This window comes from Doryrhamphus excisus, chromosome 3 (assembly GCF_030265055.1).
Source record: "Doryrhamphus excisus isolate RoL2022-K1 chromosome 3, RoL_Dexc_1.0, whole genome shotgun sequence".
Classification (NCBI taxonomy): Eukaryota; Metazoa; Chordata; class Actinopteri; order Syngnathiformes; family Syngnathidae; genus Doryrhamphus; species Doryrhamphus excisus.
Window position 1 is genome coordinate 26,126,719 of NC_080468.1, and position 250,388 is coordinate 26,377,106.

A 250,388-nucleotide genomic window follows, 5' to 3' on the forward strand; every position below is an offset into this window, starting at 1 on the left:
ACGGAAATACCGTGTAGCGTTATTGCCAAACACAAAAGGAACTTCTATTACCATCACTGTTGCTGCTGCCTAAGGCAACACAGACACTGTCTGTAAACACTATTTAATTGGAAATAACTGTCTGTTCTACCACTACTGTGGCACCATTTCTGAGCTAAGCCCATCAAGGAATCTATCAAGTCCAATGATTTCCACCCTATAATATTCCTCAGCCATGAATGTGCACAAAATACTGGTGGTGTAATGATACGTACAAAATCTGATTTATTTGGCACAGAACATTCCTCTATTTCAATTTGAAGTCAGTATTTATTGAAGAATTAGCTGCTAGTTTGTCATTTTTATGTTTAATTTAAACAATTATTATTATTATTCACACAAAAGCTAAGCTGTTTTGCATTGCGCAAGCTTTTATGTAGGCTTGTGTTACATCAGTCACTTTTGCATCAGGGCCGCATTCAATTTCATTGAAATGTATTGTTGTCTTAGTCCATGAAGTCATCATAAAACAGGCGTGCTACTTATGATATAAGAATTTTCCAGTTTATGCCCCGTCCACTGCGAATACAGCTATGGATACAGATCATTTAGATAGTGGCGTACTCGCTCATCCTTAACAATGACTATTAATGTATATTTTTGATAAAGTGTATGTTTTCGTGCACTAACAAATTAGTGCATTTAGGCAGCCAACTAGTTGTGCTTGAATTTCATCTGCTGGCTGCTACCACAACAAGACAAGCTAATATTCCACATGATTTAATTCCATTAATCCATTAATTCCACATGATTGACGATCTTGATGTAGTTCGCTTCATATCCTCCCATCTCATAATTGATGCCTTTCTCAGCATCATTCCAAGTTTCTGAGATTGTGTTTACTTTGAAGGGTTCATTGAATCAACTCCGATGTTGTTGTAGTCTGCATGCATACTTCTTCTGTAGATATATATATAATTGATATTGCGGGGTTTAATGTCATTGCTTTAACTTTTTCCAGGTAATAAAAGCAATTGCTTCTAATATAGGAAAAAAATGTAATTAACCTCTCCTGTCCAGTCATCAGGTTTCCATTTCAACTGTCCTGCAGCCTTTCGTGTTTTATTGTGAATGTCATTGAAAGTAAAAAATAAATTGGGTTCCTAATCCAATACATCTTGTTGAGCAGGCCCTTGAAACATAGTAGTGATGTCAAATGTTATTGAATGCTATCCCTCCAGCTGCATCGTTCTGTGTTTGTTAGTTGCATCCTCCATTTTCCTTGTTGTCATGGTGATGTGATCTTTAATATTTATCCAGATCCTTTATATATTTGACAACAAGCACTCTGGCCTCTTTTGGTCCTCCATTTAGCTGGATGTAGATTTTGCATTTCAGGTACCTTGAATCAGTCCCTGCTTTCTCAAGTGGCATGTTTTCTTAGATGCACATTAATGTATACATTTGTACCTTGTACTTTTTTAGTGCAGTTTTGAATTTTCTGTTGGTGAAATGAACAATGATAATGGGTGCGGCATGGTTTTTGCTCCTTATTTATTTCATATTGTTCTTCTCTGTTTGCGACTGCAAACATTCAGAAGCGATGAAGCAATTTTTTTAAGAGACACATTTTTAAAAACAATTTTGTCAACCACATGGAATTTTATGTAAATGCATGTAATGGAAATATAATATTCTTATTTAATATTATTTTATTGTAAAATTTACTTTTAAAAAGCCATTTTTGCATGTAAATGTAGTTTTGTGTCATAAAGTCACTTGGAAAACTATTTTTTTTTTACAAAAATACAGTGAAAAATGCTGACAGATGATTTCCCTATTTGCCATAATCGTATGCTTGCATGAATCACCAACTTCACACAGATCATTAAAAAAATAATTAAAGCTTGACAGATCACTTACACACATACACAGTACACATATAGCGAGTAATTATAAATAGTATAGCAACTCCTGTCAATCCATGTCAATTTCAAACTTAACATTTGGGATGAGTAAGTACACCGCTATCTGTACCTGTACTAGGAGCAAGCAGGGCATAACCTGGAAGTGGGCGTGGTTTAACCAAAATGGGTTTGGCTAAATTTTTACATTATTTTAAGGTATTTTAAGGGAAAGGATCCTCAAATTGAAGAACTCACTAAAATCGCCAATGACCTGGATGTAACAGTGGAACCAAAGAAGAAAGGCCTTCTTTGCAGAGTCAGGTCTCTTCAGGACTGACGAAGCAAGGCTCCCTCAGCGTGCCAAAACCAGGAAGAGTCTCTATCAATGAGCAAATTGATCCCTTTTACAAGCCGCTGTCCCTTCAGACAATTTGTTCCAGGCAAGCCATACCCTACAGGCTTAAAGATATTTGGCCTTGCTTCTCCAGATGGTCTGATGCTGGACTTTGAAGTTTACCAAGGGAAGGATATATTTGCTGATCAAAGGTTGGGAATTGGGGCAGCAGCATGGTTGAAACTGTTCCCACAGGAACTCGCCTGTACTTCGACCACAGCTTCACATCAATTAACCCCCTGGGTGAATTGCAAGCCAAGGGCCTCCATTAACTGGAACCATAACCAAAGACCCTGTCCAAAAGCCTTGGCGGTTGCCTGATGACAATCGACTGAAAAGAAAAGGAAAGGGAGCATCAGTGATGTTGGTTATCAGAGGAACTGAGTTGGGGATTACAAAATGGTATGACGACAAGCCGGATATGATGGCTTCTACCGCACATGGGAAAGGTCACGAAGATGTCTTCACTAGACTGCTGGAGAAAGTGAAAATACCTGCAGTTCTAAGAAAGTATAATGCCAACCAAGGTGGTGTGGACCTCCGTGACCACATGCTGAGCTTCTAGCACACAAGCAGAACCAAGACCTTGTGTGCAATGGCTCTTTTTTTATTGTTACTTCACAAATTCCTGTATCCAGTAAGTATCCGATCATCAAAGACTACTGACCAGTTCCTAGGTCAAACTGCATCTGGCAAATGACCTGACTAAGACCTGACTACACTGGCAAGAGAGTAGATGACAGTAAGGAGAGCGAAGAAGATTATGAGCCACCCAGCACAAATAGAATTCCATAACCAAATATGGAACTAGGCACGAAGGTGTCCAAGACAAGGCTACAAGGGCAAAACCCACATAGGATGCATCATTCCTCTGCATTACAAAAAAGAAACTGCTTCCTGAACTACCATAGCTAGCTTTTTTTTTTTAGCTGACACATTTCTATCTTTATAATAGGATGAGGGAGAATCCCCGTTAGTCATACATCTAAAAGATTGCACTAATTAAACCCAAGCTCTCATGTCAACAAGATATAATAAGAAAATACTTCAAAAATAATGGACGTAATTTGAATTGAGGCTTACGGTATTGCTGTTTATCGCCTCTTGCCCATATATTCAGCACATTACATGTTTTTAATCTCTGTTCATTTGCCTGCCTTTGGTTTGTTTTTTAAGTGCTGTTTTACTGCTACTCTCAAGCACTTTGAATTGCCTCGTGACTGAATGGTACTATAAAAATAAACCTGTCTTTTCTTGCCTTTAACTACCACCTCTGGTCTGCCATAGAAAATATGGCAACAAGTCGGCTAGTTTGAATTAATTGTACAACTTGTAGCTCGGTGTCGACTGTGTTGTCCACGTAGAACGACCATGTGACTGGACTACTGCGGCTAAGAGGTGTCTTTATGATCATTTATAGGGCAAAGTCAGCTTTTAAAACATGGTATATGCCTGTCACAATGGTGCACATGCATTCCTATTTTTCCCTTAACTGCCTGCATTAAGCTCGTCAAGTGGTGTGGTATGTGATAAGCAGCCCCATGGGACTGGTAGGGGCCTGAAGAAGCCTGTTGTAATGAATGGTTGCAGCTCTACTGATGCACGGCAATCATTAACAGCCTGATAATTACTCTGGATACCTCAGTGGATTGCGTGTGTGTGTGATGCAGATAGAGCCCTTAAAGCAGGGGTGCTCACACTTTTTCAGCATGCGAGCTACTTTTAAAATGACCGAGTCAAAATGATCTACCCACTACAAAAATGCAAAACATCTATTTATTTTCAAATGTATTGAGGATTATTTGTACGTACAATGTATGTTGATGTACCTTACATAACCAAATGAGCCAATATTGCAAAACACACATAATTAACTATTAAAATTTTTTGTAATTACCTGAGTTTACTTTGATGACTTGCACTGAATTGAACCAGCCAGGGATGCATAGTCCGGACAGTAGCTGCTGATAGCCAGCCTGAAGCACACTTCCAAATGTTTATCAGTCATGGATAATATCCGTATCATAATATCCGTATAATATTCCATATCCGTATGGAAGTGATGTGTTTTTTGCCTTTTTACTTGGTCCAGTTTTTGCCTTTTTACTTGGTCCAGCTCCTTCACTCATTTTAGTGACCATAAACTTTAGCGAGGGCTTAAAATCTTGCAATTCACCGACTAGCTTAGCACTTTGCATCGTTGTTTACGCATGAGCGGTGACCTAAAGGTCAAAATTCAGTTGTCATCTGACTGGTTGTCCTGTATGTCAATCAAGTAATGGGGATGGATGATAGGCTGACATCGTAAGTTCTTCTGCACTTAGAGACGTTGTTTGATTTGATTGGTCGCCCGAAGGGCAACATTCAGTTGTCATCTGAATGTATGTCTTTCTTTTATTTCTGTGCGTTCCAAACATATAAAAACAGCTAAACAGAGACAGCTCCGTCTTTTCACTGATATCAGCCAATACATATCTGTGGCCGAATGATCGAAGCAACCCTAATTCTTAGATATAGTAATGTTATTAAAAATAAGAATACCAATGTCTCTGGAGCTTGTTTAATATGCATGTCACAGTATATGTAAATTGAGCACTGTTGGTGCGTTTTTGAATTTTTTTCAGAAGGCTTTATAGGCTAAATAGGTTATTTACATTACATACATTCTTAGCTGCAGCTTCTTAGCTGTTTGTATATTTTTAGACTGAACAGAAAAGAGAAAGACATATGTGTTCATTGTGGATGATGGGCAAAATTCCCCCAAAAGTGCCAACAACAAGCCCTGGAAAGGGCTAAGAGTCCAGCTAAGGTCAGCAAAGAAGCAGTACAGAAGGATAATAGAAGAAAACAAAACAACAACAACAACAAAAACAAGAAGTCACCAGCACAGAAGGGGACACCTCTCCTTATTAAATATTGAAAGTCATATGTAGTATTCTGGTCAATAACGTTACATTGATAAGACACTACCTTACATTACCTTGCTATGCTTAAAGCGGCGGCCTTCTCTCTTCCAGCACAGATCCCATAGCCTGCATGTAATAGTGGAGCAAGGTGTGACGTAAACAAAGCTAAATCCAGCATAAAACAGCTATCAGCATCAGTATTGGCTATAAGGTGGAAACCAAAATGGCCAGGATGAAACAGCTTTGTGCGTGTAGTGTACACTTCGGCGAACATGATTACATTTCTACACATCCAACACAGAGGAAGAAACATTTGTTCTGATGTTCCAGTAACACTGGCCAACTAGCTAATGATTTCAGCCTTGTTTTGGTATTACACTCCCAACAGTTTGTCAGTCACCCTGTCTCTCACAGCTACAGCTGTGGGTCCAGCTTCAGTTTGGCCATTGTTTAATGGTGCTTAAGCTATGTAGACAGCAACTACAGGCAAACCAAACACAAAGACAATGAAGCCACAAACGAAAGAGCACACACCTGAACTAAATAGGGAGTGTGGAAATTAGAGACAGGTGTGTGAAATGAGTCAGAGAGAAAATGGAAGGGAACAAGAAAGGAAGTAGTTACCAAAATAAGGGCATGAAAACCGGAACAGAGGCAAGGAAGGAAACTAAAGGAGCTGTCACGATAGGGTGACGCCCACATTGTGACAGGTTTTTTGCTTTCTGGAATGGATTAATAACCACAGTAGTCTTTTCTTTTCTTTTCTTTTCTTTTCTTTTCTTTTCTTTTCTTTTTCTTTTTCTTTTCTTTTCTGCTATGCAGCCTGGTTCCATGCTGATTTTCAAATGGTCCTGCAGGCAAGGAGTGGAGAGTCACCATTGTGAAAAGGACTCGTCAGAGAAGACTTGAACCATTTGGTGTTGCAACACTCTGTTTGGGTTAATACTATAAAGGAACTCACCAGTCATTCTGCAGGCATTTCATTCAGTGAACATAATGGATATTCAGGTAGAAACATGTTGTAGATGGATGTGTCAACAGCCCAGCAAGTCATATTCTTGTCAGTTGTTGGGCGACACACTGTTTTATTTCAGTCAGTCATATTTCTCACTCAGCCAAGTTGAAATCAACAGAGCTGCCATGTTTTGTTTTATCATCCCAGGCACTGATGTTTGGCCACTTTCCAGAGAGTGGTGTTTGCATGATGGAGTGCCAATACAGTCCTGCTGGGCCCAGCCCTGCCATGCCTGGTCCGTTCTACCACAGGGAGGGTGCTGATTAAATAGCTCTATGGCTTTGCCACCGTTGGACTGCAGGAATGCTGAGCTGTGGGAGGGAAAAGACGAAGACGGCTTCAGCCAGTTGCAATTAAACAGAGAAATGATGCATGAAATGGCACAGAGGAAGGGAACGGTTCGTATTAGTGAAGTGAACATAAAAACAACAAAACCTGTGACTTTAAAGGCTAGTAAGACAGGTATCCAATGTAGAGGACTAAAACATGGAAGTATCAAGAGATCTCAAAAGATTCTCATTTAGAGAAAAGTTGTCTTGTGAGACTAGGACAACCTGTGACTATCACTAATGATAATATACAGCATATCCAACCTACCTCTGTGTTCCCAGCATCTATCATGCATGACATGTGGCTCTTTTTTTCCCATTCGAGTTGAACAGGAGCCACCATGTTAATGTCAAAGCAGAAGCTAGTAATTCTACATTTGATCAAAGTTACTTAAGATTTGTCAGACTTGGCCAAACTCTTCATCACTGACCTGCAATATTTGCTCACTACATTTAACTGAGTACCAACTTTACAGGCACCAGCAATAACCAGTGGAAATTAGTAACTAATACAACAAGTTAGTAGCAGAAATGAATTTCAGGCATATCGATGACAACATGTTGGAAGATAAAGGGTTAAGTGGATGTCTTGCTTCATTAGTAATGGTACTGTGGCGACCAACTATGCTTCGTAACACATGATGCGTAGAAGAGATCTGTGTTGACAATATATATCACTATATTTAATGAGTAGGGGTGCACAATAAAAGTAAACAACAAGATTTTTTTTCATTCTGTAATTAAATACAAGCAGTAAACATAGGTGAAGTATCCTCCACGCAGGTGAGCAGTTGAAGAGCTCCACCTTTGATGAAGGTGAAAGCCTGTTAGCAATGGAACCCAACCCCAACAAAAGCCAACAAGGCAAAGCTTGGACACACTCGCCTGTTGCCTCAGGGAAACACCTCGGGGAAACACACATGGGTGCTCATTACAGAAATAAAATAAACAAACCAGTGCCGAATGTGGATTGTGCAACCTGCCTGCATAGAAATATTAATTTTAACATTTTCAAGTCAAACTTGCTGGGTTTGCACTTAGAGGTGTCTTGAAATTGGCGACTATTCGATGATTTGATTTTTTCGGATATGTTTATTTGTGTACTTGAGCCATTTTTTTTTTACTTAGAACATGTTGCAAATGAGACCTGTTTATTTGTAAGGACCACCCAAAAAAATCAGTTTGTCGACTATGGACAAAATGTAATGAATCCGATTCAACTATGAAAATCCTTTGTCAAAACAGCCCTAATTTGCACATTTTCTGATCAAATACAGAACAGAAACCTAAGATGAGGCTCCAATGAGCATGTTCTCTTGACTTAGTGTGCAAGACCAGCCCAATGTCTGAGTGCAGGCAGTGAGAGCACACTGAGTTGGGTCATGGCGCCTACCACTTTCTGTTAGACAGCATGTCATCAATAATATAATGTTGCAGAAACATTGATTATACACCATGAGTTTCTGCAGCCTGTTTAATGCCTTTAATGTAAGTGTGACATCATTATTCTAGATCATGAGACAATATAATACAGAGAAATGACACACTAAGCTGACAGGTGTGTCACTGCCGTCCTTCAATAGAAAGTATTTGAAAACAAATATGGAGGCAATGATAATATTCTTTTTGTTGTTGTCCTCTGGATCAGCAACCTGTATTAACATGAAAAAACTCAGTGTGTCAGTGCCTCACCAGCCATAGATGTCACCACATGCCTTTGGCCCTGACTATTCAAGTATCTATCTGAAGTATGCTGAGAAAAGCTTCAGGCCTCACATGTACAACAACAGTATTGTCACTAAGCCCATGTGACAACATTTAAAGTTGTAAAGTTGTTAAAAGTTGTAATCCCCAAGATTACTTGAGAAACAGAAGAAGGCAAGGCTACTTTTCAATATTCATGAGGCAGTTTAAAGAAAACAGTGCATAGCTCGATATTAGATGCATCATCATGGCGCCATTCAGAGTCCAAATTAACTGGCTTTTACTTACCCCCAATGTAAACAGATCTGAGACAATACGGGAGACACGGCCAAGTGAGTATCGACAGTCTGTAGGAATTGCACTTTATTCCAGGGACTGCACCGTCAACCAGTGCCAGAAGCGTTGGAGAGATTACGGACCCCTTTTTGGAGGAAAAAGGAATGCATCTTTTGCAAGCTTGTTAAAAGTTCATCCAAGCTCCTATCAGCAGCCACAGCTGGATATCTACTGAGGGCTTTCCACACACTCACAGTGCTGGGATTCTGGGATTTAGGGCTTGATAGAGGGAAGGCTTTTTAGAAGGCAGAGTGTGGAAACTCTTGAGGTGCAGTCAAATGTCAGTGACTGATGCAATGTTCAGGTCCCAGATGACTTCTGCATGGACTTAGGCCAGCTGAGCTTCCACTGTGCATGTGGACTAATGAGCGAAGGTTGCAATGTGCACAATCCTCCTGAAATTGCTCTTCAACTTTTCAAAATGTTCTTCACCAGCGGTGCAACTTTCTCCATAAGAGCCAAAGCTAATGGTTTCGTCGCAAGGCATAAAAAGGAAAGTTCTCTGTCCCTGCAAGATTTTACAAAAGAATCCAATATGTGCACATTGTCTGCCCCCCGATTGCAACATTCCACCTTTATGTCACGTCACCCTTTTGGACAATTGTCTCATAAAAAGTAAAGTGTGCAGTAAAAGCTCAAATGCAGAGGTGTAGAATTACAGCATAGCCATGACCTCTGCAAACAGGAGCTCTCCACTTGTCCCACATTCTCATTCGCCTGCCCGGCTTCCATCTAATCCTGCCAGAGGAGTTTAATTTACTGCCAAGAGTTCCTCACACAATTTCTTTAAAAGTACATTTTATGAGACTGCAATTCCATTTCATTGAAGCCCTGTACAGTAAATCCTATTTGCAAAGCGTCACATGCGGTCACATTAACATGACAAAAAGTGGCGCTCTTGCACTCCGGCTCTCCCGTATTATCGCTGGCTGCACAATTTTATGGGATACGACGCTGCCAACTCCATGCCCATCAGGAAAGTTGGAGTGGCGACGGCAATCGGAGTGAGAGATGAAAGCAGCTCGGCTACACAAACAGCCGCGGTGAGCCTAATATGAATCAATAAAATCTCATCTCGCCACCCTGAAAACGATCAGCAGCTTCAATTGTGTTTTGGCAAAGTTCAGCGGGATCAAGATATCAAGGAGAGTGGAGATTAAAATGATGCTTTTCCAGAAAGTGAGCGGAAAATCTGGATCAAGACGGTGTTCACATATAGATTAGTGTTAATAATTAAAAAAATAAAAAACATAAAGAAACGCTGAGTGGCGTGTCCACCGTGCGGCCATAGATCAGTAATAATACAGCATAAGCATGTAGGTTGTTATGGAAAAGTCAGTGTTTGGAAAAGTGTATGATTTTACTCACCGGTTTTACAGGTCAAAATTTTACGACCAGTGAAAAATTTGAATTTGAATTTACATTTGACACTGTTGGATCTTAACGGGTGAGGGAAAAAAAAATGTTAGCAATTTATTGCCAACAACTATACCACTTTTCTATTTGAACACAATCAGATTGTTATTGTATAGCACTGGTCATCTCTCATGACTGAAGGACCTTGTCTGTGTGGTAATGACCAGGTTTTTCAACAGGACAACAATGCCATTCATGATACCCGACTGACAAAGGACTTCTCCCAGAAGAATAACATCACTCTTGTGGACCATCCTGCGTGCTCCCCTGGTCTAAATCCCATTGGGAACATAGAAAACAAGGGAAGTTTACTGTACTGTATGTGAACGAATGCGGCAAAGGCCTGTTGGTTTGCTTATGTAAACTACCTCCATAGCCTGAAAGTAAGACTTATCATTTCCAAACTTTTTACATTTCCGGTTAAAAATGCGAAGGGCCGAGCAATCTGCTGACCCCTACTGGTATGACTTTTGCAGCAACAACCAGATTGCCTCCCTTTGAAATACACACGCTCCCTTAAGATATCTAAGACGGCTTAGGAACTCCATTATATATTCACTGCACCCTTGTGTGACATTCCCTGGCACTTATTTGGCAGCTTATTAAAAAACAAAAAGAAGACAGGCGCACAAACATGGCGCCCCCCCTAAGCCGGCAATCAAAAGTTCAAAAACTCCTGTCGAAGCAAGTTTACGATGGTAACCTTCCGACGTGTGACAGTATTTACATAAAGGATTCAGGCTTGGTTGGAATATTCATTATTGATGTGAAGTGTAATGAATGATTTATAACCAAAGCCAATCAGAGGCTGCCTTCTTCCAGCGCCACCTGAGGGATATTATACATTTATAACTCAAGGACATGCTGTCATTGTTTTTGGACGACCAACTTTGGAGTGAAGCTTTTGTCTCCCTCTCCATTGTACTTTGCTTTCAAAGACTATTGGCTGTTCAGCACAAAATGCACTCAGGGGAGAACTTGTAGCTTTCTTTCTAAATGTGCTCTTATGGGGAACTATAATGTCAATGGTCCTCACACACACTTTAACTGAACCCTTTTGTTCAGTGAAGGAATAAGATTTGATTTCACCTTTACTGCCATACTCCCAATGAACTTACAAGCTTTGATGGGACATGATTGCACTGTAAGGAGAGTCAAGTACGCATTTGCTTGAGTTATGCTTCCTGCGGTAGCGCCAAGTTACACAGTGACAAATATTCAAAGTTTAGAACAGGGGTCTCAAACCCGTGGCCCACTCGCCATTTTTGTCACAATAACATATTTTGCTGGTTGATAACTGCTATTAATTATGGACTGACATTCGATAATTTTGACTTTTAAAATAAATTAATTCTCATTCAGATTATTATTCGAAGGTCATTGTGCCATGTCATGTCATGATTGTATACTGTCACATTTGAGCCACTGGATGGTGGCATCTAGAGGAGGCATACCATATTAGCTATAGTGAAGCGTCACCATTCCGAGTTGTGGTGTCAAAACAACTACACACAGCAACACAATAGGTGGGTAAAACAGACAAAGCACTAGCAAGTATAATGCAGAATATTAACCAACTACAATGTGTATGTGAGATCTAATGATGTGCTTTCCAGTCATTTACAAAAACAGCAAAGCATGCTGGGAAACGAATAGCACGCCCCAGCAACACTACACTATATAGATCGTCTCTGTAAAATAAAACACTTCAATAAAACCTACACTCACACAGTTATGTACGTAGTCTATTGTTAAACTATTGTATGGGTCATATTTGAGCTGTGTAAAATAATGGGTATGCTTGCATGAGTTTACGTCATAACATGTACTTGAATACAACACAATACTTGAGCTCTTGAATACAATACAATGGCACATCATCACTTCCTGTGCATACGAGCTGATTGTGTGCCATTTTGCACTGTTTCGTTTAATATTTACCCCGTGGATCAAAAGCATTCAGTAAGTATCTACTGTCGGAAGCAAGACTGCTGCACATTCACACTGTGGCATTTGGCTAAACTATCGTTTTTGTGCCTTCATTCATATTCTCGTCTGCTTGCTAACTGCTAGCACTCAGTGTAGACCCGCTTCCACGAATAGTTGAGACGATGCTCACGCTCTTTTGTGTTCATTTCATATAGAGCCAATGCACAAAGACACATGCAGAGTGAACCCTCACATCCAGCCTGTGTACCACAGAAAGATCAGAGCATACACTTATGTCAATTTATTGAGGGCTCATTATTACAACCTGTTTATTTTTATCGTTTATCCATTATCGTGACAGGCCTAGCTTCGGCATCATATTATACAGCCGACCGTCACGTTTGGGCTTGTCTGTGTTGCGATCCACGATCTGCGTCCCCAGGATGCAGACAGCAGGACCCAATTGCAGGTAAAAATTTATATCTTTTAATCATAATTAAAGCAAGAAATCAGGCAACAGATCAAACCGAATGACAAGGGGAGAGGTGCACAACTGAAAATTAGCAGAAGGTGCGTGTAACCAGAAAGTAAAGAAACAGAAAGGAACAGCAAAGGAAGCGGCTACAAAATAAGGGCATGGAAACAGGAACTATGGAATAGAAAGGAAACTGTCTCACTGGCTAACTCCCACATTGTGACACCTGCAGCAGAACCCCAGTCAATTGATTTTGGGACCCTCGGTTTAGAAGCAAAATGTGGTCTCAAACATGCACAAGGTAATAAGTGCAGAAACACATTCACGACTCCCACGGGTAATCACCCGTGGGAGAGCAGCAAAAATGATTGGGCCCAATTGATCCTCACTTGGAATTAACCCCACTTTGATTGGTGCAGTTGTAATTAAAGGTCAGCCGGTTTACTGTAATACATAACGAACAATTGATAATTAGGAGGCCTTCAATATGCAAAGCAAATTAATTCCTGTCAACATGTTTTCCCCCACAATGTGCAGGTTCACAGGCTGTTCATCATTAGAGTAGCCTCTTCTTGTGTGGGGCTGAAGTGCACTTTTGCACATGTGATTAACTCACAATGAGCAGTATCCAGCAGCATATTATGAACACAGGTGTAGGCAAAAGATCGCTTAACAAGCTATGCAAAAGGCATTGTTCTGATATCAGAACTCACAAAAAGTAGGTAATATTACTTCACATAATCCCTACATGCAGAGAAATAGCGATAAAATACTAAAATACAGAATTTTGTTACATTTTCCAGAGCCTTGTACTGGAACTACAAGTGCACACACACACACACACCACTTCATTTAACATTCAACGCTAAACATATGTAGAAAATATACCCACTTCACTTGCGCTATTGCATAAAGGTCCACTCAAGCACCGGCTGCTTGTATACTTTCCACCTCCCACACACACTTCGCATATACAAATGCTGCATGCTACACCCCCACCCCTTTTTTAAAGCATCCATATGTCAAGAAAGTTCCTGCAACAAAAACAGATCCACAAGGACTTTTATCACTCTAGTTCAACACATTTCTGCAGTTCTGGTAGGAACACATCAGCTCATCAGTCTTCTCTTCCATTTACAAATTAATAATATGATCCTAAAGTCAAGTAGATTCGATTTTGGTGGGAATTATGCAAGCTTGTCGCACTCATAGTTAAGCCCCTGCCTCATAATGGTGCTCCAACCTATTCTAAAGGACCCTGCCTGAAGAGTGGCGCCATTTGAAGTGGTTTTGGCAGCCAGCGCAGCAGCTTTGCACCCATCACGAGAGATAGACAGAGCCATTGTTGCAGATCTGGCCACCAGTTCGTGCTGCATTTTGTTTGGACACGATTTTTGGCCACCGGATCTGCTTCTCATTTCGGAAGGGCTAACAGCTTCTGCGCCTATGGCAACATGACAAGCCATGAAAGTGTGTATGACAAGAGAGATCTATGAAGTATGCTTGAAACAAGTTTGGGGCAAAAGTCATTGTGGTATATGGAAGTTAATCATTCTAGTTTGTTAGCTTTAACTTCATTTGTTTGTATTGTGTTTCAGATACATGATCATGATATTGCAACAAAGTACTAACAGAATTTTATGAAAAGTGAGCACAAATTAAATTGTCTTAAAAGTGAATTAAGTAAACACTAAGATAGTGAAAAAGTGGGCAGGAACACTTTTTAATCTGTATACAGAAATTCATAGTTGCATGCCTGATGAGTGCCTAGTATATTCTATGTTTATGAATGCATAGTGTACATGGAAAACCTTCAATATGTTCCCAAATATAAAATATAGCCATACAGTGGAACCTCGGTTTGCAAAAGCCCCAGTTTGTCTTGGTTTTCATACACTGTCTTGGTTATCATACAGTATTGCATGTAACAAGCTGACAACTCCCATCATTGTCAGTAGCCACTAAATCTCGCTATACTTAATTTACACAAAACTAGGGTATCTTGTTAGGTACTTTCATTTGGCAAATTCAAATGAGAATGATACACATGCTGCATTTGCATTCTGTGGCATCTAGTTCCCAAACAAAATAACTCAGTGTGGTTTTGTTAGTAATGCACTACATGAGTCTGTCTGAATGTTGGTTACAATGATTAGCGTCTCATGGCTGGGCCTACACCTATGGGGCCCGGTCGGGCACAGCTGACAACATGAGACCCCCTTCTAATGAGCTGACCACTCGTGGGAGGGGCCAAAGGGGTTAGTTGCGGAGTAAGCTGTGTGGCAGCCGAAAGCGGGGATCTTGTCGGTCCGATCCTCAGCTGCAGAACCTAGCTCCTGATACATGGAATGTCACCTGTCTGGTGGAGAAGGAGCCTGAGCTGGTGCGTGACTTCAGGCTCGATATAGTCAGACTCACCTCAATGCACAGCAAAGGCTCAAGAACCAGTCCTCCAGAACCAGAGGTACTGGATTTTATTCCACTATGGTGTTGCAGACTTTGAGAGGCAACGGGCAGGGGTGGCACTTCTTGTTGTTGTACATGGACTGTACTTTGGAGTTGAAACCAGTGAATAAGAGGGTAGTTTCCCTCCGCCTTCAAGTGAGGGGATGGTTCCTGTCTGTTGTTTGTGAAGTTCAGGGAGTACTAGAGAGTACTAGAGAATGCTCTCTTGGGGATTCCTTTGTTCTGTTGGAGGACTTCAATGCTCACGTTGGCACCAACAGTCAGACCTGGAGAGGCGCGATTGAGACGAACAGCCCATCTGAACTGAAACTGAGGTGTGCTTTGTTCTATGCCTGTCACGAACAACAGACACCATGTTCAAGCATAAGGTTGTCTACATGAGCACTTGGCACCAGGACACCCTGGGACACCATGGGTCATGGGCAGAGCTGGGGCAGAGCTGTCAATAGATCAACACTTGATGGTGAGTTGGCTTCGATGATGGGGGAGGATGGAGGTCAGATTTGGAAGACCCAAACACATTGTGACAGTCTGCTCCGGACATCCGGAATAGTCCCCCGTCAGAGGGAGAACTCTCACCTCTGGGAGAGCTTTGATCATGCTCCAAGCGAGGCAGTGGACATTGAGTCTGAGGAGGCCATGTTCCGTCCCCCCATTGTTGGAGCTCTGCCTGTAAGGTGGTCGGCACCTGTTGTGGTCCCAGAGACCGTTGATGCACATCAGCGGTGAGGCATGCCATCAAGAAGGAGTTCTTGCCCATGGGACTCTGGAAGCAGCTGAAGTAAGTGAGGCTCTGGCGGTCACAGAGGCAAAAATTCAAGACATGGGTGGAGTACATTGTTATGTAGAATGACTAAGCTGTGATCTTCAACTCTCATTGGACCGATTCAGCCTAGTGTGACACGGCTGGGATGAATCAATGCACCCATGTCCGAGTCCATGATTCACGCCAAGAAAAGGGTGGACTCCCTTCTCCAGGTCAGGGATGAGAAAGGTGTCATCTGTATGACTCCCAGTACCCTTTGCTGCTGTCTCATTGACGCCTTCGATTAAGATAAAGGTGATGTTAAAAGTTAACTTTCCTCTTTCATTCATCATTTATAAGCATTTACTTTTAATTTTGTATTGTTTTCTGCATGCAAACCTATACACCACTTCGTAGTTCGAATTTCACGTTTTTTCTGAATAAATTAATTAATAAGTTATTGCCATTTCATGGTTGACTACAGCCTATTATTGTAATGGTAATGGTTTAATTTCATTTGAACATGCATCAGGTTACAATTGAGTGCATCACATAATCAGTTCACAGTTCCACATGTCCAAAAGGAGTAGGATGAAGCAAAGCTTATTAAATCCTACCCTTCCATCTGGTACTTTTACAATCAGTAACTGTTACATTTGTTCACTTCCTGCCTTTCTGATATAATTTTTTTTGTCACACCTCGTAGTACGAGGTGATATGACTATACAATGACATGATGGGTACCATAGTAACCATCAATATAGTGATATATATACATATAGCACATAATGACTGGTGCAAGACTCTTCATCCTTGTATTTAGCAAACATCAACTGCTTGTATTGTTTCTTGAATTCACTCATTGTTGGGCATTGTTTGAGTTCCTTACTCAATCCATTCATTCATCAGTTAGTATGTTCTCTATAGGCGGCATTGTGAATTATCCTAACTGACCTTTTTTGCAGTAGCAAGTGAAAATTGCTTTTATAGTTATGACCCCATATTTCTACACAATAAGTTAGATATGGTAGAACCAGAGAGCAATAAAGAGTGTGGAGTGATTTATGATTGAGAACAAATTTTGCTTTGTTCAATATTGAAATGTTTCTTGCCACCTTATGTTGTATATTTGTAATATGAGGTTTCCAGCTCATGTTTTCATCTATTGCAATCCCCAGAAATGTATTTTCCTTCACCCTTTCAATGACTACACCATCTATTTGTATTTGCTGGTACATGTCCTTTCTACTGCTACCAAACAGCATGATTTTAGTTTTACTTCGGTTCAAGGACAATCTATTATTATCAAACCATCTTTTTAGTGTGACCATTTCCTCTCTGACCTTTTTAATGATTTCTTCTGTGCTTCCTCCGGAACAAAAGGCACTGGTATCATCCACAAATAATACCAACTTTAAGTTTTTCGTGACTTTGGAGATGTCATTCATGTACAAGTTGAACAATTTTGGTCCTAGTATTGACCTCTGGGGTACTCCGCACTTAATATATGAACTTGCAGATGTGTATTCTCCTAGCTTTATGTATTGCTTCCTGTCAGTTCAGTAGCTTGTAACCCAAAACTAATCTTATTCCGTACCTTTCTGATTTAGTTATTAGGATGTCATGATTGATTGTATCAAAGGCTTTTGTCAGAGCCATAAATACTGCACATTTCCTATGATCTATAGCATTAGTGATTTCCTCCGTAATTTTTGTTCTTCTAGAGCCTCCTGAAAGCGTTGACTCTGTCCTCAGAACATAGTCTTTGGACAGTCTTTGTAGCTTCCGTTGGACTGTTGTTGTAATGACGGTTGTAATTTGTGAACGCTGGAAGATGATCACTGATGTCTTTGATTAGCTGGCAACTAGTGGTTTTGGTATCAAAGTCATTGGTGAATATAGTACATATTGTTGATTAAAGTGGCACAGTGGTCTGTTATTCTACTTGGTCTGGTGATTTTGGGAAACAAACTTAAGCTGTAGTACATTATAGCAGCAGATTAATATTGTCTCTATTTTTGAACCTGACACTATTATTAGTCAAAACACTGCAGTACAATTGTATGTAATCTTGGTCTAAATTAAATTATGATATATAGAGTCAAATTTGTGTCCTGTGTGCGCTAAAAACTATTTAGACAGTTTTCTATGCTCTATGAAAATATTGCATTTGTAAAGAAAGTTTCCTTCTACATGGAAATTTATTTTTTGCGGTCTCTTCTGGAACCAATTCACCGTGATGAACTAGAGATTACTGCAATTGATGTCTGGAACAGATTAATTGTATAAAAACTGTTTCCTATGGGTTTTTTTCTGTTTTTGTAGATTTTGTAGATTTCCGTTTTCCGTTTTTTGCCTCTTTGGAACGGATGAATTACAAAAAGCTAGGTTTCACTGTATTTCCATACAAAGAAGGGCAACCAAAATAATATGCCTTAAACCATGTCCTTTTACAGTACATTTTAAGTACTGTACATTTGCATTGTAACGTGTCCAATCCCTCTGACAACTGAAGCACCATTAGGCTTAGCAAGGCCTGTCCTTTATTGAGCATTGCTGGGATTATGGTGCTTTATTCCAGAGCACACCCCTCCCAACCCCCCTTTTCCCTGGAATGTGTTATCGGTGTCCGCAGCTGCATGGCACCGACTATGGTGACTATTCCCCATCTGCTGATCTGTCACGCAGTCCTTTATTTGCCATTCGCTCATTCTTCAAAGCCCATCTGAGGGATCCAGCAGACAGGCTAACCTGCGACCAACATGGCCACTTACGAAGCGCTGGCAAGAACGAAATTCATTCCCTTTTTCTGGATGGAGACGGGTAATCTGGCGTGATGGTGGCACTACGTGTTGCAGCCAACATTAGCAGACCCCATACTGAAGCTGCTCTGATTAGTATGCACTTTTTAAAATTGATTGTGCTATTGTGCGATTTTCCACGTTGAATATTTAACAGTATTTTGTCATTCTTTAGCAATATCCTGGACTCAAGGTTTATTGTGGAAATACAGTGGCTGCAAATCTAAACATGTCCAAGCAATCAGATTATTTATTTGCCTCCACAAACTTTTAAAAATAGAGCACAATTTGGCCCATTTCCACAGCGACTTGTTAAAAAAAATGAAGAAAGTGGCAAAATGCTACAACTTAAGATAAAAGAGCTCCTATTCTTGTTTGATTTACTAACTTTGTTTCTCAGAAATAAATGCTCAGCACACAAACTAAGGGACCACGAGGGACCTATATGAAGACAAGGAAGTTATTGTGCTCCTGCTTGATTAATCAGGCCTGTATTCCTGCCCAGGCAAGACTGTGAGAGCGTTCAAAAGAGGAACTAAAGCAATTGGGAAAGAAGGGGTCAGTGGAGGGTGAACGAGAGCAGGCTGAAATCACACAATTTTCTCAGTTGTACAGCATAAAACAGCAGTTGTTACAGCCCAATTCTGTGGTAAAAGTGCGGGGAATCAATGACGCTACAATAGGCCTGATTTTTAAGGGTGTAATCAGATTTGTAAAATTCAGTACTGAATGGAGGCACCAATTTCCCACACAGAACACATTCACTGATAATGCTTGTGATATTTTATTTTGAGAATCAATAAAACAGTTTTATGTTTTGCATTAAGTACCCAAAATGAACCAAACCCTGGCCTGAACGCTGAAGTAAATACTGAACTGTGATTATGGCGTACAATTACACCACTACTGATTAGCCTTGTACAGGCAAGGCTTATTGCACATTGCAATATAAAGCAATTAACAGACGATTAAAAGACAATAGTGTCACAAAAAAATGCGTAGAAGACGAGCAGAGGTGCTTGTACCTGACTGGCAAAATGTAATGATATTCTTTCTTCTCCTTCCTTTAATAACCTTGCAAGCAGAGACTTCCCAAGCTGCACTTATATTAAATCTCCAACCTCAAATTCAATCCTTATAATAAACGCAAGTGTAATTAAGCCACCAGCACCGCCGCCACCGGCTCGTAAAGTCAAATGAAAGGAGGTGTGATGAGACGGGAGCTCATATCTACTGTAGAATGTTCTTGAAGCGCCTTTATACTTTTTTTTAAAGAAACTCTGCTTCAGAAGCAGGAAGTGGTCGCTATTTAATACTTAATACTATACTATACTATACTCATACTATTTTTAATACTTGAATAGAATTTTGAAGTTGTTTTGGATTTTGTGTGAGTATCCAGTCTGTAGAAGGCATCCATCTGACTTGATGAGGAAATCAGTGCTGAACACTAGTAAATGGGATTTTATATATTTTCCCCTTAGAGGCCAATTGCCCATATGGGGCATAGCTAAAACTACCACTGCATTTGGCCGAGCACCAACTTTACAAGCACTGGTGCCACAGATCACTTTCATCCAATCTATTTACTATATAACACCAAATCACAACAGCATTTAATCTAATGCATCTAATGGCACTTTATACATAAAGGTCACATTCAACCAATTGAAACCCCACCCGGGAAGCATTCGGCAACAAAGGCAAGGAAAAAGTCCCTCAGGGAAAGAAACCTTGAACTGAACCTAGGCTCTGTGGGGCGGCCGTCTGTCTCGACCGGTTGGATTAAAAATGAAGGGATCAATAGTAGATAAAGCCGGACGACCAAGGACCATAGAGGCGTGTTCCGGTTAAGATACGTGCGGCAGAATTTTGGACTAACTGAAGGGTCTTTATGAAGATTTCTGAGTGCAACCTAAGTGATGGCCCTTTCCGGACCCATGACCAATCAAAGTAAACGAGAAATATAATCACATATAATCATGCTCGCGGCAGTTTGCAGGTGTAATTACTTCAGCTATTATGGTTAACGTGACAGCAAACATGGTGACGTCACTCATAAGTAGCCAATGAAATTGTTTGCTTAGTGCCGGGAACCATCCAACCATTCATTTTTTATGACGCTAATCTTCAAATAGAACCATGGCTTGCTCAAAAGTAAAAGTTTGATGCAGAAATGCTAACATGGGGAACGTGAAAGTGTTGACCATTATGTGTTTATTGTTAGGAGAATCCAGTGCCAAATCGCTGTGTCTCATATGCTCTCAAACGGAAGCATCCAGTAATAACACATTTATTTGCAACACAGCAACAAGGAAATGAGTCTTCACTAAGAATTGTATGGATATTGGAGAAGAACAGAATCTTTTACTGGTTGAGTTTCCCTCAAAGGTAAACAATGCACTGTAAAAGAGACACTTAAAATAAGTCTCTTGTGTTCATTCATTCATTGTTTGTACAGTCAAACCTTTTATTAATTATGTGAAATTCGGTCCTGTTTTCTTTTAAGTGCAATTTAGGTGCCAAAAAAAAGTGTGTTGTAGGTTAGTGGTTCTCAGTTACTTTCTGTCATGCCCGCACTGGGGCCAAATACCCCCCCACCCACACCCCCCACACACACACAATTTGAAATACGATTGAGAACCATTCACACTCACATTCATACCTATGGACGATTTGGAGTCACCAATTAACCTAGCATGTTTTTGGAATGTGGGAGGAAACCGGAGTCCCCGGAGAAAACCCACGAACGACATATTCAGACAAGCTGGCAGGTCTTCACTAATATAAAAATTCCTCCCTGCATCATGCCCACCTGACAACCAGGGGCCCCGCCCACTATTTTAGAAGCACTGGTTTGAGGGTGATTTGGAGGGTCTCATTACATTTAATATTCATATGAGCTAGTCTGACACACTTTAAGGCAAAATCAGGATTAGACATTCGCTGTGAGAAAAATTGCATAAATGGACCTGAATCAATTTTAATTGCTGCTGTAAATACTGACTCACTGCATACACTTTAATTTTGTTATTAGGACAATTCTTCACTCAGAAATTAAGAAAAAATGATACGTAGCAATAACAAGTGAGCATTATATTTGTAAGGTTTTGCATACATATCTTGTGCTGTAGCATGTAGGCCACACAGTCAAGAGATAGGGAAGACCTGGGTTCGATTCTCCATTGGGCATCTTTGTGTGGATTTGCTCAGGTTACTCCGGTTTCCTCCCACATTTCAAAAACATGCTAGGTTAATTGGTGACTCCAAATTGTCCATAGGTATGAATGTGAGTGTGAATGGTTGTTTGTCTATATGTGCCCTGTGATTGGCTGGCGACCAGTCCAGGGTGTACCCAGACAGCTATAGGCTCCAGCGTACCTGCGGCCTTGTAGTGAGAATAAGCGGCATAGAAAACGGATGGATGGATGGTTCTTGTACTGCGCCTCAAGTGTAACGAAAGAATATAATGTTCCCCCCAATAACACGTCCATCATCTTGTCCTGTTACTACTCCACTCCCACCCTTCATCACTCAGACTACAAAGGTATCCACAAGCTTCAAATCTCCTGCACTTATCTCCTGCAGCAGAAAGGGGTGACCCACGTGGGAGCCGCCTGGCTAATCACTGCCTGAGACCACTCCTGGCTCACAAGCTGCCAGATAAAGACGGGCCTTGAGCTTTACTCAGCTTTAGGAGGCCTCGTCGACCGTCTGACGAGCTCCAGAGGTGAAAAATTGCCGCAGGCCAGCTGACTGCCATTGTGCCGTTCTTCCCCAAAAAAAGTCTCAGCACAATGCCTAATAACAGCCGTTTCATTGTTTTTTAATGTTTATTATCCTTATTACCTTCACACCTTTTCCCTGCCCTGAAACTCTGGACAGGTTTTGGCATGGTAAAAGATGAACAGTCAGGCCAAGGGAGAGAGAAAGGGAGCAACGCATGGTTGAGCCGCATCCACAATTAGACATTTCATTAGCATCCATTAACATTTCATTTTATTGTGTATATGGGAGCAACAAGAGGAGAGGTGAGGGCAGATGGTGCTTTTACTATTGAATAGTGAGTACACACAGACTCTCTGCCTGGTAGCATTGGACATCATGGATGAGGTGTGAAGGAAACTAATAAACTTCCAGAAAGTCATAGATTTTATAGTCGTTATTGCTGTTTTACTCTATTCATCTTAATTTGGACCACATTTGAGATACAGCCTGTGCAAAATTACATTTGATGCCAAGAGACCTGCTCTGGTGGGGAGTTATCATTAAAACAGATAATAATAAACAGATGGGGTTGTGGCTACTGATTTTAGAAAATGGCAAAGTTGTAAGCATTATGAGTGGTTATAGTTCAGTATGATGATTTTTTTTTATATAAAAAAATGAACATTAGTTACTCACCTATGCATCTGGACCACGGTTACATTTTGTCACTGTTTACGGGTAACAATACAATGTAATACAATCACCAGGTCTGATACTTTTGCAAACTTTGGTGATTTTTCATGCATGTTAAGGCCCCCAAAATGTGAGGACAGTTCAAGAATAATAATACTGATAGTAAAATAGCAAATAAAATTGCTACAAGCAGCGTTGAAAAGGCCCTTGCATCCCCATACAAATCAGTGTTTACTCAAGACAATGGCCGAACCGAAGTGTCACTGCAATTAAATAAGGAAGATGTGGAGCTCCTCAAGGTCTCATCTTTATCAAAAACACACCGTAAACCTGTAGAAGTTTGACCTTGTTAAGCAGAATTATTTTTAATTTTGTTTTACTTGGCTCCTCCCACATCTTATAAAACAGCCTAAAATTCTTTCCAATTGATTATCACCCATTCGTCAAGTATCCGAGATTTTGATTTGGTCTCATTCAGTCTGTGGGAGGAGTTTGTCAAAGTAAATCCCTTGGTTTTCAGCCAAAATTGCCAGGTTCCCTCAAAAATGATGGATAATTTCAGGAAGATCAATGAAGCTGGTGCCAGGGGAAAAATGCTTTCTAATTTTTCACCTGGCCTGACATGCTTCCATGCTTTGATTAGTTTTCATGTATGTTAAGAGCCTCAAAAATGCAAGCAAACGTGAAAAATAATAACAAACTTTGTGGGTTCATTGTGGCCTTAGCACCGCTATGGCTCGGTGCTCGAGTCCAGATAAATCATGTTCTGTCGTAGTAAATTACAGTCGTATACCCGCTGTGCACTTCAGCAAGAGTTTTCTTTAAAGTGACATAAAATCTTGTTAAAGTTCCATCACTTCCTCTGGAACTAACGTTAAATTTGAACAAATCAGTTATTTTTATCAAATCCCTCTAACAAAGGGGGTATCCTGGTGTCGAGAATCTCATTGTAGCTCTATAAATGAAAAGAACCGCGTTGAGGGATCCTGCTCCATATATCAACTGATAACGAGCATTTAATGGGCCGGTAACATCGCCACATGGCGTAGCTTCCCATGAACAGTTTGGCTAAAAGGTTATGCATAAACATGACTGCGGGGTTCCTCAAATTAAAATCAATCAATGTTGTTGTGCTTCACGGCCATTTTAGTCTCCATTTGTATACTTTGTGATACCCACTGGTGGTGTATCTGTGACACTTTCAGCATCTCAACTCCAGAATCGATAAAAATCAGTGATCATTACAAAAAAAAGGTAAACACTGATATTTCAGGCGGCGTTTTATTTTGACTGACTGCCTATTAGAGGGTGTAATGCGCCGCGCAAATGTATACGTCAAGCCTCAGCGCCCCAGCAATGGACAGCGGGGTAGATCAATCCACTGGTCTTTATTTAGCAAGGTCACCTGGGACGTTTGTGGGTTCGGACATCCACCAAAGCACTGTTGACTGCAGAACTCTATTAGGAGCCCCTTTACACCATATCCGTCTTGTTTATAGAACCGACGCCTTGTAAATCCATTCTTATTGCTTCATCCGGATAAAACTCCATTGTTACAATTTACGATCCGGCCTTGCTACCTGAAAGAAACCAAGTTAAAATTGTCACATGCAAGTACAAAAGTATTATCGTCAAATAATTAGCTGCTCAAATTCAGGAGATGGATGTATGTCGGCCCCTTAAGGTTGAAGTTCATGTCACCACCCTGGTCAATAACTTCTAATCTTACCCGTCTCACTTTTATGGCCGCATTGTTATAGCGACTCTTCTTGGGTCACGCTGTGTTGGACAGCTGCTCATAAAGGCCACCATTCAGGAAGAACGCTGGACTTTTTTTATGGTTCTAATTGGAAGTTGCTAGCATTTTGCTAGGGATTAGACCAGTGGCCCAGTTGGCTGACTCCTGATGGAACACTATATACTTCCCTTGTTACCCAGGACACTGTGTAAGGGGGAATATACAGTATATGCTGGTGCAGTGGGCTACTTCAGCCCTGCTCCAAAGCGATTTGTCTCAGCCAAAAGGTTCCATTGTCCTTCACAGACGGCTGGACGTCCACATTAGCGGAGAGAGAGATAGTGTGTGTGTGTGGGTGTGTGTGTGTTGAAAGAGGAGCAGGGTTATGGCATTGCGGGATCTCCACAGACTCTTATGCCAAGCCAGCAGGGGGAGCATTGGGGGCGATCTAATGAGAGTGCCTGGGGAGGCTGCAGGCTGACCTCTCCATCACCCACCTGCATTTATATCAAAAGATACCACTTGAAGCCCCCACAGACCCATTTATCTCTCTATAGGTGTAAAAATGCGGTGAAGCCAGCAGAGCGGCGCTGAGAGGCGAAAAGGAACCCGATGAACAAGCAAAAATCCACTTCAGATGTTATGAAAAAAAAATGCATCACTAATATACAGTTAAGACTCCAAAGTTTGACTTAATCATTTGGAGTTCAGGGTAGTTTTTTTGTACTGTGTTTACCTATTGGATTGCTCCGCAAGCCTGTTTTTCTGACCCTTGCAATTGGTCAGGGGTTGAGGATAAGCCCCACCCCTACCACCGCTCAACCAACTACGTGCTAATAGTTATCAGCCAACAGTAAAGAATTGGATATCATTGTAGGAACATTGGAGAATCCATCATTGAACAGTGCTGTGTTCATGAAGCATCCGTCTGTGAAGTGGTGAGAGCAGAGGAGCAGTGACTATGAGGTAGGTCTTAAGACCCCCCGCCCCCCATCCCAAAATATGTATACAGTATATTCCCATTGATGGCATACTCCGGTTTAGAGACACAATGACACATATTTATAGTTTTTATCTGTATATGAATTACACTTTTCTGCTCCAGGGGAAATTCTGAATTTGGGTATATATATAATCCTCCATCTTGAACGTCAAACAGAAGCAGAAAGCAGAGCCTAAACACACAATTACATTAAAGACATTAAGCAGGCTGTTAAAAGTCATAGTAACATTACTAACATTATTGGCAACCTAAAAAAAACAGAAACTGACAGACGCCATGATCCAACTGTACCGAGTGTACTTAGGGCTTGCACACAAAGCCGAAAAGAGACGCTCGCTGCAGCCTCATCGTGGGTTTGTGCACTGTATTTCAACAGCAAAGGAGCAAGATCAGCAATTTTTCACTTACTATGATGTAAAAAAACGCACATTTGGAATGCAGTTCAATGGACAAATATGAATATTTATTTTAGATCAAGGGTACATCAACCCCTGACTGCATGTGACTGGTTGTTGTCCCAAAACTGGGGTTAATTTTTGTCTTCAACTGTGAAAAGAAGCTTGAAATAACGCTTTTGACAACTTGTTCCAATCCAACTTAACTGAAACACCATTTCAAACTTACACCTGCCACCATTATTCCAGTTCTTTCCACCAACAAGAGAAGAGAAACTTTCTCCATCATCTCCAATGAACCTCAAGGCTAGAAGTGTGCACTTTGATGCAACAACCCCCCCCCATCCTTTGATTCCTATTCACGGGATGGGAACGTCTCCTGCAATTTTAAAGACAAATCATCTTTTTTTTGTAACGGTGCCGTGATTTAGAGTTCTATCCAAGCTGCGCGGTGATTGGTTGGCAATTCTCTGGCTCCTGGGAGTAGCATAATAGGCATGGAACAAAAAAACAAAAAAAAGAAGGTGAGAGGATGGCATAATCATCTTCACATTGACTAGGGTAATTTGAACTGTCTGTGCTTTAGGAGACAGACACCCCTTGTGTGAGTCTAACTTGGGAAGTGGAGGACGATTATAGTGATTGCTTTATGTCAAGAGGGCAGGGTCAAACATGGAAGTGTTTTTGCTCTAGATAAGAAATGGAGGAATTGAAGGAAAAATGGAGGAAAGAAAAAAATAGGTACAAGATGGTGCCACCGATCTCTCAGAGTAGGAATGTCCTTCTATATGTGACAGTGAGTGAAAATAAGTGATCATAATGGGTGGCATACGTCCATGTCATACTTGACCTTCAATCTAAAGACGTGTGGCATGTGAAGTCAGTGACAGGAGCAACAGGCAGTAATGGTCTTGAAGTATATGATAATCACACACTCCTAGAGGGTTTTCTAAAGACCATCAGCAGCAGAGGCCTAAGCGGTACAATAGAAAATCATAGTGGACACCTCTTAACGGCATAGGTCAAGAGCAGCTAATGGCCTTCCCCGGCGAGTGCAGCTACTACAAACAACCTGTGTTTGTTCACTGTCTATCTTTGGAAGTACTTCAGCAATGCCACGGCGGGGTGACTTTTTAGAATGTACTTGTTATTTACTTGTCAAGTCACACCAGATTAATTGCATTCGCCAAGCTGAGTGGATACGGACACAAATGTTGATTTGTGTAAGGTGTTATTTTCAATAAATATGGCCAAGGGCAAACTCAGTTTGGGAGAAATCCTAGATGCATCAGGTGATACAGATTCAGCAAATGAATCAATTTATGAATGTCTAATTAATAATTAAACGACTTATTGCTGTCGGAACATATAGTTGAAACACGGCTGTGCAGCACCTTCTGCACAAGCACTGTCACAATAAAATAAAAATAAATCAATCTACGGCTGTGCAGTGTTGCCATCTTAGCAAATTTGATGATGTATTTAAAGAGCATTCCGACCCAACTGGAAACTCTTTTTCAAAAGAGTGACTAGAAACAAATCTAGTGACTTTTTCTGGTGTTATTGGAAAGTTTTGGAGACTGCCGTGAAAGCATGTATTGTTGTAAAACCTGGATTATACTTCTGTGTAATCACTACACTCTCTGACACTGGCTGAATCGCCTGCCTCCGGGCACGCCCACTCCGCTGAGATTGGTCATATGCCCAAAGTTTTTGCGAATTACAAATGAACCCCATTTTCTAATATAGTGGGTATAAGAATTGATAATAAATGAATAAAGTCTTTGGAGATCTAATTGAAAAGTGGTTAGGAGCTACTGGCAGCTCATGATCTACTGGCTGGAGACCCCTGATTTACCGTGTATAAACTCTAAAGAGTGGAAGTCGAACATGTGGCAACCTCGCCTGCCTGAGGGTTAGCTCATTGTCGGACACACTTTGTCAGAGCCGCCATTAGTGCGATGGACCTCAGAAGCCGGATGTGAGGGCACCGTGTGGATGCACAGCCTATCCAAAATCATATAAGTAATTCAGAAAATTCTCATGTCACAAGAATCTTGCAAGATTTAAACGTGACAAAATAACCCTGTTATCCCAGCTGTCAAATAAATTCATTCATTATATCAAGGAAATAATACACTTGATAATTTTGCCATACGCATGCTTGTCTGTTTTCCCTGAAGAGAGTTCACTCTGTGCATTGGTTCAGCACCTAGTTGCTTCATAGACCAACAGTGGCAATTGGTGGCAACACAAAAGGAAAACATAACCACCAAACCCAGTTTAACCATGAGGAAAGATTAAGATATGCCTTTATTCGCCCCTCAGTGGGGAAATTTGGGAAAAAACTCCACATTTAGATGCCGAGCCTTCATCTCAACCGTCAACATTCAGTGACACGATTTATCTAATTTATTTAAAGTAAAAACAAACAGAACAGTGCAACAGGTAAATAATATTTATTGCGTGCAATAATTGCAGCAGCAGGAAAAAAGCAACTCAGATAGCTGACGGACAAACAACAATGATCCCACAAAGGCAGAAGCGCACACCTGAACTAAATAGACCAATACAAATTAGGGACAGGTGTGGATGAGTGGGGCAACCAAGGAAGACAGGGCAAAACAGGAAGTTAAATACAAAATAAGAGTCCAGAACAGAAACCAAACAAACTGTCACGAGGGAACCCACACAGGGCGTGACATAGTTTGCTACATTGCAAAAGAAATGCTGCTCTATAATACAGTTTAAAAGTCAGCATTTCCGGAAATGCTGCAAATGTTTGCCAGACAGTAGGAATTGCCTGTGGTCTCACAAAATGTTGACAAAGTTTGCGTCAATTTGTGGGACAATAAATATTTCAAAACATGCCTGCATTGTAATTGTTTGTCCAGTCATTTTTCTCATTGTACTTTTGTTAAAATTAATGCTTAAAGTGTCTTGTTCTAATGAACCCAATCTTGTGCATTGCCTTGTCTCATGAGATGGGTGTCATAAGATTTTAATGACTAATGGCAGACTGTTACTGATGAGCAGCCAGGAATATCCCGAGGTCCTTTACCTTTAAGGATTATGCTGTTGCTATAGTCACATGTGTTTGTACAGTCATAATTTTAATTCTGGTGTTATGGAACTGCAATGATAAATTAATTGAATGGTGAGGTGGCTAGAGTTCCCTGCTTTCAACCTTTGTGGTACAGTAATTACAACGGTGCTCATTAACATCCTCAATCAAAACTACAAAACTTTTCTCTGCATCCAAACAATGTAAACCTGTCATTACTTTACGTATTAGGATTAAAAATCCATATTTCCGTCCATGCACACATGCCTTCTGCTATGCTTGGATCAAGCACAGCATGAGCAAAGCATGAGACGATTACGACTAATTACAGATAATTCATTTCTGTTTCCCTACTTACATGTATATTAGCTTGATCTACAATGCAACGCTCTCAGTTATATTTGGTTGTGCACCTCATTAATTTTATGTTACAGACGAACGCAATCAGAATTGCCTGCATTGAATGTTACCGGCATATTTAATCAGAAATTAATAAAGAGGCTCAATGAGGTGGCTCCAGTTCAATTAGGTGAGAATTATTTGACATGTTTATTTGTGACGGGGACATTGCCTTGCTTGTCTCGTGGCCCTCAGATAATAAAATGCTCCAGGAAGGAGTTTACAAGAAAATGATCGAGTAGCTTTTCAAAGTGCTATTTAGATGAAAACCCCCAAATCTAAGATAAATTGGTTTGTTCCCAGTATTCTTAATACTATTTCTTATTAAGAAATATGTGTAATTAACAGGTAATATTTCATCCTACTTAATTGGACTATTCCGCAATTTTAATCATTTCCAATGATTTTTGTGAGATTAAATAGGATATTTATATGCAGGGCATAAATCCAAGCTGGCATCCTTGGCACACAGTGAAACTCTGCACTTTTTTCCCCCAATTTATTGCAAATTGGCAGCTTGGTTTTGTGTTAAGTCAGCTCGGGAACACTGTCACACCTGGCTGTTTTTTTTTTTACTCCAAGCAGGCAACAGCCTTTCGGCATTGGGAAATCCCAAAGATACACATTATCTCTTCGCCAAACACAGCCAATAAGCCTATTTACACCAGAAAATAAGCACACAAAACCTTTTGCTATCCAAGAGTCCGACTGTATTTGAGTCAATGCGTCATCTTTAGTGCACTTGTCCTTACTTTACCGCAGGAATATGGATTATTCTGCCTGACTGGCCTTCAAAAGCACGGCAAGAGTGGCTTGGCGGCGTGTGTTCAAAAGCTGAACACGACCACAAGGATGTCAAATAATCCCGGGTTAACATGTGTGGTCACATGGAAATCCTGCTCAGATTGCAAAGCAGCATGGGTGTCCATCCTCTTCCTACGCCGCCTGTCCACAACATGAGACAAGCTGCCAAACACTGTATGAGCGCCTGCGGATCAAAACGCTGATTGGAGATGACAGGTGGGCACAGGTAAGCACATCCTGTGCTGCACAGATGCAGTTATTAACCCTCGTTTCGCCTCGGCAAAGTAAAAGAGTGCTTATCACGGATCCAGAGTGGCCACACAGCAGGTAATGTAGAGCACGTCCTTTCATACTTTCTAAAAATTCTGAGGAGGAAAAAGACAGTTAAATACCAAACAATCCACACCAATTTCATGCTGTTTTCAGCTAAGGGTTCACAGGGAAAAAAAAATCAGTAGAAAAAGGCACGGACAAAGAGGTGGAATAACAACACATCTTATGGAAAGTATTTAGTTCTCAGTGCCTTATCTTTTTAGAGCACGGGGTGTCAAACTCAATCTCACAGGGGCCAAAGCTCAAAGCCTACTTTAGGTTGTGTGCGGAATTGGACATTACCCCACACCCACACAGACATTTTTTTAAATCATAGGTGGGGGAAATGTGCTTTTGTTGTTGTTGTCCATTCATTCTACATTTGGTTTTGGTTAGCTGGAGACCAGTCCAGGGCGTACCCCTCCTCTCGCCTGAAGTTGTACGGACATACAAACTATGCATCTACTTTAATTTTGTGAGGGTTTGTAACTTTTGCAATACTTTGGTGCAAAAGTTAAGAAAAGTACTCTGTGTTGTAAAAACATTTTGACGTGGTTTTCATTGTACAGTAAAAATGTCATGTGAAATGTATCTCCATTTGTTCATTCATTCATTCATTTTCTACCGCTTTTTCCTCATGAGGAATCCCAGCTGTCTTCAGGCAAGATACCAAGGCAAGGTACACCCTGGACTGGTGGCCAGCCAATCACAGGGCACATATAGACAAACAACCATTCACACTCACATTCATACCTATGGACAATTTGGAGTGGCCAATTAACCTAGCATGTTTTTGGAATGTGGGAGGAAACCGGAGTACCCGGAGAAAACCCACACATGCACGGGGAGAACATGCAAACTCCACACAGAGCTGGCCGAGGGTGGAATTGAACCCTGGTCTCCTAGCTCTGAGGATCTTCCCGCTAACCACTCGACCGCCGTGCCGCCCATCTCCATTTGTTTCTGTTTGAACAAGTATAAAACATCCAATCAGATTTCTCCAATGTCATTCCTCAAAGTCCTTGGATACTCTGATGGGTTTATTTGTATCTGGGTACTGATATGATATACTTTAATGTATCAACAGTTCTTACTTAGCAGCATCATTTGTCAGCATTTGCACACAATTTCAGAGGGGGTTTCAGGCTCCTAATAATATCTAACTCCACAAGGGGGTAAATCCAGCCAAAGCTGGGGAAATAGTGGCAACTTGCCGAAGGCCTACAAGTTCACCGGCTGCAGCAAAGTCACAGGCAACACCGGCGAGTGCCCACTGTTCCGAATGAGTGAAGAGAACAAGTACAACATAGAGTCGACTATGCCAATACATCCATCATACTCCCTGAGATCGCTGACCCCCATAAGTCCCCATGGACCAGGTTCACAGTCTCTAGCCTCCCACTGTACTTGGGCTGTGCACCAATGTGTATTTGAGGCACTCGTCTGCAGCCAGTCCAGCACGCACATTCACTTAAACGCTCTTTTCTGCTTACACCGCCTCTTTTCTCTTGATGCAAATGTAGGTTTGATTAATTAACAAGCATATTTTTGTCTTTCAGCTTTCCTCCCGTTGCATATGTCCTCGCAGAGACTTAACCAGCCAATGGAAATCTATTTTAGTCACTTGCATTGTCCCCATTACGGTGGTATTATTTCAAACTGTTCCACTTGCCTGGATGGGGCATAAAAGGGAATATCAGTTTTCACAGGAACATGTCTCTTAATTACCTCGTATCCCAAGGCAACACCCCCACCTCCCCATCATCCAGGAGGAAGGAAAACAACGCCCCAACATGATCAAGACGGACTAATGCTAATTAGCACAGCGCTATTCTCATCTCCAGTGTGCATCTGGCTGGTAGACCAACAACATACGCCAAAAGCCATATTTATTTATACAGTACACTCACTGGACACTTCATAAGGGACGCCTGCACCACCCAACCATGCAAACATAGTATCCTATTAAATATCTCAATATCAACATTTTTATATATCCACATACATTTGTCAATAATTAGTGCTAAATATTGTAATGAGAACAATTTTATGCAGTTTCAGTAATTGTCCCATCTTACAAATAGAACACTTTAAATAAATCATAAAATGAGTATGACTCGGGTCCATGATGGGTGACCATAACCATACCTTTACTATGCATAAACAGAAATTGTGATTTCCTCCCATTTGTTCTGAGTAAGAGTAAAGATTCTACGAAAAGGATCCGAGGTAAGTGGCTCTCTCTCTGATTTGGAAGGACGCACTAATACAAGTGGCATTTTTGCTTATGATTTCATGTGGTAATGTTGCGCTGAAAGCTTTCTATTTTTAAGCTTTACTAGAGCCTGCACTGTACAAAAGCAAAAATACTGATGTGAACTCATTTGCTGACCAACATGGAAAGAGTTCAAACAGTGGATGCTGGTAACCATGGCAACACCCCTTGAAACCATGCAAAAAAAATAAGCAGCTTCTTTGTTTAAAGTAGAACGTCATAATTCCTTGGCAAATTTGGATTGTGCAAATCTTAATTCTGCATCTTTTTTTTTTTTTTTGGAAATGCCGAATGAATTCCTTCCTGTTTTGAGAGACTCAATCAGCTTCATTTGGAGCAGCTGCGTGTGTTACACTTAAGAGCTCTCCATTTGATTTGCTTGTGGACACAGCGTGAGTTTCAGCAGCAAATAATCCCCCCCCCCCCCCAACCTCTGCATGAGACATGTTCTCTGCCGGATTATCCTGCCTCAACCTCACCTCTGACAAGCTTCAAGTAGGCAAACAGGCCTCCTCCGCTTTATGATTAATAAAAAACCCAGTGGGGCCCTAGCATAGCAAGCAAACAAAAAGTTAAGTGTAAAATAAAGCAGAAGATATGTAAGTGTTGCAGCACCTTCAATATATCATCAGCTCCATCTGCTGGTGGAAAAGAACAGTACCATGCTGTAAGACTGCAGTGTAAAAATAGCAGGAGTTTGCAATTGCATGTGTACGCCCCTCACCCCCCCCACCCCCCCACCCCCCACCCCATAGACTATACATTAAGAGCTACTATTAATGGATGTTATCATGCTCCTAATAACACTCTCTGCCATCTTCCCTTCGTCACACATGGCCTCCCCCGCATTGCCGGGTCCAAAGCGAGTGCGGTTGATTTCAATCCATTCGGCAGGAACTCCAATCCACCTCCGCCCCCTCCTCGTTCTCGCTGCCATTCCATCAAACTGACATGTCCTGCGTTTATCTCCATCTCCTGTCAGCTTGCCACCTGCACTACTACCACCAATGGAGGTAAAGTCACCAGCTGTCGTTTACACCGGATAATGACATCGAAACCGGATTTGGGAAAATGGGAAATGCAAGTCAGACTGCATGTAGCATACACATATGTCCTATGGATATGGTTTTACTGGACTTTATTCATTCCAGCACCAGACCAAGCATGGTTGTTATGAGAACCCTGAACTAAACCCGCAACCTGAAGGTTAGCAGACGAGCACTCTAACACATGAGTCATGCCGTGACATAATTAGTGTCGCTGATTTAATTTGTAGAAAATAGTGGAATATGGGGCTTTGTCCAACCCACCAGTTGAGAATCCCTCAGGACCATTAAAATGTACCATCACTGGAACTGTAGAAACTATTGAGTCCTTCGATTGCCAGACGCTCGTCTCATGATGAGCATCCATCACTTTCTCACGCTTTTGTCACCACGCTCGCTTTCAATTGCAACCATTTCCCAAAGGCTTAAACTTTACTGCCCTTCCTCCTCCTCCACTGCTGCTCCTAAGTCTCAGGAATCATACATAGGTTTGCCACTGCTGAGGAAGCAAGCACAGTAATCCTTGGGCTCAACTTCAAAAAGAAAGCTCAAAAGACAACCACTTCAGTTCTGGCAAGTCAGCTGAGAACGACAACCTCAGCTGGGAGACCTTCACTCTCATCCACAGCTTCTCCTACCCCTGCTCCGTTCTGTGCTATGAAACAAAAAGTGAACAGTGAGAAAATGAGGAATATGTGTAGGAGGTAAAGGCAGTGGAGGGACAATGTAGAGCAGGAAGCTGCCGGTATTGTGGGAAATGGAGGAGAGTAAAGATTTAGAGCTCCCACTTCTACCATGTGTCTCTAAGGAGAAGTTGGCACATTGTCAGCACATCTTTATTTGGCTCCGCGATGCAGGAGCTGAGGTGATGACTGAGCTCCAGTGGAGGGGAAGCAACTAAACTAATTCCATCTCCCTTCTCACATGAAGGAAACTGGGAAATGTATGAAGACATTTGTAGAGTATATCCTTCTAGTTTTGTTAGTTTGTGCGAAACGGGGATTGTTACTGGGCAGAATCTGAAAGGCATTTCTACCCCAAAAGCCCAAGAAAAAGTCATCTACCATTGGGAGCATCACACAATACAACAAGGAAAGGACAAGGAAAGTCGGCAGGAACAGGGAGAATGACTACTCTGTATTAATGTAAACAATTGCTCCAATTAAGATGTCTGTTGTATGGGCTACAGAAGCAAATAACCATTGCGTTCAAAAAACATTAGCATTAACGCTGCAAGCCCTCCCCATGTAGTGTTGTCCACAAGGCAATGACACCATCAATACTAATGCTGACTTGGTTGTTTGCTACTTACCGTAAAGCTGCTACTTTTTGATGATGCGGCCAAGGGGCTCTCGAGTAGAAAAGGTAAGATTAAGACCGGTGGAATATATGCGTCAAGGAAGACTGCAACTTCTTGTCTTGTGCATAAATTAAATTAGCGTGAACATACCCTCATCATGGAAAATGCAAAAAGAAAGGCATATGACGCTGCTTTCAAGCTAAAAGCAATCGAGCTGTCCGATAAAGAAGGAAACAGAGCTGCTGCATGTAAACTTGGCATAAACGAATCGATGGTGAGACGCTGGAAACGGCAGCGGGAAGAACTGGAGCAATGATAAAAGACGAAAAAAGCTTTCAGAGGTAATAAAAGCAGGTGGCCCGAACTGGAAAACATTCTAGAAGACTGGGTGAACACACAGAGAGCAGATGTTGCTACCGTTTTACTGCCGCGTCACAGGCACCATTTGTGAAGAAAGTTATATTATTATTATTGTTAAGTTATATTATTAAAACTTTGAAAACTCTCTCTGTGTACTGTCTTTCTTTGTAAATATGTTTACATATTTTAATGTGGGCACATGCGGCTTATAGTATACAGGTGCGGCTTGTGTATGTACAAAATCGGTTTCCCTTTAAAAATGTAGTGGGTGAGGCTTCTAATCAGGTGCGCTCTATAGTCCGGAAATTACGGTAATGCTATTACAACTTTGGTTCTGACTTTTTCAAAAAAAATAAAAATTTAATTTAGACTCAATGCTACTAAAATGACGTAATTTTTTGTGCTAATATTAGCACAATTATTAGGTTATTATTATTATTATTAGGTGCCATCTCCAGGTTGAGGATGAGAACCTGCCCCAAGTGGAGGAGTTTAAGTGCCCTGGGGTCTTGCTCACAAGTGAGGGAAGGATGAAACGCAAGATCAACAGGCACGCTCAACAGATCGACTCTACATCAGTCCGTTGTGGTGAAGAACAAAAAGGCAACGCTCTCAATTTACCGGTCGATCTAGGTTCCTTTGGGTAGTGACCAAAAGGACAAAATTGTGGGTTTTCTCCGCAGGGTGTCTGGGCTCTGCCTTAGAGACAAGGTGAGAAGCACTGTCATCCAGGAGAGACTTGGTGTGGAACTGAGAGGAGCCAGATGAGGTGGCTCGGGTATCTGGTTCGAATGCCTCCCGCACGCCTCCCTGGGGACATATTCAGGGCACGTCCAACTGGAAGAAGGCCTCGAGGAAGACCCGAAGTCCCAACTGGATCGGGATTAAGTTGAGTAATGCTGCAACTCTATGAAGCTGACAAACATTTTAAACAAGAAGTGGTTGGCGTGTAATTATATTTTAAGGCAGGTGTGCAGACGTGAAAGCTGCATCTCCGTGCCAGGAAGCCAAGAAGACTCCGACCGTTCACTTAAATATTTCACACATAGAAGACCTACTTCAAAAGAGGCAGTGTAGTCTTCCTATTCAATCAGGCGGCGTGCTCACCTCACTTGTGAAATATTGATAGGTTGATGCTTGTGCGTCATTCCCAAGGGAGGCTTTATGTATTTAAGTTTTTTTTTTCTTGGCAACATGTGAATCTGTACTGTTGCTGTATTAGAAGTAAAACAAATCGAGTTCGTCTTTTACATTTATGTTACACACATCCATCTATATTATTGCCTGACTGCAGATTGACCAAGATTGGATGTGCTGAAGGATTCTAAACTTAGTCATATGATGATACCGGCACTAATGGGCCAGAGGAGCGATGTGCTGATATCCTTAATTGATGGATTAGAAGCATGTAACTCCCTGTAGACGGGGAGCCGATCAAGGGAGGGAGAAAGTAAGTGGTGCAAGCCTGAGCTTGAACATGACCTGAAGAGTTAATTGAATGGCGGGGAATTCCCAAGACGTTCTATTTAAATGAGGCTGGAGGAAGAAGGGAGTGGGAGAGCAACACAACAGCTGAAAAATGTCTTACATGGAAGAAGCACTTTTTTTTTTTACTGCTTCGACGTGATTTTTTGTGATAATCTTGTCATTAAGGTATAATACACAGTATGGTCAGTATGCCAAGATCACTACACTATGTAGTACAACGATTCCTGGTTTCTGTAAGCAAGACAACAGGATCGTACCATTTTGGATACTGGAACACTGGTGTAATAAATAAAAAGGAGACAATTGGAAAGGGACTGCTATTTAAAAAAATGTAAAAAATATATATGTATATAACAAGTAAATATGACTAACTGAGGGTGGCACGGTGGTCGAATGGTTAGCGCGCAGACCTCACAGCTAGGAGACCAGGGTTCAATTCCACCCATGCGTGGGTTTTCTCCGGGTACTCCGGTTTCCTCCCACATTCCAAAAACATGCTAGGTTAATTGGCGACTCCAAATTGTCCATAGGTATGAATGTGAGTGTGAATGGTTGTTTGTCTATATGTGCCTTGTGATTGGCTGGTGACCAGTCCAGAGTGTACCCCGCCTCTCGCCCGGAGACAGCTGGGATAGGCTCCAGCTCCCCCGCGACCCTCGTGAGGAAAAGCGGTAGAAAATGAATGAATGAATAACTGATTCAATCACAGACATTTTGTAAGATTTTTGACGATTTTGATTCATCTTTCAAGGCACACAGAATATTCTGTTGTAAACAAGAACCTACAAAAAGAAAGATTAGATTCCCGTCTTTCATCAGAAAAAAAGTTTGTTTCTACCTTTTTTCCATTCTTTAGTAATTAGCAGTATAACAAGGGTACGTTTCAGGAAAATATCAGTTGCCAACTAAAAAAAAAATGATAATAACATAATAACATAAAACTGAAAAATGTGATCTGGAACCAAACTATGTGTGTGCATATGTGTGCACGTGCGTGCATGTGTGTGTGCATGCATTAAAATTTGTGTCTTTTTTTCCCTGTGGTACGCTGCCTTTATGCAAGGGCTTCCTCTTCCCTGTCAAGTCAAGTCTAAATGTCTCTGGCAATACTCCGGTTATCGCTGCCTTGCTGTTATGTTTTTTTATTATTTATCAATAAACGATCACTGTTTCGTGGTTGGCTATGGCGTATTAGTAGTCAAAAAATATTGAAAGACTAAGGTGTATGTAGTATTCAGGTTTTCTATATGCTCTAACTACAAATAAGTATCATTTATTAATATTGAATCCTTCTAATTCACTTATCGGGTTCTAATCTGGAACCAATTAACCACAATGAACGAGGGATGACGGTATAGAGCTAAGATCCCTTGAGGAAGTACACAAGATCTAGCTACGTCCCCCCCAACCCCACACTCTCTTTTCATCCAGCCCACATAGTTCCAGATCAATCTGAACGCCCGCCCATCATTAGGCATCAAAGGCTTTTCTCCTGCACAAACAAAGCAGCCATTAGACCCACAATGCATCAATGCATACGTGGATGATGCAGACAAAGAGGCAGAGAGGAGGCAATCCCCCTGCTAGCATCTCAGGGAAAGTCGAAAAAATTCCTACTGGCATTCAAGTGTCGTACAGCAGATAAATGACCCCCTGCTTTAAAGTGTGAGATGAAGGTCAGATGGCGTATGATCGCTTTCAACAGATGATGAATCAACTTCTCATGTCATCACCTTCATTCCTTTCTCTTCCACTTGGACAGAATAAATATTTCAAAGCATATTTTTCATTTTGGGCCTCTGTGGAGGAGCAAATACTTCTTTCTCCCTGCAGGATCATCTCTTGAGCCTCAAAATGTTGTGTCAGCAACACTTGAGTAGCTTTTTGTTTCCTCTTAGTCCTCTATATCCCCGTTGACTCGCCCCCAGGATTGCCTCATCCCACTGCTTCGTGCGCTGAATGGAAGACAGTGACAAACTCCGACAAGGAAACCGGCAATCTTGATACCTCTCTGGGCGTCGGTATCGATACAACTTTGTACAAGCAAGGCTGTTATCGTGGCCACCGCCTTGGTGTTGTTTCTCATCTGTCAATAGGGGATCAGGAAAGTGGAGCGGGGAGGAGGAGGAGGGGGGGGGGGGGGGTCGTACATCAATGGGATTAATGGCAGTGTGGGCTTTAAATGAGGCCCTGATCAGTTAGCATCACTCTTCTAACCCAAAGCAACTGAATAGACGCTCATCATTGGATGCAGAATTCCCTGTTAAATCTACTTTGTTTTACAGTTTACGGTTTCCTGCATCTTTTTTTCACATCCTTCTTATTCATTCCAAAGAATCCCGCAGTCCTTCCTGCAAAGCCTCATCCTGACGGCTTCCTGTTGAGGAAAAGGATAGAGCATGGTATGAAAATAAAGGCTAAAATGCAGACGAGCGACGGCATCTACAAGCTCCGCGGTGGTCCATCTTTTGTGGACTTCCTTTCCCTGACGTCTCGCATCCTCTCCTTCCCAAAAGTCCCCCGTGGGTCTCTTATGCCCCCGCTTCCAGAACGCACACGGGGGTTATTGCACTGCCTTTGAAAGGTTCATTTGGCTTGTTCTTGTGTCGAATAATAGTAGCGGGGTGATCCATTCAGTCATCTGTGCGGGGGTGACTAACATCTGGTGTTGCTGGTTGCTGGAGCTAAACTTCCAGGATAATTCCACCAAGCCAACCGCAAACCTCTGCCAGGCATAGTTTTATTTTGGGGTGACATACGACAATTTTGACAAAACTACTGCCGCCTATAGGACCAGAGTAAAACATCGTAAATGGGAAATGGTTTGGACTTGTGTAGTAAACAACAGACATGAGTTTCACACCAGCAAAGGTAGTTAAAATTACTAGAAGCTGACCACTCATGGTACTTTAAAGGCAACTGCTGTCATCTCGTGGAGTTAGAGGGGACCTAGTATTCTGCTTTCTGACCTAAAAATGTAGTTAAACGATGCCAAAGTTTCAGATAATAAGGTTTACTCATTTGGATGTGAGCCCTGAAAAAATTTTGGGATGGCTGAAAACACTCGGTTTCAGAGGGTGTTGCAAAACTGTTCCTTTGTGATGTCACAGAGGGGGATTCCTTATGGGCGTGGCTGCTAGCCAGATATACTCTCTGCCCTCCCCCAAGCTAGCAATGACTTGTAAAAAGTGTTTTTTGGGTAGAAGGGAAAGAAATATTTGTTTACAAAATTGTTCACAATTACTAGCAAAATAAATGTCAATGCTAATATTTTAATCAGTCAACGGCATTTCACACTGTTTGGTGAACATGGGCCACTATGCAGCTGGACTAGCCAACAAATGTTGACTGACGGCTTTCCAACATCACTTGGTCATGTCGAAGAGTCAAAAGAGCAAGCAGTACGTAAAAATGTATCAGTTTCCTGTTTATTTTGTGTAAGTCATGGAAGAAATGCAATTGTCTGTATAGAATTATATGCAGCGGGTTGCTCCATGTATGCCGTTTCCCAAAAGACATTTCCCACTCGTTTTTTTTACACGCTGGTAGTTCCACGAAAAAAATTACACGTTACCAATGCTGTAAAAAACGTAACATTAAAATGCTAAAACTACTTACCATTGAGAGATGTCTTAAAGAAACTTCTTTTCTTAAGAAACTTCAGACTGTAGAGTCCCTACTTCCATAAGCGGACATTTAAAAAAAAATGATCAACTCCTATAACGTTGGGTTGGCAGCTAATGGCAGGCTAGTAGTGGGTCCTTCTAAGCACTCATGGGTGTGGCCAACCACGTGAAAATAAATTAAAACAGAGCGGGAAGCACGGAATTCAAAGAAATACAACTGGAATAGGTGAAGATTCTCTAATATCTAGAAAGCTTTCCGTGTGGGTCATTGTGTGTAGCTGCTCTATAGGAGTCCACAACTCAATACAAAGGGCCGAAAAATGAGCATAATGGGCCCCCTTTAATGAAAATGACATTGCCTACAGCCACAATGCTTACTGTTGTTTACATAACAATGTTTTTTGATTTGGCACTAATTGGAGACGCCGGTGGTTATTTGCTGTTGTAAGAGACTTTGTGTTTTATTGAAGATAAGATGTATATAATATCACACAAGGTTCATTTTTAGGATCCACTTCAGTAACCAAATACGGCTCCTTAAAGTACTGTCGGAAATGGATTTTTAAAACAAGCTAGCCTCTGCACAAGTGCATCTTTAAAGTAAGCCCATTAGTATTGAACTGTGAGTTAGGCAAATTATGTGAACGTTTGGCGGGAGAAAACAGCATGTAAGTGTACTTGATAGTCTCTCTGATAGCCCTCCATCTCCCTTTTTGTGCTAATTTGTTGCAATCTTCAAGGGAAAAACATGAAAATGACACTGACAGGGATTTAGCGCTCCCTCACTCAGCATGCAGAATGAGATGGCCCATTAAACACCCCACCAACCCCCGATGTTTATTTAGAGAGGGGCTGATATTGTGTAATGCACCGCAAGACGACGCAGCTCTACACAGAAAAAAACTTTTATAGCCACCCTTACCCAGAATATCAATTAGCTGCAGCAGACTTATTTTTTTATTTTTTTTAAAGGAAACTGCAGAGTGGAAATGCTTCCGCCACGTTAATGGACTTTTAAATTGCTTACCAAATTCCCTCATTAATGCCATCCCTGGTCACCGCCGCCGTTTGATTTCAAAGGTCAACTCCCAAATGTCAACATAGGAGCGGTAAATAGAGGACACGCTTATGATGCGAGCGCTGTACTGACGCCAAAGTGTGCAAATTAAAGGGAGCGGCCAATTGGAGAGGAAACCTACTGACATTTTTTTAGTTCCTCTTTTTTACCTGAGTTTATCTCGCACAAGCACTCTGCACACACCCATTGGAGATTTGGTGCACACACTTCATATGTGCAGATTATACTGTAAAAATATATGAAGAAACATTTTGCTAACTAAAACTACTCTTCATCATACATCCAAGGTTCCCAAAGGGGGGTATGCCAATTGTCATGGGGGTATGTGAATAAAAATGAAAAACAATTAGCGCCTCAAACTCACAATTCGGAGTGCGCTTGAACGAGTCACAATGCAGAGCTCACAGGAGACAGAGCATGAAGTTGTTTATTTCTCTGTGTGAGTTATATTAACAAATAAGTAATTTTGATGATTATTGATATATTGATGTTCCTTGCACTTTGAAAACCTGTCAAGGAATGTCCTTATCAGGATGAGAGAGTGAGGATTCCGACGAATATTTGCCTTTATTTATTTTAATGGAATGGAACTCCATTAGGATGAAATGGATTCGTCTTATCTGTGTTTTAATTTTTTCCTTGCCTGGATGGGGGTTCAGCTCAAGGGATGTCGTCTATCATCTATCGTGTATTGTTGTCTCTCTTTGACCACACAGTTGTATATTAAAAAAGTATGCACAATGTAGCAGTAATAGAACCAATGTTGTAATTGTAGTTCTAATAAAAAATGTAATTCCACTCGATTCCAGACCACAAATGTCCTTAATTTTTTTCCTTAATCCTAACAGACATCCAACAACATTGTGACAGGATTTCATCTTTTGTCATGCTTCCCCTTTTGAGCTCTCAATTTCATATTTAGCCAAAGCTGCACCAAAATCGAGCATGTTTGTGTGCCTATATGGAAATTGTTGTGTTGTTTTTGCGTCATCCTGTGTTTGGGATCATGGCATAGGCAAAATTGGATGAAAATCAAAGAAAAAGGGGGATAATTTAAAGAGCAGAGTGGATCTCTCCATCACCAAGAGCCTGGGGTCTAAATATACGATACAGCTCTGCTCTCAAATTCAGTTTGATTTTTTTTTTTTGGTGGTGACAACCTTCTGGCAGCATTTCAATAAAAGATGGTATCAGCACATGTTTTTTTTTTTTTTTTTTTTACAAGGCCCTCCTCAGACTTTCCGGGCTGCCCTTTCATTTGCCGGCTTTGTTGTAAAGAAGCAAAGCAAGTTTTGTCTCATTAATTATTGCATGCGCCAATGTGTCTCAAATGCCATGTTCAGTGGCCGTGATAGCGTATTTGCAGTGTGCGCTACTACCGACGCTGGAGGGATGTTTAACATGCAGACGGAGAGGAGGGAATAAGTAGAGATGTGGAGAAACAATGAGTTATATTAAGATTGCGGCCTGCTGTTATCAAAGGAAATGTGGGTCAGTACATCGCTGACACCTCTTTGTGCTGTTCATTAATAAAACAACCATAAATTCACATAAAAGGTGTTGCACAATCAAAAAAATGTCCCTTTCTTTTAGCGCTAACAGCAGGCTAGAATAAAATTTAACGCTACAGTGAACTTTTTCTCTCTGGAGCCACAGGCGACTGTTGACTTTTAAACCGTTGCACGTGGGCTTTAAAATTGCATTCATGACCCCACCCCCCCAACCACACCCCCACGCACCCACAGCCTTAGCATTCTTAGCATTATTATGCTTATTATGCTCGCCCAAAGACAGCTGGGATAGGCTCCAGCACGCCTGCGACCTTCATGGCTATAAGCGGTAGAAAATGAATGAATGAATGAATGTCCAAATATGGATAATGTATTAGTAAATTAATTCTTTTTTATTTTGTTATATAAATTCCTGTCAAATTTACACTTTTTGTTTTCATTCTTATTCATTTATTTGGTTATACAATGCATTATTATTGCTAATCGTTGATGAAAATATTTTATTCTACTTTAATTGCATTTAATTGCATTATTATTATTATTATTATTGGCAGCACGGTGGTCGAGTGGTTAGCGTGCAGACCTCACAGCTAGGAGACCAGGGTTCAATTCCACCCTGCGTGGTTTTTCTCCGGGTACTGCGGTTTCCTCCCACATTCCAAAAACATGCTAGGTTAATTGGTGACTCCAAATTGTCCATAGGTATGAATGTGAGTGTGAATGGTTGTTTGTCTATACTATGTGCCCTGTGATTGGCTGGCCACCAGTCCAGGGTGTACCCCGGACTGGTCGCCCGAAGACAGCTGAGATAGGCTCCAGCACCCCTCGCGACCCTTGTGAGGAAAAAGCAGTAGAAAATGAATGAATTATTATTATTATTATGCATAGATTCATAATAACTTCTGCAAATGACTGCCGATCAGTCCAGGGTGTACCCCGCCTCTCGCCTGAAAACAGCTGGGATAGGCTCCAGCATACCCGTGACCCTAGTAAGGCTAAGCAGCATATAAAATGGATGGATGGGATCATAATAACTTGGTCTAGTATATGACCCTAAAATTTCAATTCTGTTGTCGCACAAATATGTCCTTTATTCTTCTGTAACGGGCTTCAACATTGTGATAGATTTGGCAGCGAAGACTACCAACCACATTAATCAGTGTTTTACAGCAGCGTTTGTTGCTCTGAAGAGACCTAAATGATCATTTGTGTGTCCTCCTCCTCTAAATGTTTTGGCTTATTGATTTCCTCTTCCTCTGCTTTGATTGATAAGCAGGGCACATCCATTTGTTTGGTTTTGCTTCCTTTTTGCTTGTGTGTGTGCGCTTACCATTGTCTAGACAGAAACATTTGTCTGCATACTGAGACCCAAGAAGGTGACATGCCTGTGTTGATAATTGTGTGTGACAGAGGCCTTAAAAGTTGCAGGCAAACTTCTGTGAAATAAAAAAAAAGGATTGAAATTAAAACAGCAGTAAGAGGATTATGAGGCTCAAAGGTTTTTCCAGTACAATACTATCAAGTGGGCGCATACGCCACTTTTCACGCATGCCAGGGAAAAAAAAAAAAAACATGTGCTACGCAGCAGAATTGTTTGTGTATTAAAAGTATTTTTTCTTGCCTCAGCATCTTGCCCCCATCTATGAAGAAGCACACTATAAGTATGGCAGCATCCTATTAATCCTCATAATGCACACAGTAAAACACCTGCACAATCGAATAAGACCCAATGCAAGTCATGCATCATCATCCTGCCTTTTAAAACATAAATGCATGGTGGTAGATGGCCACAATGTATCCTACCAGGCTAGTAGAAGTAAGCAAAAATAGCCGAGACTTGATTCAGTGTCGATATAACATTAAATACGTCATAAAAGTGAGTACACAGTTCACACTTTATTATATCTTTTAATGGGACGACACTAACAAAATAATCACCCCATGAGAAGATATATTGCAATAAACACGTCTTTTTGGACCTTCCATACGTGCAGAAATCAAATACTTAGATGAACTGCCAAAGATTTTGGCAATGATGCTGTTGTTGGACGCTAATTCTGTCTCTTTCAGAAAACACTTTGGAATGTGGGAGAAACACTGTGATGTTCTGGAAGGTGCAAATTCTTCTCACAGAATTGGTGGGAAACGTATTCACTGCACATTTTTATCAGCGCATCCAGCATGTAAATGTTTGCATTCTATATATCTATGTCATTTAAAATGGCTGACATTTCCCCACCCAGGCACAACATGCGCTTATTATCAGCTGGTGGAAGAAGAAGTCTAGCAGATTCAATTTAAGGAGATGTAGTGGATCATGAAGGCGTTTCGGCATTCTGGAACAAATTTGATATCTGTCTGGAAGTCAGAGCCCGCAACGGTGTTGGGGGGGACGGGGGGGACGGGGGGGGGAGTCGGTATGAAATACTTTTTCTTTGCGATTCCAATTTCATATCATTTTTTTCTTATCATTCCTCGCAAAGCAGCATGCAGGCTGCACTAAACGAGATGGCTGGAGTAAAAGAAAAGCCAATCCTATCCTGAATAATATTGACAGCATTTAGTTTGCTTGCATATTGTTAATAATCGCCAACCGAGTCAAAGTTTTTTCTCAATTCAGTGAGCTTGGGTCTCCTCCGCAAGTTCCCTGTTGTGTTTCCTCCTACTGGCCTTCTACTTACGTTAGCATTGGTGTCTAAAATTGAGGCCCTGGGTTTTTTTTTTTTATCAGCCCACAACATGTTGCAAAAATTAACTTAAACTAAACGACAACTCACATCACAAGCAGGTGGCACAGGGGATAGTGATGTGAATCCAGGGTAAGTGGGAAGGCATGGCAACATTAATTATTAGCAATATTATTATTTTTAACAATAAGTGGCTGTCGCAATATCTGCCAAGAAAATATGGTATAGTATGGTATAGTCTCATTTCATCATCTGAGTGTATCGTAAAAACCCTAATGTTCAACAAACACAAATACCTTTCATTCCACCAAATTTCTTCTTTTTTCTGTTGCATGTGTTCTATGATTTTTGCGTGTCTTTGGTCCCTGTCATCAACCATTGTAACCTCCCCTGACATTGAAATGCTGAACTCCATAAAAGTCCTACAGTCCTCTGCTTGTCATTTTACAATTTATCTATATCAATAAAGCAAACTTTTTATAATTATTATTATTATATATTTTTTTAATTGTGCTGTTTGCCAGGCTCTGCTTCTGGCTTTTGTCTTTAGCCGCAATATTAATGAAATATCTATCAGGAGCGCAGCCCTGTAAACACCATCTCTCATTAGAATGATGCTGCACGGGCAGTAAAATGGAAGTTCTGTGGAATAAACTGTTTACTACCACTGGAATCCCACCTCCTTCCCATTGTTGTTGAGAAAACAATTACATTTAATCATCCCATTCTCCTTTTTTTTGCACACAATTAGATTAAGGCTTTGTTTTCTTTCAGTTCCATGAGGGAATCTGACGCCATGCATTCCATAAAACTCCACTCCATAATAGGAACTGACGGGCGTGTGTGGCCCCACCCAAGACATAAACACAGCCATCCACACAGTGCCATGCATGCTCATTCATAAGGAACATGCGTCCATTACGACCAATCAGCTGTAAAAATCACAGTTTTTCCACCATTAGTATTCCTTTCTTCATTAGCAAACACACACAATAATGCGGCAGGATGAATATAAAGGAACTCTACGGTTCCCACAAACCACTTCCAGTCCCTCGTTTATTCATGACCCAAATAGCACGCGTGCACAAACAAGGCAGGACTAATGGTAATTAAACAAGAAAAAAAGGCTTGTTAGAGGCGATGAGAGAGAGAGAGAGAGAGAGAGAGCGAGAATGGATTAATCCAAGGACGGCTGCAAGGAAAAGGTTTGATTCCAGTCAAACACCAGGAGGGGGAAAACAAAAGGTGACTTTTTCATGTTTTTAGAGCAGAACAAAGGCATGAATTAGCTATGGAGAACAAAGCATGAATCCTCTCTTTAATCACTGCCAACTACTGCAGTGGAAGTGACTTGAAAAACATTTATTGTGACTCAAATCTCTCAAAAAGCAAATGTATGATGCTTAATTATTAGCTCATCCAGCGCGACCATCCAAACCTTGAATTAGGTTCATTACTGATATGTTGCACCCAGTTTTAGACACAAAATAATCAGTTTGCAGGTTAATTGGCGACTCCAAATTGTCCATAGGTATGAATGTGAGTGTGAATGGTTGTTTGTCTATATGTGCCCTGTGATTGGCTGGCAACCAGTCCAGGGTGTACCCCGCCTCTCTCCTGAAGTCAGCTGGGATAGGCTCTTAATGGGGATAAGTGGTATAGAAAATGTATGTACGGATGTTTTAAGTGTGAGAAACATGCACAAAATAAAAAATCAGGAACTAGGAAGTGAGGACTGTTTTGAGAGTCATTTTTGAGAGTCAACTGCTGATGACACACTGAAGACACACTACAGATACAGTATACTATACAATTTTATACAATTATCACTTCATTTACATTTAAAATTCAAATTTTGTAATAAAGTGTTTAATACTGCTGTAGTAATAACGTGGTACATACTGTACATACTATGGCACTATACGGTGATACAATATTCAGGCTTGTATGCCACTTAAAAAGGTGCATGAATATTAGGGCCGAAGCAATTAATGTTGCAGATGGAGATTTATTATTGTTGACACGTCACAAATTTTAATTGTCGTAGAGTCATTTATTTATAAGAAGACACACGAGAGGGCAAGACGTAGAAAGAAAAAATGGCAGGAGTGAGAAACTGAGTTAATGGAGATAAAAAGTAGACCCAAACTGAAAGTAGAGCAACATTTTATGTTTCACAGCAACACGACGGCTATGTATGAGTCTCCACTTGGCATCTCTGTGTGGAGTTTGCATGTTTTCCCGTTCGTGCGTGGGTTTTCTCCGGTTTCCTCCCACATTCCAAAAACATGCTAGGTTAATTAGCGACTCCAAATTGTCCATAGGTATGAATGTGAGTGTGAATGGTTGTTTGTCTATATGTGCCCTGTGACAAAAACGCAATAGTGTTAGGGCGCCATGTTTGAACCTCAATGTAGCGATGGATAGCTATATATACGTACTTTGTGTAATAAAGTAAAACAATTTGTACCTACGTCATTTGTGTTTATTTTGTTACAATTTACAATAATAAGTCCTGACAAGGGCGGCATGGCGGTCGAGTGGTTAGCGCGCAGACCTCACAGCTAGGAGACCAGTTCAATTCCACCCTCGGCCATCTCTGTGTGGAGTTTGCATGTTCTCTCCGTGCATGTGTGGGTTTTCTCCGGGTACTCCGGTTTCCTCCCACATTCCAAAAACATGCTCGGTTAATTGGTGACTCCAAATTGTCCATAGGTATGAATGTGAGTTTTTCTGACGTTGTTGGGAGGTTTTCTAATATGGTGCAAGATGCAGCGATATAAGCAATAATCATTTGACAAATCAACTGAGCAAAAAAATTTGCGCTAATTATTTGACGAAAATCATTGCAGCCCAAATGAACATTCAGCATAGATTAAAAAGTACAGTTCTGCAAGTAAAAGCTAATATCGGGCCTCTGACCTCAAAAACTTTTACCTGGAGGAGTCAAAGCTGTTCGCTCGTTGTATAGGTGTACTTCTTCCCATATAGTTACTTTTAATTAAGATCTAAAATTTGCCCGAGGCTCCATTAAGTGAGTGCAAAAAACACTAAAAGGAGGAGTTGATTGTGTTGGAGGAAAAACGCTGTCAAGCTGTATTTTCAATCTGGCCTTGTTGTGGTTCATTATGCATGCCATATTGAACCAAAGCAAAAGGTAATCAACGGGAATCAAATATTCATTGAGATGTGTTTCCCTAGAGGCCAGCAGGGATGCAGAAGTGGGGGGGGGCACCTTGACAGGGTGCATTGTAAAACATTTGTCTCATTGCAACTCCTAGCAGCAGCAAGGTGTCATCAGGGAGATTTAGGTTAATGTTAACTAGGGCTATAATGGTACACCTAATGGGATTTTTTGGTACGGTACAGAGACGTACCAAGGTACCCACATGGTACTGTACATATTACGCCAAGAACAGGAAGTACCCATTTGTTTCATTAAAAAAAAAGCTGTTTGCACAAAAGCTGAACCAAACCCCGACTTTAAAATAAAGGTGTGTACCAAACTGTGCTGTTCCTCCCCGAATGTTCACTAAAAGTGTGAGCGTTCTCGTCAATCCTGGTGGGGAATCATCACAAAGCGACACACACAGGTGCAGTGTTTTGCAGCGCCACAGGGCTTTGTCTTTCAGCTGGTAATTAGCAGTCATTGTTGGTGTGCTAATCAGAAATCTCACTCACCAACGTGGGTCATTATCTCATCATCAGGGAGGAGGAGGGAAAAAAAAAAAGAGCAGGCCGGCTGGGGAAAAGATGTGTGATTTGATAGGTATTATGATGGAGCTCAAAGCCTTATCAAACAGAATGGGCAGATTGGATCTTTTTCAAACCATTTGCATATAGACGGGTCTTAATATCAATTATGAGATGGGATTGTGTGATTGTTTCATCCTGGCTAATTGCACCTTGCAGACTTAGAGGCACATTAGTCCCAAATAGCTTGGAGGCGAGGCCTGGTGCGAGCAAAACAAGTCGCAGTTCAAAAGGGTGCAAATGGAAAACAATGAGACTAAATGAACATGCTTGTATGTCATGAAATATCATTTCATGCGTGGCAACATTTCAAGCCCATTGAGTGAGACAAAGCAGGGGTCGAGACATGTTTCTCGTACGGGAGGCAAAAAGACGTGTGGTAATTGCTATTCTTATCAAAAAGTGGAAATGGGTCATGTTATAAAAGCGAGATATCAACAAGCGACTCTGGGGAATGCTACAGCATTTTCTTTTTTTTTTTAGCTTTAATGTTGACTATTTTGGCTCAGTGAACTCAACAACCTTATTTGGTTCTTAAGTTACATATTTGGGAGTTAAGAAGGGGAAAACATACACACTTTCTTTATGAGGTCATTGTCGCCTACAGTAGATCAGGTTAACGCAATGCATTTTTATGACAGTATATCTCCATGGACACTACTTTACAAAGTCAAATTGGATATGCTGTAGAGTAGTCAGTGTACCTGTGCCCTCTGATTGGCTGGCGACCAGTCCAGGGTGTACCCCGCCTCTCGCCCAAAGACAGCTGGGATAGGCTCCATCATCCCCCACGACCGTCGTGAGGAAAAAGCAGTAGAAAATGAATGAATGAATGAATGAATGGATTCAATACCATTACCATTACTAGAGCCCTGTAGTCACGAAATAACATCCCTATAGTCAGTTACACTCGTGTTATTCTATGTTTACAACGCATTGCTGAACTCTAATACACAGGCATGGGGTCACTGCAGAGACATAAGATATAGCCGCTGCTTATAGCATATAACTAGATACTTAGCTAACTAGTTAGCCTCCAATTTATTTGTCCTAAACTTAACTCTTGGGGGAATTTCCGCTGATCCACAATCCTTACGTGAGACAGGAACACACGTCTTTCTCTTTTCTGTGTTCTAGACCTATAAAAACAGACAAAAAGAGGCAGCTTATTAATTCTCATAACGGGATACACCTATTCCGCCTCCAAAGGTAATGTTTTAAATAATCAAAATGCAAGTAGTAGTGCATGTACCTGTTAATGCATGATCACAGCATGGATATCAAACCATAAAACCCTGTTACAGGAGCTTCGTAGTTGAAATAGATAGGTCCCAATAATGTGTATTGTTCGCTAGCTCATATTAACTTGTTTTCTTTTGTTTGAATGCACAGAAAAGGGAAAGAAATGTTTGTGTGTGTTCATATTTCACATAAGGATTTTGGAGAATGGGCAAAATCCCCCACAAAGTCCAGTTTTCCTTTAAGTATGCTTGGATATCCCAGAAAATACGTCTACACTTAAAACACGTGAAATTATCTTAAATGATGTAGTGCCGTTGAACACAATTGATGGCTTGTAATAACATAATCTTAAGCAGATTGATTTTCAGAGTTCAATTTTCAGTTCATTTCTTAATAAACACAAATTTATGCTGTCGATCATCCCTGAGTTTGGCAGACACAGATCACATGGAATGGAAATAAATGTATTTACGATCAGTGCAATTGACCAGGGGCCGCCATTAGACAATTTCAAGGGCCCCTAGCAATTAGGTATGTTAATTAAACAATCGTACATAGATCGTTTGATAAGGGAGTGATCAAACACACTGGCATTGATTTCTGCAGCTTGTGTCAAGCTCTCAATCTAAATCTATTGTTTTTAGTTTTTACAGACTAATGTTTATTCTCTCAATACGATACAAAGTGTGTTCCTTGTCGGTGTGTCGTCCTGTTTGACTTTCGATGATATGGAGCCACAAGCCGGAACAAATATTGATCAGAAATGGACAAAGTAAAGCGTATTTGGAATGGTAAGTGTAGCTTCACAGCCATGGCAGATGGCTCACTTGACAAGACTAGAGTTATTTGTATCTACTGTCGCTGTGAGTTGAGTTGTCACCAGAGTATGTCATCTCTCTAACGCCAGGGAGGAGAGAGAAGGTACTGTTGCATTGCAGGTTTGTTTGGTTTATTATAGTCAGTGTTACTTTGGCATTTGATTGTCCAAAGTGTTTTTTTTTAGATACAAGCTGTCTCTTGGCTGATTCTTTGCTTTTACTGTGAGCTGAAGTTTGGATTACGAGCTGCTAGTTACTGGCAGGCATAGACGAGGACAGCTATTTGGGGGCTTGTGTTAATGTGATTAAGTGAAAGGGAGAGAGCAGACACACACACAGCTCTCAATGAGATGCCAGTAAACCACCAAAACCTGTCTGCTATTACTTACAGTTAACTTTGAACAAAATGTGATTAATCACAATTGAATATTTGAATCCATTGCCATGCCATAGTTCTTACCTTTTATCTGAATATGAAGTATGTGCATTCTATCCTGGTCCAGGAAAAGTTTGGGTTAGCTTTGTTGTAAAGGTCTGGTCACCTCCTGGTAAACAATCCATCCATGCATTTTCTATGCCGCTTATCCTCATTAGGGTTGTGGGGTTGTGTCCCAGCTAGTACACCATGGACTGGTCGCCAACCAATCGCAATTTAGAGTTGCCAATTAACCAAACATGCATGTTGTTAGGAATGTGGGACGAAACCGGAGTACCTGGAGGAAACACACACACAGAACATGCAAATTCCACGTTTAGATGCCCAAAACCGGATCCTCTCGATCTACAGACTGTGTGGTCAAACATGCAAACCACTCGACCACCGTGTGTCAATAAACAAACAAACCAAAAACGCTGGCTTTTGCTATCTATGGAAGAACAGCAGTGACAAGTACCTCATAGATCACGCACACCCCCACTGCTTCAAAGTCATGGTGTAAAATAAATGTTTCTGCAACATTTTCATTGTTGGTCACAACGTTTGCATGCAGTCAATGTGGATTAGCATTTCTCAGCTAGAATATTTAAGATTCATATTTCTCTTTTCACTTTCCTTTTCTTTGACGTTCAGTAATCAGCAGAATCTTCCTTGGGAGACACAATGGGGAACAAGTTAACATAAAAGAACAAAAGTGATGTTGCAGGTAACAAGTTATCTCTTGTTTTTTTTTACAGCATTAATGATTTATGGGAACACGAAATGTCGTAGCACAAGGATTGCCTGTAACCATTTCCACAACCTTTTTGAGAAGATACAGTACTAAAATGCATTCTATAACATGAACCAAGAAAAAAAAACAATGCTTTTAGTTAAACATTTCCATCAGGGAGGAGTCTGTGGTTCATGTCGATTCACACCGTCTTGGAAATGACTTTTATGAAATAATAACAAACCTCTTTGATCGGCGGCTGGCGACTTTGCCAAGTCGACAAGGACGACTAAACTTAAGAGCGCAGCTCTATGAATGTTTAACAAGCAAATGTTTATTTTGCTTCCAGTGTGGCAATTCTCTGCCCAACACTGCTGATAACCTCATTTAGACCAAACAATGCGAAGATGAAGGTTAGTGTGGAGGTAGTGAAGTTGGGAGATTAAAGTGGGATAAATAAATAATGGACTCCAAATAAGGCAACAAATGATCCTAGCACGCTGATCTATATCTGCGTCCTTGGGTGCACTCCTGAATGTCTTATGTGCAGCTCCGTGGAGTCCAATATATGGAATATGAAGCTATGCATTGACGCCCGGCTGCTGTTTGGACGTCGGTAAGGGTCGACCCGACCTCACTTCTCATTCCAGCCCCTGAGTGGATTACCGAATGGAAATGGCCGCGGGGCTCGCTGGTCCTTCCCTGATCAGTTCACAGCTGCTGCTAACTCTCTGGTGATCTTGGATCGTCTTGTTTCCTCAGGGTGCTTGACCCTGAATGCGACCTGGAGAAGCTCATAAGCATTTTTTTCCAGCAAGCTAGCTTGTCTCCTGTACACTTCACTGTACAAATACTGCAGCTGCTAACCGTGGAGGTGGAGGCTACGGCTGATCTTGCAAGAATTTCTGGAATAAAGCAAAGATAATCCTGTTTTCATTGTGAAAAGATGCACATTTCAGTGATGGTGATCTGTCTAGTTTCATAGTTTCAAATGTTAAATTTGCCAATACCCAAATAACGACAAAGCCCCACAACTCTTATAGTGTTCTGCAACAAAATGAAAAGCATTTCCACCGCAACAATAGAGGTCATCAATCTGCAAAAAAATTGCAGTTAATACAATGTTTCCAAAATGAAAGAGTGAGGTATTGGAAGAAAATATAACCCAAACACAGAAGTGAACTGATCTACGGACGTCTTCTCCCACATGCTTAATTGGAATGTCTGCGATTCCCTTCTTTATTAGCTCTTCAGTGGCTTGCTCCCTCTTCCAAATGGGGATGGGGGGTGAGGTTGTGGCGGTGGGGGTTGGGGGGGCGTCTTTGGGCTGATTGAGATTTTAAAGACTCAATCCCAGCTGAATTGCAGTGGCAGAGGCTTTTAATTAGATAAAGCTTGGCCGGTTTGAACATATATTTTACAGCCGTGTCGGGGCTAAAAGGCACCATGTGTCGTAAATATCAGGCGGGACATTAATAGAATCTAGATTAGAGGGTGGAATGTGTGGATCAGCGGAAAAAAAAAACAGGAAGCCAGTAAGCAGAGGGACGACTTCATGCGGTGAGCTATTTATAGAGGCTAAAATGGACGGCTCCATTAATATAAGGCGTACCCTTTCTGGAAATGTAAATCACAAGGGCCACGGCTCGATGTGCATGTTATACAGCGGCAGTATGTCAGAGTTAACAGTGCCGTGTCTCTGATTTACAGCGATTCCGTTTTAAAGCTCAGAAGATTGCTTCTTCTTTTTGTCACTGAATTAAAAAATAATAATAATAATTCCAAGTGTGGGAATACATTATGGTTTGATATTTTGTGAACTTTTTCCCCATATAACCTTTTATTTTTAGTTTAAAATTTGGAGAATATGCCGTGGGCCATTAAAAATACAGCTGCGGGCAGCAAATAGCCCCAGGCTTCACTTTGGACATGCTTGTTTTAGGTCAAATCTGATGTTCAAATTTCAATCTAACAATGTATACAACAAGAAAGCCCTGAGAAAGGTTGTATTTCTGAAGATATGCAGCTTTCAGGTAGGGGGAAAAAACACAATCTTACATCGACAAGATACTACAAATGTGGAGAACCACAACACAGTCTGTCTGTATGCACAGTATTTGTTTGTTTAAGCTAATTCATCCACTCCTAAACCGCTGCACACAAAAGGATGGAAAAAAAAAAAATCCACCCCTACTGTCACTTGGTATTATTATTCACAGAGACATGTTTTATTTTTAAAAGCTTTTAATTAAAAAAAGCGGCTCACGTTTGAGCTTGAGTCTTTGCTTTTCAAAGATTTTGTCACTGATGCTCACCTCTGACTCCCAAACAACAATATCTGTAAAAACAAGCACATAATAAATAATCATACTGTCACAGAGATCTTCTAATTGCATTAAAGAGGCTGTCAAGATGAAGGGAAAACCTATGCAAATGCACCAAAGGTGGCAATTCTTTGGTTAGCAGAGCAAGCATCATGAAAACAAAATGATCAAATACATATTTCATGAAGGCGCCTCTATATGTGACAATCGCCAACATGTGCATTTTAAGCCTGCAGTGTACATTATTGAACAGAGGCTTCATCCATTCTTACTGAGGGATTTTATTCTACTGTTTAATTCCATACAGCAATGACATACTTTGTCACATGCAAGAGATGGACAAATAAATAGTAACGCATGAGATGTATCGCCGCTGCGTAAAAATTGCATCAGCGAGTCTTGTCAGGCTCCACTTTTCTGTTCGCTGACCGCCGCATGCACTTTTCTTCCTCTCTTGTCAGTCAGCAATGTTGGCACTGCGGCCCGTCTTGTTCAGCACTGAATTAAGCTCACTCAGCAGATTCTGAGGCATCTTACCCTCGCCGCCGGGGCCGGGCCTCTTGCCAGCGCCGCTCATGCTACTTTGTCGGGAAGCGAGCAAGGCCTGCGGCTGTGACCACGGCTGGCAAAGGTCCATGATGGACCTCCTGTGTTGGCCCGGAGGGGTCACGCCCCCACCATCAGTGTTGGTCTTGAGGGCAAGAGAAATCCTCCTGTCGGTCATCTGAGGGCAAATACATCAACATTTAAACCTGCCAATTAGACTGTATTCTTTAGCTAATATTTTTTTAATCCCTCAAAGTGACTAAAATTCACCAAAAACTTTGCAGAGATGAACAAAGTGAGTGACAGTGCAAATACCGTATTACACTGAAAGAAATATAACAACACAATTTACACAAAGTACGGTCATCCCTCTTCACTTTGCACTTAGAATTTTGTGATTTTATCTATCTAAATTTTAAATATGGCCTATTATTTATTGGTCAAAACACTTGCACATTTAAGATAATGTATTCTTGGTCTAAATAACGCATTTTCAAGCATTAAAATGGCTATATACGCATTAAAAGGATGCTGACGTCGTATTCTACATCAGCCAGTAATGTGTCATGTAATCTTAATGTAATGTTAAAAATTGATCACCGCAACAACAGCCTTTTATTGTAGGGTTTGATTCCCAATAAAAATCTGGACTTCCTGTTCTCGATGCAGTCCCCTAGGGAACACATTTACAGTCACAAGTGTGACGTAAATATAGGGGTCTTATTTCATGTCTAGAGGGCTCTAATAATGTTAAAAAAGTGAAGGTCATTTTGAAGGTCAAAAACAGGTTTTCTATGCTCTGACAATGAAAATATTACATTTAGTAATAAAACAAAATAATAAGGAATCCAACTTTGCAAAATTCATTTATCACAGACGGGTCTGGAACTAATGAACTGCTTTTACTTTACCACTGTGATAAGTGAATTTCCAGTGGCGGAGTAGGAATCAATGTTAATAAATTGAATATTTTCGTAGTTTGATCATAGAAAACCTTCTTGTGCAAGCTATGTGATCATTGCAGGGGCTGCGTCCGCTTTAAACTCATTAATCTCCCATTTGGTTATTCTAAACTTAAGAAACTGTTTCAAAGAGACGGCCACCACTCAAAGCATAGAGCATGCTACGGAGCTAACTAGTTAGCTGTCCAATTTATCTGTTCTAAACTTAAGAAAGTGTTTCAAAAAGAGTGGGGGAAGAAGGACAAAGTAAGGAGCCAAACATTTACCACTTCCACATGGAATGAGAGAAGAACAACCTTTTTTCACTCTATCATGTCGGACATGACACGGCTCATTTTCAAATTTCACAAATTTCCACCCAGTAATGTTATTTTCAGTGAGAAATGTCCACAAATACAATATCTTGCAATGTTTATGAAATAAAAACATATATGTATAGCTTCATAGTTTCATCTTGCAAGCACAGTACAAAGAAAAGATCCAGAGAACAAGATGGCTGTACCTGTTGGCTTGAATTTTGCTGCAGGCGTGCTCTGCCTTCAGTCACAGCTCCCCCTCTGGAGGCCGTGTGAACTGCGGCGCCCCCTGGGCTGGTGCAGAGGTCTGATCCGAACTGCCGGCACCCCGGAAATAGCGAGAAAGTCAGTGGTGAGGTGATGAAAAGGACTATTTGTCATCATGGCAGCATCCATCTATATGTTACAAATATTCTTTTCTCCATTACCGAGACCCCTTTGACCGTAAAAGCGGTTTTCTTGTCCCGGACCTGTCCTTGGATGTATCCATCCTACGCACCGCCATCAATTGCACCTTCAAAATAATGGTCCTCATTGGCGGTTGCTATGGAAACTGTCTTAGTGCAATGCTCACTGCCAGGTAAGAGGGAGGAGAAGTGCTCTACAGTCTGCAGCAGCCCGCCGCCCTTCCCACAGCTCATACGCCCTTCCCCTGAGCTGCTGCGTCGGACACCGACAATCTAGTTATTTAGCGGATTTGAGGAGGAAAATCCAAACTTTTGGGGGGGTGGTGGGAGCTCCAGATTGACTTGTTACCAAGGTGAGAGCTCCTCCAAACACTTTGAAACAGAAAAATTGGATTTCCCTTTAGATCAATCTCAACCTGCCAACGCTGGCCTTTATGCTGGCGAAGGCGCTAAAAGGCTTTTACCCAAGTAAGCACCTGTGATAAATAATACTGAGTTCCTCTAAAGGAAGTCAGGCAGGGGGCTTATACTAATGAAATGTCCGCACTGAGTCGTGAAAACTAATTTTTTGGGATGAGGATGTTCGCCTGTTCCGATGCTCTCGGATGCTGTGAGTGTATCAACGTGACAATAAGCTCGTGCATTATTGACATGGCACGTGCTGTGTCAGCACTAAGCATAAACATTCGCCTTGACCTTATTCTCACACGCTGATTTATGTTATTGCAGAGTGACCTCGAAAACTTTACAACTCCCTGTTTATGCATTTCATCCCGCTAACAGCACAATGGAAATTAGGGGGAGATATGATTTATACGCTCATAACTCCAGGCCATTTTAAACAATGATTTATTCACAGCCGGTGTATTGCCCGGAATGAGACAATGTGTCTGTTAGCTTTGTGAAAGGGTGAGCGAGGGCATCCATCTTAGAGCATCTAGTTATGGTAATGTTTTTTTATGTTTGGCGCATGCTTAGCATGTTCCATGAAAGAACATCACATTTACTCAATTCAACATGTGTGGAAATGGAGCAGGAAGAAGCATATCTTATTTAATTCTACCTTTTCTCCATGTCTCAGTAATTACTGTGAAACATATTCACATCTTCAAATGTTTATTCAAGCTCAATTTGGAATTATTTCACATTTGAGGTTGGTCATATTAAACTACACCAGTTCTGTGCCACCACAGGAAATTTGTGCATTGCAAGCTTTACACTCAGCTGCAATGTCTTTTTCAAACTTTAATGAAAATTACTGTCACTCCTACTCCTTACAAAACATGCCAACACACACTGTTTATGTGACCAAGGAATTCTGCATGATGAATAGAAGAGCTGCAGCTGAACAGAGGTGCTGGCATGGATTACGGAATGGACTGCTTGGATTGGAGATTTTAGATGCATGCTGATATAATGTAATATTTTTGTCTGATATTGCATATCAGATCAGGACACTCCTAAATGATACTTAGTTTCTTCAGTGATTAAAGAAAAGAAGGGTAAAAAGATGAAAAGAAGTGTAAAGTGTTAAAAAAAAACATACAATATACCTTCATCCTGATGATGTCGGCCACCCAGCCCACCTGCATCTCCTTCTCCTCGCAGCAAAAATGCCTACAAGAGGGGAAACTTTTCAATATGGCAGCCTTTTAAATGATTTCACACATTTATGGAGGCTTACTACTCACCACTGCTGTTTCTCTGTGTAGATGGTGAAGCCCCAGCTGTTTAACAACAAAAAAGTGTATTTTTATTTATGTATCTTGTGAAGAGTAGAATTAATAAGCAGTGCAGCTCCTCCAGGCCGTGTGTTTATGCATGGCGGAGCACAATATGGGTGTTGTCATGCATAAAGAACACTGGGCACCAGCCACTCGCTTGGAAATGCAACACAACATTTTGGTAGCCCTTGCCGTCTATGCTCATTCAATAAAGTGGCACCAAAATACAGCAGCCTTGGGAGGCCTATAGCGCAAAAAAATGGACAAAGAAAGTTGCACCGGGACAAATTCAATATAGTAGCTACCATATTGGATTAAAAATGATCCTGAATATAAGAACTCCTGTGTTGGACTAACTTTCTAACAGCCTTTGAAACATTTGTAGCATTTGCATCTCTCTAGGTCAGTGTGTGTGTGAAGGAGACAAGAAGAAAAGCTCAAAATCGCTTGTGAAGAAGTTGTTTGGCACTCAACCCTGTACAAAAGACAACCCCTCGCTTTGTTTCGAGGGAAAAAAAGTCTTTGGTCAATACGAATGCCATAAAATAGCTAGTTTGCCATACTGACATGAATACAAAACGACCCTTCATTATCAAGACCTTTTCATTCATTCATTCATTTTCTACCTCTAATCCTCACAAGGGTCGTGGGGGTGCTGGAGCCTATCCCCGCTGTCTTCGGGCGAGAGGCGGGGTATACCCTGGACTGGTGGCCAGCCAATCACATGGCACATATAGACAAACAACCATTCACACTCACATTCATACCTATGGACAATTTGGAGTCACCAATTAACCTAGCATGTTTTTGGAATGTGGGAGGAAACCGGAGTCCAGGGAGAAAACCCACGCATACACGGGGAGAACATGCAAACTCCACAGAACTGGCCGAGAATGGAATCAAACTCCTAGGTGTGTGGCCTGCGCGGTAACCATTCGCAGCCTGTTTTCAAGACCTATTTTTGAAAAATATTTCAAGACAAAAAAAAGTTAAAATGATCATTTTTATTTAACAAATATATATGTATACTGTATATATTACCAGCCAATTCATTTTTCTTCATCATATTTTATTAATAATTTTTATCACCTTTTCGTCAGAGCACCGATATACAGTATAAACCTCTAGACACGAATGTATTTCATACTGTTGTCTTGGGATTTAAAGGGATTTTTTTTTTACATGAAGTTGTATACGCAGCGACTCACCTCCCCACTTTGTGTCCTGAACTGAGTTCTGGTCAGATTTCGCTGCTGCTTGGGGACAGTTAGGTAAAGACTAGCAGTTTCACCCTCGCCACTCTGATTCTATGGATGTTTGCTGCTGACCTCTTGGCCAGGTCACCCTTGAAAATGAAGTCTTACAATCAATGGTTATTTGTCAGGTAAAATAAAGATTAGATGTATTGATAAAAAAAATATGAATATTATTTAAATTATATTACATAGTAATACATTAATTATTTAGCTAAATCTAAATCAATCATGATTCAAATGCAATATATGAAGTGTCAGGCTCTAGTGATATTCATGTATGTACAGTAAATATATATTTATACTACGTGTGTGTGTGTGTGTGTTAGAGATAAACTAACTAATGAGGTGGAGGAAAAGACTTTCCATGGCTGAAGAGGGAGCGGAGGAGGAGCAAAGCCTGGAGCAGCGCTGCAGCAGTGATCCAGCCGTGCAGTGGCGGCCCGCTCTCTCGCTCTCTCTCTCTCTCTGTCTCTCTCACACACACACACACACACACACACACACACACACACAGAGGAAAGAGACCTCGGCCTAATGAGGTACTGGAGCACTTCTCCATCCTAACCCCCTCAACTCTCTCTTTCCTCCTCGGCTTTCCAGTCTTGCTTTCACCGCATCCCACTCAACAGTCTATCGATGACACCGCAGCTGTATCACTCTTTCCCTCCGCCATCTCCATCACTCTTCCCCCTCCTCCCACAAGCATGATTCACACACAACCACTCTGGCTTTCCCAACCGTGGGAACAACATTTTGCCGATGATGTGAGTGAAAGATACCTGCTTGGAGGCTTCATCTTCTTCTTCAGGCCCAGGTAACACTTCGCAGCCTTAAGGTGGACCTCCTTCTCTGCTTTTGTGCTCTAAAAAAAACAAAAAACACACAAACCTATGCATGGTTGTAGATTATGCAGAATGACTTTGTAATGTTCTAACTGTAATATTTTCCCTCGAGACTGCTCATGGCCACTTTTTGCTCCACTCAGCGGCACTCAGTCGGCTGCTTTTGATGTTCTGGGTAGGCTTCACTACACGTCTTAAAATACTTGTGGACCACATTTGATATCATTGAGAATGGAGAGCTAAGTACTAATCACCGTTTCCCACCACAATTAGTTGCCACATTCGGTTGCAGATGCTGTAGAAAATGCTACTTACCATTGAGAGACGTCTGGAAGTTTGAAGTAACCTCTTTTTTTGAGAAACATCAGACTGTCCAGTGTCTACTTTCTGATTGAATTCGGGATGTATTTTAAAAGCCAACATTTTAAAAAGACTCGCTAATGTGGGTGAATTAAAACAGACCGTTTTTGCGGGAACCACAAAATCCAAATACAGCTGAATAGGTGCAGATTCTGGAGGAATTATAAAGCTTTGTGTGCTGGTTATCATGTGTAGCTGCTGTGTAGGAGTTCACAACTCAATACAAATGGACGAAAAAGGAGCATAATAGGCCCCCTTTAACTAAGGTAACATTGTAGAGACAAACAAACATTCACATTCACGTTCACACCTATAGACAATTTATAATAGTAATAACAGATTTGATTTTATAGCACTTTCCAAGGCACCCAAAGTGCTATACAATGAATTATGTGTATTATTCATTCACTTCTCTATCACACAGTTGTGGTGGTAAGCTACATCTGTAGTCATCTGCATGTGGGAGTAAAATGAAGTACCAAGAGAAAACCCACGCATGCATGGGGAGAACAGGCAAACTCCACACAGAGATGCCCAAACGGAGATACGAATCCAGATCTGCCAGATCTCCTGATTGCGTGGCCAACATGCTAACCACTTCAAACAGCAGGAGGTTAGTGAAATGAAATCATTTTTTGGTCCACGTTGACAATTATGGATGCCCGACTAAATTCCAATAAACTTTCCTCTGAAGTACAAAAACTGACATCTCACCATCATCCCCGTTTCCCACTCCCGCTTTCAATCAGCATCATTTGCACCAAACACAAAGCATCACATCACATCAATTAAGCATTTGCATTTATGGCGTGATTTGCTTAGCATTCGGAATTCAAGAGAAACCTTTACACTCTACCCCTCCTTCCCATTCCTCAGCTCCTCCATACCAGAATGACTGCACCATCATTAATTATTAACACTTCCTCACACGCCTTTACAAATCCCATGTTTCAACTGCAGAGAAGAGAAAGCCTCCAGGGAACACCAGCCCCGTCGGTGCTCTCTTCCCGAGCACTGTTCCTTTATGGAAGTCAGCAGGAATTGTCTTCCCTACTTAATCTGAAAAACCACAGACAGGCTATGTCACCGGGGACATGAAGCTGTAAGAATTTAGGTGGCAAGAGTCTAAAAGTTGACTCCAAAATAAAATATCCCGGCACACTCCACCACTGTTTTTGAACTGGAAAAAGCCAATAATGTTTACTGGTGATGTGGCGTGAAGATTAGGCAGAAATTGAAAGAGTGCTCACTTTGATATCTCTGTAAAGCAGCAGCTTTTCGGCGCGGAGTGCCACATATTTGTCCTGGAATTTGTGCCCTGACAGCAATTTGGTGCAGCCATCGTTGAACTTCAGATAGTCGCTTCTTACCGGCTGCTTCTGGTCCACTTTGAGGAGAAAAAAAGATGACCACAACAAAGACATATGAAAACACAATAGGTGACGGATATATTTAGAGTGAGTGCTGTGTTCTACCTTTTTCTTCAGTGCCTCTTGTGGCCTCTGGGAACTTCTTTAAAACAAGAAAAGCAGAACTGGGGCAATCCAATGTGCTCCACTCCAACACCTGCTCCAGAATCTTCTCGCTGTGGTGCAATGGACGCTCTGTCCAAGAGGATAAGAAGGTAAGATATAGTCATGGGAAAGAATGAGGACGTGTTTGTCTCCTCCTGAACAGCTGCACAAAACAGGTTACAGTTTTGTCAAAACTTGCACAACTAATGTTTTGCCTGTGCTATTATTTTTCAGACAAATGCACCACATGGTGGTAGTTATTACAGGAAAACAGCATTTTGCCCATCATCCGTAATCCGTATGTGAAACATAAACACATATTTATTTCCCTTTTCTGTGATTTGTAACGAGAAACTAGCTAGCTAACATTGCACGTCATTGTGAGGTACATGTTGTGATAATGCATTACCAAGTAAATTGATAATAACATGTAATACTTATAGTATCTTGCCGTATTTTGATGATTTAAAACAGGGGTCTCAAACTCAATTTACCTGGGGGCCACCGGAGCTAGCTTCTGGGTGAAGCCGGACCGCAGCAGGTTTTCAAAAAAAACCCAAAACGCATTTATTAAAAACTGGAAAAAAAATCTATTAAAAAAACTATCGTCAATGCTTTTACTTCTGCTATACCCTACACTTTTTCAGTACTTTGGTTCCGTTTTTCCACACCAAAATATCTGATGAAACATTCCACTGTTCTCAAATATCTTAATTTTTATTTTTCTATACACAAAATAAGATAATAAATAAATAAATAAACAAATTAAGAATAAAGACAATAAATCAATCAATCAGTAATAAATAAGTAAAATAATAATAAAACAGCAAATAAGAAAAACGCTGACAGCAAACGAGCATTTTGTTGAGTCATTGTAGTGAAATTGAGAGCTAGGTATCCACTCTTCCATCTGTTCAGTCTGTGACTGTGATTGACACCAAGACTAGCGGCTAGCGAGATGTCATGTTACTCCGCCAGATAAATATACTGTTAGCTGCTAAAATAACAATGTCGCTGTGGCCTGGTTAATATACAAGTCAGTTATGTAAATGGAACACTGTTGGTGTTATTTCGTCAAATTTTACTCAGATCGGTTGAAAAACATGGCCCCCGTCTTTGCAACACCCTCCATTCATGCATTTTCTTCCATTTATCTGAGTCCCGACTACCTCTTCCAGTCCCACCAGGGGGACACAAAGGCGTTCCCAGGTCAGTTGTGAGACACAATTCCTTCAGTGTGTCCCAGGTCTGCTCCAGCGTCTCCTCACAACCAGGCATGCCTGGAACACCTCACTAGGAAGACATCCAGGAGGCATGCAGACTAAATGCCACAGCCGTCTCAACTGGCTCCTCTCAATGTGAAAGAGCAGTAGCTCTATTCTGAGCTTTTCCCAGATGACCGAGCTCCTCACCCTATCGTTTTGGGTGAGTCCAGCCACTCTACGGAGGAAACTGATTTTGTCGGTCACTACCCAAAGCTCATGACCATAGGTGAGGGTAAAAGTGTAGATCAACCGGCAAATCAAGAGCTTTGCAGCTCAGTCGCTCACATTACTACTACGCTCCACCGATGCGCTTGTCGATTTCAAGCTGCAGAACTCCCCTCACTCGCAAAAAAAAAAGGATCCAATGTTACTTGAACTTCTCGACCTTGGGTAAAACCTCACTCTCAACCCAGAGAGTGAAATCCAACTTTTTCTAGCTGACAACCATGGCCTCAGATTTGGAGGTGCTGAGTCTCATCCTAGAAGCTTCACATTCGGCCACAGTAAACGCTGAAGGTCAGCCTGATGAAGCCATCAGCACCACATCATCTGCAAATAGCAGAAATGACATCCCAAACTGTACACCCTCAACGACCTGGCTGTGTTAGAAACTCCATAAAAATAATAAAGAGAATCAGTGACAAAGGGCAACGTTGGTGAAGGCCAACCTTCACAGTGAACAAGCTTAACTTACTGCTGATCATTGTCCAATGATTATAAAACTTTGAAGATACGTGCATTATATGTATGCTAAGATGTTTTCCAAAGCATTACGACCACAACCCAAAGGGGGCGCCACATGTCATTTACAGTGCATTACCTACAAAGAGCCTCACTCATTCTATTGAACTGCACAACAAAATGATGCTTATTTTCATGAACAGGGAAGCTATCTTGAGTGGATCAAGATACGATTATAAAAACACACTCATGTGCAAAATAGACCTATTATCCTTCCCTAATTGGTGAACAGGGTGCATGTTATCAGCTGCAAGAACGCGCCTAATTTGTGCAGCACAGATTCTGCTCTGATGCCTCCATGGCTACAGTTATTCATAACCCGAGGAGGTAAAAAGAGCCACAATGGCATCACTTATTCATAAACCCGGCTTTATCGTCTTCTGAATCTCTGCAGACTGTGGAATTCGTTTCCCAACAAATATTAGCCGCCCCCCCCACACCCTCATTTCCGCCCATTGTCTATAACAGTTTATTTGCAGTCTTCCTCCAAAACGCCTAATTAGTGTTGCCATTTAGTTTTTAGAAACTGTCAGAATCTTATTCACAACCAGCCTCCTTCCATGTTTTATGTGAGTAGGGCAACTAACATATGGGACTGTCACTAAACTTGATGGCCAAGCTCAACTTTGCCTCTAGTGGCGGCATGGAGAGAGGCGCCACTACATGCATCACAATGCAACTAGAGGAAGTAGGTCAACTCCCGTGCAGAAGGCAAATGATGACATATGACGTGGGAATTCATTGGTGTGCATATCATTAAAGCTCAGCTCGTTATGGCATTGACATTGTGAGATTAATCTTCTCATCATGCTAAGGTGGTACTGATTGACTTACTGCTTCATGCAAGAAGTGAGAAGGCTAGAAAAGCCTTTTTGAAAGGCAACATTTTTGTCCATTTATTAACACGTCCACTGTTCCCTCAATGTCCAAATTGTCCAAAATGTCTTGAGAATATGGGGAATTAATATTCAAGAGGGGAGTACAATGTCTAGTCTTAGCCTGTCCTCATTAATTAATTGATTAATGGTCATATTTTCATATATTCATATTTATTGTCATCAGACTGAAGTCTGAGTCAAATCATGAGTCACTGACATCAAAACTCCAAGTCCAGTTGCAGGTCTTTGTTTATATTGTCAAGTCGGACCCAAAGTCATCAGAATTTTGACTCCACGGAGTGTGGGGTTTGGGCCGTACCAACATACGTATATACATTGTAACTCTGCACTTGCCCAACATAACAGGTGGAGGACACAAACATTAGCATAATCATCAGAAATCACATTTCAACAGCAACATCATGCTTGCAGAGTTTAAGATGTTTTGCGAAGTGGTGCGCATCTACAAAAGACAACAGACAAATGTGGGTGATCAGTACCTAATTCTCCATTTTCGATGACTTCAAATGTTGTCCACAAGTCACTGGCATTCAAGGTGAGGTTCCTCATACTCAGCGCAGCCTCTGCCAGCTCTGCAGATCGCATGCTGGGCGACACCTGCCACCAATGACAAAAAATAACGTAAACCTGATTAGAGAAGTGTCACTTTGAATGTTTCATAGTGATACTTGCTTTGAAGAGCCATTGAATATTTGACTATGACATTTGTGGCCAGCCATGAAGGCAGTCTTCTTGCCTCATCGTGATAAGCACAACCTGTGCTACTGCCGCTAAGCATCACTTTGTCGGCTTCTGCCAAGAGTCCACAAGCAGAAACAGTGCTACAAAATACAATTACTCGCCCAATTAAATCAGTCGTTCCTTTGATTAACTCGATTCTGATTCATGTTCAGTGGCAGTAATCCCATCAGGTTAAACCACACCTTAAACAGCGCCTTGGCCTGATTCTATCAACTTCCACCACCTCTCACTCAGTCACACACTCACTGCACATACATGTACACACCTTGATTAAACAACAGTTCTCTGGCTCTCGCTTCTCAAGGTACACCTCAAAGATCAAGTCCCCTGCTGGCGAGAACTGCAGACAGAGGGGAACGGCGATATCAGCTCATTTCCAAAAACAAAGCAGTCGCTTTAATTAGCTTTTTGGTCTAAACTTCTTCCTCGGTGTGGGGTGAATCTAAACTGAGAGAGGGAAAACAAGAAAGGGAATAGGCTGGAGGATTTGCAGGCAAGCAAAGGTCAGCTTTGAGGCTCCGGGAGAACAAAGCCCGGTATTGTTAATAGAGTGCTTGCTAAATAAAGAGCATGAAAAATAGATATAACTTTGCAGAGAAAAACGCTTTATAAACAATAGAGTAGGAACTTGAGGACTGTTAGGATTTAGTTAGTACTACAATACTCACAGCCCTCCTTTCAAAAGAAACACAGGAGGGAGTTACGGAACTTCCCCAACATTCTTGTTCTTTCTTCTAACCAGGGTACAATGGGGTTGTGTCACAGTCAATCCCTTGTTATTTTCCTGCTTTATTCCAGTTCATATTCCAGACCGAAGTTATAACCTTCATTTTGAATGATCGAGCCTTTGGAAAAGTCTTTTTCTTGTGCTGTTTGGTCATATGTTTTTAAATATTTAAGTCGGATAACTAAAACTGGACTGAAGTTTGAGTGAGACGAGATTAAACTTCAAGTGTTGGTTAGGGTAAGGTTTGGGATTTTGCAAGAATTTTAACTTTTAAGTCACACAAAAGTTGCAAATTCCCAACGGCTTTCACGCAAAAGGTCGTGATGATTCACAAAAACTCAGTTCATTGCTTTTTCTTTGGCTTTCTATGGCCTTTATGGTGACAGCAGCCATAACAAGGGCTGTTTAGAGTGTTTTTTTTGTCACTGTCAAAAGCATTGTAAGCTTATTTTGACACAGGCATGTCTAAGAATGTCAAAATATTCCCAAAAAACCACCTGTACAGGAACTGATTCTTTTTATTTCTTTTGAAAAATAAACTGTTTCCGAATGCTAATATCCATCCAGTTGTAAGATTTTGCAGTCTGCAATTTCATAATTTTTCTCTCTGCAGTTATCTACACCAAATGTTTCTCCCCAGTGGAGGCATCCAGGCATGAAGTCACTGTCAAAAAGGTTAAGAGGAAAAAAAAACCTTAATCCATGCGCTCCTGCTTCGCAAACCCCGCCCCCCTCAACCCCACCAGTGCCGACCCCGCTGCCTCATTTCCAGGAAACGTGTTCCAATGAAGCCCCTGATTCCAGAGATGCCTGTATGCAGGGAAATCAATAGACGACAGACAAACAAAACAAGAACACCCGTGGGTGATTTCCATTTGCTCGGATTGACTTACTGTGGTGTCCTTTTTGTCGTTCCAGCGGGTGATAAAGCTATTCTCCCGCTCCATCTGCTGCACCTGGTCTTCATTGACCTGTTGGAGGCACACAAGTCGGGAATCAATTGCTACAAACTTTGAGGGGACTGATGAAAAGAGCTCTGAAAAAGGAGTTATAGTAATTGTTACTTAAGTTGGTAAAGACAATCCTTTAGCCACACTCTTATCATTGTTCACTTGGGGTGTAGCAGTACCACATGATCACGGTTTGGTACGTAAGTTGGGTTCAAGGTCAAGGTTATTTTGGCCATGGTGAGGGAATAAAATGCAAACCACAAAACTGCTTTGTCTTTGTGGAAACGGCATCAATGATTTTTTTAAATGAAACATAAAAAGTGCAACCCTGTGGTACACCTCATCTGTAATTAGAGCACATGATATTGTACTAATAAGTAACAGCTAATGCATATCTGTTTAAGGACACACACATATCTTTTTAAAGACGCCATCATCTTACTACTACATGTGTCGTTATCCTTGTCAGAAAATATATTTTATGCATGATGCTTGCATGTACATTGAGTAATATGGTAAAATGGAACTTCAAAGACAAGTAATATGCTGCCCCCTCATGAGATGGAGTCTACAAATGGTACCTTCAAGGTAACCCATGAGTTTTTCACAACTTTTTTCATTCATTCATTCATTCATTCATTTTCTACTGCTTATCCTCAGGAGGGTCGCAGGGGTGCTGGAGCCTATCCCAGCTGGTTTTGGAATGTAGGAGAAAACCCACGCATGCACGAGGAGAACATGCAAACTCCACAAAGAGATGGCCGAGGGTGGAATCGAACTCGGGTCTCCTAGCGCTAACCACTTGGTTTACACACACCACTTTTAGACTCACACTAAAGAGTGTAATGTAGTTGTCGATGAGGTCGTGGACCACGTGGATTTCCTGTGGCATTTGTCCCCGAGTCTGGAAGAAGCAGGAAGAGAAGACAGTGGCCAGTTTTTCGCTGGGCATGTGGTTGAGGTTTGAACATTGGTGAATCCTGAAAAACAGACAGATAAACCGCCAAATGAGTCTAAAGCAGTAGTATTTTCAACATACAGCAAACCAAACAATACAAATTACCTGTAGAGGTGTTGGAGTAGAGCATCCAACGTGGCCCTGTTGGTTTTGGGCAAACTCTCAATAAAAGTGGAGTACTTTGTCACTCTCAGGGTTTCATCCTTTTCGTCTACCATAAACACAAGCAAAATGACTTCCTAAGTTCCTTTTTAGGTGCATCAGCGTGCACATACCCAAAGCAGACACCCAGTAAGGATAGAGCTCCTTGGTCAGCAGGGCATCCTCCGCCTGTAACAGGAACCTCTTCAGAGCACCCGTCACGTCCTCCAGGTGGTGCTCCTTCTCTCTCAATTTGACATTACGAGCGTCACGGGTGAAGTCGTTCAAGAGTTGAGCCTCTCTGTCAGAGTTGCCCGGCCGCTGGTAGACACCTTCTTGGCATAATCCTTCAAAAGTATCAAAGGGAGGGCTATCAAAAATTTAGCTTTTGGATCATGAGGCACAAACTCAGCAGGGCTTTATTAACAATGCTAAGGACCGCTGCGTGATGGACTATACTCCAAAACGATCCTTTATAATACGTGTGTCCAACCTTTTTCCACCAAGGGCTGCATATTGGAAAATCAAAGGATTTCAGGGGGCATTTTGATATTTTTATTATTTATATTGCTGAGAAGTTAAATATATTGAAAGAAAAAGATGTCTGGCATGTCAACTTTGTGTCAGTAGCACCGTTACACTATCCCTTTGTGCTTTTTTCCTGCTGGCCACAAACCCTGCTTGAGAGAAACACTGTTTTTTGGAATCTTCTACAAAAACGAAAAAGAAAGAAATGACAGAGCACTCTGCTCTGGAGTCAAACAATCTTTTTATCAGTGGTCCCCGACGTACATTATAGTGATGTAATTTATTTTATCTATTATGTATTGTGTAAAACTAAGACAGGAATAAATTCAAGTTAAAAGCACAAAATCAATAAAGACCCACCATCTACCAGTAGTTGTAGTAGATTGATTGATACATTGTTTTCCTATTGTCATGGTGCATTTTTGTTGATTTTCTGTTTCTGGGCTACATTATTTTTTTGTTGTTTGGCAGGCTGTTGCTCGAACACTTGAGCAGAAGGAGGAAGCCAAAAGACGCCATTCGGCACATCAGATTCGTCTGTATTATGTTGGGCACAGTCCCAGCACAGTTGTTTCAATAATGTGCCTCAGATAAAAAGTTTGTGTGTATTACCGTAGGGTGCATCTACCATCAGCTGTCCCGGCTGTCTTTCCCTGACCAAGATTGGGATTTTTTTCTACTAGATATATTCTACAAGGCTGCACGGTAGTCGAGTGGTTAGCGCGCAGTTCAATTCCACTCTCGGCCATCTCCATGTGGAGTTTGCATGTTCTTCCCGTGCGTGCGTTAATTGGCGACTCCAAATTGTCTATAGGTATGAATGTGAGTGTGAATGGTTGTTTGTCTATATGTGCCCTGTGATTGGCTGGCGACCGGTCCAGGGTGTACCCTGCCTCTTGCCCGAAGACAGCTGGGATAGGCTCCAGTACCCCCGCGACCCTCGTAAGGATAAGCAGTAGAAAATGAATGAATTAATGAATATTCTACAAATCTTAGAATAATATGGGTGTTTATGCCAAATTTCAAGGCTAGCCAAACAGGGATCGTTGCTCATTCGTCTGGTATCTTGCAGTCTCTGCATAGATCTGTCAGTGTCAATCATTGCCAGTCGCAACATCCCCGTTGTGGCCGAGATGCTCAGTGAACTGCATTGTCAACAAACGGAGGCAGCTCTAGCTTGCGAAACAAGATATAACTCCAGCCAACAGTGCTTATTCTGTAAATGTTGAAAAACTAATGTATACATGTGTGTAGTAAAAATACACAATGTATTAATAAACACATTATCAGTGAATGTTATTATTGTTGTGAATATTTGTCTTTCTTCCATGGCTGTGTTTTGATGAGTCTGGTTGCCAGAAAGTGGTCTCAGTGTGACATCACAGCCAAGATGGCGACGGTTCAGAAAACTCACTGGGGGGCGTTTGATAATCACAACTTCATTTCACTCGTATTTTATTGTTGTTTACTGGCGGATCACAGCAGTATGACACATTTTCTTTGTGCATTTTTTCAAACATTTTTGGTGTTATGAGCACTTTGAACTAATAAGCTAATAATCCAAGCTAGACACATACTGTAAATATTCCCCTCAGAGTACATGGCTCATCTCTGCTGATAGAAGGTCTAACGTTCCTTCATGAAATGTACTCACCATACTGAGTGACAAACGCAATGCAGCTCTCCACTATTATGGGAACGCCATGCTTCGTCAGCTGTTGGTCTCCGAGCGCCTTGCCGTCGGTGCCGGCAGCCTGTGTGATGGCCGAGTGCCACAGTGTGAAGTCCATGCTGTTGAAGCCGTGGACGTAAATGGTTCTGTTTTGGGGGTGGGGGGAATTGAAAATTGCCACTAAAGTTAAGAGTGTTTGTAGAAGCATTGCCGAGTCATCAGATAAACGAGCGAAAAAGATTAAAAGAAAGCAGCAGAACACACAAACATCTATAAACAACTAACAGATCCCCACAAGGCTTGCATCAAAAACACACAAACAAACTGCAATTAGCGCAGCCGGTCCTCCTCGAAAAACACAGTCACAACTGGTGGAGTCTACAGAGAAACCTTAATTACACCGGACTGTTCCGGTGGTGCATTCGGACGGCATCGGGACAAACGAGACATCAGGCAGGATCAAAGCAAACATCTCTGCATAATGCATGGTCGTTGCTCTCGTGCCAATATGTCGGCCAATTAGCTCACCTTTGTTGTGACACTGACATACCTTCCGCTCTCCACCATCAGCAGGACCTGGATCTTCTCCTCGCCCTCCTTGTGGGTGGTGACAGCTGGAGGGGAGGGAGAGAACAAGTTGCTCCACAACTTCCACACACCAACACAGAAGTGTGTGTCCTTAAAAAGACATGTATTAGCTGTTACTTATTAGTACAATATTATGTGCTCTAATTACAGATTTTTAACCAAATGAACCCCTGGGAATCAAACATTTTCTATCTTTTTGACCACTGATCCAATTTTCACAAATCAAATTCAAGTCAGAGATTTTTGCAAGGCTAACATCCTATATATAAATGAAGATGAAGTTAAAAGATGAACTGTGTGTGTGTGTGTGTGTGTGTGTGTATATATACGTATATATATATATATATATATATATATATATATATATATATATATATATATATATATATTAGATGATTTTCAGATTTTATCATTTTATCGTTTTCACCAATTATAAATAAGTGCCAACATTTGTAGGCGGGGTTTTATACAAAGTGTAGGAGTTAATAGACTTTCAACCACTGTGTGTCCACAAGCAGCATACTTTCACCAATTTGCTATTCCATGTTTGGGGTGACAGGAGGGGATGTGGTAGGTTGTCAAAACACCGCTAATTGTGAGGGGGGCTAGTGGGAATGTAATAAAAACCTATAATAATAGATGCTGTAGATAGATACATACGTTATACCGCATCTATCTAGGTTGAGGCAGCAGTGGTGTTCAAGATACTGCTGTAAGTGATGATGATGATGGCTAGGTTTGCTTGAGAGATGAGGAAGATTATCACACGTGGATCAGACATTTTGATTCGCTGGTATCATGGACACTAGGATAACAAGTTCTGAGCCTGGTGATGTCATAATATGCACATTAGATTAGTCAATATACTCCCATCACAAACTTTGGGTAATAGAACCGCCGTGGTGTAGTGGTTAGTGTTCTGGACTTTGGAGCAAACGCCCCAGATTCGAATCTCCACTATTAAGCATCATTGGTATTCGTCAGGAAGGGCATCCGGAATATAAAGTGCTCGAGCCAAAAATCAGTATGCGGAACCAAAGATCCGCTGTAGCGACTTTGTATCAGGAAAAAGCTGAAACAAACAAACTTTGGGTCATAGTGATGATTTTTCAAATTTACAGTTAGCCTTAATCGCTAACCATTTTCAAGCTACAAACTTTTGAAATAGTAACGTCAAAACAGAAACAGGTTTAAAAAGCAGAATAGGATGATAGATGATTGTATGGACACACCTCACATGCTCCACATCATACCCCACTGTGGATCCTCTGTATTGGTTACTTCTACTGTTTGTAGATAACGCCATGTGTAAAAATGTCAAAGTCATCAGAGAGTTTGCAGAGTTAATCACAGACTCTCTTAAAGCGGATTAGCCCATTCTGTGCTGCAGGGGTTGTACAGATCTAATTTGTGGCCTATTAAAAGCTCCACTTAAGCTGTTTACCAGGGGACTGCTTGCTTGCGGCAATTTGGGGACAACAGCCTGTTGATGTCACTGGCTTGAAGACAATGTAGTGTGTGCACTGTACTATACACCCAAAGATGGGTGTTTAAAAGATGAAGGCTTAAGAGATTGCAAAACAATGCTTACTGAGCTCCTGCAGCTGTTTAAGATGAAGCACTTCCTCTTCTCCTCCGTCGTCCCCAGAGCCGAAGTGCAGGATGGAGCCGGCCAGAACAAACCAGCCCGTCCTCCAGTGGTAGAGGTCGTGGCCCTCCTTGTAGAAGAGTCGGCCTATCAGCTCGCTGTCCTTCAGCACCAAACCCTCTGCAGTGGACGGGACCAAACACTGCAGATCAAAGACAAACAAGGAATGTTACCTCATTACTTCTTGCCATACGTAGGCTGGCCACGAGTCTTGTGATTCCCAACCACTGTGTCACAAATGGGTACCTTTTACATTTGAATCGATAGGGTAACGATACCTAAGTATTAGAAATAACACTGAACTCATCACACAGCAACTTAACACTCAAAAGGTACACGTGGGAAAATATACAAACATGTACCAATCCAAGTCTAAAAGTTTACCCATAATGCATAGCGTCTGGAGAACAAGCAATGTATGGCTGGTGCTGCAATGCTGTCTCTGCCCACCGAAGGGAGCCACATGAGCTGGTGCCCACAGGGAGGCTGACGTCATTGCAACGCCCCAATGAATACATTGCTCAAATGCAATGTACAATGAGAAACCTTTAAGAGAGTTTTTCCCATTTTAAACTCATATTGGTACATGTTTGCATATTAATACTGGAACCAAAACTATTCAACATAATCACAATTAGTAAAATTTGATGAGCTAGTTGATTTTCAAACAGCTAAAATTATGCATAAAGAAAACTGTATTCTGCTGCCTAAAAATGTCATATAATTCTTCTCGACTGTACTGTATTATGTGGAACTGTGAATTATAAAATGTGATGTATTGTGTATATATATCTATGCAGGTTCAAATAATTTCAACCATTAGCATAACATTAGGGCCCTGTGTGATGAGTTTAATGTTAGTTTTCAGATTACATGGTGATTCTATTATATTGCTGTAAGCTTTCAAAGTTTTCAAAAATCTTCAAAAAAAAAATAGAGAAAAAATACAGAAAAATTTGCTTTTTGAGGTACCCGTATTCGTGTAGACAGGTCATAAGGATTTTTTTTTTAAGTTTGCCAAAAACATCACCTTGGTCAGCACCTGGATCCAGTCACGCCGCGTTTCCTGCGTCTCTGCACCGATGACGAGCACCCGTACCGACTGCAGGTACAGCTCTGCAGTAAACACGGCCCTGCCAAAAATACACAACTCTAGAATGCACTACACAAACTAGGAAAACCTATTTGACCACAACCAATATACAGTAATTTACTGGACATTTGGTTACTTGCACGAATATTGAGCATGGGACACTACAAATGCTACATTTGACCATTACTCACAGTAAGTGAAAAAAATCAGCAGCTCCTAAACAAAAATGGGCCTTCTCCAATGTTGGAAGCATAAAAATGATGATAAATAATTAAGATCCATCCAGAACTAAGTGCCAAGCCCTGACTGATTAATTATTCATTACAAGGCCCGTCCCATGATTTTGTCCACATGATTCAGGCAAAAGCAGTATTACCCCACACAAAAAAAGGCAACTCTTATTCCCCGTTTAGCGGTGCAAAGGTCACACTCTAGTAAACGTAAAGTGGCAAGTTGCAGGGGTGTGTGTAGTCACTTTCTCTCCCACATGGAGAACATGCAAGACACGGGTGTTTGCCTGCTCCGCCGTGACCCCTGTGCCGCCTCCTCAGCAGGTGTGCTTGTTAAAGGTGGGGGGGGGGGGGGGTGTTGATGTCAATACTAATGGTCATATGCTGCCATGCGGAATGGAGACAACGTGGAGGACAAAAGCTGCACTCAGCATGTTTGAATGGCATTTTAAGAATGCTCCATATATGCCATGTTGATTAAACCTTCCTAAACACACCGAATGCACATTGGTGTGAAAAAGTGTTTGTTTGTTTTTCACACTTAAATGTTTTCATTTCATCAAAACAAAAACATTGCTGTCCTCGGGTCCTTTTGGATATTTTGCAGCAGTGCAGGCAGGGCAAGGCGACTACATGTAGTGGGATTGGGCCCTTTTTATGTCAACATTTCCGTAGTTGTCGCATAGTCTTAGCAGCATTCCGACTCATGAGCAGCTGCTCTTTTATGCACGGCTTCACTCCAATAAGTGCCTGTCCAATGCGATGTTCTCCCAGTTATCCAGTCTGACATGGATCTTATTGAGATTAGTTTTGATGTTGTCTTTGAAGCCTAGTCATCCTTATAAGACATTTTGGAGAATTGTAACCTTTAAATATAGTGGTAAAAGTTTGGGAAAGGTCATTTTCTGTACCCCAGTGAATAAAGCAAGATATACACACAGCCAGGCTTTGATGTGTTTGATTAGACAGCTCTACGCCAGAGGTCTTCAATTAAAATTGAGTAGGGTCCGTTTATGCAATTTTATTCACAGCGAATGTCCAAACAGCGATGGGTCTGCAAGCATGAATATATGTTTTTATTTAATATGGTTTGCAGTGGTCATGGAAAGATTACATCTGAAATCAATAATCATAATAATCACTGTTGGACCTTACGGTATTCATCTATCGTAAGTAATATGTACTAAAATCTGAGTTGTATGACTTAAAATAAGCAAAATAATTTGCTAGTAAAATTGTATTCTATTAAAGTGGATTTATTATGCTTTTTCCACTTTTCTGACCTATAAATGTTGTTTCAACGTTGCATGCTCATATTAAACGATGCCAAAGTGTCAGATAATGAGGTTTGTGCATTTGGAAATGATCCCAGAAAGAAGTTTCAGAAGGCACTGCCCACGTTTCAGAGTTTTTTGTAACACAGAGTTATACTGACGTTAATGTGATCCGGACTTCCTTATATGGGCTTCAGATTCTTCTGGAGTGCTTGGGAGTGGGCATACCTGGAGGAGGGCCAGGGCTGGAGTAAATTAAACATACCGTTTGGGTCGAAAGCAAGACGTTCATGGAAATGCTGCAGAAAGAGGTGCAAAATCTGAAACATCTAAAAAGCTTTCTGTGTGGGTTATCATGTGTTTGCTGCTCTATAGGAGTCCACAACTCAATACAAAGTACAATAAATCAGCATAAAAGCTTCCCTTGAAGTTATTTTCCAAATTATTTTACTTTGAAATATTTTTTGTAAATAATTAAAGTAAAAATAAATCTGCAGTCAAAGTATATTTTACATTGATGTAATCTTGGAGACTTTGGAGTGTTAAATTTCAGGCACTTGTGAGGTCAACGGTCGCTGATGTCTGACCTGAGTGTGGGCCTAGCAGTAGTTCTTCTGTACCAGGCTCATTCATGCCAGTAAGCCCGTTTTTAATATCGCTTCAATTTCGGTTTGTGCAGTGTGTGTGTATTCTAATACTTATTCCTATTGCCTACATGCCTATTCTGTCAAAACCTTTCTGGAATACAAAAACCATGCAGTTAGCCACACAGCTCCCAGGATGTGAGAAATCGAGTGAAGCAGCAAAAAGTGCAACAGAGAGGTTTGATTTCCAAGGTTTTTAAGAGTTTGAAGGTCACAAAGGCTCTGGGGCAAAAAAAAAGAAAATGTCTGCAAAGTTATCAGTGGACGACATGCTTCCTATGCCTCGGTGGCAGTGAAGTGGATTTGTAATATTCATAGAAGGTTTGCTTTAATTCACAGTGTCCTCTGCCGTGCTAAAATGACCTAAACGCTGTGTTTAATGGACGCCTTTCTGCAACACGCCGATAGGCCGCCGCTGGGAGCGTGTCATCTGCATACGTTAATATTCATGAACGGCAGACCCACTCTCACGGTGCGAGGACCATAGTACGAAAAGTAAGAGGGAGTGAAGCTCGTAAAGAGACATAATAGCCTTAGCAGGGTGACGCTGTGACCTGTGACGGCCATGTTGGCTCTAAATGGCACGTGTCACTTTTAATGTGTTTGAGCCGTGTTAGTGTTGTAACCTGTGATGACTTTACATCATTAGTGGAGTTCTACTTTGAGCTGGGCCAGATGAACATTCACAAATAAAACCAGCTGTCACTGTCATTAAGGTGGCTGGCTCACGCTTTCATCAAACACTATTATCACACACACACACACACACACACACACACACACACTGATAGAGCCAGGATGGCCGAGGGTGAACAGGAAAGGCTGGAGACATCTCTTTGTTCTTCTTTTGTGAGTCTGCAACACTTCCAGGAGAAATAATTAAAAGTTTGCAGTGGGACCAACTTTTTAACTGAATGGTAATGCGACTGGGTGTTTGGCGAGGCAGCACACTTTTAGTTTCGATGCCGTTTGCCAAAGTAAACAGGAAATACGGCGCTCGTAAAAACGCTGATAGGTCAACGTTAAAGTGAATCATGCGCAAGTGAGAACTATGCAAATGCGACACGCGTTTGCGGGGAGAAAAATGACACAGAAGACTGTGTTTACTTGAGTTTGATGCTCGGTAATGCATCATTTACATAGGCAGTCAATTCTGCTGCAGTCCAATAAATGAAAATAAATGTTTAAAAGCTGCATAAGCTGCTCGGGGAAATAAGCATTTAAATGTGTGAGCAGGTCTAAGTGTAGGGGAGAAATGCAAATGGGGGATGATGATGCCGATTATTATTATCATTGTGATATTATCATTATTGTTATAGTTGAATTATCATTATTATTTAATTTTATCATTATTATATTATTATTGTTATTATCCATCCTTCAATTTTCTATAGTGCTTGTCCTCACTCGGGTCACACTGGAGCCTATCCCAGCTGTCTTCGGGCAAGAGGCATCATATAATAATAACAATAATAATCATCATCATCGGCATCAATAATAATAATATAATATATTAATAATAGTGATAATTTCATGGCCAAGACCAAAAATAAAATTGTAGACCTGCACAAGGCTACAGGAAAATAAGCAAGCAGCTTGGTGCGAAGGTAACAGCTGTTGGAGCGATTATTGGAAAATGGAAGAAGTCGACATGACAGTCAATCTCCCTTGTTCTGGGGCTATATGCAAGATCCCATCTCGTGGGGCAACAATGATCATGAGGAAGGTGAGGGATCAGCCCAGAACTACACGGCAAGACCTGGTCAATGACCTGAAGAGAGCTGGAACCACAGTCTCAAAGAAAACCATCAGTACGACATTACGCAATCATGGATTAAAATCCTACAGCGCACGAAAGGTCCCGCTGCTCAAGCCAGTGCATGTCCAAGCCCATCTGAAGTATGCCAATAACCATCTGGATGATCCAGAGGAGGAATGGGAGAAGGTCATGTGATAGGATGACAAAAAAAATTAACTTCTTGGTCTAAACTCGACTCGCCGTGTCTGGAGGAAGAAGAAGGATGAGTACAACCCCCAGAACACCATCCCAACCGTGAAACACGGAGGTGGAAACATCATTCTTTAGGGATGCTTTTCTGACTGCACCATATTGAGGGGAGCATGGATGGGGGCATGTATTGCCAGATCTTGGCTGACAACATCCTTCCTGACAACCACCCTGAAGATGGGTGGTGGCTGGGTCTTCCAGAACGACAACGACCCAAAACACACAGCCAAGGCAATTAAGGAGTGGCTCTGTTAGAAGCATCTCAATGTCCTGGAGTGGCCTAGCCAGTCTCCAGATCTGAACCTAATAGAAAATCTATGGAGGGAGCTGAAAGTCCATGTTGCCCCCAAACCTGAAGGCTCTGGAGAAGATCTGTATGGAGGAGTGGGCGAAAATTAATAATAGTATAAATGATAGTCAATGACTTGTATTTCCTGTGACTGTGCACCGTGGCGCATTGTGTTTGGGCATGGCTGAGGGCAAAGCTGAACGAGGAGGAAAAGCGAATACGGGAAGGTACTGTAATATGGACGTGGTTTGGTTTCAATAGAGCAGAGGTGGAGCAAGAGATCATTAATACAAAGTTTGCAAATCAACAGTGACGGCAAAGGTGACAAATTGGTTCAACCATCTCAAGCACAAACACGTGAAGTCACAACAGGTGAGACAAAGTCAGCTAGCACATCTACACCTACCGAGTCAAAACCTATTTAGCCAAAGACATGATGTCTTTATACTTATTCAAAAAGGACAATATTTAGCTGCATTACTGTTCTGTAATTTTCAGTTGCTAATAAACTGTATACTTGAATTCTAAATACTTGGCACTGATCTACAGTATTATGGTAGACACTAAATACACTTGTACTAAATTGCACAGTAAATAAATCAATAAATGTTCTTTACAATTTCAGACAAGTGTATTTAATTATATGGGTTAAGGTTTGGTTTTTATTCAAAATTGTATATCATCATTTTATGACACATGCCAAAAATATTGCGATACATGCTTAGGTCCATATCGACGAACTCTAATGATTATTATTATCATCATCATTGAGACAGTGTGAGTGCACCTACCCCGCCCCAGTCATTGTCTCCGTGTTGCTGATGGCCAGGCTGACCACGTCGGTGACGGCCACCCTGCCGACCGCCGACGTGCTGTTCACGCTCTCGTAATAACTCAAAAAGCCACCCTCCAGCGTACACCAGCGACGCGCCATGTCTGTAAAACAGCATCACAAAAACATCACATTGCGTCATCTGGACCCTGTAACATCTTTAGTAACAAAAATAGCAATAATAATGAAACTATAAAACACATGTCAACAAAACAAATCAATGAAATCCGTAAGATTCTGGTGCATTCATTTACTTATATTGTTTTTTTTTTACGTTATTTTAATGAATGTACAGTATTTCCACTTTTTATAGTCCACTTGCATTAAGTCCAGTTTTAAAAAAAATGCTAGCATCCACTTTGTAATCAGCATTACTGCCACCTACAGGACTGGAGTGAATTAGGATGAATGTAGTTAGTTAGTTAGTTAGTTAGTTAGTTAGTTAGTTAGTTAGTTAGTTAGTTAGTTAGTTAGTTAGTTAGTTAATTAGTTTACGGTAAAACTACTAAAACAAAAGTAATCTATTAGTCCATTAAATTTGAGTGCATTTTTTTACTCTGTAAAGCTACTACACTACTGCCACCTACGGGCCTGGAGTGAAATAGCCTAGCACGGGTCGGCCTGTGCACTACTTTTGTACGAAATTAGATGTGTACTTTTGAAAATAAAAAAGCCTTTTGACTGGATTCCACTTTAGCACTCTACCCTTGCTCCAAACCCAAACATTGTCTTTCATGAGCGTCTGACTGTGCGAATTACATATCCAATGAGCATGAAGTTCATGCAAACATACCTAATTTTGGATTTTCAAAGTCATCGTGCCATCTGTTTCTGTTCTTTCTCTCTCGCTCGCTCTTTGTTGCTCTGCAACAAACATGCTCACACAGAGAAAAACAAATCCAGCACACCACTCGTCGCCCCAAAGTTTCCACTGTATTCCGCTCATGAATATGCTAATTTTTCCGCCAACTGTGCGTGATGCCTGTGAAGGAGCGGATGTAGCGCCAATAAAAAAAAAAAAGGGAAAGGATGCGAGGAGCACAAAGACGCTATTCACTCTTGCACTGCCTCTCGGTGTACCTCTTTTTGCTGCTTCTGTGTCAAAATAAACAATTTGGACACACTTTAAAACATGACTTTTCGCCGCGGCCTTTTAAAAGAAAACCCTCCTCCCTGAGAGAATAAAGCACTAATAGCAGCGGCTGAATAGTCATCATCTCTGGCGGGCGGAAACCGGTCGTGCAGCACAGAGAGGCAAAGAAAGAGAGTGCATTTGTTATTTAAACTCCAATCCACTCTTTTCGGTGAAATGTTTTCTTTGTGATGGGGGGTGGGAAATAAATCACAAAGCGCTTCTGTGCCACGTCCCTGGATTGTTGCGCTTTTATGGAAAATGTCATGTCCGTCATTTTGTTGGCCTCTGAGTGCTTGTTCATTTCCACCTTGTTCCCTGTGTCCCCACTCTAATAAGCACATTTGTAGTAATCACAGTCATCTTCTTAAGAGGCCCACTTGATTTCCCAACCGCTCCACCTCATATCACTAAGGAGTTTGAATTATGGATGAATTAATGTGACTCTATAAGCATTAGCGGTGTCACGGTATGCCATAATTACGGTTCGGTACATGCTACATTTTGGGGGTTTTGATGGTCACGGTTTGGTGCATTTGGCTACAGTAAGGGGTATCTAATCGCCGAGTGGTTCTATTGACGCTTGTATTCAGCTGAGCGGCAAATTTTAAGTGTGTCATGCTGAGTCATGCATTGATTCGGAAATCAAATACAATCCATCTACAAAGATGAGGGTGAAACAGGCATGGGTGTCACCTTTGTGGCACCCGGGCCATTGCAGAAATAACATTTAAAAACATAAAGGCATAATGTGATGTATTTATTATAACTATCAAAAGGCAGCTGGACAGCCCTGACATAAATAGACAAAGAAAGTAGATAATGGAAAAACTGAGCTGTATTATTATCATATATTATCATAAGAGTGCAACCAGTCCAGGGTGTACCCCTGGAATAGGCTCCAGCATACCCCCGTGACCCTAATGAAGATAAGTGGCATGGAAAATGGATGGATGATAACAATTTGCTTTCAAATAATGTTGACAATATCTTTTTCAATATCTTTGAGTGTCAATTTGTGGGACAATAAACATTTAAAAATGCACCTGCTTTGTTTTATGACTCAAAAGTCATTAAACTCATTACATTGTAATGAAAATTAATGTTAAAATCTCGTCTCATGGACCCAATTTCATGCATCATCTCGTGAGTCTGATTTCTCATAACCCTTATTTAGAAAATATATACAATAGTAGCTTACAAGGTTTCTTTTAAGGTTTGTGGAACAATGAAAGTAAAACTGTGGTGTTTACACTTGCACACATTTTGCAAGTGTAAATGTGTGTTATTTAAATTGCCTGAAAAGGTTGTAACTAGTTTACACACAGTTTGTGCACTGTTTATGCACGTGGCATGCAATTCATGAGCGAAAATGGTCTACTTCCCGCATCCGTGAAGCGGTTGTGGTATTATTTGGTCTTGCTTTGTCCCTGGTAACGCCACACAACAGCAGGGCTCATCAATTTGCAAGATGATGAACTCCAAGTACAGTAAGTCCATGTTTAAGAGAATGCAAAAAAAGTAGGAAGAAGGCATAAACAGGAAAAACAAAGGCACCGGCAGTGTGGGAGAGGGAAGTTGCTTTCGGCATTATTAACGGAAATTCACAAGGAACATCAGACAGGCTACAGAAATCACTTGAGAGCTCCCCCAACTCCTCGCCTATGTCAACCCATTCATGTGAACGAGTCACACCTTGATATGCAACACCCACGTGCAATGCACTTCACACCGGTTTACGATCAATTTGGCATGCAAAATGGTATGGTTTATTTTGGATGTATGCCTGTATCAATGTTGTTGGCATCCACACCCACCCCCTTTGATTGCAAAAAGTTGGCCACCCGTTGCTGTGTTGAAGCAACATCCTCTTGTTCTCCTCGTCTGTTATCAGCTGCCCTGGCAGGAGGCTTGCATGTAATGTGGAGCCCAGTCACATTGACATTGTCGCCCTATTCCCCAACATCTTTGTAATTCCCAACCAGGGTACCTCAGTGACAGAAAAAGGCCTTTCAAGCTGTGGTTTCTCCTCAGCACTATTGCTAAGCCATGACTTTTGGCTGAGCTGTACTGTGTTTGATGGGCAGTTTTTCTTCTTGTCCATCAATCAATATGGAGCTTGATATGACTCTGTACTGCACCAAATTATCTGTGTAGAAAAATCGTATTTGGAATACATGCACTGTCACACCCCTGTTATTAAAATATATCTCAAAAAGCTAAAAAAAAAACATTTGATCTCTAGGATCTTTCATAGAATGCCGCTGGCATGTACAGCAGCGCAATACAGGCAACAATAGCGGTTGATTTGCAATCAAGCAGCTGTTCCCCCCCACACACAGCAAAGACCCCCATGGCCGATGCGCTCTCCACAGGGGTCCCCGACTAAATCACCAGAGACGAAATGCGCGCCTCCGAAATGGGCGAATTAGCTCCTGCAATTTTATTTTATTTTTTTTTTACAAAGAGGAATCTAATCTCTCACTTTGTGACATTCAATAAATGCTTAAGTGTGCAAAATGAGCCGGCTGATGAGACTAATCAAGACGATCAATATGCCCATTAAACCCTCTCATGTTAATCAACATTTAAGAATAAAGCTGTTTATGTAGAAGTTCCAAATGAAATGGACTCGCAATAACTTTATGTGATTAACAAAAAATAAAAAACAGACGGCACTCCCGCCTCCTCTCTCAGCCATCTTTCGCCCCTGCTGCCAATCATCTGCCTATCTCGCCATCAGGGATGAAGATGTCTGCTGGACAGCTTGTCAGCAAGCTTGAAATGGAATCTGAGAGAATGACAGGATTGCGGAGCACATGCCGTAACGACTGTCTGCTTCATTACTAGAACAGACAGAAAAACACTAGATATGCAGTTCAGATCATCACAATTCAAGTGTGAATAGGGTTAAACAACATTGACATTAACAGCTGTGGCTGTAGACAACCTCTTAATGGCTTCATTTGAAGTATCAACTGGTCAACATCAAACAGCTTTAAAATGTTGGTATCATTATTTACAATGACCTCATCACAATTAAATATACAATGCAACCATGTTGACCATATGAGAGAACTAGATTTTCTATTCCCTTTTCTCATGTACTGCAAATATGTCCTCTTTATAGCATGCCATGTTTCTGCGAGGATATCACATCTATAGAAGACCATATTACTGTAAACCAAATACCTACAGTACACCTTTTTAGTAAGGCTTTATTAAGCCTCGAGCACATTGCATGCATTATTAACAACCCGTGTGCATCTATAGACCGTCAAACCATTAGCCTGCCGGGGAATGGCATACCAAAATACATTCCTGCAACTAATAGGAACATATCCTTGCACGTTTTCAACAGAACCCTTGAATTTTTCAGCGGATGTGGTGAAAGCACCACTAAAAAAGGCAAAACTGTACACTTTTCTATAATAGATGACAACAGAATGCATAGGTCAAAATAATAGATGTGGAAAGGTACACAGTCTTCCCTCACTATGTTTTCAAAAACTAATGATCACTGTTGACTATGACCCATTAGTAGTTAAAACATATCGAAAGACAAGTTTATATGTAGTATTCTGGTCACAAGGCATCAATAATGCTTAGAGACCTTTACCTATGACCTTTCACACTGCATGGAGGCTGAGCCACCAGGGCCAAGTCAGCATGCGATCAAATCGAAAAAAGGTTCTGCTCTCATTCTGCTCTTCATTGGAGGTGGTAAGTTTTTGGCTTCTTGGTCCTTTTTCCCCCACTTCAATTATTCATTCATTTTCTACCGCTTATCCCCACAAGGGTCACAGGCGCGCTGGAGCCTGTCCCTGCTGTCTTGCGGGCGAGAGGCGGGGTACACCCTGGACTGGTCGCCAGCCAATCACAGGGCACATATAGACAAACAACCATTCACACTCACATTCATACCTATGAACAATTTGGAGTCACCAATTAACCTAGCATGTTTTTGGAATGTGGGAGGAAACCGGAGTACCCGAAGAAAACCAACTCATGCATGGGGAGAACATGCAAACTCCACACAAAGTTGCCCAAGGGTGGAATCGAACTCAGGTCTCCTAGCTATGTGGCCTGCGTGCTAAACTCCCTCACCGTGCAGCCCCCACTTCAATTACAATAAGGAAATTGGAGAGCACAGTGTAAAATTGACTATTGGGGTGTTATTTCATTTCTACGGGGCTTTAGTAACGTTAAAACCCGTATTTAGAAAGTCATAGCCTAATTTGTGAAGCAATATTTACAGTAAACATCCTTACTGGTTGAAACTTAACGACATATTCTTGTTATATAAATAAGTGAAAACCCGTATTTAGAAATGACTAATGACGAAAATATTCAGTTCCTTAATAATAAAATATAATATTATATATTAATATTATATATTATTATATTTCACTATTGAACAAAGCTAAATTTGTTCTCAATCAGAAATCACTCCACACTCTTTATTGCTCTCTGGTTCTACCATATCTTACTTATTGTGTGGAAATATATATATATAGTCTTAAACCAGCCATGATGTGCTATACATATTACATGATGTGCTATGTGTATATTACCCAATACATATATCACTATATTGACAGTTACTATGGTACCCATTATGTCATTGTGGGTCATATCACCTCATACTTCGGTACGTGACAAAAAAAATATTCTTAAATTACAAAAAAAAAACTTAAACCATATTAGGAAAGCAGGAAGTGAACAAATGTAACAGTTACTGATTGTAAAAGTACCAGATGGAGGGGTAGGATTTAATAAGCTTTGCTTCTTCCTACTCCTTTTGGACATGTGGAACTGTGAACTGATTATGTGACGCACTCAATTGTAATCTGATACATGTTCAAATGAAATAAAACCATTACCATTACCATTAATATTGAATCTTTCTTTGCGGAAATTCACTTATTGCTCTCGGGTCTGGAACAAATTAACCGTGATGAATGAGGGACAATACCATATTAGGTTATATATACAGTGTACAGTATGTATGGTGGAGTGAGGTTCCCAAAGTTAAAGTTAGCAGTGCAAGAAAAACCTTGCGTTCAAATTCATCCATCAAGCAATTAACATAACACAGATTGACTATTCATTCCAATTCTAATGGTGGAAAAACATCCTCAAGGGAGTGTTTTATCAGATGTCATCCCAGCTCATCCTCCCTAAAAGACCACCATTTCCCTCCTAACCATCCAACTCTTGCACCCACATAATAACCCTCCATCCCCGAAGGCAGCAATCCCAGCCTGCTCCCTCTCCTAATTACCCATGGGCCCGGAAACACTCCAGCTGTTTGGAGAGGTGGGACCATTGCAGAGCAGGAGGTGCAGCAGCTGAGGAAGTGGAAGTCTGATTAAAAGTTTTTAAGGACACTGGAAGGAAAAGTTTGGGCAGCACAGTCGTAAAAGTTACCTACTTCTATGATTCCCAAAGGAGGCATCTGAAAAGCACATTCATTGACTGTCTTAAGCGTCAGTGTTTGGCGTCTGTTTGAGTTTGACAGCTGACGGACTGATACTGATTGATCGATCAGTGCTTAATTAGAACGGACATCATACAAACACACTTCATACGGATCACGAGTGGTTTGAAGGGATTTTGTGGGATGGCCTGGACACTCACCTTCTCCTTTTCTGCGGTCAGGTGGCGTCCCTTTGCCGAGGCCTGGGGAGATGTAGAGGAAGCCATCCATGAAGAGAGACACCTCTGACAGACAGTTGTTTTCAGACCATGGATCAAGTCTAGGGAAATCTGTAGAAGGGGAATAGATAGTGATGATACATCTTTTTGGCGTTCCCCGCATCACTATACTCAATTTTTTTTGTTGTAGTTGTAGTGACTATGACAAAGTAAGATCTCGACACGTACAGAAGACCTTATGAAACGTCAAAAAGACGTTGTTGGTTGTACAGAAAAATTACTGTGAACTCATTTAGTGGATTAAATTACTGTTTAATAAAACATTTTAAACACAGGAACAACAATATATTAGTGCACCAGGATTAATCATGACACAAACTGAAAGCAGTAATTATTCAAGCATTATTTTACAAGTCAAGAAGTGCCGTAAAACTACTTAATTTTCGTATATTTGAAAAAGAATAGCCATTGGTATTTGTAAAGAAAATTCTAAAATCGGAAATAAAATTATCCATGTGCAGTCACTAATTATCATGAGATATTCAACATAACATTAATTGTATTCAATAATTAGGGCAGGATACTGCCATACTGCATTTTCTTAATTGAAAAGATGTTTTAATAGTTTTTATAATGGTCAAAAATGGATGAATTGTAAGGCTGTCATTATATACTCAGCTCACGAGACGAGACGATGCACAATATAGCGAGAATGAGACGAGAATATTTTTTAACATTACTTTGATCTCGCAAAATTAAAACTAGATCTCCTGACAACCCATCACATAAAAGTTTTTGTTGTTCATTTTGCAGTAATTTAAATTTAACATTACATTGAATTAGATCACGCCGTTCATATCCAAAGAAACTACTACATTTCTTTAAATGTCATTTTTGTCCGCTTTCATCAGTCAGCCAGTCAGTATATACTTGAAGCTGCCAGACTAACCAAGAGGAAGGATTCAGAGTAAAATAAACATACATTGAAGGCAGTATAACAGCCATAATTCAAGCATGTCTAATCCGGTTATGGCATATATGATGAATCCATTCAGTACTTCATGCTAACATCCATGTTAGTAGAATGTAAACAAGCCAGTAGCATGGCGCAACAGTAACAAGCCTCCCTGTGTGTGTCTTCCAAACAGCCCCCATGGGCCACTAAAGCTGGACCCGCTAAAGATGGGACTGTCATGTCTGCAGGGGTGTCGGTGGAAGAGCCTGGCCTGCGCCGATTGGCTGCGTCCCCAGCGAAGGGAGGTGACATGACAGAGTGCTCAATTAGCCATCTGGTCGCCCATGGCAACCGGTGCAAAGCAGTACCCCGCGAGCTGTGGACAGCGGGGCGATGAGACGCACATCCAGATAGAGCTACACATTATAAAGGCTGTTATAATTGGCTACATGTGTAAGGCAGGTTGAGTCCTAATGATAACACGGAATAAAAGGCCAGGAGACAACATTGCACGGTGTAAAGGCATGCACACATTTGCTCCGCTGACGAAAAAAAACTTCATTGCCAACAGTAGTGAGGGCAATTTGAGTAAAAAAAAAAAAGTGTTGCTCACACAATGGTGTAAATAGTGTTATTATTATCCATACAGAATACATTTTTCATGTGGGGAGATTCACAAATTGGTGGAAGCACAGAAAGACAGTAAAAAGTCACATCCACAGTGTGAAGCTTTACAATGCAAATGCATACTGAGTGTACGTAGCAGGCAGAAAGGGTTTCACCATAAACATTATTTACACTTGTTTTATCCTGCAGTAGAGCTTGGTGTGCATAGAAAAAGTTTTGTGCCACATTAAATTGCATCAAGAGGAGATACTGCCTGCCACAAGTGTAGAAGAAAAAAGGCTTCGTCCTTTTGGTAGCAAAGAGGACACAAGCCAGGTGGCACTCTGCCGCAAATGTCCCACACCTGCAGCACTTTACAACCAATTAGAGCACTGGAACACGACTCACACTCCAAGGACAGACTCAACTAAACCATAGCGGGAATTAGTTTTGTCTCGCCATCAAAACACAAAGTAGACTGTCAACAACATACCATCATCTTTTTGTGATATTAATCATTTCATCAGGGGGGGAAAAACAATGATGCTGATTCATCCATCCATCCATTCCTTCCGCATTTAGAGTCAAACCTCAACAATATTCAAACCTCGTCATCGATAACGTGGTCCGCACCCCTCACGATTTATTGGTTCCAGACCCACAAGTAGAATTCCTTAATTATAAATCAAATATTTACAAATATATAATACCTTTTTATGACCTTCTGACTGTTATATACTGTTATACCTTCTGACTGAATATAATTAGAGCCCTCCAGACATGACATAACACCCCTACAGTTACCTTTACACTCATATTACCAAACATATTAGATGTAATCAGACAAAACAAGCCATTTAAAACAAAGAAGACCTGTGCTCATGTGTGTTTCTATAAATGTCTTCCGGACATTTGGCAGGAAGTGATGTTGGGGATTCAGAGTAATGCCACAACAGTACCCCGTGTTACTGTTATGATTACGATGATTATTGTGCCTGTGGGCTGAGCATGTAGGTCACACAGTCAGGAGATTGGGAAGTCCTGGGTTCGATTCTCCGCTTGGGCATCTCTATGTGGAGTTTGCATGTTCACCCCGTGCATGCGTGGGTTTTCTCCGGGTACTCTGGTTTCCTCCCACATTCCAAAAACATGCTAGGTTAATTGACGACTACAAATTGTCCATAGGTATGAATGTGAATGTGAATGGTTGTTTGTCTATATGTGCCCTGTGATTGGCTGGCTAGTGTACCCCGCCTCTCACCCGAAGTCAGCTGGGATAGGCTCCAGCATACCCTAATGAAGATAATTGGTAAAGAAAATGGATAGATGTATATTGTCCATGTTGTGAGATCATTCAAACCTGCTATAATTATTGACAGCGATCAAGTCCGGTACGGGTTACTAGTGACACCTGGTGGCCAGTATGGACTGCAGTTCATCTGCGTCCTTTAATTCCTGAAACTGAATTTGTATTTTAGTTCATTCATTCATTTTTATGCTTGAAAATATTTTATTTAGGTCAAGAACATGTAAAATAGCTTAATATGTGTATTTATTTTTACTAATAAAAGGACTTAGTCAACCACGAATCAGTTGTCATTCGCTCATAAATTTTTGAAAAAAACACAATAGGTTAGTTAGGGAGCGTTTGGGCGAAAAAGTTTACAAATACGAGCACCTATTTAATGACTCTAGCATGCTGGTAGTCTGACACTTTTTTTAAGTTTTATTGCCCACAGTAAGAACAGTTACGCTCCGGTCCAACAGTCTGCAGGCAGCTCAGCTAACACACGCCCCTCCTTCCACACTTGCAGCAACAACAACAACAACGCGTATGCCCCAGTAACATTCACAGTGAGGCGCATTCACAGACACCAGAATTCACAACATCAATGTAAAAACAACAACACGTTTGTTTACTACTAGTTGCTAGGGATGTAAATATCTTTATGATGAACGATTCGATTTGAATTTAGATACATAGGTTACGATGCAATTAAAAAAATAATAAATAAAAAGAGAGGTCGTCTCATATCCGGGTCAGTGCAGTTGTGTGCATCATGTCGAAAAACAGCAGTAAAAGTTTTATGATGTGTTTTTTTAGCTCCAGTAGTGAAAAAAGTAGGCCCCGTATGCTTTAAATGTATCCGGGATCTTGAGGTGTAACCTGTGGGACTGAAATGCGCATACAAAAACAACAGAAGAAGCTATAAATACACTAAGAGACCCCCCCAGTGGAAGCCTTTGACTATAAGGGATCGAGCCATCATTGAAGTCACCCCGAAGGTGTTCAGAATACCACGTACCTTTGCCTCTCCGGCTGCATCTGGGATGTGGATATGAAAATGAACGTGTTCCAACAACATCCCAAGGTGCCGTGGGGCGAGCAGGTGTAGGCGTGAGAACAAGGCCCGTGGAGGACGCTATAACAAAGTGGCATCCTAAAGGAGGGGAGGGGGAGCTACAAATGAGGTAGTGTTGGGACGGGGCGGTGCGGGGCGGTGCGGTGCGGTGGCTCAATGTGGATGACAGCTTTGTTTTGGGACAATATCCAAGGGAGGGCTTTTTATTTTTGGTATCATGCAATGGCTTAAAGTTCCTCATCATAAAGCAGGAGGAGTCCATCTCTGTCCCTACAGTTACATCCAATACCACATAGGGGTAATTACTGACAGTTTGTACCTTTTCTAAGGCCAAAAAGAACGACAAGACAACAGGTTTGTCTCCAAACTGTTAAAGGAAAGGTCAAAAGCACAAGTAGAAGTTCTTACGACAATCCTTCAAACAAATACACTGAGGATGGTGACATGCGGGTATGAAACTTTTCCCAGCATCTTTCCGACGGAACATTGTGAGCACGGAAAAAGTTCAAAAACCTACAAACTTGTAGGGCCAGGAGGCACATAAAGATAAAAAACACTATGGAGGGACTTCGAGACATATCCATTCCTCGCCTTACTTTAAAGTACTTTATGGATGTGGGATACAAGTTTTTTCTGCACTAATAGGACGAGGCGTTAACTGGAAGCAGGGAATAATTGGAGAGAGGCTAAAAACTAATTAAATGTCATTCATTAACAAGCATATTGCACAACACATCAGCAATAGAACTGATGATGTGACGGCGATAACGTGCAAACTGCCCAGCCAGCACCAGTTTCACACCAACAGTTTAAAGTGCATGCAGAGGTAGATAAAGCTACCTGAGATGAGCACTCATTATACTTAAATGTAGTTACTGTCATCTAGTGGAGTTAATAGAAACAACCGAAACGCCACCGCCACTTTTCTTTGGAGCCGAAAAAGCCGAAGCATTTGTGTACAACCCCCCTCCCCGACACCTATAAAAAACGATCACAGTTTGATCATGTGTCATTTTTCCACCGAGTAATGTGGAAACAACAAGCTGACTTCCAATATATTCACCCTATAGGCATGTTGTTTTACGACTATGCAAATTGTTCTAAAGTTATGCAAAGTAATGGATATCACCATGACGCTACCTCCACTGCCAGCAATTATCTGCACTGACACAGCTCATACCTTATGATGGCTAAATAAAAAGGTAAAGGAAAATACAAGTGAGGGGTGTATTTACCTGACAGCTTGTTCTGATGCAGGAACTCCATTTGCAGCCTCTGGCCTGCACGCTGGGCCAGGAGGTACGGCGTGGAGCAGGTCGGATGCCCAGTGGCGCACATAACATCTGCCCCACTGAACACCAGCTCCATGGTGTGCAGCACATCAGGCAGCAGCACCGCGCCACACAGCGCCTGGACGCACATGAAATGAGACGCAGAGAGTGGACTTTACTCCCTGGGGTAGATGATGTTTTTTAAACCTCTTCAATAATGCATTTTAACCGAATATTCGGTCTTTTTGACATGAATCACACCACCCTGTGGATGTGCGGTCACACATCAGACTCACAAGCCTGTCACTTTTTTTGGCTCATTGGATTATATCTTAAGGAAGAGACATAAGTAGAAAAAATACACCTAAAAGAGCACAAAGCATCTATAAAACGTCACCACAAGACCATATAAAAGTATAGAGTGGAGTTCTGCTTGCTGATCTCCAAAGAGAAGTTAAAATAAGATCAAACTTTAATACTTCCGGCGCGAGTCATTAAATCGCTAATCCCTTTTGGAGCACAGAAAAGGTGGGGAGGTTGTAGCGACTATGAGCAGGACAAATGGGCCACATTAAACACAGAAAGAAACGAGGCCTTTCAAAGACAGAGCAGAGGTGTGGGATTACACTTGTGAATACAAGATGAAGAAAGCTCATTCTTTGGACTTTTATGTCATATCAGAATCTGAAGTTTATGTCCAATTTATGCGTCGTGCCCCTTTAAAAGTCAGTCAAATCAGCTCATCTGTTATTCATTCATTCATTCATTTTCTACCGCTTATCCTCACAAGGGTCGCGGGGGGCGCTGGAGCCTATCCCAGCTGTTTTTCGGGCGAGATGTACACCCTGGACTGGTCCAGCCAATCACAGGGCACATATAGACAAACAACCATTCACACTCACATTCATACCTATGGACAATTTGGAGTCGCCAATTAACCTAGCATGTTTTGGAATGAAACCGGAGTACCCACGCATGCACAGGGAGAACATACAAACTCCACACAGAGATGGCCGAGGGTGGAATTGAACCCTGGTCTCCTCACTGTGAGGTCTGCGCGCTAACCACTAGACCGCCGTGCCGCCCCTCATCTGTTATTTTCGATTCAATTTCTTCAAAAAGTAATTATGTCTGTGATATTGCAGCTATCTTTTTAATATATCTTTTCAAGGAACAATAAACTGGCCTGATGTGTCCAGATACTAATATTTTTCAATAATCAATTTTTTTAGACCATTTTTTCATTTAATAATGCAAGTACATCAAATCAGAAGCAATTTTAATTTCTCAGAATTGGAATAGTTTTATTAACGTAAGCTATTTTTATTACCAGCATCAGACAGATGTGCGCCGCTTTTATTTTAAAAATAAAAAACCAAAAAAAAACAAAACCAGCGGCCAACATAAAAGGGTGGGTTACATTAGCAAGCGCTAACACACAACTCATACAACCTGAGTGGCACACATACAGCCGCATTAGCATGCTCTGCTAAACCAAGCTAACCCTGCTAGCTTATACTGGCTAGTCCTGTGGTTGTAAGAGTATCAAAGTTTGTTCGCCAATGTTTCCGGTTGTCTGCCTCGACATGTTTACAGTACTTCACCGAGAGCTGCTTGGTGTTTGTGAGGACGTGCAGCTGTGAATGAGTGGTCCGCTGGGGAAATATTTCCACACACTCTTCCTGTTCGAGCTCACCGCACCATGAGAGAGCTGTCCGGGCACAGTGAGGGGGAACTACAGCTGTTGCTCCGGAGCCGAATATTCAGCTGCCAATGTGAAATTAACAACGACAGAGACGAATAACCAACGTCCAACATGAAACAAGTGCAAAGTGAACCTTTTTAAATGCAGTCTGTGTGGTAAAGAGACGGGAGAGAGTAAAACAAATTTGCATGCATATATGAATTTACTCACTACGACAAAATGGCCAACGTAATAAGGAGTATTGATTAATTATCAACACAATTATTACAATTTTACACAATTATATCAATCAATTATCAAGTAGCAAGCTAAGTGTGCTGTACAGTCAATCATGGTGGTGGAAGCGTCACGGTATTTTTGACACTCCAACACAAGTGAGTCTACCTCACAAAGAATGTCCAAAGTGTCAATATTTAGTGTGAGGACCATTGTTATCTAACCTTAACCTGCCTTAATCCTGAACCACAGCTCCCAAGTGTCGGCAGCCTTCATGCAGCTCCCAGATCATGACTCCTTGACTGACTATATCAAAATGTATTTTATATAGCTGGGTATTTTTGACACTCCAAAACAAGTGAGTCTACATCACAAAGAATGTCCAAATTGTCAATATTTAGTGCGAGTACCATTGTTATCTAACCTTAACCTGCCTTAATCCTGAACCACAGCTCCCAAGTGTTGGCAGCCTTCATGCAGCCATCAGATCATGACTCCTTGACTGACTATATCAAAATGTATTTTATATAGCTGGGTATTTTTCATTCATTCATTCATTTTGTACCGCTTTTCCTCACCAGGGTCGCGGGGGTGCTGGAGCCTATCCCAGGTGTCTTCGGGCAAGAGGCGGGGTACACCCTGGACCGGTCGCCAGCCAATCACAGGGCAGCTGGGTATTTTTGACACTCCAAAACAAATGAGTCTACCTCACAAAGAATGTCCAAAGTGTCAATATTTAGTGTGAGTACCATTGTTATCTAACCTTAACCTGCCTTAATCCTGAACCACAGCTCCCAAGTGTTGGCAGCCTTCATGCAGCCCCCAGATCATGACTCCTTGACTGACTATATCGAAATGTATTTTTTATAGTAAAGTCCCTTCACAAGATAAACTCATTGAAATGCTTGCTTGGTGTCCTCATTTGGGTGATATATCGCTATTAAAAATAACCAAAATATAAAAAACACTGACTACATTGGAGCAGTGAGGTTATTGTTTGTTATTGGTCTTCCCACGTTTCAGTTGACTTGATATACAAAGCATTGGATTCCTTCATTGTCTTTGTTAGAAGTCTTCACCTGGGCCGATCACTGAGGTGAGACAAAAGAAAACTCGTCAGTCTCCTCCATTGATGTGACATTGTGGACGCTGACCCGCAACAAAGTGGATCAACAGCGGAGTCAGGTGGCATCGGAAGCGGAATCTCAATGAGCAACGTTTTCCTTTTTATCCGACTGGGCCCAACTAAGGAAGCGTTATCGATCAGTACGTACATGCTGCCCGAACAAAGAGCTTATTGATAAAACATCTGAAATAACAAGTAAGCATCAGCAAACGGCTATCTTACAGTACATACTGTAAAAGTGTGTGTTGTTGCAGTGAACCACAGGGTCAGATTAAGACTCTCATGCTGCCCGGCCTTATTCTGGATCATCGCTGTAAAATGACCTTCTGTGTCATAGCAATTACCGCTGCCGCTGGAGGCATCGTGTGTGTGTGCGTGTGTGTGTGTGTGATGATATAAGTAGGTCCTTTGACACCCCCTTCTCTAGGTCACGCGGCCTGCCGAGACTCCGCCGAGGTCGCTGGGATATGAGCTTCTAATGGGGACCGTGGGAATAGAAAACAGAGCGAATAAATGAGAAGCGGGATGCGGAGATTCTACAACAATTTTAGTAGCATGGACCTCCAGTGAATTTGGATCAGCAACACTGACACCCACGCTCTATGTACTGTATATGCTTTGCCATTAGGGTCAATGTGGTCCTTAATGACGTTTAAGAGGTCCATTAAATAACCTCACTGCATTGTCACTAACAGTGGCGTCATTAGGCCTATTTTAGGAGGCTTCAGCCTTTTCAATGGAACACTTTGGTCATAAGGAACTACTGTGTCACTCACGACGTTGCACTAAAACAGTCTGATTCCTGAAATAGTTCAGTCTTTCGATTTTTCACACTTACATGCACTGCTCTAATCCGATCGTTGGCCTGACGCTGTGTGCCTCTGGAATGCTAGGGGGTGACTTGGGTTATTTCAGCTTTTTTATCTAAGTGGGCAGAGAAAGAGAATGCTAAATACCAATAGCTGTCACTAATACGGATGCAACGGTGTGCATCCGCCCTGTACGAGACAATCCTCCCTTAAGGGCTCGGTTTCAATACATTCCGCATCTCTGTGTGTGTCCACGTGCATGCCTGTCCAGGCTGGCGAAAAGCCCTCCCTGCAACATAATGTCCCATTTCCCACAGTGTGCATAGTTCAAGTGAGGGGCAGTCTGCTTAAAAGCGGATAAGAAGGTACGGCTGTCGACGTGGAAGTGGAGACCTATGTGACAATAGCCGCAAGGGTTGTATCCCGCTTCTGGTGTCGGACCTTGTGCATGTCAGTGGAAGCGTCTGCGATCAGTGGAGGCAACTTCAGACGCCACCGGTGTCCACCGGGCCCCCCGCCTCGAGGTGCGGTGTAAATGTTTTTAACAACTCTCTAACATCCATCAATGGCATATATTATAACATACTACACAAATTTGCGTTGTTACTTATAACACAAAGCTTAGTGTTTATACTACATTGGATTAGTGTATATTTAATATACACACATCCTTCAATTTTTCTGTATGCTATATTAATATTTTTGCATTTTGACATTTTTTTCCACGTTCTGGCTCTGGCTCTCAAAACTGATCTTCCACAGAGACTACCGCATCCGTAGAGAGCCTGTGCTAATGATCAATCGATGAAAATGTATACATACATAGTCAAACACAGTAATAAAAGTGTTTGCATGCAAGGCTGGCTGCAACCAAATTCATGCAAAAATTCAAATTTTTTTGTGCATGGTAATGTAGTGACTGTTTGTGAGATGACTATTCTAAAATTATATAAAGGTGACTATCCACTGTTTAAAGCCAACTTATGTTCATTCAACATTTTATTCATTCATTCAACAAAATTCAAAATGTCCTGAGGATCTCTTACAGGTTAAATGGACTATACTCACAAATGATTCATTCACTACACAATGTTATTTTAGTTTTACTTCTGTATTACTATTATTCTCATTCTCTAGTTATTTAACTAGGGCATTACTTATCATACAGCATGTATTATTCATTACTGCACAAAGTTCTTGTCTACTTTTACGCCCATATTTTATTTATTCCATTTTTTCTATTATTTATTTACTCTACTTACTATTTACCATTTTTTATTTTCTCATCTATTATATTGCTACACATATTGTATCTTTCAGACATGTTGAATTGGGCAAGTGTATACATGTACATATACTATGTGAAAAATATACTATTTGAAATAAACTAAAACATTACTAAAAGAGTGCAGTGCAATTATTCTTGCCCCACTTCTCGACAAGTTAAAAAAAAAAAAAGTTTTGCATAACACCATAAAACAAAATCCCTCCGGGAGAGGTAATCATTTTTAGAGATTAAGGCAAGCATGCAATCCTACACAAATCACTTCAAAACCTATTTATTTTTACTCTAAAGTGACACTTTAAACAGTCATCTGCTATACGAGTTGACCCCTGGGTGCATAAAAGCTTGGTGTAGTCTTTGTAGTCCGTAACAAATGTTCCCAAAGGATCAGGCATCACACAGAGCGGTAAATAGATATGACACACAATGGAGAAAAGATGTCCAATTAAATCAGCTTCACGACCAATGCATTCGCTGGAATCACATTTTTTTTGCTTTTGCTTCTTACATACATTGCTTGTGATTTATAAACGTGCACTACGATCTTTAGGTCTGTTTTGAAGCTGTTTGTTGGAGGTTGATCCTGTCCAAAGCTGTCGAGTCCACTATATGTAAGTATGATCTCTTTTTTCACAAACAATATACTTCTTTACTTTAAAGATGTACCTTGTTCAGCTGCTCCGAGTCATGAAGATCATCCAGGACCCGGCGGTATTTTCGCTCCCGGTACTTCCGGCGGACAAAGGTGGCACGCTGCTCGGCCGAAGCCCTGCTGTGGAGCTCTTCCTCCAGTGGCAGGTTAGCCGCCCAGAAGCTATTGGCCTTCTGGTTTCCCACTTCCAAGAAGAGCTGAGGATGGATGGCAGACCATTAAATTTCAATTGATTTCAAATGGAAATGAATACTGGCGATGATTATTTGGAACAGTCTGTAAATACTTTTTTCCATGCTATCCTGCCATGAACCTGATGATCCTGCCTAACCCACCTTATTTCAGATCTCTAATAAGTATCTTTTCTCGAAGGAGATGTAATAAAGGATCCCTTTACACAATAGTAGTAGTTGGTAATAGTGGCCCCAATAAGACAGGATTTTCATACCTCTACAAGCTCATTGCTCCAGATGCTGCTGTCTAGCTTCAAGCTTCGCACCTTAGAGACACTGGGGCCGAGTGAGCGGTGCTGCCCTGTCGGCAAGAAGAAGAAAAATACAACTCAACAAACACGATGGAGCGTAGAGAGCAGACATCTTGAGTCCCCTCAGCGCTCCTTAATTGGAAATGAAAGCGCAGAACGAGGGGGCCATTAATTGCTAATGAATCATGAGTAATTCATTGTGTTTGTTGGTCGGCCTGTTTATTTGGGTGAACAGTGGGGTGGCTTGTGGGGTTGCTTGTGGCCAAAGAGAGCACGCATGTGAATAAAACATGAGACAAGAACCACGCTGATGTGTGAATTATTGTCCCTGTAAGTAATGGCGGATTTATTCCATATTGAAATAGAGCAGCAGCAGCAGCATGACTTGACACAGATTGAAGAGCTTTATGATGGGGCTACAAGCATCCACTGAGGCGGACAGTGCCATAAGGCTTGTTGTCGAGGTAACGAAAGCCGGGTGAGGGTGCCGTCCTCACATATAAATAGCCAAATGTCTTCATCTTTCCCCCGGTGAGCCACAACAAAACACAAAAAGGGCATTCCCATCACAGCGGCTCGTCCACAAAAAAGGCCAAGCTGCCACACTTTTCACCCCCAATTAAAAACTTTCCCAGCGACTACAGTGACAATGCCATACAGGCGATCCTCCCTCTTCATAACAACTGAAACATGGACCGCAAAGACTGTTGTCTTACTACACAACATTTTTACAAAGAATACTATGAAGTGTGCCACTGGAAGTAGCAGATGGTTTTTGGGGATGTTGTAGTTTGAGCAACCAGGGCACTTTCATCAATGTTTTCAATAATAATAACACAATGGAACCTCAGTTAACGTACGCCGCAGTTAGCATGTTTTTCGATGAAGTGGAAAATTCCCACAAATATTTTGCAATGATACCTTTAGAGACAGGGAAAGCATTGTCATCCATGAGAAACTACTACTTCTCCGCATTGAGAGAAGGCTCGGGTATCTGGTTGGGATGCCTCCGCATGGAGGTGTTCAGGGCAACATCTGATCGGTGGAAAAACCCAGGAAATGGAGAAACTGTGTCTCTCAGGATCCACCGGGAGGAACTGGACAAAGCAGCTGGGTAGAGAGAAGCCTGGGCATCTCATTTTTTAGGCTGCTTTTCCCGCGACTCGACCTCGATTAAGCGGAAGAAGATGAATGCGTGAATGGATGGACATGAATAAATTAACATTCAACATCACTTGTCGGTACTGAAGACTTTTGTTGACAAAGACGGCGATGGTATCATGGTATAATATGGTACAATCACCGAAACAGTGTGCGAGAACTGGGGCAGAATTTTGGCCAAAATTTGTCGAAAACCGAATCACACAAAAACTGTGAAGTTCCAAAACGGAGGTTTCACTTTATGATTTTTCTAAGGCTCGACCAGTGAGCACAGATTATCTTTCCACATGAAATGGAACATAATGGACTCTAAAAAGTCCTTTAAGTCAATGCAACTAATGAAAATGTGCGAGTACGAGCAAGGCCCACATCAGTGAGTGAAGCGACAGGCTATTAAAATTCATTCAGTCTTGCTCCAAGAAGAAGAAGAAAAGCCAGTCTGGGATCATTTTTACCATTAGCCTTCTCATTACTTCTTCCCTCTTCCTCTTGTTCAGCACTTCTCTTTATTGTCCGTGACATCAGAGTGCTAATTATAAGTGAGGCAAGGCATCGGTATTCTGAGCGGACGACCGCCTAATTTAAAGGAGAGTCTCCTCCTCTCTCACCAAGCGTGTCGACCAAATGTAATATTAAACAGCCCAGCAAATGAAATCATTTAAGGATGTTTGAGGAGGGATGTTGGATATCTGATGGCTAGCAATTACATGGGCTTTGCTGAGGTGAGGTGAGGAATCCCATTAAAAGTTCTGGCTCTCAGGCATGAAGGGATAAAGAGGGAGGGAAGAGTGCACCATGAAGTGTAGATAGAAAGAACACACTTCAATCCTACCTGCGCACTTCTTACAGATGACCACGCCTAGGTTGACAGACGCCCACTCTGGCTGCGGAGCACGACAGTCGGCGCAGCTCTTGTTGGAATCGTTAAACCAGATCTTCTCGGCCACCTCGTAGTCGGACAGCGTCTCTGCAATGGACTCCTGAATAGCTTCCTTCCACTCCGACTTTTCTCGTTCTGACTCCGCCACAAAGCTACAAATAATGGATTACTGGTTATAAAATTGATTGGAACAAGCAATTAAAAAGCATACAGTGTCTTTCTAATGAAGTGATTGGGGGGGAATTTTATTTTTGAAGGCATTTCCGAGTGTGGGGGCTGCATGACTTTAAACTACTATAAATGTTCCAATTTATGTCTCTATTCAATTAACTGCAGAGTCCCCTATAGTCGCCAGATGCATGGTCTATAAAATCAAATAACTGACTCATTAAGGCTAGGTCAAAAAGCATTGGCATTAACAGCTGTGGCTGCAGGAATCCACCTGATGTGGTTTTCATTAACACCACAAAAATGTGCATTTGAAGTATCATGTGTGGTCAGCACCCAGCAACATCTACTGTATTGCAAGGCCATGTTTCTGACACATACTGTATATATTAGAGCTACACATTTTTGTAACATTAATTTTCATAGCTTATTTCAAGCCAATATGCTTGTTTTTCCAGAACATGAACAAAATGCTGGTATCTACAACTCACATTTAGTATTTCACAATACATTTATTTCTAGTCTTCTCACATTATTAACTGAAAACCTGAGTGAAAAGCAGGTTTGCCCGCATCTGCTGATCCTCTTCAGCCGCATCCGCTGCCTTCTGAACCGCAGATGCAGCCGACTCCCTCTTGAGAGGAGCTTGGCAACTTGGCACCACTGCTGAAATCAGTGTGCACAACGCATGTTTCAAGCACAGCACAAACGGTCACTTTTCAAGGTCCACGTGTGCTGTGCACTCTCATTGGACAGCCTGATGTGCAACCACCATGCGCATGCTCACGGAGTCACAAGTGATTACAGGGAGCATGCACGGCATACACCATGCGTACGCCGACGTAACCCCGCACACAACAAATGTTCCTCCTGCAATAAACGTGCTACGTAGTGTCTGCATGCTCCCAAATCTGTACTCCATACTCATACCCAAAATTTGCCCACGCTTGCAACTACAACCGGGGTTTTATAGCCTCTTCCGAGAGCCTCAAACTCACTAAATCCTGTCAAGTGCTCACCCCTAACTGCCACAGCAATCTGTCTGAAGTTTTTCAAAGCACCACCATAATGCAACATTTTTTTAGGCACATTTTGGAGGGTTCAAAACTCACTCACAAAGACAGGAAGTCCCACACAGGACAGACATTTTTGTTCCAAATGCTAACATAGATTCTGAATGACAGACAGACAGACAGATACTGGAGATAATGTTAAAAGGTGTTTGCCAACGTCCTGATTTCTTTTTTTTTTTTTTTTTTTTTTTAATGTTTGTCACATTTAAATATTTCAGATCATCAAACAAATTAAAAAACGAAGAAACATAAAAAACACTGCTGAACAAAAATAACATTAAGGCCATTAGAAACGTTAATAACATTAAATTCAAGACAGCGGGCACGATCGTGCATCAGTCACTGACGTTTTTTTTTGTCTGCTTTTTGCTGCTGATATACAGTCAGTTAGAAAACTGCTTGTAGTACTGAACACGGTGCTTTTGAGAAAAATACAGTCAACAACGCTCACACATTATTATGTTTAATGCCATGTATAAGCTTAAACTAGTGTGTGTGTACCAAATATAAAGCCTAGCCCCCCGGCCAATTTTATTGACTCAATGTGGCCCAGTCAAAAAGTTTGCCCACCCCTGGGTTAAAAGCTTGTTGTGAGTGCACTGATAGCTTGTGGATATGGGCTCCTGCCGAAAAAAAAAGCTACCGTTTACTCACTGTCTCGTGAGCGGCGCAGTATGTAAACAATTAGTAGTTCTGAAGTAAAGCAGATGTAACGAGATTACAATTTAGCCGGACCACTATGTAAGGGTAGAAAGAAAAAAGTAGCAGAATGTACGGTACTAATGTAACCACCTTGTATGCATAAATCAAAGCATGACAATTACTATGAACCTTCGGTGTGGGAATTACCTTCATTTATGACATTAGCATATTGTGTAACATCAAGAATCCTGTGTTTTTTGAAACACAAACCAAAGGAAAAACAGCATACAGTACAAGTGTATCCAAATTTAATGTATACTTGTTTTATTACCTTTGATAACTTCATAGTTAACTTATTTTTACACTTGTATGACAATTAGGTATGCAACAAAGTAAAATGTCAACTGTTTTATTGCTATCACTTGTTACTTTAACAGTGAATAACTTCTTTTTATGCTGATGTAGAACATGGAAACGTAATATTTTTACTATTATTTACTGTGGTTAACTTCTTTTTATGCTTCTATTCCAAATTATTTCCATTTCCACTGTTTCTTACAGGGAAAAACATCTTTGAATTGAATGAAATTGGGCCCAAGAACAATGACTCATCGGCCAATCTGATATCAGATTGTTGAATGGTGTTCAAAATCAGTTTGAAGACAAGTCCCAACTGACAGTGCAGTTTTATGTTATGACCTCCACCTTGGTACAATGGACTTTAAGGCAGTTCTTCCAGAACCAATGCGTCCTCCACTGGGGATAATCCAAAGACCTCTCATGTCAGGAGTTTTCATTAGGGAATAATTCCTCTCCAAGGTACAAATATTGTCAACACACACACACAACACACTGAAAGCAGATTTCCTCTGATATGCCCTTGAGCTAAAAGGGTTTATCTGCAGATTTACTTAAGTCCAAATGCTTTGCAATAAGTTTCCTTTGCGGCAAAGTTGAACGTCTTTGTCCCCTCTTCCTAATTGTCATTCTCACCGCTAATAATAAAAGCCCACGATAGTATCTGTGGCAACAGCAAAACAATGGAAAAGCCAAAGTGAGTCTGCCCGGCCTAAAGTGATTAGATGAGTTTGTGGCTAATCCCCACCTTGAGCAGGTAGCACAAGACTGCTAGGGTGACCAATCGATGAGATCCACACACACACACACACAATAAAATAAGCCTTTCAGCATTCACCTCATCAAAACAATTCAGGAGCTCATTTTAATTCCGCCTTTTTTTTTTGTCTTGGTTCTGCACAAAATGGCAATTACGTTGGGGTTATTAACAAAAGCACCAACCGATGGGACCATTAAGAAGGCTGACACAAACAGATCGACTGGATGGACGAGAGACAAGTAGAGCAACGAGGGAGGGTCTTACATAAATCAAGTCAATCTACAAAAGGCGAGCACATAGCCTGACAAAAAAAAAAAAGGGAGAGAGAAATGTCGTAGACAAACAAACAAGAGCGTGCTTTGTGATGGTTGTATTCTAAATGGGCCATTACAGCTCAAACAAGCTGCGCGCTTATTGATTGTTGGGCCTTAGGGACTGCCGAGTCACCTCAAAGGTTCAGTAGATAACAGCGCATAGCTTCAAGCCGACACTTCATTAAAAAAAAAAAAAAACACTTGCTTTGTAGGTGGTGTGTAATGCATTTAGTTGCATTAAAGTGCTTTGACAATATTTTTATTTGCTCATTTGTTTTGAAAATATCACAATTACAATTGTAGTACTTTTGTCGTTCTATTTAATTTGCATCATGTCATTTATGATGAAATTTATCATTCATTTTGTGTTCAAATACTGCTTTATTAAATTGTTTTCGTTTTGATTTATAGTATTTCATTACATTTTTTTATGTTCTACTTTGACAGAGTAAACTCTTTGTACTGATCTTACACAAAAACCTACCAGAAGTTTTTGAAGGGCGTGTTGATTTCAAAGACCCGGCGGTCCACATCTCGAATATTGGCGGCCGTCAGCTCCACTTCACAAATAGCCAGGCCTGCTTCGTAGTCCTTGAGGGGCACAAAGAAATGTAGACTTAAAAGAAAAATGCCAAAGTGCTCATTAGGTTAAAAAAATAATTCTCAGAAAATGAATAGTTTAGATGAAGAGCTCATTTGTGGCATTAAAGAGAGAAAAGCAAAGTCATTTACCTTCATTACAAATGATTTGAAATGCTTTCAAGGAGGCAGGAAGGTGGCGGTAGTGCATATTTGGGGTTATTTATTCCTAGAAACACCTTGGAATCTCCCTGAATGAATAGTAGCATGGTAGCGGCAGCACTAATAGAATAAGCAAGATTAGTCTTCAGTCGACAGCATCACAGTATCTATCCTCCTTTTTGGCTCCAAATATAGAAGCCCCACCTAATGAGGGACGATCACCTGGTTGCCTCATTAAAGTCACAACTTGTTTTCCCACACGGGGTTTGAATGTCATTTGGTCTAATCCAAGCTAACAAACACAGAAGCAGACCTGCGTTTAGAACAGCGACATTGTCAGTCTACGTGGCCTTTTTTTATTTATTTTTTTTACAGAGTCCTGCTGAAAATAGTTTGTGACAGGCAATAACGTACACGTCTTTGGCTTTTTCTACTCCTTACCGTTGCCTGTGTATGTGTGTGTGTAGCTAATGTGTGTTGTACCGGCATGCAGCTGCATTGAAAGGTGCATTTGAGGACTCCAAACTTTTTGGACTTTAGAGGCCAATTTTAGAAAGGCCGGTGCTCCCTTGCAAGGCACAGAGGACATAGAGAGCACACACACACACACACACACACACGCGGGAAAATAGAAAAATTACATTTCAGGCAAACTTCCCTCCATCCCAAAGCTCACAAAGTCAAAAGACGAGCAAAGTAAATGAAAAGGAGGATGGGATAAAGTGAAAGAGAGTCTTGGTAAGCCTCACCCAAAGTGCTGAGAGGTCAGGCAAGATACTCACAAACAAGAAGTGGAGCAAACCCCTGCCCCCCCTTAAAAAAGCTAAATCCTGGGCTATGAAGCATATGTTTTTCCAAAACAAACAAAGAGAAGCAAATTACTCAAGTGTTCATTAGGTAACAGAGCAGCAAATGCGGCCGAATGAAATCTACGTATACACATTGTTGTTTGAATGCAACATACTAAAAGTGGTCCAGGACACTTGCCTGAACGGTTCAATCAACCATGCAACGCCTTGGCAACAGACTGAAACTCAGAGATAAACAAGAAACCAAAAAGTAACCAAGGTGTTGCAGATGATACTGATGTGCTAACTTAACCAGCCTGCGGAACCTCACTCCAGGTAGGCTCTGGTTTAGCCGTGACCCGAATGACGACAATCGATATAGTCAATAAATGGATAATAATAAACATCGACCAATCCAGGGCGTACCCCACCTCTCGCCCGAAATCAGCTGGGATAGGCTCCAGCATTCTCATGACCTTAGTGAGGATAAGTGACATAAAAAATATGAATGGACTTAGATATTGAACTTCTACTCAACTGCGAATCAAATGTGAATCATTCCAGCCCGACAGCTGACAACGAATGATACCAAAGGTGTTGTATGTGGAGGTGCTGAGTCTCATTCCCAAATCGTCACAGTCAGGTGCGAAGCGCTCCAGTAAACTCTGAAGGTCACAGCTTGGTGAGGACAGCAGGACCACGTCATACACAAAACAACAAAGAGGAGATGGCAGAGCAAACCAGACTCCAGCTCCGGTTTTACGAGGACAAGAACAGCGTGGCGCTACGGTGACCTTTGTGTCCCACATCCGGTCAATGTGCACTTTGCCTTGTGAGACTCTAATATGGGCATATCACCCCAGACAACATAGGACCGAGGGTTACTCATGCACTCAAACCCCTCTACCACATTGATTTTCAGAGAGACATGGACATAATCTGTGATTGGCTGGCGACCAGTCCAGGGTGTACCCCACCTCTCACCCAAAGTCAACTGGGATAGGCTCCAGCATACCCCCGTGAAAATGGAAGGGCTATCACATATTTAGTCCAACTAACACAGAAATTATAAAGCAACAATAACCACATTATATTGTCTGGATATAAGAGCCTGAGGCTCAGAACTAAACTTCAGCCCAGCAGTTTGACAACAAATGTGACCAAAAGCGATGAGGATGAGGACATAGTAATGTGCTACCTTTTCCACTCTGGGCATCGTCACTCCATTTGATTGGGCGTCTTAATTATCCACAGTTCAGCATATGTGGTAGAAAAATGTGTCACTAAGATCACTAAGTATTATGCAGAGCATCGTTAGCTTTAATTAGGCTGCTTCAGGGTAAAATTACATACTGTATATATACAGTGTCTTCCAGAAGTAGTGGAACAGTGAGATCAATTCCTTTATTTTTGCTGTAGACTGAAAACTAGAGATGCTGGATATTGGTTTATTTGCCAGTATCTGATACTATTGTCCATGAAGGTAGACATCCATAACCGCTGCTTTCATTGAGAGCTGAAGCTATTCTTCTCAGGCCAGTGAGATGAAGCTAGTAAGCTACTTCAGGGATAATAAAATAGTGCCTCCCGAGCTTTATAGGTCTTGTTGAGCTTGGTTACAAATTCACAACACAAAGGTGAAACGCCACACCTCAGATGTGGTAGCACTATGGGTAAAAAAAAAAAAAACAATATAAAAGCTGATATCTCATTTTAACAACAATATTAATCAGACATCCCAACTGAAAATATTTGGTTTGACTTCAGAAGACCAATATGCAACATTCAACATTCATTCATTCATTTTCTACCGCTTTTCCTCACGAGGGTCGCGGGGGTGCTGGAGCCTATCCCAGCTGTCTTTGGGCGAGAGGCGGGGTACACCCTGGACTGGTCGCTAGCCAATCACAGGGCACATATAGACAAACAACCATTCACACTCACATTCATACCTATGGACAATTAACATAGCATGTTTTTGGAATGTGGGAGGAAACCGGAGTACCCGGAGAAAACCCACGCATGCACACTGGGAGAACATGCAAACTCCACACAGAGATGGCCGAGGGTGGAATTGAGCCCCGGTCTCCTAGCTGTGAGGTCGACCGCCGCCAAGGGCAACATTTCAGCTTTTATTTCCAGATATCTGGATCTGATGCACAACTAGGAAGATTGAACCTTTTCTTTGAACGCACCCCATTTTTCATGAATTATAGCTCTGAATTTTTTTGTTGCCTCTGGAATTTGCCCAAAAGTACAGAGATGAGCGTAAAAACTGTATCACTCCATACATTTTTTGTATTTTAAAATTTTCTGTGAAGAGTGCATCGTTCATCGTGCTCGTGTTGCTGATGTGTTGTTTTAGACTCTTTCAGGACATTCTGATGTGCTAACCGTGCCAGACCGTGGAACCTCACTCCATTCGCCTTCCACCAATCCCTAGCATTGCTTTGTTATGGTCTGTAAGTTTGCTCGGTTGGATGCGCCTACTAACCGTCATCTCTCTGAGGCAGGCAATTAAAGCGCCTCCCGTCCGTGCCTCGCTACTCGTTACCTTGCTGACATGTGACCCTCCCCCCCACCTCCACCACCATCACCGATCTTGAATGGCATGGAGAAATGAAAAAAAAAAAAACACTGCAGGTAAAAATAACTCACCTAATTACCAGGCTGTTACACTAAAAGGAAATGGTAAAAAAAATGGCAGAAAAGTAGTTCCACCGTCACCATTTGCAGGGAAAAGCAGAGCCACCTTTGGGATAAGACTAAAGGTGTGTGACTGTGCATGAAGAGGCAAGCGATACACTTTGTAACCCTCCAGACTGTCTTTACCTTGGTGCTTCAATGACCTCAAACACAGCTCCATCACAGAGCTTATGACCCGTGAGGAATGAGTCTGGGGCGGCGGAGGTGGAAGGAGGGAGGAGGAGGAGCCGGGAAGCTGATGTTTCCAATAGCTCATTCATCATGTTAGATTAAATACTCCACTCCGCTGAGCTCGAACTGGTTAACGCTCTACTTCCCTCGTCCTGCTCTTGCTCTTCATCTCGCACACATTCCTCCTTCTCCCCCTCCATCTTTTTGTTTCGGTCTCATCCTCCCCGCTGCTGGATTCACCACCAGCTGAAACAATACTATTAATTTGGATTCTCTCCTGCCGCTGGAAAAATCTGCTGACGTGGCGGGGGAAAACCCAAAGTCAAACAAAGATGTTTGTTCACACTAACAAAGAAAATAATGAAAGGCAAACAACACAACAGCGGGTGATGTGAAATGAGGCGAAAGAGAGAGATGGATGGAAGTCCCGTCGCTGGCATCCTCAAATGTACACACAAGTAGACCTGGACCGAGGGAGTGGCGCTTTGAACATTTTCAATTTCGCTCACCTATCCTATTCACGCTCTATACATCTGACTTCCAGCACCAGTTTGAGCTCTGCCACCTGCTGAAATACTAACATGACATCACAATTGTTGGGTGCATAAGGGATGGACAGAGCGTCATTGATGGAGGACTTGAACACCTTCAAGGCCATACTGTCTCCATCGTGGGTTCAGAGGTGAAGGTGGTCAGGACCTAGAAGTACCTGGGACTGCAGCTGAATGACAAGTTGGACTGATTTCACAACATGGACACTGTCCACAGGAAAGAACAGGGTCCTTTCTACTGTGTGAGGACGCTGAGGTCCTTCAACATCTGTCTGTTGTGGCCAGCGTTCTCTTTCATGCTGTGGTTTGTGAGGAAGCCTGACTCTGTTGCGCACAGAGCTGGATCCTCTGAGGACTGCGGCAGAAAAAAAACAACAACAAACTCCTGTCCATTCAGGAAAATGGCCTTCACCGTGTGCACAACACATTCATCAGGCAGAGGAGAGTGTTCCGCACCAGGCTGCTGCCTCTGATCTGCTCCACCAGCAGACACAGAAACTCCTTTGTTCCAACGGCCATACAGCTCTACAACACTTCATGGTCACAGTCACAGACACCTTAAATACCACCCAGCATCTTTTGTACCAACTATTGTACCACGCACCACCAATGGCATGTTTTTTTGTTTCCTTCGGCTTTTTCCTGATTACGGAGTTGCCACAGCGAATGTTTTTGATCCGCATTCGGATTTTTGGCTTGAACTCTTCCTGACGAATACCGGTGATGCTTACTAGTGTTACTATTCGAACCTGAGCCGTCTACACCAAAGTCCAGAACGCTAATGGCATGTGCACCCATATTTTACTAGAATCTTAATATATGGACCCTTAAATATTGATATATTTATACTAGGGCTGTCAAGAATAAGATAAGATAAGATAAGATATGCCTTTATTCGTCCCACAGTGGGGAAATTTGCAAAAATAGCACATTAACAGCAGGAACTGCATTTTTCACTCATTGTGTTAACATTCATTCATTCATTCATTTTCTACCGCTTTTCCTCACGAGGGTCGCGGGGGAGCTGGATAGCATAATTAACGCATGTGCACCATGTCAAGCCATACCTCTGGTGTCATTCCAGCACCATACACATATACACATTTACATATGCTGTAGTATTTGTACCACCAGCTCACAAAATACGTCTTTAGTCCTCGTCAGAATGACACGGGCACGAAATGCATTCAAGGACACACTGAAAATCACAATAATGTCTTAATTATGCGCATTTGTGTGGTGTAAATATACAGAAAAAAAATAAGTGGCTATTCTTATCATTCACTTATGTATCTCTTACTGCAGAAGTACAATTACTTGGTGTCTTGGAACTTGAATCTTCATGGCATAACACGGTTTTAAAGTGTGATACAACTGTTGCAATAGTAATAAAAGAGATGAGTGTGAGGTAAACTTTTCGCTACGACAAACAATACAATGACAAACTAAAATGCACGCAACTGAACTAAATAGAAGGAGAACACAAATGGCAACAAGTGCGAGTGAAAAAGGAAAAAGCAAAGCAAGCGGGACACAACCAAGGACAACCAGGAAGCGCTACCAAAATAAAACAGGAACTACGGCATAAAAGCGGAAACTGTCACACAGGCTAACTCAAGGATCGTGATATTAGCTTGAGTAATTTTTTTTGTTCATTTGAAGCTGTTGGAGCTGTTAATGCATACAAAAATATGTCATTTTTGTCATGTATCTTTTTGTCATGTCAAATTTGTAGTGCAAAATGGTTATTAATCATGATTAATTAAGTGGAAAAATGTGATTCATTTGATATTTAATACGTGTAAGCATCAGACAGCCCGAATTCATACATGTTCTACATTAGTTTTACAAATGTCTTTTGATAATTACATGATTATTGTTCTGTCTAGTATATGCTACTGAATGTGTGATTTATTGTGGATCTTTCCTTCCTTTCTTCTCCAGCATCCGTCTAGCAATATAGTCAGAATGCCTCCATCTCATATGGCCAAATCATCTCAGTCTGACCTCTCTGACCTTGACTCCCACACGTTTAACTTGTTCCTCGGATCTGTTCTTTTCTAATCCCGTCCATCCTCATCACTCCAACAAAAATCAAAGCATCTTCAGCTCTGCCACCTCCAGCTCTGCAGCCTCCCGTCTGCTAGTCATAGCCGCCGTCACCAGATGATACATCAGAGCTGGTCTCGCTAACGTCCTATAAATCTTTCCCTTCACTTTTGCTGATGCTCATTTTTCACAAAGGACTCCTGACACTTCTCCACCCACTGCCTTGAACTAGGGGTGTCCAAAATCCATTTTATTTGCCCGCAGCACAGTGCACAAGTAAAATTAAACCAAAAAAAATAAGAGAGCAAACGGTCATAATGTAAAGAGAAAAGGCTGAAATGTTGATACTAATAGCTAATAATAACAACACAAAGTTGCACAAAATCTGCCCTGTTCTTAAAACCCTTCCCTCGTAGATGCCAACTGATTGGACTGCACTCGGCACCAGTAACAACCTTAATTTGAGCAGAGGATCATCTTGATGGACAACCAATTGGATGCTCCGGCTCAGAGGTGCTCAAGCACTTGACTTTTTGTGTTCCATAACCCTCAGAGTCTTTTAAGATCACATAAAATAAGCGGTAACAGCCTTACCCGTTTTAACGATACGCCATGATGGTTGTTGTCGTTTCATAAGTAAGAAGCTGCTGACACACGTTGCACTTGACTTTTTTGGGGTCATCTTTAACCTTTTCAAAATACTTCCACACTTTAGATCAGGGGTCTCAAAATCAATTTACTTGGGGGCCACTGGAGCTAGGGTCTGGGTGAGACTGGGCCACATCAGGTTTTCCAAAAAAAAACGCATTTATTAAAAACAGAAAAATATACAAACTTTTTCAGTGCTTTGGTTCCGATTTTCTACAATAAAAGCTCTGATAAAACATTCCACTGTTCTCAAATATCTTACTTTTTATTTCTCTGCAGAAAATAAGATGAAAAATAAACAAATCAAGAATAAAGAAAATCAATCAATCAGTAATAAATAAATATAATAATAATAATAAAACGGCAAATAATAAAAACTTAAGAAACCACATATAGTTGGTGGGTAGACAAATTATTTTTTTCAGATTAAAATTAACAAAGCATTATTAGAGCCCTGTAGACATGACAAAACACGACTATAGTCACATTTATTCTCTTTTTATTTACAACATATTGCGCAACTGCAGGGTCTTGAGACACATGCTAACTCGCAAACTAGAGATCTAGCGACCTAAACGGTAGCCTCCAAGTTATTTCCTTTAAACTTAAAAAAGCCAAAAACTTACCACTTCCACACGGATAGGGAGGATAACTATTAACAGTTATTTAACCTTTAACATGAACATTAATCAAACGTAATTTTTTTTTCTGGGTACATGATACCATACAGCATCCATATCTTGCGCGGGCCGCACTAACATTAAACTTTCATGTCAAGGCGGGGGCCTCAAACTAGTGTCCCGCGGGCCAAATCGCGTGTTTGAGACCCCTGATTTAGATCATTTGCCACCAAGCCCAACTGCCTTCCCATTAGCTATCCTCTTTAAGGCTGCTGTAACTCAGCCATACTGATAGAACTAGAACTTCTATCTAGTCACAACTTCTCTCTGTTTTTTTATATTCATCACTCCTTCCAAGTATTCTTTCCATTTTGCCCCGAAGCCATCCTCCCGTGTCAGCACATTCCCATCTCTGGGCTTGAACACCCTAACTTGCCTCCTTATCATCTTTCCTCTGTCTGTATGGCACACTTTCTTCCTGCCTGTTTCTCTGATTACTTTTGCTGTGTTTGCCAATCATCTGGCAGATCATCATCGCCGCCAAGAGCCTGTCTGAAATGATTCCTGATGTCCTTGCAGGATCTCTCGTTCTTCAACTTCCACCATTCGGTTCCTCTGTTCTCTCCTTTCTTGCACAAGAGTCATTCCACAGACTATCACTGGAAATACAATGTATCAACTCATCTAACAAGCTCCAGAAATTCTTGTCTTCAAACTCACAACCAACTTGAGGGACGTTACCACAGACAGTGTTTATCACTACTTCTCTAATTTCAATCTTCATCACCATCGCTCGGTCTGACACTCTTGTGATCGCCATAACACTGTTTACATTATTCAGAATCATAACTACCCCTTTTCTCTGACCATCCCCCCCCCACCACTCCATAGTAAAATGGTTTTACTTCTTCTAGCCTTGGTGCCTCTCCAGCTGGTCTCGTGGAGACACAGTAGATCATTTTTTCTTGTCTCCATCGTGTCAGCTAGCTCCTTACCCTTTCCTTTCATTGTGCCGAAGTCAGTGTTGGTATCACCAATACCGCATGGTCATAATAATAAGAGCATACCTGCCCTGTCAACCTGTGCTCTTGTTGGGATCTTAATGAGCCCTGTCACTAATAAGCATTGATTGGCTGCACTGCTGCTTAATGAAGTTGCAACAGGTCCTGGCGTCCTTGTATTTTAGGTCATATGCCAGCATTTTCATTCACATCCACGTCTTTCTTTTTGCTTTCCATATTCATGACTATATGTCTCTCTATTGCTGTCTCATCTCTTTCAAACAGACACTCATTGTCATCCTGCAGAGAGGAAGTCCCCAAAGGTGCAGAGAAAAATAAAGAAGTACCTGTTCTGTTTTGCACAGCCTGACTTTGCTCCCCACCAGGGACACCAGAACTCTGCCTTTGTAGGCGCGCACCTCCAGCATACCGCGCTTGTTTGTGGAGGAACGGCTGCGGCGCAGGCTGTGGCGCCACTTCTGGGAGCCGGCAGCGGCGGTGGGGGGGGCGGGGTGGTGGTGGTGCGCTGCCGTCTGAAGAGTATCCATCCACTCGTGGCGCTCCCCTGTCGACACGCGGGAATGGAGAAAACGCATTTAAAACAAAGAAAAGATTAAACCGGGAGTCATCGTTTTTGCAAGGGCTGCCGCATACAAAGGATTCCAATATGAAAGAGGAGTAATTGGACAGGATGAGCCACAACTGGTTTGAATTCACTTTGCCCCTGGAAAAATAACATCCTTCAAAGCGGCAAAGAGAAAGCAATAGCAGCTTAGCTCACTATTAAAAAGCCTCTGGCAAAATTGAGCAGATCACCCACAACAGTTCATTAAAACATCATCAAGCCAGTCAGTGAATACAGCTCAACATTCTCGACTATTTTGTCATTTCAATAATTATTCCAGAACTATTACATTTCTAGCATTGCTTATTTTTACTACTTATTTATTATAACTGTATTTGTTATCACTTGTAGTTTTCTGTATGAACTGGAATACAACTACAAAAACACCAAGAGTTTTTTTAGTAATGTAGTAATGTCGTAAACTAGCGCGAGAACATGGCGGCACACTAGTATTGCTCCAAGAGTGTGTCCGACAACAGTGCACCTTGCTGAGACAGGTTCCAGGTTCCAACACAAGCTCATTCAACAAGACAATCCGGTCTTCGGCAATGACCGCACAACTTTTCTGGTATTTCATGTCCCGACATAAAAACACGGGGCTTCTAAATTCAGTGGGAGTGGCTTAAAAATTGGTACGTTCTATCGTCTGACAAATTACGGTACATATAAATGACGAATAACACCACAAGGACACCATCTTCCTGTTTTTCCATGAGCTATTTCTTGAATTCAATTATCTATTTTAATTGAATTTTCTATCAAAATCCTGACACTTAAAACTTCCTTTGGCTCAATTTTGGGTTACGGTATTGAACAGAGAAACAATATTTCATTTATTCATTCATTCATTTTCTACCGCTTATCCTCAACAATACTTATTTCAGGAAACTACATATGACAACAAGAAGACGGTAGTGGTCGATCTCGCTGCCAGATTGTGTCTTTGGGGTCGGTCACGTCTTCAATAACTGTGTTTTGTGTTAACATTTTTGGCTTTCTGGAACTAATTAATTTGATTAACATGATTTGTGATGGGGATAATTCTATTACCGTCCGTTTCGGTTAGACTCAGACCTTCTGGAATGAATTAATGATGCTAACCAAGGTTCCACTGTATGCATAAATAGGAGTGGCTCTGTTAAGTGTGACCTCAATTTTGCAATACCTGTATGATATTCTGGCAGGTAGGATTACATCTTGCATTGTCACCTTTTCTTCTTGGATTTTCTACTGTGTATTGTGACCATGAAATGGAATAAAACAGGAAAAAACTGGGCTTTCTCCGGGTACTCCAGTTTCCTCCCACATTCCAAAAACGTGCTAGGTTAATTGGCGGCTCTAAATTGTCCATAGGTATGAATGTGAGTGGGAATGGTTTTGTGCCCTGCCATTGGCTGGCCACCAGTCCAGGGTGTACCCCGCCTCTCGCCCAAAGTCAGCTGGGATAGGCTCCAGCATACCCCCGCAACCCTGGATGGATCCTTGCAAATTTTTGTAGTAGCTATAGCCTTAGTTTTGCAATATTGTGACTTTTCCTCATTAATGTCATGTCATTCATATAATACTGTATCTTTGTTTTCTTGCAAAAGTACAACGTTATATTTTCCTCATTATACCAACTTCATTCAAATAATTTTGAATGAATAAAATTCATATTTATTGAAATGGTTATACTTTCATTTACGTGACTTTTTATTACAACACGTGTATTATTTTTAATTATTCACTAGCCCTGCAACAGTGACAGAATATACACAGACAAAGCACTTATGCAACGCTGCCAAAGTACATCAAATGGACCTGAAAGAAGACATGACAAGACATCCTTAACCACACTGGCCGAAACTCCAAGCCAGTCTTCATCAGACCATTTAATATTTCATGTTAAGGGGTGTGTGTGTGTGTGGTGGGGAGGGGAGAGGGGGTGTGCTTTTAATCCCCAAAAGGAAGAGAAGTCCCTGTAATGTGACTGTAGAAACAGATTTATACAGTCACAACAGGAGTTTTTACACAAGTAAACACACACCCCGCGGGTCCATGCCAGACGGCGCCCGCTGTGGCAACTGTTTAACACAACACAGGGAATGGGAAAATCAAATATGATGTGAAAGGCAAGAAAAATGTCTCATCTCATCGGCTTTTGTCTTGGAAAGAAGTCGATGTAATTGTGACGTGATGACAGGTTTGATTATGCTCCAGTGATATTTTAGGGAGTGTATTTTTGGACATCATTCCCAAATTTGGAACAAGGGGCACGAGGGACACATCCCACTCTGAGGAGGAGGGTGGGCACCCAAAAGGTGCGCACGAATCCACTTCGGCGATGTCCACACAAACACTGATATTTTTCACAAAACTATATGACATCACTTTACGTTTTATATTAATTTAACATATAATTTGGGGATTTACAACAGCAATTGACCGGATAAGTGCCAAATATGAACTGGTCGATTGCAATCAAGGTGTTGGCGACCCCTGGTCTGAAACCTACTGACAGATGTCACTTGACTGAGCTTGATAAATCTAGACAATGTATAAATATCTTTTATCGGTGACCTGCCAGCATGCCCCCAGCTGAGTGACAGGCTGGCCTCTCAAAGAGGTGTCAATCATTTCACAGAGCTGACATTGTCTCACGGTGACCTTAATTAGCTTCCCGACAACCCGAGGGCAGACGTGAGCCCCTCTTTTGACCTCCACTTCTGAAATGGCGTGGTCCTAAATTCCATCCTCTCCCAAAATTCCCTTGAATTCACAATTCAGCGGCATCCATAATGAATAACCTCCTCCATTACGGACTGCTCTTTACATCACAAGGCTTTACTACTTTCTGACTTCCATTACCTGTCCTGCTCTCACTTATTTGCCTCTTAATTTATTCAAGGTCTTCCTCTCCCTCTCTCTGTCCACTCTCATACTCACTGTCAATCCGAGAAGGGTCGGTAGCAAAAAAGGAAGGCAAGCGCCGTGTTAGCATTTGCACGCCTGAGTGCGTACGTTTGGAGTACATTTTGCTTGCGTTGTGTGCATACAGGATCATTCTGAAGCCTTCTGCTAAGCTCCTCTCCTTTTATTTCTCTGTGCATATAAGGATAAAATAAATAAAAGTCTGGCTTCAGTGCTTGTTAAGGTGACGTGGTGTACTGTATTTGCAGAGATGAGGCAGAGAAATAAAGTGGATGAAAAAAAGACCAATGTCCACTCAGACCAGGTCGGGAGCTCTTAAAGGACGCCCACACAACCTCCATCAGAAGAGGCTGTATTTGTTGTGTTTGCTGTTCTCGCTTCACTTTGTCTCATGCCTACTCGCATGCTAAACCGACTTTCACATAACTGTCCTATCTGTGCACTTCTGGACACCTGAACAATGCACCGGATCCTTGATGTTACTTCACAGCAAACACCTACAAAACTCTATCTGGCTGACTTTTATGGCAAATCAAATATGTTGTGTTATACCTGAAGGAAATTAAATCAAATAAATTATAATGATGGAATCACAGTGTAAGTGAATTGGCTCCAATGGTGGGGTAGGATGCCGATAAGACCTTGCAGGCCCAAATACATTGGGAAGTTCTGGATGTCTGGCAGAGTCCCCCATCAGAAGGCGTTTCAACTCCCACCTCTAGGAGAGCTTTGACAAAGTTCTGAGGTAGGCAGCGGAAATTGATTCCAAGTGGGCCGATTTCCGTGCCTCCATTGTGGAGGTGGTTGATCGGAGCTGTGGCTATAAGGTGGCCTGTCGTGGCGGTGAGGGATGACATGGACTGTTTTGGCCCATGGGACTCTGAAGGCAGCTCACAGGTACCAGCAGGCCAAGTAGTTTACAGCTCTGGTGGTCCCTAAGGCAAAAACTCTGATGTGGAAGAAGTTCAGGGAAGCCAGGGAGAACGACTTCTGGATGGCTTTGGATAGATCCTGGACCACCACCTGCCATCTCAGAAAAATGAAGGAGTACATTATCAACGCGGATTATGGTAGGGTGGTGTTCTTCGAGCATTGCCTTGAGATGGAGGAATTAAATACTTCCCAATCCCACTGACATGTGTTCCAATGAAGTCTGAATTGTCCATAGGTATGAATGTGAGTGTGAATGGTTGTTTGTCTACATGTGCCCTGTGATTGGCTGTACCCTGCGCCTCTCGCCCTATGTCAGCTGGGATAGAGGATCCAGGGGTGGATGAGATCCGAGTGGAGCTCCTTGGACTCTGGATGCTGTGGAGCTGTCTTAGTTGACACAACACAACACGGCAGTAAAGGAGGATTTGCGGGAGAGTTGAATCTTAGATTCAGGAGGAGCCGTGTGGTTTTCGTCCTGGTCATGAAACTGTATACCAACTCGACACTCTCAGCAGGGTCCTTGATGGTACATGGGATTTGGCTCAACCAGTCTACATGTGTTTTGTGGAGTTGGAGAAGGCACTCTCATTCAGGACAAACTTGGAAAAGAACCATTGAGAGGACCCAGATGAGGTGGCTCAGGCATCTGGTCAGGATCCCCAGGAACTTCTCATGAAGGTCTTAAAAGTATTCCACCAGTCCAGATTTTGGACTGCTTCCCCCTCCTGAGACAGCAGGTGGTGAGACAGAATCTTTTTCGGATCTTTTTCCATGGCTTTTCCGAACTCCTCCTATGTGTGAGTTTTTCCCTGAACAACTGTCAGAGCTGCAAACCAATTGGGTTGCCCGTACCCGTCAGCTGCCCCAGGAGTCCTGTGGGCCCAAAATGGGAGAAGGTACTTTTTTTTTTTCAGCTTGACGGCAACCCTCACCACTGGTGTCCGACAATGAGTTCTGGGATTACCGCCACAACAGGCACCTTACGGCCACAGAGCAGGATTCGTGCCCCCACTTGAAGGCGGAAGAAAACACTCGATCACCAGGTTGAACCCCAAAGTACAGGCTTGGAACCGGGGGGGCAACAAGAATTGCCACTCCTGCCAGTCGCCCCTCACTGCTCTCACTTGAATGAAAGTGGATTAAAGTCCAGCCCCTCTCAAGAGAACTGGCTCCACAGCCCTTGCTGTGTGTCAAGGTGAGTCCGACTATATCCAGCCAAAAATACTCCACCTCGCACCCCAGCTCTGGCTCCTTCACCACCAGAGAGGTGATATTCCATGTGCCCAGAGGCAGCTTCTGCTTTTTGGTCAAAATGTTGATAAAACAGCACTTTCATCAACTTTACTTTATCACAAAGATAAGACATTAGCCATCTTTGTGCAGTCATAATCATGGTTATCCCTAGGTTCTAATGCCGCACCTTCACATGCAGCCTTATGTATGTTGTATTTGTGTTATATTTATTCTTCTTCTACTGCTCCTTGCAAGGCTGACAGTACCTGAGGGAAGATCCCACCTGCGGAACCAGTCGACAACCGTGTGCACACTTTCCTTGGTGGCCTTCAATTATTCACCCCTCTCAGCGCTTCCCTCCATCCTCACTCTGCCGTCTGTCCTTTCCCTGCCGTCTGTGTTACATCTGCCTCGCTGTTGTTCTTCCACTTCCTCTTCATGCTCTCACCTCGGCAGCTCCTGAACTCCACTCCACTAACTTCCTCTCTTTTTCCATCAGCGGCCTCCCCGGGTCTTCCTCTTTCTTGTGCGCTCCCCAAAGATTGATGACTCTTGGCTACAAGGCGAGCGGACCGCTTTAAAGATGCATGAAGGGGATGAGGACTTGCTTTTTTCTCTTTTTTCCATCCCACACCTTCCAACAGAGAAGCCACCTTGGTGAGAAGCTTCATACCGTTGCCATAGAAGGAGAAGCCTCATTCAAAAGTGGCAAAAGTAGTCTAAGGCAATCATTAGTTCAAAAAAAATATCCAATAATAACACCAACATTAAAAAAGGATGTTAAAAAAAGAGAGGAGATTTATAACTTTGCTGTTTGATTTTGATTTGCTTGAAAACAGGCAGCCTGCTCAGGGGACCCGCCACACTATTAGCTACAACAACTACACAATGCTGCATGGCGGTCGAGTGGTTAGCGCGCAGGCCTCACAGCTAGGAGACCCGAGTTCGATTCCACCCTCGGCCATCTCTGTGTGGAGTTTGCATGTTCTCCATGCATGTGTGGGTTTTCTCCAAGGACTCCGGTTTCCTCCCACAAAACATGCTAAGTTAATTGGCGACTCCAAATTGTCCATAGGTATGAATGTGAGTGTGAATGGTTGTTTGTCTATATGTGCCCTGTGATTGGCTGGCCACCAGTACAGGGTGTACCCCGCCTCTCGCAAGAAGACAGCTGGGATAGGCTCCAGGAAATGAATGAATGAATGTGAGTGAGTGAGACATGAACTCCTTTTTTGTTTGTTCTAAAGATATAAAAACAGCTAAAAAGATGCAGCTAAAAATGCATGTAATTGGAAAACACTTATTCCACCTATAAAGCCTTCTAAAAAAAACTCAACAAATACTGTATTACATGTTGTCATACCTCTTACTACATTGTTACAGTATTGAAGTATAAAAGAATAAAACCTTCTTAATAGCGGTCTTTGGGGGCGGCATACGTGCGGTAATGAGCTGTCTCTGTATCTGTTTTTATATCTATGGAACGCACAGAAAAGAGAAAGACGTGTGCTCATGTGTCACATCCCCAAAATAGTGCGGTTTTCCTTTAATCAGGGGTGTCAAACTCATGCCACGGAGGGCCGACACCCTGCAGGTTTTCTTCCCAAATGGTCACTAAAGTAGGTGATTTTAATGATCAACACGTCCTTCAATTTGAGGGAGTTCATCAATTAAATCAGCTGTTGTAGAAACCGGTTGGAGAGAAAACCTGCGGTGTCTCAGCCCCCCCATGGCACAAGTTTGACACATGTGGGTTAATGGATGGCTATTAGCATGCTCAGCCTGATTTGCCTCAGTAGTATTTTAAGAGAACAGGAAGAGGTTAAAGGCATATGTTAGACAAGGAGGAAGGAGCAGTCCATACCTTCCTTCTCAGCTCGGAATATGAAGGTCCGAAGCGAGGTGATGACCTCAAACTTGTTGTCACCTAAACCTCGCACCTGTCTGATGGCAGTGGCCAGAATCATCCCTTTGGAGTACATTTCCTGTAGAAGAAAAGACAATACTGAGTTACAGCACTAAAGCAAGCAGATAACTGTAATAGCCTTGTAGAGCCTTTGTTTGTTTTTTTTTACTTTATCTAGTCGGGATTATGTTTTGTTTTTCTCTACAGCATTGTTTGCATCAATGGGTATGTAATTCTCGTCTGTATTGCTGTTGCTTTTGAATTGGAGTCAATTTTGAAGCACCGCTGACGGATCTCCTCATCAAACTATAAGCCATAACCCATCAATACAGCATCATATTTATTTACACAAATGACTTCCCTGTTCCTCCCTTGCAAGCAATAACTTTGATAAAAAAGGCACCCGGATCCCGGATAAAGAAGCCTTTGCATTTATAGCTCCCTGCCAGACAAAGATGAGTTTATTAGAGCAGATGATTTTCCTTTTTTACAGTCAGAATTAAATTAGATTTTTTTTCTTGGGGATACATCATCTTTTTGGAAATAATTATTTTAGATGTGTTGAAATGAGAAAATATAATGATTTTTTTTTTTAATGTATAGTACTTTGATGTAATGGACATACATTTAGTGCAAGCCACAATAGATTGTAGACTACAGTAATACGGTAATTACACCTCGGGTGTTTATTTAATCAAACTGCAAAGAAAAGTGGCCATTAAATAGAAGCAGGAGGTAACTGGAGATAGGCTGTTATTTCCTATTTATTTAACAAACTAATAATAATTTGGCATATATAAGAAAGTGGAACAAGAATAGTGCACAACACTACAGCAATAGACCAAAGGACCAAATTGCTCAGCCAGCATTAATAGCGCTGATGAAAAAATAAGTAAATAAAATAAAAAAACAAGATGTAAGCAACAGTGGACTATGCATCGTGTGACATTAACAGCAGAATAACAACATTTAGCATAAAACATGTGCTGAATAGTGACCACTTGTGACATTTCAAATGCAGATATTGGCATAGTAGGGTTAATAAAAAAAAAAAAACTAAATCAGGAGGTGGTCCCTAGTTAATTTTGACCAAGCGCTAATTAGACACCTGGTGGTTATTTGCTTTCGTAGAGACGCAGCAGTTAACTGAATAGGTCTTAATTAGAGTATTTACAGTGTATACAATGAGTGCTGACTTTTGCTTGGATATGAATTTTATATAAATAATTACAGCGTATAAAAAAGTACAGTGGAACATCGGTTTTCATAGGATTGGCTTTTTGATGAACATTATTGACAAGAGTCTCAATTTCCGCACACAGTCTTGGTTATCAGATGGCAAGGATGAGTGCAAAAGCAAACCCTCCTGCAGCAGTAGTGTTCCCTTGTCTAGTACATTGTGGTTCACCTTTCACAGAGTTGTGCAGAAAAGTGTAATTTTGCATATTTTTTAAACGCACACTTTTCTGCATCATCGTGGTGTATTAGAGTGATCAATCAGTGCCATGTTGGATGTATGTTATTGTATTTAACTACTGCTATAGTCACATTGGAGATAACCCGCCCATTGTGTTCTATGTCCTGATTGGTTTTCGGCCATTGTCAATCAATCTTCTTCCTGCCATTGCCAGCAAACAACCTTACTGCATCAGCTGCTTGCTAACCACCAATAAACAAAAGAAGAAAATGCAGCTAAGCTGGCTAAATTAATCTCTGGTTCAAGAAGAAGGACGAGAGCAGGGGTTGTAAAAAGTATACAAAAATGCTACAGCCGAATGGTGCCGGGACGAAGCACAATGAAAGCAATGAATATGGTGAGCCATGGAATAACTTATTGTATCCAATCTACTAAATTGAGCATTAAAATAAAAAAAAATGAACTTTGAGAGTGTAATATGTGAGAAATGTTAATGCCTGTCTGAGAAAAGTGTATAAAGTATATTGTGAGATAATTTTCAGCCTTGAAACAAATATATTAAACAGGGATCAAATAAAGTTGGCTACTTTGCGGATATTTTGGGAACCTATCTCTCATGCCGACTTGGTCTTGTGCCCTTCCAAAACATAGTACTCTCACAAAGACTGGAAGTCCCACGCACGGCAGACATGCTTTTGGGGGTTTGGGACCCCCAAAAGGGGGGAATATTTTGTAAAGATGTGAAAATATTCATGAATACCACAATTTACATGCTTTACAACTTTGTAAGCATATTTGTTTGTCAGAATGCTCTGTGAATAAGGCTTCTAACAGACTTCTAACATGTCTGTTTGTGTTCTCACACTAGATCAGTCTGCATGAATACATTCTTGTATGTGTCAGTCATCGTATCGCTGCAATGCTTGGCAATGTGAGAGCTCCATGGCCAAGCTCCTGGGCACTTACAGTACATTACAACCTGGCTCATTTCCTGGAGGCAGTATGAGGAAATGACGTATCTGCACTTTTCTGATGTGAGGCAATTCTTTCTGAATTTCATATTTTCATGAGCATTTGGTTTTAGCATAAATGTTGCTTGTTGGAGCGTCTTTCAATCGGCTCGACTCGGAAAGAGACTGGTTCAGCAGACACCGTTCTCGGCATGTTTTGGTTTCCTTAACTTTTTCTCTTTATAATGGGCTATCTTTAAGTAAATTTCCACATGCAAGAAGAGCATATGTATGCAGTATTTTCACTCCGATTTTATTTCTAGTTATTGATATGCCCATTTGCGTGGCATCTCTTTGTGGACTATAACCGGATGAGACGTCCCGTGAGGACTGTTATATCCAATGTCAGCTCTACAACCCGACAACATTCAAAGAGAGAATACTTTTTTGCCTTTGCCATCAAGACATTACGACAGAGCAAATACCTGACATTGAATACACATTTTTGTCTGTGGCTTTTAAAGGCTTTGGTCTTAAACTTTGGATCAGCTGATGAACAGCCTATTTCAGTTTTGAAATACATTGCTAAGTTTTTTTGTCTCTCTCTACTTGGAACCTCCTTAACAGTGCGAAATGCTAATTCTTTATCATTTATATGTATTTTGCAATGTTTTCTGTTGATATTTCTGAGAACGCATTAATTGGATTAAATTATTTCTTATGTGAAAATCCTGTTCATTTTTGGACTGACATTTTGGAACAGATTAATGACAATGGCCCAAGTTTCACTGTATAGTAATAAGTGTCTTAAAGCACCGGCACCACATCGAAACAAACCTCTCAAATATTTAAAACATAAAAGGGTCGTGCATGACTTTCCTGTAGCCGCACAAGAAGTGTAAAGTGGGATTTGGCGTACTGTTCCGTGTTTCCCTCGCCATGTAATGCATCCAAACAAGGCAGGATGTGACACTTTTTTAAAGTTTTCCCCTGACAACGGCAATTATAGTGGCGGGTCATTTGGAGGTGTGAACAAGAGCAGCAAGAAATGTGGCTATGAGGGCATTGTTTACAATCAGCATCGGTGCCGTGATGGGATAAATAAATGGCCTTAAAGCTGCAGGGAAAAGGCAATGTTCTCTCCATAAGAGGGATGCTGCGTTATGTCGCTGTCGTGGTGTGAAAATCACAGACTGCATTATTCATGTTCTTACCGTCATCATTGCAAAGTAACAGAAAAATGTTCCCTCTCTTCAGTGCGACCAACCTGAATTCGGCTTGTTTGCGGCACAGGGGGGAGGAAATAAGGCAAAGAAGAAGGCAATGAACTTGTGACTGCCTCTCGCCATTCCTTAATTAAGCCGCTGACCTTGTCGTCCACAAAGAAAAAAAAATCCTACCAGCCAAAAATATCAGCCAACGGAGTCAGAGGAGACGAGGGAAAAAAAATGAGGTCCATGTGAGAGGCCAAGGAGAGGAGTGGGAGAAAGAAAATGGGAGATCCGATGAGAGATGAAGCAAAAAGAGACATCCTATTACGAAGCTGCCTCCACGACACTAAATGTTAGCAGAATGGGCCTCATTTTGTCCCCCCCAGGAGTTTCACAGTGAGGCTTTGTGAGACAGATATCCTTAACGTTTTATACATATTACACAAATGAGTTGCTATGTTGTTGTTCCCCCAACCAAACTTGCTCAAATTTCATGGTGATTCAGCAAAACACCTTAAAAGAAAAGTTAAAGTGCGTGGTTTGTAGAGCTGTGTGGGAATTGTCATCTAGGGACCGATATTATCGACCAATATTTGTGGTGGATTTGGTGTATGTGTGCAGTACTGTAGATGTAGAATTCCCGCACGATGAGAAAGGAAGTGTAGAAATTAGTTCCGTGGCTGATAATTACAGCAGTACCAGTACGCTTTAACACTAATTAATTGTCTCCATTCCAGTTTGGGAGTCGGGTAGGAGTTGTTTAATTGTGACTTGTGCATCTATAAATACTCACGGGGAAAAGTGATGAAAAGAGGAGGTCACGCGAAAGACAGGAAGACAAAAGAAGCAATGACGACTAACACACACACACACACACACACCTAACTCACCTTCTACCCTTCTTTTTTTGTCATCGTCTTGACACATTTCTATCTTGATTTTCTACCCAACAAAGTCAAGATAAGCACTGTAAAATTCACACAGCAATTAAAAGGCAGGACCACTGGAGTTAAAGCACACAACAATGGAGGCACCATGTGGAGAAAGAGAAACAAAAAACAAAAAGACTCCCTACACCAGAAGGTTGTGTTGTTAGAGTACATTTGCAATGGAGGCATGAGGACACCAACTGGTGGCTGTGAAAAGCTCACTTAGCGTGTTTTTTTTATGCTTCAGTAATCACTACCAATGTGTGCAGCCGAGATTTCCACAAAAAAAGCCTCCAATTAATCTAGCATGCTATGTCATACGTCTTTTACCTCTTTTTTATGTGGGTTTTCTCCTGAAAGGAGTAGCACAAGTATGATATAGCAAGCACCATTTCAAATAATGTATCACTGTTTTAATGAATGAATGAATGATTGTTTGTCTATATGTGCCCTGTGATTGGCTGGCGACCAGTCCAGGGTGTATCCCGCCTGGGATAGGCTCTAGCATACCCGCGACTCTTGTGAGGATAAGCGGTACAGAAAATGGATGGATGGCATATATAGAGGTCATCTCCGTACATCATGCTTATCGTGGCACGTCAAGGCTTCATTTTGGGTTAGTGCAAGTGTACCTAAGATGGCCAACTGCAATGGAGCTTTGCAAGGCTGATCCCCAATCCTGGAGCATCAGCTTCCCTGTCCATCCTCATCCACATTTCATCCCCTCATTCCCCACAATGACATCGCATGTCACAACCCCGAGGACTCCGTCGAAAGGCCCAGAGCATTCTCTCAAGCCATTCCCCGCCACATTCCAGTTCTTTGTGCAAAAAAAGGCGTTGATTGGTGAAAGATGGATGGGCAGTCCCCTCCCCCCCCTCGCTCGGCAAGAACAAGTGAGACCGATAATCTTTCCTCTCTCCCACGCCACCTGGGCTACCCCCGTAGATGACATCACCAGAGACCTTTTCAAGCCGCGACTGTTGTGATTAAGTGCGATTAGTTCTGTCTGGGGCTGACAGATCCCTGCTGGATTTCCAACTACAAAAGAGAGTTTTGGGGGTGTTAAAAGTTTGGGAGCGAGGACTAGCATGGGAATGCTTTTCATTGTAGGGACGAGCACACCCATGACACGTCCATCCTCACTGAGCCACACTGAAGCCTTGTTGCCTTTATTTCCAGACATACAAGTCCATTTCTGTCATTTAGTAAGTTCCAAGGGTAACATGTTGGAACTTGGAGCACTTCCCCGAAAAGGGCAGCACCACAGTATCTATCCGTAAAGTACATTGACATTGTGAATGTCTATTTCTGTCCCTTGAGTTATACTGCTAGAGACATACACAGGGAACCATCAAGACTCGATTCACTGACTGTGTGGTCCACAAAACGTTGGTGTGCAAGTCATCAGATATCAATGCTGGTTGAGCAGTTTTCTCCTTTCCACCATTACAACATTGGTTCTGTTGCAGAACATTAGAGCATTCCTTTCCATTTTTTCCATGCACTCTGAGTCATTATTTAAGATTAAAGCAATACTTTCACTAGAACAAGACGAAACAAGATTTTAACATTTTGGCAGTGTTCGAAGCATGCACTGAAATGTGGCTGCAATTGCTGTGGAGGCAAACATCTCCACCCCTTTTCTCCCCCTCCCCTGGTGCAGGTCTTTGACTTCCCATGTTGTAAAGTGTGCTTATTTGTGCCTTTGTTGCAGACGTTTTTTGGCAGTTCCACACTGCCCCCCCCGGTCTTGTTCTTCTCTTTCCTCTCCCCCCTTCTATCACCCAGCCATCCTGTCCTGTCTAACCTCCTGTCATATTATATGATATTTGTACTGTATATATGTACGGACAGGTAATTGCACAATTTGGCTTGTACCTCTGTGTAAGTGACCAATCTGATAAATTTTAACAAAAAGTACAATTTAAAAAACGGCCAGACAAAAAAAGCTTTTTTACTTAATCATGTCATATTGATGCTAAACAATATTAATATCAATATTTAAGACCACATACGACCACTAATGTTAAATAGTAACAAATAATGATGATATCCTAATAATGTAATTTATTGTTATGCCATCTTTCACTCTGTAAAGTTGTGGAATTGCCGTTTTGTGACATGTATTTTCTCACAGGCAATTTGTATTGTCTGTCAATTGTTTGGAGCATTTCAACTATATTAAATACAGCATTACTTTTGCAATTAATTTCTAGGAATGCACACCATTTTGGGCTGTTTCGTTTGTACTTCCTCTGCAAATCAAACATCTCAGGGACGAAGGCTCTGCATCTTAATATGCATTTCTTCTCCCGGATGGGAAAACTAGGTTTGGTGGTTATGTTTATGGTTCAAACTTTTGTTGATGGGCTCTGCTTGCTTCGTGATTGTGGGAGTTGAGTGCAAAGGGAAATATATGGAGACCAGCAAAATTATTGTGTGATTTTAATTACGGAATGTTCTGTATACTGTACAACAAAAACAGTATTTTGCACCCCCTCCAAAATGGCTAACTTTTCTCCCTGTGGGGAAAGAAAAAGACCTGGTAATGTACTATGATATGCTGACTCGCTTCCCAATGATTCTCGCCTTGCTGGTGGCAAAGTGTGTCCTGATAAATAAAGCAGGGTGGAGGGGAGACAAAAGTGAGAGTGGTTGTGCGTGAGCGGGCACAGAGGAGTGTAATTAGCAAGTGATTAACGAGGCGCCATCAGACAGGTCGCACGTCATTGATTGTGATGTTGTGCTGCGGCAAAAACTGGCCTGCTTGTGCCTCCGAGTCATTTGAGGGGATTAAATGCTTGTTTTGTTTTTTTTTTTCGTCTTAACGCTTTTTCATTTCTAAGTAGATTTTAGCGCAATAGAAGCAGATTGCCAAGCGTGCCCCCTCCCTCTCTCCATCGTTCCCTTGTTCCTCTGTGTTGGGAAGGTGCCAGCATTGATGTGTTGTACTGTGTGTCCTTGCCCCCTTTCGCTAGCTCACGAAGCTAACAATGATGATGAGGCTGCGTATTGATTTCCTTTGAGCTTCGCCATGTGTCGGTTACCTTGTCACTGTTGTAGTAGGCCAGGCTCTCGCCGTCGAACCTCACCCAACGCCTCTGAAAGACGCACTTCCTGTAAAACAATTGTCCAGAAACTAGAAAAAGTACAACATACGCTTCAGTCAATGTTTTCTGCACCTACCCTTGCGGTGAAAGCTTGTCCAGCCAGCCCACCTTAAGCACAGGAGGCTTTGGAGCGCCATAAAAGCAAGCATAGGGTGAAATATCAGGAAGTGGCTCAATGTCCACAGATTGGGAGACCTGGGTCGCCATGACCGCGGAACCGCCATGACAGACGGGAGCGGAGGCCGCAGACGCCGCACCAACCGTGAGGTACTCTGCACTACTTTGGTCCGAAGTCTGCAAAAGGCTGGAACATTCTTCTACAGTGGAGTATTCATCTTTGTAAGGGTCTGGAATAGCCTGGACGGGAGGGGGGTCTTCGTCCTTGGACCTGGATGAGGACAAATACATGTAAACAAATAAATAAGATGAAATAATTCCTGCAAATGTATTAAATTGTCCAGGAATGTGTTCAATTAATATATATATATATATATATATATATATATATATATATATGGTTTTATTTCATTTGAACATGTATCAGATTCCAATTGAATGCATCACATAATCAGTTCACAGTTCACATGTCCAAAAGGAGTAGGAAGAAGCAAAGCTTATTAAATCCAACCCCTGCATACTTTTACAATCAGTGACTGTTACATTTGTTCACTTCCTGCTTTCCTAATAGTGCGTTATGTTTTTTTTTACTTTATTTTATTTATTACACATATATATATGTATATATATATACACACACACACGCATACATACATGGGATACTAATGTCATTATTTCATTTTATTTATATGTACTGTTAATTAATTCACATATTTTTGATACGTGTTTTCATTCATTCACTCATTCATTTTCTACCGCTTTTCCTCGCAAGGGTCGCGGGGGGTGCTGGAGCCTATCCCAGCTGTCTTCGGGCGTAAGGCGGGGTACACCCTAGACTGGTCGCCAGCCAAGATATGTGTTTTGACAATAAAAAATAAATACACTGAAGTGAGAGGGTGATTGATTTAAATTAATTTATACAACATCAAGTAGGAATGTCCAATAATTATCCTTATTGATAATAATAATCGGGCCAATAACAGTATGAAAATGTGATATCGGTAGCAAATTTTTTCCCGATCATGAAAAACGACATTTAAAAAATGCTGTATAGAACACATGTTGATTCCACGACACAAAATATGTCATGTTACACATATCGGTATCTGCTGATATCAGTATCGGGTAATTGAGAGTTCGGCAAAAAAGCCAATATGGCACACTAATAAATAATAAATCAACAAAGTAAAAATACTTTAATTCCACCAAAAATGGATGGTATAATGAGGTATTACAATTACAATACGCAAAAGAATACTAACAAATGTGACAAGATGTCTCCATACTTCAAATGCTCCTACTGTCTCTCTCTTACCTTACGTTTCTGCGTTAGCGAACCACATTGCCATCTCATCTACTACATTTAAGACTAATTTAGCACACAAACATCCAGATTTGTTATTTGGTCATCATCTCATATCATCATACCTGTGTTTCTTCTGCTTCTCTTGGTCCTTCTGTGACACTTGCTCCTGTAAGAGCCACAGAGTGAGGAGATGAGCATCTATCGTTTCGCTCTGGCAGCTGTTATCGTGTTGTTGCATTAAGCGGCCTTAACTTTAGGGGCAGGCTGACATTTCTATTAACCTCTCGGGCCGCCGAGAAGCAAGCGCCACTCTGTTATGTGACAGCCGCACCGGTGCCCGTGTTAAAGATCTTTATGAAACAAAAAAAAAAGTATGTGCCTCTCAGCGGGAGTGGACAGCATCTTACCAGAATGTTTTGATCGTTGATGTAGAGGAACGTCTCTCCGTAGGGAGCGATGGGCGTCACGGTTCTGTGAAGCGGAGCTGAAAGGGAGGCAGAGAGCTTTTGTCATGGCGCTGAATGAAAGACGAGTGGCTGTGATGACACCAAATCTCTGATCTAAATACATTTGGCAAGCATTGATCCATTTAGGCTGCCGAGGCTGTGGTCGATGTTTGGAGGAAGCAAAGAAGAAGAAGAGACCACGGCCAAACATTATTAGTCTGGAGACCCGGAGGCCGCCATGCGTGGGCTACAGTCTGTCACGGTGAAAGATGACACCAGCTTCTCCTGGGGATTGTACGGGCTTTACAGAGAACACAATAAAATACTAATTTTTTCACATGGCTCTATGTCATCGTGGAACACAACCCTTCCCCTTCTTCTCTTCAAGTGCTGCACACGAAAGGGGGCAAATTTGTCAAAACATGCACCTCTACTGTGTTACTAGCGCTATTATTTTTTTTTATGACAAATGCTCTTGAAATTTCTCACACACTCTTCTCCAAACTTGAGGGCAGGGGTGTCACATACTCAAAAATGAAAGAATGCAAAAGTCACTTTTTTATTATTACTCTGATTTTGTACAGGAAAAAGAGTTTTAATAGTTTGAACTTTGCTCTTTTTCCACATTTTTGCTGTTTTTTTCCATAAATGTAAACGTTTTTCTTAAATACATACATTTTCTTTCCCTGATATTATGACTTTATTTTAGTTTTGACCAAACTAAACTTTAAATTAAACATATTCGCATTATGTTACTTTCCCGTTTCCCAATGTTTACAACTTTATTTTGTTCTTTAACCTTTCAACTAGGGATGTCCGATCATTATATCAACATAAAAATACAATATCGGTATCAGAATTTTTTCACAATCATGAAAAACAATATTTTTAAAATGTGTTCATTGCACCACAGGAAATACTAGGACTGGTATTGGTACCAGTATTGACTGATATCGGTATCCAAAATATCGGTTTTCGTCAAAAAAGCCAATGTCAGACAGCCTTAATTTCAACTTTATGTCATTAAAATTACATTATTTTTCCCTCATAATATCATGAGTTTATTCTAGTAACATTGCAACCTTTTCATATTTTGACTTTATGCTCGCAAAATTAATGCTGTTTGTTCATTTCTGGGGGTTTTTTGCAACAATTTCAAATTTCTTCACATAAATATGCCTTTATTGACTTAATTCTTGTAACTTTTTCCACAATGTCCTAAAATGACAACTTTATTTTGTATTTTGTTTATTTCCCACAATATTATGAATTAAACAACTTTAAGCTACTAAATGACATGTTTTTTTATGTTCAGATTTTTCTCAACAATGATGGATGTTTGAAATTGTCTTGTTAATTTATATTTTTAGAATGTACTGCAGGCCAATAAAAAAAAAAAGTTTAAGCCGCAGGCTCCAAATGGCCCCTGGGCCACACTTTGGACACCCCTGCTTTAAGGTGTTTGGACGAGTCACTGTGAAATTGAGTACAAAGCTTTATATGAGCAAGATTAAAAAAACATTCATTCATTCATTTTCTACCGCTTTTTCCTCAGGGGGTTCTGGAGGGTGCTGGAGCCTATCCCAGCTGTCTTCGGGCGAGAGGCGGGGTACACCCTGGACTGGTCGCCAGCCAATCACAGGGCACATATAGACAAACAACCATTCACACTCACATTCAGACCTATGGACAATTTGGAGTCGCCAATTAACCTAGCATGTTTTTGGAACCCACGCATGCACGGGGAGAACATGCAAACTCCACACAGAGATGGCCGAGGGTGGAATTGAACCCTGGTCTCCTAGCTGCGCGCTAACCACTCGACCGCTGTGCTGCCCGATTAAAAAACATGACAAGCATCCATCTAAAGATTATAAAACTGTATTACATGCCAAAACATTTACTGTAGAACACAACAATGTCGTTTATATTCATGTTTAAAAGAAAAAAAACAATGATAGTTACTAAACTAGCTCCCTCTTGTGTTCACAAGATCACTTTGCGACTCTCGCCACCTCTTTATTGGCTCTTAAGAGGCACTCCGGGAGGAGAGACAGCTCCCAGCTACCCGACTTACTGAGCCAATTGATTTTCCTCCCAATGAAGCCTCCTATCTTTCTCCTATTTTAAGTAAGGCACTTGCAGGTCACTTTGTTGTCATTGCTGCCGTGAATCACGACTTTGCTGACCACTCGGGACAGCAAACCCGGCGGTGGATGAATGCCAATGAACGCTATAAAAATTAGTCACCTCAAACTAACCTCCGATGCAGAGGAGAAAAAAAAAGGTTTGAGTACATCAACTACAAATGCACTTTGTGTTTTATGGTGAATCAGCAAAATTTACCGCAATGCTCCGACCACACCCTTGAGTGAAAACTCACAATTGTAGTTCATCATTGGGCAGACATGGAGTACATATGGCTCAATTTTGGTGGTGATCTTTTGCTTCGGTGCGACCATGAAAACAAACGTGCCGATGTACTGTGTGAGACTCTCTATGGGAATCCATTCAACTTATAGAAATGTCGCTTGCTTGCCGACTTCCCAGCACTGTGAGCATGTCAGCTCCCTCTTCACCTTCGTCTCAGCCTGTTTTGCATCCATGTCCTCCTTCCTCGCTTCCCTCTAGCGCCTGTCTGGTTTCATTCAGGGAGGAAAACAGACTGCAGCAGGAAGCAAAAGTTTCTCAATACAACACGGAAAAGAGTGAAAAAGCAGCATCATTGTACCTCTAGGGTTATAATGACACGTAATTGGAGTCGACATCTTAACTTGACCTGTACCCCTTTTCCTAACAGCGCAAGAAGACGATCCAGCATCACAAAAACAGCTCTTCAAAGACGCCTGACAGGAGGTCTCACTCGTTGCAGATATGAGAGACAATATTCCCCGAGATGTGCGCCACCGTTTCCCCACGACACCCCTCGTCCCGTCGATGCGCCGTCCCCCTTCCCACCGTTCTTTCAAGCAGGCAAACAAGAGCGCCGGCGCCGAATGAAAAATTCATGGCACATATGAAGCGGATGCAGCTGCAAAAAAAAGACGGTGTGTACCTTTCTGTATGCCGTTTGCACCACAGGGACCCCCCCCGCAGTTGGCTGGGTGTTCAGGCCCGCTTGTTTGCGCTGCTGCTACGTGCCTGAGAGAGGAAGAGCAGCCACATAAACACAAAAAAAACCTTTCAAAATAGAAACTTTTTAAAATGCACAATTGAAGGCCTTCATTCAATTCAGTTCAACTGATTCGCTGTCAAACTTTACCCGTCTTGTTGCGGGATCTGCGGCACAGGTCGATGCCTCAGCCGGTACGAGCGAGTCAGTCTGGGTCCTTTAGGAAGCTCTGAAGACGGCTGTGTGTCGTAGATGGTGTTGTCCACCATATGGCACTGAGTGGACCCCTCACTCAGGGTTGTTGGGGGGACGTCATCTGGAGAGATCTCCCAGTCTGGTGGGAGTTCAGACATTGGGAGAGACTCTGTGCTGCTAACGGAGGAAGAGGAAGTGGAAGCGGGGATGCACGGATGTTCCAGCGTGGATGTTAGGATGCTGTCAGGGTTACGGCGTGCTGGTTGAGGTAAACTCTCAGGCATCTCCGCTCCCAGGCCAGCTCCTGGAGGCAAGGTCTGGCTCCCCTCCACGTCCTCACATTCTTTGGGACGGTAATGCTGGCAGGAACCGCCTCTCTTTTTGTCGTTTAGGAAGACACTTCTCGGGTACAGCGGAGGTTTCCTAACACAGAGCGCCTCTAAACCACGAAGGATGCGCCTGCGATGTCCTGTTGGGAGCACTTGGAGCTCTCGGAGACGCTCATCTGTGAGGTCCTTGCAATCTTCCAGGGACTGGTAGCCACCTTGATGGAAACATGGTGCGTACTGGGAGAGGCGGAGGGAAAAAAGCCACTGCTCCACCTCCTGATTCAGTTCTGGAGCTTTCAGCATGGTGTTCTGGTGCAGGTGGACAGCTTGGCACTAAGAACACAAAACATCATTTAAAAACACTTGCAAAAGTGCTCAATGAAACAGCAGGAAGCAGCAATAGCTCTGAGGCAATAACCACCATCACATTTGAATACAGTTTGAATTACAGGGCAAGGTACTGTGTATTTTCAAAGCATCCTTTCAAATACAATGGCACTCATACACTGTTTCCACACCAGAGACACACAGGAAGACGTCACCAACATTGGTGTAGCCACTTCTTCTCTTTTGGTCTGCAAACTTACAGCAACTCGGGAGGCGTTACTTCTGCTTTCATGAAGTGCATTGGCATTTAAACACATGAGAGTTCACCTCACTGTGAACAAATTGTGTTAATGTTTCGTATGAGCGCCATTGGTACATAGCAATGCCTGAATCCTATTCCACTCCTATATGACATCACTGGCGGAGCTGGTGATTGTTAGACACCTTAAGCGTCTTCCACCTTCCTTTCTTCCACCCGAGAATGCCACACGAATGCTCAACTGGGTTCTGGTGTGGAGGAGACATACTTGGCCGCTACATCACTTCACCCCCACCCTCAGCAAGGCACTTCTTGGAGGTGTGTTTGGTCTCCTTATTACATTGGAAACTGACTCCTTTAACAATACCATCAATTAAATGTAAATACTATGACTTTTTATCCATATAAGTACATTAAAATCTAATTTATGCTGTGCCTTAAATGATTGAACTTACTGGAATGGTAATTAATGATGCCATGTGATGTGTGGGCCTACCCACACTTGCTGGTCAATAGAGTAAATCAATGGTGGTTGTTTTCCTGACCATTGTATGTGTTTATTGTCTGTATACAAGTCTTTATGATAACAAACTTTGCTGTTAATTATCAATCAATATTCGATCATTTAGACTTTTTAATGTAATCATTGCGTCATGTCATGTTTGAGCCACTAGATGGTATTCCTACACACAATGAGTGGATAAAAACAGACAATACACTACCAACGTATAATGCAGAATATTAACCAACTACTATGTGAGCTCCAACCATGTGCTTTCCAGCTTTTTTTTACAAACACACACTGAAACTGTGGCATTCGGCTTACAAACGTAAAGCTTGTTAAGCATAAATTTTTCACACCACTGCTTTATTGACAATCAGCATCAGGCAATTTCCATGACAAATTATGTGATCGGAATATGCTGATAAATGTCTTTCAGCGCTGATCACAAAAGCAGATGGGCCTGTGGGTAGTACTATTGCCGCCCGCAGATATCCCTGCATGCAGTGCAGTGTCTTGCCCTAACTAATGTCTTGGGCAGCGTCCTCCTCCCACTTTCCTTCACACTATGCAGACGTACCAAAACAAAAAAAAAATCATGTGTGGAAATTACCTGCCTACACACGCCACGAAAACATCATTCCAGGGTAGCACATTAAAAGGCTTTAATATAATACAGCATTTGAAGAGTAAACATGTGACGGAGTATGGTGAGTTTTATTCTCATATAATACAAAAATAAATAAACGGGACAAAGTAGTATCTGAAAACAATTTGAATACACTTTTTTTACACCAAAGTGCCTTTTGGTATCCTTTTAATGAGTAACCTGTATCAACTTTTTTTTAATGTTTCTCATCTATACTGATGGCTGCCCCTAGTGTTTTGGCAGAGAATTGCAAGTCACACGCTCGCCCCACTCCAAAGAGCAGGCTCAAGACGCCATGAGCAGGGGTGAGAATATACATTGTGGACAGGCTACATAGTGTTCATGTCTGTGGGCTATACAGGTGTATGTATTGTTATGCAATATCTTATGTAGCTCATCGTGATGCACTAATATAAAGACTAGTAGTGCAATTAAGTTATAAAAGTGTTGTCTATAAGCCAATCGGAGAAGTTCAGGTACACTCAAGTCCACGCCCACGCACACCACAAGCCGCTGAGTAAAGTCGATCCTTGGTGGTTTACTACTCATGTCTGCGTAAACACAACACTTTACTGCACACTCACCTAGACAGCCAACAGGGGACAACCGCAGGCGTCATCCGCACACTTGATCGTACTTTTTGCGCCAGATTTCCGTCATTTTCGTGAACTCCAGCAGGTTGCCAACAGCGGACTAGACAGTTTCCTGTGTATAAACGCTGAGGCGCCACGTCCACTTATGCCAACAAAGTCGCAGTATGGAGGTAGTTAATTGAAAGCCAAAAACCGAGCAGAGGCGTTTCAGACAAGCCTGTTCCGAGTGGGCGCCGCAAAGCGAGCTTCCTGGTTCCGAGCACAAGGTGAGGCCGAGTATGACGTGTTGCCTCACTCTGCTTGTCCCGGCTTGATGCCCTTGTCTTTGCCCCCCCCCCAGGCCACATTATGTGCAGCACAGTCTGGAATGCACGATGACGCAAAGCTGGCTTGGATAAAATCAAAACATATCATCTTACAAATTATTATTTTTTATTTTTATTAGACAACATGCAGGTGCGAACAATTAAATTAATGAATTGCAATTTGTGTGCCGTGCCAATTAAATGGAAATGTCAGATTAGATATGACATACAGTAGCATGTGTATTAAAAACAACCAAGGAACAAATGCTTTTGTATATCATTATTAGGAAATAAATTACATATTTTGCAATTATTACGTAGTCGTTGTAATTAAATAAATTATGTTTCTTTAAGACTGCTTTAAATCCATTCAAACACAACAAGCATTACATTAAAATTAAAATTCAAGACCTGGTGTTGCACTTCACAACATTGGACACATGAGGGCACCACAGTAAGTCCAACGCCTCTGTAACTAGTCATATTATTTATGATCATTCTTCCATTTTCTATACAGCTTATACTCACGAGGGTCGCGAGTGTGCTGGAGCCTATCCCAGCTGTCCTCGGGCGAGAGGCAGGGTACACCCTGGACTGGTCGCCAGCCAATCACAGGGCACATATAGACAAACAACCATTCACACTCACATTCATGCATGTGTAAATGCACTGTAACATACACTGGCTTGTGTTTATTTTGAGCCAACAGTCCATTTAATTCATATGTTATACATATGTTTTAATTGTATTCTTGTTCACTCAAATATTTAACTAAAAGCAATACTTAAAAACAATTCTAGATGCTTCTTTGGCAGATGTAATGATAATCATCCTATATTTATTTCTAATTTGTGGGTGGGTGCTCTGTGACTAAACATCACCTGAGGCTGCATGGATCCTGACTGCACAGCGGGAGGAACATCTGTATGCCACCCTGAGGACCACCAGTAGAGACACTGCAGCTGTGAGGCAGCAGAGTATTGCCACTGCAACGGGTCTGTGGGCTGACCAGGCAGCATCCTGATCCAGATCACTGTTCTGACCCCTAGAAAGCAAAAAACAATCCAAATTACTAGGACTTAATGGCTTTGTATTAAGGAAATCCTACACTTGCCTTGTGATGAAAACTGAAATGTTCTCAGGCTGATTGGGTGGAGCAACATCGGAATACAGACACAACCTCTTGTCAGGGCAGAAAACCGAACCCTGGTAGCCCCTTATCTGAGCACAGAAAATAACATTATTAATGTTCAAGACACAGGGATGACTTGATTGTGTTTGTTTACCTGAATGCTGCTGCCTGCTGGACAGTCTAGCCAATCCGTGTCCAGAACCTTGATCTGGTAGCCGTTTACACCGGTGCACCTGTGTCTGTAACAGCGTCCCGTCACAAGGAGCTGACTCTGGTTCTACAAAAGGGGATGTAGAATACGATTAGCTGGGAATAACATACAACTTTTCATCTTGGTATTTTTTATGCATACAAGTGAGGTCAAGCTTGAGAAGAAACAGCGACTATCCAAGCCAAAGATCTCTTCAGGTGACTTCCTCTCGTTTTCTTTGATCCAGCATTCACTCTTAAACACAAGGGAGCAAGAATAAAAAAATACATTTTTCAAAAACCTGAGATCACATTTACAAAAAGAACATACTCCATTCCTGAGAGCTTTGTAGATGCGACATCCGTCCATGAGAGGATCAGTCTGGCACTTCCCTTTGTGGAGATGCAAATAATGGCAGCCAAGTCCACTACAGTGTGGCAGGAGTACAAATATCTTAAAAATGGTATTAATAATAGGTCAAATATTTACTCCACAGGTCTACCTGCCAGTGCAGAAGAAGGATGAGCTGTTGTCATGACAGGTTGATGTGTAACCAAACATGGCACCTTCACCTAAAAGACAAATAAGAAAACAGATCTAGCAACTCCCTAGACTAGACTAGTCAAAGATTCTCTATATGACAGGACCACTCTGGTAAAAGATACTCTATATTGCTATTTTTCCTCTATATCTATATTTTTTAACTAAAATTGAACATGGCCCCTTGTCAGAACATTACAAAGACTTAGATATGAGTCCATTATGAGGCACAGACCTTGCTGTTGTTATTGGCCCAAAGCAAACTCTGAAAATCTTTATCATCATCATTAATTTAGCATATCTTGACCTATTTGGATTAGTATTAGCAGCTATAATGTATAAAATGTATCAAATTGTCCCCCTGGGAAATGTTATGTCTTACCCTTCCCCCAAACCAGACTCTGGGCCTTGCTCATGTTGACCGTGTACCAGCCGGTGTCCTGAAAAGCAGCCAAGGTGACTGGGTCAATGTGCACTGCACTGGAAGGGTCCAGCACCGCCAACATGATGGACCCCTGCAGTACTCGGGCCTCCCAGTGAGAGGATACGGCGCCTAGAGGTACATCCTATTTAAAAAAAAAATGCAAATGATTCAGGTAGTTGATAAATGATGTTGGAGGCTTCCCAAGGGTTCCTCACTAAGTTCTCAAGTGGACCCCCCAGTTCGGGATCAACAGCTGCCAGGTGCTTCTGCAGGGCTAAGATAACAGAAGGGGTGTAGATCCTAATCTGGCCCGATCCATCACTGTGAGTCACTGTACTCCGAGGAGAACAGCCAGCACCCACTGGAACACACACAAGCGGCACACATGCACTAACAAATACTGGCGTACAATCGTGTATGTAGTGTGTTCCCAGTGAAAGAACCTTGCTGGAAGGAACAGTCTGTCCATGCGTGGAAGAGATCCTTGGAGAAGCCTAAGGCATGAAACAGCTCATGGAGAACAGTCTAGAATGAAATGTTACATGTCATTAAAAAAAAGGAGTACACAGGGAACACTTTTGTGAGCTTTTTGCACCGGCACAGTCAGCCTGGTCAGCCTATCCCTGCAGATGACCACCACGCCAGCCAAAGGTCGCCCTTCAGTGTCCATCTGGCAGTGGGCAGCGTAGGCCAACAGGCTAGGCTGGTGCATACAACAAAATGTGTTATTTTAAACAGAAATTCATGTTTACACAGGAAATGGGCAACATTACCTCCGCTCTACACTTGTCAGCGGCTTGGACGTGGAGGTAAAGCAGGAAGTCCACATGGGGTAGTCCAGTACCGTGTGGTCTGAGAATGATACGGCGAGTGGAATCAGGCTCTGGGAGTACTTCACATCCTGCTAGGTGCTCATCTGGGATCTGACAAATTGACAGGTTTCAGAGGCAGAAAACAACATTTACCCCAATATTTTTTTCCCCCATGTATCACTCAATTTGCATCTTTAATGGCCAGCCTTCACACAGAGGCTCTGGCCAGACATTTGCACACAATTTTAATCCCTAAAAAGCCACCCATCCCTTTGGTCATACCACTCGCCATCTACCTCATTACGCTATCACAACAAACTTCAAGTGCAACAAGCAAATTGCCCTCTGCCTTGCTGTTCTCAGCCAATCACAAAGCACCTATAGCTTTCACTTCTTAACACCTGCACCCTCGACAAGAACAATCTCATTGTGAATGAATTTATTACTGGCAATAATTTACATTTTCAGTCTTACTGAGACATGGCACAAACCCCTGGACTATTTTTGTTGAAGTAAGATTAAACCACCTGAATACACCTATACTGAAAATCATTGCTCAGATGCGCAGGGTGGTAGAGCTGCAGGAAGGAATTTAACATCACTCCCATTCCTTTGAAAATCTTCTTTATAAATTGTGTGGTCCCAGACACATAGCCATTGCTGTCATTTTCCACCCTCCCAAAACAAAACCCTTAATTCCTGTTCGATCTCACAGACCTTGTGAAGCCGCTTTGTGACATCGCTCCAGCCATCTTCCTCCTGAGTGACTTCAATCTCTGCATTGACAGAAAAAACTGCAAACAAGCCACATTGTCGATTGATGCCTGCTTGTAAACCCTTTGAGGGTCTTTTGTGATTAAGGACTATATAAATAAATATGACTACATTGTTTTAGCAACCCCCAACATGTGGTCACATCCTGGATCTGGTTTGTACTACTGGCCTCACAATCCACAACCTTCCATAATCTCCCTCCCCCCACTGTCTGAAAGCCCATCTGAACTTGTCATCTGCCATGACCACACACTCTCCTCCTGCCTTGACAAACTGTCTCCCATAAAAACCAAAACATTCTCTTTCACTCAAACAGCACCCTGATGTCCCCCAGGTTTCGGTACTCAGTCCACTCCTGTTTATCCTCTCCATTTTACCCCTCTGAAGCATTATCCATCATTATAGCCTTCACATGCACTGATGTTGTTATTACGACTTGTGGAAGATCCTCTATATGACAGGAACACTGCATTTTTAAATAACCTATAACAAAACCAAAACTAATCACAGATCCACTATGACAGGAGTGAAACCAAGTCAAACATGCATTACTGCTCTGAACCTACATAATTTTTTTTCATGCATCACTCACCATCACATCCAGACACGTCTCGGTCCTGTAATTGCTGTTGGCCCTGCCACACCTAACGCAACAATATGATTAATGTTGTTGTACCTGCAACTACAGTGTATTTATGACAGTTTAACCTCCACTAGGTGGAGCTATTATACTGCAATTGCCTTTGACTCCACTTGCTCGACAAGTCAATTGGGAAACATGGGGTCATCTACAACTATATATTTCTCACTTGTTGTAGTTAATGGTGCTTGAATTCTTCCACAGAAACTTGCAGTATTTGTTGATGTCCCTCCTAAGCAGCAATGGACTGGATGTTCGCTGCACTTTAAAAAAAAAAAAGTGAGTTTCTATTTTTGTGTAATGTTTGTGGTCAGAAGATTAGCACCTGACAACAAAGAAGACACAATCTTCACAGCCTCCTTGACTGTCGCCATCATTTGGTCTTTCTCAGGCTCTGATAGCTGCTCGCTGTCCCTGGAAAGCCAGCTCTGAATCCTGATTGGCTGCGGTGAGGTAAAAGCAGGCGGGACTGCCTGTGCTGTTGCAGTTTGCAGGGTTCTGGTGTGGCCATGCGGGCCGTTTGGGGGGCTCGGTACGGCTCGGATAACTCGGACCCGAGCCTGGACCTCATCAAACACGCACCTATGCAGGGAGGCCGGGAGCTCAGCCAGTAGGAGCAGACACACGCATACAGCCTGGGCAAGAAGCATGATTGTGGCTGAAGTGAACAGAGCAGATAGTCATTTTAACATAATAGACACACCAAAAAACACATAGTAAACAAAACAGGTAGAAGGAATGAATGAAACTTTACCGAAAAGGGCAGTGGAGTCTGCTGCAAGCTTGCGATTGTTTGTCACGTTAAAACTTCACCAGGTCTTTTCTTCTTTCCAAAGGGAGGTCTTTTGAGAATCTGGTGTGAAATTCCACAGGACTTTTGAATACAAAAGCACTCCGTGTACTATGCAGCACTATGTGTTCTTGCTGTATTGTAATGGGCACTCTTTTAACCCCACACAATAAAAAGTGCAAATTGTTTAATCGCAGCCACATTTTTAACGTATATACAGTGAAATTGACCCACACACACACACACACACACACACACACATCCCCCTAAAAAATCACTTTCTCTTACTCATTATGTTGCAGTTAAAAACTTTCAAGCTACTTTGCATCGACCCTTGATAGAATTCAATAAAAGCAATTTAAAAAGAGGGAGCCTGCAAAAATAAAAAACAAATGTGAAATAATACATATGGCACACCACAAGTGTCAAAATGTGACAGAGTTGATTCCCCTCAGGGGTTGATGATTCAAGTTTTGTAAATTCAAGCTGGGGGGGGGGCGCACGCTTGTGCACACGCACACACACAGTATATATACTAAAAACAGGCACCAAACAGACTGTCTTTGGACACATTTCCATACATTCATTAGGGAAGGGATGAGCACTAAAAGGTTATTGCCGGTCAAGTTCTACAAACTAGAGCTTTCAGTGTGCAGGGCTTTTAAATGTGGAGCGTGTAACTCATGGTCCATCTGCAGACAGCTCCTTAAAAAGGCACTTAAATAAGGGAATACCTGTGTTCTAAAATAGACTATATTGGCAGGAGTACGAGGAGAGGATCTACAAACATACTCCACTGTCTAACGCGCTCACACAAATGTCAAAATGTAGATAGGGCTGTGCAAAAATATCACCTGACGTGCTGCCTAGCGTTGATTAAGTACACGCCAACATGTAGAGACACGTGTGCTCTAACTTGCTCTTTCAAATGGCAAAATACTTGATTTTATAATCCAAAGCAAAATATATACATTTAGACACATATTAAAGTACTAAAGGCACTAGTCACAGGGTGATTCAAGTGAGCATGGGCACATCGTCCTCTGAGGTGGTGTCCTCTGACAGCGGGATGAGCAGCACGTCGTCATCGGAGGAAGACGAGGAGGAGAACGAAGGGGAGGCAGAAAGGGGCACGTAGTTGTTGGACGACGAGGGTGATGCCCTGAACAAGGACAGGCTTAGGCCCAGTGTTTGGAAGATGGAAGCCAGAGAGGGACTGCTGGGAGGGATGCCCACTGGAGGCGTCAGCGGCTCCTCCACAGGCGGAGCTGGGGGGGCGTAGGGGGGTGGAGGCGAGGATGCTGAGGGCGGTGACGGCAGTGGTGGCGCTGGGGACGCCACTTGAGACGACACGTCTCGCTGCTGCTCAGACCGAGTCAACATGCCGACTTTCTGAGGCACGGGCTGGTTGACGGCCTCCACAGCCGAAGAGGAGCTGGTGGGGGTGGAGCGAGTTAGTTCCTGACCCTGAGGGGCGACGTCAGGCTGTTGCTGGTTGGAGCTTGCTGCCTGAGCAGGTCTGTAGGGTGATCTGGGGATGAGACCCCATCTTCTCATGCGGCGGACGGCTCGGCGGACAAATCGAGGCCTGCGTCTCCGGTGTGGAGAGCTGACTGCATCCTGGCGAAGGAGCTGAAGAAGGCCCCTCAGAGACAACGATGAAGACTGGGGGAACAAAATGTCATCATGTCAATCACATTTACAGTAATGATTTATTCATTTATATATTTTTAAGAACGTAACAAAGTGAAGCCACAAAATTTGAGCCGCAAAGTGATGATGGACGACTGTATTTTATGAGTAAATATTATATTATGTGCATCATGTGTTACCTCATTGGGGTTTTCTGTGGGGAAGTCCTCCACTGGAGGGATGATCCCTTGTGCAATCAGCTGACCGTAGGAGGGAGGGGCCTGCTGCTGAATCAGCTCCGCTTCGTGTCGGCTGATTGGTGCAAACAGGCTGCATGCGGAAAACACATTTAAATAAAGGGCATGCTGCTATCAGGGATCATGTGAGTTGTCTTTGTCTGTTTTAAACTCTACGATACCTTAACTGTGTATTGCATTCAGAAAGAGCAGTTACCTGTACTCCCTGGTCCTGAGCGAGTACAGCTTACAGGTGCATCCCATGGCAATGACCAACAGGAGCCCACAGACCAGACTGCCAACCGTCGCCGCAGTGATCACCTTGCGTGGCAGCACCACCGTGCAGTTGAGCTCGTCGATGCCATCCTTGCAGTCCACCTGGCCATCGCAGCGCCAGCTCTCAAACACACACCTGGGATAAGACAGGATGGGCATTTCCTTCCTTAGCTTACCCAACTGGTAGACTGTGTCCTTTGTTTCAGTTTGACATTTAATGTAACAAAAACAGTTGGGCCTGAGTCTTATGGCTGACCTGTCACTGTCACAATGGAAGGTTCCGGGCTGGCACACGGTACAGTCCCTCTCGTCGCTGCCGTCGGCACAATACAACTGGTAGTTGCAGCGTTCGCTCACCGGGTAACACACTGGGCGGCCGGCAAAGTGGCTGGACGCCACCGCCATCCTCTGCCCGGCGACTCCACAGGCAAATTGGTTGCGACTGCAGCCCCGGCAGCCTTCCTCATCCTTCCCGGTCTCGGGGCAATCCCATTTCCCGTCGCAGCGTTGCTCCTGGGTGAAGCAGCCTCCCGAGGGGCCGCCACATCGACCCTCCCAGGGAGGGCAGTAGTTCCCGACGTGGAATGTAGCATTGAAACCACTTCCTTCCGAGCCAGGGAGGGTCTGATAGGTGAGTGACAACAGGCCGGTGTGGGACTCCACTTGGACAGATTTATAATTGGATGCGCTTGTGATCTGCTCCAACATAGAAGATAATAATGACAGCAAAAGTAAAAAAAAACTGCACGTGATTACTGAAGGATGTTATGACTGTAAGACTGGTTCATGTATGACAGCATATTACAGTATTGATCTGAAACCTCCAATAAAAAACACTCACAATTTTGATGACATCCCCTTTGCCTTGTGCTCTGTTGTGCACTGTGAGCGTGTCCCCAGGCCCCAGTACCAGCTGTTGAAGGTCCAGCCTAAGGGGCCGGGAGTCATCGGGATCCAGAGTCCAGATGCAGAGCAAAGGTTGCCCACGAAGAGCTGGAGGAGAGAAGGTCCCGTAGAAAGTCTGGAGAAGTCCTCCACAGGGCCACTCAATAGGAGTGGGGGTCACAATCGGTTCCTTGTGTGTGAGGGGCTGCTCCAGATCTTCATCAGTCTCATCATCTTCTCCTCTCTCTTTCAGCAGGGACAACAGCTCATCAGTGCTGTCTGAGCTCTGACTTTTATCAGCAGGGTTTTGCTGCTCGGAGACGCTCACGCTGTTCCTCTCTGCCGTGCTTTCTTCAGCACCTGTGCTGCCGGCAGTGTTACCGTCTCCGCCACAGCCCTCCTCGTCTGTGCCGTCACCTTCGCCGAGACACTCCACCTGGCCGTTACAACGCCACGAGAGGGGCAGGCAACGACCTCCAAGACATTCAAATGATGTTAACGGGCATTCGCCAGAGTGTGTATCTGTCAGAATGCAGGAGCAGAACATGACTATTTTGTGAAAGACCTCGACAACATGTTACATCACACATTTTATACAGAAGAAACAACACACCTCTGGCATAATTCAACCGAAAGGACGACACAGGGTACAAATGTGGCAGAAAGTGGTGCACCACTGTGATGTTTCCCCCCAGGAATTCCACAGGTTGCGGCAATTTGTTGCCGCAAAGAACAAGCGGCTCGCCGTCAGTGGATGATATTATGGACAACCACTCCTTCCTGCACCGAGTTGAAAACTGGGAAAAGCTATGAGGAAAGTGACCACACATTTGTTTAACGAATTGCCTTAACATTCACAAACAAGATGGATGTGTGTCTGTATGTCTACCTGAGGACTACAGGCTCTCCCACCAAACCCTTAATGGTCCAGCAGTCATTTGTTGCACCAAAGTGGTAGGACCAGGTATGGTACGTAGAACTCCTTATTTCTCCCACTTTGCTGTCCAGTACTTGAGGGGAATGTCCACAGTGGTCTGAGAATAGCAGGGGTAGAAAATATACAAACATAAATTTACATTGTTCTGACATAATTGAAAGAATAATGAATATATGACATTTTGTTATAATCCTTACCAAAACAAAGAGCACAGCGTAACCCACTGCATGCTGCAAAAAGGACATGCAAACATGAACACTAATCTTACAGATAGCATCAAACACAAAATGTGTAAGCACTCACCAGCAATGTAAAAAAGGAGGGTGTAGATGTGCATCATTGTGGCAATGCCTGTAAAACACTTTTTAATGGGTAAAAAAAACCGGCAGAAGATTGTCAGAAAAGTGCCATTTTGGATGGGATTTTAGTCGATAGATAGGAAGACGTCGCCTGCAGAGCAAAAAAACAAGACCTTAATAACAAAAGATGCATTACATAAAAATAACACAGCTGCGATTTAATTCAGGAAGAACTTTGGGGACTGGTATTGCATTAATCACATTAGTGAGTGAAACAGCTATAATTATTATGTATGCAGCCTTAGTTTCCAAACAACACATTTGCCACTTCATCGGGTTCACCAGCTATCACAAGAGTGTTGTATTAGGCAATGCTTCACACATTATTTGCACAAAACCACACTCATTTCCTTCCCGTAGTACTTTGACCATGACGACAGGAAGGCTAAAGTTAGCACCAACGCGCAACGAGGAGAAACCATCGTCAATGTGACTGTGCTGTTTTGACAGCTTTTAAAAAAGACGCTTCCCTGTAACAGAGACGGCTAGAGGTCGTTAAATTGTTCAGTGTGTAAACATCGAGGGTATATATTTACCAGAATTAATGGTAAAGGGTAGTCGATATCGTAGCTGATTACAAGAGCTTTACTAGCCGTTAGCTTCCTGTCGATGTGCATGCTAACTTCCTCTAAAATTCGCATTTCACCAGTGGCGACACCCACCAAAAGAGGCTTCGAAACTTACACGGTAATGTTTACAAGTCAACGAAGCTTTACATAAAAGGTGGGGACTCGTAAAAAAATGTTAAATGTGAAAGCAAGGCGATTTACCCAGTCAGTCGGACTTTTTTGTTGACAAGCTCAGAACTACTTCCGTGTTTCCCCCACCAGCAGAACTATGACGTAAGAGGGTTTATCCTGTCACGTGATTGCACACTTTATCTTACGAAACCACCTTCACCGAAAGCGTTTTGTTATCATCATTACAATAGTAGCTATATTGGTACTAACACATATTCTTAATAATAATTACATTTGCATACACCAGAGATGCCTTTTGAAATACGTTGTGACAATGATCGTTTCGTAACACTAGATGTCACTTGTGAGTCGATTTATACTTAAGAGTATGGCGTATACTGTATAGCTTTAATTAAAGAAGTTATGGGGCAGTTATGAATGCCAGGTATTTGTAATGATATGTTAGGTGTCACAGTTGGGTTTGTGATGTTAGTTTTAGATCATCTAACAAATGTGAATATTAGTATATGTGTGGAAAAAGTGATGGTGCCCTAAACCTAATAACTGGTTGGGTTACCCATAGCAGAAACAACTGCAATCAAGCGTTTGAGATAACTTGCAATAAGTTTCTTACAGCACTGTGGAGGAATTTTGGCCCACTTATTTCTGCTCAGCAGTGGTTTTGGTCTTGCAGGCCATTTTTGCCCAGTGTCTTTCTTATGGTGGCGTCATGAACACTGACCTTAACTGAGGCAAGTGAAGCCTGCAGTTCTTTGGATGTTGTTGTGGGGTCTTCCGTGACCTCTTGGAAGACCCGTCGCTGCGCTCTTGGCCATGTTTTCACCATTTGTGGATAATGGCTCTCACTGCGGTTTGCTTGAGTCCCATCCATCAATTTTCTATGCTGATTAACCTAAATAAGGTTGCGGGAGGCTTATCACCTCTATAGGGCCTAGAGGGCCTAGGGCCACAGGGCACATATAGACAAATAAGGATTCACACTCCCAATCATACCTATGGACAATTTGTAGTCTCCAATTAACCTAACATGCATGTTTTTGGAATGTGGGAGGAAGCAAAATTGCAAAAAAATTATACCTAAAAATCCCCTCTATAAGAGGACTCCTCTGCTGTTTTTAAGGACTTAGTGGAACACGTCACACAGGAGGGAAGGAGTTAAAAAAGGGAGAAAAAAACATCTGGAGGAGGGACCCAAAGGATAATCCATCTCTGTGACCACATCCACACACACTGTAGACAATCCAAGCGAAGGGGAAAGAAGTTTAGAAGCAACAGATGTGTTTTCCACATATTGAATTCTTTTGCTGGCTGTTTTCATCTCAAAGTTGACTTTTTGTGCACTAAAGTTGAGTCCCCGAGGAGTCCAATGCGGAGAACAGCAGGGCAGTCATCTCCTTGATATACCTTAGACTTTTTTTTTTCTCTTGTTATCTGTGAAGACGTCGGGATTTGTGCATTTTATTTCTCTTTTGTATGAAGAATGATGCCCCTCTTGCTCATCACCTTGGCGTGCACGCTTCATTGCTTTTCAGTCAGTGCAGATGTGCTGAAAACAGAGGTAAGTCATGTCTTTGTAGACAGGGATTTGCCATACATGTACAAAAACCAAAAGGTTTCGTGTTTCTTAAAAAACACAGTGCAAAAGGAGGAAGCTGGAAAAAGGCTATCCAGCTTATGTGTGCTTCTGTGAGCTCCAAAAAACACTAGTTTCTGACATTAAAACCCCTTATTCATAGCATTTTAGCTTCTTCACCATTACTATTGTTGTTAAATTGTTGCAGTCAGCTATGTTCTCTTGTCCTGACATGATTATCTGAGAAGATTCTTCATGGAGAGGGGAAAAGTATTGTGGCTTTGCTTTGTTCTGAGGGGGAAAAAAGGGGGTAGGGGTGTGTTTTTTTGTCGGGGGAGGGAGTTTAATGGTTATCATGTGCACATTGTAGAGCAGGGGTTCTCAAACTTTTGGGGACCACAAATATATAGATAGAGCCCCTTTTATACAGTGGATGCCACAGCAATTATTTATATTTCTAATATTTCAACATTTCAAGGAGGTCTTGAAGATCATCGTGCTTTAAATATGGATAAAAATCAGGACACCCAATAAAATACAGACATGGTATGTAATATAATGAGACAATGGCAACGGGCACGCTGACGTTGTACATGATGGCGGCCATGTTTTTCGAGCAGTTCAGTCAAATGTTACTTGTGAGTCCTCTAAAGATGTGTAAAATTTTCATCCGTTTTTGTGCAGCGGCAGTTAGCATTATTATAAAGAACGTAGGGTTATTAGTTTTGTTTTTGCTTTTTCCAGTGTTTAAAATTGTACATGGGTGTTCCTGTATACAGTAGGTCACATGACTAGCGACTGCATGCCACCCTCATGAGTGTTTGCTGTTTCAACCAAAAAAAGAGCAAAGTTCTGTAAAGTTCCATGTTGTTCACTTCCAAAAGAAGCCACTAATATGATGTTTGATGTGTTCTGCTCGTATTTGTGTCAGCAGTCGCTTGAAGGCACTTCTCTGTTTGAAAGCCACAACAGGAACTGAATCATAGATTTCATTTGGCTGTGTGAGATGCAGGATGCAGGAGTCACTGACCACACCGTGTGACTAAAGCCTACTGGTACTGGACGGTCCGGATGCTTTAGAAGGAGCCATGATGGACGTGGTGGAAGCAGACGTTTGTTTATACAGATCTTTTACAGTAGATCATTAAAAGCAGCAGAGCACTCCTAAAAGGATCTGTGGGTCGCGGTTTTGCAGCACGTCCTTGACAATAGCAGAGCACTCCTAGACTTTTTGGTAGGAAGTTCCGAAAAACAGGACCAAACAGGGTCATGTCATATGGAGGATTTTAGGGGGGAATTTTTGCAGCAGATTCTCAAAAACAGCAGAAAGCTCCTGTTATCATAGATCTTTGACTTGTGTTTTTGCAGAAAATTCTGAAAAACAGCAGAAAGCTCTGGTCGTATAAAGGATATGTGTCTTGTGATTTTGCAGCAAGTTCCTAAAAACAGTAGAAAATTCCCATCATCAAGCATCTGGGACTCGTGTTTTTGTAGTAGAATCCTAAAAACAGCATAAAACTCCCATCATCACAGATCTGTGACTTGTGTTTTTGTAGTGGAGTCCTAAAAACGGAAAAACCTCCCATCATCAAGGATCTGGGACTCATGTTTTTGTAGTAGAGTCCTAAAAACAGCAAACAGCATAAAACTCCCATCATCACAGATCTGTGACACATGTTTTTGTAGTGGAGTCCTAAAAACAGAAAAAACTCCCATCATCAAGGATTTGTGACTTGTGTTTTTGTAGTAGAGTCCTATAAAACAGTAAAAAAAAAAAAAACCTTCCATCATCAAGGATCTGGGACTCATGTTTTTGTAGTTGAGTCCTAAAAACAGCATAAAACTCCCATCATCACGGATCGATGACTGGTGTTTGTGCAGTAAATTCTTAAAAACAGCATAAAAGTAAAAAAAATAAAGGGCCTGTGACTCGTGTTTTTGCAGCAAGTTCCTAAAAACAGTAGAAAATTCCCATCATCAAGGATCTGAGACTCATATTTTTGTAGTAGAATCCTAAAAACAGCAAACAGCATAAAACTCCCATCATCACAGATCTGTGACATGTGTTTTTGTAGTGGAGTCCTATAAAACAGTAAAAAAAAAAAAAAAACAACCTCCCATCATCAAGGATCTGGGACTCGTGTTTTTGTAGTAGAATCCTAAAAACAGCATAAAACTCCCATCATCACAGATCTGTGACTCATGTTTTTGTAATGGAGTCTTAAAAACTGAAAAAACTCCCATCATCAAGGATCTGGGACTCGTGTTTTTGTTGTTGAGTCCTAAAAACAGCATAAAACTCCCATCATCACAGATCTGTGACTCATGTTTTTGTAATGGAGTCTTAAAAACTGAAAAAACTCCCATCATCAAGGATTTGTGACTCGTGTTTTTGTAGTAGAGTCCTATAAAACAGTAAAAAAAAAAAAAAAACTCCCATCATCAAGGATCTGGGACTCGTGTTTTTGTTGTTGAGTCCTAAAAACAGCATAAAACTCCCATCATCACGGATCGATGACTGGTGTTTGTGCAGTAAATTCATAAAAACAGCATAAAACTCCAAACATATAAAGGGCCCGTGACTTGTGTTTTTGCAGTAGGTCCTTAAACACAGCAAAACGCTCCTTTAGCCTATATGTACTGTTATAGTCTATAGTCCTTAAAAGAGACTTGATTGATTGAAAGAGATTGATTACCTTTAACGATCACTTTTGCGGGACATTCTTAAAATCAGCAAAGTATGCCTCCTGTGTGACTACCAATTTTTTAAGGTCCTTAAAAACAGCAGAGGGTTCCAATCATATAGTGTATAGATTTCTGACTACTTGACTACAGATTACTTGAAACAGCAAAGCATGCCCATCATTTAGAATATATTTGACCAACACCTTTGCAGCAGAGCACTTCTGTAATAAAAGATCTTTGACTAGTGTTTTTGTAGCAGGGCCTTAAAGATAGTGGTCAGATTTTTGACATGCAAAAGCTCTTTCACTAGCATTAACATAGCGCTTCTTCTTCTCGTGACTTCCTTACATTTTCCGTTGACTACTATTTGGAGATTTGAAGCCATGACAAACAGTGGCAGCATATCTGTTGATAGTCCTGTCATGTTGTCGTCAGCGTAATGTAAGGGTGGTAGACAACCGGCCACCATTGCATCACAGTGTGTAAGCATATGATTAAAAGACAGACTGTGATGTTCGCATGTGGAGGAGGAACCATGGGTTGCACAAACAAGCTGAAATTAGCAGAATCCCGTGTTTGCTCAACATCTGTGCATTCTGAGAAACGCCCTCCTGAGAGACACTGGGACTTCCATATTTCTTTGAAAGTTCTCCTAGATCTGTTTCCACTCAACTTTCTGCCTATTTGTTGAATAAAGTGCTTAGCTGGACCCTATGAGTGAAGGAACCGGGTAGCAGTGAAAACAAACGGGTGTCTAAAACATACATCTGCTCTAAAGCCATCTGGATTCAATTGTCTTTATCTCCACTCCATGTAAGCACCAGAGATGCTGCCTTGACGGTCTGTCACTTCACGAGTACGAGTATTGCACCAGCTTGTTTCTAATGGGAAACCGACATAAAAACTCCTTGGTGCACTTCTAGTTAACTGGGTCGCCAGGGATAAGAAGTAAAATTAATGTGAGATTCCGGAGACACGTGAGTGTTTTTTTTTTCCATTGGCACAGACAGAGGAACAACTGACTCTGTCTTAAAATTCAGCGATACTTCCAAGTTCCCTTCTTTCCTACCACTGCTATGTCTAATATCTTTACCTTCCTTCGTGTAATGGGACACTTTTCCTCTTTTCCTCTTTAACCCCTTCTTCACATTCAAAATTGAATTTGATGTTGCTCTCCGGCTTCCTCCCACATTCCAAAAACATGCTAGGTTAATTGGCGACTCCAAATTGTCCATAGGTATGAATGTGAGTGTGAATGGTTGTTTGTCTATATGTGCCCTGTGATTGGCTGGCGACCAGTCCAGGGTGTACCCCGCCTCTCGCACAAAGTCAGCTGGGATAGGCTCCAGCATACCTCGTCAGAATAAGTGGCATAGAAAATGGATGGATGGAGTTCTGATCTAATGAGAAAAAATGTGAATTCTATGTGAATAATTTGATGTAATATTATGGGGAAAAGAAACATAATTTTATTAGCATAAATAATAAAACATTAATATATGGAAGTTGTAATATTATGAACAACAACAAAAAATTTGAAAAATGAGATTGCAGAAAAATACTACAATGTTACAGGAATAAAGTCAAAACATTGTGGGAATTAAGTCATAATTACCAAAAGGAATTACAAAAGGAAAAGTTGAAATAGTTGGAAAATTTCAAAAAAACAGCAGAAAATGACACAGACAGCTGTAATTTTACAACAAGAAAATCTAAATATTATATTGACAAAAAAAAGTCCCTAAAAGTATTTAAATAAATAAATAATAAATAATAATAATTAAATATTAAATAAACTCGTAATATTTTAGCAGCATGGAGTTGTATGTATAAAATATACAATGTTTATCAAAATATGGCTTTTTAAAGTCTTTACACTATGAGAAACAAACAAAGCAAAGTTGTAATCTTGGGGAAATTAGGTTTGGAAAAAAGTCATAATCTAATTTACGAAGATTATTTAAGAAGAAAGATGAAACAACATGGAAATATGGTTTAAAAAAAGTTTTTAAAAATGGTAAAAATGCTAAAAACAGAGTAAAGACTAAAGTTCATGCTAATAATGGACTTTTTCACCTATACCACAAAGCTAAGATGCATTATTTTCTTGAAATATTACAGCTAAGCATATCTACGTCTACTGTACATGTGTTTCTTCACAAAATATCAAAGTGGCCCTTGTATCCTTTCATTTTTTTCCGCCTCTCTGGCCCTGGGTGGAAAAAGTTTGGACACCCCTACCATAGTCCTTAAAGACAGCAAAGCGCTACTGCCATATCCTGCACAAAATCTTTGACATCTTTGAATTGACATTATATATAAAATAAGAATAACAGTGAAGGAAGAAGTCCAGTCTCTGGCAATTTAGTTGGCAATTTAGTTGAACAGCCCTTCTTCTATAGTCCCTCATGGTGCAATAAACACTAATGGATGGACGTTATTGGACTCCAAAGTACCGTAGGCACCTTTTCCAGGCCTCAAACATTCCTGAAGCTATAGAAGGCTACAATAACACACGGAATCAAATCCATAATGCCATTTAAGATATAGCACATTTGCTGCAGATGATGATTTCTTGTCAGGATGTCGCATTGCAAGGTCACAGGGAGTTACCTCTCCCACCACTTGACATCACATGACCTGTGTTGCACGCATTTGAACACACTGCGCACTCTCAGGAGCATGTTTACCTAAGCCGCTGCCAGCCCACCGGCCCCACATGGCCAACAATAGCAGCCATGTTCGAGTCTCAATAAATAGAAGCTTTGATGGCGGCTGCTCAGGATGGGAAAGGAGGCGGAGGCGACTATTGGCGTCCCAAGGCGGTGGAGTGGGATTGGAGCCGGGTTTTTATAGAAGGAAGCACATAGAGACAGTGGCAGCTCTCAGCTCACTTGGTGACAGGGGATGAATCCAGGAGAATGTTGAAGTAATCCAGAGAAATGGGAGCAAAAACGAGCGTGAAAGGGAAGGAGAAACTTTGCCAGTTTGTTAATATAAGTGAACCTTGTTCTCCGGAAGCCCTGCATTGCACTGCCACATCACCAACAAGTAGCCATGTGTGCCTGGCCTGCGCCATCCACTCATCCATACATCCATCCTTTGCTCCTGCAGACTTGAGGAGAAAAGCAGCTCTCGTGGCCGAGCAGAGAGACTGTGGGGTTTGAATGATGCTAAAGTAGGAATTTGGGGTAATTCCCCCGTCTTGAGCTGCGGTAAAGGCAAGAATGTGCGCATGCATAAGTGGAAAGGCACATTTAAGGCCTTTACGGAGGAGATGAAATGCAGACGACATTATTGGCTTAGCATCTCTATACGATATTTGGTAGGGGTGTAACAATACGCCAAATCAGTACATTCATCACTTTTAAGTGACAAGTCAATTTGGGTTACAGTATGCAAAATGTAAAACATAGTAGTGGAGGGGGAGCCATTATGATCTGGGTTGCTTTTTCCTGCAATGGAACTTCAAGTTGTGCATGGGTGTCAAACGGCAGTTGGATATGTGGAGATGTTGCAGGGGGCATCCCTCATGACTGTGTGGTAATGACTCAGCACCACTGTTTAGGTCCAGTTATTTTGCACTCCTGCTGCAACAGCATGTTATTGATTCGCCTATTGTTTACCAGTGGGTGGCACAACACATGCTTCACCCTGCTTTACCCAAGATGCATTGCACACATTAGCATAAATATCCAGCAATTCTTAAAGAGGACCTTATTATGTTCATTTTCAACGCTTTGTAAAGAGTTGTGGATTCCTATAGAGCAGCTACACATAGAAAGCTTTCTAGATCTTCCAGATTCTGCACCTCTTTCTGCAGTATTTCCATGGACTTCCTGCTTCCGACCAAAACGGTCTGATTAATTTACTCTAACCCCGGCCCTCCTCTTAGTACGCTCACTGCACTGTGATTGGTCACACTCCTAAGCACTCCCGAGGACTTCCAGATACGTAGGTTTGCATTTACAAAAAAGTATAAAGTCTTTTATTCTCTCTTTTAACATAAAAAAAATTTAATGAAGTGAACTTTGAAGTAGTTAAAAACTGAAATTGTGAACTATGAACATGAAGTATTCATATTTATACTGTTTGAAGTGAACTTTGAACTAGTTCATGACAACTATAAACTTGCACAACACTGCCTGATCTAAATCCAATTGAGAATATTTAGGGATGGATGGCAAAGGAAGTTCCAGACAGTGGATGCCCTTCCTGAAGCCATCTTCACCAAAATGTCAATTTTTCAAAAAGTATTTTTGAAGTATTAGATTCACATAAGTGCTCATATTTGTGTATTTCTTTGCTCCTCAATTTGTGACTTTTTGGCGCTTTCACCGAAGAAAAAAGCAACAACTAAGAAATTATGTACTAGAACAGCAGACCAATCACAGCTCTTCGGTCCACGTCACTGTTGACGTAAAGTTATAATTTTTTGGTGGTACATACCAAGTTCCGCTGGAGGATTTGGAGGGGGAGGAGCCAGGCGGTGTTACTTAAAACACAATTCAGGCCCAACCATGAAGCTTCACCCACAAAATGGCCATCAGCTGTCTGTAAGAGTAGAGAAAACAAGGGCTGTGCTTCTCATGTGTAAAAATAATTAACAATGTGTTTGACCTAGTAACAGTGAAAGGATATTCTTGACTTTTTCCAGCATTTTGAGTTTTCCTTGGCAGAAGTAGTCTAGACTGGAGTTATGGGTCACGGTGACTAATCCTTTCTCAGATGTGTTTCATTTGGCTTGAAGAGACGCTCTCATCCTTTTTATGTAGACCACCTGAGCAATAGCACATAAAGGCCGGCAGGAAAACGAGAATGTTGTGTTGCTCACAGGATCGGAATGATGAAGCTGATTTGAGAGACAGGTCCAAACAAGCATTGAAGGTTTACAGGACAAGCAGACAGGAAGTCTTCTGTTATGTCTTCTATCGTTTTATGTTAATTAAAAACTCACAACTGAGTAAGAAAAAGGAATCATACTCTTAACAAAATGGGTGGCGGATTTTAAATTACTGTCATTTTAAAATAAATTACATGTCCTCTTTGCAGTTTAGCTAATTAAACACTATTATTAGCATTTACATCTTAGAGGAATAATGATGTTTTTGTTTTGCAGGCGTGGCTGCAGCAGTATGGCTACCTGCCTCCCGGTGATGTCAGAGCGCAAGCAATGCGTTCACCTAAGTCCATCGAGACAGCAATCGCAGCCATGCAGAGGTTCTACGGCTTGACCGTGACGGGCTCCATAGACTCAAATACAATAGAGTGAGGCCCGCCTGAGAATCGGACTACATCTGTGGAGGCATGTTATTTCAACAATTATTTTGCCAGGGCGATGAGTCGTCCTCGGTGTGGTGTTCCAGACAAGTTCGGACCAGAACTGAAAAGCAACCTGAGGAGGAAGCGATACGCGGTGCAGGGATTAAAGTGGGACAAGTCTGAGGTGACATTCAGGTAAAAATTCCATTCCAAAATTGGTGCATCTGTGCATCTCAGGTCTCAAAACCATCTCTCTGGGATCCTTCTCCGCAGTATACAGAACTACACACCCAAAGTTGGTGAACGTGCCACCTATGAAGCCATCCGCAAGGCCTTCAAAGTGTGGGAGAGCGCCATCCCGCTCACCTTCAGAGAGATTCCCTACAGCCACATCCGGGGCAAAGTGGACAAGTATGCAGACATCATGCTGTCTTTCGCCGAGGGCTTTCATGGGGACAGCACGCCGTTCGATGGCGAAGGTGGCTTCTTGGCTCACGCCTACTTCCCCGGTCAGGGAATTGGGGGTGACACACACTTTGACCTCGCCGAGCCCTGGACAACCGGGAATGTCGACCAAGGGGGTAAGGTCAAGTTTGGTTCTTGGGAATCTTTCCCAAAGAAAAGAAACCACATGTTTTGATTCTTATATTGAAGGGAACGACGTATTCCTGGTAGCGGTCCATGAGTTAGGTCATGCTCTAGGTCTGGAGCACTCCAACAACCCCTCTGCCATCATGGCCCCGTTCTATCAGTGGTTTGACACAGAAAACTTCCAACTTCCAGATGACGACCGCAGAGGCATCCAAACCATCTACGGTAGTGTTGCAGCTTTCATCATAAAACCTCCATTGTACTGTATTTTAATATTCAATTGAATACTAAATGATTCTCCGATAGGGACCAAAACGGGGGCTCCCCCTCCTCCACCAAGACCCACAAAGCCCTCCAACCCCAAGAGACCGGATCACGGTCCAGACATCTGCGAGGGACACTTTGACACAATCGCCATCCTCCGGGGAGAAAAGTTTGTCTTTAAGGTACCCCAATCCTAAAACCAGGACCACTGATTATTTTTTTTATTTCTATACCCACTGACTCCACTGATGGACCTTTCAGGACAACTGGTTTTGGCGCGTACGTAACAACAAGGTACTTCCGGGTTACCCCATGACCATCAATCACTTCTGGAGGGGCTTGCCTTCAAACATCAACGCCGCATACGAGAGGGACGATGGCAAATTCGTTTTCTTCAAGGGTAAAGCCCCACGCCACAAGGACCTTTGAGAACATTTGGGAAGTCACTGCAGCAGAACCTTCCTTTGTGTCATCTCCAGGTGACCGGTACTGGGTCTTCAGTGAGTCCACCATGGAGAAGGACTCCCCGAAGAGTCTCAAGGACATGGGCACGGGTCTCCCCACTGACAGAATGGATGCGGCTCTCTTCTACACCCCCACTGGACAGACCTACTTCTTCAGAGGCTCTAAGTGAGGAATATTCAATCATCTTTTCCTTCCAAACCTTCCTTAATACGTACCCCCTTGTGGCACTTGCAGGTACTACCGTTTCAATGAGCTTACTCGCACTGTGGATGCCGGCTACCCGAAGCCCATCAGCATGTGGAGCGGCGCCCCAGACAACATCAAAGCAGCCATCATGAGTGAGGATGGATGTAAGTACTGCGTGAGAGAAACTGAAGTTCTTGTACAAAAACTGATCTGTGCTTCTTTTCTTCAGCTTACACATACTTCTACAAAGCCAACAAGTACTGGAAGTTCAATAACCAATACATGAAGGTGGAGCCAGGCTACCCCAAATCTGTGCTGACTGACTGGATGGGGTGCGAGAGCGAGGAGCCTAAGACGGGCCGGGAAGAGGAGGTGATTATCCTGGAGGTGGATGAGGCACAGGGCGGTGTTGGGCCGGTCGCAGTGGTGATCCCTATCCTCCTCTTGGTGCTGGTGGTGGTCACTTTGGGGGCACTGTTGTTCTTCAGGAAGTACGGAACACCTCGACGCCTCCTCTACTGCCAGAGATCCCTTCTGGACAAGGTCTAGAACCGGTGGAGTGATACCACACAGGAGGGACCCACAATGAGAGAACGAGGGCCCGCATGTAATAATGGGGTGGAGCGAGCGTGGAGAAGATGGATGAAAGGGATGACCGAGTAGTTGGGTGGTTTCTACATTGAGTAGAAGGTGAAATCAGGTGTATTTGTATGTTAAGTATTTACATGTGTCAAAAATTAACAACATACCGACAAGCCCCACGCCAAACTTCCCTACGCCCTTCCCCCAACCCCCAACTGGACAACTCCGGCTGAACTGATGTTAAATTCGGAGACTAACTTAGATCTTTATTGCGTCTGTTTTGGCCATGTTACATTTCCTGTTGTTGTTTGATTTTATCCTACCACTAAGCAGGGTGTTTAAAACATGCATGTCCATCATATTCCTTCAGTAAAATGACCTATTTTAGGTCAAAATGTTTCGGGAATTCAACCTCAGCATTGTCCAATGAATGAAATGCAGGGATAGGATTTTTATACTCTGTGTCCACGGGTGTAGATGTGGCACAACTGGAGACATTGCATAGATAGTCCATGTGGTACAGAAGTGTTTTTGTTGTTGTTGTTTTCTGTGCAAGCAGTTAAAACGGAGAAACAAAAAAAATAGGAAGGGGTGTTTTCATTCCAGTCGGAATGATAGAATAAGGAGCAGCGCTGCTTGTGTGCATGTGTGAGAATGATTCCAACAATACGGTGCAATTTTTTTATGATTATCTTTGCATTTGTCTTATTATTGTTATTATTATTATTATAATTAATATTATTATTATAAGTATGGTTATGGTTATTATTGTTGTCTCCTCTTTTTAGTTTCTTTTTTTTTTTTGCGTTGTTTGTTCATTGTCACTGGGAGTCCTGCTGGACAGAGGCAATGCGTGACAATGACTTATAAGAGCGAATCCCAGTTTACGGTGAATTAGATCAAATCAGGTGGATCAATGTGATTATCCGGACGTTAGCACACAATAATGATCATTACTATTTATGAACACATGGTGCTGTTTTTTGGTTTGTTTTTAAACACAAATTGAAGGTGAATTGGTTGAGTTAAAACAATGATAATGGTAATTATATTTATAATGATGATTCAATAAAAGTGAATGAGATTGTTTACATGCCTCTTTTTTCTTTTGTATATTAGATAAAACATACTTGGGAAATACTTGCTTTTCACTGCACACCAATGATAAAGGAATATTAAAGAAGCTCTATGGTGTAGAAAGACAGGGATGATCAAAGTCCACTCCAAGTCATATTTTATTATTTTATATTATTGATTTATTGGTGTACCCGACCTCTCCCGCGAAGTCGCCTTTGATAGGCACCAGCATACCCCGTAACCTAAGTGAGGATAAGGGTCATAGAAGGTGGATGGATGGATTATTGATTTATTCCATCCATCTATCCATCCATTTTCTTCCACCATTCGGTAGAAAAAGTTTGGACACCCCTGTATTCGGGGGTTTATAATAAAATGTATAATGTACAGATAGAGATGGAAGATGGATGGATGGATTGATGGATGTCCGTCATTGCATTTTTAAGCTGCCGATTCCGATACCGATCACCCATGAGTGAGATCACCCAATATCAATACCAATCACATGGATTAACTTTACATTTTTAAATTTATTTACGATGACTGCTATTGGGCAGGGGTGCCGTTAGACAATTAAGGCCCCGTGGGACAAAAACAAGCTCCAAACTAACCACATTGCTTGTTTATTTTTAAAAGAAAATGGAGTCAAATTAGGAGTTTGAAGACCAAAAGCTTGGTCAGGGATAGGGAAACGTCTTGACTCACGGGCCACATTGGGTTAAAAACATTAGCAGAGGTGGCATCAAACAGAATGACAGACTTACTCATGGTGCAACAAAAAAAAAACATCCAAAGCAAGATCATTTATCCCATAAATCAACAACTAAGTGCACAATATAACACATAACTTAAAACTGATATTTCCAAATGTCCGCAAAGCATGCTGGGTAGTCCTCCTTAACTACTCCTTGTTTACTTCTCTGACAACCTCCTCAACATATCTTGCAATCAAGCAAAAATGACAGAGAAACAACAAACACAGCAGGGGTATCAGGGGTCCTGATTCATCCACATCACATCTTTGACTCTAAGCCACCTCAAAGTGTAAACAGCACCTGAAGGCAACATCTGGCCTATGTGGATTATGTTGACAGAGTCAAGATGCGGACGGAGGTGGTAGAGTTAAGTCAGCCAAGCATCTGCTCTCCTTGTGGCTGCACTGAGGGCAATGATGAATACTGACTTTTTAGTGCTGACACATAGTCTCTCAGTCGCCACGCCTGGCAGGAAGTGGGCTGCTCGTAGTTCAACCTGGCATTTTTTCTTTGTTTTTTTTTTTGTTTGGGTGACCTACATTGTGGTGGCACCATCCACTGTAAATCCAACAGTAACTTTTTCCACCTTTTTACCATGCCAGAAAACATCTGTGTGGCAGCTGCTATTTAAATGAAAAGAACATTTCGACACATTTGAAAAGATGACCGAGGAGGTCATGTAGATATTTGCAAAAAAGAAAAGAAAATAAGTATGTCAGGAAGTGGTCTTCATCATAAAGCGCTAAATCAGACCCTCCACAAACCCCCTAACTCCACCTACACCACAAAAGCAGTCACAGTGTTCCTACAGATTTGACATTGCAAACTTTCATATTTTTTCCAGACTCAGTTAATAAACTGTAGCAATTAATTAATTGATTTTCCAATTAGTTGACAACTATTTGGGTATTGGGTTTTTTTTTAATTCCTTGCAGGAATTAAACTCCTGACAGGGAATGCCCCCACTTTTTTGGGTTGCTCCGCCCAGAGCGCGGATCTTGAATTAAGGTGTTTAGTGACAGACTTACATAGAACGGGAGAACCCCATGCACTTATGCGCATGGGCAAATAGGGCCCTCTATGAAAAAGTGAAATGAATTGGATAAGGACACAATGAAGTGAAATAAGTTGACAAATTTATGATGATATTTAAGTGAATAATGATGATTAATAATGATGAAAAAAATGACAAAGTACGGGTTACCTGTACCATTGTACCTCTACTAATTACCAGCATAGATTTCACAAAAAGTTTCTAAAGTATACTTTTAAGGAGCTGTCACACACAGAGGGAGAGAGTAGAATGAGCAGAATACGGCTTGCCGCCGAAGCTCACCTCCTCAAGCCAGTGTGTGTGCACCGCTGTGGAAGCCTGCATCCAGCTTTTGCTTATAGCAAAGGTCATTTAGCGATAATGCTACAAAAACATAGCACGGACACGCTCATTTGTTAACACCCCCCACTCCCAGTGAAATATATAAATCATGTCATGTCCAAAGAGCAGCCTGTGAACAGCATATTATAGAAACAAAATCTAAAATAAAACTGGAAAAATAAAACAAAAAAAGCATAAAGTAACTAAGAGAGCTGTAGAACTGTTGATACTAAAAAAATAGTAATCTTAGAGGTCACTTACACACATACACGGTACACATATAGATGAATAATAAACAACATAGCAACTTCTAATACGGTGTACTCGCTCATCCCTACTACGTTCAGTACGGCCCACGAGCTAAAGTAGTGGTTGGGTTTAACCCCCCAAATTCAGTTCTGGATATGACACAGCTTTTGACTTCATAGGCCAGTCTACTTCCTGTATGTTGATTTGTCAGCTGATTTCCCCCCTACCCCCACATTGCCTCTCCCCTCCTCCACTGCTGACTTCTGCACAATAGCCAACATCTGCTCCTCATTTTCTCCAAACAAGCAGAGAAGGGAGGGACCATAAGGGCAAAAGAAGAAGAAGGGAGGTGGAAAAATTTACTTCTCACTTTTGGAGGTCTTTGGTGGTTGTTCAGGTCTGAGGGTCTCATCATTGCTCGGTGGACCACTTGAACGTGTCCTGCAACACCTTGTACACTCACTGTGGTCGCAGCTGCATGAGGAAGGAGGAAAAATGAGGGCAAGGGAAGAATTTGCAAATTGGCGCCTGGCGGCCGAATAAGTATTAGACTGATTGTGGCTTATTTGCTGAAGTCTGCAAAGAGCCTGGGGGTTTAGAACTACAGCAAGAAAAATGTTAGGACAGAAGTGGGATTACCTCAAAGTCCAATTTAACAATTTTGGGGTGCGTTCAGAGCCATGATCCACATCTAATGAGATGCAAGACCAGAGCCAAAACAGCACCATTTACAAAGCAGATAACTCCATCCACAAAACCAAACACATTTTTAAATTGTCAGTAATTCAAATGTTTGAATAGGCATCATTATGTTTGTGCTGCTGTACCTAATAAAGTGCCAAGATCACAAAATGGCGTTTGCGCCGCCACTGTCTTGCAACGGAGAATTGCTGCCCTCTATTGGACGCTGAAAGACATGTATCAATGTTCAACAATACAAAGACCCACAATGCCACAAATCCAAATCACTTTATTCCATGAAATTGCCACACATAATGGAACAGTCATAATATCACATAACATAAGCGAGGATTTATATAAGTATTTACCAGGACTGTTTCTAACTTGGAGGATGCTTCTTCTTTAATAGCTTCCCTTTGGCTTTGAGCAAAAGAGACTTTTTGTGCTCCTCCATTCTTTGAGCTTCGTCTTTTTTCTCTCTCCAAGACTCCATGCCTCTGTCCATCTCGGAGTTGAGCATCACGATGCGCCTCTGTGGATGACACAGTGTGCGTTTTATTCTTGCCAAAGCCGCTGTCATATTTCTAGCTGAGGGACACTTACTGCTAATTCTTCCCTCTCTTGCCGCCGCCTTAACATTCCCTTCATTGGAGGTGCTGGTGTCCCATCTGCTCAAGGAAGGAGAGACAATATTAACCCATAAGAAATGAAGATTATATTATATCTTATATTAACGGAAGAGGAGTTAGACTGTGATCTCCAGCAGTGATTCCCGACTGGTGACTCGGGACACATAAGTGGGTTGGGGAGCTGTTTTCAGTAAGTCACAGAAAACGTAATGTATGTAATGACCCAATGACTGTGAATGCACCTCCCGTTCTTGTCTATGCTATTATGTACGCTATGTTTCTGGGTGATTTTTAAGCTTGTGTCCTTTGTGATCTGTGCCTCAGCACCGCAGCTCATGTGTACCAAACAGTTCCTTTAAGTATCAGATATTTGAGAAGTGTGAGTTCTGCAATATGGGTCTTGGTTTGTCATTGAGGGGTGATGGTGAGTCCCACAGCCAAACCAGTTGAGAACCACTGATCTACAGTATACCTGCAAAAGACCAATCAGGTAGATCTGTCAGAGGTCCATATTCTGTTCCACTGCGTGCAAGTCCGTGCCTAAAAAACAAACCAAGATAAATCTGTATTGCATATTTACAAGCAATTTTAAGTGTTTGCACTGCATTGCAATTTGTTGTGGTGTTTGAAAAATTGTATACATACACACACACACAGATATATATATACGTATATATATGCATACATACACATATATACATATACACACACACATATATATATATATATATAAATACACATATATACATACATATATACATATACACACACACACACACATATATATATATAAATACACATATATACATACATATATACATATACACACACACACACACACACATATATATAAACATACACACACACTGCATTTTAAATATATAGTAGTATTTAATGTGCTCCGTGTACAGTGAGTACATTAAGGTAAAATGTAGGTGTAAGATTTAGGTACAAGAGCCAACCTACACTAAAACTAAACTTGTATCAGTCTAGGAATGGTACTTGTATGCAAGCTGAGGACCACCTACACATGTCCAATTCACTAAATAACATATTGTGCCACACACAGGTCTGTGAGGATCAGGCAGCTCTTTATTTGCACATGGTCTTGAGCAATGAATATCCAGGAGGTCGTTACTCAGTGTTATCTTACAAACAACATTAAAGTCATCACACAGCAACTTAACGCTCAAAAGGTATATCCAATAAATATTACCAATAGAAGTTCTCCCATAATGCATTTGAGCAAAGCCTTTCATTGGAGTACAAGCAGAATGAATGAATGAATGGATGGATGGCTGAATAGATGGATGGCAAGATGGAGGCGCTGCAATACTGCCTCTGTCCACCAGAAGACGTCATTGCAGCCCCCCGGAAAGCACCAATGAATGCGTGTCTCAAACAAATGGGAAAAAGAGTTGCGTTATTTACATTTTAAACTTGCATTGGTTTATGTTTTACAGCTATCTGGTATACATCTAAAGTGTTAAGTTGCTGTGTGATGAGTTTAGAGTTCTTTTTTAAATGACATCATGAGTCAGACTATTGTGTTGTTATACCGTTATATATAATGACCTCCAGCAATTTCCAGTGGGTTGACAAGCATGTCATGACTGCACCAATAACAAAGAACTACTACTTCCTCACCGACTCGCAAGCGGAACAGTATTTAAACAATTAATAGTACTTCTGAAGTAAAGATGCCACAAGATTTAAATTTAGCCATAACTTAGCCGCACCGGTGTTAATAGTTTAAGAAAAAAGTAGCGGCTTATACACCAGGAATTATGGTGAAATGTTGACTTAAGTAAGAGAAATACTGCTCGGATGATACAAACACTTCAAAAACATAATCATCCCATTTATTCATTCAACTTTTTTGTTAATTTTGTGTGTTTAGGCGTTTGAAGTCCTGCTTTTGAAGTGTAAATTATGGAATGAATAATCTTCATTTGCATAGAAAAAAAGTACATATTTCAATCAAATGCTCCAGGACAAAGGGTGGATATGAAAGAAGTGGGCAAATAAAACGCAGTTATAAAAGTACAAGCTACAACTAACTATTATCATTGCCTTCCAAAACCATACAAGTCAAGGTACACAAGGTACGTAAACATGAAAGATTTGCGTTTTCATGATTGTGTGTTTATGTATTTACTTGTTGTGTAGGACTAAAACTACATCTATCATTGGTTTGGTCTGTCTTACTGTAAAAATGTAGAAAACGCAGTGCACATGTACTGTGATGTACTTTAGAGTAGGTTGGGGTCTGTGCTGTAGGAATCAGTAATGGCCATTTTAAACCACTGTAAGGCACTAAAACAATGATTCTGTACCAAAAGAAAAATAACTAGTTACGTAGTCGTACGTCACTACATGGAGAAAGGACAATGTGATTTTTGGTCTTTAAAACGTAACTTTTTTGCTCAAAAAGGTGGAAAAACAGCGACCAATACAAACAACCATCATGCAGGATAAAGATGGTACCTTTGAAAGTGAAATGGACAGTAATAACTAGGCAGTGTAGTGCTCTCATTGACAGTTCCTCCTCCCGATAAGCTTGTCTCATCAATCAAAGACAGAGGTATATTTGAAATCCAAATAAATGTCTCTCTGTCACAGGTTGCTCTGCTAAACAACACAATGAAGTTGCTGCTTTTGGCTTTAAGTGTCGCCCTGCTCTTCAGCGCTGGTGAGTGTGCCGCGGTGCAACAGATAGAAGCACAAAAGGACAAGAAAGTACAGGGGCAATGACGACATTTTTACTTCCTCAGGTGAAGCCCTGAAGTGCATCCAGTGTCAAGGGACATCTGCGCTACAATGTTCAGGCGCTGTGGTGTGTCCACAGTTTGATGCGAACTGCGGTGATTATAGAGTGTCAGCATCAGGTGAGTTTATTACAACAGCTTTTTGCTCAGGACTCATGAGTCACTTAACATTTTTTTTACTGCTCATCACACCAAATGCTGGTCAATCCATGAAATACAGTGCACCCTTGAAATTACAGCTAAAATGTGACGGAAAATAATATGGTGCAAAAATCATCCAAAAAATGCCAAATGATAGCAGTGTCGCTGTTATTAATAATGTAATAATCTGACACAATTTTCCTTTCTCTGTCAGCTCCAAGGCAGCGGAAGTGCATGAGTGACCAAGACTGCTACAATATTAAAAATCTGTACTCCGGTGCAAAATGCTGCAAGAGAGACCGGTGCAATGCCTAATAAATATCATAGAAGAGGAGGGTTGATGTCCATGAATTTGGGTTCAAGCCAATCTGCTCGTCCCTAGCAGTTTAATTATGTTAGAAAGCATTTCAAAAAGAATAAAAAAAATAAACTCTATATCTGACTGTGTGTGTGTGATGCTTCTTCCTGCAGAGCCACCTTTCATGATAACAATGAAGCCAAAAGAGTTTCATCTAAAGCATTATTAAAAACAGAAAAATATACAAACTTTTTCAGTGCTTTGGTTCCGATTTTCTACAATAAAAGCTCTGATAAAACATTCCACTGTTCTCAAATATCTTAATTTTTATTTTTCTGCACAAAATAAGATGAAAAATAAATCAACAAATCAAAAATAAAGAAAATCAATCAATCAGTAATAAATAAATATAATAATAATAAAACGGCAAATAATAAAAACTTAAGAAACCACATATAGTTGGTGGGCAGACAATTTTTTTTTTCAGATTAAAATTATCAAAGCATTATTAGAGCCCTGTAGACATGACAAAACACGACTTAATCACATTTATACTGTTTTTATTTACAACATATTGCGCAACTGCAGGGTCTTGAGACACATGCTAACTCGCAAACTAGAGAGCTAGCGACCTAAACGGTAGCCTCCAAGTTATTTCCTTTAAACTTAAAAAGCCAAAAACTTACCACTTCCACACGGATTGGGAGGATAACTATTAACAGTTATTTAACCTTTAACATGAACATTAATCAAACGTGATAATTTGTTCTGGGTACATGATACCATACAGCATCCATATCAAACTTGCGCGGGCCGCACTAACATTAACATTTCATATCAAGGCGGGGGCCTAAACTAGCGTCCTGTGGGCCACATTTAGCCCGCGGGCCGCATGTTTGAGACCCCTGATCTAAAGAAAAGGAAGTCACATTGTAGTCACACTGTACATCGTACAGTGGAATTTGTCTCTGCTCTACCTCCAAGCGGTGCAAAGTTTTTGAATACAACTATATAATACATATTAAAAGAAAATTTACTAAACTAAATATACCTACCTAAATTTCAATATATATAAATGCATGCGAAAGAGAAACGTCTACAAACACTCTTAAATGATGTTATTCCGAGGCAGACTTACTCTTTTCTCCACTTTTCTCCCCCTTGAAGGCCACACGTTGTGCTAAAGCGTCTGCTGGAGTGTTTTAACACTGCAAAAATACAACAAACAGAGAAACAACCATTAAGAAGGTACACTGCTTTCGAAGTGGGATTATATATTTCTGTGGGGGGAATACTGGACAACTATATCACTCCATCGACAATGTTAGCATTAGCTTTCGCTATGCCTGAATGACGGGCATATTATGTTATATTTGCTCCTATTTCAAATACACAGTGGTGTCAAAGCGGAGTAGGTAGCTAAAATAAAGTGGTACAACAGTATCTTTAAAAGCGGGATAATATCAAACAAAGAAGTGAATAAGCCGTAGAAGTGAATAACCTCTGTCTCACCAGAGCAACACAGTATCCTTACGGGCGCAGCCATATTGCCTGCAGTAACAGCAAGCCACCTCTTGAGGTGCTAAAGACGCTAATAATAATCGTAGTTCTCGCTTGTTCACCTCTGCAATACTATATACTAATTGTCAAGATGAGGTTGCAATTTTAAATGGACATACGGTCATTTTAACAAAAAAATAAATGACCTTCATCAGCCATGTGCTTAATAAATGACAGTATGAGCGCAATAATGTCAAAGAAGACGTGAATAAACGTCAAGGGGGTTGCAATGTTGCCTGCAATATAACCAAATAACCACAAAGGGGTGCTAAAATTGCAAATACTGCAATTTTTTAATTATTGCAATTCCTTTTTAAGTCTGTAATAATGATTTTAAAGGGTTAATTACTTACTCTAAAGTTATTGTTTTAATTAAATGCACACATATAACATGATATACATGTGCACCACATACCCAATAAATTGTGATGTTTCCAGCAGCAACTCTCCTGGAAAACTATACACGTTTATAACAATTGGGTGGTTAGATGACTCATTGGACATTTATACATGACTATTTTGCCGGAAGCGATGTACACAAAGCACAAAAGCCTCTACAAACTATTTTTCTGTGTGCAAGTGGTTTCTCCAACACAAAGCCCAGAAGAATTCCTCAGCTTTTTAGACAAGTTCCCACTCGCAGGCGGCGGTGAAGGCAAATGGCTGCACGAGACAGGGGTTCAATCTGGAGTGGAGGGGGGCCACCATGGCAGGTGTGTGTAAAAAAAATAGTGTAAAAATGTATACATGTGTGGAAAAGGTTATAAAGCTATCTCTAAAGCTTTTGGGACTCTAGCAAACAACAGTGGGAGCCATTATCCACAAATGGAGCCAGGCAACAACATCTGTCTGTCTGTCAGCAGCATCCAAAGAGTTCCAAGACCAAACCACTGCTGAACAAAAAAAACATACCTTAAAATCAATTTAGCAATTTGGAGTCCTTGTGTGGTGATGATAGGCTACAATCAATATATATCAGGAAGGGGGCAAACACTTTTTTAATTTATTTTCTAAGATATATATATATTTTTTTTTGAGACTGCTTAAAACGCTTGAGTGAAACGCCAGTCATTTCATTCAGGTCAAACAACACTTAACAAAGGTTAACTTCACATTGTGACAAACATAGACATTTATTTGTTCAATCTGTTCTTTTAAACCACCAATGGTAATGGTAATATATTTTTCCTATATTTTATAGTTACAAAAAAAGTATACTTTGGATTTGAAGAGGGCCAGCACCTTTGCTGTACGAGTGCCGGCTCAAAGTCCTGCTCTGAGGCTGCCTGCCTTGGCCTGGATGTTTGTTCTAGACTGGATCATCCTTGGAGAACTCAGACGTGACGACAAAAATGGGGGGAGAGCACTAAGTCGCCTCACTCCTCTGCTGTGTGCTTCCGCACATTCCACAGGCTGCTGGTACAATAAAGTAGTGCCGTTGCCTTCACAACACAGAATAGAATGTCGGCGCTTTAGGGATGTTTTGGAGACATTAACTCGCGCAAATGCATTTACATTTTTGTGCATTTTAATGAATTCAACCACAATGACACAAAATAATAGGATAACTTTTCAGTGGAATGTCTTTAGTGTTTATGGCGGATACTTTGTAATGCATTTTCTCGCGATAACAGTGCAGGTGTTCTCCCTGAAGGTCACACTATTATTTACCCTATTAAGGCTAACTCGACTTCAATTGTGGATATCTTAGAAGAAAATTGCCATATTTACAGTTTTTTGGTGGCATGTTGAGTCCTTTAACTTCACAACTTAAATTCACAACTTTGCAGCTAAGAAAGCGGCATTTTTAGCGTTTCTTTATGATAAATAGTGCTTATATGTCTTGGCTGAATGTTGAGTTTGGATAACTAAACGGTTATGGCTGGAGGAAAGGTGTCCCGGCTGGCTGCCTGGCTGGAGGGGGGGTGAGGGGGTGGAGGAGGGGGCCAAGCCGCCGTTGACTGATAAAGGAACCCAGGGAAGGGTCAGGCTGGACTGCGAGAGGACGCTGAGTAACGGTCCCGGCTTGGTGCTGCCTTCAAACTAAAAGAGTCTGTGATTTCCAGCGTACAAAAATTACATGTGTATCACTAAGAGCGAGGGTTATAGAATAAAGAGAACTTTGTATTTTAGTTAGAATGCGATCAAGTAAGGGTTTGTCATTGATTTCTTTCATACATTTGCAAAGCTCTAGTCAAGGGGTGTTTTACTTTGAAAAACCAATGACGGAAAAAGTTATCATGTCAGGGTTTACTTGATTGTTATAAAAAGGGGGAGGTAATTATTTAGGGGAAGAAAGAAAGAAACAAAGTTGTCGACCATGCAATGCGCACGGAGAGGAATTTTATTTATATGGAGGAACTCTTTTAATACGGATACGCCGCTTCGTGCACAACCACAGAGGGGTTTTTTTCTCTAAAAGAATTGTCCCGAACTTCTCCGTTAAAATCGCACCGGACGGGATTTGAAAAGAGGTAATGATACACCGACGGACTCAAGAGAAGAAGGCTTGTTTCTGGAGGTCAAATTCACTTTTGATTTCTTTTCGCGATTGGGCTTTTATTGTGGGATGAATGGCAGAAGTCTGGTGAGTCGTTCACACGCACGGATTTGTTGTCTTCTCTCCCTTGGGGGACACATGAAGTATATTTTTTGTTTTTTTTTCCTTTGAGGGGGGAGCATCTAATCCGAGAAGATCACAGGAGATTTTAATTTAAAGGGTGCTTTTATTTAGAAAGAGTGAGACTATGCAGATGTGGAAGGTCCACAAAGGACCGCTTTAGTGTCCTCGATGTATGCTTCTTCTCTAGCCTGCCTGGACTCCTTCAATGGTCCAAATGGATTCTACCTGGATGGTCTACATGATGTCAAACAGCAGATGACTCAGGATTAAGTCATGTAACAGCCATGGAATGGTCTTATTTATCTGGTTTTCTATTTGTTTAGTGTGTGTACATATGAGCATATGTGTACATATGGGACTTTCAGGCCAGTTTTAGCATCAGAGTAGAAAAAAAAGCAGTGGATTTGAATGTTTTTATGCTCCTCTTGCTTAATTTGTAGCTACAGCGCTTCACGTCATGGATCGACCGATAAGTAAGTTGTTAGAGAAGCTGAAGCTCACAGACTCGGGCAGCGTCAAATTCAATGGGTCCAAGAAAAAGCAGGACACAGCCAGTAACTCCAACAACAACAGCAACGGCAACACTGGCATCTCTGGGGGTGGCGGTGGTGGGGGAAGTCTGCCACCCAGCTCCACAGCAACCTCGCCCTCCAGACCAGGCCAGTTCTCCACCACAAGCGACGCTCCAGCAACCGGAAGACTGGGAATGACCCCGCAGAGTGGACCCCCAGATGGCGAGCAACTAATTCACCCATCCACCCTGGCCCCCCTGAGGCGTCGCTCCCCCCAGCAGAGGGCCTCCTGCTACCTGGGAGAAGGTGTGGACTCCCAAATGAGGCGAGAATCCGGCCTGGGTCCAGAGTGTGATGTATTTGGATCCAAGTCGTCCTTGAATCAGCGCCGTTACTCCTTGGAGCTCCAGCAGCTGGTCAGAAGACAGCAACTCCTCTCCCCGCCGCCATACCCAGCCAACCCCGCCAGCTACGGGTCTGCTTCCAGGACCAATGGAGGGATGGCAGAGTCCGGCTACATCTCAGAACCAGAAAGGCACAAGCGTCTTTCTCTCCAGGAGGCGTTGTTCTACAAGCGCCTGAGCACAGGTAGTGAACCGTGGGAAAGCACCAGACCCGCTTCTCTTTCTCACACGCCGCACCGTCCATCTGATGTCAGCGGCGGGGTCAATGGCGGCGTCGGAGGAGGCTTCTTCTATCCTCCATGTCCAACTCTGAGCCCATGCTCGTCTTTCAGTCTCCAGGAGTCTGTGCTGGTCAGCCCCAGGTCCAGCTTTGCCTCCAGCACCGCGAGCGGTGGTGGCGGCGGAGGCAGTCCCATGGGGAGCCGTTGTAGCAGTAACCGGACCAGCGGCATCAGTCTGGGCTACGACTCTCGCTACTCCACCTCTGGAGGCCTTCCACTGCAGCAGCAATCCCCCTCCATGCAGACAGGGGGCATTGCAGCTGGATATGGTGCTCCAGGAAGGGCTGCCGTGACCCCCGTCGAGGCCTGGACACAATACCTGGATGGGGGGATGCGTCAAGGTGATAGCCGACACTCATACCCTCCTGCTGTCGGAAGTCCAGCTGCTGCATGCTACCAGGCCGGCCCAGAATGGTGGGACGAGCAGAGGGCAGGAGCTAGAGGCAAAGATGTGGGGGTGGTAGGAGACAAGACCCGCTACTCAGACCTGCCCGGTACACGCTACCAAGAAGAGCTGACCCGGCTTCTTCTAAGAGACGCAGCATTAGAAGGAGATGGTCTTCTGGAGGGCCTGATGCTGAAGGAAAACGCTCTGGCCCTCACGGCTCTGTCCAAACCCAGCACGGCGCTGGGGCCATCATCAGCCGGGGGGCCGGTCAAGGCTCAGGAGGAAGTTGGGGCAGCAGAGAACCGGCAGGAATTCTTTGGTGAGATCCTACACATCCATTCATTCATTCATTTTCTACCGCTTTTCCTCACGAGGGTCGCGGGGCGTGCTGGAGCCTATCCCAGCTGTCTTCGGGCGTGAGGCAGGGTACACCCTGGACTGGTCGCCAGCCAATCACAGGGCACATATAGACAAACAACCATTCACACTCACATTCATACCTATGGACAATTTGGAGTCGCCAATTAACCTAGCATGTTTTTGGAATGTGGGAGGAAACCGGAGTACCCGGAGAAAACCCACGCATGCACGAGGAGAACATGCAAACTCCACACAGAGATGGCCGAGGGTGGAATTGAACCCTGGTCTTCTAGCTCCTAACCACTAGACCGCCGTGCCGCCCTCCTACACATCCATTACTTTTGAAAAGTACAAGTAAACTACAAAGCAAATATATGAAACAGAAATATATATATATTTTTTAACCATTAATTTTTTCAAAATTCCTGATTTAAAAAAAAAATAATAATAATGATAAAGAAAACTGGAGTAGGGGCTAATGGTAGACTTTCTCCTCAGGAACCTTTAACACAAAGTAAAAAGTCACATTTTTGGTGCATGCTTTGAATGGGAAAAAGTAGTGCCATCTGTTGGAAAAAAAATACAAAAATGTCTGACTTTTTCCACAGTGAACTCAAAACACAAAACAGTAAAAGTTGGGGGGGCAAGTAGCGCTATCTGGTGGACCAAAAATCTGATAGTAAATTGAACTCTATTCTACTGTTGTTTGCAACAGATGTTGGTTTTCCAACGCTGCTACTATCAGGCACAGTTTGGGACTGGGGCAAAGTTTGTTTTTTAAGCCCTGAGAAACAAGGATTCTTCAAAGTCCCCGATAATTGAAAGAGGCTGCCATCGGAAAAGGGTCCGTTGTTAAGACTTTTTTCCACAGGAAACACGAACAGACAAAACCGTTAAAGGTGACAAATATTTGCTGCCTGCTTTGAAGGAGCGAAGGAGATAAGCACCATCTTGCGAACAGACAACAAAAGTGAAAGCCGTTTTTGACGTTTTTTGGTCGTTAGCTAGAATACTAGTAAAGCAAAGTCAGTAATTTCAGTGGAAATTATGTTTTTTACCCGGGTAATGTAGATGGAAATGTGTCTATAGTTCTTAAAATCCCTGGTAAATGATAACATGTTGAAGAAGAATGGTGTAGTGGTACCGCCATAGGATTGCTATGATGTGCGGTGATGTGTTCATCCACTTCCTGCCGTGGTGTTGTTGTTATTATTAGCATTATGCTGGATGTCAGCCGGGTGGAGATTTTGCATGTAAATGAAAGGGCTTGCATGATGATGATGATGACGATGATAATGGTTGCAAGGATAGAGTAGTAGTTGGAAGCATGCATGGATCTTTTGGAACCTGCATCGACACGCAGGCTTGGAGCAAACATTTGATGCTGGAGAACTTATCCAGACAAGTTGAAGATGAAGCAGTATTACAAAGACGCTCTTACACAAATTGCATGGTTGAATTTAAACTCTGCAGTGAGTCATGGTGTTATGGTGGCTGGAGGAATATGTGTGTTTCTTTGTGGCAGGGTGTGTTTTCCTTTGGTGACTTCAGGCCACAGTCATGCCCTGCAGTGTGTGTGTGTGTGTGTGTGTGTGTTTTTCTACCATGGCGTGTGCAGGGGCGGTGTGCTGTAGCCTGTTTTTTTTGCTCAGGTATGCGTTCCCGCAGGGGACATACAACATTGTACAGCTCAGCTATCAGGGAAGAATAAACGTGCAACAAGGCAGCCATAACATGCAAGTCCTTGTACATAAATTTTATCTTTTTAAATACACAACAACTGGTTTGGCTGCGGAACCCATCATCACCCCTTAATGACAAGTGGTGAATGAATTTTCAATTCAAACCTCTCATATCTTACGTTTTAAGGCGCAGGATCTGTTCAGCAGCATTCACAGGCATTGGGTCATTACATTATTATTATTATTATTATTATTATTATTACATTACATTATTTTTTGGTTTGTAAACGACCCTGAGATGGGTCAATGATTGGCAGCAACATTAACTTTCATGCATTTCAGCTTGTAAAACACATTATTTTGCTGAATGCTTTGACAAGGATGCATTAGCGCCACCTGGTGTAAATTTTTCTTCATTATGAACAAATGTTAGTAACATTTTAGGCTACTTTATGGTAATGGTTTTATTTCATTTGGACATGCATCAGATTACAATTGAGTGCATCACATAATCAGTTCACAGTTCCACATGTCCAAAAGGAGTAGGAAGAAGCAAAGCTTATTAAATCCTACCCCTCCATCTGGTACTTTTACAATCAGTAACTGTTACATTTGTTCACTTCCTGCTTTCCATAATACAGTTTAAGGTTTTTTTTTTTTATTTTTTTTAATAATGCACCTCATACCGAAGTACGAAGTGATATGACCATCCAATGACATAATGGTTACCATAGTAACTGTCAATATAGTGATATGTATAGCACATCATGACTGGTTCAAGACTCTTCATCCTTGTATTTAGCTGCTTGTATTGTTTCTTGAATTGGCTCATCGTTGTGCATTGTTTGAGGTCCTTACTCAATCCATTCCATAGTTTGATTCCACATACTGAAAAGCTATGGCTTTTTAACGTAGTCCTAGCATATAAGTGTTTCAAATTTAGTTCTTCTCTGAGATCATATTTCTCCTCTCTTGTAGAGAAGTATTGGATGACATTTTAGGTAATTGGTTGTTTTTAGCCATATGCATTATTTTAGCTGTTAAAAAAAAATTAACTAGTATTTGTGATTTTAGAAATAAGGAGTTAGTATGTTCTCTGGCGGCATTATGAATTATCCTTACTGACTTTTTTTGCAGTACATTTAGCAAGTGGAAGATTGCTTTTATAGTTATCTCATATTTCCACACAATAAGTAAGATATGGTAGAACCATATACCATTTTTTTTATATTTTAAATATCCTCTGTCAAATTTGCTTGAAAATGGAAACACTAAATGGTTAAGGGATTGAAACTTTGAATCTCAGCAGCAGCAAGGCGGGTTATTTAAAGACTGCAGCTTTCTGGTTTAGGGCTCGGCGGTGCCAATTTCTAACTGCCGTTGCAGCGCAAGCACAGGAATGCTTGATTTGTGTGGCACTCCCTCAGCCACATTAGAAAGGAGGGAAAAAAAATGTGGGCAGATCCTGGAATAGATCACAGGGAACAGGACGTCCACACCGCCGCTGTGCATTTAGTACCCCAGTGCCTTTTACTTCCCCTTTTGGACTCATTTGTATTCGTTTGGAAAGTACAGAAAAGATAATAGCAAAGGCTGACTGACCTAATTATGGTTTTTCTTGTATTATCCCATTTGTCAGCACGACAGTGAATCATGCCCCGCATAGGTAGGCCGGATTATTATTGCTCTGCTGAACTACTTCCCCATTTCTCAACCGATTCCAGTGTCCAAATGTTCGGTTTATTCAGAACAAATGTCACATTTCCCTAATTGCTACATTTTCCCAGGCAAAAAGGTCAGTTGAGATAAATGGGGATTCTTATTCCAACAAACATCCACAACATACATTCCATTCACCCTTAGAAATTTTTATTTTTTCACAAATTTCTTTCATTTTTTTATTTTTACAGAATGAGTATGTGGTAAACAACACTCTTATTTTGAAGGCCAGAAGTGTGTTGAGAATGTCTGTTGATGGTCAAGAGGAGCTGGGTGCAAGAATAAACGCGCCTCTCGTCCTCATTTCACTCAGATGTCGCACAACATGAGCAAAACGCTCATTTGCATCAACAAGCGGTAAAACGCAACATGGTGTTAACACACTCATACAGCCTGAGTCGTACCCACACAGCATGCTTTGCTAAACTAAGGCCCTGTCCACATGGGAGCTTTCCTGAGATTTTCATTTTTTTAAAAGTCGGATGAGTAAATAATTGCATCAAGACAGGAACCAATCACTGAGTGAAAATGATGTAACACAATGGGGTTCATAACAGCACTATTATGTGGTGTATTTGTCAGAATAAAGAGGAAAAAAGGCTTCTCTGTTGCTAGGCGGGATTCCCCTTTAATGTCAGCATCCTGGGTGTGAAAATCCCCCGTGTGGTGCGAACGAGCGTCTTTACAAGCGTCGACACTTTAGATCGGATTTCACAGCTCGCGTCCCCTTTTTGGAAGGCGTCGTAAAGGGCAGGGAGACCAGACGGGGCGAGCAGCTACACACTCCTCTTATACATGCTTTTTGTGGCAGGGACCTGCGTCAAGTGCGGGAAAGGCGTGTATGGGGCCGACAATGCCTGCCAGGCTTTGGACAACCTTTACCATACTCGATGCTTCACCTGCGTGTCCTGTGGTGAGTGGACCCTCCTTCCAAAAACAAGTCAGATAGGACTGTATAAAAGTATCCATCTCTTTCTAACAGGACGCACCTTGAGGAACAAGGACTTCTACAACGTCAATGGCTCGGTGTATTGCAAGGAGGATTATATGGTAAGATATAGCTCAGACAGGGGTGTCCAAAGGGCGGCCCGAGGGCCATTTGCGACCGTGTCCTGCGGCACATTCTAAAAAATATTATGTAAGAAGAAAATTTTTTAACAGTAATTTTACAAGCATGATGATGTTGTCAATAAACAGTCTTAATTTTTAATTATGAGAATAACATAGTATTATTGCTACTTAAATGACATATTTCATCACAGCATTGTTTACTCTTGCAACACTTTATTCTTGTGACTTTTGTTAAGGTAAGACTTTTTTCCATTTTGACTTCAGCAGTTTTTTCTGTTTGCTTTTTTTTGGTAAAAAGGTTTCGTAATTCAGACTTTGCTGCCATAATATTTTTACCTTCTTCTAACAATATAACTTTTTTTCCAAAAACTTTTCTTTTTTTTGGTCTCATATTACTACTAATTTTTTCTTCGCATTTCAACTCTGTTATTAAAGTGAAGTAACTTTTTCCATGTACTCTATTAGAAATATTAAAGAAACAATTTTGTAGTAGGAATTGGTAGTATTATTGGAAAAAAACAAAATCTGAGATTTCGAGAGTAACGTCATAAATTCAAGAGACAAAAACTTATGATGAGAATATTTGTAAATTTATGAGAAAATCGTAATATGTGTCAGAGGGAAAATAGAGGAAGAAAACTTTCCTCTTGCTTTTTAATGTGGCAGCAGAACAGCAGTGGAGCATTTAGCATTTAGATTAGCATGGCTACCCTGCGTAAGGCCAACGGTCACGTAAATTCCCACTTTTCTTAGCTGTCTCGGGTAATGCCTGTATCATAAAGTTACATGTTTGTTCTTATAAATGGAAGACAGGTTTCTTCTCGTAAATTGATGACTTTATTTATTTCGTTCTTTTTTTGTGTCCCTAATACTCCATTGGAATTATCGTATTTTCCGCACTAAAAGGCACACTTAAAAGCCTATAATTTTCTCAAAAATTGAAGGCGCACCTGAGTTCCAAAATCTGTAATGTAAATTACAGATTGTAATGTAAATGTTATTGTGATTTTGGTAAGCAAATCACTAGATTGAGTGTCGGACCTACAATGCTGAGATGCGTTTTTCTTTAAATCCTTTCATTTTCTAGTATGTGGCCTCATCGGTAAAAGTTTGAACACCCCTGATCTGAGGCTATTTTTCCCCAGTTGATTATTCTAATCACCCTATTCTGGTCTGCCATACAGTTTTCAGGATTCCAGGCGGCTGCTGAGAAGTGCAGCGTGTGTGGACACCTCATTCTGGAACAGGTGAGTAGTGGGAACACACGGTGGAACCTGGGTTAGCGTTAGCCCTGGTTAGCATGTTTTTCAGTTCAAACGTTGAAAACTGAAAATGTTGCCTCTGTTTACATGCATATTCGAGTTAGCAGACAATATAGCACCCCTCTTGTGTTACACTGTGTGAGTCCAACATTTTCTCACTAAACGTCCTTCGCTTCTAACAAAGAAGCTAGCTTGCTACAGAAGTCAGCGTTTGACTCCAAAAATGTGAACGGAAAACATTTTATATAGAAATACAGGCTTAAAACAATTCCCAACCCGTATATAAATGAGGAATGAAAGGGATACTCTTACCGTCATTAAAGATGTGAGCGTTGCCAAAGACTATGTGGTAGCGAGACACCATACTGACACCATCTTCCTGGTTTGCCATGAGTTACAATCACTATTTGCTCCAGTTTTGTGTGTGTACATGGTGTGATGCATGAAAACAAGATTATTGGAAAGCACAGAAAGCTTACTCAGTGTCAGACATTATGACAATAATGCTTCTATCATGTCTCCAACCTGCTTGAATTTAGCTAGCTAGCTGGACTGGTCTCCAGCCAATCACAGGGCACTTTGGCAAACAACCATTCACACTCACATTCTTAACTATGGACATTTTGGAGTCGCTAATTGCATGTTTTTGGAATGTGGGAGGAAACTGGAATATCCAGAGAAAACCCACGCAGGACTTAGATGATTTCTTGTGGGACAAAATGGATTCGGTTAGCGTCTGACCTTCTGGAAGGAATTAATGATGCTAACCAAGGTTCCACGGTACCTCAGAGTCACTTGGGACTTGCGGTGACGTCCTTCCTTCTCTGGTTTCCCACGGCAGACTTCCACTGGAATGTTTCCCCTCTGTTTTTATCACAAACAAAGACATTTAGGGGGTGAAGTCTTTGACCATATTAGAGCATGCTAACTGATATGGAGATACTTGGAAATCGAAATTGGACTAGAAAGCTTCCATGTTATAGTATATTTTTTTAAAGGGGACCTATTATGCTTTTTCCACTTCTGACCTATACACGTAGTTGTATTCTTGTGATAAACGATGCTAATGTTTCAGATAATGAGGTTTGAGCATTTGGAAGTGAGCCTTGAAAGAAGTTTGGAATGGCTCAAAACGCTCTGTTTCAAAAGGCGTGGTAAAACTGCCGCTTTGTGATGTAACACAGGAGGGGAGTTACTTGTACTGTATATAAACTCTCTGCCCTCCTCCAATGCTTAAGCTACTTACCATTGAACGGGTGCATGCAAAAACCAAGGTTCCACTGTATCACAGTTTTCTTGACTCTGCTCCCTTTAGTGATTGGTATGGTGTACCTACAATCCAACAAAATACAATACATGACTTTTGTGATATCTTTCGTAGTAATATATTAAGCTTCCTTACCTTAGATCTTGCAAGCTCTGGGGAACTCCTACCATCCCGGATGTTTCCGCTGCGTGGTGTGTGCCAAGGCGCTGGATGGCGTGCCCTTCACCGTGGACCAGCACAGCCATATCTACTGCGTGGCTGACTATAACAAGTGGGAGCACTGACTAAATTTAAAGGGGAAAAAATCTAACCTTTTGTACACAGTTTCTAAGAAATGTTCCGTTCATTTTGCAGGACCTTTGCTCCAAAGTGTGCGGCCTGTTTGCAACCCATCTTACCAACTGAGGTGAGACTTTTGTTGTCAAAATAAAATATAATGTACGGGGGAAAGAAAACATCTTCAGTGAATTTTCCTTTGCATCTCAGGGCAGTGAAGAGATCCTCAGGGTTGTGTCCATGAATAAGGACTACCACTTTGAGTGTTACCACTGTGAGGTGAGTATTTTTGTCTTTTGTTGTTTTTTTTGCTGACCTCACTTTATCCGCCACTCCACCCTTTTGCAGGAGTGTGGCAAGCAGCTCTCCGATAAGCCCGGCTCACAGTGCTTCCCGCTGGACTCCCATCTCCTGTGCCACCCGTGTCACATGAGCAGAGTGTGCAGCACACACTGAGGAACATCCTTTCTCTTTTTAAATTTCTCAGCATGTAACTGCTGATATTAAGACATTCCCACAGCTCTTTGACTTGAATCTGCCCCCTTTCCCCGACATAGTGCCACCTGCTGTTCTTCTGTACCATGGGTTATAAAGGGAACAGGAAAGACTACTGCTCAGTTGCTGTAGAAGAACAAGAAATCCTGCTAAACTCTGTACATATTTTTTTTTAAATAGCAAACATTTTGCACTTAACTTACTGTAAGAGATTTGTAAGGTAAATTTGGAGGACAATTTCTGTATTCTGTAATAAATTGTGTTGACTAGTTGATTAAATTGACAGCTTTCTATAAAAATAGTGACCCCCCCTAATAATTAGTATGATGACCAAACACATCATTTTACATTTATTAATTTCTTTTATGGAACTTGCAATACATTCAGTACTTGCAGGAAGGACGAAAAAAATCAACTAAGAATAAAATGTTAATAAAATGGAATTCTATTAGAAGACAAACCATTTGAATATAGATATGATTAACAGGTGAGTCCATTCATGGGGATGATCACATCCAGCATAGAAATGACTTTCCATCACACCTTGCTAAATTACACTTGTGTTTAGACCGTGGTTTGTTTGCTTTCACAATACAGCAGCCCGTAAAGCTGTGTTAAAATGTAAAAAGGAAAAATACGATAAAATAAAACAACCCTCGCTAATCTGAAAGTGAGTGAAACACTAAAACTGATCTGAGGACAGGATATCTATTTTGGACTTTATGGGAGGAATAAACTGCAGAACCACAGAACTTTGAGGGGAAAGAAAAAAAGAAAAAAAATGCAGCCTCCCAAACCTCAAGAGAACACTGCCCCCCCTCCATCTTTCTTCAACAGATGCCAGTTAAAAGCACAACATATGAAGGGGGAGTCTGCCCTCCAGTGGGGAGACAATGAAACACTTCAACAGGAAGCGGACTAAAGGGGACAATTAAAGTGAGCAGCTTGTGAGGCGTCCCCCTTCAGCGGCGCCTGTCTCTGGTGTCGCTCCGGCTACGAGATCGCCACCCAGCTGTGGTTCCTGCCGTGGGTCGCCCGGGACGACGATCGCCTTCCCTCCTCCTCTCCCCGTCTGCGCTCCAGCCTCGTTCCTTGTCTCGGTCGGCATCGGCTCCTCGCCCGCTTGCTCCCCTGCTGCTCGTCATGGCGCTGCCACCTTCTTTCTCCCGGGCTTTTAGCCTCTCCTTCCTCTCCTCTTCCCGCCTTTTTTCCTCTTCTTCCTTTTTCTCCTTGAGCCGTCGCTCACGCTCCTTTTGGCGCTCGCCACGCTCCAGCAGCCTCTGCACAGCCTGGTAGGACAACGTAAAGATGTGTTTGTATTAAGAGTAATAATAATGGATGTGATGTTCCCGTGCTTTCCAAGGCAGTGAACCCATTTTTCATTCACTCAGCCACACATTGGTGGTAAGCTACATCTGTCGTCACAGCTGCCCTGGGGCAGTCTTGACGGAAACATGGCTGCCAAAAATGCCTACGGCTTCTCCGACCACCACAGAACAATCCATTGTGGGCAGTAGTGGGACAATAATCTAACACTAACCTGTTCTTCAGTGAGGGGGAGCCAGTATATACAAGGCGCTGCTTTGGTCTTGAGGAACAAGTCGTCTAGGAGCTTTGCAGGAGCCTCTTCTCCCTTCTCTGCTGGTGAAAAACACACTTCCCCATCAGCAACATCACCTAAACACTTTTCAATTAGCTCTTTCAATACTGTATTTCAGGGGTCGGGAACCTTTTTGGCTACAAGAGCCATGAAGACCAGATATTTTAAAATGTGTATCTGTGAGAGCCATATACATTTTTTAAACATTGAATGCAATAAAATGTGTGCATTTTTATGTAAGACCAACAGTTTTAGATATAATGGGCTCTAATTACGTAGACCAGGCACACTACCCCACGCCAAGGGGGTGTGGCCAGCACACTTTCGTGAGCAGCGCAGTGTCCAATAATAAATCAAATACTTGCTGCCATTAATGCAACTTCTGCTGCTGCATGGTTTTGCACCGTACTCGGTATATTTCATTCTTTTGGCCATCTTTGCCAGAAGGCTTGCTTCTGCAGCTTTAGCTTGGTGACTATTTGACTAAAGGAGGAAAGTTTACATTTACATCTTAATGACCGAGGTACACTACCGCATTACCCAGTAATAATCGAGTTTTGGTGTTTGACCTGGAAAATATCATCAGGAAAGATAGATATGGTCGGCCGTATTGCAGTAGAAAATAGATGGACGGATTAAAATGCATAAGAAAGTTGTTGATTTTTAATATTTTTAACAGTGATTTCTGTGATGGTTTACTTTAAAATGTTAGCAAAAATGCATTTTTATTGTGGTAAATGCTTGAGAGCCAGATACAGTCATCAAAAGAGCCCTACCTGGCTCCCGAGCCATAGGTTCCCTACCTCTGCTGTATTTGTTTATTATAACTCCTATACCCACTATATTAGGAAATATCATAGAAATCATAGTTAGGAAGCATTTTGGGGCATGTGACCAATCACAGTGGAGTGGGCGTACCCAAAGGTGGTCTATAGGTGGAATAATTTAACATAATGTTTTGGTGGTTCAGCTGGAATAGGTAGAGATTCTGCAAAATCCCAAAAGTTATCTGTGCTGGTTATTGTGTGAAGCTGCTCTATCTTCTTTAGGTCTTACCCTTCTTCTCAGTCCTCCTCTCCTTACTCTTTGCCCTCTCCCGTCTCCTCCGCTCTCTGTCACGGGACCTGGAGCGTCGCTCCGCCTCTCCCGGCTTTGCAAATTCCCGAATCTTGTCGCGGTCCCACTCACGCTCCCCGCGAGCCCGTTCTCGACGCTCCATTTCACGTTGGCGCTCGGCCCACAGGTCCCGCACGCCTGTCGCTCCTCGCTCACGATCTCGCTCCTTTTCCTTGTCTCGTTCGGGCATGAGAGGGGGCAGCCGGATCTGGGGAGGGGCCAGCTGAGGCAATTGGTGCTCCTCTTGATTTGGCTTCAGGATACCTTTGTGAAAGTCCACCTTAATGGGAGAGAAGACCAAAAGGATGGTAATGGCTTTAATTGGAGAATACAGTAAAGAAATGTGATTAACCACACCCTAAAAATACACATTTTTAATACTCTAATCAACCCTATATTATGCCTCTCAGCCATCACCAAATGGCAGACCATGGTCCAGATACAGGTCTGTGACCAATTAAAGTTAATGGGGAATATAACAATCACATTGCACGCTGCAGGTAATTATTTATTTAATTATTACGTAATAATTTCAGCCATGACCGTTAACATGACAGCAAGCGTGGTGATGTTACTCAAAATGAGGCAATGAAATCGTTTGTTTACATGCCGGGAATGATCCATCGCTTTCAAAAATCAAACAATGCAGATCATCATTTAAGCAAAAGATGCAACATAAAATAATTTACAATGTAAAGCAGAGAAAATAAATCTGCAAATACAGTCCCAATACAGTACAGTACAAATCCCTCGTAAAATCCCAGTTCGATCATCACTCCCTGACTATATCACAGCTTTTTTGTGATCGACTACGACCTATTAGTCCAAAATATGCATATTTAAGCTAATTTTATGTATTCTTCGACTAAATAAAGGGTTTAAGCATAAACATTGTTAAATGGAGGAAAATAAAAGGCCTGGTATACGGACTATACTGTAGAGTAAGTTACACAGCAGAAAGTATCTTAGCTTTTGTGTGATTTATAAGAACTTCTATGTAAACTCCATAATGACTTCTATCATACAGTGTTTTCTATTACAAAATGACTTCTATCACACAGTATTTTCTATTACAATATAGTACAGTATGTTTATTACATTTGGTTATATGAGTGTAAAAGTGATGATGTGGTGTTATTTCATGTCTACAGGGTTCTTAAGTTAAAACATATTTAGAGGGTTTTACAGGTTTTCTATGCTCCAAGTACAACAATATTCTATTTAATTCCGATATCACAGAAATTATCTTATCAAGATGGGGTCTGGACCAATGAACAGTGATAAATGAGGGATTACTGTTACTGTGTACAAGAAAGTGAATGCCAAACCAAAAATAATTTATATTTAATGGTTAATAAATATGTGATTATACAAACTTAACCTTGTATGCATGTTGGAAATAAATGAAACCATTACAAATTGGCAGCGATCGACTGTGTGTGTGTAAGCCATGGTTACCTCATCCTGTTCACAGAAATCCACACTAAGCACTTTGGGATTGCTCTGAGGCCATTTGACTCCATGCAGAGCAGCTCTGGTGGCCACTGCCTCTTCTGTCGTAGCATACTAGGAGGGGCAGCACATGACAATAAGCAAAGACAAATATCAAGTGTCCTTTGGTGAGAATGACAGTTTTGGGCTTACTGTGACATAGCAGTGTGACTTGATTTTGTCAATCCAGAAGCCTTCCTCCACCACGTTGCCAGTTTGGTTTAGCAGCTCTTTGAGTTGGCCCAAAGTGAACGGCCGGACCTGTGGATCAAACAAAACAGACTTTAAAAATACAGTTGGACACCGAGCAGGTCATAAAGACTTCTTTCACTGGTCTGAACCAAACCCACCAAGTTGGTCACATGGATGATGTTGGAGAGTTTGCCGCGTGGCGGTGAGGGCTGCCTAGTGGATCGTACAGGGTCGTCTATAGTGACAGACACTCCAGACCTCTGTTGACTGATGGAGCGACGTACCAAACTGTCACTGGGGGAAACTGAGGAGTGACACATGAATGGAAAGCTTAAAAAGACTATTATGCAAAAGTCCCTTTTAAAGTAATGTTCTCAGAGTAATGCACTTTTGGAGGCTGATTGTAAGCACCAAACATCAGAAATATTTATCATCTTAGACGCTAAATTTTGGCCTAAATTAACCAGAGAGTATGTTAACTGAGGTTCCACTGTATTTGTAAAGAGTACAAAATAACACGTCTTGGCGACAGCACATGCAGTCAAACTGCAGCAGCATAAGATAATAAGGTAATTAATGTTTGTTTCAAGGTAGAGATGCTCCAATCAATATTGATCGATTTCCGTGGAAAAGCATGTGATCAGCACATGCCGATAAACACCTTTTCAAAACTGATCACAAAAGGCGACCACCTCTTGCTAGTACTATTGCAGCCTTTCACGATGCCTGTGTGCAGCGTAGTATTTTGATCTAGCAGCTTAGAGTAGCATCCCCCTCCCACTTTTCTTTAAACTACAGCGTCAAACGTACCTGCCATTTGTGAGAGAGATATAAAATGAAAAACAAAAAATGCCACAAAAAAATATCTCACGAGGTTAGCACGTTAAAAAGCTCTTAATTAATACGGCACTTGAACAACAAAAACTTCACAGTTTTTTCCTCACAGTTCACAGTTCAGCCTCAATCCAATTGCAGCTAACAGGCCATGCTGGACCCTCGACCATGTGAAAGAAAGCTAAGCAAATAACCCCCAAAAAGAGGTGAATTACCATGACTAGATGAGCAGCCATTAGATGGAAGACATTGGGAAGTTCTATTAGAGCGCCACCAGTCGAGCAGCCAAGTGTACTAGCATTAGTAAGGGTCAATATAAAAAGCATGCAGTGACAAAATAAAATGCATTCATATTGACATTTAAACTGTCTAAATTCCAGCATCAAGGCTAGACTTCCAATAAGCTACAATGGTACCTCTAAAACTTACTTTTAACATTTATTGTTGAAATATAGTACAACACAGACCTTTAAACATCCAAAGTGAAGTTCTGAGTTGGTACCTTTCTTTGGCTCAGCATCAGGCTTATCACACGTCTCATCAGAAAGTCTTTTCTTAGATTTGTCTGTGGGGGTCATGTGCTGCGTTTCTTGCTCAGCTATCTCTCCCTCCTCCTCCTCTTTCATATCTCCCTGCCCATTCTCCTGGTTGTCCCCTGGGACCACCTAGGGAGGAGGTGCACACAGTCAAATGGCTGTCAAAGACTTGCTTGTTATTATTTTTCCCCTGCTCCCTCACTTGTGTGACCGTGCGACGAATCTTGAGGCCTTTGTCCTGGTCACCCTGGCCACTGTCTTGGTTGTCCTCATCCCCGGACATCTGCAACTCCTCTGGGTGCAGCAAGTCAACCACGGCCTCCTGAGCTACTTTGATATCTGGGATTAAAGACTTCAGAACAAAGACACAAAGAGGGAAGGATTGAGACATAGAAACATTTTATTTTACTCAAAGAAACCCACCTTGAGTGAGTCAGTAGTGATGCTGATGGATGGCTTCTTGGAAGTGACTGCTGTGCTGGAGCCCCAACGTCTCTTCCTCCCTGCCACAGCTACGGCGTCGGGGTCTCCCCCTCCTCCATCGGTTGTAGTGCTGGGGAAAGTCTTGCTGTCTACAGAGGGGGCAAAAATATATCACCAGGGGGGAAAACATGGCACAATCTGGAAGGACATTCAGGTTTCGGACACCTACTGGTCAAAGAGATTTTACGAGCAGCAAAAGCCTTTGGAGTGGTGCTCTGGAAAGAAAGGGGGAGACAAAAAAATACAGAAACCCCAAAAGGAGCGAGGGTGAGATGAGAACTGACAGTGCATAACCCAAACGGGCAACAGCAGGTCAAACAAGGTAAGTGGCGAGGAAGGATTTGGGGGCTAAAATAAGGATTTAAAAAAATAAAGTAGTATGTTTTCCTGCTCCAAATGTACCACACTGATGAGATCCCACGTGTTGCACCTCTGCTAAAAGATCCACAGATAACACTGACAGACTACATGATGTGCTGTATGTATGAAGACTAAGCAAACAGAGAATACAGCGTCTGTGTTTGAATGGGTCTATTTATATACGTCATATTTATGACGTGAGTGCGTTTATATTATGCATCCTATGTTCTTCATTAACATTACTCAGGCTTTTATCATTTGGTCATTAAAATATTACTAACTAAAACACAGTGGTGGTTCTTTCAGTGTTCTATGAAGCAGAGGTGAAAAACACTAGAGACTCCTTTAGGCTGACAAAAGGGAACTATCTTATCTATAAATAAACTGCTGGAGCTGCAGTGTATATTTATGTTTTAGCACTACTATTCCACTATCAAATTACAAAAACTGTACAAGACACTGATGTGATTTACAATGTGCAACAAATGTTAATTTGTCTAGCAATTACTCCTTTGCAAAGCTATACATTTTACATGGTGAAAAGTTATTGCCGGGTACCATGACACCTGATTTCCTTACTGGACTACGGGCCCAACCGCACGACTCTGTGTACTGTATCTAGGCAACAAGGATCCAATCGGGGAAGGCAGAGGAGTGAGGACATGCCTCGATTTGACTGTGCAGGAACTGATCACTGGGATGGCTTTTTGTCTTTGAAGGGGGTTGGGGGCACGTTTCCTGATCGACTTGTTGACAAAGTCTCATTTCACAGGCAGTCTGTGATTAAGAGGGCATCAGGATGAGGTTCACTTTAAATGTCCAGGTGAGATATAAATCCATTTCGTCATCAGTCTTTCTAAAAGTCATTTGCTGTCCTGTGGCTTCTAGGCTTGAACAGCTGTTGCAAAATCAATCTTAAGCCTTTAAATGACGTGGTGAATTGATTTTGAATTGTAATCCAGGAGGTATTTAAAGTCCCATCACTTAGTTTGCAGGATGCCAGAAGTGCCAAGTTGTGGGTGTAAACGTGTCACAGATGCAAAAATGAATCAACACAAAAAGAGCCGTTGAGAGAGGGATATTGATGGTGACACACCCAGTGAGTCATGTTCGAGACCACCAATGAGGCGGCAGCAGGAGAAGGTGGTGATAAGCTAAGCATTTGTGACCATATCTAACATGTCCTTAAAGTTATGTCCATTTTCAAAGTCTCTCAGGGGTGTTCATTCCTTGTAGAGCAGCGTCTTCCAAAAAAAAAAAGTTTCATATCATGGCAAATAGTTTCAAGTACATCCACTGCATTTGGAAATATGTCCAGTGTAATTATACTACCCCGCAGGAGGGGGGTAGTATGAGATTGGAGGCGTGTTTTACAGTCACATCTGTCGTCATCCTCAAAATGGCCAGAGAGAAGGAAGGGAGGCGATTCATGTGATACACACCTTCCCCTTCTCCCCACCGTCATTCACCAGCATCACAAAGTACAGTCCAGTTCAGATCAGCAAGCAGCTTCCAACCCCTGAGGCAAGGTTACCATGACAACCAGGGCTGCAGTTACCATGGCTGCCACTCCTGCCGGTGGTGGTCTGACGGCAGCTCCAGTTGCTGCTGGCTCAGCGTGTCACTGGAGGGCTTACAGGCTTTATTCAGTGCCATGAAGGGGAGGGGGTAGACTCTGGGCCTAACTCAGGTACCAGCGATGCACTCAAGCATATCGGGACAGGAGTTGTAGGAGGAGTAGGAGAAGTGGAGGTGGTGTTGGTGGTGGCGGTGGTAGTAGTACGCAGCTTGTACCATTAGGGGCAATGGAAGAGGCATGGGCACCTTCATAACAAAGCAATCAATGTGGATTTAAAACAACAATCACACCATAAATGTATATTATGTATATAAGAGAGAAGCGTTCATGAGGGGATACAAAAGGCTAAAGATTGAAGGAGGAGGCCAGAGAAAAGGGGGAGACAGTGAGAGGAAGAAAGAGGCAAGAAACAAGCCATGTTGTATCATAACACAAAACCACTCATTAAATTCTTAAAATGTCATGAAAGGAATACAAGCTACATTTGCCAAACAACAAAACAAGCATGTGTTGCAGGCTCAAAACTAACTTAGCAAAATATTTCATGCCAAACATGTAACTACGCAATTGTGGAAAAAAATAACCTGCACTCAAGTGGGGATGATATTTATTGCCCATTTTGCCCTTCTTCCAACCCAGATGAGCACATCGATGAATGGGAGGCATGCACTGCAGGGCGGCAAGATGATCTAAATGAACACTGTTAAAGCTGAGGTCCAATGGCATCAGCACTTTTGAGCCCAAATAGGCAAGCAATGTGCGAGAGATGAGGATAGTTATGAATAATTAGTTGCATTAGACAAAGAATTACCACCACACCCAACTCCAACACAAACCTATAGGAAAAACTATAATACTCCAATTGCATTGCCTGTTACAGAATTACCACTAAAAGCAAATGGATCAGGTTGCGTTGGGTTTGAGTGAGTAAAGCATCTACTATTCATGCTTGGATGTGAATGATGATGCAAGGTTAGTTGGAGACTGCGACTACCCCCCCTCCCCCAAAGCCCATCAACCCGCTCTCTCGATTAACTTACCTCCTCTGGGTGGTCCTCGATGTTGACTTCCTCAGCCCCCGATGCCAGCTGCTGGGCCACAGGGATCTCCAAGTCTGGGTCAGCCTCTGACACCGCAGCCAGGCTGGGCTCGGACACCTCTCTGTAGGGTGAGGAGACGGAGGAAAGAACAAAAAGAGAAACTAAAATGTACGTGTGTGTGATCTTCAAACTACACACATTAACACCTTAAAAGTTGGTGGAGGGAGACCATTTCAAAACAGCACAAACCCATAACCAAGTCAGAGAACTGTAATGTGATTGCTCCTCGCCACATTTGTAAAATAAATCCATACAAAGACTCCTGCTGTGTGTGTGACAGCAGAGATGAAATTGTATAGCCACTATTATCCATGTAGGAGAGATGTATCTCCAAGTGTCTTTAGCTGTGCTCTGGTGCTAGATAGAAAATACACCCCCACTACAAATATGATACTTGCGAAACAAAAAATTGACAAAAAAAAACAGATTAAAGCATCTGGACAGATTACCTGTAGTGTAAATGCAGTTTAAAGGCCCAGGGTAGCTCACAGCCGCAATCACAGCAGGACTGTTGTAAGGTCTCAGGGGACAGAAAGAGTCCGAGTGCCAGGTGGGACAATTAACTAATACCACAAGGCCCCAACCACACACAGTCAACAGATGTCTAGTATAATGATCTCCCTTGACTACAATACAATGCCACAAATACAGAATGTAATAATGTGGGAGGGGAGATCCCGTTTCTGTAGTAGGCCATTTATGTCTCTCAACAGGGGTCAAAATAGCCGTTTATTATTATCACGGAAACACGAAATCATATGTCCATGAGCTATTAAACACTACATACTACTTTCAGTGCTATTTTTGGCACCGATCGAAGAGGAAAGCAAACCTCTTGTATTTTCTTCACCGAATAAAAAGACACACTGCGCCATTCCCACATGTTCACACCGATAACCCCCACTTTTTAAGTATACGCAAACGTCGTAGATCCCTGCTAACAGTAATTAAAATACAAGCGATCACGTTGCGTAAAACGACCATGGGGAATGGACACAATGAGAAACCTCTGCCCATTCTTACCCGTTCTTGTTTCCTTCGGAGACCATTCTAATTGATCTGGAAGAGGATTCCGGCGACGGCAAACAATGTTGCTTTCGAGGTTTTCACTTGAATACGTGGATGCCGCAGTTGTCTTTACTCCAGAATAGCTAATTACTGCGTCGGTATCGAGGATGCAATGTGGGCATGGCAGCCATGTTGGCTAGTGAACGCCGTGTCGGAGGGGGAAAAACGGACAATCTTCCGGTTTGATTTTCAGAATAAAAGTCATTATAACGCAAGCGATTCCTAGTCATTTTAATGTTAAAATGTTTAAGTGTTTAAAAACATTTCGTGTAATAATTTCAGTAATAGAAATGCGTATTACAAGAGTGTGCTGGTATTAGCAACGTGCGGAAATTACATAAAATATAACACAACACAGACTAGACGTGGGTGGGGTGACGAGTTGGGGGCGGGCCAACAGAGAATCTGTTATGGGGCTGCCCCAGCATATGCCTGACAAGAAATAGAACATGCGATAATACTCAGCGGAGTTATCAAGAGGTTTACATTAGATTTAAGTTTCACGACTGTTGTGTTTTTAAATGAGCCCTTAAATTGTACCATGTAAAATACAAAACAAACCTCGTAATACATTAGTTTTGGTCAGGCATGCAAACAAAAACAGTATGAATGTACTGTACAATGGCTCATATAAAGGTCAAAGTTTTCACCTACAATATCTATAAACCAGTGCAAGAATTACTTATTTTCAGGTGTGAAATGTGTATAAGAATTAGGGTGACCTTATTTTCATTACCCCAAACCAGGGCAAAGCCCGTCAATGAAATAATCAAGTGATACTTGAAGTTGACTTAAGTGTGCCTTATGATTTCAGTACATTTATAGTATGCCTCCTCTGTATGGATAGACAAATGGTTATATTACAACATACTGTATAATGTAGAACCAAAGATACAAATTAAAACCAATATTTTTGGAATTTTTTTTCAATATTTTTGTCCTTGAAAGTTGCAAGAAGTTGATTTTCAACCAACACTGGGGTTGAAATGTGCGACGTTAACTCGACATGCGAGTTGGTGGGTTAACTCCCTGCATACGTTTTTCTTTTTTGGGCTTTTTGTGGATTTTGCCAGAAAGGCACTCACCCGGCAACCTCTCAGGGATTGTCACATGCAGCGAGTGTCCTACTGCCGGTCAATTTAATGGCCCAATGAAAAACAATGAAAACCTGGACATTTTCATCACATACGTAAAACAAAAAAACCCCAGAACAGCCAGGCTAGGATGTGAAAACAGCACATGTCCTGGGAAAACAGGACATTTGACCACCCTGGTCATGGTTTAACTGAATTTGTTTTGGCTCTTGTGGTGATGGTATTCTTCAAAGGCACTGAAAGAAATCGCTGACTGCTCCTGTAGTGTCTAAGTCAAATGTATGCAATAATTTGTTTATGTTTTAGTCCATGTGTACATAGTGATTGTTGAACATGTTACAGCGATTCTTTGTAGGAGGGGCGTAATTATACTGGGGTTTTGTTACAGACCTTTTTAGGAGGCGACCCTTCTGTGAACCCTTCCCCTTTGTCTCATCATTTTCTTCTTGTCCTTGGTCAGCTTTCTGTGGTGACACACATTGAATTGCAAATAAGAGTACTTGCGCTTTAAAACATACAGTAAAATTGGCAGCCCAGGCAGTTGCCAGATCTTTTTTTATTTGCTTGATCACTAACCTTGAGCTGCCTCGCACGGTGAGATTGAACCCTCACTGGTGGTGATGATGATGAGGAGCTTGAAGAGGAGTCCGATTGTGAGTCTGTGTCAGATGAGGAGCCTGCATCTCGAGTTTCGGTCGGAGCAGTCGTGAAGTTGTCTGCCTGTTTCCCCTTGTCAAGCTCAGTTGTCACCCTTTCTTTGACCTCCTCTTGCTGCTGTTTGCTTTCAACCTCCATCTTCTCTTGCTGCATCTGGAGCACAGACTGACTGGTACCTGCAGAGGTGGCAGACCCTGCCTCTTCTGACTCCATCTTGTGCACCAGCATTGAGAGGGGGCCCGGCCTGCGCTGTGCGAGGGGCTCGGGACTGCTGGAACGGGAGCTTGAATCGGAGTCTTGCCTCTGCCAGGCGGGAGGTGGGAGAGCCTGTGCGGCTTCTGAGCTTTCTCCCTCCTTGTCGTCGGTGTCTGGCGGGCTTTGCTTGGGAGTATCCGGGAGGCGAAACAGGTCCGGAGGTGGCGAGGGAGGAGGTGTTGGGTGGCGTAGTTGCATCAGGTTCTGGTGTGGCTGTGGTGGTGGGATGTGCTGCGGAAGCTGAAGCTTACGTTTGGATCTTGCGGCAGCAGAAGGCACACTGGGCATCTGCGGAGGCTGTGGAGGGGCTCGGTTGTCTTTTCGTGCCTCACCGGTACCAGGCCTCCAATCATCATCGTCCTCACTATCACTGTCATCATCTTCATCACTGTCCTCGTGGACATGATCGCCGGATGCCACACCAGCAGATCGGCTTAGGTGAAGAACAGGGTGAGCTGATCCGGGCTCTCTGGGCGCCACTCCCTCTTTCTCCTGGCCTCTGGACACAGCAGGGGGTAGGCCCTGGCGGTCAGGCTGGCCCAGGACCCGCACCGACAAGGAGGCCACAGCACGTGGAGGTGAAGGGGCTGGTGGCTCCTTGTGTCCCTGAGGAAAAGTGGCCCTCTGACTCTTCGCTCCTGGAGCCTCAGGGGTCTCCTGGTTAAACATCATGCCCTCACCCATCAGAGATCCACCTCCAGCTATCTGTTCTGTCCTGTTGAGTGGCTGCTGGGGCGGCATGGGGTGTTTCTGTTGGGCAAAAAAAATTCAAGTCAGTCTTGACTGTATGCATTCTGGTACAAGTCAATATGTGGGATACAAACCATGTTAGAGACAGAGGAGTAGCTGTCATTGTCTGAGTGGTCTTCATCATCTGCTACAGCTGGACTTTCTAACAGGCAAATAAGAGAGATCTATTGGCATATACAAACTAGCATCTTCACTTGACGTTTAAAGCTAATCAGGTGTCTACTGCAGAATTGGTTTGGTTATAGTGAGAGTGTTTATGAGCTTGTTATACCAGTTTTCTCGTCCTCTCGCTGGGCCTCACTCTCCATCCTTTGGCGGAGAAGTTCCTGTTGCTTGGCCAGGTACTGTTTTATGATGCTATTCTGGCTCATCTCTTCACCAATCTGCCATAAAACACAGAGTAAAACACACAAAAAATGTCAACTTAAAATGCCAAATAGCAAGATAATTTTAATATCCATACAACCTGAGAGTTAGGCTGCCGCTCACTGTGAGAGGAAGATGACTTTTGCAGGTTCTCCAGCATGAGCACCTTCAAGCAAAATACGTTCAAAGTTATCGATCAGATGTTTTGCATACAAACTGCAAGGAATATATGAGGTCTCCAGTGCCAACAATGGACATAGTTTTCTTCTAGATACTTCGGCCTTCCTCCCACATCTCCAAAACATGCATGTTAGCCTAATTGGAGGCCTTAAATTGTCAGCTAGAATAGGCTCTGGCTCACTTGTGACCTCATAAGGACAAGGAGCATATAATGCAATCACAGCTGCACATTGCCATAGTGTTTGGCACAGGGGTCAGCAACCCACATCCCAGAGCCTCTTTGCTGTGGCTCCCTTCGCAATGCTTGAATATTTGTTTTTAAGATATGTATTCCCCCAACGAGTTCTTAATTCTGCACGCATATATGCCTTCGTCTTCTCTGCCTATGATGCTGGCTTATGTATGTGCTTAAGGTGTGGTGAGAAACAACACAAGCTCAACACTTTCTGAACGTAGGTAAACATGGCAATACTTGCTGTATCGAGATTTCCCGGAGCTATTTGACAATTCTAAAAAAGGAATTAGAGACAAAGGAAAAAAACAGTGCGCGTGGGTAAACATATCAGATAAGTTTACATTACGCTACACATACATTTATGTAAGTTTATTGTCAATACTAGCCAGAGTACTTGTCTTTTCTCATCTGAACTATTTTGATACCCAAAATTCCCCCCAAACCTGACAGTCGAAACTGTGGGAGACTCATAATTGGATGTGAGCTCATCACAGCTGTTTGCTGCTATAGTTGAGCTGGAAGAAACTAGGTGTCAAGTCACTGTGCTGCACATCTCTTCAGGAATCAGGTAGTGAGGTTTAACCAAAATGATACTACCTTTACTGTAATAGTTTCAAGTTTTTTCATCTGTTCACTGCACTTCTATGTGTTGTATTCTCTTGTTAGAACTGGTAAAATAAAATTTTTTACATTTTTTTTTTTACATTTTTGAAGTTTTACAACTTGGAAGTTTATAAGTTGTTTTAAACTTATTTTTTGCAGCTCCACACTTCTCACAGTATTGGGATCCTGTTTTGAGTCAGTCTTGCAACATGTCTGTGTGTGGAGTTTACATGTTCTCCTGTTGTATGCGTGGGTCTTATCCGGGTACGTCTTCATCCCCAAAAATATGTTAGGTCAAAAGGGCAAGCGGCATAGAAAAACTGATGGTATACAAAACCGCTATGAAACTAGACTCCAGCAACTGACAATTTACTTGTTTGTGTCGTGTTAAAGAGGGTTCTATAATTCGATTTCATATTTTGAGATGAAATAAGAGCAAAATTGCTACATTTGGCAGCATAAATGTAAAAAGAGGCCATTTTGGTTAGATCTACAGTACTAAGGTCAGCCTGCGTACCCAAAAAAAAGAATGGTACGGTATGGTTTGTTGATGAAAGCCAAGCTCTGTGGCCTTGATACAGTTGAGGCTTTTGCTAAAATGACACTAAAACATGGGCCCGGATTACATAAGACATGAATTACACATAAAAAAGTGTTTATGTTGCTACGCGCGCCCCCGTCGCTTTTAATTTGCACACGAGAGCGCGGTCACGTACAGGCCTCGACTTGACAGGTGCACACAACAACAGTGTGCAACACGGTGCCACAACTAGTTACCCAGTCAGCCATTAAACTAGCTTCCTGCTTAGCTTCTTTTACCACAAACACAAAAACTCGAGTGTTTATATGTCATTTCATGCGCCATGACACTTTGTGTGCTGTATTCCCTTCCCGCTTCCGAGCCCCCCCCTCCAAAACACACACACACACGCACGCATACACACCATTAACCCCCCAACCCACCCCCACATTCTAAACTTGTCCAGACTCGACACAAGCCGTCCATAACAAGTCTCCCCAATACTCACCCCTTTCAGTCGCTGAATGAGTTTGTTTTTTGCTCCGCTCTTGGGGAGGTTTCTATGCTCCAGCGCGGCTTTCAAATCCGCGACACGGAGCGATTGTAAAGGTTGTCCATCAAGCGTAATATCCTCGTCCGCCATTTTGCTCCCTTTGCTTGTCTAAAGTACTCCCGACAAGCCGTCGTTACTGCTGCTGCTCGGCGTCATAGTTCGGCACTTTCCGGAAAACTTCGGCAAAGCCTTAAAAAAACAGCTACAGCTCCTTTTTTATCGGCCCTCAGCCTACTGTAAAACATACAATCAAGCCATTATTAATTATTGCACTATTTTTTGTCGTGTATAACAAAAAGCTAAGATAGCTTGGTAGATAATAACCTACATTGGATTGGTTTTAGCATCTTTATTGCACAAAATGTAGCAAAGTGCCCCTACTTTGTTTTTGGACACCCCTTCTGTCGGACTATTCAACTAAATCATTCTTTATCAAGTCATTGTTTATTATTCCTATTTTGCATATGCAATGCTTTACCATACCTTAAAATTGTTACCTCATCAAATGCATTAGTCTGACAGAACAGCAAATACAGGCAATATTTTAATTGCGTAAAATACATATTGTCGTGCATTGATATTATAGAATATTCTGCATATATTCATGACAACTGCGCAAATATTCATTTGTGCGCAACTTTCAATGACAAAGGCCTGTTTTCATTATATAAAAAATGTATTTGTTTATTCTGAACAGCAACGACAGATATAGTGTTCAATTGTAAAGAGGTTTGGGTCAGTATGGTTCTATACCTCAGCAAACGGGGATGAGTTCTTGTGATGTAGAAAACTTGCATGATGTGATTGGTATAGCTTCCCGTGAATAGAAACAAATCACTTTCTTCTCAATAACTCACGCAAGGTAAAAAGGATGCGCGTATGACAAATGGAAGCATATTAAAGCTATGAAACAGGAAATTCCAAAAACATAATAAATATAAAAGGTAACTTGCTCTCGTCATACTCATATAGGTGTATTAATACTTCAAACATCCACAAGGTGACACTACAGCGGTGGAAAATGGGACAGGAGGGAAGAGTTCTTTAGAGCATGCTTGTTAAGGATGACCAAATAATTACGGTGCTCTCCCAAATGATCCGAAATTAGACGCTTGATTAGTAGGTTAAGTAAAGGGCCTTGATGCAGCTTTGTGGAAGACAGACATGAAAGCAGAAGTGTAACGACTTCCAGATGAGTGGCGCATTTAGTGGGACACTAATGCAAAATGCAAAGGACAGCATGCAGATCACAACATGTGGAGACACGTACGGTCGATAGACAGGTTTCTCATCCGTTGTGCAACTGTGGGAAGAAAAAACACTGGGCAACTTGTCCCGCGACTTTCATTATTCATGCTCCGGTGATTCCCGTCGGATGCCAGTCTTCATGGAAGGTGTGTCGCGGATTGTGAGTGTAATCCAAAATGGACTGGATTACAACATGGAGTCTTCACGTTTCACACAAACACAACACAGCACAGGCTAAGTAAGGATGGAGTGGCGCTAACAGAGAAAGCCTTCAAGGTATCACAGTAAAAAGTAGGCCAGATCCAGAATGTAAACGTCTCCTTCTGTGCTATATTTAGATGAGGGCTCGGGGAAGGGAAAAAGAAACATTGTAAAGCAAGACGCACAAAACTATATAAGCAGCCTGCCATCCTCAATAAGTTAACACACACAAGAGGGAAGGAAGCACACACAGGGCTGTAGTGTGTATAGTGTAACAACAAATAAGGCATTTTTCCAAGAGAGAGAAGGTATGTAGTGTCAACAAGGGTTTTCACGCTGGGGGGGCATCACGAGGAGATCTCGGCCAGACGCTGGAGCAGAGTGGAGAAGCCCGCTGCCTGCTGTGAGAGCTCGGCGACCCGATCAACCATCTCCTGGGACGCCGACACTGATGGGTAGTTCTGGGCAGCACCCTTTGTCGCCACGACGACCGCCTTCAAGGCCTGGCAAAGTCGACCTCCAGAGGTTGTGATCTGGAGGTAGGCGAGAGATCAACTTGTCAACTGAGGGCAAAAGAGGTGTAGTTGTATGCACACAGTGACAATGTCACTGAGTCGTAGAATGAATATAATGCCATTGGTCCTTGCAAGTTCTTAATAACAAACAGATTTCAGGCTAAAAACAAAAATACGATGACTCAAAATGATCTGAAAGTCACAACCCACAATACTTGATCACCCACAATTTCACTTGTGTACATAGTAAAGATATGTCATCACACCAATGCTATTACTACTCTTGAAAGTAATGTGTGTGGTGTGTGGGGAGAATGTATAAAGTTGGATTGAAACGCTTAATAGAGCACCTTGAACCTTGCCGTATTATGTCTAGGTTCCACTATATTGTGGATAAAACTACACCCCAGATGCAGTTCTCATCCAATTATTTGTGTAATGTGTGGGTTTCAGCAAAATGGATGTCACTCTCGCATGTCAAACCATGCTGTCAGCAAAACAAACGCCACATTTTATGTGTTTTGTTGTATGCCAGGCCTATAGCTCCTCATCTGTTCCCATTGTGGGTAATCCTATGATTATCAAGCCAAACGTTAGCATCAAGATAACGCACCTTGGCTCGGAGGTCAGCAGAGGTGAGGAGTCGAGACAGCGTGTCGCCGATGAACACCAGCTTGTGGGCCGTCACGATGAGGCTCTTCCCGCGGGCCACGAAGATCCGAGGCGGCTGGTTGCCCTGCACACTGGTGAAGAGCACGTCTATGGCGTCGGCCAGGCAGGAGAGGTGAGCCAGGCTCTGGGATGAGTAAAAGGAGAGGAGCTCCGAGTCCTCCAGGGAGAGGGACACCGGCAGAGGAGGCGATGGAGTCAGCTGGGAGGACGACATTGATATATAGACAATTACAAAACTAAAACATGCACTAAATGTTTAACCAGAGAAGGCCTTTCTTCTTAAATAACTGAGCTGGAGATGCATACAGTATATGGCATTGGAATTGTACTGCTGTAGATGTGTTCAGGTCAGAATGGAGTTCTAAATGAGAGTCAGACTATGTGAGTACATGGGGAGGCATGCTTGCTCTGGTGCATATGCATTACACTAAAAAAAAGTTAACGTAATTAATTAAATAAATTAGTTACCATTGCTAAAGCGTTTTTATCAGCCCTATGTACAATATACATAAATTATCCAAAGCATTGACACAAAGCAGTTGTCAGGAGCAAATACTATACAGTACGTCAGTTGAACGCCTGTCTTTTACTTGTCCTGCAGACTCCCTGTGTGAGGCCAGATTGTTACATTACACAAGTGACCTCTTGTTGGCTAGCTGGGAACAACCAAAAGACTCAAACAAGAAGCACAAAAATGCAGACAGTGATAAAAAAAAAGTGACCTCAGTCTTCCAGCAAGAGAAACACAAAGCTTGCTTGTAATCTTGCTTCTAGCTCCTGTGACGTATTTTTATTTACATTTCAGAGAGCAAAAAAAAAAAAAATCTTTGACAAGATAGCAACACAGTTGAACTGTAATCCGTTCAGGAGGGCAAATCATTGTTGCAAGCTGGATTCTTGAGTCACATGTCTAATTGGTAAACAACCCCCGTGACTCATCTGCACAGACTGCATTTCTGCCCTAAAAAGCACTGACAACGGCGCCATTTGGGACGAGGGAGCAAGCAGAGGTAAAAACATAAAGGAAGTGACTCACTCTTGGCTCTGAAGTGATCGTTTGTCCGTTCTGTGCTAGTGGAAGCTCCGGTTTTCCCTAGATGGATTAGGAGAGAACATCCAATTACTGGTACAATACAAAAGTGTCCCCAAGCTTCTGACCTGTACTGTACGTATCTGACATTGACACGTAGTTTGAAATGAAAACTTACCTGTAGCTTAACGTATCCAACACTATCTCCGTTAGTGACTGGTGGAGGAACGGGGGTCAAGCCGATTCCTGCATACTCATTGCTGGGGTCGTCCTCGCTGTTGCTGGGACACACTGTGAGGGTCACGGTGGCCGAAGTGGGAGGCAAGGGGAAGGCCGGCTGAGGCGTCGGGGGTAAAGGCCTTTCCTGAATCCAGCTACTCTTACGGGAGCCCATTCCACCTCCGGACGACTTCCCGTCAGACACCGGTAACGCGGGCAGTGGCCTGCGTGACAGAGATTCCTGGGAAGGGAGACGGGGGCGACCCTGAGTCTGCAAGAGGAGGGCGCTTTCCTCAAGGGACCGCTGGACTAGAGACAAGAGTCCTTCAGATGGAGGAGCGTTGCCGATGGCGGACAAAGCGGGGAGAAGGTCTGATAGGCGAGCCCAGGCCTGCTGAAGGGGTGGATCCCCGGAATGACTGGCTTTCCACGTGGACAGGATTTCTGCCAGGGAGGTGGCCAGGTCCCGGGACGACAGAGCGGCGGGCGAACTGGAGGTGGTACTCAGCACGGCGTGGACTAAGCTGGACAGTGAGGCTCTCCACTGCACATCCCCAGAGCCGTTACTGGACAAGGAGAGACGGCGCGTGGAGGTGGAGGACGAGGAGGAGGAGTGAGGCAGGACTTCGGTCGTCAGAGCGGGCATGTCATATACGCCGCAGTCTGGTTCCAAAGAGTCACGCTGTTGATCTCCCGCGCTTGCTCGCTTCTCGGAACCTGGGACGCAATAGAGTTGCCCGTTCTGGGTGGCGTCCTCCCCACAGAGGCTGGTGGTGGACTCCCCAGAAACCAGAGGGACACCAGGAAGAGTGGGTACACTGTAAACATCATCAGCATCGCCGGGCACTGACGTGACTTCAGATATAGACCCATTCAGCGTTATGGTGGGAACGTCATATACCTGCAAGTGGAGGAGATTGATGCAGTTTATAAAGTGGCTGTGTCAATTCGCACTTTCATACTTATTTTCACTGAATAAGTGCATTCACACATAACTATAGCAAAAGTAAGGTCAATATTCATACTCTCAGGAACCAAGTGTACTGACGGAAGTATTCCATTGGAGACATGCATGCAAGTAGTGAAATAAGAACACATGGCCTCCACAGGCTCGTGTCTCACAGAGCTTCTTCACAAGTAAAAGAAGGCTAGGATATATTTATCCTCTTAAACATCATTAAATGCATGCATGTGTAGTAACTTGAGCAAAGACAGAAAAAATAATCTCAACAGCTGGCACACACGTTCAAGTCGCATTAAAGACAGACCACTGGTGCTGTGGCCTTGGCCTGGCCCTAACACTAACAGATGGGTGTGACTGGGAGAAAATAGCAGCAGCATTTGGACCGGATAGACAGGCTCTCACAGCAGATTGAGACAGGTGTGGCCTTGGGGGGGAAGGGGCTTAAAAGTGGAATGTGGGAAAAGCAGAGATGGAGATGCAATCCAAATGGTAAGGACATTGCAGTGCACAAATGTTCATGTTCAAACCGTAATACTGGATGTTTAACTGGAGCCAATTAAGAGTACCGAACATGAAAAAAGAATCTTCCATCCCCTCACTTGTTTGCTCCACTTTTCATGCCAGAAAAACTTGCTTCCTATGGATGTGATACTACCTTCACCCAACCCTGGATGAGGCTGCCCCATGTACATGTTAACCACCTTGTAAAAACACAGGCTTCTCTACACATCTTAAAATAAATCTTTGCCAACTATCTGTCAGTCAGTTGTAAATTTGATCATGTTGTGTTTCTTCACGGGAATAGACTAGCCTGGCATGATGCTGCGGTTAAATTTGACTGTGATGTTAGCACCATATGCTCACATAGCCATGCTAGTGTTGCTAATGTTTGTGTTGCACTCCTTAATGTTAATGTTGTTGCTGTATGGACCATATACACTGCGATCTATTATGTTGGAGACATGAAGAGTTTCAGTCTACATATGTAAAAAGTAGAAAAGTGCAAGGACACACAATCATGAACAAACAGCTCGTTAGCATTAAAGCTGCAGACACACAAAATGGCATGTTCCCAGTAGTGTGTACTGAAAGCACTTTTAAACTGTCTACATTAGACTTGGTTTTGGACAACACACTCATTTTGATGACAAACAAAATAATATGGGACCATGAGCCATCAGAAAAAAAAAAAGAAAGTCGTCATCACCTCTGTCTCAGAGTCATGTGGCGGGACACTACGAGGGGTATCATAGATGCCGTCATCGCCATCATCGACGGCAGTCGGCACTGGACGCTGCCATCTGCCGCTGGGAGGGGTGTCGTAAACCTTTGACGACAACATCAATCATGATTTAAATAAGATATTCACTATATTATAATTACGGTTTAACATAGACACTTGAATTAACTCATACCTGGTCATCCACGGGATCTGCATAATCATCTCCTTTGTTGTTTTGCATATTGTTGCTTTTCTCGAGGTCCTGACTCGTCTGTTTGTCCAACTCTTGCTGCAGGCTTGCAGGGGTGCCCCTACAGCCAAGGCTGGGGGCCACACTGGAATCCCCTGACAAAGGTGCCGCCTGCTGCCCGTCTTTCCTGGTGACCCCCCTAACAGGGGGTGCGGGCGGAGGGGGTTTTCGGGCAAAATTTGGCGAGCCTGAAACTCGGGGGTGCCCGGCTCGAACCAGCAAAGGGGATCCTCTGTGGCAGACCAGACCAGCTTTGCCTCTGGCCACAGCAGGGTTGGGTGGTGCACCCTTGAGCAGAGGCCTGGGGGACACCTGGGCTGGAGATGATTGACATGAGTGCTGATGCACCAGAGCTGCGGTTGAAGTCCTTGGAAGGCTTACCGCCACAGAGGTGGGGGTTTGGTACATGCCAGGAATGTCCTGGTTGTCTTTAGACTGGGGGGCCCCGGGTGTTCCGCTGACTGAGGAGGGGCCATTAGTGCAGGCCGGACTGGCCAGAACTCCTCCTGTTGGGGTCTGGTAAACCTCTTCACCTGCCAGTGGTGTCCCTTTTGGCACCAAGTAACAGTCATCAGAGAGTCCTGTTGCAATTGTTTCTCTAGGGACAAGGTATGTGGTGTCCTCAGATTCCTCGGCTGCCCTGGGGGACAGATACACAGACTCCGGAGCTATTTGAACTCCTGGCTGTCTGGCATGCTGAGCAGCTGAGGGAAGCGGGCTTACTGGGGTCTGATAAACACCTCCTGTCATTTCTGTGCCTCGTCCTCTAAGGGACGGGGAGCGTGGACGACCTGCCACTCCCATGTCCCACTCAGGCCTGGGTCGAGATCCAGAGCTAGAATGAGAGCGTGGGCGCCCGCTCTCCACCCGACGTAGTTCCCCGGGTCTCAAGGCTGCACTAGCTGCTGCTCGTACTTCACCGACAGCTGGCGGGCAGCGGTACACGCCGTCTACGTCCTCTACGCTGCTGCTGGTGGCCGTACGGGACAGCGGCGCAACAGGTGGCAAGTGTACAGCGTCCTGGCCGGGGGGCGGGGCGGTCTGGAGGAGGCGGAGACGGTTGGCCGGGGCAATGCCTTGGCGACCGTGCAGGGAGCAGAGCCACCAGCCAGGACCCCCGCTTTTCTCCTGTTCCAGAACCATCAGGATGTCCCCCTTCCTGAACGCTAGCTCCTCTGGACTCTCTGCTGTGTTGTCAAACAGCGCCTTTGCTAACACCGTCTAAGGGAAAGAGGAGGATTACCAAATATCAGCATACATTGAAGTAGTTTTTAATGAATCAAATCTGTGCTCTCCTAACAACAAGTACATTGATGCCAATGTTAAATAGGGACTATTGAGGGCTTCATTGGTTGGGGCTGTTGAATACGAGTGAAGAGGGAACAGCTCGCCCGTGTGAGAAAGAAATAGCAAGATAAGGGACTCAAAGCAAAATAAACACATGAAATTCACGAAAGGGAAGCAGGCCAAAGAAGGATCAATGATCAAAATGGACACAGGGGCTTAATGGTAATAGGCTGAATGAGTGAGGGAAGGGGGAGGGGGGAGGATGAGCGTCACATCTGTCTCTTGCTATTGGAGTTTAATTGCCAACCCAAAGCCAAAAGAGGAGGCCAACCCCCCTGTATTTTAAAGACGACCCCCTGGGGAACAGCAAGGGTCTATTGAGCCATGTGCGACCCTCTTGAATCACTGCCAATATGTTAGGTACAGTACAACTAAAACAGAAACATGCCTTCTAAAAGTGTACATTTGTAGTAGTGGTTGTGTACTCACAGAAACAGACATTGCTGCAAGGGTTGCGATTACGATTCAGGGAAAGTAAATCTCAAGTGTTAGTGTTAAGTCAACGGGCTCCGGTTATTTCTGCAGCGGCTCTCCATGTTGAAAATTCGGTGCCTAAGCACAGCTGGCTTCGGAGAGGACACATCGTCTCCGCCTTCTACAAAAAAAACACACAAACGGTCATATGAACGCATATACGAGTCAATTAAATACATACAGCAGCTGCAACACCTGTCCATCATTCCACGCCCTGTGACGTTATGTTGAAAGCTAACATTAGCTTAGCATCACATTTACAGAATACACACCAGCGATGTTTTTCAATCTGTCGCCATTCCTTGGTTGCGCTAATAATGTAGTTGAGTGTTAATTCATTCAGCAGATACGAACACACAATCTATCGCCGCGGCCTAGTTTCTAAGACTAGCAGGCTAACATTAGCGGCACTTAATGCTGCTTATTTTCATCCGCTTTCGCTGCTAACCAAAACACAAAGGCGGTCATCACCATTCAAGGTGAACCGAGCGGACAACATGTTAAAATAAAACATACACACCTTCCTTATTTGTATTCGCCAATAAACTTAACCGGCGTACAGTAAGACATCGGCGAAAAATCACTTCTTCTCGAGCGTAAAATTCTGTGGCCTTAGGCGTTCAATCATTTTCAGCGATGACAACACAATGATCTCCTCCTTCTGTAAGGCTGACGCAGTGTGTATATCTGAAAACAGCGTGGATGGTCCACCATCATTCTTTAAGCCGAATCCAGTTGCATGTGAGATCGCATATGCTGCCACAGTTCGGGCGACTGCTTCTCTCTGATTGGCTTCTTTATTGTGAGTTGCGTTAAGGATACAAAGAAATAACCGTAAATAAGAAAATCCACTGGTAAATACACAAACTGTAAACTATTTGAACAATTTGAACAATAACCACGTACATGATAATTAATTAATTGCTTTGACTTCAAAAAATCTTTATTTTTGAAAGATGTGCTTTCGATATATTTTTTTTAAATATGGCTTTAAAGGCAATCGCATATGTAAGCATTTATTTTGACAGGACACTTTCACCCGGAACAACTTGCAGCCAGTTCCCAGAGATCGCAAGGAGTCCAAAGGTCTTGTTGTACACTTGAATTTGTTTATTATATTTCAAAACAAAATATTATTACTACCCACGTTTATCGAACTAGAGAATGCTATTTCTGTGGAAACGGCGTGTGAATCCTTTGGAGCTTAAATGTGGGGGAAGTTTTGGAATCTTAGTGGTTTGAATCACTGAGGAATTCAATTGTATTAAGAATATTTTCAGATTGAATTTGTGTAACAGGAATATGTAAATGAATGTATGGGAAATGGTTAGCCTGAATGTCATTGACATTGTAATTGAATGACATTTCAGGATTTATTTGAACTGTCCCCTGAAATGCACCTCACATTTGTGTACAATATCCTTAAACATTCACATAATTAACATTCCATGAACTATTGAGGTCACGCAGCTGTTGTTTTTAACCCACAGGTGATGTTGAGGGCTACTTTCAGGTGCCTTTGTTCTGGTCTTGTCTCAGGACGAAGAAGTATGTCTCAGAGCAGCCTAACTGGAAAAGTAGCCATAGTGACAGCCTCTACAGCTGGGTAAGAATGACTTTAATGTTAGAGCGCCGGAGCCTAGCCTCATGAATTCTCCTGCCCAGTATCGGCCTGGCTGCAGCGCAGGCCCTGGGAAAGCGAGAAGCTCATGTAGTGGTGAGCAGCCGGCGGCAGACTGGTGTGGACAAGGCCGTGGCACTGCTGCAGAGCCAGGACATCCGGGTCACTGGGACCACCTGTAACGTCGGGAAGAAGGAGGATAGGGAGAGACTGCTTCAATTGGTAAGTCTGTGTGCAAACGTCCTCTCCGCATCTTATTGTGTGTTTTATGCAGACTCTGGATCAGTGTGGCGGTGTCGATATCCTGGTGTCCAATGCAGCAGTTAACCCATTTTTTGGAAACCTTATGGACACCACAGAGGACGTTTGGGACAAGGTTATTTGTTGAATTTTATTTTTTTGCATGATGGAAAAAAAGGCATCCTGCTTGAATTGTATTAATTAATTGCAGATTATGTCCATAAATGTAAAAGCAGCCTTCCTCATGACCAAGTTGGTGGTGCCTCATATGGAAAAGAGGGGGTGAGTTACAAACCAAAAGAATAGCACAAAATGACATACGTTTTTAATGTGCTATTTCTTTTAGAGGAGGGAATGTTGTGTTTGTGTCATCAGTGGCAGCCTACCAACCAATGCAGGTCAGACTATAAAAAATGGTGTACACAGTTGGAATCATTGCACTTTCCGATAAATAAACCTTGTCAACTATTTTTATTTGACTTTTTTCCTGCTGTTTCTGCAGGGCTTGGGTGCATACAGTGTGAGTAAGACTGCCTTAGTGGGTCTGACCCGGGCGCTGGCCCCTGAGCTGGCTCAGAGTAACATAAGGGTGAACTGCGTGGCCCCCGGAATAATCAAAACGAGCTTCAGCTCCGCGGTGAGATGTTTTAGCTTCTATTGTTTGTCTTTGGACCCTGTATTGTTATCATTTTCTTCCACTGATTTCAGTTATGGCAAAATGACGACATCATGGATGACTTCAAAAAGCAGCTGTGCATTAAAAGGTACATTAAGTAGACAGCTAAGGGTATTACTAGCTGAGAGACCCCTGGTATGTAACAACTGTTTAGTCTCCTGTAGTAATTAGATGCTATTGAGGTTATTAATCTAACCTGTAAATAGTTGAAGTATGAAATAAGATACAAACATTTTGATTAGAATTTTGCTTCCTGCCTGTCAGAGCCGGTCAACCAGAGGAAATAGGGGGCGTGGTTGCCTTCTTGTGCACAGAGGAGGCCTCCTACATGACTGGAGAGACCATCACAGTGACGGGTGGGATGGGTTGTCGGCTGTGATCCTTTGGTAGATGCTTATTATTATTATTATCCATGATTGGTGATTTTTATGGTTTATCTCCTGTTGTTGGGATCAGGGTTTTTTATTTGTTATGATCAGCTTGACATGACATTTCTGTATGGGTGGTTATCATAATCAACTAGCAACAGTGCACAACTTTCGGGGACTGACAAGTTTAAAATGGAAACAAGACTTAGCTGGAAAAACATGACCACATAAAGTAAAATGTCTATGGCCATTTCTGTAATGATTAGAAACTTTATTACACCTATGCTAGCATGTAGACCACAACCCGTAGGGGGCACCACAACTGCCATTTACAGTCATGGGAAAAAAAGAGTGTTGCATTACAGCATTCTGGTGCGCCCGCTGCTGATTGCAAAAGTTCTTGCGCAAACTTTTTTGCCTGACATTACCTACAGTAATGTTTGTCAACCTTTTTTGAGCCACAACACGCTTTACATTGGAAAAATCTTGTGACACACCATCAATCAGCTACATGTTAGCATGGGGTGCTGGAGAGGCGAGGTACATCCTGGACTGGTTGCCAGCCAATCACAGGGCACATATAGACAAACAACCATTCACACTCACATTCATACCTATGGACAATTTGGAGTCGCCAATTAACCTAATAATCTAGTTTTTGGAATGTGGGAGGAAACCTACGCATGCACGGGGAGAACATGCAAACTCCACACAGAGATGGCTGAGGGTGGAATTGAACGCGGCCTGCGTGGTAACCACTCAACCGCCGTGCAGCCCCGACTATGACACATTTGCAGAAAATATGTCATTTTTAAAGTGATAATTCCTAATGGCACATCTGATGAGTTCTCACGGCGTGGCTGAAAATCACTGACAGAGTATTACATTTCAGTAAACTTTATTCACAAGCACAAATCTTAAAAAAACTGTATGAGTCATGAAAGCCACATATTTGAAAAAATGTATAGCAATATCATAAAATTGACGACAACTAAATGCATACATTTAGACCAACACTTTTAGAATAATACAAAGTTCTGAATATATTCTTTTTAATAATAATAAATAAAATGTGACTTCTGGTGCTGCATGGTTTTGCATCGTTCTTTTCACCATCCTCTTCTTTTAAAGGGTTTACTAGCTAGCTGAGTTTCATTAAAAAGGAGGGATGTTTACTTATTGACCTCTCAATGACTGGGGTAGGCTACCATGATCCAATAATAACGTTTTGGAAGAACAGGTGGCATTGGCTCTATAGCCGCCTGCATTGGGGTAGAAAATAGATGGGTTAAAATGCATTAAAAAGCTTTATATTTCCAACATTATTTTTAACTGTTTTTCCTGATTTACTTTTAAAATGTTGCCAAAAAAAACCCTTACAATAAATTTGATTGTGGCCCCCGAGCCATAGGTTCCCTAACCCTGTGCTACGCTGAAAAGGTTCTTTTCACCGTCTCCTTTTGCTGTGAACAGGCAAGGAGAGGTTCCGCTGTCCCATGCTCGGTTTCCAGAATTCCCTCAGAGTGGGAAAATATGTGCCGTGTTTGGTTTTGCAGTAGCGCTTCATGAAGAGCTGTGGGAGATAGAATGTTAAAAAGAAAAGTAGAAATGGATCTTTTAGACATCCGTCTTACTTACCCGTCCTTTGAAGTTCTTAGTGGCTTCGTCTTCAGAATCTGCGACGTAGTCGTCTGCATCGCTAGGAGGGCCCGGAGCCTCTATACAAGAGACACCCACTTAAACCTGTACAGTGATGCCATATTGCCATGCTTGTTAATCTCACCTCTGTTGCACTGCTGGTGAGATGAGGAGGCACCTACAGATGCTTCCCTGGGGTGATTTCTGTACACAGTAAAAGAGTACAAGAATTAGTGCTGAAGATGAGATTTCAATGGAATATGGCTAATAAAAGTTGCATTTATTGTCGAAAATTTTCAAATCTGATCCACATAAAAAATGTACATATCAGAAAATTAATGCTGTTTAAGATTTGTCAACACCTCTTACTCTTTATTGTCCAAGGGGGGAACAGAAGCAGGGGTAGATGTTTCAGGCTGGTGGCCTCTCAAGGCTTTAAGCAAGGAGGTTTGAGCTGCTGAGACGTGCCTGTGCCGGTAGAATGATGTTCCTGCTTGACCCGCTGGTTTAGAGATGGGCAGTTCATGGATGACAACTCTGGGCTGGCGGTTGAGGCAGGAGGCAACGATGGAACAGGTGTAAGGATCTCGGAATGAGCCAGACGCTTCCTCGTCATCAGATGTACTCTCTCCTCTGCCAGCTTGCTTGCGTTTCACACCACTGCTTCTTCTTGAGGCTCTCCTGTCGCCATCTTCCACGCTGTCACTTTGGGACTTGGGCAACATTGGTTTGATAGAAGTAAAGTCTGTGTCATCTTTACAGTTCTGACCAGCAGTGCTCAGACCTGGCACCTCTTCGTTAGATATCAGCCCGATGACAGGGGAGATGAAGGGCGTTTTGGCTGGTGTCTCTGCGTCAGCGGAAACATCTCCAGAAGACTTTACAGGTCTTACTTGAGGATTTGAGGGCACTTTTCCAGAGAGGGGCAAAGAAAGGGAAGCCAGGATGGAGTCTCCCATGTTTGGAGGGAGGGATGCTGCAGCAAAACAACACATGGCACAAAAAATAAAAAGCTTTTTCCCCCCTCCATCTATTTTCTATGCCGCTTATCCTCACTAGTGTTGTGGGTATGCTAGAGCCTATCCCAGCTGTCTTTGAGCGAGAGGCGGGGTACACCCTCAAATGGTCTCCAGCCAAGTGTTAGGGCACAACAACCACAACAACCATTCGCACTCACGTTCCTACCTATGGACAATTTGGAGTCGACATTGAACCTAGCACACATGTTTTGGGAATGTGGGAGGAAACCCACGCACGCACATAGCAGAAGTACCATACATACTAGTACCAGAAGTATCATACCACATACCAGCTACAATTCTAGCATGTAGAGTAAGTTCTTTATTTACCAGCAGCCTCCAGGTGCCCGAGACAGGTTTGATGCTGAAGTAAAACCTTCAGGAGTTGCGGCTGAGTAGCTGCTTGAGCGCACTCTTCCAAAACAGCAGGGGCTTCACTGAGCCAGGACACCGTCTATTGATTGATCAGAGCAGAGATGTTCATCCACTATGGTTATACGCAAAAACAAAAGTCTTTACCTGAGCAAGCGTTGGAACAGGGAACAGTTGATCTAGCCGAATAATAAATTCCCATAGTAGCTTCTCCAATTCCTGGTCAAACAAAGGACCGTATTCTTGAGGGAAATCCTCCTGTCAGAGCGGAAAAAATTTAACATTAGGCGTTAACATACGTCAAAAATTGTTGGTGTGTGATTCGGTGAGAAGGACTCACCTTAAAGAACTGCTCTTTGGCAACCTGATCGGTCAGCAGCGTGTCAACCAACATATGGAAACTTTCAACCGTTTTAGTAATCTTTACATCCGTCTTCTAAGCACACAAGAATCAGAGTTAAAACAAGCAATTGAAGCAAACTAATGGTTGCCTCTAATCTAACACATACAGTATCGTTCTGAAGCAAGTACACACCTCGCACTTCTGCAAATATTTTATTCTACAACGCTAAAGAAACAACATTTTGATACAAAGTATCATAAAGAGATTGTGATTGTGATTGTGTGCTTGCGTGTGTGTGTGTGTGTGTGTGTGGGTCTAGTATGGAGGGTGGGAAGGAGGGGCTTTCTTTTGTTTCATTGTTTTTTCCTTTTAATTGTGGAAATTGTTTTAATTCTGTAAAGCACTTTGTGTTGCATTTCTTTGCAGGAAAAGTGCTATACAAATAAAGTTGATTTGATTTGAAAGAGTGTACATTTATTGTAGCCGCACAAAATATTTGTACGTATTTGTACAATTTGGACATTTTCAGTGCAGGGTGCAATCGTCCCTTGCCCTCTCGCGGTTTGAATCGTTTGGCTTCACTCCATCACAGGTTTTCAAAATACATACATTATCACTGTTTTGTGGTTGACTATTGCCTATTAGTCAACAGGCATTTTAATCAAATTTTACGTATGGTCAACATATGTATAACCAAATATAGTGTATATACATTCTAATTTGTATTAACCTGTTTTTGCACTTTATCGGCTCTTGTGTGCTTTGTACAATACTCTTGTGCTACTGTACTTTTGCTGCTATAAACCTGAAATTGTGGGACTAATAAAAGGCATATCTTATCTTAAGGGGCGGGGCCTGGGAAGTGATGTCTGTGACATCAGCGAACCAGAGTTGACCTGTGTGTTAGCAGCGTGGAGAGCAGCGTCTTTAATGACAAACAGCGGCATTACAGTGGTATTCCACACTGGTCTGAAACGTTACATTGATAGCCACCGCGTGAAGCATACTGTCAGTGCTAACGTGTGAGCCTATTTCATGTCTTATTTATGTCTAAGATGTATTATTTTCTACTATGATGTCGACTACATTGTGTGTAAAAGTGTAAAATATGCTGTTATTTCACATAGAACTAGAAAGTGTCATTACATGAAAAGATATTAAATATTTGCAAAAATATGACGGGTGTACTCACTTCTGTGAGGTCCTGAAAACACTAGCTTCATTTCATATTTACCACAGTAGCATGTGAAGATGTTGATGGCATAGAAGGAAAACTGATCCTTTTCAGGTGGGACTTGATGACAGTTGCATCGGTTTGTTCCAAGCAAAGATCCAAGATTAGCTGGGAAAGAAAAAACAAAGAGGATGACATAAGTAGGTGTGTCTCGCGATTGAGATGATAGCATGAAAGTGCAAATACTGACCCGGCCTCTCAGCCCCAGCGCAAGCTTGCTCTGGTGTCTCAAAGTCAGCAACCCTGGGACAGTCTCGCATGCAGACGTCACAAATTCTTCCACGACTCCATAGAGCTTCACATCCCTCTGCTTCATCACCTTCCAGAGGGCTGCAGATATCAGACGCACAGGTGGAGCCAGGAGCTTGAGGGCAGTTATGGGGAGATTGACATCTGCCAAGAAGATATTACAAAGGAAATATTAAACTTGTAAATTTAAGACCTCACAACCATAAAAAATGTGCCTAAAATTGCCACACAACACAGGCGGCATATTTGTTACTCGCCACAAAAATGTCCCAAAAAATGCCCAGTATTATTAAACAGTATTATGGGGGGATATTTATCCTGCACAAGTTAATTAATGCTGGCACAGTGCCTGTCATTCACACATTTAGCAACGACATTATCGTCTCTAATTTGCTGCTGCATACACAACACATGCTCAATAAATAGCATTAGATCGCTATAATGTTTGTTGTCAGCTGATAGCGATTTGGCTAAGTTTAGTCACTGTTAGCGATGCCTGTCGTAATAACAGCATGACTGCAATTGTTGATTGCCTTTGTGATTTTATGTCTATTATGTTAATTTGAAATGTGAAAAATATAAACATTTATTTGAACAATCGGGTCTTAAAAACCACTTTCGGTAACATGCTAGCTGGTTGTATTTTTGGTTGAAAACAATGAAACGTCATCTTGAGCCAGCTGCCTACAGTTCCTTTCAGGTTTAACATTTCTGTCATGTGGGACTTCTAGGGACATCATAAAGGTAAAAATAACAAACAAATGTATATACAAAACGGCGGCCAGCCAAAAATACTCACCATTATGCGTAGCTTTTGTTGACGCCATTCTAGATGGTACAAAACACTCTTAGCCTTGCCGCCAAACAAGCTACTTCTTGACGAGATGACAGCAAAGTTCTATGCTTACGTAGTGCAACTTCTGAAAGTGAGATGAATTATCGTAGATTATGTTTATGATCACGGATAACACCTGAAACCAAACAATTATCCCACATTAACACGTCGACATCGCTATCTCCGATTTCTAGGTTAGCTACACTTTCATCAAAAAGTTCCGCTTCTCGTACTCCCGCCTAACCAGCATTAATGGTAAACGTTTAATGTGAAGCACGATGTCTGCCGGCGGGGAGATGCTTCACCAGTTAGGAGAGGTATCTCTATAGCCCCGTTCACCCGGGCAATATTGTGTACACAACAAGCGTACCCAAAGCTTACCCGGATATGACGTGTATTTTGGAAACGTCACATTTATAGTGTACATTTGGCAAACATTTGTGAATAAAAATGCAATTTATTAGTTTATTTCAGCAATTTGTATTTTTCATTAAAATTTGGATCGTGTTTATATTATCTAGACCACATTTCTATATTATTATGTCTTTAATTATTTTTTAATTATTGTTTATTTTGTGTATTTAGTACTTTTTTATACATTAGCTCGACTACCTTCGATGTACAATCACTGTTAATTCTGTGCATTTAAAGTGCATTTTTATTCACAAATCGACAACCTTCACACTGGGAAAATGTCAATCCATCCATTCTCTATACCGCTTGTCCTCACGAGGGTCACAGGTATGCTGGAGCCTATCCCAGCTGTCTTCAGGCTAGAGGCAGGGTCCACCCTGGGCTGGTTGCCAGCCAATCACAAACCGGCTGTGATGGCTATGATATATTATGTTTTGGTATTTTGCTTTGAATTATGCTTCCTTTTTATGCTTTTTTGGGATCTGTCTGGAATAAAGTCCATGTCTATGGTGTATATGTCTTGTAGACAAAGTGTACAAAGAAAATAAGGATATCTTTACACCTACATATACACAATCTTGATGAACTTTGCCTTAGCTGTCCTGTTTTTGAATTATCACCACTTTTGGATCAAAGTCCAGCAGCCCCATCAAAGGCAAGCATCGCTGACATTGCCAGCACACCAAAACAACCAAGAGATTGACCAGAATGGATACAACATCCTCATTTCTAAAGTAAGTGTTGATATTTATTGAACTTGAACTGACCTGATAACATTACAATGTACAAATTGTACAAAATTGTACAACACTTAGCACTTTAGCATTTATACTGGTATTTTTGCCAGTTTACAATATTTCCTTGCAAGTGGATCAAGACCCATCTCTCAAGCGATTGCTTGACCAAACAAACCAAATTTGTATTGTATGTATTTCTAAAAGGGGGTGGGGGCAGCGAGCAGGTAGGCTAGCTGCGTGCGATTCTTCCTGAGGTGTGATATTAAACTACCAAGTAGTACAGAAGGAGGCCTTACTTTTTAGGTCTTCCAGGTCTTGAAGCAGCAAAACAGCCCCAGACCATCACACTACCACCACCATATTTTACTGTTGGTATGATAATCTTTTTCTGAAACGTGGTACTACTTTTACGCCAGATATAATGGGACACACACTTTCCAAAAAGCTAAACTTTTGTCTCGCCAGACCACAGAGTATTTTCCCAAAGGTCTTGGGGATCATCAAGATGTTTTTTTTTTGGCAAAACTGAGATGAGCCTTCATGTTCTTTTTGGTCATGGAACAGGTTGTTTTGCCCAGTAGTTCTTTGGATGTTGTTGTGAGGTATTTTCACAGCATTCCTGGAGTAATTTTGATTGGGTGGCCACTCCTGGGAAGGTTCACCACTGTTCCATTTGTGGATAATGGCTCTCACTGTGGTTTGCTAGAGTCCCAAAGCTTTAGAAATGGCTTTATAACCTTCTCCAGACTGATTGATCTCAATTAAGTTTTTTCAGTTTTTATTAACAGGGAAGCAATTACATTTGGGCCATGTAGGTTTGGATTTTTTCTCCATTAATGAAAACAAGTTTCTTTTAAAAACTGCATTTTGTGTTCAGTTGGGTTTGTCAGTGACTAATATTTAAATTAGTTTGATCTGAAACATTTAAGTGTGACAAATACTTTTTCACACCACTGTACATATATGTGCGTCATACATTGTATGATTTGTTTTGTCTTCAGGTCAGTAACCAAGCGAGTGTGGTCCCCACCGCAGAGACCTTTCAGGGTTTGCAGCCACAACAGAGAGGTCAAGAAGGGTGTCACAGCTGGAACTCTGGAGGAGCTAAAAGAGAGAGTGAGAAACATTTCTAAACTACAAACACACAAAAAAATGTTGCTTCTTTGTCATTCTTGCCGTTGTGGTTTTCTTGGAATGTGTGCCGCAGGTACAACAGGCGCTGTTGCTCTCCCTGGTGTCTCTGGTTTGTGAAGACGATGGAACAGAGGTAGGGTCCGATGAATTCCTCTCAACTCTGCCAGACAACTCGATGATCATGGCCTTGAGGCCCGGACAGACATGGCAACCCCAAGTGGTAGGATTTTGTTTCTTGCTGTTAACTAAATGAATGATGTTGCTGCTAGGCAAACCTTAAAGCTGAACTGCCCCTTATTATAGTATTTTTCAGAAATGTAAAAATAAGTCTCAGAGGTCCCACAATCGTGTAATGGAATGATGGTTGCCAAAATCTAGACTTGATGCTGTTGGTTGGACAATTTAAAAAGTGCATCATCAATGGCTGCTACCCTTTCCGAGGTTTAGGTTTTAGGTCAACAAGGGCTCTCCAGCCATAGCAGTGGACAAGTGGTTAGCACACAGGCCTCACAGCTAGCAATTCCACCCTCGGCCATCTCTGTGTGGAGTTTGCATGTTCTCCCTGTGCATGCGTGGGTTTTCTCTGGGTACTCCGAAACATACTAGGTTAATTGGCGACTCCAAATTATCCATAGGTATGAATGTGAGTGTGAATGGTTGTTTGTCTATATGTGCCCTGTGATTGGCTGGCGACCAATCCAGGGTGTACCCCGCCTCTCGCCCAAAGCTGGGATATGCTCCAGCACCCCCGAGACCCTCATGAGGATGAATTAATATTTTCACTTTACCAACTCCACAGTCTTGCCATTTTACAACATTATCACATTCCATGTTCCTAAGGTGATGGTGCACCTTGTCACTTCAGGGTGCAGTTGAGAAGATCAAGCCCAAGTCAGGAAAAGACATCGCAAGTGTCACCTTTGACCTTTATAAGTTAAACGCAAGGGATTTGTTTGGCTCTCTGAGCGTGAAGGCCACCTTTCAAGGACTGTACTCTGTGAGCGCTGACTTCCAGTGTCTGGGGCCCAAGAAAGTCATCAGGTAGGTGGAGTTTCTGCTCATAATCCATCCAGGGTGTATTTAACAATGATACAATGATAAGTTTGAATTCTTGCAGAGAAGCCCTCCGTATGGCCTCCACCCTTCTCAACGCCGCAGGGCACCTGCTCATCACCTCCGCCTCCATGATCCGTCGCATCATTGAGGGCATGGAGCTTTGGCAGCCCCACAAGACAGAGTACACAGCATCCTGGAAGTGACAACGCAAGTTCTTTTTTTTTTTAAGTAGACCTTAAATTATGCAAACAAAAGACACATTTTGCAAGGCATTTTGTATATTTTAAACAAAGCATCTGATCTTTAGTGTTAATGTTGCCAATTATAATGATCTCCATGACACACCCTTATGTGTGGACTGAAAAGCGCAAAACATTTACTAGTGACAGGTGGTGCATTTCATACCTGGGCCTTCAGTTAGGGACCCAGTCCACCTCTATTTGTCTTATCACCTCTCTTAATTATATAAACCATCAATAATATACAAAATAATTTGGGATGAATACCATTACTACTTAAGGAAGTCTTTGAATACATCGTCTCTAAACAGCTCCAAACCTATACTACACCATAATGTACAGCAGTGATTTTCAACCACTGTGCCACTGTACACTAGTAATTGTCCAAATACTTTTTTCTAAATTCACATTTATTAATCATTTTCTGCAAATATTGTCATTATCGAGTGTCCGTGGTGTAAAGACTGGTGGAGCAATGTAATATTCGTCCGTGTGGCAACACGTTGCTGATTGCTTCGTTCCTCCAATAGACTTAGTGCTGCACGTGAGGTAATTAGTGGTGTGCGGCAAGATTTTTCCAATGTAAAAAAACGTAATGTAGCTAAAAAAAAGGTTGACAAACACTGATCTACAGCAGTTAACAATCAATGTGTACATGACACACACACACACACACACAAAAAATACGTCCCATTCACCACTCACTTGTAAGGACTGGTCTGGAAGACTTCCGGTGGAAGTGGCAAACAAACCCTTTCCCAGGCTGACTTGTATATAAAACATACGTACTTATTTGTTCATATAATGCGCACAGAACAATAAACAATGTCTATAAACAGGATCGATTAAGTGCTGTTGTCATGTGATGATGCGTTCAAGCATACCCATAACTTTGGGTGTTAGGCATAGGCTTTCAGACATCAGTTGGAGGTCAGGAAAATATGATGTCACAGTGAGGTGAATCTGAAATGTGATGTACCACTGATATTTACCCTGTGAATTAACATTGTTTTTTCCATTCATTTTCTACCGCTTATCCTCATGCAGGGGTACTGGAATCTATCCCAGTTTTGTTTCAAATGAAAACGTTTGAACACTGACACAAATCTAAGAACAGGCTTCACCTGACAGTGTAATAAATGTTCAGTTTTGTAATTTTGTTTCCCAAACTGGTGATACGGTCTGACCTTTGTTACATGTACATTTTGTCTTAACCAACAACACCTAGTTTATATTTAAGACTACTAACCAGAAATTTTATTGGAACATGTCTGGCCTTCTCCAAGGAAAAGTGGTGTCCAGAAGATGACGTCAGCTCTGAAATACTCGGCAGCAGTACATACAGTGCCTGGCAAGTCTTTGTGGAACAAAATAAAAAGCAAAAGCCTCTAGATCATGCCTATATCATTCATTCAAGTTTTATCATTTAATTAAGACACCAATGTCAGATTGGACTTGGACCGTTTTGTCACATACAAAAATAGTGTACGGTAGGAACTATATATTCCTTTCCAAACACTAACATGCTCCAAAAACATCATAAAGTCAGGGTGCCTTGGCAGGAAGAATGAATATCGTGTGTGAGTCCATCCATACATTTCAGCAAATAACCCAAATAACTATTGATGAAATGGAATGGAATGGCAAAGAAAGTATTTAGATTCTTTGGTTTCATCTTCCAAGCCGCCTCCTTTATCTAACCCCTGGATGTACACATACATGTGGAATGTTGTATCGATTGAACAGTGTGTGATTTACATAATGGTCATGAAAAATATGGTTTTACATCATGCTGTTATTTCAAAACGTTGTGACAACACAAAATCAGACAGTAGGATACTCGATTATTGGTGAGGTTAACAAGAACACTTATTTTAAAGGCAACATTGAACAATCATCTGAAAGTGAAGAGTAAAACAAACCCATTTAAACTTTGGTATATATAGGTTTACTGCTATAACATTTATGCATATTTTAAAAGACATTACTAATAAATATTCTATAATTGGACCCTTAAAATATTAAGTGCAAAAAAACCCTAACATTTAAGCTGTTGCATATAACTTTCGGCTTCCTAAATAATAAGATGTAGACTTTAAAAGGTTGGAATGAAAATAGGAGGATGCCGAAATAGTGACGAAACACATGGAATGGCAGTACTGTAACTGAATTGGTGCACATATGGCTTGTGACGCACACAAGCAGTGTCGCAGACTCTTTCTAAGACATCAACATCCATCTGGAGTTTTAGGCGTTGTTGCCGAAGACCGTGTTGAGCTGCTGGGTGACCCTGATGAAGGTGGTCCTGCGGCTCAGCTCCTTGAGCTTGGCCGCACCCACGTAGGTGCAGGTGGAGCGAACCCCGCCCAGGATGTCTCGCATTGTCACTTCCACCGGACCTTTGTATAGGACTTCTACGGTCTTGCCCTCAGATGCTCTGGTGGAGGAATAACATACAAATAAATATACTGTACTTGGATTGGATTCTAATAAAGATGAATGGGACACTGACAGGCATATGCTGAGACAGCTCTCCACATGTTGGGTCCTTGTGAAATCCTATGTAAATACATGTATATGTACACAGTAACTACTTCCAATTGCACAGACCTCATTATCTGAAAGTTTGGCATCGTTTAACACAAGAATACAACCATTGAAAAGTGCACACTGAAAAACTGCACACCATTTTCGTTTAGATGCTGATAACAATGCAGGGTGAAACCTTTTCCTGCCGATTTGGAGGTGAGAGACAAGTAAAACAGACACGCATGTGTTACAGGCGGCACCAGACCAACGGTGCACTTTGTAGCCAAATTTCTTCATGTAGCATTTCCAAAACATGCACATGGAAATATATTAAAGGCAGGCAAAATTATCCAGCTCATTTTCATTTATGATTTATTCATTGCGATTTATTCATTTCTGAAGGAGAAATATCATGACGCTTTGAGCTTGTGACACTCCTATTAAACATAACTGTTGCGGCATTTGAAAAGCTACAATAACTCTCTGAAAGGGTCAATATAAATGTTGTCAGTTACCATTTTTGCAAAGCAGAATTAACAATACAATTCTTGCTTTAGATACTATCATGTGCAACTTAATGATGTCTGAACCATGGGTGATGGTTGAGTGACATGTAGATTGACATAAACAGACCTGTACTCAGCCAGGCCGCCTGCATGCTTTCTCATTGCCACTTCAGAGCTCATTCCATAGAACATCTTGTACTTGGTGCCATTTTTCTCAATGGTGTCACCGCCGCTCTCCGTGTGGCCCGCCAGCATGCCGCCCAGCATCACAAAGTCAGCTCCCGCGCCTGTGAAACACCACATTGGTTAAAAAAAAAAAAAAAAAAAAAAATCTATCCAACACATTGAAACTCACCAAAAGCCTTAGAGACGTCTCCTGGACACGTGCACCCTCCATCCTGTGTGAAAGAAATGGTTGACACTTTGATGAATAAATGATGTTTCATCTTTATTTATGTATAAATGAAGCTCACAGAGATGATGTGGCCATTAAGTCCATGGGCTGCATCCGCACACTCTATCACTGCGCTAAGTTGAGGGTACCCCACCCCGGTCTTCTTGCGGGTTGTGCACACAGAGCCTGCAGAAGACACAAGGATGTCAAATGAGTATCAGAGAGGAATTATATATACCACAAAAGATGAGAGTGAGGCAAGTGCGAGACACTATGGTCACCTGGTCCGATGCCTACTTTAATGATGTCTGCACCAGCCAGGATCAGCTCCTCCACCATCTCTCCTGTGACTACATTTCCTGCCTGACACCCAAATGTCAAGCAAATACATGAATAACACAGTAACACCAAAATCACACCATAAGACTTATGCTCACCATTATTGTGTGCGAGGGGTATTTCCCACGGACATCCTTGACAAAGTGGACAAAATGCTCCGAATAACCGTTGGCCACATCAACACAGATGTAGCGTAACTGCGGCACTGCTGCCAGGATGCCAGCCATCTTCTCGAAGTCAGCCTCGCCAGTGCCTGTGCTGACGGCAACGTTCTGGGGAAAGTGGTAAAGCATCATAATTTACGGATGGTGATGAAACTTAGTGGCGATATGATGAGTACCTCAAGGCATTCTGGATGCTTGGCTGCAAACTCTTGCCAGTCATCTACTGAGTAATGTTTATGAATCGCGGTGAAGACTGTGAACTAACACAAGAGAACAGATTATATGCCATGGTAAACAGCCATGCCCGATAACAATGCATTGCTTACTCGATTTAAGGCCACAGCCATCTCAAAGGTGCCCACTGTGTCCATGTTAGCAGCAATGATGGGGATACCTCTGTAGCTGCCCTTGGAGTTCCGGAAGGTGAAGCTCCTCATTAGGTCCACCTTAAGACAAGCACACTGAGTCACCAATGCTCTTCATGGGTAAATTGTTTAATAATGTAGTACTACCTCACTCCTTGATTTGAGAGTGCTCCGCTTAGGACGTAGGAGCACATCCTTAAAGTCCAGCTTGATATCATTCTCAATGTGAGGCATTTTGGAAACTGAGAGACACATCATACTTTTATAACATCACACAATGTGCACTCAGTAGAGTTATAACATTCACAGTAAGCCATTTCAGACAAATGGAGTAAGATCTTACTGGACGGTTTTTGGGAATATAGGAAGACGAGCTAGTGTTTGGATAGCTTGTGCTAGTAGACATTCCGGTATGAAAATGTTAATGCTAACCACGTGTAATTACACAGCAGTACATCCAGCTGTCTCAATTCCGTGTGGAACAATGTCACAGCCTCTTTCTACTTCTAGACAATCGTTTTTTTAAATAAATAAATGCAAAAACTCTTACCTATTTTATTGTGGGGGGTGGATAACCTTCAACGAGTTGATGGTTGAGTCGCATATGCTTCCTGTGCCGGTTTGTACGCAGGAAGTAATACAAGGGATGAACACTCCCGCCTTGTAGTTTTTTACATCGCTTTAAGCGTACAGACAGTTGACAGCAAAACTACAAATGAATTAGTTTAAGGCATATTAAACTGCTGTCGTAAACACAATTCTTGGTTAAGCAGAATACTTTGCTTGTTTGCTTTGCACTCGGGAAACAATACTCATCACATTTAAAGACATCGTTCATTATGTTATTTTAAGAATGCGGATGGTCGATGAATCGTATAAATTTACTTAGGTGAGATACGGAACCATCGACATTCTAGCCGGAAGTTGTGGGAACAGCCGGTAGAGTATTTGGTATCGGAGTTTTGCTAAAAATACTTAAGAATTCAAAATACGTCCATGCCAATGTTCAAAATACAGTTAGCATAGACATGCACCGTTCTTCGTTTTCGCACTAATGAGCACTTATATGACTATTTTGCATCGTTTAGTTAAAATCATTATAGCTGAAGGCGTAATTAATTGCGCACGCACCTGCTAACACTAGAAAGCAATGAAAAAAGAAGCTGATAATGAACAAGTGCGTACAAAATGACATTCTGGTGTGTGACCATGTAAACATTAAAACGCATGTTTGGACTTATTTTGGTCTGTTGAAAGCCACAGCTTATAGATTATAGTGTATGAGGGTAACAGTATATTCATTCATTTAATGCTGATCCACAAATGACAAATTCACACTCCATCTGTCAGTGTTTTTATTTGCAAAGAGACAATAAACTGTGTACACAATACAACAGGCACATATCACAGCATTGTAACCAGGGGCGTTGTATGGGGGGGAGTTATGACAATTCATAGGGCCCTTGACTGACAGGGATAGAGATGTGGTGACAGCAGCTGCCCGGTGGGGGGGGCACAATGTGGGGCAGTGAAAACAATCCTGAGAGGAATAAATATCTTAATAGCACCCGTAAAGATGTTTAGCGTTTGTCTTGAATGTCTTAGGCAGCGTATTTAAGACACTTTGTCCTGAGAAACCGGAGGATTATTGCAGGTTAAGAAACACAGCAGTATTACTATTTGTTGGTATACCACAAGTAGCACACAAATGGTTTCATTCACTGTATACTTGTGCGTGTACTAATTGTAAACTAACTTGTAGTGAATAGCATGGATGAAGACAACATATATCATTTATCTCATATCTTACAGGCTGAAATAAAACATGGTTAGCAATGAAAATTTGTGTTTTGCCATTCATGTGTCGGTTTTGTGGGATTCTTGTATAAACAAATGAAGTGGCAACAAAGTGGTGTCACCAGGGGTTTCCAATGACGGCCACATACAGAAGAAAAATAAATCCTGTTTATCATTATTATTCGTATTAAAGTTTCATCTTTTAAATTTCTTTTGTTGGTTTAAGTGTTTAATTGTATTTTTTATGTGCTGCAGCCTCTGGAGACCCCTGGTTAAGACTATGTGTCATCTGTGCGGTTTGCAGGGAAAAAAATCTAGAAAAATATGCAAAAAATGACACTTTTTTTAAAAACTGTTTTCATAAAAACCTGCCTGTAAAGAATGACAAACATCTCTTCACATCAATCATAGCATGGCTAAAAACGCTACAACATATACTCTAATTTAAGGCAAATTACAAGAACTGTGCACCTTTAAGAAGACGTACTATAGATCAGACATCGGCTGTGAGTGACAAAAAGGCAGATGAATATGATAAAATATCACACACGCACACAAAATCTACAAACAATTACCATAATTACAAAATGCATTTTGGAATCAAACTCTGCTGCAATTCATGTACTTCACAACATTGTTTGTTTTGGATGATCTAACACAACGTTGGTGCTCTGAATGTCTGAAAAAAGCAACATTTACACGATTAAAAAAAATGAAGTAGAAAAATAAGACATCCTCACAGCAATATAATAATAAAAAAGGATGATAATCTTTGGGGAGTGTGTAAGGGAGTGTGTGGATGGAGGAAGATGTTGATGATGATGTGCTAACCTGTCTTTATTGCACACTTAAAACACCCCAGATGAAAGTGTGAGGGGAGATATTGCTCGTCGAGATGTCACAGCATATTTGGCACAGAGATATTAAGATACAGTAAGGGAAAGGGGGGGGGGCACTGATGTTGTTGATCAGTAAAACCACATCCAACTGTAGCACATGATGCACTTTTGAATGTGAGCCCGGGGCGGGTGGAGCTTAAAGATGTGTCCTTCAACAGTCTGCTGACTTGTGGTTATCTTCGTCCCCTTTGGAGAGAGGAGACCTGGCCTCCTTCATTTCCTCTCCCTCGTCTCCGCCGACGCTGCTGCTATCATTAGCTGGATAGACCACCACGCAGAACTTCTGTCCTAAGTATGTCAGTTTGTCTGGAGAAGGAGAATTTTAACATTTTATTATATTTTATTTTATTTCTGTTCATCATCAGCATGTACCCTAAATTCCGGTGTAAAAGCTGCTACTTTTGTCTTCAACTTTGAACCCAGCAGCTTATTCAGCGATGTGACTAATTTATGGCTAAATTCTAACCTTAACTTCAAAACAACTACAAATTGTTTAAATACTGTACGGCTTGCTTGCAAGCCTGTCAACCCCTTGGAAGTCAGTAGGGGTCAGTATATCCAGTATAACAACTGAAAACAGTCTGACTCGCGGTGTCATCTTTCGAAGAACACTTTACTAACAGCACTAAATTCATCACACATCAACTTAATGCTCATCAGCTTAATATATACAGTACATGCCAAGAGTTTAAAATACAACCCCATTGTTCCAACCATTAATAAGGCAAGAAATTCCACTAAGTAGCACACCACTCAATTGCACACAGGGAAAGTGAAGGCCATTTTAGGTGACTATCAAATGTTTAAATATAAGACATATTTTCACACCTTTTTGTTAAAGGGGACCTATTATGCTTTTTCCACTTTTCTGAACTATAAATGTAGTTAGAATGTTGTATTATTGTGTTAAACTATGCCAGAGTTTCAGAGAATGAGTTTTGGAAGCGAGCCCTCAAAGAAGTCTGGGATGGCTCCCTGTGACATCACAGACGTCCTTATATGAGCGTTCCCTATACAAGCTAAAAAGACCTGCCCTCCCTCACTCTGCTTCACTGTGAAGATTTCCCCGTGTTATAATGGAGTGTGGCCAATCACAGCGAGGTGGCCATGCCCGGAATAATATGTTTGGAATAAATTACAACAGACAAATACAGGTGGAATAGGTGCAGATTCTGGAAGATCTAGAAAGCTTTCTTTGTGGGTTATTGTGTGTAGATGCTCTATAGGAGTCCACAACTCAATTCATAGTTTTTAGAATCACAATGTAGTCATGAAAATAAAGAAAACTATTGAATGAGAGGGTGTGTCCAAACCTTTGGCCTGTATGTAAAAAAAATCAAACAAACATACAAACATCTCCCAATATGACTTTAAAATAAAAACTGAACACAACATTTTAAAGCTTTCTATGAGCAACACATTCTTTAGGGTGCTGCAATGATGTCAGCTTCCCTCCTTATGCTTTGGGCTCTGTGTCCTCTGGCTCCTCCTATTTGATAGAAGCAGTATTGCAGCAGCATTTTCTATGCTTTCTATGCTTTCCTCCAATTAAAATACATTTTTTTCAAACAAAACTCCAATTGATACGTCTTTCTCCATATTTGAGGTATACCTTTTGAGTGTTAGTTGATGTGTGATGAGTTTAATGTTTTTTTGTTAGACAAAACCATAAGTCAGACTGTTTTACTGAGTAATGACCTCTTATTCCTATCCAATTTCCAAAGGGTTGACAAGCTCATTGTGAGTTCTGACTGGTTTTCACGCACTCGTGCGTGATATGGACACATGCTGCTTATACACCAGTGTAGCAAAAAGAAAAAAGACAAGATAAACCTACCAACAAAATGATCAAAGCACTTGGGCTTGTTGTCCCAGTAGACTCCCAGAAAATAGACCGGAACGCCGGTGAGCATTATAGCCAGGCCGATACCACACACCACAGGCTCGGAGTACAGCGAGAAGATGAGCAAGAAGGCCCAGAAGAGGAGATAAATCACTGGCCAAATCAGGCTGATCTGGAAAACGCAACAAAAAAGAGAATTTGAGCAAGATTCTTCATAATTTAACAAACTAAAAATAACATTTTGATATGCACCTTGATTGGCCTATGCATGTTAGGCTGTTTGATTCGCAGGACAATCTGCCCGGCGACAGTAACACCATAGAAGAGGTAGTTGATGAAGCCTACATAGTTGATGAGCGTGTACATGTCACTGGTACACAGCATTAGTAGTGTGGACAGGCACTGTGGAAGACAAAAAAGATGGCAGGTTTGATGCATTTCAGAGTTAATACGGGTTGTTGGTGCTCATGGGGACACTCACCGTGAAGAGCAAAGCAGGAATGGGAGTGCAACGTTTAACATGGATCATAGCTAGAAGACTGGGAAGATGTCCCTCTCTGGCCCCAGCAAAGAACAACCTGTGAGGGGACATCATTTATAACAATGTCGCGGTCAAATTGAACACGATCGTCAGACTGGAGACTCACCGTGACGACGTGAAGAGGGAACCGTTGACACCCCCGAAAGTGGACAGAGCGACGGAGATGGGCATGATCCACGCCATCACACCCAGAAGCTTTTCGCCAAACGTCTGGGACAGAATTTGAATCAGCGACATGCTGTCAAATGCGGCCACCAGAGGACGACAGAAAGTATACTCACCACGGCGACAGCGTTGGAAGCCAGCAGCTCCTGAGGACTCATGGCCGTGACGTAGGCGATGTTGGCAAAGACGTACACGAACGTCACAAGCGGGATGGAGATGAAGATGGCGCGGGGGAGGTTACTGGAGGGATTAGGGCGGTGGGATGATGGGTTGTATTGTTATTAAAGAGTGGAAAGCTGAGGGAATTAGGAAATAAAGCTGGACTGTGGGAAAGTCTTACACATAGGGGTCCACCAGCTCCTCTGTGACATAGTTGAGGAAGTTCCACCCCCCGTAGGCAAAGGAGCCTTGTAGGAAGGCTAGGGCAATCAATCCCACATCATAGTCCTGGAAGGGCTCGAAAGCATTGGCCGGCTCCAGCCAGTAGTAGTCCCCTGCGGGTGCAAGATTTTAGCATATCACTTTATTCCTTTATTATTTTATTCTACGTACATTTACATAATTGTGTATAGTGACAATGAAAGGATTCTATTCTATTCATGCTCACTGTGATTTGTCAACCCAAAACCCTTCAAACACTCCAAAGTAAATTCCCATCTTGTTGTCTCAGGGGCCTTGTCCTGCCACGGGGCCCCTATAATAACTGGCCCTCAGCCATGTTGTGACTGCTAAAGCCTGCTTATATTAGCACAGGAGGGGCCTCAGCAAAACCCACTGACCCCCGTGGCACTCCCTGTGGGGCTGTGTCCCCAATGACCTGAAGCCTAGGATGTCATGTCCATACTCACCCTTGCAGATCTGCACCAAGCCCATGATGATGATGAGGCCCAGAGCGAGCAGCTTGCCCGCTGTGAATATGTCCTGCACCCTCGTCGCCCACCTTACGCTGGAGCAGTTCACCCATGTCAGCAGCACTGGAGACACAGAAAGACCAAATGCATACCCAGCATGAGATCCTCCACAAGGGAGACAGAGTTCATGTTGTCATGGGATCACAGATGGTCTCAGATCAGAGGGTGGAAGGCGATTAAAAGCTGCACATTTAGCTCCATGTGAGGCGTCTTTGGCTTTGCTCATGAGCTCTGAACTTTGTTTCCACTGTTTCCAGATTTAAAAAAAAAGATGATCAGGTCAATAAGAATACAGAAAAAAAGGTTCAATACATATTTACTTTATTTTCAATGCCAAAACTTAATGGCAGTGTTGTTGTGCCATAGTCCCCAAGGAGTCATGAAGATGAGTAAACAACATCAAATATTCCGCTTGTGGGAGCGGAACATGCTGTGCTGACTATGGAGCAGCAGCAACACACACACTTGACAAGCCAGTGAATGTGCATGTCTAAGTCCTGTTCATGCTGTAATAATAATAATAATAATAATAATGCATCTGCTCAAGGCGGCGGTTGGAGTGTCTCCATCCAACAGCTTTTTCTACCTCTGCATGTGTGTTTTTGTGTGGTTTTGTGTAGTGCGTGTCATCAGCGCTATTAATGCTAGATGATAAATTTGCTCCTTACTGCTTTTACAACTCCTGATATTCCAGTCATCCAAATCCTACCCCTCCATCTGGTACTTCTACTTTTACTTTTAACTGTTACATTTGTTCATTTTCTGCTTTTCTAATATAATTTATATATTTTTAATTTTTTTTATTTTTTTTTAATTATTTTTTTTTACATTTTTTGTCATGTACCGAGGTACGAGGTGATAATTAATTAATGATCAGTGTTTCATGGTTGACTACAGCCTACAATTAGTCAGAAAATATGCATGTATTATGCAAACTGTAGCATTTTCAAACATAAAAATGGCTAAATGAACTAAAATACAAATACAGTATAAGCCATGAAGCCCAACTTATTAATGTAGTATTCCACATTGGTCATTAAGTGTCAGTATAAGTCACACAAGGCCAAAAATGCATAATTAGGTAGAAAAAAACATACATAAGTCGTACTGGAGTATAAATCGCATTTTTTGCGGGTAATTTATTTGAAAAACTACTTGACACTACTTGGAAGGCAAGTTCTAACAATAAAAGAATAGAGAACAGGCTGAATAGGTGTAAGATATGCTAACACAATGCTTATTCAGCTACACAAAAAATAAACATGAACAGAAAAGATGTCCAGTGTTTAAGTAACATAAACATTTTTTTCATTTATGAGTCGCTCTGGAGTATAAGTCGCAGGAACAGCCAACCTATGAAAAAAACTGTGACTTATAGTCCGGAAAATACGGTAATAATCACAATAATAACACGGGTTACTGTTGCGGCCGTAGCCTACAGCAAGCTGAAACTCAACTCTGAATGTTACTTCCTGTCCGTCATCAATTCTGTACCCCTAGAAGGTTCAACTGTCTTATTTTCTCTGATTATATTTTTCTATACTGGGTAATATAAAGGTGACTATATGGAGTTATTTCATATCTAGATGGCTCCAATAATGTTAAAAATGTATTTAGAAGATTGCAGACATGTTTTATGTGCAATTTCACAGGTCTGAAACCAATCAATTGCGATAAATGAGGGATGACTGTGTGCTTGTCAATACAAGAGAGGAGAGCTATGATGTGCTGTCTACTTTCTCATGCAATCCAAATCATTAATATATTGTGTAAATTGCAGGAAGGGGTGTCTGTGCGTGTGTTAGCACTTACATCGTGATGTGAGTCCCGATTAAAGGGTGGCACTAGACACTGTCATCTTCCATGCATCACACTATACTCAAACCTTGAGTTGTTTGCGTGAACAAACAGTCAGACAATGCATGCACTCATCCCCGTGTGTCTCCAGGGCTGTCTGATGTGCTCTTACAGTATTTGTTTGGTGTGTGTTAAGTTTGCAGAGGAATTTGGATCCGCTGTTATGTCCAGTATTAGAAAACCGGAAAGTACGAGTGAGCCTTTACGAACTACTGTTCTCATTCCTTTTTGTATTTTTTGTTAGGTTCTGTTATGTTTTTACTATGTGATCTCTTTGTGTGGGGCACGGCATGGTGGTCTAGTGGTTAGCGTGCAGACCTCACAGCTAGGAGGCTAGGGTTCAATTCCACCCTCGGCCATCTCTGTGTGGAGGTTAATTGGCGACTCCAAATTGTCCATAGTTATGAATGTGAGTGTGAATGGTTGTTTGTCTATATGTGTGATCTGTGATTGGCTGGCGACCAGTCAAGTGTGTATCCCGCCTCTCGCCCGAAGACAGCTGGGATAGGCTCCAGTACCCCCTGCAACCCTCGTGAGGAAAAAGCGGTAGAAAATGAATGAATGATTTCCTGATGCCACAAAGCGTACCTGAGGCCATTCTGACAAATTGGGGTCCTGAGGCTACAGGAGGAAAACGTTGGCTTATTCTTTTTTCGCCCACCCACAACTACCGGTTTCCAGCAGCGAACCGGCTTTTGTCTTTCGGCGTTCTCATGCGCTTTTTTTTTTTTTTTTGGAGCTAAAGAATTGTCAGAAGCATGTGACTCACAGAGGCAGACGGCAGCCAGCAGGCGCAGGCCAATCTCAGGCGGGAAGCAGGTGGGGAAGAGGGGCTGAAGAACGTAGTTGGAGAACGTCAGCGCGATTACAGCCTGGTTGGTCGGGTAGATGACCAGCACGGCGATCCACAGACGTAGGAACCTGGATGGTGTTAAAAAACATTAGGATAAAGATGAGCTATTCTGTAAGAACCCCTGCAAGGGTTTAACTGAGGCTTACTGAGGGATCATCTCATTGGAATGTGTGTTTGAAGTGAAAAAAATAGTTCAACGTGCAAACGTCAACTATAGCGGCTTGTAGAGTGCGCCACTATAGATTAAATAGCCCACCCCCTCATTCGTCTGACATAACAAATAGCCTTTGTTGTTCCTTTTCCCGTTACTCCGGGACAAAAGGTGCAGGCTAGACACAAACAAACATGGTGTATTTATCCAAGATGGAGGGCACATGGAAGCCCCAAGCTTCAAGCTGGGCGGTTTCTGGTTTTAAAAGGTCATTCATGTATCTATATTGGTTAGTGACGAGAATAAACAATCTTTGCTTTGTCTGCTGGAATTCCTCTCCCAGAATACACCATGATTGCAGGTATCTTTGTGATATTTGTTGGAAGAACAAAACAAAGCATGTTTATAGTCTGCTAGTACAGGACAGAGTGTGGAAACTTAACAATACTGTTTTCTGGGAAGTTGTACCGTTCCCAAGCACGGAACGTTAACCATCACCTTGAATGAATGAGTGGAAAAATCCCAGCGTGAAGTAAACCAGCCTGTGGGTCCATATCTCTGATCCATGTCCAGCCTGAAATCCTTGTCTTATTAAATTTAATACTGTATACTTGATTAAGCTCCCCTTTTCAAGTAATAACCATGTCAGGAGATTTGACAATGCTTTATTACAGAAAAATGAAAAGGCCCCAACAGTATAAAAAAAAAAAAAAAGCGCACGCTTGTTATATAGAAAAGAGGTCCCCAACCACTGGTCCACCATCCAGTACCAGTCTGTGGATGGTTCCAAACTGGGACTGTTGATATATGGGACTTTTGACCGGTGTTTTTTGCAGTACAGGCGTCTCACATCACATCATGGTTCAAACTTTACTGTTTTTTTTAAATAAATATAGGCTATGGACTATATTTATAAAAATGTTGAAAAATAAGTAATATATAATATTCTGGTCACTAGGAGTCAGTAATGTTCCATTAATGAGATATTGCCTTACATTACTTTACCTTAACTTGCAGCCATGAATGCAGATTCTGACATGCCATAGTCTCAAAAAGGTCTCCTCCCAGTCCGTGTGGAAGTGGTATGCTTTTGGCTTCTTACCTTTCGTTTTTCCGTATGCGGTTTCAAATCCTCTCTTAAGTTTAGAAAAAATAAATTGGCGGCTAACTAGTTAGCTTGGTAGCTTGCTATACTTAAAGTAGCTGCCTTCTCTTTCAGACATCCCATAGCCTGCTTGCAAACAAAGTTAGCAGTTCTTCGAGAATCAGACAAGTAAACATTTTGTATACCGTATATATAAATTACTGTATTCACTGTGATTAGTTTTCTGAAACCATTGAGTTGAATAATCATAGTCTTGTGTTAACTTACCCAGCCAAGCCTCCAAAGATGTCCTTCACATAGGAGTAGTCTCCTCCCGACTTGGGGATGGTGACGCCCAGCTCGGCGTAGCACAGTGCACCAATGGCGGTGATGATGCCTGTGATGATCCACACGACCAGGGCCACGCCCACGGAGCTGGCGTTCTCCATCACTCCCTTAGGACTGACAAAAATCCCAGAGCCGATAATATTACCTAGGCGAAGAAAGATGTTTGCATTTTAGAACTTATTAAACAGCACACATAAAAGTATGAATTAATAGAATAAAAACTAGTAAATGAAATAATAAACATAAAATACATAAAAACACTAAGACCACACAAAACATGCCAAGTTAAAAACCAGAGAATAAAAGTAGGTTTTAAAATGAGACTTAAAGCATTTAACTGTGGGGGCCGTTCCACAGCTTTGGGGTGACTACACAAAAAGTCCAGTCTCCCTAGGTCTTAAGAGCGTGCTGGTGTGTAAATGTGGATGAAGTCCGAGATGTATTGGGGAGCCAGTCCATTCAAAGCCTTTTGTCCCCCTAAACCCAGCAACAACTGCAATCAAGAGTTTGTGATAACTAACAACGAGTCTCTTACAGCACTGTGGGGGAATTTTGGGCCACTCATCTTTGCAGAATTGTTGTCATTCAGCCACATTCCAGCATGAAGCACCTTTATAAGGTAATTCCACAGCATCTCAATAGGATTCAAGTCAGGACTTTGACTAGGCCACTCCAAAGTCTTCATTTGGTTTTTCTTCAGCCATTCAGAGGTGGACTTGCTGGTATGTTTTGGATCATTGTCCTGCTGCAGAACCCAAGTTGAAGTCACCAACAGATGGCTGGACATTCTCCTTCAATATTTAATACATTTTTAATAATACAATTTTAATAATAAACAGCCCCAGACCATCACACTACCACCACCATATTTTACTCTTGGCAAAAATGGGAAGATTCATCACTGTTCCATGTTTTAGCTATTTGTGGATAATGGCAAACACATTTTCACACCACTGTTATACATACATGTTATACATACAGTATAGTCAGTGGTATAGCTCGTAATGAACTATGTCTTACTTTCTAGCCTGAGTTGTTTCTGTCTTCTGTAATATGTCAGGGAAAGCACCTCTTTCGTTCTGAGGGTCTTTGTGGGCAGACATGCACAGGAAAAAGAGACAAATGGTACACAAAATGTGAGTGACATATGTGTGCGTGTGGTGGTGGTTGTCGCCATGGTGATGAGGCAGCTCAGACATCCCACCAAATGGTAAGAAATAATCTGCTAATGTAGTGGATTATGATGGACGAGGGGGGCGGGATTTAAATACGTGACACAATTCATGAGCACAACAGATGAGACATCGGACTCGTTGGATCCAATATGGTTAACAAAGTGAAGGCCAGAGCTTGGCGGCCCATAAAAGGGGCGCTAAAGTCAAAGGCTGCGTTGAATCATTACTGCCTGCATGATAGGCAGCACAGTACAGTACAAAAGTCAAAGGTATCAATGATATGTGTCTGGACAATCAATGATCTTTTATAACAAGAGATGGAGAGCAGGACTGCAGCATTGTTCCATTCATCTCCAAATGTTAGTCATGATTAAAGTAACAAAGTCATAAATGAAGCCAAAAAATACAATGTTAACGCCAGTCAAAGATCAAAGAAGGGCTTTGCTATTTTTGGGAATCTACTGCAAAAATGATTGTCAAATGATTGTCACAGCATTATGACAGTAGTTTTTAGGAGACAACTGAAAAAGCACTCATCTTCTATAAGCACTAGATCTTTTATACATAAAAGCCGTACTTAGCAGTTTTGGGGGGTTTTCTGTAAAAACTATAGTCAAAGATCTACAATAGTGCCCAACCTTTTTGGACCGGCTTGTGTTCCCATAAACCACCTGCAGACTGAGCATGCTGGAGCCTATCCCAGCTGTCTTCGGGCAAGAGGTGGGGTCCACCCTGGACTGGTCGCCAGCCAATCACAGGACACATATAGGCAAACAACCATTCACACTCACATCCATACCTTGTCTCCAATCAACCGAACAAAAATTTGAACCCAGACAAATTAAAGTTTCCTGACTGTGTGGCCAACATGCTAACCACTAGGCCAGCGTGCATCCCACTTACGTATTTATTATATATTGTGTAAAACAACAAACAAAAACACAAAATGAATACAGACCACTATGAGTTTGTTGAGCACTGTGCACTGAAGAAATATACACATTTGCACTCAATGATATCATCAAAGCTTGGGATCAAATTGGAGGTGAAAGAAAAACAGGAAAAATACACTATACTATCTCTGCTGCATGGGAGATAGTTGACGACTGTGGTGCATTCAAGGGCCATCAAACAAAGTGGGACGGGTCGCAGCTCACCAAAACACAACACAAAAATGCAACAACCGTGGGATTTCTACTGTATATGATTTTTTCAATAAAGTAATGGTCCATATTTACAAAGTTGATATTTATTTACATTAAATGTAATGTTATTATTTACAAATGTATTTTTTTTATTTTCTCATTGCACCTGAAAGTTTCCCATGGACCGGTATCAGCTGTCATTGGCGAGTGGTGGGGTACACCCTGGACTGGTGGCCAGCCAATCACAGGGCACATATAGACAAACAACCATTCACACTCACATTCATACCTATGGACAATTTGGAGTCGCCAATTAACCTAGCATGTTTTTGGAATGTGGGAGGAAACCGGAGTACCCGGAGAAAACCCACGCATGCATGAGGAGAACATGCAAACTCCACACAGAGATGGCCGAGGGTGCAATCGAACTTGGGTCTCCTAGCTGTGTTGCCTGCGTGCTAACCACTTAACCGCTGTGCAGCCTATTTTGTGTAATCTACTATAAAAAACATAGTCCAAGAGCACGTTGTGTGTCTCTGGTATAGAAAAATGTCTCTATAGGTTTTGCTCTATAGGTTGTGTCTTCCTCTTTTTACAAATCAGTACTGTATAGGATAGACCTCCTCTTTGGCTGCCCGGTTGTTTCATAAAGGAAGCCGTTTGGTCTCAAATGTGCTCCACAAGCACATTTCTGTTCCTCCTGTCCCACTTTTTGGACGGCAGCCCGAGCTTCACTTTAGTCTTCCCACAGTCCATCTGTGGGCTTTTCAGACAGTGTGGACGATCTGAGGAAGTTGTTTCTAGGATACTCTGTCTTCACTGGTCATCTGCACGTGTTGTGAAATTAATACTAAATCTTCAGAAAGGACATCACTGCGGTTTTAGTGCCTGACTAGGACCAAATATGGTTTGTTGATGACACGAAATGACTGCAGTAGCTTCCTAAAGTGAGTCAAGCCCTCACATTTCAGTAAGAAATGTTGTTATATAGCAGGGGTCTCAAACATGCGGCCCGCGGGCCACACAAGTTTGAGGCCCCGCCTTGATATGAAAGTTTAATGTTAGTGTGGCCCGACCAAGTTTGATATGGATGCTGTATGGTATCATGTACCCAGAAAAAATTATTACGTTTGATTAATGTTCATGTTAAAGGTTAAATAACTGTTAATAGTTATCCTCCCTATCCGTGTGGAAGTGGTAAGTTTTTGGCTATTTAAGTTTAAAGGAAATAACTTGAAGGCTACCGTTTAGGTCGCTAGCTCTCTAGTTTGCGAGTTAGCATGTTTCTCAAGACCCTGCAGTTGCGCAATATGTTGTAAATAAAAAGAGAATAAATGTGACTATAGTCGTGTTTTGTCATGTCTACAGGGCTCTAATAATGCTTTGTTAATTTTAATCTGAAAAAAATAATTTGTCTACCCACCAACTATATGTGGTTTCTTAAGTTTTTATTATTTGCCGTTTTATTATTATTATTATATTTATTTATTTATTACTGATTGATTGATTTTCTTTATTTTTGATTTGTTTATTTATTTTTCATCTTATTTTGTGCAGAAAAATAAAAAGTAAGATATTTGAGAACAGTGGAATTTTTTATCAGAGCTTTTATTGTAGAAAATTGGAACCAAAGTGAAGTTTTTAAAAAAAATTTGTTTTTAATAAATGCGTTTGTTTTTTTTTTGGTTTTTTTTGGAAAACCTGATGCGGCCCAGTCTCACCCAGACCCGAGCTCCAGTGGCCCCCAAGTAAATTGAGTTTGAGACCCCTTTTATATAGTATCAAGTGACAATACTGGCAAAAGTAAAGCAGTAGAGATTCACTATCAGCTGCCAACAAGATAATTGTGTCCCGCCTCCAGTCAAACATGGTGGTGCTAGTGTCATGAACTGGGACTGCACGAGTGCTGCGGGCACCAAGGAAAACCGTAACATGTTCTGTGAATTCTGAAGCCAAAACTGGGCCACAGCAAGATTAGTTTGTTGAAGGGCAGCATGGCCGTCAGCCAGCCCCGGCTCTGATATCATCAGTCAGGCATTTAATATGCCGTGACGTGACACAACAGGTAGTGGCGTATTCATTCATTCATTTTCTACCGCTTATCCTCACGAGTGTCGCGGGGGTGCTGGAGCATATCCCAGTTGTCTTCTGGCGAGAGGCGGGGTACATTCTGGACTGGTCGCCAGCCAATCACAAGGCACCTATAGACAAACAACCATTCACACTCACATTCATACCTATGGACAATTTGGAGAGTGGAATTGAACTCGGGTCTCCTAGCTGTGAGGCTGCACGCTAACCATGTAGCATATTCCCTCAATCAAACATCTTGCAATGTGAGCGCAAAAGCACATGAAATCCACTAAATAAAGTTTAGCCGTCCAGGCTAGTAAAAGAGAATGATCAGGGCGGGGTTTCTGTAATCCCAATTCCGACGTCTACGAGTGCGTTTTCACAGCACAAGGATCAAGGCCTCGGCAAGTCACCTGATCTCCCACAGCCGTCGCACGTGATGTGAAAGCCGTGCCGATGTGTGGACTCTGGATGGCCATAAAAGCCTCCAAGTGCCCTTACGAGGCAACATGCTTTGAATTTCCCAGAATTCCCGTCTGGAAAAAAATCACAATAAAGGTTGTCCTTCATCTCCCCTCTATTCCTCTCCCCCATCTTCCCCCTCTTTGCAAACCTCTCGGGACTTCCTGTGCACTCTTCTTTCCTCCGGTTTCCGTGGAAACGCATGAATGAATGAGTCACCACTCCCCTCCTTCCTCTCTGCCTCCTTCACTCCCATATTCACCTGTCAAGGTCACATGAAGACCACACATATGGCTTTTGTGGCGTCCCCGCCGGGTTGTGGTCAAAATATTTTAGCATGCATTTAACACAGTTTTATAATCATTAAACCGAAAGACAATCAGTTTTTGTTTGGTTTTCAAACAGTCTTGATCAAAGTTTTTTGCTTGTCAGTACCCAAAAAGGTGTGTACTCTATCAATTGTGGTGATTTGTATTTAAGTCAATTACACTTTAGGCTGTAATAACAGTGGAAAATAAGAGTGTTAGTGCACGTTTTGGAACATTTTCATCCTTTTGTGTGCAGCAGTTCAGGAGTAGAAGGGTTAGTGGACGGGTGTCCACAGGGAAGTATACGGGGCCTCCTTTTTTTTAACATTGATAGTATTTTGTCAGACATTGTATTTTTGTACAAAAATATATACAAATATGGCCGCCACCTGCATCCTTTGATTTTTGCTGTCGACAAGACAAGACTGAGAGGGGTTGTCTTATAGTTGAGATTTTTACATGTGCCGCCAAATGACTTCCCCAAGCTAGTCAGAGCTTTTCTTCCTGTCACACACACACACACACACACAAGTGACCTGGGAATACACAGAAATGCACTCCAAAAAAAGGGGTCATGTTATATTTGGGGTCTAATGAAATGTACTTAAATGTAAACCAACAGATGGCCCCAAACGACTTCTCCTCCAAGCTAGTCAGAGCATTTCTTCCTGTCACTTACAATCACACACACACACACACACACACACACACACACACACACACACACTAGTGACCTGGGGAGACACAGAGATGCAATGCAAAAAAGATGGGTCGTCTTATATTTGGGGTCTACTGATTCTTAAATGTAAACCAACAGATGGCCACAAACGACTTCTCCTCCAAGCTAGTCAGAGCTTTTCTTCCTGTCACTTCCACACAAACACACACACACATACATACAGTATCAGTGACCTGGGGAGACACAGAGATGCAATGCAAAAAGAGGGGTTGTCTTATATTCGGGGTGTACTGATTCTTAAATGTAAACCAACAAATGGCCCCAAACGACTTCTCCTCCAAGCTAGTCAGAGCTTTTCTTCCTGTCACTCACACACACCAGTGACTTGGGAAGACACAGAAATGCACTGCAAAAAGAGAGGTCGTCTTATATTTGGGGTCTATACCGATTGATTCTTAAATGTAAACCAACAGATGGCCCCCAACGACTTCTCCTCCAAGCTAGTCAGAGCTTTTCTTCCTGTCACTTACACACCAGTGACCTGGGAAGACACAGAAATGCACTGCAAAAAGAGGGGTCGTCTTATATTTGGGATCTATACCGATTGATTCTTAAATATAAACCAATAGATTGCCCCAAACGTCTTCTCCTCCGAGCTAGTCAGAGCTTTTCTTCCTGTCACTCACACACACAACAGGTGACCTGGGAAGACACAGAAATGCACTGCAAAAAGAGGGGTTGTCTTATATTTGGGATCTATACTGATTGATTTTTAAATATAAACGACTTCTCCTCCAAGCAAGTCAGAGCTTTTCTTCCTGTCACTTACACACACACAGCAATGTAACTGATTGAGCAATGACAACAGTGGGACAATACACCCAAAAGTATTCATCTTGAGCCATAAAAGGTCACCAATCTGACGATGGACATGAAATAAAGATTTCCGGTAAAGATGACTGGTAGTAACTTACCAACAATGATACCACAGGCGCTCACCAGCCCTATTTCCTTCTTCAGTGCAACTCCTCCTCCTGCAGACTCCTGCTCACCGGCATCCTTGGCGGACGCGCCTCGCTGTCTCGGACCGTCTGACATGTTTTTGTCTTCTATTTAGTGTCCTCTCTTAAGGTTGTCTTTTGCTGTTGTGTGCGTTCCTTGTCCTTGTGCGCAAAAAAGCGCACGTTGCTGCTGCGCTTATCTGCTCCGAGGAGAGATTGTTGCGCTGTCAGCAACCTGTGACGCGCTGTGTCATAAAGAAGCGGAACAAAACACCCATGCAGGTTGGTTGGAGTGGGTGGAGGGGAAAATATACAAAATCCTGCGGTCGGATAATCTGGTGGTTGAAGTCCTCTGTTCCAAAAACGCACTGCGCGCTTATTGTCTTCCAAGCATCCTCGCAGGCAGAAAGTGTGCTTCAAGGCAGCGTCATCAACATCCGCCGTATGTTTTTGTGCGAGCAGTGTGAGTGTGACTGGGCTAAATATACATGTTGTGTTCTCTAGCACCGCCCAGCTCCACCTCCTTTGCTCCGAAGCTTGTTTTTCCTCCTTGCGTGACCCTCCCCGTTTTCATCAGCTGTTCAGTCACTCTCTTCATATGATTGTGACTCTTTTTTTACTGGAATCATTAATTTTTCATAATTATTATAGTCTTTCGAAATGTAGCCTCATTCGGGATATAGCATCACTCCCCATGCTAGCTAGAAATTAGCAACATATCACATGCATTTGATGCATTTGATGCATTTGTTCAGGTGTCAAAATGAATCCTGCGTCCGCTATGAATACAAAAAAATCATGTAAATGTAAAAAATATTCACGATAAAATAAATAATAAATCTAATTTTTTTTTATTCTTAGTAACAAGTACCTAAGAAACCCATGTGTTTTTTCAATTTATAAAACCTCAAATTAATCAAATATAAATATAGTCAAAATATTAAAACTATTACAAATATTAAAACCATTATTATAATTTTTAACCTTTGGTCCTAAAACAAAAAAATTATACTGCACAGTTGCATGTTAATAAATTAATAATAATTTATTTCAGTAGGTCAATTTAAAAAATGGAAACATATTACATAGGTTCACTACACACACAGCAAAATAATTCAAAAATAATATATTTCTAATAATATGGATGATTATATAATTGATTAGATAATTCTATGATTACATAATTGGATATTAAATAATAAAAAATATATAAAAATCTAATTACATTTTCAAAAACATGGTTAATGTAATTAATTAATCATGATTAATCACCATTTGCCATAATGTGTGAAATATGGCAATTTTGGCTGTAATTCACGACCAGAAAGAGAAATAACAGGACACAATTATACACATTTGTATGTCACCACATCACGTCATACTTTGTACTTTCACAGTAAGTTAAGTTAGTGAGAGATAAAAAATCCACTCACTTCTTTTCTTCATCTTTCTTTTTATTTTGACAAACACATACACGGATAATAAAGTTTGCTGGAATTTCCGGAGTGTCTGTGAATGGACCTCACTGTAGTCTGTGACAATGAGGAAGTGTCATTCAGAGCACGGGCTGACGAGAGACGTGTTTGTAAGTAGGATATACTTGTACAGTATATGATGTTAGACATCAGAAAACGCTAGCATATTTAATTCAATTAATTAGTTATCTGTGTTAATACGCTTTTTTGTACAGCCCTAACAAATCCTGCCCCCTAAAAACTGACTGATTATATTAAAAATAAAAATAAGCTAAAATGCCCTATTGTGACAAAACTGTGAAATTTGTCACGGAGCTATGAGTAAAAAACACAGATTTCTGTTTTATGAATATCACCTGAGAGACATTGGTGCTTCCTGTTGCTGGCCTTCATGAACAAAAGACTCCATATTATGTAACTGAAGCACTGTGCCTTTTTTTTAAGCTGACTTGTGCAAAAAAAATGAGGTCGTCTGACTTGTTTGCACAAGCCACATCAATACGAGAAAGACCCGGAAGTCACTTAGAGCTAGTGCATTCTTAGCTTGTGGTTACTCTTAAAAAAATCATATTATAAACTTAAAACTGGAGGAAGGAATGTCATTCCTGGATGCGCAACAGCATGAGAGGTGTCCAGGCTGGTCCACCAATTGTGGTTGCCACGGAAACAGCAACAGAGCCACCGTAATTTCCTTATGAGAAGGCAGAGTAGCAGTGACATGATTTGGAATCAGTTATTTTAGGCTCCAATTATTACAAATGGTGGCTTTAATGGATTTAGTGTTTTATTTGATGCACTCCGCTAACCATATGTCACTTAATGTCATCAATCACAGTGGCCCCTGATTGATCTTCCCATGATTAGTCTCTGTGCTTAATTGAATGAGCTCATGCTTAATGACATCACAGATGAATATGTGAGGAAATGAGCCACATCCATTCTATCCATCTGAACGTGAAATGAATGCATTTGTCATGTGACCTGCAGCACTTAACATCTTCAGGAAAGACTTTGTATTTGCACAGCTCACTCAAGCCTTACTGGATGTGTGTGTGTGTGTGTGTGTGTGTTTGCTTGGACCATCTCAGCAAAGCCACCAAGCTTGTTTTTTTCTGTGCTAACACTGTGGAGACAAGAACAGAATGATCTAGTCTTGAGGGAGTATATAGAGCAGGGGTCTCAAACTCAATTTACCTGGGGGCCACTGGAGCTAGGGTCTGGGCAAGGCTGGGCCACATCAGGTTTTCCAAAAAAAAAAAACAAAACACATTTATTAAAAACAGAAAAATATACAAACTTTTTCAGTGATTTGGTTCTGATTTTCTACAATAAAAGCTCTGATAAAACATTCCACTGTTCTCAAATATCTTAATTTTTATTTTTCTGCACAAAATAAGATGAAAAATAAATAAACAAATCAAGAATAAAGAAAATCAATCAATCAGTAATAAATAAATATAATAATAATAATAAAACGGCAAATAATAAAAACTTAAGAAACCACATATAGTTGGTGGGTAGACAAATTATTTTTTTCAGATTAAAATGAACAAAGCATTATTAGAGCCCTGTAGACATGACAAAACACGACTAGTCACATTTATACTTTTTTTATTTACAACATATTGCGCAACTGCAGGGTCTTGAGACACATGCTAACTCGCAAACTAGAGAGCTAGCGACCTAAACGGTAGCCTTCAAGTTATTTCCTTTAAACTTAAATAGCCAAAAACTTACCACTTCCACACGGATAGGGAGGATAACTATTAACAGTTATTTAACCTTTAACATGAACATTAATCAAATGTAATATTTTTTTCTGGGTACATGATACCATACAGCATCCATATCAAACTTGCGCGGGCCGGACTAACATTAAACTTTCATATCAAGGCAGGGGCCTCAAACTAGTGCCGCGTGTTTGAGACCCCTGATGTAGAGCATCATTGACTAGCGACTTTATTATTGATTCAATGAAGTGAAAGTGTTAAGGTATTACAGAGCAAAATAAAGAATAACATTAAAGACAGAAATGATGCCCAGAAATGATGTTTTGAAAATGTTAAATATCTTTGCTGTAGGGTTAGGAAACGCACCAGAATTAATGAGGATTACCAAAGTTGTGCAGAGGGGAAAAGTTGGTGTGCTTTGAACTTCACTGCTGTGTCCTGACTCAGCTACGACTTTATCAAAGTTGTAAAATCTGGGAACGGTGGCTTCTCCCACACTTTTCACAAACAATACTCTCACACATTAATGATGATTTTACAAGCCCTCCTTGTCACAATGGAGTCAAATGATGAGATAGAGTTATCTTTTGTAGCCTCCTTTCCATCACGTTGAAGCTGACGTAATTATCTGTAACACACACACACACTCGCAAGTGACAGATTGAGTAGTGAAAAGCACGGAGATGCTCCAGATAAGGTTGTTAATGAGTAACCCCCTCCTCTTTCGTGTTGTTTGCTACTCGGAGGATGGAAAATTGGACCAATAGCAAACAAACACAGCAAGCAGTAATGGCAGCGTAGGGAGCCGCTCATACCCCTTTTCCACTGTGACCGGTTCAGAGTTTAGGGTTTCCGTTATCATAGTTCCACAGGGGTGCTGAACTGGAGACGTATTTTTTTGGTTCAACTCTGCCTCCAAAAGCTTGCTGGGCTGAGTGCTGAACCGTTTGTGTAATGAAGTGGGGAGGTGTTACTTCAAGTAAATACTTCATTCCCTCATTTTTTGTAAATGTAAGAGCCAAATGCTGGAATTTTATCATTGGAATTGTACCTTTTGCATCATCCTTTTGCTGTAGCTCAATTGCAGAAGAAAAAGAACACTTTTACATAAAATGAAGAGCAATATGAATGCAATATAATAAAATTAAAAGAATATAAGATAAACAACCACCCTCGGCCATCTCTGTGTGGAGTTTGCATGTTCTCCCCGTGCATGCGTGGGTTTTCTCCGGGTACTCCGGTTTCCTCCCACATTCCAAAAAACATGCTAGGTTAACTGGCGACTCCAAATTGTCCATAGGTATGAATGTGAGTGTGAATGGTTGTTTGTGTATATGTGCCCTGTGATTGGCTGGCGATCAGTCCAGGGTGTACAGCTGGGATAGGCTCCAGCACCCCCGCGAAATGAATGAATAAGATAAACAAGATTTGCATATTTACTAATAGTGTGTATATTTACACTTTACACAAGGGAGGGCATACATTACAGCACAATAATGTCATGAATGATCTTTTACAGACAGGTGAGGTATTGTAAAGCTGGATGGCGTGTGGAATGAATGAAGTCCTGTAGCGTTCACTGTGGGAACGGAACTGGAGGAGTCTGTTGGAAAATGAGCTCCTCTGCCACTCCATTGTCTGATAAAGGTGGAGGTTGTCCATGAGAGCAGTTTTTTTCCAGTGTCCTCCTTTTTCTCACTGGTTTGTATTGTCATTTCTAGCATACAATCGCATATTGTATGTTGTTTTTGAGAGTTTTTTTTATTTTGATTTTATTTTATTGAATCTGTTTTCATCAAATGTTTTGCTTCTTATTATTTACTGCTAGTGAGTTGTCCATGCAACAGAATGCATATAGGATGCAATTCACTCTTTGATGCAAGAGGAGATACACCTTTTACAGTCCACTGTAATATAAATTGTAAAATAATTGTTTTTAAAAAACAACATTTTTAACGGAAGTGAAAATTGGGAGCTGTAGGGTGGACAAGTGGTTAGCACGCAGGCCTCACAGCTAGGACACCGGAGTTCAATTCGACCCCCGGCCATCTCTGTGTGGAGTTTCCATGTTTCCATGTGTGGGTTTTCTCCGGGTACTCCGGTTTCCTCCCACATTCCAAAAACATGCTAGGTTAATTGGTGACTCCAAATTGTCCATAGGTATGAATGTGAGTGTGAATGGTTGTTTGTCTATATGTGCCCTGTGATTGGCTGGCGACCAGTCCAGGGTGTACCCCGCCTCTTGCTCGAAGACAGCTGGGATAGGCTCCAGCACACTCGCGACCCTTGTGAGGATAAGTGGTACAACATGAATGAATATATTTAAATTGATGATGAAGAGGTGAAGTATAATATAATATAATATAATAACATAGAAATATATTAACATATGGCTCCCCAGGACAATGGAAAATGAATCTGGCATACAGCTGTTCACGGCCAACACTGGTTCAACTCCAGCTCTCAACTAAATCTGCACTTCAAACTTCCCTTCAGCTATAGAACCAACACGCCCAGGTGTTGAGACAGATACAAAGAGTGATGTAGGACTGTGTCATATAAAGTGTCATACTTTGAATTGAACTTTCAAGCAGCCATGCTTAGACGTTGCTTAATGCTTAAAAGTTGCTTAAAAGCAGCACTTTCAAGAAAATGTCATCAAGTCAGAGAAAAGAATCCGGGACACTCCCAAAAGTGAATACAGTGCGGATATTTACTGTACATTAAACAACCATTTATTATGACAGTATGTTGTTTTGCAGTTATGATTCATTATTGTCTAAATAGCTGGCATAGCAAGTGAGTGCTGTATGAGTGCTGCTGAAACTGGGGAACTGCGGTTCAATGAAAGAATATGAGTGGCAATATTTAGTGTGAGCGCCATGGTCACCCTACTTGTATTGTCCTGAGAAGATAATGTACTCACTTTTGGGAGATACTGTTTTGCGTTTATTTAATACCGTCAGACACATTTTTGAATGGATTAGGCTTTTCTTAAAGGCTCAGTCAGGTTCCTGCCAGACTGGTTGCCCCCTCACACACATAAACACAAAGGCCCCTGGAAAATGATCTGGTCTGTAATGTGATTACACCATGGTGCCAGCTATGTGAACAAAGGGCTTCATCAGCTGATCCCACAGCCTCCACAAGCTATTTCATAACTCCTGATCGCTGTTCTTTTGGATAAAAGTATTGGGACATGTGGTTGTGACACCTATAGGAAGACTTTCTTTGTATGCTCATAAGTCACTATTATCGGATTTGGGTGTTTGATGAGGTTTTGCCACTCGGGCACACAACGCCTGAAGCATAATTGCTCCAAAATAATGATGCCTTCAGGCTTTTGGACACATGCTGACTTCTGACTGTATGACTGTATTCCTGGAAGTCTGCAGGACTTGTAGTCTGCTGGTCGTCATTCCAAAGCATAAGCTCATGCATGATGGAACTGTTTGTACTTGTAAACATGGGGTCAAGCAGAAGACAAGTTGCACAACAGAAGAAATTGAGAAGGGTGCAAGGTGGGCAGGAGGAAGGGTGAAATGTCTGAAAATTGTTTTTTTTAAGACTGAGAAGAGGAATGTGTGAATTTACAGTGAGGGCCGGTGCATGAAAGGACTGCAGGGAGGAGAAGTGAAGGGGGCGTGTGACGTGGTAATTCGAGACGTGTGTTTACCATGTCTCCCCCCAGAAACATATGAGGTGCTGCCTGGGACAATGTGTGCCGAAACACGTGCCAAGATCCTGATCCACTTTCAGTATCAACAGATTGTTAGTTTAAGGGAACCAAAATATTAAAAGCGCTTATTTTTTATAATGTGGTGCGATTGTACACCATGAAAACATATGAAATGAAAGCATTTCATACACTGGAGTTTAACATGCACTGAAAATTGATTGACACTGATTTTGCATCCCAAACAATAACTACTATGTAAAGGTCTCATCATTAATTGGCTCCAGGTTTGACTGTGATAACTTCATTTCCGTATATTATGTTTCAATATTAATTGACAGAATATTTTAGTAGTTACAGCATAGAAAACCTGTTTCTTAATAGGTTTTTACCATTATTGGAGCCCTTTAGACATGAAATAACACCCCTATAGTTACCTTTATGCTCATATTCTTTGTTTACACTACATGGTGCAATGTACCAAACTGCTACATGATCACTGCAGGGACATAAGGGGACACTGCAGGGACAGCCACTACTCTTTTGTGATTAGGGGCGATACAAATAAACTTGACTTGACCACTCATAGCATATAGCAAGCTAAAGAGCTAACTATTTAGCCTCCAATGTATTTGTTCTAAACTTAAGAAAGTGTTTCAAACAGAATGGGGAAGAAAGGCAATATAAAAAATGTACCACTTCCTCAAGGAATGGGAGGAGAACTTTTTTTCACTCTGAAATGTTTCACTCTGGGGCTGCATGGCAGTCGAGTGGTTAGCACACAGACTTCTCAGCTCGTCCATTCCACCCTCGGCTATGTCTGTGTGGAATTTGCATGTTCTTCCCGTGCATGCGTGTGTTTTATCCGGGTACCGCAGTTTCCTCCCACATTCCAAAAACATGCTAGGTTAATTAGCCACTCCAAATTGTCCATAGGTATGAATGTGAGTGTGAATGGTTGTTTGTCTATATGTGCCCTGTGATTGGTTAGCGACTAGTCCAGGGTGTACCCCGCTTCTCGCCTGAAGACAGCTGGGATAGGCTCCAGCACCCCCATGACCCTTGTGAGTATAAGCGTTAGAAAATGAATGAATTCATGTTTCACTTACTCACTCACCAGAATACTACATACAACTTGTCTTTCAACTTTTTGACTAATAATAGGCCAGAATCATTATGAAAATTGCGATAGAGCGAGGGAACAATGTTTCAAAGTAGTGAGATAGGACTGTACTTCCGGTACCTCATGAAGAGCAGCAGGAAGACCACTGGAAAAGTCTTTAAAGCAGAACAAGAAGACAATAATATTGAGTCTAATAGTAATGATAGTTCATTCATGATAGTAATAATGATAAAAACTGAAGATTTGGACTGAAATCCGAGCTCTACAAATGAGTTATATTTATTTTACCTTCAATAGGAGCTGTTTTTTTTCTATAGTTTTGTCTGCATTTTGTGTTTGTTTTCCCACATGTGATCTTTCCCTCAGTAGCCGGTTGTTATAAATAAATAAAGCAGCAGCAGCAGCAGCAGGAGGTTGAGCCTTTCCTCTATAAATAAACATCAAAATAAACATCCAGACATGACCATCTATGTTCCTCAGAGTGTTATCTGATGTCAGAGCCTGTTTAAACTTGTCTGCACCGTTGCTCGCTAGACTTGTTGTTTACGCTGAGTAAGAGGAAGGCATTATATACACACACTGTACTCCAGGTGTCTTTGTGCTCTTTTGGACAATGTGGAATAACATTGCAACCAGAGACAACAAAGAGGAGACTCCCTTGGTGTGTTTTTTTTTTTTTACTTGCATGTAGGCTACAGTATACTATACTGTATTTGCCATATTCACCCCCTCCTTCTTGAATTTAGACCCTCCCCCAGTGTTAGATGATGTTTTCCTGCCAGTCTGGTTGAATCCAGTTCTCACTTTCCCCATATCTGCTTTGCAATACATTTGTACGGTGCTTCCTTCACTTTGTTCTCTTTTGTCGCCTGCTTTATTGCAGAGTGAAAAACTTTGATGAGACTCTCTGCTGACAGGAAGTGCTTTGTTTCTCGTCCTCGAGCAGAAGAGAGGTGGAATTCTGCCGCACATAACAGAGAAAAGTGTGAAATCTGGGAGCTAAATAAAAGACTATGATATAGGCTGATGATGTATCACCGTGAAGAAGGTGTTGAATGTTGCACCGTCCTTCTGTGTGGACTTTTCCCACCATGGCGCTTCCTGCAGATCTGCAAAAAAATACACATTTGTGTACGTTTACTTTTGCAGGAACACAAAAAAAAACCCTCCCACAGTTAGCCGTCAAAGTGCAACCTGACAGGCGCACACGTCATACTTGTTGTTCACGCCAATTATTTTTCTTCCCCCCTCCCACATAATCCAATCTCAAAGATCTTCTGTGACTGTTTTTAAAGTCGCAGTGGCGACCAAACTTTCATTCATTCATTTTCTACCGCTTTTCCTCACGAGGGTCGCGGGGGGAGCCTATCCCAGCTGTCTTCGGGCGAGAGGCGGGGTACACCCTGGACTGGTCGCCAGCCAATCACAGGGCACATATAGACAAACAACCATTCACACTCACATTCATACCTATGGACAATTTGGAGTCGCCAATTAACCTAGCATGTTTTTGGAATGTGGGAGGAAACCGGAGTACCCGGAGAAAACCCACGCATGCCGAGGGTGGGAATTGAACCCTGGTCTCCTAGCTGTGAGGTCTGCGTGCTAACCACTCGACCGCCGTGCCGCCGGCGACCAAACTTAAACTTGTCAAATATTGTATATTTCAAGGGGCTGTTAGCTGCAGCTTTATAACGCGTTCTTCTCTAGCAGATATCTCCAGCTGTGTGCTGGAAGGACAAAAAAATCAGTTTAGAATTAATGCTCTATATGACAGGAGAGGTTGGGTTGTACTGCAAAAAGATCTTTGCGATTCTACTAAATCTGTTGCAAAAACGCTAGTTTTGAAGACAAAATGCGTTGAAAGGTATTGTAGCGTCGTGACACGACTGTGGTCGATAACAAGCTTCTTATTGCACAACAATAATGGCTACTGTCGGCTGTAACCACGCCGCTAAAACCACAGCCAGGTTGGCCATTCCCTCACTGCTTGTACTTTGTCCTGCAGCGTGCTGATGCCTTCTCCTCCGATTCTGTGTCCAAGAAACTGTGTCGGGGTGGAGCTTCAAACCAGCCGCCTCAGGGATCCCACTTCTGACACCAATGTAGCGTTGTTGTCGACGCTATGGAAATGACACCACTGTGGTCGACAACAAGCTTCTTATTGCACCACACCTGGTGCATTCACTGTCACACAGAACAGTCAGACACTCAAGAGCGCAACACATCAGGGTCGTTACAGTATGATTAAGACCGCAATATAGGATGAGTGGACCTTAAAAAGGAGAAGTTACGACAAGACTGCTGAAACATGTCTTCCTGGATGTGATGAACTAACTTCTGCAAAGGACTTAAAACGCTTTGTAAGCTTTTGTTTCTTTTTTTTCCAGGTTTTTCTCTCCCAGTATCTTTGATATACCTGAGGTGTCGAACGTCATGTCACATGTCAGTACTTCAGTTACAACAGGGAATTGTTGTGTTATTTACATGTCCAAATGTCTAAGGGGTGATACACTGCAACACACTGCAGATAGAGCAAAGGTGTCATCCAGAATATCAATATCCACACGCTCCAGACTGCAGAGTGCACACAGCATGTTAATGAGCCAGGGGCTGAATGCTTTTTTTACGTGCACACTATTTATAACGCTCAAGCTGCACTCCTGTAAATATTTTATCAGCGGCTGCAAGAGAGTGACATCCATTAGCACCACGTGACCAGACTTACAATAAGAATATATGAGCGTCCGATCGTGACCGCTCTTTTGGCAAGCCATCCATCATGAGCCATGTCAGAGTCACAAATTAAAACATGGAAAATGAGAGCCTAACCTTTAAAACTGAAGGCTACAGAGAGTGTAAGCCTTTTTGCAGCAGATTCCTAAACACATCAGCCTTCCTGTTATACCCCCTTCCCTGTCAAATTTCCCGTTTTCCCCAGGAAACTCCCATATGTTGGCTTTCTTTTCTGTCGTTCTCATGTTTAAATAGTACATTTACCATAGTTTGCTTTTAACTCCCTGGTACTGCAGGTTAATTTAATGTAGTAATTTGACAATGGGTTCAGAGAATGTGCATTTACTGCCTTTGTTTTGGTACGTAGCAATATTGTCCGGGGATTTTTCCTTTTTTAATTTCAGTGCAAATTGTTCGGTGCAAATTTGATCAGAGGATGACCCAACCCAATCTTTACGTTCTTTTTTTTTTTGCAAGTCAACAAAGCCATGTCAGACGTGTGGAAGTACTTTGACACTGTCAGTAAAAATAGTCCTACAGCAACTTGCAATGTCTGCAAAATGATAGTTTCATTACCAGAGCCGCAGTCAATACCAGAGATTTAAGGTATCATCTGATGACCAAAGATAAAACGGAGTGTTTAGCAAAGCCACCGATAAAAAGCATTCGGAGTAAAGACAAATATAGAAAAAAGAGTGAAACGACAAAGGTGTTGACAACCAGCCCATCTCCACCATGGATTGGGGGGTTTTGCCGTCCTTTAGAATGTATGGATCCACGCTATGTTTTCCCAGCACAACACTTACCAAAAATGCCTTATCACACTTGTTTAAAAAAGTCAGTATAATATGGCATAATAATGCAAGTGATCATATTAAAAGCATCATATTAAAAGCAATAAACAGTATATTTCTCAAGCATAATTAACACTGGATTTGGAAGGTCAACAGCTTTGAAAGACTTTGCTTAATTTCATTGGCTGTTTTCAACTCACTATATTTATACATCTTTTAAGAAGTGGTGATGATGCAAGTCCACAATAAAAGAGCACACATTGGGTGCCGTATTAAGCCAAAAAAAAAAAACAGCCACAAGGTGGCAGAAGTGTGTTTTATAAGGACAATTTGGAGTCGCTAGCATGTTTTTGGAATGTGGGAGGAAACCGGAGTACCCAAAGAAAACCCACGCACGCATGGGAAGAACATGTGAATTCCATACAGAGATGGCCGAGGGTGGAATTGAACTCGGGTCTCCTAGCTGTGTGGCCTGCGCACTAACCACTCGAGTGGAGGAAAAAGAAAGTTCAACAAAATAGAAGGTCTAAAGGCTAAAATGCAAAAATACAAAATAACAAAAAGAACAATGTAGCAAACAAGGAAATACTGGACCAGTCAAGGGTGTACCCCCCCCCCCCACCCAAAGACAGCTGGGATAGGCTCCAGCACCCCCCAGCGACCCTCGTGAGGATAAGCGGTAGAAAATGAACGAATGAATGAATTCTACCTTTGTGCAACGGGTCCCTGTTTAGAATTATGGCACATTAATCTATAATCTTTATTAATCTTGCAATAAACCTACCATAAAAGTTCTGTACTGGTCATACAAAGGGAATAAAGTTTCAAAAGCATTCATATATCAAATATATTTCCCCCCCACAGTGTATACAGTATCTTAAGTGCTCTGGTCTGCCTACAAGTAAGTGATGGGAGCCGTCCAGTCAATTAAATCCTGTGTAGTAGCACCATCTAGCGTTCACAATTGGGGAAACATCTTATTTGACCTTGTGCTGTACC

The 250,388-nt window shown here is 41.9% G+C and overlaps 13 protein-coding genes across 21 annotated transcripts; 4 read left to right on the forward strand and 9 right to left on the reverse strand.

The window, feature by feature from the left end:
* Positions 1-5,009: 5,009 nt before the first annotated feature.
* arap2 (ArfGAP with RhoGAP domain, ankyrin repeat and PH domain 2) lies at positions 5,010-136,592 on the reverse strand. 4 transcript variants are annotated; one of them, XR_009129175.1, is made up of 38 exons: positions 136,255-136,592; positions 133,560-134,266; positions 133,353-133,438; positions 130,259-130,335; positions 129,974-130,017; positions 128,505-128,816; positions 128,366-128,435; positions 120,767-120,887; positions 113,549-113,766; positions 104,411-104,517; positions 100,565-100,764; positions 98,536-98,621; positions 98,102-98,284; positions 92,259-92,433; positions 87,082-87,210; positions 80,269-80,413; positions 74,970-75,072; positions 73,883-74,081; positions 72,254-72,317; positions 71,686-71,849; positions 69,638-69,850; positions 69,468-69,573; positions 69,237-69,384; positions 68,348-68,425; positions 66,993-67,067; positions 66,466-66,583; positions 63,043-63,171; positions 62,818-62,954; positions 61,145-61,227; positions 59,077-59,112; positions 58,939-59,002; positions 57,185-57,295; positions 55,712-55,898; positions 55,166-55,188; positions 52,163-52,784; positions 50,347-50,781; positions 6,148-6,512; positions 5,010-6,037 (listed from the first exon to the last, which is right to left on the reverse strand). XR_009129175.1 is itself a non-coding variant. In XM_058069131.1 (35 exons), exons 2-35 carry the CDS (start codon positions 134,234-134,236, stop codon positions 52,746-52,748), a joined length of 4,707 nt encoding a protein of 1,568 aa, XP_057925114.1. In that variant the 5' UTR covers positions 134,237-134,266; positions 136,255-136,592; the 3' UTR covers positions 52,149-52,745. The 4 variants fall into 4 exon arrangements, 3 of the variants coding, with proteins under 3 accessions (XP_057925114.1, XP_057925111.1, XP_057925112.1); XM_058069131.1 differs by lacking the exons at positions 5,010-6,037; positions 6,148-6,512; positions 50,347-50,781 and having other exon boundaries at positions 52,149-52,784; XM_058069128.1 differs by lacking the exons at positions 5,010-6,037; positions 6,148-6,512; positions 50,347-50,781; positions 52,163-52,784 and having other exon boundaries at positions 55,055-55,188.
* Positions 136,593-137,438: 846 nt separating this feature from the next.
* Positions 137,439-141,906, reverse strand: LOC131124929 (ciliated left-right organizer metallopeptidase). The gene is made up of 14 exons (XM_058065934.1): positions 141,406-141,906; positions 141,250-141,343; positions 141,033-141,084; positions 139,628-139,777; positions 139,420-139,557; positions 139,298-139,379; positions 139,070-139,185; positions 138,813-138,996; positions 138,393-138,462; positions 138,221-138,317; positions 138,053-138,145; positions 137,855-137,977; positions 137,683-137,789; positions 137,439-137,613 (listed from the first exon to the last, which is right to left on the reverse strand). Exons 1-14 carry the CDS (start codon positions 141,728-141,730, stop codon positions 137,439-137,441), a joined length of 1,806 nt encoding a protein of 601 aa, XP_057921917.1. The 5' UTR covers positions 141,731-141,906.
* A 136-nt stretch (positions 141,907-142,042) lies between these two features.
* lrp10 (low density lipoprotein receptor-related protein 10) lies at positions 142,043-147,020 on the reverse strand. The gene is made up of 10 exons (XM_058069132.1): positions 146,966-147,020; positions 146,140-146,286; positions 146,034-146,066; positions 145,789-145,933; positions 145,513-145,706; positions 144,856-145,421; positions 144,271-144,710; positions 143,956-144,150; positions 143,703-143,832; positions 142,043-143,535 (listed from the first exon to the last, which is right to left on the reverse strand). The coding sequence occupies exons 2-10, from the start codon at positions 146,174-146,176 to the stop codon at positions 142,888-142,890; spliced, it is 2,388 nt and encodes a 795-aa protein (XP_057925115.1). The 5' UTR covers positions 146,177-146,286; positions 146,966-147,020; the 3' UTR covers positions 142,043-142,887.
* A 1,085-nt stretch (positions 147,021-148,105) lies between these two features.
* Positions 148,106-159,606, forward strand: mmp14a (matrix metallopeptidase 14a (membrane-inserted)). The gene is made up of 10 exons (XM_058069133.1): positions 148,106-148,454; positions 156,274-156,422; positions 156,489-156,611; positions 156,690-156,997; positions 157,071-157,232; positions 157,314-157,453; positions 157,533-157,671; positions 157,751-157,901; positions 157,971-158,086; positions 158,152-159,606. The coding sequence occupies exons 1-10, from the start codon at positions 148,377-148,379 to the stop codon at positions 158,469-158,471; spliced, it is 1,686 nt and encodes a 561-aa protein (XP_057925116.1). The 5' UTR covers positions 148,106-148,376; the 3' UTR covers positions 158,472-159,606.
* Positions 159,607-162,315: 2,709 nt separating this feature from the next.
* On the reverse strand, positions 162,316-168,088 carry mrpl52 (mitochondrial ribosomal protein L52). Of its 2 annotated transcripts, XR_009129176.1 has the most exons (7): positions 167,990-168,088; positions 167,616-167,685; positions 163,743-163,810; positions 163,245-163,309; positions 163,010-163,173; positions 162,788-162,867; positions 162,316-162,434 (listed from the first exon to the last, which is right to left on the reverse strand). XR_009129176.1 is itself a non-coding variant. In XM_058069134.1 (5 exons), exons 1-5 carry the CDS (start codon positions 168,021-168,023, stop codon positions 163,021-163,023), a joined length of 390 nt encoding a protein of 129 aa, XP_057925117.1. In that variant the 5' UTR covers positions 168,024-168,087; the 3' UTR covers positions 162,918-163,020. The 2 variants fall into 2 exon arrangements, 1 of the variants encoding a protein (XP_057925117.1); XM_058069134.1 differs by lacking the exons at positions 162,316-162,434; positions 162,788-162,867 and having other exon boundaries at positions 162,918-163,173; positions 167,990-168,087.
* Positions 168,089-170,291: 2,203 nt separating this feature from the next.
* On the forward strand, positions 170,292-181,260 carry ajuba (ajuba LIM protein). The gene is made up of 9 exons (XM_058067004.1): positions 170,292-170,624; positions 170,710-172,564; positions 176,818-176,919; positions 176,989-177,056; positions 178,262-178,324; positions 179,747-179,877; positions 179,961-180,012; positions 180,093-180,161; positions 180,231-181,260. Exons 2-9 carry the CDS (start codon positions 171,118-171,120, stop codon positions 180,336-180,338), a joined length of 2,040 nt encoding a protein of 679 aa, XP_057922987.1. The 5' UTR covers positions 170,292-170,624; positions 170,710-171,117; the 3' UTR covers positions 180,339-181,260.
* On the reverse strand, positions 180,715-196,078 carry acin1b (apoptotic chromatin condensation inducer 1b). Of its 2 annotated transcripts, none has more exons than XM_058067002.1 (17): positions 195,905-196,078; positions 193,959-194,024; positions 193,764-193,875; positions 193,567-193,634; positions 192,407-193,492; positions 192,221-192,294; positions 189,609-189,729; positions 186,799-186,844; positions 186,570-186,718; positions 186,349-186,498; positions 186,113-186,275; positions 184,935-185,080; positions 184,738-184,845; positions 184,552-184,659; positions 183,034-183,373; positions 181,918-182,018; positions 180,715-181,666 (listed from the first exon to the last, which is right to left on the reverse strand). In XM_058067002.1, the coding sequence occupies exons 1-17, from the start codon at positions 196,037-196,039 to the stop codon at positions 181,340-181,342; spliced, it is 3,300 nt and encodes a 1,099-aa protein (XP_057922985.1). In that variant the 5' UTR covers positions 196,040-196,078; the 3' UTR covers positions 180,715-181,339. The 2 variants fall into 2 exon arrangements, with proteins under 2 accessions (XP_057922985.1, XP_057922986.1); XM_058067003.1 differs by having other exon boundaries at positions 181,918-182,015; positions 195,905-196,077.
* A 257-nt stretch (positions 196,079-196,335) lies between these two features.
* On the reverse strand, positions 196,336-204,831 carry efs (embryonal Fyn-associated substrate). Its single transcript, XM_058067798.1, has 8 exons — positions 204,612-204,831; positions 204,047-204,212; positions 202,214-203,491; positions 202,006-202,125; positions 199,794-200,735; positions 199,622-199,678; positions 198,527-198,784; positions 196,336-197,931 (listed from the first exon to the last, which is right to left on the reverse strand). The coding sequence occupies exons 2-8, from the start codon at positions 204,056-204,058 to the stop codon at positions 197,746-197,748; spliced, it is 2,853 nt and encodes a 950-aa protein (XP_057923781.1). The 5' UTR covers positions 204,059-204,212; positions 204,612-204,831; the 3' UTR covers positions 196,336-197,745.
* A 280-nt stretch (positions 204,832-205,111) lies between these two features.
* Positions 205,112-208,058, forward strand: dhrs4 (dehydrogenase/reductase (SDR family) member 4). Its single transcript, XM_058067802.1, has 9 exons — positions 205,112-205,177; positions 205,582-205,697; positions 205,757-205,934; positions 205,987-206,088; positions 206,164-206,234; positions 206,299-206,350; positions 206,455-206,589; positions 206,661-206,716; positions 206,893-208,058. Exons 2-9 carry the CDS (start codon positions 205,585-205,587, stop codon positions 207,005-207,007), a joined length of 822 nt encoding a protein of 273 aa, XP_057923785.1. The 5' UTR covers positions 205,112-205,177; positions 205,582-205,584; the 3' UTR covers positions 207,008-208,058.
* Positions 207,882-212,952, reverse strand: tinf2 (TERF1 (TRF1)-interacting nuclear factor 2). 3 transcript variants are annotated; one of them, XM_058067800.1, is made up of 10 exons: positions 212,651-212,952; positions 211,793-211,995; positions 211,603-211,710; positions 210,366-210,461; positions 210,173-210,283; positions 209,984-210,107; positions 209,103-209,610; positions 208,780-208,838; positions 208,635-208,714; positions 207,882-208,569 (listed from the first exon to the last, which is right to left on the reverse strand). In XM_058067800.1, exons 1-10 carry the CDS (start codon positions 212,676-212,678, stop codon positions 208,444-208,446), a joined length of 1,443 nt encoding a protein of 480 aa, XP_057923783.1. In that variant the 5' UTR covers positions 212,679-212,952; the 3' UTR covers positions 207,882-208,443. The 3 variants fall into 3 exon arrangements, 2 of the variants coding, with proteins under 2 accessions (XP_057923783.1, XP_057923782.1); XM_058067799.1 differs by having other exon boundaries at positions 209,004-209,610; positions 212,651-212,951; XR_009129075.1 differs by lacking the exon at positions 207,882-208,569 and having other exon boundaries at positions 208,997-209,610.
* A 623-nt stretch (positions 212,953-213,575) lies between these two features.
* cideb (cell death inducing DFFA like effector b) lies at positions 213,576-217,672 on the forward strand. Its single transcript, XM_058066754.1, has 5 exons — positions 213,576-213,834; positions 214,839-214,953; positions 215,045-215,191; positions 215,837-216,012; positions 216,089-217,672. The coding sequence occupies exons 1-5, from the start codon at positions 213,809-213,811 to the stop codon at positions 216,228-216,230; spliced, it is 606 nt and encodes a 201-aa protein (XP_057922737.1). The 5' UTR covers positions 213,576-213,808; the 3' UTR covers positions 216,231-217,672.
* On the reverse strand, positions 217,566-221,255 carry gmpr2 (guanosine monophosphate reductase 2). Of its 2 annotated transcripts, XM_058066752.1 has the most exons (10): positions 221,114-221,255; positions 220,711-220,805; positions 220,525-220,644; positions 220,375-220,458; positions 220,133-220,306; positions 219,977-220,058; positions 219,775-219,881; positions 219,657-219,699; positions 219,429-219,588; positions 217,567-218,703 (listed from the first exon to the last, which is right to left on the reverse strand). In XM_058066752.1, exons 2-10 carry the CDS (start codon positions 220,795-220,797, stop codon positions 218,514-218,516), a joined length of 1,047 nt encoding a protein of 348 aa, XP_057922735.1. In that variant the 5' UTR covers positions 220,798-220,805; positions 221,114-221,255; the 3' UTR covers positions 217,567-218,513. The 2 variants fall into 2 exon arrangements, with proteins under 2 accessions (XP_057922736.1, XP_057922735.1); XM_058066753.1 differs by lacking the exon at positions 221,114-221,255 and having other exon boundaries at positions 217,566-218,703; positions 220,711-220,803.
* Positions 221,256-221,901: 646 nt separating this feature from the next.
* On the reverse strand, positions 221,902-238,320 carry slc7a8a (solute carrier family 7 member 8a). The gene is made up of 11 exons (XM_058066751.1): positions 237,829-238,320; positions 230,953-231,157; positions 229,346-229,497; positions 226,657-226,782; positions 226,149-226,302; positions 225,925-226,048; positions 225,750-225,853; positions 225,584-225,680; positions 225,355-225,504; positions 225,097-225,274; positions 221,902-223,565 (listed from the first exon to the last, which is right to left on the reverse strand). Exons 1-11 carry the CDS (start codon positions 237,950-237,952, stop codon positions 223,411-223,413), a joined length of 1,569 nt encoding a protein of 522 aa, XP_057922734.1. The 5' UTR covers positions 237,953-238,320; the 3' UTR covers positions 221,902-223,410.
* Positions 238,321-250,388: the final 12,068 nt, after the last annotated feature.

Coding starts and splice junctions, on each gene's coding strand:
- gmpr2 (XM_058066753.1), bottom strand. CDS start 220,797: ATGCCTCACATTGAGAATGATATCAAGCTGGACTTTAAGGATGTGCTC. Junction 219,882..219,976: donor TAAAGTAGGCATCGGACCAG/GTGACCATAGTG, acceptor TGTCTTCTGCAG/GCTCTGTGTGCACAACCCGC. Junction 218,704..219,428: donor GGCGGCCTGGCTGAGTACAG/GTCTGTTTATGT, acceptor TTCCTCCACCAG/AGCATCTGAGGGCAAGACCG.
- slc7a8a (XM_058066751.1), bottom strand. CDS start 237,952: ATGTCAGACGGTCCGAGACAGCGAGGCGCGTCCGCCAAGGATGCCGGT. Junction 229,498..230,952: donor ATCTTTGGAGGCTTGGCTGG/GTAAGTTAACAC, acceptor AACACCATCCAG/GTTCCTACGTCTGTGGATCG. Junction 226,049..226,148: donor GAGCTGGTGGACCCCTATGT/GTAAGACTTTCC, acceptor TAATCCCTCCAG/TAACCTCCCCCGCGCCATCT.
- dhrs4 (XM_058067802.1), top strand. CDS start 205,585: ATGTTGAGGGCTACTTTCAGGTGCCTTTGTTCTGGTCTTGTCTCAGGA. Junction 205,935..205,986: donor GGGAGAGACTGCTTCAATTG/GTAAGTCTGTGT, acceptor TGTTTTATGCAG/ACTCTGGATCAGTGTGGCGG. Junction 206,590..206,660: donor AAACGAGCTTCAGCTCCGCG/GTGAGATGTTTT, acceptor CACTGATTTCAG/TTATGGCAAAATGACGACAT.
- LOC131124929 (XM_058065934.1), bottom strand. CDS start 141,730: ATGCTTCTTGCCCAGGCTGTATGCGTGTGTCTGCTCCTACTGGCTGAG. Junction 141,344..141,405: donor TGTGTCTTCTTTGTTGTCAG/GTGCTAATCTTC, acceptor TTTTTTTTAAAG/TGCAGCGAACATCCAGTCCA. Junction 138,997..139,069: donor GGGGTCCACTTGAGAACTTA/GTGAGGAACCCT, acceptor TTTTTTAAATAG/GATGTACCTCTAGGCGCCGT.
- arap2 (XM_058069128.1), bottom strand. CDS start 134,236: ATGCTGAAAGCTCCAGAACTGAATCAGGAGGTGGAGCAGTGGCTTTTT. Junction 69,574..69,637: donor TTACTGGGTGTCTGCTTTGG/GTATGTGCACGC, acceptor TGTTTATGGTAG/ACGAAAAGGATGAAACCCTG. Junction 57,296..58,938: donor CCGACATCATCAGGATGAAG/GTATATTGTATG, acceptor GGGTGCCGGCAG/TTCGGATCAGACCTCTGCAC.
- efs (XM_058067798.1), bottom strand. Junction 199,679..199,793: donor TTGGATACGTTAAGCTACAG/GTAAGTTTTCAT, acceptor TAATCCATCTAG/GGAAAACCGGAGCTTCCACT. Junction 197,932..198,526: donor CTGCTGACCTCCGAGCCAAG/GTGCGTTATCTT, acceptor GCCTACCTCCAG/ATCACAACCTCTGGAGGTCG.
- ajuba (XM_058067004.1), top strand. CDS start 171,118: ATGGATCGACCGATAAGTAAGTTGTTAGAGAAGCTGAAGCTCACAGAC. Junction 172,565..176,817: donor GAACCGGCAGGAATTCTTTG/GTGAGATCCTAC, acceptor TTTTTGTGGCAG/GGACCTGCGTCAAGTGCGGG. Junction 177,057..178,261: donor ATTGCAAGGAGGATTATATG/GTAAGATATAGC, acceptor TCTGCCATACAG/TTTTCAGGATTCCAGGCGGC.
- tinf2 (XM_058067799.1), bottom strand. CDS start 212,678: ATGGCGTCAACAAAAGCTACGCATAATG. Junction 211,996..212,650: donor AACAAAAGCTACGCATAATG/GTGAGTATTTTT, acceptor TCTTCTTGGCAG/ATGTCAATCTCCCCATAACT. Junction 210,284..210,365: donor CCAAAGAGCAGTTCTTTAAG/GTGAGTCCTTCT, acceptor CCGCTCTGACAG/GAGGATTTCCCTCAAGAATA.
- cideb (XM_058066754.1), top strand. CDS start 213,809: ATGGATACAACATCCTCATTTCTAAA. Junction 214,954..215,044: donor TGGAGGAGCTAAAAGAGAGA/GTGAGAAACATT, acceptor TGTGTGCCGCAG/GTACAACAGGCGCTGTTGCT. Junction 215,192..215,836: donor AGACATGGCAACCCCAAGTG/GTAGGATTTTGT, acceptor TTGTCACTTCAG/GGTGCAGTTGAGAAGATCAA.
- lrp10 (XM_058069132.1), bottom strand. CDS start 146,176: ATGATGCACATCTACACCCTCCTTTTTTACATTGCTG. Junction 145,934..146,033: donor ACGCTGTGCTCTTTGTTTTG/GTAAGGATTATA, acceptor TGCTATTCTCAG/ACCACTGTGGACATTCCCCT. Junction 145,707..145,788: donor GGAGAGCCTGTAGTCCTCAG/GTAGACATACAG, acceptor CTTTCCTCATAG/CTTTTCCCAGTTTTCAACTC.
- mmp14a (XM_058069133.1), top strand. CDS start 148,377: ATGATGCCCCTCTTGCTCATCACCTTGGCGTGCACGCTTCATTGCTTT. Junction 156,423..156,488: donor ATAGACTCAAATACAATAGA/GTGAGGCCCGCC, acceptor TTATTTTGCCAG/GGCGATGAGTCGTCCTCGGT. Junction 157,233..157,313: donor AGGCATCCAAACCATCTACG/GTAGTGTTGCAG, acceptor ATTCTCCGATAG/GGACCAAAACGGGGGCTCCC.
- acin1b (XM_058067002.1), bottom strand. CDS start 196,039: ATGGCGGACGAGGATATTACGCTTGATGGACAACCTTTACAATCGCTC. Junction 189,730..192,220: donor AAGGGTCGCCTCCTAAAAAG/GTCTGTAACAAA, acceptor CTCACCCTACAG/AGAGGTGTCCGAGCCCAGCC. Junction 182,019..183,033: donor GAGGAGGACTGAGAAGAAGG/GTAAGACCTAAA, acceptor GTTTTTCACCAG/CAGAGAAGGGAGAAGAGGCT.
- mrpl52 (XM_058069134.1), bottom strand. CDS start 168,023: ATGGCTGCGCCCGTAAGGATACTGTGTTGCTCTG. Junction 163,310..163,742: donor ACCTGATTGGTCTTTTGCAG/GTATACTGTAGA, acceptor TTCCTTGAGCAG/ATGGGACACCAGCACCTCCA. Junction 163,174..163,244: donor AAGAGAGGGAAGAATTAGCA/GTAAGTGTCCCT, acceptor TGTCATCCACAG/AGGCGCATCGTGATGCTCAA.